The sequence below is a fragment of the Hydra viridissima genome, unplaced genomic scaffold (assembly GCF_058129835.1).
Source record: "Hydra viridissima isolate aposymbiotic clone 2 unplaced genomic scaffold, HvirCarnegie_v1 scaffold_1, whole genome shotgun sequence".
Lineage (NCBI taxonomy): Eukaryota > Metazoa > Cnidaria > Hydrozoa > Anthoathecata > Hydridae > Hydra > Hydra viridissima.
In genome coordinates, this window is record NW_028324300.1 from 12,869,557 (window position 1) to 13,149,417 (window position 279,861).

The 279,861-nt window shown below is 31.8% G+C and overlaps 17 protein-coding genes, 1 long non-coding RNA gene and 4 pseudogenes across 45 annotated transcripts; 16 read left to right on the forward strand and 6 right to left on the reverse strand.

Moving 5' to 3' along the window:
• The first annotated feature begins 511 nt into the window (after nt 1-511).
• LOC145187475 (cyclin-dependent kinases regulatory subunit-like) lies at nt 512-2,908 on the forward strand. The gene is made up of 3 exons (XM_090074570.1): nt 512-671; nt 1,602-1,729; nt 1,828-2,908. Exons 1-3 carry the CDS (start codon nt 610-612, stop codon nt 1,866-1,868), a joined length of 231 nt encoding a protein of 76 aa, XP_089930696.1. The 5' UTR covers nt 512-609; the 3' UTR covers nt 1,869-2,908.
• A 9,663-nt stretch (nt 2,909-12,571) lies between these two features.
• LOC145187917 (uncharacterized) lies at nt 12,572-16,686 on the reverse strand. Of its 2 annotated transcripts, none has more exons than XM_080064438.2 (12): nt 16,577-16,686; nt 16,413-16,478; nt 16,023-16,097; nt 15,844-15,875; nt 15,685-15,736; nt 14,338-14,508; nt 14,095-14,222; nt 13,960-14,018; nt 13,735-13,859; nt 13,533-13,592; nt 13,160-13,309; nt 12,572-12,948 (listed from the first exon to the last, which is right to left on the reverse strand). In XM_080064438.2, exons 2-12 carry the CDS (start codon nt 16,461-16,463, stop codon nt 12,784-12,786), a joined length of 1,068 nt encoding a protein of 355 aa, XP_079920564.2. In that variant the 5' UTR covers nt 16,464-16,478; nt 16,577-16,686; the 3' UTR covers nt 12,572-12,783. The 2 variants fall into 2 exon arrangements, with proteins under 2 accessions (XP_079920564.2, XP_079920563.2); XM_080064437.2 differs by having other exon boundaries at nt 14,338-14,595.
• Nucleotides 16,687-16,935: 249 nt separating this feature from the next.
• LOC145187929 (E3 SUMO-protein ligase PIAS2-like) lies at nt 16,936-33,932 on the reverse strand. 4 transcript variants are annotated; one of them, XM_090082129.1, is made up of 17 exons: nt 33,794-33,932; nt 33,200-33,549; nt 31,132-31,304; nt 30,717-30,801; nt 27,386-27,436; nt 26,804-26,894; nt 26,544-26,678; nt 26,152-26,257; nt 25,859-25,932; nt 25,670-25,764; nt 25,225-25,290; nt 22,766-22,857; nt 22,560-22,640; nt 21,789-21,990; nt 19,084-19,178; nt 17,622-17,659; nt 16,936-17,443 (listed from the first exon to the last, which is right to left on the reverse strand). In XM_090082129.1, the coding sequence occupies exons 1-17, from the start codon at nt 33,827-33,829 to the stop codon at nt 17,333-17,335; spliced, it is 1,881 nt and encodes a 626-aa protein (XP_089938255.1). In that variant the 5' UTR covers nt 33,830-33,932; the 3' UTR covers nt 16,936-17,332. The 4 variants fall into 4 exon arrangements, with proteins under 4 accessions (XP_089938255.1, XP_089938259.1, XP_089938261.1 ...); XM_090082133.1 differs by having other exon boundaries at nt 16,936-17,544; XM_090082135.1 differs by lacking the exon at nt 19,084-19,178.
• A 6,705-nt stretch (nt 33,933-40,637) lies between these two features.
• LOC145183483 (uncharacterized) lies at nt 40,638-44,394 on the forward strand. Its single transcript, XM_090099305.1, has one exon. It carries the CDS (start codon nt 40,638-40,640, stop codon nt 44,007-44,009), a length of 3,372 nt encoding a protein of 1,123 aa, XP_089955431.1. The 3' UTR covers nt 44,010-44,394.
• A 47-nt stretch (nt 44,395-44,441) lies between these two features.
• Nucleotides 44,442-61,460, forward strand: LOC145198370 (stimulated by retinoic acid gene 6 protein-like). 6 transcript variants are annotated; one of them, XM_090076989.1, is made up of 19 exons: nt 44,457-44,777; nt 49,929-50,007; nt 50,080-50,165; nt 50,266-50,426; nt 50,824-50,944; nt 51,264-51,342; nt 51,430-51,558; nt 51,650-51,753; nt 52,116-52,189; nt 52,385-52,446; nt 52,570-52,708; nt 52,804-52,879; nt 54,134-54,230; nt 57,765-57,813; nt 57,885-58,002; nt 58,106-58,204; nt 60,505-60,668; nt 60,786-60,914; nt 61,118-61,460. In XM_090076989.1, the coding sequence occupies exons 1-19, from the start codon at nt 44,509-44,511 to the stop codon at nt 61,432-61,434; spliced, it is 2,352 nt and encodes a 783-aa protein (XP_089933115.1). In that variant the 5' UTR covers nt 44,457-44,508; the 3' UTR covers nt 61,435-61,460. The 6 variants fall into 6 exon arrangements, 5 of the variants coding, with proteins under 5 accessions (XP_089933117.1, XP_089933115.1, XP_089933116.1 ...); XR_016449392.1 differs by lacking the exon at nt 61,118-61,460 and having other exon boundaries at nt 44,445-44,777; nt 57,941-58,002; nt 60,786-60,903; XM_090076990.1 differs by lacking the exon at nt 50,266-50,426 and having other exon boundaries at nt 44,488-44,777; nt 50,080-50,198.
• Nucleotides 61,461-67,253: 5,793 nt separating this feature from the next.
• LOC149893400 (stimulated by retinoic acid gene 6 protein-like) lies at nt 67,254-91,288 on the forward strand. Of its 8 annotated transcripts, XM_090076982.1 has the most exons (21): nt 67,254-67,434; nt 68,959-69,273; nt 76,870-77,140; nt 77,553-77,631; nt 77,704-77,789; nt 77,895-78,055; nt 78,440-78,560; nt 81,346-81,424; nt 81,536-81,664; nt 81,750-81,853; nt 82,234-82,307; nt 82,503-82,564; nt 82,743-82,890; nt 82,979-83,054; nt 85,321-85,417; nt 87,180-87,228; nt 87,300-87,417; nt 87,521-87,619; nt 90,206-90,369; nt 90,496-90,624; nt 90,841-91,288. In XM_090076982.1, exons 2-21 carry the CDS (start codon nt 69,255-69,257, stop codon nt 91,143-91,145), a joined length of 2,370 nt encoding a protein of 789 aa, XP_089933108.1. In that variant the 5' UTR covers nt 67,254-67,434; nt 68,959-69,254; the 3' UTR covers nt 91,146-91,288. The 8 variants fall into 8 exon arrangements, 6 of the variants coding, with proteins under 6 accessions (XP_089933108.1, XP_089933112.1, XP_089933114.1 ...); XR_016449390.1 differs by lacking the exon at nt 85,321-85,417; XM_090076983.1 differs by lacking the exons at nt 67,254-67,434; nt 68,959-69,273; nt 77,553-77,631 and having other exon boundaries at nt 76,837-77,140.
• Nucleotides 91,289-96,021: 4,733 nt separating this feature from the next.
• On the reverse strand, nt 96,022-97,922 carry LOC149893401 (uncharacterized). Its single transcript, XR_016445114.1, has 3 exons — nt 97,704-97,922; nt 97,525-97,555; nt 96,022-97,395 (listed from the first exon to the last, which is right to left on the reverse strand). It is a non-coding gene; the product is annotated as an uncharacterized LOC149893401 (long non-coding RNA).
• A 16,950-nt stretch (nt 97,923-114,872) lies between these two features.
• On the reverse strand, nt 114,873-115,899 carry LOC149893402 (uncharacterized). Its single transcript, XM_090100144.1, has 2 exons — nt 115,316-115,899; nt 114,873-115,212 (listed from the first exon to the last, which is right to left on the reverse strand). The coding sequence occupies exons 1-2, from the start codon at nt 115,897-115,899 to the stop codon at nt 114,873-114,875; spliced, it is 924 nt and encodes a 307-aa protein (XP_089956270.1).
• Nucleotides 115,900-121,570: 5,671 nt separating this feature from the next.
• LOC149893403 (receptor for retinol uptake stra6-like) lies at nt 121,571-137,074 on the forward strand. Of its 3 annotated transcripts, none has more exons than XM_090076994.1 (4): nt 121,571-121,680; nt 121,820-121,937; nt 122,041-122,139; nt 136,786-137,074. In XM_090076994.1, the coding sequence occupies exons 1-4, from the start codon at nt 121,641-121,643 to the stop codon at nt 137,048-137,050; spliced, it is 522 nt and encodes a 173-aa protein (XP_089933120.1). In that variant the 5' UTR covers nt 121,571-121,640; the 3' UTR covers nt 137,051-137,074. The 3 variants fall into 3 exon arrangements, with proteins under 3 accessions (XP_089933120.1, XP_089933122.1, XP_089933121.1); XM_090076996.1 differs by having other exon boundaries at nt 136,901-137,009; XM_090076995.1 differs by lacking the exon at nt 136,786-137,074 and adding an exon at nt 122,206-122,378.
• Nucleotides 136,993-137,763, forward strand: LOC149893404 (uncharacterized). The gene is made up of 2 exons (XM_090076997.1): nt 136,993-137,204; nt 137,405-137,763. Exons 1-2 carry the CDS (start codon nt 137,081-137,083, stop codon nt 137,653-137,655), a joined length of 375 nt encoding a protein of 124 aa, XP_089933123.1. The 5' UTR covers nt 136,993-137,080; the 3' UTR covers nt 137,656-137,763.
• A 2,005-nt stretch (nt 137,764-139,768) lies between these two features.
• Nucleotides 139,769-152,257, forward strand: LOC145187720 (uncharacterized; annotated as a pseudogene). Its single transcript, XR_016455122.1, has 6 exons — nt 139,769-140,424; nt 140,493-140,870; nt 150,894-151,132; nt 151,253-151,399; nt 151,502-151,903; nt 151,979-152,257. The product of XR_016455122.1 is annotated as an uncharacterized LOC145187720 (transcript).
• Nucleotides 145,435-150,800, reverse strand: LOC149893405 (uncharacterized). The gene is made up of 8 exons (XM_090073656.1): nt 150,588-150,800; nt 150,404-150,492; nt 147,483-147,649; nt 147,076-147,252; nt 146,647-146,896; nt 146,225-146,401; nt 145,850-146,031; nt 145,435-145,667 (listed from the first exon to the last, which is right to left on the reverse strand). The coding sequence occupies exons 2-8, from the start codon at nt 150,489-150,491 to the stop codon at nt 145,494-145,496; spliced, it is 1,215 nt and encodes a 404-aa protein (XP_089929782.1). The 5' UTR covers nt 150,492; nt 150,588-150,800; the 3' UTR covers nt 145,435-145,493.
• Nucleotides 152,258-172,354: 20,097 nt separating the features above from the next.
• LOC149893406 (uncharacterized) lies at nt 172,355-173,428 on the forward strand. Its single transcript, XM_090100254.1, has one exon. The coding sequence runs from the start codon at nt 172,355-172,357 to the stop codon at nt 173,426-173,428; it is 1,074 nt and encodes a 357-aa protein (XP_089956380.1).
• Nucleotides 173,429-176,495: 3,067 nt separating this feature from the next.
• Nucleotides 176,496-213,285, forward strand: LOC149893407 (stimulated by retinoic acid gene 6 protein-like; annotated as a pseudogene). Its single transcript, XR_016445512.1, has 16 exons — nt 176,496-176,685; nt 177,110-177,230; nt 177,600-177,678; nt 177,781-177,909; nt 178,004-178,107; nt 178,525-178,598; nt 178,773-178,834; nt 179,022-179,169; nt 179,252-179,327; nt 184,128-184,224; nt 186,601-186,649; nt 186,722-186,839; nt 186,943-187,041; nt 212,280-212,439; nt 212,562-212,690; nt 212,867-213,285. The product of XR_016445512.1 is annotated as a stimulated by retinoic acid gene 6 protein-like (transcript).
• A 9,021-nt stretch (nt 213,286-222,306) lies between these two features.
• On the forward strand, nt 222,307-224,760 carry LOC145193797 (uncharacterized). The gene is made up of 2 exons (XM_090076797.1): nt 222,307-223,023; nt 223,127-224,760. Exons 1-2 carry the CDS (start codon nt 222,441-222,443, stop codon nt 224,512-224,514), a joined length of 1,971 nt encoding a protein of 656 aa, XP_089932923.1. The 5' UTR covers nt 222,307-222,440; the 3' UTR covers nt 224,515-224,760.
• A 6,464-nt stretch (nt 224,761-231,224) lies between these two features.
• On the reverse strand, nt 231,225-232,742 carry LOC149893408 (uncharacterized). The gene is made up of 4 exons (XM_090100359.1): nt 232,687-232,742; nt 231,904-232,547; nt 231,738-231,858; nt 231,225-231,381 (listed from the first exon to the last, which is right to left on the reverse strand). The coding sequence occupies exons 1-4, from the start codon at nt 232,740-232,742 to the stop codon at nt 231,225-231,227; spliced, it is 978 nt and encodes a 325-aa protein (XP_089956485.1).
• Nucleotides 232,743-239,803: 7,061 nt separating this feature from the next.
• On the forward strand, nt 239,804-242,203 carry LOC149893409 (uncharacterized; annotated as a pseudogene). Its single transcript, XR_016456399.1, has 4 exons — nt 239,804-240,088; nt 240,187-241,104; nt 241,686-241,977; nt 242,100-242,203. The product of XR_016456399.1 is annotated as an uncharacterized LOC149893409 (transcript).
• A 506-nt stretch (nt 242,204-242,709) lies between these two features.
• LOC149893410 (protein GVQW3-like) lies at nt 242,710-243,309 on the forward strand. The gene has a single exon (XM_090100585.1). It carries the CDS (start codon nt 242,710-242,712, stop codon nt 243,307-243,309), a length of 600 nt encoding a protein of 199 aa, XP_089956711.1.
• Nucleotides 243,310-247,096: 3,787 nt separating this feature from the next.
• LOC149893411 (uncharacterized) lies at nt 247,097-249,892 on the forward strand. 5 transcript variants are annotated; one of them, XM_090067716.1, is made up of 7 exons: nt 247,166-247,462; nt 247,676-247,752; nt 247,881-248,083; nt 248,160-248,489; nt 248,711-248,869; nt 249,136-249,328; nt 249,495-249,892. In XM_090067716.1, the coding sequence occupies exons 4-7, from the start codon at nt 248,214-248,216 to the stop codon at nt 249,794-249,796; spliced, it is 930 nt and encodes a 309-aa protein (XP_089923842.1). In that variant the 5' UTR covers nt 247,166-247,462; nt 247,676-247,752; nt 247,881-248,083; nt 248,160-248,213; the 3' UTR covers nt 249,797-249,892. The 5 variants fall into 5 exon arrangements, with proteins under 5 accessions (XP_089923823.1, XP_089923848.1, XP_089923842.1 ...); XM_090067697.1 differs by having other exon boundaries at nt 247,097-247,462; nt 247,881-248,489; XM_090067722.1 differs by having other exon boundaries at nt 247,097-247,462; nt 247,881-248,489; nt 249,523-249,892.
• Nucleotides 249,893-254,561: 4,669 nt separating this feature from the next.
• On the forward strand, nt 254,562-255,206 carry LOC149893412 (uncharacterized; annotated as a pseudogene).
• A 6,929-nt stretch (nt 255,207-262,135) lies between these two features.
• On the forward strand, nt 262,136-269,507 carry LOC145186760 (uncharacterized). Of its 2 annotated transcripts, XM_090091190.1 has the most exons (5): nt 262,136-262,255; nt 264,771-264,915; nt 265,096-265,438; nt 265,729-265,921; nt 268,054-269,507. In XM_090091190.1, the coding sequence occupies exons 1-3, from the start codon at nt 262,203-262,205 to the stop codon at nt 265,141-265,143; spliced, it is 246 nt and encodes an 81-aa protein (XP_089947316.1). In that variant the 5' UTR covers nt 262,136-262,202; the 3' UTR covers nt 265,144-265,438; nt 265,729-265,921; nt 268,054-269,507. The 2 variants fall into 2 exon arrangements, with proteins under 2 accessions (XP_089947316.1, XP_089947306.1); XM_090091180.1 differs by lacking the exon at nt 262,136-262,255 and having other exon boundaries at nt 262,539-264,915.
• A 2,473-nt stretch (nt 269,508-271,980) lies between these two features.
• Nucleotides 271,981-277,356, forward strand: LOC145187395 (heat shock 70 kDa protein-like). Of its 2 annotated transcripts, XR_016453553.1 has the most exons (6): nt 272,193-272,524; nt 272,951-273,024; nt 273,146-274,642; nt 274,753-274,967; nt 275,244-276,149; nt 276,428-277,356. XR_016453553.1 is itself a non-coding variant. In XM_080063767.2 (4 exons), the coding sequence occupies exons 1-4, from the start codon at nt 272,320-272,322 to the stop codon at nt 274,918-274,920; spliced, it is 1,944 nt and encodes a 647-aa protein (XP_079919893.2). In that variant the 5' UTR covers nt 271,981-272,319; the 3' UTR covers nt 274,921-275,160. The 2 variants fall into 2 exon arrangements, 1 of the variants encoding a protein (XP_079919893.2); XM_080063767.2 differs by lacking the exons at nt 275,244-276,149; nt 276,428-277,356 and having other exon boundaries at nt 271,981-272,524; nt 274,753-275,160.
• Nucleotides 277,357-279,861: the final 2,505 nt, after the last annotated feature.

The following is a 279,861-nucleotide window of genomic DNA, read 5'->3' on the forward strand; positions in this document are numbered from 1 at the left end:
GGGACCATTTTTGGATAGTTGTGAAGAGTGTTCAAAGAAAAATTCCAATACAATTCAGCATACAATTCTCAATACTTTTTTCACCAGCCGGAGAAATACTTTGTTGAAAACTTTTAAGTCTAGGGATTTTTTTGCTTCCAATTTAAACACCTTTCTTTTCCTTATCTGTTCACGTTCTTTATGAAATTCAAATAAGAAATCCTACCAACCTACTTTAGAGTTTAAAAACAAAAATTTCTCCCTGAACTTGTCAGATTTTTTGGTTTGCAGAAATGTTTACTTTGTGGAATATATATGCAAACAATATTTAAAAAAGAGGGTCAATGAAATGGTACTGAGATTTGTGTTGTTCTGTTCCGCATGATGTCTAAAGATGGGTTATAAAATGTTTTAAAAAGTCTCATTTCACCAGACAAAAACTCTAGTTAACATTGGGCGCTAACTTAACCCGAGCCAATCAACAGCTTTAGTATAGGATATTTGGCCAATCACTTTTGCACTTAAGTGATTGATGCGACTTTTGAATTCGTCATTTTTATAAACGAAGGATATTTATCTGTCTCATCACTGCAAAGTCCCCGTGAAATTTAAAAGATTTGGCAAACAAAAATGACGACTCATAATAACATATACTATTCTGATAGATACACTGATGAAGAAAATGAATACAGGTAGTTAATAATTTTTCACACAAAAGTTTTTTTGCTTGTTGGTTTTAATCTCTAAGCTGCCAGAAAAACAAATAATAGTCTTTTGTATAAGCAATTTTACGTTAAAGGTAGTTTACTTGAAGCATTAATGTTCCTCTTTGCTATCTATAAATAATAAAAGTTACTCTTTGCTATCTGCACTCTTTACGGAAAATTGAACTATTATTACTTATATTGTATTAGTATTTAAGTAAGATACTTTGTTTGGGTATTTTACCTTGAACAGCTGAGTTACTTTTAATTTAAACTGAAGTACCACTTTAGATAAGTTAATGTTTTTTTCCCCTATCCAGAATTTGTGCACAGTATGTAATATTTAAGCTGGTTTGTGTTATACTTGATTAAGAAAATAGCTACACAGTATCTTATCATAAGTTATAATCGATTTGTAACTAGTTTTCTCAAAATTTTATTTTCTCCTTAAAGTTTTATGACTATTGTCTAAAAAGAATGATTTAAAGCTGACCTTTAACTAATATGTGTTTTCAAAATTATTTAACAGAATATTACCCTTTTAATTATGGTAAAAACTAAACTTGTAATAAAACTGATTATAAAACTAAATATAAAAACTCAGTAAAAATAAGTAAAAAGACAGTATTTACAAAAAGTTATGTTACCAACATTTTTTAAACATGTATAACTTTAAATATATGTTTACATAACATTCCTGGAATTAAGTGGTAAATTAATGAATTAGATTACCACTAAATTTTTGTGTTGTCTAAACTTATTTTTGAAATCCTGCTTTTGGTTTTTAAATGATGGATTTCAGTTAACCACCAATTCTTATTATTGTTATACATGGTATGATAACATTCTTGGAAATGGTTACTAATACCCAGTACGTCATTAAAACCTTGCTTCTTTAAAATCAAATAATGTATTTAGACATGTTATTATTCCTAAAGAACTTGCAAAAAAAATTCCAAAGGATCGCTATTTAACAGAAGAAGAATGGCGGTCACTTGGCATCCAACAATCACAAGGTTGGGTTCATTATATGCATCATAAACCAGGTAAGCTTTTTACTTTTTGTAACTTCTAATATTTGATTTAAAACTAAACTTGCTATAATTTTTACTACTTATTTGTCTTACTCTTCTTGTTTTTTTAGAGCCCCATGTCTTAATGTTTAAACGACCAAAATGTCAATAGTGTAAATAGCTAAAAATCCTTACGAAACTAATAAAATAAGCCAATCACAAAAAAGATTTTTAGGTTCTGTATGGAATTTATATCTGCATAAAAGGACAGATCAACTTATTTGACATGAAGTGAAGTCTGCCGGTTTAACAGAAAAGATAATGTAAATGTGTTTTTATAGTGTTTGTGATTTTCAGAGCTTTTATTTTTTAATATTTTGATGGTTTGTCAATAATGCATGAAGTTTTGGCTAATTGACATTTTAAGTGATGAAGTGTCTCTTGTTTTTATTTACATGAAACAAATATCTTTATTGGTTGTAAACTTAATGTTTAAAACCTAGCTAAAAATTAATCTGTGTAAAAGCTTTCTTATACCATTTTTTAAAATAAAATAGTTGATCTCAGCTTGTGATTAACGCTTTAAACATCAAAAATATGCTGAAGTTTTCAGCATATGTTTTATCTTTAAACAAGGATTTTATTTGAGAAAATGTTTTGATACAAAAGTAACATCTTTTATATCCAGCATGTTTTTAATTGTGCATGCACCTTTTTTGTAAAGGTGTCTGGGAATAACCACATTTTAATATTTGATGTAATGTATATACTATGTGTTGTATTTCAATACTTTTAGTATTTGCTATGTTATAATAGGATGTTATAATTTTAGTCTATTTACCATACTGTAAGTTTTATTGTCTTTTTGCAGTGAATTTCTACTTTTTAACAGCATTAGCTTTAGCTTCACTTTCAGTGTTGTGGATTTTTACATAGCTCAATAAGAATCTATTAGAACGAAATACTTAAAAAAAAAAAAAAGGTTTGTTTCTGCAAAGTACTTTTTTCTTGTTACTGAACTAACAGATTTGTGAGTTACTAAAATTTATTGCAAGATTATGATCCTTTATTTATACTTCTACGTGTTTAAATAAAACTAAATCATTTCAAGATCAACGTTTGCTACACAGAAAATATTAGCTTAAAAAAATGCGTAGTAACTTGTTTGTTTCACTAAACCTCCGTCCTTTCTAGAAAATAAAGATCTTTGAATGAAAATGGAGTTATATATCTAAAGATGGATAGATCAAAATATTACAATGTTACGAAATCAAGCTTCTCAAGAAACTCTACCACTTAAAGTGAGAGTTCAACATTTAACTAAGCTTTATCTGAAATCCTCACTCTGCATTAGTAATAAAGCCAAGTAGCGATTAAGGTGGTACATCCCCATTAATTTTGAAATTTTTTAGAAAAAATCAATTTTTTGAAAATTGGTTTTTTAAATTCAAAATTTTTCATAGAACAATATTACTAATTTTTTTTTAATAAATAAATAAATAAATAAATAAGTGTGTACAATTATGCGTTTTGTGGCCATAGTAAATTGAGAAGTCCGTAACAACGCCATAGCAACGCATTTTAAAACAAAAAATGTAAACTTGCTCAAGCTTATAAACATCAATAACTCTTATCTACTGCAGCTTGTTCATTTTGTGCTTCATGTTTGTTTTAAAAGCTATAGCTTGAACTACTAATGCGAACATGTATCAAATGTATCGTGCTTGCATGCTGTTTTAATTTGTTAATGTTCTTATAAATAAATAGCTAAATAAGATATGGGACGTTCTATTGCTCGAACTAAAAAAAGAAAGTTTTCTTGTAATCAACACCTAAAATCTTCAAAGTTTATTCACCTTGATACATCAATTTCTGATCCAAGTTTATCAGCAAGCTCCAAAAAAATAGTAAACACTGAAATATCTGGAAGTCAAAAAAATTACATCATTATAAACTTTAATATTTTAAAACTAATGGTTAGTGAGTTTAAATGCCCCGAATGTGGAAATGAAGTTTGTTTAGAAAATGATTTAAAAAGCAAGAAAGGTTTTTGTTTTTATTTAACTTTACAGTGCCTTTGTTGCCAATTTAGCAAAGGATGGCACACGTCTCAGTTTTCTACTAAAAAATCTAAAAGTACTCCAGGTGTTCCTACTGCATCAGTAAATTTTCAAATCGTTACTGCTTTTCGTGAAATTGGTAAAGGTTATCAATCTATATGCAAATTTGCTGCAGTAATGAACATGCCATCTCCTATGAATTTTAAAAACTATAGTGTAATAAATAACAATTTGTTAAATATTTATAATGGAGTAGCTTCTGCAAGTATGTCAAGCGCAGCCAATGAAACCAAAGATATTATTTCTAAATCATCTTATGCCTATATTTACAGATTTGATAAATGAAACATTATTATCAAAATGTTTGCACGGACAAACTCAAAATAACAATGAAAGTCTGAATGCCTTAATATGGAAAAGATGTCCTAAAGATTTTTTTATTGGTAAAAAAGTTCTTGAGATTAGTATGAACTAAGCTATTATAGCATTTAATGATGGAAGCACAGCAGTTGAAAAAGTAATTAGTGCTGGAGGTATCGAACCAAGTATATTTATGCAGGAAGGACTTCGTAAATTGGACTGCAACCGAATTAAAAAAATAAATCACAAATCAAGTGCTAAAGGTAAAATAAGGAGAAAACAGCTTAGAGCCATCAAAAAAGGTTACATAGATATTGAAAAAGAACTGGAAAAGGACCCACAATATAATAGTGGAGGTTTTTAATTGGGCTCGTGCTTCTTTTCCTAATATAACGAACTTTTATTTTGTTTTTTGTGTTTTTCTCAAAATGTCATTTTTACCAAATACCTAAATTATAAAACGCAATATTTTCAGTTTGGGACCATATGCTGACTTGAAATTTTCAGGGTGTTTTTGTTATAAATTGACTTAGGTAATGAACCAAAACTACAAATAAATATGATGTATAAGTATGTTTAAAATCTTTTTTTCTTGTTTTTTTGTTAAAAATTTTCTTAAATAAAAAGAAAATTATTTTTAAAATGTTCTATGCATCTTTAATGCATGATTTTGGTTCATAACCTCTTCGTACCTTTTAGGAACATAGTGTGAAAATTTCAGAGTTAAAAGATATATAGAACTGGAGTTATCTTGTTTTAAATTACACCCATATTTTGGCAATTCGTATGGAATAAGTGAGGCAAAAGTTGGGCAATCGAGATTTCTTATTTAAAAAAAAAAAAGTCAACATACTTGTTTTAACTTGTGTATTGTAGTTTTAATTTTGTATTGATTATTTTAAGGAAATTTTTTAGAATGGGGGTGTACCACCTTAAGAGTAACGAGCTTGCTAATAGAGTATTATGAGCAAGAAAAATGCGGTTGGTGAATTCAATCGTGACGGAATCACCGATTTGAGCTTATTTTCCACATTTACACTACCGGCAATTAATTTGAGACCAGTGATGAGAAAACAGTAATTCTAGTAAAAATCAATTAAATCTATCAGTTATATTATCGTTTATGTTTTTTTCGATCTCAGTGAATAAAGAAACTACAAATTAGTTCATGAAATATACTTTATTTAGTTTTCTTCACAAATATTTTTAAACAAATAGAAAACTTAACAAACATGAAAAAGTTAAATTATAAGGTCTTTATTATTTCGCACAAGTTTCAAACTTTGCGTTCATCAAAATAACCACCACGTTTCTTCATTACTGCTTCACATATTGTTGGCATACGAAAGATTTATTTGTTTAAAGTTTCCATGGTTACAGCTTTCCAATCCTTTTGCAGTAACTCCCATAAATGTTCCTCAGATTTTAATTGGAATTTCTTCACATACCGGTCAATTTCATCCCAAAGAAGTTTAATGGGATTGAGGTCTGGTGATTGCCCCGGCCACTCCATAAAAGTAAGGGTTTTTTCTTGTACTAGTTGATTCAGATAATTTGTACAAAATTTAGATTTGTGCTTTGAGTCATTATCTTGCATAAAAACAGGCTGGCGTCGAACTACCATTCGATGAGCAGATGGAATGGCATGATTCTCCAAAATTTCTCTGTATTGCTCCTTTTTCATAATTCCACGAACTCTGATCAAATCTCCTATTTTGTGACCTACAAAACAACCCCATACCATTATTGAACCTCCTCCATGGTTAACAGTAGGCACAATGCACTGCGGAATGTTACGTTCATTCTGGTGCCGGCGTACAAATATTCTTCTCTTGTTGCTTAATAATTCAAACTTGGACTCATCGCTCCATACTACTGCTTTCCATTGACTTATTATCCGGTTGGCATGTTTGCGAGCCCATTGTAGTCGTTTTACCTTATTTGCTTTCCTTAGCAACGGTTTTTTGGCAGCTACGCGCCCTCAAAGTCCAGCTTTCATCAATCGGTTTCTTATTGTCCCGATACAAACAAGTTTTTCAGCAGTTTCATGGTATTCTCTCACTATTTGTGGAGCTGTTAATTTTCTGTTTGACATAGATAATCTCGTAATACGACGATCACCATGTTCATCTATCTTTCTAGGCTGTCCAGGTCACGGTAAGTCACAATATTGACCAATTTCCTTCAAACGCTTGATTTTATTGTGAACTCCTGTCGTTGATTTTTTTATTCTTTTTGTAATTTTTCTTTCTGAAACACCTTCTTCATCAAGTAAAACAATGCGAACTCTCTGTTCAAAGCTTAATTCTCGAACTGGAGCCATTTTAGTACAACAAAATAGAAACTAAAAAAAAATAAACAGCTCAAACCATACAATATTTGTATATTCATTTGAAAGTCATAATATACTATATTGGATCTACATAAAGTATCTACAAGAAGCTACCAATGAGAAAAATTATATTTTCAATATCAATTACAAGTCATTAATCAAAATTAAGTAACAGTTAAAAATAATACTTGTATTGTCTTTTATGCTGGAAGAACTTAGCACATACACTTTTGTATACTTTTGTACATAAGAAAATTTTTGGGTGCAAAAATGCCCATATCCTATTCTATCCACATATTTATTGTGCTCTATTTATTTTTGATCCAAAAATAAAGAAGTGCAATTTTTTATAATCAGATATATTTATTTTTGAAATGTAAATACCGTTTTTAACCACTGGTCTCAAATTAATTGCCGGTAGTGTATGTTATAAAAATAAAAAAACTGTAATGTGCATATTGTTATTCTATATTCATATAGAATAACAATATGCCTATTACAGTTTTTTAATTTTTATAACATAAATGTGGAAAATAAGCTCAAATCGGTGATTCCGTCACGATGGAATTCATGGGTTGATACTAATGAACAAGAAATATTTGCGTAGAACATTACACCGCTCGTGTGTAGGTGAGTGGCTAACTGATGGGCTTGAGCTCCAGTGAGAACTCAATTTGTTGTTCACTGCCATTCCAGATTTATCAAAAATCTTAAGACAGTATCATTGGCCATCTACTGTGAAAAACAGGACCAATTTCTCGCAACGCTATTCTCTAGCAGAACCCCAGTTTTAACAGATGTTATGCACTGTACTGATCAGTGCTAAGATTTTTAATGTTATCAGGACTCAAATAGATAAGTGTTTGTGTGTGTGTGTGTGTGTGTATATACATATATATATATACACATATGTATATATATATATAAATGCATACATACATACATATATATATATATATATATATATATATATATATATATATATATATATATATATATATATATATATATATATATATGTTAAATATGTATGTTAAATATTGAATATATAACTAATATAATTAGCATTTATATATTTGACTAAGAAATTCATGCAAAAAAATTTACTTTAAGTGAATTTTTCGTCTTCAAGCTGGTAAAACTGTAAGTCTTAAAATAAGATAAAGCAAAAATTTTAGAGTAATTAATAAATGAGAATGTTAATTTTACTTTTTCTGACTGCGGTGCTTTTGTTTGGTGCTTTATACGTTTCAAGCACACAAAAAAGTATATTTTAATGGGTAAATGTAGCTAAAAAACATGGAGAAAAAAATTTCAAATTTAAATTTATTCTCATGTTTTAAATACTAATTTTCATATTTTCCGAGTAATTTTGAAGTTTCAAATAGAATTGCGTAATTTCGAAATTTTTCATTCTTTTTTTTAAGTCCAAATGTTATTTCAAAACTGCTTGTTACACTACTCTGATTTTGATAACTTCATGTAACGTCCGTTCATCAACATTAACATAATTATAACCACAAAATTAAAACCATTTCGTCCCACTTCGAAATTTAAACTCATTTCGAGGATTTTTATTGGAGATCCAGCTTTATTGCTTCTTTATTGTAAATAACTGAATTCTATCTATAAATGTTACGAATTATCTAAATATAACAATTTTTATTAGAAAATTCTTCAGAATCTCGTTTTGATTGGATAAAAGTTGTTTTATTATTGTAGTTTATTTGGCAAAAGTTAACTTAAATGGTCTGCAACTCCTAGAAGAGCACGTAATGGGATTTCTCCAAATAATCGTCTTGCCAGAACTATCTACATTATCTATTTATAAATGTATTTGAGCGATAGTTATCTAAAAAAAATGCTTCAGTCGAAAACTGTTACATCTTGAAATAGCTACTTACATTCAGCTTGTCCCGATGTGTTATCACGGCCCATTTTGTGACAATGCGAATACCTTCAAGACAATTTAGAGGAAAGGAGGAAATCACATTTTCTAATAACTCTTGAAGAGGTATCTCTACAAATGATTCAGTGACATATTTTTAAATTAACATTTTTTTCATGCAAAAGTAAATTAGTTTTATATGGAGAATACAAATCACAATTATGATCGTTTCAACTTTGACGTATTAAATTCTACTGTTTGTTTGGCATCAACAACAACTGCCTAAGCTTCATCTGCAGTTAAAGATGTGTATCTTTTCTTGTGACAATACCTTTCAACTGTTTCGCAGATTTTAGCTGACGCTTTTCTCTCAACTTCGTTTCAGCTGGAAATAACAGTTCGATACTTGATCTTTCCTTCCCTAAATCCTCAGTTTTTCTACGTTTAGATTGGGCACTGCTATCCCAAAACTCTTTTACAGGTCTTCTAACATTAATACTTTGTTTTTCAATTTTCTTTCTAACAACAAACAAAGACTTTTAAGTAAAAACTAAATATCCTATCTTGATACAAAGCGTATCAAGATAGGATATTTAGTTTTTACTTAAAAGTCTTTGTTTCTTCCTGCTAAATTCCAATTTTCTTTTCTAGACAAGTGATAGCGAAAATAAACGTCGATAGTAATTGTCTATAAGCATCCGATAAATTATCTTTCATACGTAGAACATTCTTAACTTTAGTGACCCAATATTCATATTTTTCATTGTTATCTGCTGAGCTACACTCTCTATAATATTCTACCAGCTGCCAACAAGATTTACCAACATTTTCAGATGACGAAATTAAAAGCCCTTACAAAATTTTTACCACACATTTTTTTCTGAACACTTAATGTCATATCTTGAACCAAAATTTTTGCAAAATTATAATTTTTACTATTTCTTTTTGATAAAAAAAAAAAAAAAAAAAAAAAAAGGAACCAAAAAAACATACTTTTCAATATTAACTTTTTTTGTCCACCATTTTTTTTTGCATATAAATTAATATCAAAGATTCTGTCAGGCTGTTACGATAAACCTACTCCCATTCAATTTTTTTAAATTCACATGGGCAGCCGACCCATGTAATCGTTAAACCGAAAAAAATGACTAATTCAACAAAGAATTGAAAACTAAAAGTTTCGGCGAAAATCGTGCATTAAAGCAATACTGTCACTCAATATAAATTATTTTAAAAAATATTTCGCTGTTAAAACAATAAATTATCAAGAAATATGATTTATAATCAAAATAATCAACTATGAGCGTCTACTTTAAAGCTTTCAATTAAAATAAATGATCTTCATTTTTTTTAATAGTTCGTCAGACATTTCCTCTGCATAGCCGACAAATTACTATGCAAAAAAATAAAATCCCAAATCATTCTTGCGTATTTTTTATTTCAAAAAATGTTGTGTTAATATATATGCGGGAAATGTGTATAGTTTTTTTTCTGTTATTGTTTCAAACTCATTAAACACTGATATTTAATGAAATAAAATGGTGAAAGCGATTTTGAAAACGACCTTTATGGTTATTAGAAACACTTTAAAATGGTTCTGTTCCCCGAAATTGTATTTAGCTCTAACCTCATGACCCGAGAAAATCCTTTTGGTTGTTCAAGGAGTATACCTTTTAGTTTACAAAAATGTAAGCTTTGAAATAAGTCATTAAAGTATGCCTGAGAAATTAACATTCAAAATTTCTCTAAAAATAAGGTTTTTTTTATTGCCCAAATGACAACTCAGTTTCGCATTTTTTCAGCACATTTATTGATTCTTTTTTTAAGTATATCAAAGACATTCTTTATTAATTTTTTAAGATATTTTAACATTTCTTATAACAGGTATTTGATAAACATCAATTTATGACAAAAATTCTTTTTAATTTTAAAAGATTAGAACCATCACATTTTGAGAGGCTAGTAGCAATAACTTTACTGTTAAAACTCTTTATTTAATAACAAAAACCATAATTGACATATGATCAAATTAAGTGGAGAATTTATATCTGTTTGGCGTTGAAGTCTGCCAAACAGTGTTTTAGTCTTGTTCTGAAATTAGTTCAAAATTGGAAGTTTAACCATGTTTTCAAAATCTTTTGCTGTTTTGATATTTTTTCCGGCAGTGATATATTGATTGTAAGCTTTTTTGATTGTTCTTGGGACCCTGTTTGATGCAGATCTCTGGAACTGATGATTCACCAACACACCATTGTTGCTCATCTGCATCCACAAGATCCATCAAAATTTTGACCTTGGCATAAGTTTCAGGCAAATCCTTGCTAATTGCAACCATCAGCTGTTGGATGACACTGGAAGCTTTAGAACTGTTTTGATGAAGAAGGTTTTTTGAGAAAGATGATATTACTGATTCAGAAATGTCTGAGTTATGATTCCTAAGCTCACCTTCAAAAATCCTCCATACCCATTAATGACCATTTTGGTAATGTGATCCGAAAGAATGTCTCTTTTACTCAGCATTTTCTCATAGACCTCTCTGATATTTTTGCAATAAAAAACTGTTTTCAAAGACTTAGCAACTTTCTCTAAGTCACACATCATAGATGTGTTTTCAAAATCATTAAGGTATTCTTCGGTTAATTTTTGTAATTTTTTGCGGAAACTTGGTTCAACTAGTTTTTTGCTACTATTGTTATTTAAAGTGGATACCAGCTCATACATTTTGTTGTTAGACAAACCAGTATTGACTTGAGCTTGCATTACATAACTGAAGCGGTACTGAGAACATGTTCGGCAATAGCTTTATAAGCCACCTGGTTTTCTGATGCTAACTCAAATAGATTTTGCTGAAGTGTTGATTTTTTCCAGGAATGAAGCCTGCACTTACAAACACTAGTCAGACGGCTTGAACGTTTCTCTATCTTTAGCAGTTCTTTTTTTATCTGAGTTGCTTGTTGCAGCCTTTGGATGAACAGCTTTTATTTTAACTCTTGCAACGCCGCAAATTAAACAATCAAAAATGGTAGTTGCCTGTGTTTCTTTGGACAGTGTAGTAGACACAAAACCAAAAAGCTCTGGCATTGGAGCAGAATACCCATCACCTAGCCTTCTGATGGATGATCTGGAACTTTCACAAACAATTTTTGGGACACGGGCATCTTCAAAATCAATTTTTTTTTTTCTCAAAACTTCTAATAGTCTTTGCTTAGCAAATTCAGTTAATTTACTTTGAGCATTTTTAAAACAAATAAAGTAGATAACTTTTCGCTTTTCTCCATGGTTTTTTGTTAGAGGCATTTCAATCAATGATACTTTTTGTTCAAAACTCATAACTATATACTTTAAATGCAAAGTACTCTTATTATGTAGTTATTCCTTTAAATTTACTGCCAGATTGGTTAGATATTTCCCCTAATTCTTTAATACAAATTATAATAATATCAGGTTTAATATCCAGCGCAATAAACTTCAAAAGAATATATAATGTAAGCATTGCATGCTGTAAAAATAACTGAGTTGTTATTTATGTCATTAAAACCTTTTCTTTGGTGAAGTTTAAAATACAAATTTCTCTGTCATACTTTAATACCTGATTTCAAGGTTTACATTTTTGAAAACTATAAGGTGAACTTTTTCACCCACCTAAAAGATTTTCCCGGGTCATGTTAGGGCTAAGTGCATTTCTGGGGAACAGTGATGACCAAAATAGTTTAAACTAATTTTTTAAAACAACTGTAATGGTTAATCAATTTAATTGATGGCAGTTAAAACTGCATAATACCAGTAATAACTTTGTTCATTACATTTTTAATTCGATTGACTATTAATCGAATCGCGCGATTGCCCGCTGTTAAATTTCGATCACTCATGATTTAAATATTCAATAAAAACGGAAAAAGTTTTAAGTCACCCCAAACCACTGTTGCGCGTAAACTTCATTTGCTAAATAAAACATTGTTTCTGCCAAATTGTACATACGGCTGAAGCTTAAAGAGAACACAAAGTTTGCCTGATTCAGTTTTTTTTGAGTAACATTTCCTATCAGATCATTAATTTTGCAGAACCCGTCTCTTTTCTTGTGACAATGGCCAGCAACTGTTTAGCTGGCGTTCTTCTCTTAACTTCATTTTAATCAAAAGAGCAGTTAATTTTACTTTCCTCCTTAAAATTTTCACAATCATAGTTTTGTTAGCATAAGCAGATTAAGCCAAATTCCCTTAATAAAACGAAGCATCGTTAAAGGTCTATTTGTTAAATATAGAAACTGAAACATAAGTAACAATTCATCTAGGCTCTTTTTTCCACAAGTTTTCTTTTTTTTTTTTTTAAAAAAAAAAACAAACTCTTTTTAAAGTCGAACGTTAAAAGTGGAGAGCTTTTAGCGTGAAGAGCATTTTTTTGCGACAAGGCTCGCAGTAAAAAGTATGGTAAAACAAGTCACATATAATTAGGAGCCTTCAATTCTCACGTTCGATATTTCAATGACGGAAGGTTCTCCGTCGGTCGTCTCAACCTCGCTCATTATATCTTGTTTTACATCCACATGTTTTGCTTTAAACTCATCAGTTTTTCCTTTGTTTAATTCTGTACCACAATCCGAGGAACGCATTCCCTAAATTATCACAAACGTTTCATAAACCTATTTTATTCAACTGTTTTTGTTATATAAAACTATGACATGCCAATACAAAGATAACAATAATCGAATACTTACGTATAAAACATAATCAATAAGAACTACAATAAGGCTTGGTGTAAAATCTAATATAAAAATCAAATATTTACGCTTGAGAATATACAATTAAAAATAGTTTCTGACCAACCTGGTAATATCCAGTACGATAACCACTCATATACCAAGACATAAGCATTCCAGCAAGTGCCTCTTCGTCTCCAGCTCGCACTGCATCGGGTACCAAGGGGGGACTAGGAAACGGCGGCAAATTTGCAGGTGGTGGTGGTATAGAACCATTCTACCATTACAAAACTATATTTTTAATGAACTTAATAGTTTTCCAAATCAATGGAAGATAGAGGAGGGAGGGAGCAAAGGGGAGGGAGGGAGCAAAGGGGAGGGGAGAGAAAAAGAAAAACTCACTTCAGATTGGTAGTTAAATATTTTTCTTTTGAAGTTTCGTTCTTAAAATATTTTACTTAACCACAACAAATTTAAACGAACAGAAGTTTTAAACTTACGTATAACGAGGAAAAATTATTTGAAGTGGTTTGCGTTAAGAAGGAAGGAAACATTGGCGGCTGAAAAAGAGAAAAGATAATTTACATATCTACATGCACATTAAACTTAAGTTGTTTTTTTTTAATACACATGCTACACTCATTTACTTTTAAAGGTTGTGCAAATTTTAATTAGGATAATTTATAGTTTAATTAAACTCACGTCGAATCCCTTCGGTACTTCAGGAAATTCTAATTCGTCAGATGGAAGCACTGGTCTATTGTTATACAAATAATTTCCAGGACGTATCACTTTCCTCAGGTCAGACCAACACTTATTATGAGAAGCTAAATAAAATCCACTTTCTATTTAAGATTTAAATAAAAACTGATATATCTTTTATTCTAGCTATAACCCTTTCATAAATGCGTTGAACTTTACAACTACCTCTGTACATGCGTTGAACTTTAGACGGTGAAAATAAGGAAGATATTGCAACTTCAGCACTGCAAAAAACAAAAAAAAAAAACACAGAAACTTTGTAAAGAAACGAGAAAGAAGTTTAAATAATCAATTGCTTACGTTTTATGATCAAAGGTGAAGGTGACTTTACATTGTGTTGAAGAGATAAATTCATTGACGACAGCTTGCTTGAAAAAATCATCTTCTTCACGAATAAAGCAGATGTCAGATACTCTCCACTGCTTATTCTTTCAGAAAGATATTAACAATGAAAATAAAAGAATTTCTAATCTTTTTTTTGGGTTTATAAACAGATTTTTCCCCAAAAATTTGTAAATGAAAAAATTTGAAGAAAAATCTAACCGAATATTTTTCAGTGTATTGATTAGCTAATTCTTCGACAATCGAATCTTCTTGGCTTTCAAAACTAGTTTCTGCTTTTTTGTTGTCTTTGCTCTCTATAGTAAGCAACTCATCCAAATCTACCTTCTCTTTGTTACCGTAATAATCGTATTGTACATCAGCAACACAAGCCTCAATATCAATAGACAAAATGGTAGCTTCGTAGTAAAGCCCATCCTCAGAGTAGGGGGATAGACACTTTGAGCCGACCTTCCAAGTCTTATGAAGTAAAAAATAAATACCTACCGAACTAAGACAACGACCTGTTTAACTGGGAAATTAATACAATTCCTAAATCCTAAATTTTAAAAAGCCTAATTACCTTAGTAAATTTAAAATTTTTAAAGCTCAACTACCAATTAAAAGAAAAAAAAAGAAAGGTAAAATAATGTCTAATAAAAAAAGGTGCTTTCATCCGAGTCGGATAAGCCATTAAGTTTTGCCCGGTAAAACATACGTACTGGAAACTAACATTTAATGTATATAAGTTGATATGCATATCTGCATAAAATAGTAAAGCAATTTGATAATACACTGTGGAAGAATCTTCGTTGCTTACTATGTAAACAAATCAATAGACCATAATAATGTTAATTTCATTAAGTCATATTAACAAAATATTTTTGGAGCATCGATAACTTGCAAACAAGAATAAATCTAATTTGAACAAGATTAATCCCCGTGAGATGTCTGGCACTATTGTGGAGGTAGGTGGATTGGATGAGACCCTCCACCAAGTTGGCTTCATTTCTGTCAAGCTAGTCTTTTTTTTCAAACAAAAAAAAAAATTTATGATGACTGGCAATTTTTTAAAAATAATATTGTTCTCCCAATCTCCTAATTATTTCTTGATATCATTTCATTTAGAAAAATAGTCAGAAATCAACAGAAATCAAAATTACCTAAAAAAAATGCTTGATTTCCATTTAATATAAAAAAGTTGTTCACAACTCCAACCAATTGGTGGAACGTCATTTGCTGTTCAACCCAACTATCACTTTTTAGAATTATTTAAAAAATCGACTAAATGTTAAAAGATTATTTGCATGTTCTATTTAAAATAATTTCATGGTTAAAAATAGTTTTTTTTTTTTTTGCATTTCTTATCTATACTTAAATTTAATTTGTTTATAAGCAATATATGCTGCATATAAATTTGCAATCAAGTTCACCCAATATAGAAAAAGATGATGAGTTTGATGATTGTTCAAAAGAGGATGAGTTTGATGATTGGTCAAAACTTATTGGTTTATCCTAAAAAGGGAACAAATACACAGGAAATTAAAAATGAGGTTTTTGTAAAAATACTTTTTTATTCTTTCTATTGTTAGGACCCCTATTTCTTCTTTTCCTTTGTGATCTAAAACAAAACATTTTTTAATCAATCCAAAAAAAAAAAAAAAAAGTAAAGGTAAAAAAAAACAAAAAAAACAAGCAACATCATCAGCAAAATGGCAGTGAACATACTTAGATTGAGGTACTTTGGATTGAGAATCACTCTGAAATAGTAAGTATTAACAATAGGTAATAAATTAAAATTTACACAAAAGATTGTAAACAATAACAATTAGCCTTTTCAAATGTATTGAAAAAAAATGTAGTTTAGCTAAATCACACATTAAAAACGTTAAAAAAAAAAAAAAAACCCTTATGCTTGCAACTGCTTTGTCATATGCTTTAATCAAAACACTATCATCCCAAACATCTTCATCATCTCCACACTAAAAATGTGAGGTCAGTTAATAACCCTTTACTGCAGCCAGTTAACAACTGGAAACTCAAAATAAACTTTATAGACAAATTAAAAAAAAGCTGTTATTCTCTGAAAATCATAAAAATGAATGAGAAAGCAGAAATCTTAATGAACAATTAGAAAATTGTTTATTGAGATAGATGTAATGTTACACATTGCAACTAATAACAAATAACACTTGTTTGTATTGATAACAAAATAATAAGTTTCTTAATAAATACAAAAAAAAAAAAAAAAAAAAAAAAAAAAAAAAAGACTAAATGAACTACCAAAATGCACTTACAAGAGGTATATTTGATCTTCTCCAAACAACACCAGATTCCCTCTCAACCATGTTTAATGTTTAGAACTAATCATTTTATCAAAATAAGAAATCAAAACTAAAAAGAAGCTTATCAAATACCAATAAATTTAAAACAAATATGATTGAGAATAACAATCTTTTACTTGTAATGTTGTTACCAAGTAGTAGTACCCCTCCTCCTCCCCTTCCCCATAAGCATTATTTTAGTTTATAAGCAAGGGTGCCTAAATAATAAAGTACTAATCTGCGCATACTAGTGTCTTCATTCCATTTTCATATTCATCCCAAGCCTATTTTTGTACTAAGCATTGCCTGTATTTGTTTACTTTTAATCAAAAAAACTTGAAGCCAGAAGCTGCTAACTTATAAACAATCATCATCTTGATTATCTTAAGGAATCAACTCAACTAGATATGCTTTTAACAATAATTAAACTTTTAAACTGGATCACAATTATCCAAGTCCAGTATTTTGATGAATTTTATTCAATAAATACAAAAAGTAAGAGGCAGTCAGGAAGCAATGTTTCTATTGAATGAACAGGTTTTACATAACTCATCCATGAACATTATGAAAAGTGGTATTAGACTTTACAAAAAAAACTTGCAATAGTTTTTAAGCAAAGTCTCTTTCAAGTCAAACTTAAAAAAGATCCAAAGATGTAAATTAAAAATGTTATTATAAACATCATGGGGCTTTTTAAAATCTGCAAGCCTTGTTTAGCCTGTTTAACAAATAGTTATCAGTATAAATTAATTATAACATTGAACTGTGAATCTTTGTAACAGAGTAAATGTCACTCCTCATATATTACAGCTAACATCAACGTAGATAGATGTTTCCTTTATTATTCTTGAAACTTTCTCTGCATGTTCCATGAAAAAAACATCAGGTTAACTCTATTCATCACTGATATCAATAACACTTGCTGGGGATGATGGTATTCTTGATGAAGTACTTGTCAGCTGACCTAGAATACCAACTTGGTCAAGGTACATAGCAGCAGCAATCTAAGTTTTCAAAGAAAAAATCTGTAACCAACTAACAGTTACCATTAATTGCTATCTGAACAACAAACCACAATTTTAATCATTTAAAACTCTTCCCAATACTAAAAAAGGATATTAAAAAATATATATATAAATAAAAAGTAAAATAAAAGAAAAAACTATGATATTGTATACTCACTCTATCTTCATGTGGTAAAAGATTATAAAGTTCCATTCCTAAAATGAAAAAAAAAGTAACGAAGTTGAGAAAAAAAGAAATGAGTTCATATTAAGTTCAAAACAAATAATGAGAACACTGGTTCTTATCATTAAACATTTTTTTTGTAACAGGAAAACAACATTTGAATCCTTAAAGCCTTAAATCCCAAAGAACAAATAAATTACATTTATGTAACTTTTTTTCAAGAAATATAAATTACATGTATATTAGTTAGGTACAGTTATGGAAAAAAGTATCAGGACAAACTATTTTTAGATATAATTCTATATTAAATGAAGGAAACCTCATGTTACATATATTTTTGTTGCTCTTGACAAGCTCTATCTAAGTGTAACATCAAACATTTACAACACTAGGTAGATGTCTCTTTTGGTAAGAAAAACTTAAATGACTGTGGAAAAAAGTATCCAGACAGTAACTTTTTGTTAATTTTTGGTCAAGATTTTCAATAGAGTTCATGATGTAAGATCTTATAAGTATCCTAGTAGCTTAGGATAATATAAGTAAAAATGATAAAAATCATAATTTCTATTTCTGTAACAATTAGAATCCACTGAAGACCGTTACCATGGTGAAAAGTAAAGAATTGACAGAAGTTGCTAGGAAAAAGATTGAAGTTCTCTCAAAAGAAGGCAAAACGGTTTGAGAAATAGCACAACAGCTTGGTATACCCATATCAACTGTGTAAGATACTCTGGGGAGAATTAAAAAGCAAGGAGTACTCAAAAGTTTGCCAAGATCTGGACGAAAACAAAAAACAACTCCACTTCAAATCATATGCTGCCATCTGCTCGAGAGTTATTTAATGGAGAATTCTTATTCCAGCAAGATGGTGATTCAAAACATACAGCAAAAAATACCAAAGCCTGGCTCCAAGGCAAAAATATTGAGGTGGTAAATTGGCTAGCACAAAGTCTAGACTTGAATCTATGGAAAGTATTCAAGGAAGAAATTGGTAAGCTCATATTGACAAAAAAAGATGATATCGAGGAAGTACTCAGAAAATGCTTGAATTCTATAGACTTAATGAGGTGTAACAACCTGGTTGAGTCGATGCCTAAGAGAATCGATGAAGTATTAACTAATAAAGGAGGATGGACTGAATATTGAAGAAATAAATTACGAAAAAGAAAAAAAAATTTTTTGTCTGGATACTTTTTTCCATAGTCTTTTTAGTTTTTCTTACCATAAGAGACATCTATCTAGTGTAGTAAATGTTTGATGGTACACTTTGATAAAGCTTGTTGAGAGCTACAAAAGTATATATAACATGATGAGGTTTCCTTCATTTAATTTAGAACTATATCTTAAAATACTTTGTCCGGATACTTTTTTCCGTAACTGTAAGTATTACACAATATTATTATTTCTATTCTTTAAACCTTGAAAGGATTAAATATTTCATTAAATGCTCTATCACCTTGCAGTTCTGGGTCCTGAAACGGTATTGAGGGTGGTGGTAGTGGTAGTGAAGGAAGAAGTGTATCACTTGTATTGTGATGGTACTGAGTAACTCTACGAAGGTCAAATAAGAAGTTACGATAATAAAAATTATGTATTACATATACAAATTATCATGTTTATATAACTTTATGAAAATTAAATTTAAAGTTAGGTATTTTTAAAAAAAATCAACAAAAATCAAAATCTTATCTTTAAAATTTTTGCTGAGGATGAAATGTGTATAGTTATTTAAATTTAAATGATTTGCAACCATTTTTTTTTTCTTTTTCTTTTTTTTTTTTTTTTAATGATTTGTAACCTTTTTTTATATTTTGGAATTATGTTCTATTAAAATTAGAGAAAAGTTGTGACAAACGATTGGATTAACTAGTTATTTAAGCTTTCTGAAAAATACTTTTAACATTGAAATTCTGTTAAATGGTTTGTTTTAAGATTAACCTTTTTTTACCATTACTTGCAATTTTTATACTTGTTTTAGATAAAATGCATAAATTTGTTACACAATATTGATACCCAGCAAAATAACTTTTTTTTTTTTGGGAGGGGGGAGGGGTTCAAGAAACAAGAAACATTTTTAGTTCTTATTTTAAACAAATTTTTTTTAGTTTTTATGTAAAATTAAAAAAAGAAAAAAGTTTTTACATTTTTGAGACAAGCAATATTTAATTATTTAGCAAATATCTATTTAGAGAGAAAAATAAAAAATTTACATTCTTTAAGAAAAGTTTGGAAGGTTAAAAATAAAAAGACTTTTTACATTGTGCTTGCAACATTCTACTGCATAAAAACCTGAAACATTCTACTTTAAGGTGTGGTGTTTTGAATACTTTGGTGTTATTTTGTTGGAAAGAAAGTTCTTTAGCATTTGTGTCATTACAAATGGATCTTTTAAGTTCTATGGTATTCTAGAACGTTCAAACATTTTGTTTTAATGTATCAACGGTATATTATTTTCTAAAAATTTCCTTGCAACTATGTAAGCAAGTCCAAGTGATTAACTTGACATAATGTGAGATCAGAAATCCCATATTAAACACTGCATCTTTTACGAGTTTCAGCTTGGTCACTATGTCGATGAGACTGAATATAACATATGCCAAGCCCTAGGCCAAGGCAGTAATACCAAATGCACTTGTCAAATTTGGTATTAATGTTTTTGTTCCAACTTAAGGGTTGCCCAAGGTTGTCCAACTGAAGTTGATTTTGAAGTGGTGTGCAAACTAGTGGAGGAGGATAAAAGAGTCAGTAGCCGCTGTATAACCTCCACTCTCTGATACTTTCTCACACCAGTGCTGAACTGTCATCATTAATTGGAAAAACTTCTAAAGTTGTGAAGTTAAGTTTCCCACAATCTGAAATAACATGACAAGGACATGTGCTTGCAGATCTGCTTTTTCTCACTCTCCAAAAATTGATTCATTGACTAACTAGATCACTTAATGAATGGTGATGAGAAGTGGGTATTTTATGCAGACCACACACAAAATTGTCAGTGGGTTGATGCTCAAGAGCAGGCAGAGCCAGAGCCCAAAGCAGATCCTCACCAAAAGGAGGTGCTGTTATCAGCATGGTGGGATGTACATCCCATTGTGCAGTTTGAGCATCTTCCTCCCAAAACCACCATAACGCTGTAACAGCTGACTATTACTCTCAACAACTGGAAAAACTCAAGCAGAAAGTCACTCAAATGTGGCCACTAGGGTCACAAAAAAAAAAAAACTTTTTTTTCCTTATTATGCAAAAATGCACAATGGCTTTAACACATTAGAAAGTGGTTAATTCTTTTTTTAAGCAAAAATGCATAATAGTTTAAATACTATTGAAGAAGTACCTTTAAAATAAAATCAATAGTAATTTTTATAAATAACTGTTGACAAGGTCATTAAATTAGTTAAATTTAAGCTTAAGTTTAACTAATTTTTTAAACAAAAAAATGATTATTTTTTCAAAAACTTCTTAATTGTTTAAGATTTCAACTTCAATGAAGTATGGGTTAGCAATGCCCGATTGAGCTAAAACTTCATGAGTGTTATTTTTTAGCCAAGTGGTGTAGTTAAGGTGGTTCCCCATTGTGATTTTCCTGGAAAACTTTTATTTCTATAGTGTTGTAACCACCTAGTTGCCACAGCACCAAAAGATTTATTTAGAGATGGAATGGAAGATCTTGGTCCATTCGCCATATTCTCCAGACATTGCTCTAAATGACCACCACCTCTTTTGTGCTCTGCAATTTTGCAGAGAAGAGCTTTGATGATGCTTGCCAACTTAAAGCTGCCATTTTTAAATTATTTGAGGTGCAACTAGACAGTTTCAACAAGGAGGGGATTCATTCCTAATAAATGGAGAATTGTTGTTGATAATTAAGGTGATTATATTGTAAATTGATTTTGCTTATTCAGAAGATTGTAATGAATTAAACTATATCAAGAAAGTGCAAAAGAACTTTCTTTCTAACCTAATACATTGCATGCTATGCACTAAAAAAAAACTTTTTAACTAAATATTTTGTCAGATAAAAAGTAATTATCTAAATATTGCAAGACAACAAAGAACAATTCTTAATCCTAAGAAATCCAGTTTTTAGAATAATTTATCATCACTGAATAATATATTTATAAACTTGAATGTAATGCTTGTTTTTTTTCTATTATTTAAACAAACCTTTGAGCCATGGTTGGTGGTAAAATTGTGGTTTCATCATCTGAGTCAGAATCAATTGAGATAACTTCAACTTCAGGTTCTTCACCTGACTGTTGAGAAGACTTTGCAATTCGATTAAGTTTTGGCATTTCAGTAGGAATATTATTTTCTGAACTGCATTTAGTTATAACAGGTGTAAAAGCAGTCAAAGGTGATGGTGTTTCTAGAAATAAAAAATCTTTGATAAAGAATTTTAAAATACAAAAAAATGTCTAAAAAAAAAAGTTATGTCATAGAATACAATGAGATACAAAGAAGTTACATTATGCCATAAAATACAGTAGCGTAAAATAAAAAAATTACATAATATCATTATATACAGTGATGTACAAAAGTTTGGATATTATGTTGTTTTTTTTGTTGTAAATTTTTTTCTCTCAGCCCAATTCCATTTAAACACTAACTTTTCACCAAAAAAAAAAAAGAACAAAAAAACTTCCCATTTTAAAGTTATTTCAAAAATTAACAAACTATTTTTGAAATAGATCAGTGTGCAGGTTCATAAATTTGAACTGCAAATTGATCTTTTTACGAGTTGCTTCAAAACTTTTGCATGGGTATATTTTTTAGTCTTAACAAATATTGTTTCAATTAAAAGTTTTTTTGAGCAAAACATTACTTAATATGATTACTAAAATTTTATCAAACTTTATTGTCTAAGAAAGAAAACACTCTGGTTAATCAGATTTCTTAATTTAATCAAATTATTTACAAACTTGCTCATTAACTTACTACAATCCACAAGATCAGGAGGAGGTTTGTTTATTACTTTTGGTGTAGATAACAATTGCTGTGATAATGGTTTCTGAGGATCTAGTTAAAAGTAATACAAAAAAGGACAATTTTGTCTTAAAAATTTGTTTATTTTAAAAATTTGCATTTGTAAATATATTGTTTACAAAGCAGAGATATTTTTAAGAATTCTTTATTAAATTTACCTTGAATTTCATTAAGTGGTCTCCAAGATCCATCTTCAAAGAAAACAATTTCATCACAATCTAATGATTGCTTGATAATACTTGAAAATAGTCTGTTAGAAAAAAATTTGATAAAATAATCAGGAAAATTTATAGGGTTTGAGCTACTTAAATAAAGTTTCAGTATGCAAGCAAACCTAAAAAAGTTTCATAATGCATTGTAGAAGGACTCTTATGCACCAAACTGTATTGTACCACAAACAATTTCAGTATTTTAAAAGTAGGAAATTGTTTGTGGTGCATTTTACAAAATCTTTAACTAAGAAAACTATCAATTTCATATAAGTGTAATTGGCTTGAACATTCCAGCAACCTGCATTTTTAAAAGTATATACAGTGGCAACAACACAAATAGCACACTTTCATGACCAGTTGGTTTTACTTTTAAATGCCAACTTTTTTGCATTTATAGCAATAGCTGTTATTTTTTATAGGATCAACAATGTTCACCTTTTGAAACGGAAATACTCATTTGACATTTATAGCTGTCAAAATTGTTTGTTTTGAGCATTTAAGCGGTTGTGTTTACCTTTTGGCATTATTTTAAATAGCACACATTTACTTTTTATTTAAAAAAACTTAAATTCTTTTATTATATCAAAAGATAATCATTCTATTCAGTATTTAAAGAATATTCTTGTAACTCATTTAGGAAAAAAAAAAATTCATTATCTATCAACTATGGGACAAGGTAAACATGGAACAGATGTTTTTCGAGGACAAGTACAGGCATTTTGAGATCTAGGATTGAACAATTCTGAAATAGCTCGATGATTGGGTTTTTCTCGTAAGAAAGTTATCAATGCCATTAATTTATTTAATGATACTGGTTCATTAAGCAACAAAAGTCTCGCAAACAAAAGACAACTCCCAGAGAAGACGCAGCCATTGCCCATATCGCTAAGCTGAATCCTTTTGTTGGCGCACCAAAAATTAAAGATTAAATTGCTCAAAATTTAAATTTTGATCTGTGTCAACACTGTTAAAAGTCGCTTATGTGAAAATAAGCTATTTGGAAGGGTTGCCCGAAAAAAACTATTGGTCTCAAAGCGTAATCTCGTCAGCCATTTGAAATTTGCAAAACAGCACGTACACAAAGATTTAAGTTTTTGGCAAAATGTGCTTTGGACTGACAAGTCTAAATTTAATCGATTTGGATCCGACGGAAAACAATATGTTTGTTGTCCTAAAACCAAGAACTTAGCCCTTGCTATACTCTTAAGACATGGTGGTGGCAATGTGATAGATTGGGGCAGTTTTTAATGGTGTGGTGTGGGCCCATTGCATAAAATTAAGCACACCGCCAAAAGTGTTAGAATGTGGTTTAATGCTAAGAAGATTAATGTATTGGAGTGGCCCTCACAGTCACCAGACCTAAATCCGATAGAAAATTTGTGGGGGGAAGTTGACTAAAACATAAACCGGTCAACAGCAAAAAATTTAGACCAACTTTGGATTGAAATAAAACCTGCTTGGGACGCCAATATGCCTAAACGATGCCAAAAATTGATCTCATCAATGGGCTGTCAATGTCAAGCAGTTATTGAATCAAAAGGATACCCCACTAAATATTAATTTACCTCTAATAAAGTTTTCTAAATTATTTATACAAAGAACCTCCATAATTTTGGTAGCAAAAGGACGAAATGATAATTTTGTACAGGGTATGCTATTTAAATTGCCCCCTTATTCTGTACTTCTAAATCATTTATAAGATTGTACTTTTTTTTTACCGAAGTTACTCTCTTTTCTTACTCAGTAATGTTATCTTCTAAAAATAATATTTTATTTGGCTGAAAAAGGTTAGATCTCAAAAACTCAGATCTCTGGAAAATATATCATTACATATTGAACATCAATCTGTGCTATTTATTTTGTCGCCACATATATATATATATATATATATATATATATATATATATATATATATATATATATATATATATATATATATGAAGACCACACTGGAAAAACGATCAAGCTACATTTTTGCTTTTTTTGGGTTTTTGCCCCTGTTATATTCGGCTACAGTTTAACTATATAATAATTGACTATATAACTAGAAAACCAATCAAATTATAGAGATATTTAGCTTAAAAAATAAGTGAGCTATGGTTTTTTGAAGTTTAAAATCTAATTTACTCAAAACAGTAAAAATGTAGCTTGATCGTTTTTCCAGTGTGGTCTTCATATATATATATATATATATATATATATATATATATATATATATATATATATATATATATATATATATATATATATATATATATATATATATATATATATATATATATATATATAAAGAAAGGAAAACACACTAGCTTAACTTGTTCATTTGAACCCTAGTGATGATATTACATAAATTCTAGAAACAAAATTGCAGAAACAATTTTTTAAGACTGTAAAAAAAAGCATACCCATCTTTAAACAAATCTGAAAAATGTGCTTTTTTATCACAAACTGGACACACCCAAGATGGTTTCCTAAAAAAACATGCACACATTAAGGTGTAAGAAAAAAAAATTTTTTGATTTCCACAATAAAGGAAACAAACTTTATAAATTTTTTAGCTTTCCTTTTTAGTGGTTAAAAATAAATTTGAAGGTTTATACTTTCTATTTAACTTAACCATTTTTAAAGTTTTAAAGGGACTGTTCTTAAAGAAATTTATATTTTGAGTGTAAAAACAGTCATTTATATAAAACCATAAAACTTCTTCAAACACATCAATTCCTGGTAGATATGATTTTAAGAATATTATACTCCTGGTTTGGTACTCCTGGTGGTGAATAGTTACGGAAATGAAATGTAACTATTTATCATATGTTCAAACTAATAATTAAAAAAATATAAAAACTAAACCTTTCATTCATTTGTAAATATGTTGCACCATCAAAACATTGTAAATGATGGCAGTTATTAGCACGACAAGGATATATCATACGTGTTTTTCCTATCTTAAAATTTTTTAAAAATAGTTATTAAAAATTGTTTTTAAAATAAGCTAAAAAAGATTTAAAAACCAAATATGACAAAATGAAATTCTCTTACAGGACAACACAAAGAGACTTTCAAGCTTGTTAATGCTATCTCACTATCAGGATCTTGTCGCAATTTTTCTGTAACTAAAAATTATATAAAACTGTTTGTAAAAATTTAGTTTACCATGTTGTGAATACATTATAAACTAAATTTTTGTGCTATGGTTAACTTTTGGTGAATCTCTTACAAATTCTTACTGATGCTTTTTCAACCAAAATGAACTGAAACAGAGACATTTTTTTTCTTTCTTAAAAAACAAATCTAAGCAATCTTTTGTATGAAAAAATTGCAAAGAAACTTACTGAATGCTTTAGTATGCTCTGGAGATCGTTCTGGTTTATTATGCAACTGTTGAATGAGTGCTTCACAATGTACTGTTTTTACCAAATGCACTGTTGCAGTAAACCTCTAGTCAGAAAAAATAAGCATGGAACAAAATCTAATTTAGTTTCTTACAACATTAAAAGAGATTTAAAGTGATTGTAAAACAATACACAGATGATGAGATTATGTATACAAATTCAAATTGTTTTGATTTATAAAAATCTTTAAAAGTTGTTATTAAAGTTAATATTGTGCCAATTTAACATGTTAATTGTGAAAAAATGTATGACTTAAATCATAAAAGGAGAAAGTAACAGGGATTGATTGGTGCACCTCCATTCATCAAATAAAAATATGCTTAAACTTCTACCTGTCCAAGATCAGATGGCATCCATTGCACACTGATTTGATTAGACTGTAGGGAAGAAATATTTGAAGGAGTTATATTTATAGGCCGATGAGGTTTACGAGGTTCTTGGTTTTGTGCATTAGGGGGTGGTTGACCCTTAAAAAAAAAATATGTTAGCATAAGGCACATAACTTTTTTTTTTTTCTATGAAAATCATTTATCTGGTGCAGATGAGAGACAAACAAAACACACAAAATATTCCAGTACTAGGTTACACTCACTGGTATAAGACATGGCTTATTATTTGCAATGACCTTTAATCTTGGTGGATATACATCTTCCTGGATACAACTTGTTTCAGAAAGACAAAACCTAAAAAAAATTTTTTAGCTGCTTAATATAAAATCTATGGTTACTAAACTGACTATAGCATGAATTAAACATTTCCTCTTTGTATCCTATATCATCTGGTTGAATTTTAGCAGTCACAAAATGGAAAATTTTGCTAAAACATTTTGATGAGAAAAAAATAAAAAAGTAAGAGAAAAAAAAAAAAAAAAAAAAAAAAAAAAAGTTTAATTATGATGTAATAAAGTCAATAAAAATGATTATAAATCTGATTGAAATAAATAATGTAACAAATAGCTTTTAAATTATTTGATCAATATTTTAAAACAAACACCTCATCTAATAAAAAAAAAAAAAAAAAAAGCTAAGCTTAAAAAAAAAGAAGCAAAAAAAACATGCTACAAAAGTTAATAAGTTAAAATTTATTTCAAACTTACAGTGAATATACATTTAAAAAAAAACAACAAACTCTTTTTATAAAGCAGTAATAAGAGTATTTATCATAACATAACTACCTTAAATGTACTTGCACTCCATACTCTAAGATAGATTTCATACTGTAAGATCTAAAACAATTCATAAGATATGATTTACAGCAAAGACCAAAATGAAAATAAATAAGTAAATAAAAAATAAAATAAACATGAAAATCAATTGAAAGCAACCTGTTTTGTATTTCACACATTGAAAAATATTTGTAATGTATAAAATCTTTTTTTTGTTTTTGTTTTGTTTTAATTTTATTTCAAAAATAAGTTTCAATATAGTCATAATGAAAAAAAATCCCTTTATAATCAATAACCTTTTACCATGTTGTCAGTTTCAAATACCATCCCTGAAGAATGATATTGATTTGAACTCAATATGATACAAGGAAATTTTCAACATTTTGCCAGCTTGTAGATAATTGGTCTCTTAGAAAATGCTCAGTGGAGCGAAAGAAATATTAAATAAGATAAAATTCTCTTTCAAATCATCTATAAAATATAGTGACTATAACTTAATTTGTATAAATAACTTAAGATTTTTTGTAATTTAATTTGTGTAATTAGCTTAAAGTTTAATGACAAAATGTTTGCACACTCCTGACAACATAAATGGAAAAAAGCACTTAAGAGCAAATTCTGTTTTCATTAAAACCCATTAAAAAATGTAATAACCAAGAATGAATTTAAAACTAACTTTAGCTTTTCTTTAATGTAGATTGCTATATTAAAGAACAGCTAAAGTGATTGAAAATTACCAGATAGGCATGAAATCAAAATATATCACTGACTGATAAAATTAAAACTTGCAATAAAAAAAAGTTAGAAGCAAGCAATATATGGATGTATGCATGTATGCGTGTATGCATGTATGTAAAGATAAGTAACATATTCACAATCAGTCACAAAAGTGTATACGTCAAGATGTTTGTAAAAACTGAAAAAGCCATTTATTTCACAATTTTAATGATTTTTCATGCAAAGGAGACAATTTTTCAACATTTACCTTTGATGTTTTGTTAAAGGTTTAAGGTATAATTAAAAATGCATTTAACACAAATATCAAATAGCTAGTATAAAGCTAAAAGATTTACAAAATATATATCATGTGAAACATATGTAAATATTATTCTGTTAACCAATATATGCCTGAATATATTCTAATTCATAAATGCATTCTAATTAAATAACACATATATGAGACATCTGTTTTTTGTGCAAGCAATGACCGAAGAGACTAAAGCACCAAGGAACAACCTGTATGTTAGATTTAAAAAATATTGGCCTGACAATGTCAGTGTGCAATTAAGATATTAACTCTTTAAATAGATTTAATTGGTGATTAAGTTCTGGACTTCACTCTACAACAGCCTCATGCTTACTATAAGCATAGGTTTCTAGCAGATGGGTTATATTTATTGATGCTTGAACCCATCAACAAAAAACTGACCTTGATGACAGAGGAGAGAAAAAATGTTAAAAAGTACTTGAAAGTACATATAACATGTTCTTTCAAGCAATCAATACTTTGAAATAAAAACATTCTGAAAAGTTTTGAAAAATGTAAATACCAAATAATATTGAGATACACAAGCTACATTTACACAGACAAAAAAATCTTCAAAAATTAATCTTCCCTTTATTTCCCTAGCAACCTTAAACTGAATTTTGCTACAATTTAAGTACTTTTTTCCTTTTATACGGAGCTTCTATTGTAAAATTCCTTGAGTGTTGAGATGTTTGCCTCACCTTTGAGTCATTAACTTAATTCGATGTTGTGCATTATGAAAGATAAAGCAATAAAAATAATGAATATCAAGTGTGAGGCTGGCTTTAATAGTGGTACTTGCTAAAGCACTTATTAGCAAGTTTTATTAAAACCTGATACAAATTGACAATGTTTTATTGCACTATTTTTTGTTTTTTATTATATAAGCTACTAGCTGACCAAAATGTACATAACAGAGAAAAAACATTAATGATACAGGTATTGGTGAAGTATCCCTATCCAGAGGATATATCTTACTTTGATGTAAAGAAACAAGACATCAGAGATAATTATTGATAAAAATATTCAGCTGCATGAGTTAATTGGGAAAAACAGCTGATACCTGATTTCTTCCTAAATTTTAGCAAGATATGATATTCTTGTGATAGGTCTTGAATTTCTGATGGTACATTTGTGTATCTTCATCCCAGTTTCAAGTTTTTTAAGGATTTTGTTTCAAATATCCAATGCATAAAAAATTGTGCAGAAAAAAATATCTGCCTAGCTAAAGACTTCTAGGCAGATAGTCAAATTAAAAAGCAGAGACAGCATATTATGATGGTGGCTAAGGATGGCAGGAAGTTTTTAGAAAAAAAGTAGACTAAAGAAAGATTTAATTAAGTGGAGAGCCCTAAGCAATAAGCATGACAGCTATTTTTTCAACACTTTTTTTTAAGTATTTATTTTAAAATGATAGAAAAATTGGATAACTATTTTAAAAAATGCAAACCTACACCTAGCACTTCCCATAGGTTTAGAGATCTCAAATTTGGTTATTATCTTCTACTCTGGGTATGTAACCAGGATATATTCCACATATTTTGATTCTGTGAAAAAAATTTTTTTTGAGACAATTTACTGCGTATATTTGATAAGTTCCTGATAAGGGGAATGAAGTTGGCAAAATTTGTGGAGTGCAAGTTCAAGTAGATGGAGCATCAAGACATCTCCAAATCTTTTTCATTATCAATACTCAGTTTTTCTCCAACAGCAAAATAATTCTAATTTTGCTAGCAGCCCTAAAAATTCATGCAAGGTAAAAGGCTAATGATATTCAAAACATTTAATGCAAGCAATCTTTAAAGACAAAACTAACATTTGCATGAGAGGAAATTACTCCAGATACAACAAAAAACCTTGTGTTATCACTGCCTAAAAGCTTGCATACAATGCTTGAGGCAAAAGGAGGGCAAACATCTTACTAAATATTTTTTTTTTAACTTAAAAGTCATGTACTGTTTGGTTTGCTTATCAAAATAATTAAGATTTTTTCAAATGAAAATTTAATTTTTATTTAATTAATTAACATTTTTATTTCATTTAACTAATATAGATTGTTTCAAATGAAAATTTCATTTTTATTTCATCTTTGTTAATTTTGTCATCATTTTTATTCTGCTATAGATATAAATGTACTATATCTTTATACATGCATAATGCACACTTGTTGTTTCAGCCTATCTTTTGAATACAGTTTTTGCGATAAATTCTATACAAATAGCAAAAACAGATTCTTAAAATTACTTGTAACAACAATTTTTAATACTTTATTTTTTACGTAAAAAGGAATTTACTAAAAAATGTCTTATTTACCTTGAACTTGTGATAAGTTGCGTTTGGTATGGAGTTAAATGATAAACAAAACTCATTTCTTGATAACCAGCCACTGTTTTCTGAACTAAATATATAAGAATACACTTAAATATAACATTTTTTTCAATTTGTTAACAAATGAATTTTTTTATTTTTAAAGTTACAACATAAATTTATCTTTAAAAAAAAACTCTAAGAACTTGTTATTTTGATATTACTGTTACTTTGGATGGAGAATTAAAAAAATTTTTGCACATGAGTAGCATAAGCAGAGGAGAAACAACTATTTTTCACAGACTTTATCTTACTTTCACAGACTATATCTCACAGACTTTATCTAACAAAATAAGGATTATTTCCTTTATTTATTAACACAGAGTAACTATCTGTAAAACAATTACAGATACCAACTTACCTAAACTAGTAGGTTTAATTAGAACATCAATGATATCATAAAAAGGTAAATGAATAAATCGCACATCAGGATGAATTGGCACAGGAGAGTGTAAAGAGGCAGTTGATGGATATGAAGTTGGCTGAAGTTGTTGACTGCTGTGTGCATGATGAAACACACTGGAATATTTTGTTCTAAAAAATAGTATAAACTTAGCATATATATAAATTAGATTGTTTAAAGCAGGCTTCATCTGGATTCAGCTGACTACAGCATATCATAATAGTAAACCACACACCTAAACTTTAAAACAGTACAAGGACTTTTAAATGAATCATTTAATTTTGCCATTTTTACATTTTTTTTTTTTTTTTTTTTAATATTAAATATTGATATTAAAGAACCAAACTTACATAACTGAAAGTCAAACTACAAACACTAAATTATTTGTTAAATACACTAAATAATTTAGCAAATTAAACTAGATAATTTTAGTTTAAAAGTTTTAAATAAGATTCATGTTGTAACTCAAAACATTCAAAAAAATTTATTTTTAATACAAATAAGTTTCAGAAATTGAAGATTGTTGCAGCATGAAAGATCTCTTGAAAATAGTACAACAAATAGAGTCCCTAATATAGAGCTAATATATGCAGTTTCGAAAAATATGGCTTTTTCTAAATATTTCTCTAATGAACAACTTTAAATTTTTTTTTATAAATCATGTTAAACAATATGATGTAAGTTGCATTTTCTTGATTAAAAAAAAAAACTACAAATTTATTGTTAAATCATACTATGTATACTAAACATGTTTGCATTTGTTCAGTGAATAACAAAGTAGTTTTAAACAAGTACTATGACCTTCGAGCTAAGAAGAATTGAACATCTGGATTCAAACTTCTATCAAATCATCAGGCTTTCACAGTTCCAATTTAAAATGTTTGTGAAGTTAAATTAGTAATTAGTGAAAGCTCAAACCTGATAATAGTACATCAGTTTCTTTAGTTATGCTATCGGAGGCAATTATTTGCACTTTTTACCACATGGTTATTTGCTCTTCAGCACCACAAGTAAACTGAGAAGATTCAATTTTTAAATAAAAATTCATATTATGATAGCCTACTTTAAAAAAGTTAGTTTTTATACCACTCAAAGAAATTATACATTTTACAAGAGGTAAATTTTCTTTCAGTTACCATAGGCTTTTCTTTTGTTAATTATTTAGAAAATAAAATGCATTTAGAGTTTTTGGCATTTTTTGAAACAGACTATTTTTAAAAAATTGCTGTTAGAATTAAGAAACTTGCTTTTTATTCCAACTCTATAAATTTCTTCATTCAAAACCAACCTTTAATTCTCTCTGAAATCCTCATACAGGTTTATGCCCTAAAATACTCTGCAGTTTACTTAAATGCAAACTTGATATTTTGTAATTTAAAAATTTGAAGATTTGTGCCATATAAATAAAACTTCTAAAAAGACTTACTAGCATTTCATCAAAGAGATGTAGTAGTGATAAAAATATCAGTATAATTGATGTACTGCTTACTTGCATAATTGAGGTTTTCACTGTGCTTATTTTTTTAAAACAAGCACAGTAAAAACCTCACATATGGTAGTCAATACACATCTTGGGTATCACCATGATTATTTTTTTAAATAATGCATGTTACCTAAGAACACTTTTAAAATAGAAAAAGGGCTGCTACACACTACATAAAAAGGTCTTATATTAGCCTTACATCCCAAGTTACCATGGGTTATCATTATCATTAGAGTTAGCAACATCCAGACCTTATCACTAAAAATTCTCCTTTCAACCTGCTTTAAAGTATTTACAAAGAGACATAGAAATTTTGGTAAATACTTAAAATAGAAAAATAAGGAACTGGGGTTGTTCATATTTTAGTATATATATTTATTTAAAAAAATTAAACACTGAGTTTGTTAATACAGATATGAACTTCTAAACCAAGATACTTTTAAACCTTGGTACAGCTGATAACTTTGTATCTGCTATCACAAACTGATACAAAATATATAAAAGTAAAAATGAATGAATAGGTCAAAATAAAATAAAACTCACTTTTGTGATGAGGATATATCTTTATACTGATTACTAGATCTATTAAGATAACTTGGAGAATCATCATCTTCCTCTCTTGGATACTGCATATATGGCTGAGAGGAATATGTTTGTAAACTTCCAGCGTTCCCCATTGCTATTTCAGGTATTTCTACACCACCAGGTGGGTACCGCTGATGATATAGTGCTAAAATTCTATCACGAACTTTTTCCCTATTAGGAGCATTTGTTGAAGATTTTAAAAGACTGACAGCTCTACCAAGTAGTTCATGCTTACGACCTGATCGTGACCTTCCACATGCTCCTAAGAGAGTTTGAAGCTCAGCAATCCGAAATGACATTAACATGTTCTATGTAAAAAATAATTGAAAACAAAAAAAAAAAAAACTTTTATAAACCTATGTTTAAAAAAAAGTTAAGTTTATTCATCCATTCACAGAGATTTCAATTGTATTAAATAACAGTATCATAATCCTGAGACATTTGGGAGTAACATAAGACATTGTACAAAGATTTACTTAAGGAGTTAACTAATATTTAAAGTACTCAAAGTACTCCAGATTACAATACCTTTAAAAGTGAAAAAAAACTTACTTTAAGATCCTCTGCTTTTCCATCACGACTACTCATCTTAAGCTTATATTTATCATTTATACATATTTATACTTGCTAGATGCATAGATTTTGCTTTATTCAGTTATTAGTATTATAATTAAACAAAAGTGTAAATGGGGACGTTTTATAGGGAAGAGACATTCATATATATGCATATATATATATATATATATATATATATATATATATATATATATATATATATATATATATATATATATATATATATATATGCATTTGTAATATATAGGTTTAAATACTTTATGTGCGGATTATGATAATGTTTTACGGTATTAAATTCGTTTTGGAATTTCGGAAGAGTTCATTTTTACTAAAGGCCTGGTAGCTACTATTTGCTGTTTTAAAATAATCCGCCCCTTTAAACCAAAAAATCCACCCCTAAAAAATCCATCACCAAAAAAATTTATTCAGAATTCAACCCAATAGTCCCATGCCATAATTATAATTTAAAAGTGATAAACGAATTCATTGTAATTTTAGACTAATTCGAACTGCCACAAATATCTGATTCTTTACTACGATTTCAAGCAAATTATTCATTGATCTCATGTGTTGGGTAATTAAATTTGTGTTTAGAGGGAGAAAGATATCGTGCACTTATCTTTCTTTATCCTTTGCCATGATAAACTAGCACGCAGGTTTAAACTAGCTCTTTGCCACGGCCCGGAAAACTTTTTTTAGCAGTCTGAAAGAAACTTCAAAAGTAAGTCAATACTTTATCACCAAAAAATTTCTCCCTCAATTTAAAAATCAATTTAGAAAGGTCCATTTGAAATCTTTTAGATTATTATTTGTATATTTCAAATTTTTAGGTTTTTTAAATTTGACACCTTTAATTTGTTTTAAATTTAGCACCTTTTATTTCTACAATTAATAAAGCTTCAAAGAAATATTTTGAAGACTGTCATTTAATTTTACGATTAGAATTTTATAGGTATTTTAATTTTAAGATGTTTTAGATGAAATAGGAATTTTTTTACTTATCTAACTTTGTTTATAAGGGGAATTTCTGTGTTACTCATGACCATTTTGCCTACGGTAGTATTAGTCTTGTTTTTATTAATTTTATGATTAAAAACCTCCATAATATGTTTTTTTTTGGCTACTTTTTATAAAATTTTTATATTCTTCAGCTTTATTTGCTTAAAAAGGCTATAAGGGGTGACTATGTGAGCGTTTGTGCACGCTTTTTTTCTTCACCTCGAGAGATACCTTTGAGTTGCTTACCATCAAACTTAGAGCAGTATTCATCACGATGAATGCAACATCAAACGTCTTAGACCCAGGGGTGCAAGTAATTGAGATCTGTAGCCCATCACCAGAATTACGAAGTTCCATCCATTTGAAAGTCTATGACTAGGTGTGTCAAACTATCAGTGATGGGACACATGATCATTATATACTTCAACTATTGGCACGCGATATTTATAAATATCTAATTTGTCTGAGTAGCATCGCGATTCTTACGTCTGCGGAAGATCACCGAATGAGCCGGGATGGAAGGGTCGGTGCCTAGTTAATTACTCAAAGTTTGGTTGTGTGCAGAATTGAGATGGATTTTTACCAAATACGGTTGAGAGGGTAGCATTTGATCCAGTTGTAGCTTCAACGTCTGCACCGCTCTGTAGCAGAGTTAGATTTCACGACTTAGACTGGTCATCACAACTCTCTTGGAGCCAAGAGATTGTACCCCTTCGGACATTGTAAGGTATTTTGAACGCCCCAATGTTTATAATAGGAACTAAGACTCTGAAACTTTTCTATGATCTCATGTCCGATGTTGTTAACAAATATGGTGTTCACATCAGTCCCACGTGGGAGTTTTACATCTTTTAGGAGCTTTACTGTACCTGGCACTACAACGCAATTATTTTCTGGAGTTGGTAAGCAAGTTAAGAGCGTTTGATCAGATGTTGTAACCATGTCGAGTTGCGACTAATTGCGATGAGTTAATTTAGTGTCAAATGTTGAAGATTAATGTAGAATCATGTAGAAGAAATGGTAGCATAAGTTCCGGATATTCCTCTAGAATACAAATCAGATTACATTTAAATGGCAACTCAAAAGATTAACTAAATGGATAAAAGACTGAAACGCGTACTGGTATGACTAAAAATAAACTTTACAATCACCACAAGAGCCTATGGGTGTTATCTCATTTCACGTAAACAGGCTGTAAATGTAGCCAGCGTGAATGCCTTATAGTTCGATCCGTTGGTGACTCAGTGTCTGATGTGACAACCACTAGCTCTTCGCGAACTAATTTATATTGGGACCCATCAGTTAAGAGTACAATTCAGCCTGATTTCTCTAACGGGTCACATTTTTAGACTAATATACCTTTAGTGACCATACCGGGTTGTTTGCTTCACGGCACTATATTATCACTAAAAAAAAAAACGTCTACCCTCTAGTTCTCAAGGGTGAAGTACCGAAAGTTTTCTAATATTGGAAGTAAAGGCTTCTCAAGATCCATGGTACGTACTATTTCTGAAAGAGTGGGTTTTTTCTGCAACTGTCTTAGATCTTATTGCCTCTGAAATTTTCTTCCTTGCCAGATAAGTTGCATCATTGTTAAAGGTATGCACAATTTTAGGTAAAGCTCACAACCATTCAAAACAAAGCTCGGACGAGTCTTTAGGATTCAACAAAAGCTCCTCTACATATTGATGTCCAAAAAATCTCTCAGAAAATGTCTAGTTGAATCTTTCTACTACACCTCGGTCTCTATGTGTGTTTACTATAGCGCGACGCACCTTCACATTGTGCTTGGCTAGCAACTGATTAAAGGTACCCATGAACTCACAACCTGTGGCAAGTTTAGCCAAGTAAGAAGTCTTCACCAACAAGTTCCAGTCAAACCCGCAGCAACTTCAGCAGAGCTCTTATCTGTCGGGCATTTATCATCATTATAACGTGAGGCGATGTTGGCAATTGTCAGCACGTATTTATAAGCTTTTTAGTAGATCGGCCTTATAAACACAATTACGTTGACTTCATTAAAAATTGGCCTTAGAATATACGGTGGAGTTGGGAAATATAGGGTAAAACACCTCATGTTCACCATACGACCTTGTCTTCGCCACTCGGTCACTAAAAAACATGCAGAGCAAAAATTAATTGCTGGAAAGTTCAGAAATTGTATCTAAAAAAAACTTTGATGTTCTCTTTATAACTGACGAAAATTTGGCAATTGTAACTTCCAAAATAAAGGCACAAAATTTTCTAGACAAAAACTGTCGTAAAAAATCCTTAATGCTTAATGACAAATTTTAGATAACCATTCAAAAAGCATGTTCCCAGACAGCCTACGAAACTGGGCCAGAATTCCGGCGAATCATCGCACGCCGTGACGACTAGATTAGTAACGGGCGAGTACTGCCCGAGTCTTGCATGCTTCTGGCGAGTAGTCGTACACCATTGCGATGGCATTTGTTATTGGGCCAACACTGGCCCGATTGTGGCGGCTACAGAGTTCTGGCCGAATGTCGTTTTGCCATAACCGTCATTATTTTGAATATTTTCTGCGTCATCCATGATGATTTTATAGACGCGAAGCTAAATGCTTACAAGATATATCTCGCAAATTTCTTGCTTTTGCTGTTTTTTTATTATGCTATTATTACAATACGTATTGTAATAATAATAGCAAATGTACGTTTGCTTTTAAAAAATATTGCTTTTTTGTGAAAACGAATATATACATTTTTATAATACATTTTTTTTTGTTTTAAGATGAATTAAAGAATTTTGAATAATACATTTTTTTTGTTTTAAGATGAGTTAAAGAAAAAATTAAAGCATATAATCGAATAGTTATGATATATTTTTAAATTAAATTGTTAAATAGTAGTTGTCGTCGTCGTCGTATATATATATATATATATATATATATATATATATATATATATATATATATATATATATATATATATATATATATATATATATATATATATATATAATAATAATAATAATAATAATAATAATAATAATAATGATAATAATATTATACATGTTTATTTTCCATTTTCAGACTTTCTTAATAAATTTTAAACAACTTTAAAAGCAATTTTACATTTAGTACTTGGTACCAGGCTACTAAATTTAAACTTGCAAAATTTTTTTTAAATTTCAAATATTTTATTCAAATGATCAAATTAAAGATGAATAAAAAAAGTTGGAACACATCTAAAATGGCTAATAGAGATGTATATACTGAAGAAAATATAGCGGAGACTGTTGCAGATGTAAAGAGGTAAGCTTAAACTATATTTTCCTTTACGAAATGTCACTATTTGTTAACCTTTGCTATAAGTCTTACTGCCTAAGAAGCTACATACTTTATTATTTTTTAGCTGTTGAAGAAGCGCAATTGGTACATTAAAGCATTATTGCATTCATAGAATAACCTTGGAAGAGGAGATTTGTGGAAAAGCCCGTATGGTCAAAAAAGTGGGACACCACTTTTTTTACCAAAGCTGAGGAACAAGTGTTGATTAACTGTATAATCACCGCACAAAGGAGAGCTCATCCTGTCACCTAAGACACCATCATGTTACTTGTGTCCCGTCTATTGTCAGACGAATGTTTAATGGGGAAAATAAACAGGGATAGATCTTATCAAATTGGTAAATGAGGGTCGTTAAAACCTGAGATAAATGGTAATGTGTAACAACAAGTAATTAAACAGTGGTTCGTGGACACAAAAGTAGAAGCTACTTGATGGAGAAAGACTATTTAGATATCCAAAATGAACCAAAGCGCAATTTTAACTTTGATGAGTCCGGGTTTCAATTTTCACCCTGAGCTGGAAAAGTCTTGGTTGAAAGAGGATCAAAAAATGTTCCTTATGCCACGGAAGCTAAAGACAAAGGAAGAATTACAGTTTTTGGTATGTAAACTTATACTAAATTTATTGCTTATCTTTCTGTTATTTCTTTAATGCTTTAATTATTTATAATATAGCAATATAAGTTGCTTTTAATTTTACATATCTTAGAGCGTAAAAGCCTAGCATGAGAACTTATCCTATAGGTTTTTCTTTACAATTTTCTTTGCACTTTTACTACAGCAAATATTGATGGTGACAGATCTTTTCCTCCCCCTCTTACTATATATGCTAACCAGAGAATCCCCATAGCTATTTACCAGTCATTGCCTCCAAATTTAGTAGCTATTGGTAAATCTGCTAAAGGTTATATAGATTATAAAGTTCTCTATGAATATTTATGCAACGCTTTTCACCAGTGGCTGACAGATAATAATACTCAAAGAAAAGTTATTGTTTGGACCAACAAACATTAAATTTGGAACCAATTTTATTTAGTGAAGAAGCTCGCAGATTAACAAATGATTTTTATGCTCATTCCACCTAACAAAACTTATTTCATGCAGCCACTCGACGTGGAACTATTTGGCATCATGAAGAGTGGCTGGACGAAGATTATGGACGCTATCTGCCTCGCCAATCCTAATGAGTATATGTTTTAAAAGAAAATTTCGCAGGCCAACTAGTGGTAGCAGAGAGGAAGCTAATGCCATCAGCTAACCCTAAGAATAAGACTAAATTGAAAAAGTCAGTTGTGCAATACACTTCTGATTCTGGTAAGAACATCTTAAAATTAACTAAAGTCTTCCTACTTATCCTACTTATTCCTACTTATCAGTTCTTTTATAACGTAACATCAAAATATCTTGAGCTTTAGGCTACCCCAAGCCTATCAATTAATTGCAATATTGGTATAAAATGTGTTAAACTTAGCTTTATTTTTCAGGTAATACGATGTCATTGAGCAGATGCAACGAAGTTTGACGTGGTGAAACTACTTGAGTAAGGATCAAAAACAAATTTTCAGTTATAAAGCATACATAAATTACATTTCAGTTATAAAGCATGTATAAATTTTTTTAGATATCATTCTTTTGTTTGTCTTTTTAAATTTTAAAAATACATTTAATTCAAAAAACGGCTGAAAGAATATATTTTTTTTAAAAAAAACGCATAGGCAAAAATGTGGAGTGCGAACATAGGGAACACGCCAGTGGCCGCCGTTTTTGATTTTCGAGGGCTAAATCTCCCTTATTTATTATTGTAGGTCATTCTTTCTAAGAGCATCGTAAAGAGCAATCTTATCTCTATACGATCAAACTTCGAGCACGATAATTTATCAAAAAGCGAAGGAGGAAATAATTTTTATATGGGACAAGGTCGAAAAAATTGACGAACACTGGGTGTTTTACCCTATCTTTCATTTATGAGATATGTGATTTCAAAAATGTCATTTTTTTTCGGTTACTTTCTTTTCATTTTAGTTTTGATGTTTTTTTAAAAATACTGAGTTTCAAACTTTCAATTTTGATTTAGATAAAAAAAAAAAAAAACGCTATACTTTTTAACTAAATTTTAACAGAACTTCTATTCTTAATTGCATAAGATAGAGCAACCAATTTAACAATTAGTTACTAACGGCGACCGTATACATGTTTTCATCGATACAAGTTACTTTTTTTATATGCTGCATGTTTTTTTATGATTAAGTTGTAATTTCGGAAAGTTCTAGAACATTTGATGACGTTAGGGATTTAATAGCTTTAATAGATTTACCAATAAGAATTGTAAATATGTGTTTGTGGTGATTTATGACGGTTTGTGGAAGGATATTTTGGGAAAAGCATGGGGTATATATAAAGGAGAAAATTTGTAAAAAGGCAGAGTTAGTTAGAAGAGAAAATTATTGCTATTTAGTGACTTGTTGATTGCGAGAAAAAACTACAAGCTAACCGGGCCATGGAACCAAGTATGAGATTGTTTGATATGTTTGAAACGTATGATGGCACTTCGGATGCTGCTGTTTGGATTCAACGAACAAAAGTGATTGCTGAAATTCAGAACTTAAAGCTTGAACTACTTTTTCCGATTCTTCTCAGAGAAGCTGCTTATGCAGTGTACGATGCTTTAACCGCGGAAGTCAAAAAAGATGTAGTGGAAGTCGAGCGTGTGTTATTAGCGGCGTTTTCTATAGATGCCTACACTGCATATGAACTATTCACAAAACGAAAATTATGTGACGAAGAAAAAGTTGACGTGTTTTTAGCTGATTTAAGACGATTAGCCTATCTAGCTAAATTACCAGAGGAGTCTGTGCATTTGGCGTTTGTTGTGGGTTTGCCAGAAGTCTTATCATCAAGATTTCGAGCCGTAATGGACCCGATTGATAAAATGTTATCCAGAGTGAGAGCTGCTATGAACTGTGCAAATGTGATTGACAGTGATGCTGTTGGCGCTGTGTCTAGACGCCATGCTACAAAAACTGCGTTAGTGTGTTCGAAGACAATTTTGAATAAAAAATTCCTGCCCAGAAGTCAATGTAGGTACTCAAACTCTCAAAAGGTAGTAACGTTTGAAGGAAAGGTTCATCAGTGCACTGGGTCAGCGGTCGTGATTCTTGAGGTTGATGGCATTAAAGCACGTGATCAGGTTATTTTAGTGGATTTCCAACCGTTTAGAGTCGATATGATGCTTGGAATGAGTTCCATTAAGTTACTAGGAGGAGTATCCATCTCTCCTTTGGGAAAAGCGAAGTTCGGATTAAGTTACTGTGGAGCAACGGCTTTGAACAAGAACAAAGTCAAGAAAATCGAAATAAAAAAGAAAGATCATGAAGCAGTTTTTAATGGTGCTGAATGGAGAGTCAAATGGAAATGGAGATATGGAGAAGGCCCCAACCGATTGTATAATAAAGTGGCACAGTACGGAATTCCACAATACGCTAGAGCAGACTATGAAAACGAACTACAGGAATGGATTGATCGGAAATGGCTGTTAGAGTACAACGAAAATGAATTGGGGCCGCCCAAAGGGCAGATTCCGTTAATGGCTGTCATTCAGAGAAACAAAGACAACAAAATCCGACCTGTTCTAGACTGGAGAGAAGCTAACGATTTAATTGAGGCATACACGAGAGATGCAGATGTGTGTGTCGAAAAGCTTAGAGAATGGAGAAGGATGGGTAACAAACCAGCAATCATCGATTTACGCAAGGCTTATCTTCAACTAAAAACTGATAAATCTCTTTGGCCGTTCCAAACAGTGGTGTTTCGAAATAAAAGGTATTGCTTGACACGACTTGGTTTCGGATTGAATGTTGCGCCAATGATCATGAAATCCGTTGTGAGTGCCGTCATTGATCAAGACGAATTAGTGAAGAGGGGAACGTCCGCTTATGTAGACGACATTTTCGTAGACGAAAGTGTGGTGAGTCTTGATTATGTCAAGAGGCATTTTTTGAAATATGGTTTAGAGAGTAAAGATGGTGAGCAGATTGATGATAATGGAGTTCGTGTGTTAGGATTGTGTGTGCGCAAGGTTGGTAACAAACTGATGTGGTCCAGAGGGAATCGAGTTGATGCTATCTCGCAAAAGTTAACCAGGAGAGTTGTGTTTTCAATCTGTGGACAGTTGGTAGGACATTTACCCGTGTGTGGTTGGTTGCGAGTGATTTGTAGTCTCTTGAAGAGGAAAGCTGTCAGTCTGACGACGGGTTGGGACGATGATGTTTGTGATGAGAACGTTAAGTGGGTGCTTCAGGAAGTATTTGCTGAGGTGGAACGCTGCGAGCCTGCTTGTGGTGATTGGGCTGTGCGTGGTGATGAGGGAAAAGTGTGGGTTGATGCCAGTTCTTTAGCGATTGGTGCTCTTATTCAAGTTGGGGAGACTACTGTGGAGGATGCAACATGGCTGCGAAAAGAAACGTCTGATGTTCATATAAACATGGCAGAACTAGACGCTGTGATACGGGGAATGAATATGGCTCTGATGTGGAAGCTGAAGAAAGTGACTGTTTTTACCGATTCCGTGACTGTGTACCACTGGGTTTCTGACGCCCTTACGGGAAAATCAAGGTTGAGATCAAAAGCGACGGGGGAAATGCTGATTCGAAGAAGACTGAGCGTGTTGCAACAACTAATTGAAGAATACGATGTTAGCGTCGAGGTGAAACTCATTCCTTCTAAAGATAATTTGGCCGACGCATTAACTAGAGTTCGCAGCAGATGGCTCAACAAACTGACTGTGCCAGAGTGTCGGAATAGTTGCATGGGAGTCGCAGCTACGAAGGCTGAAGCTATTTCCAATATACACAAAAGAACTGGACATTTTGGAGTGAATCGAACGTTAAACTTTGTTCGTAAAACAATTCCGACTGCTACTGAAAACGATGTTCGAAGTGTGATAAAAAATTGCGAACCATGTCAGTCAATAGATCCAGCGCCAATACGGTGGGAAAAAGGAAAATTGGATGTTAAAGGAAACTGGGAGAGATTGGCCATGGATATCACGCATTATGGCACTGACAAGTTTTTGAGTCTAATTGATTGTGGACCTTCAAAATACGCGTTGTGGCGACAATTATCGAGCTCATACGGAAGTGTTGCCATAGTCCGAATACTCCGTCTTGTTTTTTGTGAACGTGGAGCACCGTCTGAGATATTAACTGACAATGAGCCAACATTTAAGACTAAAGAGATAAGGAGTTTCCTTGATAGTTGGGGAGTGCAAATTAGATATAGAGCCGCTTATTATCCTGAAGGAAATGGAATTGTGGAAAGAAACCACCGTACGATCAAGAGAATAGCAGAACGATCAAAAATGTCGATACCGGAAGCACTATATTGGTACAATGTCTCAGCCGACAAAAATGGTGCAAGCCCGATGGGCAAAATATACAGCTACCCCATTGGTGTGAAAGGATTGAAAAAAGAGAATCTTCCTGCACGAAATGTCCTGAACGAGAGATTTCGAATTGGCGATAAAGTCTGGCTGAAACCACCAAATGCGAGGTGCCATACAAAGTGGCAACCAGCTACGGTAACTCGGAATGCGTTAAACCAAACCGTAGAAGTGAACGGCATTCCGCGTCATGTGAAACATGTTAGACCTCGAACTGATACTCAGCCCTACATTATCCCTGATGAGGAAGTAGAGATGAATGTTGAAACTGATCAAGTGGACGCTGAAAACCAAGGAGATCCAATTAAAGATGTATTAGAGACGAACGAGGAAAATATCGACGCTGAAGATAGACCCCAAGAAATCGACATGCTTTTGCGACGGAGTGGTCGGGAACGGCGCATGCCTTCGAAATACCTTGATTACTATTTGGATGATCCGTAAGGATCAAGGAGGAGTGTAATTTCGGAAAGTTCTAGAACATTTGATGACGTTAGGGATTTAATAGCTTTAATAGATTTACCAATAAGAATTGTAAATATGTGTTTGTGGTGATTTATGACGGTTTGTGGAAGGATATTTTGGGAAAAGCATGGGGTATATATAAAGGAGAAAATTTGTAAAAAGGCAGAGTTAGTTAGAAGAGAAAATTATTGCTATTTAGTGACTTGTTGATTGCGAGAAAAAACTACATAAGTTCAAGTCAATAATAGTTTAAAATAAAATTATATCATCGGTTTAAAAGAGATGCAAATTTCACTTATCATATTGCTTCATTTACAGTATCAAAAGTTTTAGGCATCTTCATAATTATAAAAACAAACAATTTTTTTTTATTTCTCTTACTACTGTTTTAAACCATTATTTAAAAAACTTGGAATTTTTTAAAAATAATTAAAATGTTTCTCTCAATGTCAAAAATTATTTAGTAGAACGTATAGACATGTTGACTTCAGAGAGAATTACTTTTATTGCATCAACACTTGACCAAAAAGGTTATTTGAACATCAATGGTCAACCAAGTGATCTGTTGGAATATTTTAACTCAATAAGTAGTAACCAAATTCAAGATATTGCTAAATCAACTGGTATTGAACAGAATGATATTTCAGACTTTATTAACACCACCCAGCCATGCATTTCAAATATTACTGCTACCTTCAATAATAGTTTACAATCAGACACTTTAATGCAAATAATATTTTCTTCTTGGTATGTAAAAAAATTATAGTTATCATTATTAGTATCCATGTATTTATGTATGTATGTATGTATGTATGTATGTATGTATGTATGTATGTATGTATGTATGTATGTATGTATGTATGTAATGTATGTATGTATGTATGTATGTATGTATGTATGTATGTATGTATGTATGTATGTATGTATGTATGTATGTATGTATGTATGTATGTATGTATGTATGTATGTATGTATGTATGTATGTATGTATGTATGTATGTATGTATGTATGTATGTATGTATGTATGTATGTATGTATGTATGTATGTATGTATGTATGTATGTATGTATGTATGTATGTATGTATGTATGTATGTATGTATGTATGTATGTATGTATGTATGCTTGTATGTATGTATGTATGCTTGTATGTATGTATGTATGCTTGTATGTATGTATGTATGCTTGTATGTATGTATGTATGCTTGTATGTATGTATGTATGCTTGTATGTATGTATGTATGCTTGTATGTATGTATGTATGCTTGTATGTATGTATGTATGCTTGTATGTATGTATGTATGCTTGTATGTATGTATGTATGCTTGTATGTATGTATGTATGCTTGTATGTATGTATGTATGCTTGTATGTATGTATGTATGCTTGTATGTATGTATGTATGCTTGTATGTATGTATGTATGCTTGTATGTATGTATGTATGCTTGTATGTATGTATGTATGCTTGTATGTATGTATGTATGCTTGTATGTATGTATGTATGCTTGTATGTATGTATGTATGCTTGTATGTATGTATGTATGCTTGTATGTATGTATGTATGCTTGTATGTATGTATGTATGCTTGTATGTATGTATGTATGCTTGTATGTATGTATGTATGCTTGTATGTATGTATGTATGCTTGTATGTATGTATGTATGCTTGTATGTATGTATGTATGTATGCTTGTATGTATGTATGTATGCTTGTATGTATGTATGTATGCTTGTATGTATGTATGTATGCTTGTATGTATGTATGTATGCTTGTATGTATGTATGTATGCTTGTATGTATGTATGTATGCTTGTATGTATGTATGTATGCTTGTATGTATGTATGTATGCTTGTATGTATGTATGTATGCTTGTATGTATGTATGTATGCTTGTATGTATGTATGTATGCTTGTATGTATGTATGTATGCTTGTATGTATGTATGTATGCTTGTATGTATGTATGTATGCTTGTATGTATGTATGTATGCTTGTATGTATGTATGTATGCTTGTATGTATGTATGTATGCTTGTATGTATGTATGTATGCTTGTATGTATGTATGTATGCTTGTATGTATGTATGTATGCTTGTATGTATGTATGTATGCTTGTATGTATGTATGTATGCTTGTATGTATGTATGTATGCTTGTATGTATGTATGTATGCTTGTATGTATGTATGTATGCTTGTATGTATGTATGTATGCTTGTATGTATGTATGTATGCTTGTATGTATGTATGTATGCTTGTATGTATGTATGTATGCTTGTATGTATGTATGTATGCTTGTATGTATGTATGTATGCTTGTATGTATGTATGTATGCTTGTATGTATGTATGTATGCTTGTATGTATGTATGTATGCTTGTATGTATGTATGTATGCTTGTATGTATGTATGTATGCTTGTATGTATGTATGTATGCTTGTATGTATGTATGTATGCTTGTATGTATGTATGTATGCTTGTATGTATGTATGTATGCTTGTATGTATGTATGTATGCTTGTATGTATGTATGTATGCTTGTATGTATGTATGTATGCTTGTATGTATGTATGTATGCTTGTATGTATGTATGTATGCTTGTATGTATGTATGTATGCTTGTATGTATGTATGTATGCTTGTATGTATGTATGTATGCTTGTATGTATGTATGTATGCTTGTATGTATGTATGTATGCTTGTATGTATGTATGTATGCTTGTATGTATGTATGTATGCTTGTATGTATGTATGTATGCTTGTATGTATGTATGTATGCTTGTATGTATGTATGTATGCTTGTATGTATGTATGTATGCTTGTATGTATGTATGTATGCTTGTATGTATGTATGTATGCTTGTATGTATGTATGTATGCTTGTATGTATGTATGTATGCTTGTATGTATGTATGTATGCTTGTATGTATGTATGTATGCTTGTATGTATGTATGTATGCTTGTATGTATGTATGTATGCTTGTATGTATGTATGTATGCTTGTATGTATGTATGTATGCTTGTATGTATGTATGTATGCTTGTATGTATGTATGTATGCTTGTATGTATGTATGTATGCTTGTATGTATGTATGTATGCTTGTATGTATGTATGTATGCTTGTATGTATGTATGTATGCTTGTATGTATGTATGTATGCTTGTATGTATGTATGTATGCTTGTATGTATGTATGTATGCTTGTATGTATGTATGTATGCTTGTATGTATGTATGTATGCTTGTATGTATGTATGTATGCTTGTATGTATGTATGTATGCTTGTATGTATGTATGTATGCTTGTATGTATGTATGTATGCTTGTATGTATGTATGTATGCTTGTATGTATGTATGTATGCTTGTATGTATGTATGTATGCTTGTATGTATGTATGTATGCTTGTATGTATGTATGTATGCTTGTATGTATGTATGTATGCTTGTATGTATGTATGTATGCTTGTATGTATGTATGTATGCTTGTATGTATGTATGTATGCTTGTATGTATGTATGTATGCTTGTATGTATGTATGTATGCTTGTATGTATGTATGTATGCTTGTATGTATGTATGTATGCTTGTATGTATGTATGTATGCTTGTATGTATGTATGTATGCTTGTATGTATGTATGTATGCTTGTATGTATGTATGTATGCTTGTATGTATGTATGTATGCTTGTATGTATGTATGTATGCTTGTATGTATGTATGTATGCTTGTATGTATGTATGTATGCTTGTATGTATGTATGTATGCTTGTATGTATGTATGTATGCTTGTATGTATGTATGTATGCTTGTATGTATGTATGTATGCTTGTATGTATGTATGTATGCTTGTATGTATGTATGTATGCTTGTATGTATGTATGTATGCTTGTATGTATGTATGTATGCTTGTATGTATGTATGTATGCTTGTATGTATGTATGTATGCTTGTATGTATGTATGTATGCTTGTATGTATGTATGTATGCTTGTATGTATGTATGTATGCTTGTATGTATGTATGTATGCTTGTATGTATGTATGTATGCTTGTATGTATGTATGTATGCTTGTATGTATGTATGTATGCTTGTATGTATGTATGTATGCTTGTATGTATGTATGTATGCTTGTATGTATGTATGTATGCTTGTATGTATGTATGTATGCTTGTATGTATGTATGTATGCTTGTATGTATGTATGTATGCTTGTATGTATGTATGTATGCTTGTATGTATGTATGTATGCTTGTATGTATGTATGTATGCTTGTATGTATGTATGTATGCTTGTATGTATGTATGTATGCTTGTATGTATGTATGTATGCTTGTATGTATGTATGTATGCTTGTATGTATGTATGTATGCTTGTATGTATGTATGTATGCTTGTATGTATGTATGTATGCTTGTATGTATGTATGTATGCTTGTATGTATGTATGTATGCTTGTATGTATGTATGTATGCTTGTATGTATGTATGTATGCTTGTATGTATGTATGTATGCTTGTATGTATGTATGTATGCTTGTATGTATGTATGTATGCTTGTATGTATGTATGTATGCTTGTATGTATGTATGTATGCTTGTATGTATGTATGTATGCTTGTATGTATGTATGTATGCTTGTATGTATGTATGTATGCTTGTATGTATGTATGTATGCTTGTATGTATGTATGTATGCTTGTATGTATGTATGTATGCTTGTATGTATGTATGTATGCTTGTATGTATGTATGTATGCTTGTATGTATGTATGTATGCTTGTATGTATGTATGTATGCTTGTATGTATGTATGTATGCTTGTATGTATGTATGTATGCTTGTATGTATGTATGTATGCTTGTATGTATGTATGTATGCTTGTATGTATGTATGTATGCTTGTATGTATGTATGTATGCTTGTATGTATGTATGTATGCTTGTATGTATGTATGTATGCTTGTATGTATGTATGTATGCTTGTATGTATGTATGTATGCTTGTATGTATGTATGTATGCTTGTATGTATGTATGTATGCTTGTATGTATGTATGTATGCTTGTATGTATGTATGTATGCTTGTATGTATGTATGTATGCTTGTATGTATGTATGTATGCTTGTATGTATGTATGTATGCTTGTATGTATGTATGTATGCTTGTATGTATGTATGTATGCTTGTATGTATGTATGTATGCTTGTATGTATGTATGTATGCTTGTATGTATGTATGTATGCTTGTATGTATGTATGTATGCTTGTATGTATGTATGTATGCTTGTATGTATGTATGTATGCTTGTATGTATGTATGTATGCTTGTATTCTTGGATGTATGCTTGTATTCTTGGATGTATGCTTGTATTCTTGGATGTATGCTTGTATTCTTGGATGTATGCTTGTATTCTTGGATGCTTGGATGATTATATGCATGTTTATATGCATGCATGTATGTATGCTTGTATGTATGTATGTATGCTTGTATGTATGTATGTATGCTTGTATGTATGTATGTATGCTTGTATGTATGTATGTATGCTTGTATGTATGTATGTATGCTTGTATGTATGTATGTATGCTTGTATGTATGTATGTATGCTTGTATGTATGTATGTATGCTTGTATGTATGTATGTATGCTTGTATGTATGTATGTATGCTTGTATGTATGTATGTATGCTTGTATGTATGTATGTATGCTTGTATGTATGTATGTATGCTTGTATGTATGCTTGTATTCTTGGATGTATGCTTGTATTCTTGGATGCTTGGATGATTATATGCATGTTTATATGCATGCTTGTATGCATGTATTAGAATATATATGTACTTACGTAGATATATGTATGCATGGATGCTTGTATGCATCAATCTGTCTGTACCTCCATCAATGTATTTATACATATAGAGATATTTCTTTTTTTTCCAGTTTTCAACTTAATAATTCTTCTAGCTGCAATCTTGTTGGACTGAATGCAAAAGTTTTTGCTGTTATCTGTTCATTAGCTGTAAGATTCATATTTGCATTTCCTTATTTTCATTTTTTGCTTATAATAGAAAGTAGTTTTTTTGTTCTTTAGTATATCTTCATGATAACAATGATGCTTTTCACTAAAAGAAAGTTTTTGGGAAGATCATTTTGTTGGGGTCGCCCTGGCTGTCTTGTGTATGAACTGAGTGAAAGTTTTTTGTTTAATAAGTACAATTTTATTATTTTGTTCAACTTTTAAAGTTTTCAGACTTATACAATATGAATGATATTTTAGACCTGTTAACATGCTTGACTCTTATGAGAATCGCTTTGGTTATACTCTGTCATTTGGTTTAACTGTATCAACATGTTTTTCTGTTATTATTGCTGATTATACTGATATTGTTGGGGTAAATATAGCAAAACGGATATCTTTGTTTCCAATTTATCTTTCAGGTATAGTTAAAAAGACATCTCACTGAGACTTAATATAGTAAAAATATAAATGTAACATATGCTGCTTAGAACATAAATTGTATCTAACAAAAAAAAAACATTCAAATTTATATTATTTTTAAGGTCATTGACTACATCAAAATTGCATTCAATACACATCGCTATTTGTACTGTAATTATAAAGATAAATAAAACTTTCAACTTTGATTGAAATTATTGTGAATTCATTGAAAATCCTCAAAATAAACTCATCTCATGTTTCTGTAAAAAGATTGCTTTTCTTTTTTTATAAAACTGAGTGTTTTAAAAGCACTTTTTGAGTATTAAGTAAAGTATATTCTAGAGACTTTATTTAAGTAAGTTTTTAGTTTAAATAAAGTTTTACTATTACTTTTAGTGTTGATTAAATTGGTATTTTCTGCTTTAATTTCTGTGTCTGGAGCCCCATTTCTTATTTGTCAAAGCCTAAAGAATCAATTTGTTGGTGGTTTGATTGGCCTTTTTTTGTCCTTATTATGGTGAGTCATCTTTTAGTGTTTGTATTTGTTTTTTTATTAGCATTATTTTTATTAGTTACTTTTTATACTATTTCATAACATTTTCTACTACATATTAAGTTACATAGAAAAAATGGGATATCTTAAAAGAGAATCCAGTTAAGTTTTTTTGATCTTTTTAATTTTGCAACTAGTAAACTGTTATTGATTGAAAGATACTTTATTCACTACTAAATTTTTTTTCAAGACTTTTAGTTTTTGTATGTTTCTGATTGTATCAACCATGATTATGATTTGCATCTTTAAAGACACTTAAGGTAATTGTTCTTGATGAATTTAGGTTTGTCTATGAGATGGTTCTAAAAGTTTCTCTTATAACAGATTGTAGGACTAGTTTTCATGAAATTTTAAATGAATATGTAAGCATGTTTTTTTATCAGATATTTTCTGCTTTTGTGTAAATCTTCTGGTTGTTTTAAGTTTTAAAAACAGACACTTTTTTTAAGATATTTGGAATACTTTACTTATCAGCGGATCTACCAAAATATATCTGCCTTTTGTTGTTATTAATAAAGTTTATTGTAATGGTCTTAAAATCACTAAAGACCCGATTAATGTTCAGAGAAAATGGAAAGGTAAATATGTTGTTTTTCTGCACTCCTAAATATTTTTATTCTTACATTTTAATCATATATTTGCAATTCAATATATAAACTTTCTTTTGAGGATTTGAGATGGATGCAAGTAGAAGATACAAACTGGAAAAATGAATATATGTACAAGCATGTAACTAAACTTTTGAAAAGCAAACCAATGGTTGCTGATAATCAGTAAGTGTTACATACACTTTTTTTTACTCGATCACAAAAAAAATGGCCAGAGAAACTATTATTCATAGTTAAAGAACATTAAGAAGCAACTCAAAAACATTTCTTTTGCATTTCTTTTCAACAACTTCTGTTGTATTTTAAATAATTAAAAAAACTTTTATAAAAGTGATAATGAAAAAGCTTCAAGTGTTGATTATTATTTTTACTAGAAGTGACTACATGATTTTTTTATGATAACAACCAGAGTTATCACTTTCATTTTGATTTATCAAAATATTCTTTTACTCTTGAAAGTTATATTGGCCAAATATAAAATGCATCAGTTAATTATGTGTGTTTAAACTGTTAATTTGGGCTTTTAGAAGTGTTGGTGATAAGTCTCGAGCTAAGCAAATAAAATTGAAGCTTAAGTCACTGCTTTATGAAAACAAACCAGGTATAAATATGCAAGAGGTGAAATAATATCAGTTTGCTTATCTTTATTTCTATTATTGATGTTTGTTGGTAATTAATATGGAGGTTATAGTGTTTGGGAAGGGTTAAGAAAGTTTAATACCACAGAAGTGTAGTTGTATAGAATATTGATTTTGCATTGAAGCTTGATGGTAACACCTTTGATTTTTGTTTTTAGAGTTCAAGTATTCTTTGAGAATATTATCAACAGCATTTGTATCTTCTTTGGCTATTTATATAGTATGAAATTTTTGTTTGATTGATTATAGATTTATATTTATTATTAAGTTTAGAAATAAATATTAATTTAACAACAAATTTGTGAAAAGAATATTAATGCCATCATTTATTGTTATTGAACAGATATTGATGGGTATATTGTCAAGTTATGAGATAATATTTGGTAAAAAAGGCTTGTTAAATGATGCTTCAAAGGGATTTATTCATAAGTTACTTGGCTTTTCTATTGGTTCAATTAATCATTTTATAGTTTGCACAAAAAGTAAGTATTAGCAGTGATATTTCCCTACAGGTTTTCAAAAAGATATCAATTTTGTAACTGTTGATGCATTTGAACCTTGATAATTTTTGTTTTAGTTTCAATATGGCTGTCTGTATTCCTTTCAGTTGGTTTGTTTTTCTTTGTTATGGTTAATTCTTTAAAGTGGTACAGGTAACACATTTATATTTTTTTAGTTAAAAAGTTTTAAGAACTTAAATTATGAAAAAAAGCTACCATATTATGTTTTTTTCTTGATGATTTATTAAGGTGGCCTAAAAAATGCTGTATGAAACTGTTTCTGTTCAATTGTATAACTTTTTTATGGCTCAAGCTATTGTTCTGCAGATTTTCAGACTTTAGAAGATCAGTAAAATCTATATGGCTGTTCAAATTTTACAGGGTGAAGATTAATTAGTATGCAAGAACCACTGATATCTTACAGATGTTCTTGCGTATTTTACAAAAGCATTAGTGAGTTCAGTATTGGTTATCAAAATTATTACTAGTGCTATTCTATCAGGAAGTAAGTTGGATAAAACAGCTGCAATACACCACAGTGTATACAATGCATGCAATGTGCACTAGTTGCACTTATTCATGGCTTTTGAATTTCATCCATACAATATAACAATATTACCAAAGATTACCCAATATTTGTTTGTTGTCAACAGTTTCATCATTTATAGATACCAAGTTACCTATTAAGAGCACCATTGAAATGATAAATTGACAGCAGTTACATTCTAAGATTAAAAACTAGAGTATATTATTATTGATCTTCAGCTGTTCAGGTTAAGCATTGTTGTTTGGTTTTTCTGTTAGTAAAAATACTAACAAATAAAGTACAAATTTCTGTGTCAGTTATTTAAGATGAATTGAATTTTAAAGTCCATTTAAATTCAATTTTTTATGCATTTAAAACTTCAAAGCTTTTGGGGTGACATTTGTATTTTTACATATGCAGTAGTGCAAGAAAGTTCAGGTGCACTCATTAATTTACTAATAATTCACTGAAATTTAAAGTATAATGAGTGGACTTAAATTTTCCTGTACTATCTTATTCATTTTGTAAAAATGTTTTGGGATTTAATTAAGTAGCAATTTTGCATAATGTAATTATTTTACTTATGTTACAACAATTGCAAAAGTCTATTTAAATTTAACTTTTTATGCATTTAAAACTGCAAAGCTTTTGGTGTGACAAAGTTATGTTTTTGCATATGTTTATTAATTTTAAAAACAGTTTAGGAATTAAATTGAGTAGCATTTTTGCGTAATGTCTTGAAGGGTTGAAACAAAATAATATAATGTATGGGAGGTATCACAAAAACTTTTCATTAATCTCACAACATATAAAAAGTAAAGTTAAATGTTAGAATTTAAAAGTTTGATTTTGTTTTGAGATTTGTTGTTTTAAATTTTAAGATTCCACATCTTAAGTTTACGAAAAGGTGACTGGTCGTTTTTACCTGACTCACTTCACAAAAGAAAACTTGACTTGACAACTCCTACTGATCTTATGGTAAGAATCTTTCTATTTTTCATTTTTCAAATTAATTTGAGCATTTCATTTTAATGTTTTAAGAACATCCGATGAATTAAGTTTTATAAGTTTTTATGAAATAACAAAATTTCAGTAGATGATAACTTATTTCTTTCATTAACTGAAATATTACTGGATTAAAAGTTATGTTTTACTTATTTTGATTTTTTTTTTTAATTAGTTTGAATCTAGGTTATGCAAAAAGAGATTCTACCTGGATTATAAGTAAAAAAAAAACAAAACAAATTGGATCAGCTTTAAGGATATTGAATTAAATATTTAACTTTTTTAATCAACTGTTTTGTGACCAGTTTTGATTGTTAGTATTTTTGTAACCGCATTTACAGCCTTTAGTAGACAAAGGTCACAAATGCTAGTAATCAAATAAAAAATAGGAAAAGGCCTAATGTGTGTATGCTGTAAGTTTGAATTGTTTACGGAGCAAATAGATTTTTAATCATTACATTCCTTTTACCATCCATCTGGAATAATGACAGATTCTAGGAGGGCTAAAATAAATAACATCATCAATTTCACCCAGATAAATTGTAGCCATTAAGTTCTTGAAATTATGCTAAAGAAATTTTAAGTTGTAATATTTGTATGCTGAAAACAGTTTGACAGTAAAAAAAAATGACAGTAATAGGACCAGTTCTTGAACATATTTCCTTTCTTTAAACGCAATAACAAATGCATTTCCCATAAGACTTCCAGTATTCACAAAATATTTAGGAATGATCATAAACTCACCAATATTAATTGGCATCATGTCAGCTAGGCCCATATATGACACATTTTTACTGTCAAAATGGACTATTCATGCTGTACTTGACACTTATGTTTCTTGAACATTTTAGTTTTTTATAAATAGACTGTCTAAGTAAATCCTCTACATATGTTCCTTAAATGAAAATGTTTAATGTTTTTCTAAATGTTTTTTTCTAAATGTTTTTTTCTTAATGTTTTTTCTAAATGTTTTTTTCCAAATTTTTTTTCTAAATGTTCTAATTTTTTCCTCTGTATTTTGAACTTGAGGATAGTGAAATATCTTTGTTATCAATATCAACATCTTTGAGGGCTGGTAAAACAATATACTTCTGTTCCGTTTTAATTCTTATGCAACCAAGTTGAGCAATATTTAACTTATAATAAAAAAGCTCTGCATTTTTAGCACTTACTTTTAGTTTTGTTTTGTCTAAGTTTAAATGGGAGATTTTGCTTATAAAATGGTATTTCTTTTTATGGTAATATTTGCTCTTCAATTTGCTTTTTCAAGTTCTGAATCTGACATATTTTAATTAACTGCCAACTTAGTATATTTTATTACTTCAGTTGCTTTTTTTCATGGAATGTTGGTACACTTGTTTTGTTTTTCTTGATTGTAAATATTTTCCTTTTTTTCTCTCACGCCTTATTGAAAATTAATGCTAAGTCTGTTATAATCTGCATGGTTTAGTCAAAAAGCTTCATTCTTGTTTGCCTGATTAGTTTCTAGTTTTAAGTGTCTTTCAGTTCTTTGAAACTTTTATTAATTTTGATATAAGAGTACCGCAATACTTTTAGTATAGAAAGACCATTCCTTTTTTGTTGATAGAAAATAAACCAAGTTTTTATAATCTGATCAATACTGTTAATAAAAGTAAATCTTAAATGTAGTTAAATATGCAAGCTCCATTTTGTTTATCTTGAATTCATAAAAAAGATGACATAAGAAAAGACCAACTGTGGGTATACAGTTTGAGCAACTTAGTTTATTGAAAATCGGTCATTGATGACCAGTTAGCCTCACCTTAATGTCGCATCTTATTTTGATAATTTTCTCTTATAATTGTAATTATTTTGACTATTTAGTTATATATATATATACACACAGTGGTTTTCATAAATTTAGACGCACTCATTTTTTTTTTTTTTACATATATGTAAGAAAATATTTAAAATAAAAATAAAATAAAAGTGCTACTGTTATGTTTGATTTATAATTTAATAGAGGAAGTGAAACTCTATTATAGAGTACCTTAATTTTTTTTTACAAGATGTTTATTTCTCATTCTATACCAATTAACACAAAAAAGTTAATTGATAAGCTTGATTTTATTTTATTCATAAATTTAGATGCACAATCAAAAATATCCTGTTAATTGATAGTAATTAGTAGTTTTTTGCCCATATTTCTCAATAATAGGCCTAAATTAATTGATTTTGTCAAAAAATCTTATATAAATATGACTTACCTGGAATTAGTTAATTATTATTTGATAAATAAACAAAGTTAGTTTTGCACTAAAAAGACACGAAAAATGGGCAAAAGATGTATCACTCAAGGTGAAAGATAGCAAAATTATTGCTCACATCAAAGAAGGAACCAAAAGTAATAGAGAAATCGCCAGGTTAATTGGAGTTTCTGAGAAATGCGTTTGGACAATGAAGCAAAACTTTCTTCACACTGGTAGTGCCAGTGAGAAAATGAGACCAGGGAAACCCTTGTCAACCACCAGAAAGGAGGATAGTGCCCTTTTTAGAGCTGTCAGAGCTAATCCAAGAATTAGTTACAAAGAATTGACCACAGAATTCAATACAATGCAAAATACATCCATTTCTCAAAGCACAGTCTGCCGAATACTTTTCAAATACAAGATTGGAGTCTACTAGAAACCACTTGGGCATCTGAAAGATGTTCTTAAGGAGACCTGGTATAGGGTCCCAGAAACAATGTGCAAAAATCTTGTTAAGTCTATGCCTAGAAGAGTTCTTAGTTGTATTAAAGCAAAAGACGGATACACAAAATATTGATTAGTTCATAAATTACGCCCCCTAATGTATCGTGCGTCTAAATTTATGAATAATTTTTCTTGTCTTATTTTTTTAATGCCTTGTAGTTGTACCTAATTGTTACTTAATATTTGTATTTTTATCTGTAAATTTTTTTTAAATTTTGTGTTTTGTATGTATTTATCTAATAAATAGAAAAAAAAAATGAAACCAAAATCTTTTTTTGTTATTTTTTTATTTTTAAAAAACTAAAAATTTTTATTCTTAAATATGAGTGTGTCTAAATTTATGAAAACCACTGTATATATATATATATATATATATATATATATATATATATATATATATATATATATATATATATATATATATATATATATATATATATATATGTATGTGTATGTATGTGTATGTATATGTATGTATGTATGTATGTATGTATGTATGTATGTATGTATGTATGTATGTATGTATATATGCATGTATAGAAACTTATATAAGTAGTCTTGGCAAGACCACTTATATTTGCTTAGTAGCATGATATATAAATGTAACTACACCTAAAATGTAAAAGGTACCTAAAATATAAATGTAAGCAAAATTAAAACAAGCACTATGAAATATTCAAGTTTATCACTTTTAGTGGATATGTGTAGTTTAATTTTGAGTAAATAAAATTTATTATGTTATTTTTTTAAATTTTAGAATAAGAATAACTTAGCTGTTATGAACTACTTTTAGGTTGCAAGCATGAAGTTTGCTGGGTATCAGGTTGCCTATTCAGTTTGGGGTGAGTCTTTAAAACTATTTTTAAAACTAAATCTTTCGTTTTTACCATTGTAATTTTTATCAATCATTTAGGTTTCTTGATTATTAACTTACTGTTTTTTGCTGTCCTTTTGATCATCACAACACAGATATTTCTCCCACTTTCAATAAAAGAAAAGTCCTTTCTTCTGAATCAAATCATCTCTATTTGGTATGTCAGCTTATCTTGTTTTATTTCCTTTTGTTTAGCCATGAAAGTACATAACAGAAAAATGAAAAAGAAAGATGAAGTGATTCTAAATTCTTTTATTTAGGCCCACAATTGTTATTGGGTTACTTGTTGTAGTTCTTCAAAAATTACTTGCTAGATTTGTTTTGTTAATTGAGAAAGATACCTTAGCAGTTGATAATAGGTACCTAAAAAGTTTTTTTCTTTGCAAAAATTTAAACTATAGAATTTTTTTCATAGCATGTTTATCATTTAATGTCTAAATATTACAGTGGTTCCCAACCCACTGCTCTCAGAAAAATTATTGTCCGCATACAAATCTGATTAACCTTTTGTATTTTTTTGACCTGTTTATTTAAACTTGGTTATGTAAAAATGTTTTACCAGTGTAATATGTTAAAAATATTACACAAGTTTTATTTAGGTTTTGAAAATTTACTGAAAAATTACAGCATTTTACTATCTTTGGTTTATTTACCATAAGTTAAATGTTTAGAAAAAAAATAGTAAACTGTTTGCATATGTAAATGGTCCACAACCTATTATAACCTAGGAGTAAAAGCATTTGGGGAAAGCCTATAGAATAACCTTGTAATATAGTTTTTTAAAATTATCAAGTAAGTTATTATGATAGTGTCTCTGCTGCCATTTTTTGATGGATATTTTTATGATCTGTTTATTATTCTTAAATCAGCAGCCTTAGAGAAAGTTAAATCATGTTTTGGGGGTAAATTATGAGCATTCTGCAAAACTAAGTTTATGCCCAAAGTCTCTGTCATGGTTTCAAATATATAGGTTGTGGATGTTCTGTGTGCACTATATAAGCATCCAGAACATGGAAAATGGGGAGGCTGCCAATGTCAACTGAAATCAAGACCTGAAATTACCACATCTGCAAGATATCAGCTCATTTGGTTCATTCCCCATGTAGTTGATGAACTCCAACTTCACCTCCTTTTAGGGAGGAAAGTAGTGGTCTGAGGGGGCTGCATATTGAACTTTGTGGGTATATTTGGGGCATTCTTGATGACTTATTTTATGGAAAAAATCTCTATCTTGCTTAGATCAGAAGATGCAGCTGGATATACCCTCTGGGCAATACATAAGCACCCTTAACATAGAGTCTGGGGAGATCCAAATCTGGCCTAAAACCTTCCCTGGGAAAAATTAGACCTGTGTCCAAAGTTGGTGCAGATTGGTTCATTTGTCTGGATTTCTATAATAAACAAACAAACAAACAACAAATAGACAGAAATTGCCTTTTATTAATATGATCACAACAAACCAGACAGCAAAAACTTCAAATACATGAGGCAAAGAATAGACAAACAGACCACAATTTTAAGACTGAAAAAATTGATTGCTATTAAAAAACACAAGGGCAACGCTGTGTATTCCTGCTAGTTATGAATAATAATAATGTTCTGGCTATAAACAGCCAAAAGTTAATAATCCAGATTTAACTTTTACATTTCCATCAAATTTTATAGATTACTAATAGGTTGAAAGTCCAGTAAGTAAGACAGATAAGTTAAGGTTATTTCACTTTTTTTGTGTTTTAAATATGCTTATTAATTTTTAAATGTGTATAAAATACTAATTCTGAAAAAAGTGACTCCATAAAGCTACTTTTTTCAGAATTAGTATTCTGTACAAAGTGTCCATAAACAGTCAAATTAGCTCAAACAATTCGGTTCTGTAATATGACTTGTTAAAAAGCAGTCTCATAGTTATTGGAAAACCCCTGAGCTACTAATATTTTACTTTGAAAACTAAAGTAAAAGAAAATTTTGTTTTAAGAGTTGGAGAAATTTGTATTTTAGTGGAATTTTTCATATTCTTGCTGCTAAAATAAAATTTACTTTTGCTATTTACAGTTAAAAATGGAAATATTATTCCTTCAATTTGAACAATGAATTTATTCTTACTTAAAATTTTAAAGATTCAAAAAGAATTCACAATATTATTTTACACGTTCACTTGGATATCACAGATTTTACGAAACCTTAATGTCATGCATGGTACATGTTTTCTAGCAGTTTATAAGAGGGATTATGGCAAATGCTTTTTGAAATAAGGTAATTTTTGCAGCAAATCACTCAATTCTTTTAAAATTTTAAGCCACAATTTTCAGATCTGTGTAAAATTTTTACCATTAGTTTATTCTATTGTAAGAAACGAAGATATAAAACTTCACCTCAGAATATAAAAGGAGTTCATGAGTCATCAGGGTCTTATTTTTCATTTGGCTTCCGAAAAAGACCTGAGTTTTATGTCCTTCCTGATAACACATAAGCTGTTAAATATTTTAAACCGAAATTCTACATATTTGTTTCTTGTAAAAGAATAAATGAGCGATCAAAGTTTCAAGGAAACCTAGTAAGTCAAGTAAGTCATGCACGATGTTTATGACCAAAATATCGTTCTATGCTCTACTTTGTTTTCTTTACTGATCTGTAACTTTTTTTCATAAATATCGTTTAGAAGGATCTTTCATATTGCATCATTCTTCTTCTTTTATTTCAACATCTTTATCGGGATATTTTCGTCGTTCCTTCGTGTGATATATGGTCTTATTTTCGGAGTTTTGTTCTTCCAAAGGTTGCAGAAAAGTGTTCTCCCAAGATCATACGACACCTGGGATTCTGGTAAAGTCTGCTTGCATTCTGTTTATCTTGTTGTTATTTACTCTTATGATTTTAAGATAAAAGCTTACGTTTGACGTTTATCCTTTTATTTTATGCTAGAAAAAATTCTCATTTTAGGTTATATGGCATACATCGGTTATATTCTTCTTGAGCATCACCATGCTAATCCGGTTTTACAGTGTTTTGTGCGTCTTTTGTTAGAGGCGAACGGAAAGCAGTTTCTTAAAGATAGTAACGATAACCTCGGTAAATAGTCTATCTTATGATTTCAATTTTCTTAATGTGTTATGAACTGGAATGAAACATTCATTTAAAAGAATTTTACAGAAAACCTGGGTTATATAGGGTTTACAAAGCTAACACTTTGATTTGATCACACGCTTGGGTTTATTTTTAACCTTTTGGATTTTAGAAAAAATGTTACAAGATCTTTTTAAAATTGATTTTAGATTCTTCTACATTTATGATCGAAAGTGGCCAGTCACCTGAGTGGAAAGTTCGAAAAATCCGCGTCATCAGCAGATGGCATCTTTACATCATCCTATCTCAAAATCCGTCGCTTCAGCGTTTTCGAAAGGTGAAGAGTCAGCCTACTCCTGTCGGTGCTCAATCAAGATTATTTTCTAATAATAAAAATGACGCTCATGATTCAAAGTCAGATGTTCTTCAAATCAATATCTCAGGTTCCGTGGAAAATGAAGAATCAGATGTGGTTATTAGAAAGTTGTCTACGTCATCCTCAATTGCTCTGGTGTCTTTTAAGTGAAAATGCATTTTTAATGATTTTTATATATATATATATATATATATATATATATATATATATATATATGTTAATGCTTTTTCTTTAGACTTATTTTTAAATAGTGGCTGGTATTTTGTATTTGGTATAATTTTAGCAAACGAAATAAATTCAAAATAAAATTGATATTAATTGTTTGTTTTTTTTTACAATAAAAAAAAAAGTGCAATAAAAAGTGTACTGCCAACAGCGTGTCTCATTTCATCATCGCAATCTGTTTGCATAAAAAGGCGGAGATTTTAACGGAAACATATTCATAATACATCATTAATTTAACGCTTTATTTCAAGGAAATTTAAAAAAAACGTTTACAACTAATTAAATGTCGATGAACAAAATATCATTGAAATTTTTTTGACACTAAACACCTCTCTAAATATTTAACGGTTTTTTTCAGAAATGTTGCAAAAAAATTTTACATTATTGTCTATATCGTTGCCTTAGCGTATCAATATCATAAGAATTAATTGCACTTTTATTAAGGCTGGGCATTACTGATGCTTTGCTCATAAATGTTTTACCATTTTTAACTTTAACTTAGGACTTAAATTGACATTCTTTCATGAGTTAAGTATTTGTGAGTTTTACTGAGAAGTGTTCGTTTTAACTGTAAGTACAGAAATTTACTGTCCAGAAAATCAGTTCCAAAACCCAAAATGTATATCAATGGCACTGGTGTGACCACACTTCAAGTTAGTCAAAATTGAAAGAGCTTATTTTAAGACAAAGTACCTATCAAAATATAGGTTTCTAGATAAAGGAATATTTTTCCCGCATAAAAAATAATACTTCACCACTCTAAAAAGTCACATTTGACCAAATCAACCAAAAAATGTAACATTAAAATTAAAAAACTGTATATCAAAATATCTGCTTTTAGTATGAAGGAATCTATTTCCGGCATAACCCTAAAAGTCAATAAAATTTAGGGTTAGAAAAATGAATTTTTATTTAAAAAAGCTCCCATAGAGCAACAACTATAAAGGTAAAACAAGTTTACTAAAGCAAAAACTCTTTGGCTTTTAAAGATAGTCCCATTTCTCTTAAGAATATAGAAGACATCTGAACCACCGCAACAGCGTACAAACCATAAATTTTCCTACTTGAATTTCGTGTTATGAACTGTTTTTACAAAAAAAACCTAATTATTTTTTATCTTAAAAAGTTAACAAAGCGCCCCTAAAAGTAAGAAGTAACTTTTTTTAATTTTTAAGTCTTAATATTGAAAAAAAAAAATCATGTATAATATCTTAATAATTATGGGTTTAAAGTTCTGTAGTTTTTTATATATATATATATATATATATATATATATATATATATATATATATATATATATATATATATATATATATATATATATATATATATATATATATATTTCTCTCCCAAAGCAACTTTTTTGCATATTTTCTATTTCTTTAATGTTTCTGTTCAAAAGCATCTTCATGCATTTGTTCGACATTTCTAAACACTTTTTTAGAATTTTATCGAACTCTTGTTTTTTAAATACACTCATTGAAAACTAGTGTTTAGAAATTTGTACGTCTGCATATTTCTTTTAAAAATTCTCTTTACTTTTTTTCTACTCCCCAAATAACTTTTCCAACACTGTCGAACTCTTGTTTTTTATATCTTGTCGAACTCTAGTTTTTTATATCCACATTTCAATTAAGTAATTAGTACGGGATGTATCTGCATGTTTCTCTCCTAAAAATCATTTTGATATTTGTCGAGACTTCTAAACTCTTTTTCATTTTTTCTATTACTGGATATATTATTTTATTGCAAAAAATAAAATATTATTTAATTGTAAAAATAAGCCAATGGAAAACAAAATTCAGAGGACAAAAGCGATATAAATATTTCTTCAAGTTTTCAATGCCTTAATGAACTTCGTTTTTATGAGAGTTTAAAATCCAGCAAAAGATTTTTAAAATATTTTTACTTCATTGTAAATGATATATTTTCGAGAGCTATCATTTTATAAAGATATTTTGTTAATCGTCTCTTTGTATTTAAAACTTGCCCCTTATTATCGGGATGCCTCTAGTAAAACTCCAATAGCATAACATAATGGTCCTCAATTAAAATTAACAGCAGCAACAACGATAACACCATGTAACAACATTTTTGTTTATGTTAATTTTTTAATGTTTCTTACATAATTTTTGTATGCTGATTTCAGTGGTACCATTGGTTTTTCTATCATCAAGATTTCCTGAGAAAAAGCATAAAGTATATTTCGGAGTTTTCGTATATGTGTAATGCAATTAAAACATTATATATATATGCTGATTTTAACTATATTCGTGTGTTTATTTTCAGTTTAACTAATTACAACTGTTACATGAAGTGGTGAATATGTCTAGTAGATCCTGCAAGCTTTGTCCTGACTCATTCTGTTATGTTTGTGGTTACTATATTAGTCCAACACAAGCTAAACATAAGATTGTCAGTGGTACAAAATTCTTTACTGCATATCATGCTTATTTTGGCATGGCTATGGGAGATCAGGACAAATCGTGGGCACCACACTACAGTTGTGGTAGCTGCAGATCAACTCTGGAAGGATGGCTGCGTGGAATCCGAAAGTCAATGCCCTTTGCGATTCCGAGAATATGGAGAGAACCGACGAACCATCATGATGACTGCTTTTTCTGCATTGTTGACATTTCAAAGTATAAAAAACCGAAAGATAGGCTGACTCTAGTTTATCCAAGTACACCATCTTCTATTGGACCAGTTCCACACAGTGATGAATTGCCTGTTCCTACTCCACCTCAATCCGAAGAAGCAGCTGCATATCATTCTGAAGTAGACTCACCGGATGAACTCAATGATGACTGTGATTTCAGGGAACCGAATGATTCACCTCATTTCCCTATCCAACAAGAACTTGATGACTTAGTACGAGATTTAGGTCTCACTAAATCAAATGCAGAACTTCTGACATCACGTTTGAAAGAATGGAATTTATTAGATCCAAGCTGCAGAACCTCGAAATACCGAAAAAGACATGAAACATTCGCATACTTTTATGTAGTATCAGAATCACTGTGCTATTGTCATGACGTTCGTGGTCTTTTCAATGACATTGGCATTGTTCACAATCCTGAAGAGTGGAGATTATTCATTGACAGCTCAACAAGAAGTCTAAAGGCAGTTTTGCTCCATAACGGAAACCGATTTCCTTCGATTCCAGTAGCTCATTCCGTTCATCTAAAGGAAGACTATAAGAACGTGAAGTTGTTGCTTGAGAAAATCAACTACGACAGTTACAAGTGGGATGTATGTGGAGACTTTAAGATGCTAGCATTTCTTCTCGGTCTGCAAGGAGGATACACAAAGTACTCGTGTTTTCTTTGTTTATGGGATAGCAGGGCTGCAAACCAGCACTTCACAAGACGTGAGTGGCCAGTGAGAGAACATTTACAGCCTGGTTCGCACAATGTTATTAATCAATCTCTGATACCTGTTGAAAAGATCTTACTACCACCCCTTCACATTAAACTTGGTCTTATCAAACAATTTGTCAAAGCATTAAACCCAGATAGTGCAGCATTCCAGCATATTCGGCAGATGTTTCCAAAGGTGTCAGATGCAAAAATTTCAGCAGGTATATTCGTTGGTCCACAGATTAAAGTTATGTTGGCATGTAAGGAGCTTGAGGACAAAATGTCTGCTGTTGAAAAAGAAGCATGGACTGCATTTAGACATGTTGTTCATAGCTTTTTAGGCAACAATAAGAGTGATAACTACAAAGAGATAGTGGAAAACTTAATTGTACGGTACGCAGATATGAAATGCAGAATGTCAATAAAGCTGCATTACCTGCATTCACACTTGGAATTTTTCAGACCAAATTTGGGTGATGTGAGTGAAGAGCACGGGGAACGTTTCCATCAGGATATTCTTGCAATGGAGAAAAGATACCAGGGCAGATGGGATGCAGCTATGATGGGTGACTACATCTGGTGTTTGATACGCGATGACGAGAAACTTCATAAAAGAAAACCTCGTTCTACTGTTCACTTTTAGTGTTTTTTGAGATTGTGAGAGACTGTTACAATACAATATAATGTAACATGATTGCAAAACGATTTATATTAATTATATGTTTAATTGATTTTTTTTTTTTTTACGACCAAACGATTGATGCAATAAAAAATCCAATGTCATATTCAGACTCAGCATACTCAAATTAATTAAGAAACATCAAAAAACTTTGATAAACAGAAATTTTTTTTTTTTTTTGTTACATTGTGTAATAGGATATTTTGACTCAAAACGTCAATTATTGCAATCTTATGATGAAATCAGCTTAAATTTCAATAATCATTTTCTGAGTTTTCCGAGGATTTGAAATTTATCAATTAAATTTACAAGGCATTTTCCTTATTCCATTTTCCAAATTTACAGGTATTTTCCTATTTATATTGATAGGAAAATCTCTATGCATATGCAGCATGGAGAAAACTTATGAACAACCTTCCTTTATAGTGTAACCTAAGTATTTGTGTAAATTTCACAAAAAATATTTTATTTGCGTTGTATACTTCCCATTTATCCGAGATAAAATTTGAATCGCTTCGCAGCATCATGGTAGTTAATAATTTCCAAAATTATTTTTCTCAAGTCAAATGTTTAATGTGAATAGAAAAACCAACCAGTAATTTTAAAAATGAACAAAGAGTTCAACCGAAATGTGATCTAAGAAAGAAGTTTCAGAGAAGACCTAGGCATTCTTTTCTTTACTGACTGTAGATGTAGAATTTTTAATTTTTCAGAACATAAAGCTAAACTATGCGCGCACTTATAAGGCTCATCAAACAAAAAACTACATCCACTTTTATGTAAAAAAGTCCAAATCAAAATCAGCTTTTTTACAACTGCTAAAAAAAAAAATTTACTAAAATCAATTGAAATATCCTTTACTTTTTAGGATCATGAAACAACTTTTCGACTCAATGAATTTTTTCTTGTTTTTTATTTGACTTATTGATTTTTTCTTGTTCGACCTCATTCCACTTGGTTTCAATAGGTTTACTCAACTCCTCGACGTTTTTGAAGGATCCTTTATATCCAGAGCAAGTTGTCTATGGACATATGCAAATTTAATTCTAGCTTTTCAATTCTTTGGAAAAAGGAAAGGCCTTTTCACTGCTCTGAAGCTCAGAAAATATCGATTGTATGACAGGAACCCTTAATATTTTAAAGTTCTCCAACCAAAACATAGTAAAAGCGTGATATAAAGTCAATACCACTCCTAATAATACGACACCGACCACAAAAATATACACTTTTGTTATTTGAGTAGAATAGTTTACAATTTCTTGTTAATGTTTTTGAGGAAAACCTTTTTACATAAAAATACAAAAAGCGTTGATGCATATTTCCTAGGAAAGCTATTATTTCTTCGAGAGAGATGACTTTAAAATAACTGAAAAGAAAGTAAACGGTAACAAAAAATGTAGTGTGCAACGGAAATCAACTACAAACCTTAACGATCGCATTTTTGCAACCTGCAAAGCGCGATCGACTTCTTACAGCAAGAATATCAACTCGATGAGTAAATAAAAGAGTAGAAAAAAGTTGTCTGATGAAATAATCAAAAGCTGGTTCCTTTTTCGTAAAAGAAAGTCAAAATGAAAACAATAAATGTGCGCCGTCGGCTGCAATTATATACTATATATACTAGATGTCTAACTTCGATCCGAAAAGCGAAACCGTGGAAGCCATTTCTAATTCGGGCAAAAACATGTATTTCTAACTTTTATTTCGCACATCGGATATAGCTTTTGCCCTTATTAAAAATGGCGGATTCAATTTGTAAACAAAAAAGCGGTTTCACTTTTCGTCCAATAAAATCCCGCAAGTTAGACATCTAGTATATATAATATATCATTGGTCGGCTGAAGGATCTTCATGTTTACATGGGTATTAATCAAGGCGATGAAGGAGGTAATTATGAACATTATACAAGGTTAACTTTTAATCCCTTGAAAAAAAGATTAAAAGATAATCAATCTTAACCAAAATTGAGTCTTCTAAAAAAATAAAGGATTTTTAAAAAGCTCAAGCTATAAAAACATCCTTTATTTTATGGATTTATGCAAGTCCATAATTTTGGGCATCGTTTTGTATACAAGGTTATGATGCAAAATGAGAAGCAGGTTATTTGATTTCTATATCATTTAGGCAGTCCAGAGCACATGAAGTACACATTTAAAAATAATATTTTGAGTCAGGACGTTTTAAGATTTTTCTTCATCTCAAAGTTTTGTGATGAAGAAAAATCTTAAAACGCCCTGACTACAACCTTTAAAAGACTCCTCTCGAGAAAAAGTGTAGTTAGATGTCTATAAACTACATCTACGCCAAAAGCTCTAGATTCCGGAGTCAACTTGAAGCTGAAGGAGGTCATACTGAGCAAAAGTGTGGTAAATTTATTTCAAAACATTTGCTATTTAACAATTTTATTTCTCCTGTTTCACGTTTCCAATCTCAGTTTTTAATCAAAAAGATAGTTTTAAATGATAAAGTGTGTCGCGGCTTTTATCTATTCAAGCCATTTAGACAAATCTGCACAAGTTTCTTTAAGAAACTTGGGGAGATTTATCTAAATGGTTTGAAGAGATAAAAGGTGATTTACTCCTATCATCAAGTGTAGTTCCATGGGGGGTATCAAATGAAGAACAAAAGATTTTTCACAGTTTGATGAGAGAATAGGAGAATGAACGAGATTTTTGAAGAGTTCAGTATTTTTCACATAAGCCCTAGAATCAATGAATGCTTTGTGGCATATCTTTAAGGATTCAACTGCTCAGGGTGAGCCAGTTAGGTGAAGACTTTTTCAACCAATATCACACTAACAGCATAGATGCATACTTAAATGTGATTTAACTCCTCAAACAATATTTGCTAATTTCATATCACATGAAAGCAAATATTGGACTTCATTAGCTTTGACAAGATCAAGCATAATCCCAACCTTCTCACATGTCTCAGAGAGATCGTCAAAAATTTCTACCAAGAGCTGTTCCTTTACACAGGTCTTTGAGACTGTTTTTAGTTAGAAGCCTTTTTAAGATAAATGTGCTTTAGATGCTGATTCTTTTGATACAATGCCGAGGCAGAATTTAAGAAAACCTCCACCACCGTCTATCCCTAATTTCGCAATAGAGCTGAAAGCAATTTTTTTATTCTCAGCAACTTTTTCAAGAATTTCTTTCAAATTTTGATAATGAACAATAACTTTTATTCCAGACTCACTTGAAATTTATGAAACTATAAAATTTTCTGATAAAGTTTGACCAACTTTTTGAAAGTTAATTGGAAACTTAGTTACCTATTCTTGTTTTAGAGGTTTTGATAAAAGTTGATGCCAATTTTTGAGTTTTTAAGTCGGAGAGGTCAGTTTTAACTTGCACTTGAACAAGGACTTGTGCAGTAAGTAAATGGTAATTTTGTTTTTTTGATGTTAAGGATGGTCCAAGATGCACTGGAAGAGAATGTCTTCCTTGAGGATGACAGAAACATATAATTCTTTTTGGTGAAGCAGATGAAGTTGAGAGAACAGATTTTTCTATAGCTCCAGATAAATGTTTGTCTCTAGTTACTACTTGTTTAACATACTGACAAAATGATGATTTGGTACAAGAGTCATGGAGTGCTACTCCACGACTAACCAGTGAGAAGAAAGAAGAACAGCGTTTCTCAAGTAGAAGAGTGTCAAGTTAATCATAATGATTAATTCCTAACTCTTGAATGATAGAAACTAAATGTATTTTCATGATGAATGTAAGCAATTACTACTATTCGTTATTTTGTAGACAAGTTTTATTTTTAAACCTTTAATACAGGCAGTAGGCAGTCAAATCAAGCAACTTTTATTTTTTGAAGTTTGAAATTTAACATTACTTGTTTGAGAATGAGTTTTTGAATGTTAGCTTTTGAGTTTTAAGAAAAATTACCACTGTAGTGCTAATGTAGTGTGAAAAATGTGTGAAAAATAATTGACATGAAATTTTGCATTTGAATTTTTTTAAAAGGTTGTATATTGAATTGGGGAAAGTTCGGGCAACTGTTTTTTTTTCCTGCTTTCATATATACTTATCACTGGGAAAATGTTAAAACTTCCATGGAATCTGGTGAAATCTTTTAGTTTTTCAACCAAATTTATGATTAAAGAAATAAAAAATATCAGTATTGGGGACTTTTTTAAAGATCTTATGATCAAAGCACAGTGTCAAAAAATATCTTTAGAAAATATTGCCAGAAAACTCAAAATGAAGATAAAGGGAAAAAGGGTGTAAGAAGAAAAAAACGTCGAGTTTAATGTTAATTTTTTATTTTCCCACTTTTCTGTCCGGATAGAAACTTTTTTGTCCGGATAGAAGCTATTCTGATTTACGGATATAGTTTTGAACAATTTTGTCGGTTAGCACCGTCTGAATTAAAAAAAAAACAAACAAACAAAATAAAGCTCGTTTTCAACTAAAATCTTGATAGAAGCCCATTCTTAAGACACAAAAAATTTTTCTAAAAAAAATTGTCATTGGCTTATGTAGTAGACTAGGTCCTACATTTAGCCAAAGTTTGTTCGAAATTTCGAACTTTCGAAATGCTTTAAAATTTGATTTAATCAAAAACATTTTTTTGTACCTTTCGATAAACACTTTTTACAAATCACAGAAATGTTGAAGCAAATCTTCAAATGGTAAATAATAAAAGAATTATTGAAGTGTTAAATGTTCATAAACAATCTGTATCAGAATCATTTTCTTCAATAACTTTAGGATTCTAAAGAACAGAGAAGATTACAAAACTACAAAACGCTCTACAAAACGGTATATCTGAATTTTTTGTACGTTTCAAGACCGTAAAAAAATCAAGTAATCTTTTCAAGAGACCGTATCTCAGCAGGAATCTCTTGATGGTCTAAGTCTTGTTAATCCAGAAAAACTGTCTTTTTTGGCCTTTCTAAGCCATTTTATAAGGTACAATCTCAGAACGTGATAACTTTTTCTTGGACGATCCAAACTTTTTGAAACTTTCACATTTTCTTAGCTGGATAGTGCCTAATAGATTGTGGGAATCATTTTTTCATTTTTACGAAATTTTTTTTTTACACTACGACGGACTCGTTGTGCACTGTGCACCGGTGTAGTATGAGATTTTTACTCCCACTTTTTTTTTACTCCCCAGGAAAAATCTAATATGAAATTTTTACCGCGGTAGTAAAAAACGTGTATGAGATTTTTACTCTCTTTATGAGATTTTTACAAATTAATTAATTTTAGCGAAATTCCAAATAAACAAGACATGCACGCCAGATTTGCTGATATATTTAGTTATTTAAAATATAAAACGTATCCAAAAGAAGTTTTAAATAAAGGTGATAAAGCCAATTTTAGAAGACAAAGAAAGCCATTTATAGTTCATAATAATGAGCTATATCATTTAAATAAAGCTGCAAAGGTATTCTATTATTTCAAAATGTTTTAAACAATTTTGTCATTTCTATCCTGTTATAACTAGAACCTAGTTACCAGATAAACACGAAAATTTACAACTAGATAAACACTAAAAAACTTTGTAGTTTTTATTCTCATTATATTTATGGTTTATAGCTTTTTTTTAGAGAAAAGTTATTTGGAGCAGAGATGAACAACAAAACATAATAAAGCTTGTTCATGAAGGAAACGATGTCTTTGTTGAGTCCAAAGCTTTATCTGGTCATACAGGTATTAATAACACTACACATCACATTCAAAGTAGATTTTTTTGGTATGCAATGATAAAAGATATTATAACCTATGTTTCCAAATGTGAACAATGTCAAAAGTCGAAAAACAGGAAACTTCAGTCAAAACCATTGCTACAAAATGTTTTAATTCCAAAAAGGTAATATGAAGCAAGTAGGAATTGACTTAACACAACTACCAGAAGTTAATGGCTATAAATATCTGGTCGTATTAGTCGACTACTTCAGTAAATGGGTTGAAGCAGAAGCACTTACTGATAAAACTGCTAGAACTGTGGGTTTTTTTTTTGTATAAACAGATATGTCGACATGGTTGTTTTGAAATTCAAATAAATGACCAGAGTCATGAGTTTGTAAATGAAATTTCTAAAGAACTTTACTCAAAAACAGGAACAATTCAAAGAATTACGAGTGCATATCATCCTCAAACAATTAAACATACATTAGTAAAGGTGCTGGATGAGGCTGCTCTGGAATGGCCATATATTATTGATAGTGTTTTGTTTTCATTGAGAGTTAGAAAACATTAGTCTACTGGGTTTTCACCATTTTCATTGCTTTACCAAAGGGAAGCAGTTCTTCCTATTGATTTAAATTGCAATTTAATTGATTTTAATGATGATAATGTCTTAGCAATGATGATTCCTCCAACAAAAAAAATAATTTCAGAAACCTTTCATGCAATGAATAAAATGAAGAATGAACTTTTTGATGAAGCCTATCAAAATATAGAAAAATCTCGAAAAAGGCAAAAATTTGATTACGACAGGAGAATTGCTCCAAATTTTGAAATTAGCATAAATAAAAAAGTGTTGCTAAGCAATAGTAGACGTGATGGTAGAAAAGGCGGGAAACTTGTAAAGCCTTGGACTGGACCATACATTGTAACATCCATTTCAAGCACAAATAACTGTACCTTGAAAAATCTAAAGGGTCAAGTTTTAAAAACAAAGTACAACTTGACAAAGTTATGTTTGTATAATGAAAAAATAACTGATGGTAAACAAGAAATCACATTCAATCAAATGAATATGCAAATTTCTATTGATAAGATTGGAAAATATGCAACTATTGAAATGAGAACTTCTATTTCTGAAAAATTTGGAATTGGTATTACCAAAAATGTATTTACTGCAGATATTAATCTACTTTCATGTCCAAAACAACTAGACAGTACCAGAGGCAATGGTAATTGCTTTTTTAGGGCAATATCTTATATCATTACAGGCAGTGAAAGCAGTTATGAAATTATAAGAGAAAAAGTTGTAAGACATGTGTACCCATATTAATGATAATATCATCCTCTTCATAACTTTAAAATATATGATTTGTATAAATATTTTTGATTTACTTATTTCTATATAACTGCTATTTACTATTAAAGGTTTGCTGACTGCAATATATATATATATATATATATATATATATATATATATATATATATATATATATATATATATATATATATATATATATATATTTAATATATGAACTTCAATAAATACGAATTCTCTCAATACTAATTTTTTATTTTATCTAAGAAATTTTCGCTAGGTTATTGATACTAGCATCTTCAGCTTTAATTACAAATTATTTATTAAATTAAATTACAAACAAACTTTAACGGTAATGTCACTTTTTAATGGCTTCTTTAAACTTCGCTTTAATTGGGCTTCTTTAATATTACGTAGGTATAAAAAGTATGGCGTCCAGAATTGCGTTTTTACATATTGACCGTCATCTAAATTCATACCTCCATTTTTAGGTCCGCATTTGTTGAACTGAATTTCGATTGCCTCTCGAACTTTTCTTTCAAACTTTTTGGGTTCTACTTTTAGCGTCTTTACTTGATCCCATTTTATATTACATGAACATTTAATTTTATGATGGCCAATTGCAGATTGTTCTAATTTTTCTTCAAAAACATTTTTTGGTGTTGTTTTGTTCTTGTCGCTATTTTCATTTTTGTTTCGCCGATGTATTTTTTTTTACACTCGCATTCTATAAGGTATACTCCGGGATGGCTATTTGATGGTAGTTTTGTTTTGTTGCGCGAAGTTAGCAAAGATTTAAGATTTACACTGGATTTAAAGACTGCCCTGTAACCTGCTTTCCTAAAGATTTTTCGAAGTTTTGGTGATAATTCTGGGATCCACGGTAGTGATATAGTTGGCATAGTTGCTTTGTTGTTAGATAAAACTATTTCATTATTTGAGTGCCGTTTTTTTATAACAATATTTGCAAGGTCTTTTAATTTCTTCTTTTCGTATCCATTTTCAGCAAACACATTTATTAGGAAATCGATTTCTTTATTTAAAAATTTTTCAGAGCAAATTGATAAAGCTCTATGAATAGATCCTTTAAATATTCCTTCTAAGATTTTTGGATCGTGGTTTGAATTGGGCTTAACCTGAATATTTGTTATTGCTTTTTTTATATTTACCTTTTTGATTATTTGTTATTTGGATGTCTAAAAAATTTAATCTTTTGTTTTCATCTTCCAATTCAATTGTGTATTTGATGGCATGATGTTGACTGTTTAATATTTGTTGAAAACGGATGGCATTTTCTTTATTTGTAAATCTTGCGTGGCTATCATCTACGTACCTGAAAAACGATTTTATTTCTAACGGTGGATTAGAATGAAGCGCAATGTTGATTGCTTTATTTTCAAAAAATTGCAGGAAACCTTCCGCAAGTACTACCATGAGTGAAAGTCCTATTGGACCTGAATCTACAAGTTCGTGAATTTCTTCATTCCATAAAAAATAACATTTATATAAACACAGTTCCATTAGTGATTTTATTTCTGAAACGCTTAGTTTTGTCAGTTATTTAAATTTGGGAAGTGCTCTAACATATCCAGAAGAATTTTTGTAGCCTCTCCCAGAGGAATTGATGGATATAAATTGACAACGTCATAAGATACTTGTATTTCATCATTTGATATATTCCAAAGTTTAGCTGTTTTTACAAAAGTTGACGAATTTTTTAACTTAGTTATGTTTTTATCTAAGATTGGTAAAAATATATTTATTAGATATTGTGATATTCCATAACTTGGTGTCCCGATGGTTGAAACTACTAATCGCATAGGGTATGATTTTTCCGGTTTGTGCGCTTTAATTACACTATACATACGTGGCGGTACTGGGTCGCTTGGGTAAAGACTTTCATATTCTTTTTTGGTAAATCGCCCTTTTTTATTCAATTTTGATAGGTAAGTTCTAATTTTAGTAGCAAATGTAATGGTAGGGTCCTCTTTAATTATCTTTGTTTTGCCAATCTCTTGACGAATTTTGTCAATGGCTTTGTTGTGTTCTATTCTAACAAAGCCTGCTCCTTAACCAAAAGAGTATATATCAATGTTTCTGTCCTCTTTTATTTGTTTTAATGCTTCCCTCTGTTTATAATTTAAGTTATTGTTTTTTTGTGGTTTAAGGATTTTAAGTTGCCTCAACACGTTTCTGCGTAAGTCTTGTGAACTCTCAATTTTGTTGCAATACTCTAGTTTTAACGCAGTGGATTCTGTTATTGAAATAATGTCTAAATAGGGTATATTTTGTATAGTTGGAACAAATTTAGGTCCTAGTTCTAAAAGATTTCTGTGGTTTTCAGGTATTTCCGTTTCACATAGGTTTAATACAACATCTTTAAGAAATGAAGGAGTCTCAGCTTTTTCTTTTAAACTTATATTTTTCAAGATATTAAATTTTTTGATCAGACGATATTTAGATTTAACAGACATTTTTTCTCGGGATTTTTCGGTAACATTTTCGACAGATATATAATCATCTTGAGTTAATTTTTTATATAAATAGTTTTGGATATCTTTTACAAATTTTATTTGATTAAAATAACGAGTTCTAGAATCGTTTTTGATGCATATTAGTAATTCAAAACGGTACCTTATAGTTATGTCTCTTCCTCTTTTGTTATTTATTGGACATACAAGGTTTGGACATTAATTTATTGGACATAAAGGTTTGCTGACTGCAATATATATATATATATATATATATATATATATATATATATATATATATATATATATATATATATATATTGCAGTCAGCAAACCTTTAATAGTAAATAGCAGTTAGTAAAGAATAGTTATCATGTATATATATATATATTGACAGTGCCAAAGTTCCTTGAATAATTTAAATTTATTTGCTTTAATTTCTAGGACCTAACAAATAAATTATAATAATTTATTTGTTAATATTTTCTTTCCGAGATATGAAATATAATAGGCGGTGTGAATAAAAATGAGCAATTGCTTTTGCTATGTGTTTTAGGAGCAATTACTTTTACGTAAAGTGCAGCAATTGCTCCGAAAACACATAGCAAAAGCAATTGCTCATTTTTATTCACAACGCCTAATATAATAATCAATAATCCTAGCATTTGTGCCCATATTTATGGTAAGGTATGGGTTTTATCGCACTACTTTCCACAACAATTTAAATATCGTTTTTTCAAGGCTGTCAAGGGGAAAAAAACTCATTTAATATTAAGTTTAAATTTAAAGTTTAAAACAAATTTATTTATGTTATGTAAGTTTAAAACAAATTTATCACTATCGGGAATAGAATATAAATTTTACAGATACGTGCGTACTTAATCCGTTTTAATTAAAATAATAAAACAATTTTTACTTCCATTATGATTTTAATTCCTTATATTGAGATGTAGGAAATAAATTATTTTTAAAAAGTTGTTTGCTACTATATGTAACTTAAAATTTTAGTTAACAATAAAGTTATTATTAAAAGTTTAACTTTTAATAGCGCTATATAAACATAAAGGTAAAAACATCTAAAGTAAAAATCTCATACGCGTTTTTTACTCCGCTGTAAAAATTTCATATTAGATTTTTACTGGGGAGTAAAAAAAAAGTGGGAGTAAAAATCTCATAATACACCGGACAAGTCGCACGACGGTTCCCACCGTACGACTGTGGATGCGATTTTTCCAAATGTTCCACTAAATGTCTAATAACAAAATGATTCAATGGTTTCTACTAAATATATGTAATTGTTACCATTTTCATCTTCCAAAAATGTCCTCAAACCATTTAGTTAAAGTATCCCATGGTGTACAATCGATAAAGCTTCTATTTAGTCATTGTTACACAGCTAAAAGTTTATAATATTTTTTGGTAAAAAATATTGACTTTAAAACTCAATATTAAAAATATTGAGTTTAAAGTCAATATTTTTTACCAAAAATATTTTAAATAAAAAATGCTCAGCTTTTAACTTAAGCTTTAATAAAAGTTATGCTCCTAATTCAGCTAAATAAAATAACAGTTGTAAAAAATTATTATAATCGGCGATGGTATAAATATTTTCTACAATCCGAGTTCTCCTGTTTATATGCTGTATATAATTTATGATTTAAGTTCATGTCAATGTCAATAATGTTTTAAAATAGACGAAGTTTTCATATATCATAATGCTACATTTACAGCATTATCAGTTTTAGCATCTTCATAATAGAGAAACAAACAATTATTTTATTTTATTTTTCTTACTAATGTTTTTAACCATTATTTTAAAACCCAAAAGTTTTTAGTAATTAAAATATTTGTCTCAATGTCAAAAGTTATTTAAATATTTGAATAGACATGCTGACTCCAAAGAGCATTTCTTTTATTGCATCAAAACTTAACCAAAAAGGTTATTTGAACATCTATGGTCTACCAAGTGATCTGTTGGAATATTTTAACTCAATAAGTAGTAACCAAATTCAAGATATTGCTAAATCAACTGGTATTGAACAGAATGATATTTCAGACTTTTTTAACACCACCCAGCCATGCGTTTCAAATATTACTGCTACCATCAAAGATAGTTTGCAATCAGATGCTATTATGAGAAAGGTATTTTCTTCTTGGTAAGTAAAATAATTGAATATAGTTATCATTATTAGTATTGTTACTTTTATTACAATTACTTCTACTGCTAATATGTATGTATGTATGTATGTATGTATGTATGTATGTATGTATGTATGTATGTATGTATGTATGTATGTATGTATGTATGTATGTATGTATGTATGTATGTATGTATGTATGTATGTATGTATGTATGTATGTATGTATGTATGTATGTATGTATGTATGTATGTATGTATGTATGTATGTATGTATGTATGTATGTATGTATGGATGGATGGATGCATGCATGCATGCATGGATATTTGTATGTAGATATGTGTATGCATAGATGCTTTTATTCATCAATGCATCTATGCACCTCCACCTATGTGTTTATGCATATAGGAATGTTTCTTTGTTTTCCAGTTTTTATCTTGCCAATCCTCCTCTCTGTGATCTTGTTGGATTGAATGCAAATGTTTTTGCTGTTATCTGTTCATTAGCTGTAAGATTCATATTTGTAATTTTTTTTTTATTGTTTTGTTTAACAAGTGAAAGTGGTGTTTTTGTTTTTTAGTATATCTTCATGATCATGATGATGTTTTTCACTAAAAGAAAGTTTTTAGGAAGATCATTTTGTTGGGGTCGCCCAGGCTGTCTTATGTATGAATTGAGCAAAAATTTTTTGTTTACTGAGTACAATTTTATCAATTTATTGTTCAACTTTTGAAGTTTGCAGACTGTTATACGATATAAATGATATTTTAGACCTGTTAACATGCTTGACTCTTATGAGAATCGCTTTGGTTATACTCTGTCATTTGGCTTAACTGTATCAACATGTTTTTCTGTTATTTTCTCTGATTATACTGACATTGTTGGGGTAAATATAGCGAAACAGATATCTTTGTTTCCAATTTATCTTTCAGGTAAAGTAAAAATGGTATCTTACAGAGATTAAGTGTAGTAAAAATATAAATGTAACATGCTGTTTAGAAAATAAACTGATTTTTTAAATTTACATCATTTTGTGTTCATTACCTAAATTATGATTGAATTAAAAACATTACGCCATAAGTGCTGTAGTTATAAAAATGAGCAAAACTGTCAAATTTAATTGAAACTTTTGTGAATTCATTGAAAATCCCCATAATAAACTCATCCCATGTTTCTGTAAAAAAACTGCTTTTGTTTTTTTATAAAACATGACTGTAAGATTTAAAAGCACTCTTTAGATTATTAAGTAAAGTTTATTCAAGAGACTTTATTTAAGTAAGTTTTGAGTTTAAATAAAGTTTTACTATTACTTTTAGTGTTGATTAAGTTGGTGTTTTCTGCTTTAATTTCTGTGTCTGGAGCCCCATTTCTTATTTGTCAAAGCCTAAAGAATCAATTTGTTGGTGGCTTGATTGGCCTTTTTTTGTCCTTATTATGGTGAGTCATCTTGTGTATTTTTTTTAGGGGTGGTAACCGATTAACAATTACTCGATTAAAAAAAATTAATTGTTAATCTTTTAATTTCCAAACGATCAAATGAATAATTTTAAAAATTGTTTTAAGTGTTTTAATTTTTAATGTTGTTTTAAAAATAAAAAAAATTAGGCGTTTTTTGACAACCAACTTTTATCTTGTACCGCTGTGAAATGTAGACAAATAATATATTTTTGATGCAGCAGTACAAATGACCTTGTAGCCATTTACAAGGTTGTCTAAAAAAATTCGTTCTGAAGTTTAGAAGCATTTTTTTATGAAATTATTATGACAATTCAACATTCAAAATAATGACAATTCCACATTCTTTCAGTTGAACTTAAATTCCATTCATCAACTTCAAGTTTTTTATATCATTTAGAGCACAAACATAAAATTTTGCCAACCAAATTTTTTTAAAAACATCAAAAACTATGCAGCCAATTTCTGCTGCCTACTTTAATAAAATAGGTAACAAAGCTGAAGAGGTATCAGCTCGTTTAACAACTGTAGACCGTATCTCTTTTGGAACTTTGGTCAGTAGTAAAGATATTAAAAATGACTGGAAAGCTGAAGGACTAAAAATCCCTGATGATCGACATCCTAAAAAGGCAATTGTTATGAGCTATGCAAACTCAATGAAATTAAAAATTAATCACAAGCTTCAGTAAAAAAAATTAAAAGGAGAAAGGTTTTCAATTTCTCTTGATGAGTGGGCTTCAGGTGGAACTAGAAGATACTTGTGTCTTAATGTACATTGTTTAGACAACAGTCACTATGGTCTTGCAATCATTAGAATAAATGGTTCAATGTCTTCAGAAAGAGCAGTTATTATTGTTACTGAAAAAGTGAAAGAATTTGAATTAAATTTAACAATTGATATCTTTGGATTTTTCACTAATAGTACTTCAGTTATGAAGAAAAATTGGACAAGAAATGGGAGTTATCCACCAAATGTGATATTCTTTAAAGGAAAAAAAATTCAGCAATTAAAACAACTTCAGAAGAACTAATCAATGATGAGGATGATAAAAATGAAGAATGCTGGAATGAAGAAAATAATAGTTCTGTTGATAAGGGAACCCAGTTTAATGAGGACTGTCGTATTCTTATATCAAAGGTTCATAAAACAGTCAAGATGTTTAGAAAATCACCGCCTAAAAATGATATTCTTTAAAACATTTGTAAAGGTGATTTAGGAAAATAGCTTAAGCTTATTCTGGATAATAAAATAAGATGGAAATCTCTAATCAGTATGTTAAAATGATTCTTGGGATTGAAAAGTGTTATTGAAAAAGCTCTTGTGGATATATCCAGAACTGAGTTGATTTTAAAAGAAGAAGAAATAAAACAGATCTCTGATGTTGTTCAGGCTCTTCATATTGTAGAGCTAAGTGTTATAGCATTGGGAAATAGAGACTGTAATCTGATAAAATCTGAAAAAATTTTATTATTTTTACTAAAAAATCTTAAAGATCAAAATACTAATATAGGTCAAAATTTATTTACTTTTGTCTCTGAGAGAATTAATAAAAGAAGATGTTGTAATATTAATGGTTTCCTTTGCTATTTAGATAATCTGGGTGACTATAAGTCAGATTCAGAATCACCAGGTAATCTTTTAAAGTACCCAAACAAAAATCAAATTGCTAAAACAGGAAGAGAAATATATGTAAGCTTATTTCTACATGAGGATAACCAAAGGAATTGTGAATTAGATGTAGCATCTGAGTTGAAATCCACTTCAAAATATGGAACCAATGAGAAAAGCAACTAAAGCTGAAGAACTAGCAGAAATTCTATCACCTACAACTTTATCAATAGGAAGAGCTAAAGGAATAACTTGTAATTCATCCCCTCAAAAAATTTTGGCTTGTATTAAATGTGAAATGGCAGTACATGAAAGCACTGGAAAAAGGCCATGCTCTTAAGAAAAGACATGCTAAGTCTTCCCCCAGCTTCTATAGAAGCGGAAAGAAGTTTTAGTGCTGCTGGTCTGTTTATTACTAAGTTATGAACAAGTTTAAATGATGACACTATTAATAACTTATGTTTTTTTAAGATCATATCTTACGAAAAAAGAGAAGCAAAACCTTTATGAGTAGTAATATACTTTTTGTAACTTGTAAAAATACATTTTTTAAAATTAATCAAAAATTTATTGATTAATTTTGCAAATGTTAATCGTTAATCAATTAATTTAAAATACCAATTAACTTACCACCCCAAGTTACTATAATTGTATTTTGTATTATCTGATAATGTATTTTAAATAACATTATGTTATAATTCATACAATTTCATTACATTTTCTAAGTATTTTGTATTATCTGATAATATACTTTAAATAACGTTATGTTATAATTCATACTATTTCCTTACATTTTCTAATATTTATTATGTTTTACTGGATATTTTATAGAAAAAATGAGATATCGTAAAAAAGAATCTGGTTAAAATTTTTCTAAATGTTTTCTTATTACAGTTAGTAAATTGCAATTAATTGAAAGATGCTTTATTTACAACCAAAAAGTTTTTTGCAAAAAATGTTTAACTTAAGTTTTTGGATTTTGGTTTTCTGATTGTATTATTAAACATGATTTGGATTTTCTGATTGTATTATTAGCCATGATTTTGATTTTCTGATTGTATTATTAGCCATGATTTTGATTTTCTGATTGTGTTATTAGCCATGATTTTGATTTACATCTTTAAAGACTCCCTGATTAATAAATCTTGATGAATTTAGGTTTGTATATGAGATAGATCTAAAGGTTTCTTTAATATCAAATTGTTGGAAAGATTTTCAAGTAATGTTTAACGTAAATGTAAGCATGTTTTTTTTATTAAAAAGTTTTTTTTTATTACAATTCTTCTGGTTAAGTTTAAATCTTCTGGCTGTTTTAAGAATAGTTTTAAAAAAAGTCACTTTTTTTAAGGGATTTGGAATATTTTACATGTTAATGGATCTACCAAAGTATATCTGTCTTTTGCTGTTAATAATAAAGTTTTTTGTAATGGTTTTAAAGACAATTAAGTCCAGATTAATATTTAAAGAGAAAAGGAAGGTAATTACATTTTCTGCACTTCTAAATATTTTTTTTTATATTTTAGTCTTATATTTGCAATTCAATATATAAACTTTCTTTCGAGGATTTGAGATGGATGCAAGTGGAACATACAAACTGGAAAAATGAATATATGTACAAGCATATAACTAAACTTTTGAAAAGCAAACCAATGGTTGCTGATGATCAGTAAGTACTAAATACGCCTTTTTTCTACTGATGTATTGCAAAGAAAATGGCCAGAGAAACTTCTATACATTTTTAAAGTACATTAAGTAATAAGTCGAATATTTTTTCAGCAATTCTTTTCAACAATTTTTGTTGTAATTTAAATATTGTAATAAATCTTTTATAAAAGTGATGATGAAAAAACTTCAAGTGTTTGAAAAAGCTAAGAGAGATTGATAATTATTTATACTAGATGTAGATTATTTATACTAGATGTACATAATATTTTAATGATAAAAATCAGAGTTATTACTTTCATTTTTAAAAATTACCAAATATTGGCCAAATATAAAATGCATCAGTGAGTTGTGTTTGTTTTAACTGTTAATTTGGGCTTTTAGAAGTGTTGGTGATAAGTCTCGAGCTAAGCAAATAAAATTGAAGCTTAAGTCACTGCTTTATGAAAACAAACCAGGTATAAATATGCAAGAGGTGAAATAATATCAGTTTGCTTATCTTTATTTCTATTATTGATGTTTGTTGGTAATTAATATGGAGGTTATAGTGTTTGGGAAGGGTTAAGAAAGTTTAATGCCACAGAAGTGTAGTTGTATAGAATATTGATTTTGCATTAAAGCTTGATGGTAACACCTTTGATTTTTGTTTTTAGAGTTCAAGTATTCTTTGAGAATATTATCAACAGCATTTGTATCTTCTTTGGCCATTTATATAGTATGAAAATTTTGTTTGACTGATTACAGAATAATATTATTGAGTTTAGAAATAAATATTAAAATTCTAAATATGATTAAGAAGTGTATAAATATTTTTACTTTTCATTAACTTATCTTTATTTTAATTAAAAAGCAAATTTGTGAGGACATTGATGTCATTATTTGTTATTATGCAGCTATTGATAGGTATGTTGTCAATCTATGAGATAATATTTGGTTTTAATGATAAAGAAGGCTTCTTCGATGATGCTGGGAAGAAAAGTATTCATGATTTTTTTGGCTTTTCTATTGGTTCAATTAATCGTTTTATAGTTTGCACAAAAAGTAAGTATCAGCAGTGATATTTCCCTACAGGTTTTCAAAAAGATACCAAATTGTTGATACATTTGAACCTTTATAATTTTTATTTTAGTTTCAATATGGCTGTCTGTATTCCTTTCAGTTGGTTTATTTTTCTTTGTTATGGTTAATTCTTTAAAGTGGTACAGGTAACACATTTAGATTTTTTAAATTAAAAAACTTTAAGAATTGAAATTATAAAAAAAAGCTACCATTTTATTTTTTTTTCTTGATGATTTATTAGGGTGGCCTAAAAAATGCTGTATGAAACTGTTTCTGTCCAATTGTATACCTTTTTTATGGCTCAAGCTATTGTTCTGCAGATTTTCAGACTTTAGAAGATCAGTAAAATCTATATGGCTGTTCAAATTTTACAGGGTGAAGATTAATTAGTATGCAAGAACCACTGATATCTTACAGATGTTCTTGTGTATTTTACAAAAGCATTAGTGATCTCAGTGTTGGTTATCAAAATTATTACTAGTGCTATTCTATCAGGAAGTAAGTTGGATAAAACAGCTGCAATACACCACAGTGTATACAATGCATGCAATATACACTAGTTGCACTTATTCATGGTTTTTGATGTTCATCCATACAATATAATAATATTACCAAAGAGTGGCTAATATTTGTTTGTCAACAATTTTGTCAAGTATATCAAAATAGCTATTAAGAACACCATTGAAGCTAATGATAAACTGACAGCAGTTGCATTCTAAGATTAAAAACTAGAGTAGATTACTATTGATCTTCAGCTGATCTTCAGATAAAGCATTGTTGTTTGGTTTTTCTGTTAGTAAAAATACTAACAAATAAAGTACAAATTTCTGTGTCAGTTATTTAAGATAAATTGAGTTTTAAAGTCCATTTAAATTCATTTTTTTATGCATTTAAAACTGCAAAGCTTTTGGCATGACATATTTATATTTTTACATATGCAGTAGTGCAAGAAAGTTCAGGTGCACTCGTTAATTCACTAATAATTCACTGAAATTTAAAGTATAATGAGTGGGCTTAAATTTTTCCTGTACTATCTTATTTTGTAAAAAAGTTTAGGGATTAAGTTTAGTAGCAATTTTGCGTAATGTTGTAATTATTGTACTTATGTTACAACAATTGCAAAAATTACAAAAAATGTAAAAAATTATATAGCCATAAAAGATATAGGTGCATTATTATGATAGGTGATTATAAACTATTTCTGTATGACACCCTTAACAAAAATCATTGAAAATTTTGATGAATCTGGTAATGATGTTATACGGCTGAAAAAAAGTTAAACTGATCAGAGAGCTACAAAAGATGGGTGATATGTATTTAATAATTCCGTTATTTCTTGAAGGAAGTGCATTCTCCTTATATGGGCAACTTAGCGATAGCAGGAAAACCTCTACCATGGAAATTGAAAAAGTTTTATTGGATGCATTTGCAGTGGATAGTTTTGAAGCCTATAAGCTATTCAGTGATTGGAGGTGGAATGAAGGTGAATCTGTCAATGTGCCAGTTTGTGTCAGTTTATAAGGCTGGTAAAACTTGAAAGTGAAGACTTACTGCAGTGAGTGTTTATAACTAGATTGCCAGGTGAAACTTCAAAGCAGTTACAAGCGCAAGTAAAACTATTTAGGACCAACTTGCAGGATGTGTTAAACCAAGCAAGAGTTGTTTTTTCGGAACCAACAAAAGAGGAATGTATTTCAACAACGATTTCTGATATCAATAAAAACATTAATAGATTATCTACATCCTCTAACAGTTTTAACTGCTACAACTGCCATAAGGCTGGGTATGTTGCCTGACACTTTTTTTCAAAGAAACAAAGTATTTATGGGGGAGTAAGATGTTTTTGATGTCAAAATATTGGCCATATTGTGAGATTTGCAACAGGGATGTGCAAATCAGGACTCGCCAGCCCCAGCTGTTCTCTTGAGCATTTAATGGCGCTTCCAATATGAATTGTGCATGTGAGCATCTTTGTAGGAGAAGCACTGATTGACAGTGAATGTTGTAATAGCTTATTGTTATATTTATTGCAGTTAATTATTGAAATTATGTTGCAAGTTAATTATTGTACTTATGCCACAACAATTGTGTAAGATATTTTATACTACGCCCTAGAGAATCCTAAAAATGTATATAAATTGTACAACTGCATATAAGCAGTGAAAGAGAAAAAAATACATATATATATAACCATAAAGGAAATATAGTTGTCTTGATTATACAACTTTATAGGTCTAAATATAAAAAATAACGGTAAAAGTTTGAAATAAAAAATTTGATTTTGTTTTGAGATAATGTATGGGAGCTATCACAAAAACTTTTCATTAATCTCACAACATATAAAAAGTAAAGTTAAATGTTAGAATTTAAAAGTTTGATTTTGTTTTGAGATTTTTTGTTTTAAATGTTAAGGTTCCACATCTTAAGTTTAAGAAAAGGTAACTGGTCATTTTTACCTGACTCACTTCACAAAAGAAAACTTGACTTGACAACTCCTACTGATCTTATGGTAAGAATCCTTTTATTTTTCATTTTTTAAACTAATTTTATTTTAATGTTAACTAAAAGAGCATGCAATAAAAAAAGCTTTATAAGGTTTTTTTAAAAAAAAAAAAAAATTACAGAATACAATTATTCCATTCTTTCAATAACTGAAACGTTTTTTTTTTAGTTTCAAAGAAAAAAGTTGAAGTCAGTTTGAAGCTTTTTTGAAACTTAGTTTGAGTCTTTGGTAAACAAAAAAATCTTGTAGCTGGATTATAAGTAAAAAAAAGTTGCATAAATTTTATGAACAAATTGTTTAAATTTTTTTGTAAAAAAATCTGAAAAAATCTTCAACTATTTTTTAATCAACTCTTCTAAGATCAGTTTTTATTGGTGGTATTTTCAGAGTCGTAATCTCAGCCTCTTTTTCATTATTCAGCATAAACTTAAAAATACCACAAGTTTTCGGAACTACCATATGTCCTCTTATTTTCTTCACTGCAGTATCTGCAACCTGATTGTCAACAGCACTATAAGGCTTCAGTTTGGAATAGACAAAGGTCACAAATTGTAGTAATAAAGAAAAAGTTAGCAAAGTCTCAATATTTGTATGCTGTAAGCTTAAGTTGTTTATAAAACAAATCTTAAATCATTAGATTCTTTTTACCATTTATCTGGAATGATGATAGACTTTTAAAATGAATAATTCATGTTGTGCTTGGCACTAAGTTTATCAAATATTTTAAACTTTTGTAAATGGACTGTTAATGTAAATCCTTTGTACATGATTTCATTTAAAGCCAAAGGCCATATTTGTGCTTTATTTCTTCTGAGATATCTTGAATTGTTCAACTTACTTGTATATTTCTTCTTGGGTAAATGAATTCTATGCTTGGTAAAGTACTAAGAAACACAAAGGCCAAACTCTGTTCCTTAATTTAAAAAATGTGTATTGATTTTCTAAATGTTTTATGTCCTCTGTATGTTAAACTTGTGTAAAGTGACATATCTTGGATATCAATAACAACATCTTTGAGGACTGGTGTGACAATGTCAAGCTCTACTGATTTAATTCTTATGCAATGAAAACAACCAATATTAAACTTACAATAAAACAAGTCTGCATTTTTGTCACTTTTTGTTTTGCTTAGTCTGAGTTTGAGTAGGAGATTTTTCTTATAAAATAATCTTTGTTTTTATGATAATATTTGCTAGTTAGTAGCTCTTTAACAGCAGTTTCTTTATGTTCTGAATCTAAAATTCTTTCATTGACTGCCAACTTATTAAATTTTATTACTTCAGAAATCTTCATGAAAGCTCCATTTTGTTTATCTTGAATTTATAAAAAAGGTGACATAGGAAATGTTGCTCAAGCTGTATGCCCAACTGTAGGTATACAGCTTGAGCAACATTGATGACTAACTAACCACACATTAAAGCACATCTTGTTAACAATTTTCTCTTATAATTTGATTATAATTATTTTGACTATTTAGTTATTATATAATGAAATATAAATCAATATGAAATCTCCATTTTGTTTATCTTGAATTCATTAAGTTAATATAATGAAAATTAAGTAATGTATATACATACTTTAATTTTGATTAAATAAACTTTGTTGCATTAAGTTTTTAAATGTAAAAATAAAGAACTGTTATGCAATAATCATATGCAAGTTTATCACTTTTAGTAGATGTGTAGTAGTTTTGATTAAAAAAAATTTATAATATTATGTTTTTAATTATTAGAATAAGAATAACTTAGCTATTATAAACTACTTTTAGGTTGCAAGCATGAAGTTTGCTGGGTATCAGGTTGCCTATTCAATTTGGGGTAAGTCTTTAAAACTATTTTTAAAACTAAATCTTTTGTTTTTACCATTGTAATTTTTATCAATCATTTAGGTTTCTTGATTATTAACTTACTGTTTTTTGCTGTCCTTTTGATCATCACAACACAGATATTTCTCCCACTTTCAATAAAAGAAAAGTCCTTTCTTCTGAATCAAATCATCTCTATTTGGTATGTCAGCTTATCTTGTTTTATTTCCTTTTGTTTAGCCATGAAAGTACATAACAGAAAAATGAAAAAGAAAGATGAAGTGATTCTAAATTCTTTTATTTAGGCCCACAATTGTTATTGGGTTACTTGTTGTAGTTCTTCAAAAATTACTTGCTAGATTTGTTTTGTTAATTGAGAAAGATACCTTAGCAGTTGATAATAGGTACCTAAAAATTTTTTTTTTTTGGGGAGTAAAAGCATTTGGGGAAAGCCTATAGAATAACCTTGTAATGTAATTTTTAAAAATTATCATGCAAGTTATTATGAAAGTGGATTATTTAAAGTAAAAAAATGTTGCATGGATTTTTATTTTTAATCAACAAAAATGACTTGTGCTTATCAATTTAGAATTATTTTTTTAAATGAAGTATGTCTCTGCTGCCATTTTTTAATGGATGCTTTTATGATCTGTTTATTCTTAAATCAGCAGCCTTAGAGAAAGTTAAATTATGTTTTGGGGGTAAATTATGGGCATTCTGCGAAACTAATTTTATGCCCAAAGTCTCTGTTATGGTTTCAAATATTTAGGTTGTGGATGTTCTGTTACTTGCTGGATTTATTTTGTTAATTGAAAAATATACCTTAGCAGTTGATAATAGGTATCCAAAATGTATTTTTTTTCGCAAAAAAATGTCTAAACATTTTAGTTGTCCCCCACTTACTGCTCTTAGACCAAATATGGTCTGCATAAAAACCCTATGAACTTCATGTATTTTTTTGACCTTTTAATTTAAATTTGGTTATATAAAAATGTTTTACCAGTGTAGTATGTGTAAATAATCGTACGATTATTATGAAGCATATTTAGATTTTGAAAGTTTACTGAAAGATAAAAGCATTGTACTATCTTTGGTTTGGTTGCCATTTTAATTAAGTTTATAAAACAAAAAGTTCCTTAACCTATTAAAACCTAGGAGCAAAAAAATTTGGGGAAAGCCTTTAGAATAACCTTGTAATACAATTTTTCGAAATTTTCAAGCAAATTATTATGAAAGTGAATTATTTAAAATAAAAAAATATTGTATGGGTTTTCATTTTTAATCAACAAAAATGACTTTGATTTATCAATTTACAAATATTCTTATAAAATAAAGTATATCATTTTTTGTTTTGGATGGATTAATAATGGATTTTTTTAATGTTTTGTTTTGGATGGATAATGGATTTTTTTTAATGATCTTTATTTATTTATATGTTTAAGGTCATGCGTTTGTATAAAATTTATCTGATTTATCTGATAAATCAGTTAATTCTGTATTTTGAATTATCTTACAATTTTTTATAAATATTTATCATAAATTATTATATTATTTGGTGCAAAAAAAATCACATGAATTTGGTTATTTGTAATACAGTGCCACACAGTAAGTTGTTTGCCAAACAATAAGAGGAGACTTTTCAATATTTTGATGATAGATGTGAAGACAGATATCACTTGCATTATGCAAAATATACCATTTTAATTTCAGTGAAGCAAACATTTAGAAATCTACTAATTCATTAAAGCATCAAAAGTGTTATTTACATCATTTTTAGCCATTTTTAAATATTTGTATCAGTATTTTTGTGTTTTTCCAAATTCTTCATAAAGGCAAACTCATATCAATTGCAGAGAGATTTCTCTAGAAGATATAAATACAGCCAAGCTTTTATAGAAAAAATGCTTCAATCTGAAAAAAAGCGTCTCAGAAAAGGAAAACTCTACAGCGATCTTCAATTATAGCTTTACCTAAAGTTTAAAATTTCTACACCACTTAACTTGTTTACATAAAGTAAATAATTTAAAATTTTTGTAATTGGATTGAAAAGTAAAGTTATGATGTAGTCATTTTAATACAAATGTAACTGAACTAAAAACATCATGGAGATAGATTTATTATTTTTTACAATTAACATAAGCAAACCAGCAATAAGTCTGATTAAGAATGTAAGGTTCAAACGTTTCATGAGTAATAGTATGAGTACTAAATATCTTATTAATACTTAATATATTAGTACTTAATTTACATCATATTAGTATTATATATATATATATATATATATATATATATATATATATATATATATATATATATATATATATATATATATATATATATATATATATATATATGTATATATATATATATATATATATATATATATATATATATATATATATATATATATATATATATATATATATATATATATTAGTATTAAATTAGTACTTAAATATCATAATTTAAAGATGTTGAAGTTATTAATAAGACTGATTAACCATGTGTGTCTGCTTCATGTCTTTCAAAAAAGAATTTAAAATGTTTTTAAGCATTACTGGTCATACAACAATAAGATGTTTTAAAGTCTTGTATGACAGAAATAAAACGTATTTATTAGTTAATAATGGTGCGAATATTTAAAGTCAGTTAAATGACAAAATAAAGTTAGGTTCATGATTTTTTCTGGCTTAGATTGAAACTGAGTCATCTTTGGAAACCAGGTCAAAGTGCAACCCCTCTGATAACACATGTGCTATTTAATATCCTAAACGAAAATCTGGAAATTCGCAGGGCGGTTTCTATTTATTGAGGCCGGTGAAGAAGTATTTAAAACAACTTTTTTTTAAAAAAATTTACCGAATTATTCTGAATTAAAACCGCTACGCGGGGTTAGTCTTCGCGATGTTTATGACCATAATATTTATCGTTCTATGCTCTATTTTATTTTTTTTACTGATTTGTAACATTTTTTTATAAATATCGTTTAGAAGGATCTTTCATGGCGCATCATTCTTTTTCTTTTATTTCAACATCTTTATCGGGATATTTTCGTCGTTCCTTCGTGTGATATATGGTCTTATTTTCGGAGTTTTGTTCTTCCAGAGGTTACAAAAAAGTGTTCTTCCAAGATCATACGACAACTGGGATTCTGGTAAAGTCTGCTTGCGTTCTGTTTAATTGTTGTCTTTTTTTTCTTGTATGCGATAAAATGATAAAGCGTACATTTCACGTTTATCTTCTTATTTTACATAAAGTAAATTTCCAATTCTCATTTTAGGTTATATGTCATACGTTGGTTATATTCTTCTTGAGCATCACCATGCTAATCCGGTTTTACAGTGTTTTGTGCGTCTTTTGTTAGAGGCGAACGGAAAGCGGTTTTTTAAAGATAGTTACAATTACATCGGTATATAATCTATACTTGGTATATAATCTATGCAATTACATCGGTATATAATCTATACTGATTTAACTTTTCTTACTATTTTATGAGCTGGAATGTGTCACTCATTTAGAACAATTTCACAGAAAACCTGGATTATATTAGGGTTTACAAACCCTTTGATTTGACCTTATGTTTTTCAGAAAAAACGTTACAAGATCTTTTTAAAATTGAGTTTAGATTCCTCCACATTTTTGATTGAAAATGGCCAGTCACCTGAGTGGAAAGCTCGAAGGATTCGCGTAATCACCAGATGGCATCTTTACATCATCTTATCTCAAAATCCGTCACTTCTGCAATTTCGAAAGGTGAAAGGTCAGCCTAATGCACAGTCAAGATTATTTTCAATAAATAAAAGCGACGATCATGATTCAAACTCAAATCTTCTACAAATCGATAAGTTGAACTCCATGGAAGATGAAGAATCACGTGTGGCTCTTAGAAAGTTGTCCACGTCATCCTCAATTGTTCTGGTGTCGTGTTAAATGAAAATGCATTTTTAATGATTTATATATATTATACTTTTTACTTAGACTTACACAAACAAAATAAATTCCAAACAGTAAAAATGTTACTAATTCAGTGCGTGTTTTTGTACAATATTTATGAAAATGTACTGTTAACAGCATGTCTGATTTTTTCATTGCAAACTGTTTGCATAACTCATTGATGGGCCCTTTAATCAATAATAGGCCCAGCAGCAATAATGCCTCGCCTGAAAACAAAAAAAAGGTGTAATTAGTTCTAATGCAACTTATACGCTAAGACAACAATGTAAAATATAAATTGTAAAATTAAATTCTTTTGCGATTTCTTTGAAAAAACATTTAAGTATTTGGAAAGGTATTTAATGTCAACAACTTCTAAGTCACATTTGCTCATCAAAATTTGACTATAGCTGTAAAAGTTTTTTAAAATTTCCTTGAAATAAAAGCGTTAAAGTAAGGATATAGCAATTTTTTCATTAAAATCTACACTTATTTAAGCATAAGTGAATTTTACTGAGAAATGTCTATTTATACTTTCAAATCTGTTAAGACAGATTGCGGATCGAGACGTTATTGTCATACATTTTTAAATTAAATCATAAATTTGAGCAAAGTACAATTACAATACCTTTTACATTGATATTAGTTGTAAATGTGCCCTACAGAAACCTGCAGTTTTAATTATATTGAATGTTATAAAATCATAATTTTTATCAACATGATTTTTCTTTTTATACAGATTTTTTATTAGGAATGCAACTATGATAACTAGAGAAAGAGAATATTCTGAGTTTTGAAACAATAGTTAAAGTATCCATAACTTATAGCAAAAAGATATTTACGACCAATAAGAAATTGAAAAAATAAGTAATTTTCAGTTTGAATTATATATTAAATAATGTTAAAAATATTACACGAAACTATAGCTGTAAATAAAAACTAATTCAAATAAATATACTCAATATAAATGATTTATGTTTTTCTCTTTAAATGACAGTTCGTCCACATTACCAGCTGGGGCCTCCATTATATAACAAGATAATTATGCACAAAAAGTTTAAACATTGAATTCGGAACACCAACATCACCAACATTTCGTAGCTTTAAGATCACGGTTAAAAGGTTCCAACATAGAAGAAACAGAAAATGTAATTCCATTACCAAACATAATATTTTGAACAGACAGTTTAGCAGTAGCGGATAAATTAAACAGAGTAGAATGTTCAAATAAAGGATTCTTCTAATATACTTTAAAACGTATACGAATAATGAGTTTTAAGACACTTAACAGTTGGAATAACATCCTAACGATCATAAGAAGGATCGGCACCCGAATGAATTTTTTAAATAAATTTGTTGGCTTGAAACCTAGAAACACTAGGTAAATAACAATGTACAACAATGAAAAAAAAGAACGGAAATGTCATTGACACTACCTTATGTATTTTGATTTGGAGATTACGAAAATGATGTCCGTTTTGTTGTGTGACCCACCAATTTTGCGTAAATTCACATTTTCAAATTTTCGATTTTCACTATGAAAGTTGTCAATGTGATTTTTAATATATTTATTAGCAGTTGTTTATGATTTATTTATTAGCATTTCTTTATCATATACCTATTTGCATTTGTTTAACCTTGTATTAGACTAAATGTAAGTCTGTTTTATTTTAGATAAACTAAAGTTAGCCAAGTAATATATAGATATAATACAGTGTATATTGAAACAAGAAATGCCCAGAACTTGTAAAAATCAAGCCGACAACTTTTGCTACATTTGTGGCGAACTGACTTTAAAGAGATGCAGACGAAGATTGACACCACATGTGAAAAAACTGTATGAACTATACTTTGGTTGCAAAGTCAGCGACCAGGATAAGAACTGGGCGCCTCTGCATGCTGTGTGAGGTGCGCTAGTTCACTATCGTCGTGGGCGAACAGGACTGGTGGAGGACCAACATTTGGGGTGCCAATGGTGTGGCGTGAACCCCAAAATCATTGTTCAGATTGCTATTTCTGTTCTGTTAACATATCAGGTCGCAATTCTAAGGGTAAGAAAGCTATAGAGTACCCAAATCTACCTTCAGCTATTCGTCCTGTTCCTCATTCGGCTGAAATCCCTGTTCCTGAACCTCCATCGGAAATCCCAAACACGGACAGTTCTGATTCACACGAGGATACTGATGACAATGATAGTTACGACTTGCCAGAAGATACAGAGCGTAAACCCTACTTCATAACAGGATCTGACCTGAAAGATCTCGTTCGAGATTTGTATTTAACAAAGCAACAGAATGAATTGCTGGCTTCACGTCTCCAGGAGTGGCATCTGTTGGCTGGTGATGCAAGAGTGTCGTCATTTAGAAAGCGATCACGGAAACTGCAGCAATACTTCTCTATGGATGAAGAACTTTGCTTCTGTAATGACATCAGTGGATTGTTTGATGATCTAGGAATATAATACGGTTCATCAATGTGGAATTTGTTTATTGACGCATCACTTTGTAGTATTAAGGCAGTATTACTGCATACTGGAAATGTGCTGCCTTCCATTCCCATAGCACATTCGGTAACCCTGAGGGAAAGCTATGTGAATATATAATACTTATTCAGGACAGAATTAAATACAGAGATCACAGATGGTCCATATGTGCAGATTTGAAAGTTGTTATTATACTAAATGGATTGCGGGCTGGTTTTACTAAGTACATGTGTTTCCTCTGCAAATGGGATAGCAGGATGAAATCAGAACATTATATGAGGAAATGTTGGCCACAACGAGAAACATTTGAGGTTGGTTCCCATAACGTCATTCATGAACCTCTTGTGGATAAAGAGAAGATCATCTTGCCCAATCTTCACATCAAGCTTGGAATCATCAAACAGTTTGTAAAGGCGTTAGATCACGACAAACCAGCATTTCAGTATTTGCAGACCAAATTTCCTAAAATCAGTGACGCCAAAATTTAAGAGGGCATTTTGGTGGGGCCCCAAATACGAGAACTGATGCTGGATGAAACGTTTTCGGGAACGATGGATCAATATGAACTTGCAGCATGGGATGCATTCAAACGGGTGTGCCAGGAATTTCTTGAAAAACATATTGCACCAAATTACGCTGATTTGGTAGACAGATTAATTGCATCCTATCAACAACTGGGTTATAACATGTTGCTGAAGCTCCACTTTCTTCATTCCCATCTTTCCTTCTTCTCTGTCAATGGAGATTTATATGATGAAAATGGCGAGCGCTTTCATCAGAGTATTGCCACAATGGAAAGCAGATACAAGGGAAAGTGGAGCCCCGCCATGCTTGCAGATTACTGCTGGAATTTGCAGCGCGATGAACCCGATGCAGCATTCAAACGCCAGGCTAAACACAATTAAATACAAGTAAACAATTTGTGTTAAAAGTGATAATAAACATGTTCATACACTTATTCATATGTATAGAATAATGCATCTTACGTTACATCTTTAAATCGTTATTTCAAAAAATTGTGACGTGCTACAGCATAACTGATTACATATTTGGAATCAGCACGTCTAAATTAATAATGATAACCTAATTTGGTTCTTGTTTTTTTCAAAAAGTTAAAAATTGTTGTACAGTGTAATTAAAAGAAAAATTAATGGATGCAGCAGGGTCTAATTCCCACTTAAAATACGATAATCCTGAAAAATACAACTCTCCCAATTAGATAAATCTTCTGGAAGAAACTGCAAACCGAAACAATCACCAAAATTATAAAGGGTTACCGGATCAAAAGGTGTCATAATACAGTCTATGTACCCTACAAATTTAATAGGATTATCTTTTCGATAATATTCCTCAGCAACACAAGGATTACACATAAATTCTTGACATTTTTGAAAAAAACGCTGGCGAATAATAGATTTCAAACCACCATATAAAAAGTCATAAAACAAGAATTAACTCTTACTTAGTAAATATATCCATATTGTCAACGTCATTTAACGAGTATATATATAATCACTAATAGCTTGATCAGCCTCCATGTCGAATATTCGAACACCCACATTATACATCTGTGAAGGAACAGACGCTTGAGTTTTAGTCTTTAATTGATTTTCAACTCTAACATTACTCAACTCCCATGTAATTGATTTATCAGCATAAAGCAACGTTTTTGCAAACTCAAAACATTTTTCAGGATCAATTAACAACTACGGAATTTCAGTCGGTAAATAAAATGTACCAATCCTAGTACTATCATCAGCATTGATAGCAATATAAAAAGTCTCTACCACAGTACATTCCTCCTAATAACCTAAGACGGATCCCAGAATTGTTCAATTCTGAAATTGACGTCTATAGGATCCACAATTTTCAGAGGTTGTACGGTCATGGTGAGCATGACAAGACACATTCAGCAAATCCTCCACCCGAACCGAATCGTATTGGATCAAAGACGATATTTACAAAGTTTTCAAAATCGTTGCTACGGAAAATCAATTCAACAACTTTTATGCGCCCACGTATCGCTACTTTGTCGAGCATACCGTCAACAAGAGAAAACGCGCTGTTCACAGAGAGGATTTATATCGTCACTTTGAACAATAAAGACCGTTATTTTGACATTTTTGAGGATTACGAGAAAAACTAATTAAATTGTGTTACTGTAAAAAAATGAGTGGAAGAGTGTTCACTACAGAGGCGGTGGAGACTTTTTTCTTCCTTATTTCGGTTTTGGCTGAGGGACTGGAAAAAAGAAAAAAAATTGGTCAAATCATAAAAGAGAAAAAACACAAAAGAAAAAGATAACGTGGTGGTTTATTACCCGTTTTACCTTTTTTCGGAGGCGCCCTGTTGGGAAAATACCTTTACAAAAAGATAAAAACAAAATTGTTACTTAATCAAAAAGAAAAACATTTATACCATAAATTATAAAAATATATTTTTTAATTAAACAGCAACTCCGTAATTGAAATATCATTGCTGACATATTGTTAACGCATTTCCTTGTTATTGTCGTAGCGACTCGTCAATACCCATTTCGTTATCTTTTTTCCGACGCGGTTCAATCTTCTGTTCATTTTTTTTTATCGGCAAATCTTTAATTTTTTTCGTTTACTTAACTTGAGCATTTTGCATTCCATTTTTTTTTTCTCAGAAAGTCATTTTTTCTCCATTTCATTATTTCAGTTTTCGTGAATATTGTTGGAACCAAAGAAAATATTTGAAAATTAAGGTCGTCGCTGTCATAATCACTGTCATTATCATGAATATCTTCTTTCAAAGGAGTAGAAATTATAAAATCGATCTTTTTTTCCTTTCCCCAAACGACAAATTTTTCTAGGTGTCACTTTTGTAATTGTTAATTTTTTTTTTTTTAGAAAAAAAAAAAAGAATTGCCAATTACAGAAGTGAAACCTAGAAAGAATTAAATAAATAAAAATCTCATATACAATATAGTTAAAAAAATCATATGAAACAAAAACCTTTTAAAATTTTGAAAAAAAAAGCTCATCATTCAATTTTTGTCTTGTCTTTAATTCGTTTTAACACCGCTCATTTGTTATTCTTTTTAAGTATTTTTACTTCAATTTTTTCTTCAGCTCAAAAAATGGCTGCAGATAAAAACTGGCAAGCGTTTTTTAGTTCTAAACCAACGTTCTATCATTATTACATAGGAGTTTTTCCTCAAACCAAAATCAAGCAGGCTTTCGATTTTTAATGTCTAAACGATTCAAAGAAAGCGGACGTTTTTTCATTTATAACAGCGATCCTTCATTTAATGAAGACGAACACTGGCGATTGTTGATGCAAATTGGAAAAGAAAATTTGTATTATTTCGATAGCTTCGAAGGCGAAAGTTTCAGAGAGCAAATACCAGACGAAACACTCAATTTTATTACGTCTCAGAATTTCTCAAACACTACTCCCTTGAAATCAACATTTTAAACATTATGGTGTCTGACAACCGATTACCTTGGTGCGCCTATTTTGCTTTGTGTTTTTTTATCGACATGTTCTCGAAATACAAAACCCAATATCATTTGTCTCGTTTTAAGCAAATCCTATCAACTCACTTTCGAGAAAACAAGTTTTGCGATCAATGGACATATACAATTTTAACAATATTTTCAAAAACCAATTTTAAAACTTTCCGATTCTTCAGCAAAAAAAAATAACGTATTTAATAGACTTACTGAGCAAAAATCAATAAATCGAAGAAAAAGAAAGCAATCTCTCTGACAGTTTTGTTTACGACGTGAAGGAAATCTTAAAAAACAAAATGAACATCTTGAAAAACAACAACAAAAGACCTGCTTTGTCATGTTGGTTCGTTAAGAACGCAAGAAAGTCTAAAAAACTCAGCATTCTTACACGAAAATGATTTAAGCAAATTACCCGTTTATTAGTTAAACGATTCTTTCAACACCTTAAAAGAAAACGAAAAATTGATCTCCCTCTAGAAACGTTTGATCGAGATTACAAGAGAACACAAAATAACAGAAGATCAACACTTGCTAATTTTTTAAAAATGAAAATATATTTCAAATATGTTTTTCAAACAAGTAATTTTTTACCAGCGTATTTCTTCTTTTATCTCGTGAACATATTATGTTACGATTGCAAATTCGTAACTCAATATGTTTACAGGAAATTCGAATTTTTTATCTTCCACTTTCTTCCATCTTCGAGTCTTGGTTTTGAGTTTTCGTTAACTCTTGACCCTTTTTATATTCAAATTTTGTTTCATCGGTCACCAATTTATTTTTCACATGCAAACGGCTTTTGTTTTTCACTCGAAAACAAACTAAGTCGGCAAACAGGTGATTCGATATTGATTAACCTGTTTCCATTTTGCGCACTTTTGGTTTCTTCCTTTTCAATATCACTTCTTTATTGTTTCACCTGATTTTGTTTTGCTCACTTTTTATTTGTTCCTTGGTAATAGCACCTGTTTTGAAAACAAAAGAAAGAGAAGCAAAGGAATATGAAAATCCGATAGAGAACAAAAGGCTGGATTCTTAATCAGGATAAAATTCTCTATCATAATGAAAAATAAAAGTAGTGGAGGGGGAGAGGGGGAAAGAGATGTAAATTAGCGCACTGTGTGTACTTAATTGTTACACTATAAAATAGATTATGACTATATAGTCCATATAATGTATATCCTATATGTTAGTGATCTACTTTACGGTGTACATACATATGTTGCCTTACATATTGTAGAGATTGCTAGCATAGGAACTACACGATACGGTTGATATCTTTAATGTTAACAATCTATACATGTTTGCTTTTCGTCGAGTTATCCGCTTTAAATTGGCGGTGCAGACAAGGGGATAAACACCTTTACTTAAATAGTTACCAACATCAGTAATCAAACTTTCTTCTACATTATTACTCTGTGTATCCATTTTATAAAGGTTAAAAAAAGCTTCGTCACCAACATTGTGAAACAGGCGCCAAGTGCTTTCAAACAGCGCGCACTACCATAAAAAGGCGATGTCATCGTGATAATCGGCTGTCGCTAAGAAATCCTCATATCAAGTTACTTCATGATGTCTTCGAAAGTTTAGGGTTTCCAATCTATCTCACTGTTGGACTTTTATTGCACGTCCTTATCAAAATTGTAAGAGAAATGCTCAATATTTTTCCTCAAGGACCTTAAACTCCTCGACAGAAAATTCTCCATCGTTAATGGCTGAGCTTATCAATCCCTATATACCCTTCCTTAGGTATATAGGTAATGATGATGATGATGATGATATGTATATAGAGTACAACTTTTTCATTCCGCATTCCTCTCTGATTGGTTATTTAAAGTCAAATAATCTTTGACGTCATCAGCTATTTGCTCAGCTGTGCAAGCACAGCTGAGCAAATTGCTTCTTCTGTAATTGTTCACTAGGGTAGGTCGATTTTACCATTTTTTTCGAATATCAAATTGAGTAATGTTGCAGTTACTGTAACTAGGTTATAACAACAACTCCTCCAAATTTCAGGAGTACTGCAATAAAAATAGCTTGCGGATTTGTATTTAAAGTTTTCAGTAATGACCTAAATTTGTAAGTTTCTAAAATATTTGGAATTTCAATCTTTGAAATTTTAAATTCCAAGCCAGTCTATCGTTTCAAAATATCTCGTTTTGAATATATGATGCAAATAATAAAAATGTTTATTAAGTTACAGCAGCCAATCAAATTTATTGCATCTGGCGCTTGTTTAATGTATAAACAGATAAATATAAAATAGTAAACAAAAACTTCAACAAGAATTACAAATATTATCAACAATAAAAAAATGCCTAAAATTATAGTTACACCTATTACACGAAAAGCAAGTGGAGAAAAGTATGGTGGTGGTCTATGTGAATTACTAATGACGGAGCCAAGTACTTACAGACAGGTTATTCAATATCACTATCTTATTCATGTAAAGCCAACTGCAGATATCATAGAAGTTACTGAGCAAATTAAAAATAATTTAAAATAAACTTGTGCAGCAGTGAATCCAAATCTACCTCTAATAACTGAAAAATCTATTGCTAGAAAGGTAAAGGATCTTCTCATTCTAGTGAAAATCATTAATCGCAAGCATGGTAAAACAAGTACCAAAAGAAATCTTGATGCAAATTTGGATGAGCTTTTTGATATTTCTGCTTGTTTTTGCTCATTGGATATGCTTCCTTGCAGTGATAGAAAAGTATCATGCAATAAAGCAAATTGCTCAGAAGAACATAATATATGCATTTTCCCTCAAAACGCGAAAGTGCCTCTTGAAGATAGAGTTCATCTTCGAGATCAGAGGCATAAAACTGGTCCAATAGGAGCTTATCAACTTTCTTCAGTTGATAAAGTAGCTATCAAAAGAAACAAGAGGATTGATAATGAGCGACAACAGCTATCTCAAAGGGTAGTTGATAAAGCAGAATCTCTCATACAACAAACAACGTCATCTGAAGAAGCTAGCTGTTCAACTAAAACTGAGGTAAACTTATTGTAACTTTATTGATATATTTTAAGTACAAGCAAATTTTGTATGCTGAAATTTCTTTCAGGAAGAAGCTGAACGGGAACAAATAAAGAAATTTCCTGGAGACTACAACTTAATTAAACTTCCCAGGTTTGCTATGGAATTATTCAGAAATGAGTGTTCGTCAAACTTAGGTGCAGCTCTTGCAAATGCTGTACTAAATGGCATCAAACATATTTTGAGAAAAGATGTTGATATCAATCACATCTTGATTGACAAGTGCAAACTAGATAGGGCTAAAGCACAAGTAAAGATAGTTAGTGAAGGTAAAGATTTAGAAAAAAAAAAAAATTAGTTAATTTGCCTTGGTGTGGATAGAAAACTTGATCAGACCACTCGAACTTCTTGCATAATAAACTAACCTGAAGGGGAATTCCTCAAAAAATATATTGAACCTGAACATCATCCCACATTTGCTTATGAAGATGGAAAATCTGCTGGAACCTATTTGACTTATAGAACAATTCATATAATTGGCGCAACTGGTTTAGTACTTGCAAAAGAGACGTTCAGTGTTCCACAAGAACTTAACAGTGCTGAAAATATTCAGGCAGTTCTTCTTGATAATATTGCTACCAATACTGGCCCAATAAGTGGTTTTTTGGTAAAACTTGAAGTGTTGCTAAAATGAAAAACTGTACCTCATTGGGTGCGCGCTACATCAAAACGAACTTCCTTTAAGAGCTCTTTTTAAAACTAGATGGTGTAACAACTGGACCAGAAAGTTTTAGTGGCCTTCTTGGCAAAAGATGTGCTGAAAATATTTAGGATTCACATCAAGTTTTATTTGAACCTGTTACAAATCATATAGTTAATGGGTATATTCCAGAAGAAGTACTGAAAGACCTTAGTAGTGACAAAGACTTTTATTTGAGTATTGCAAAGGAGTAGGGTCTGATTAAGTTGCTGATAAATGAGCTGCTTATAATATTGTTCCACTTAACCATGCAAGATATTTTAAGTGTTTTTGGGGATGCAACAAAAATGTTGTCAAGTATAGATTCTTGCATTAGTTCCTGCATTCTGATTGTGACAGCAGTAATTAAGGCTTAGGAAACAACCTCCAGCAACGTCAGTGTTCTGGAGTTGAAAATTGCTTTGAAAAACGCAACGGAAAAACATTTTTCAGCAATTGAAGAATCAGAACATTATTCAGTTGCCATTCTTCTAAACCCAAGAAACAAAAGGGTACTTTTTCAGATCTGAAGCTGTTTTGCAAAATGCTAAGCATATTGCCATGACCCAATTCAACAATTATGAACCTCTTGAAAATGAATTGGCCCCTGCAACTCAAATTATATCTCAAACACAAACAATACCATGAGAACATTCATCTTACAAAATGATGAAAGAAGTGTTAAATGAATTTTTGGATTGTCAAGTTGCTTCACAAACCTTGGGTTTTGGAAAGACTATGAAAAAATTATAAATAACAAAATCAAGCCAGTATTGACTAAAGTGGTACCACCTCTAACAACTACGGGTGTTGAAAGACTGTTTTCTTTAGTTGGAGGTAATCTATAAAACGAAAGATAGAGACTCCTTTCAGAAAACTTGGAAAAACTTCTAATTTGTAGAGTAAATACAACAGTTATTGAATCCCGTTACTAAATATTTTTGTTAATTTAATCTTTTATTGAAATTTAAACTAACTATAAAAACATAAATATGTTATTAATTTTTGGTTCCGGCTCCGGTATGGGTTTATTTTCGATTCCGGTTCCGGTTAGGAATAACAAAAATCTATTTTAGATTTGATTCTTGTTCCGGCAAATTTCAAGTTCCAGTCGATTATTTGTTTCGTAACATATTTTGTATGATTTTTCACTTTCGTTATCGTAATTGATGTCGTCCTAGAGACATTCTTGAACTTTAAATTCTCTTCCAAATTTTTTCCAATCATTTCTTTTTTGCGATCACGTTGAAAAATGTGAGAAAGTTTAGTTCCAACTTTTTTAATTTCGCTATAATTAATAATTATTTACAGTTAAAAAAATATAGTGTTAGATTATTTTTCTTTTATAACTTTTCCATTGTACTTGATTTCTCAATTTGTAGTTTTTCCTCATCAGCGACAAATTAATCTTACTTTTTTCTTCTTGTTGTTGAAACGTATTTGTTCAATCCATTTTCTATTTCTTTTACTACTTTTTCCATTTCTCTCAAAATAGCCTTTATTTTTTCTTCGTCTTTGTTAAACTCTTTTTCAATTTCTTTCGTAGTTTTTTTTATTTCTTCTTTATTCATTATTTCGATAAAAAAATGAAAAAGACAAAAAACTTTATTTTCAAGATAGAAAATTGCACAGACAAGGATTATCGTTGATTTTTATCGCTTTTCCTTTTTTTTCAAAATCAAGGTGTGGCCGTGTTTTCCTCATTAACGTGTTTTCAACAATGTAAACGTCGTAATCACGAAACAAATTGTCAACGTAAAACTCTCTTTTGATGAGGTTAGCAAAACATTCGTGATCTTGCAACAGGTCAACCATTTTGTCATGCAATTGTGTTAAGAGCATTTCTTTTCTTTCTTTTTTCGTTTCGACCTCAACTTCACAATACGCGCACCTGATCGAACTGCTTCTCTTTCCATTTCTTTTAGATTTTTAACACCTTTTTTCTTCCTTCAAATTCGGTTTTTATGTTTCATTGCTTTGATTTGAGTTTAGAATTTTTTCTCGCTTCGTTTGCTACAAAAATTTCTTTTACTCATCTAAAAAAAAAAATATTTTTACAATATCAGACATTTAAGGATTCAATTTTCGAATCTTTTTAACAAAATCATCGTCACAAATCTTCATTGTTCGCCTTCTTCAAGATCCGTTCTCATCCGTTTTGCATACCGTCGCGCTATATTAACGTTTCCATTTTCGAAACATCTTCGTTCTGTTCTTTGAAACATCGAATAACGTTATCAATGAAACGATTGTCGTATTCATCTTGATTTTCGGTGAAGATTTTGACGATTTTATTTTTTTTGTCGAGAACGTTTATTACATTATTCATTGAATTATTAATTGCTACAAAGCACACAAACTTTTACATTTTTTTCTGTGACTCGTTTAAAAAGTGCAATCTTTCTTTCGCAAAACAGATTTGGAAGAACGTGCTTGGAGCATGCCAACATGGAGATGAAAAAATAGTTTCAAGACAAAATGGGAGGCTATTCGCCGATGATCAAAAAATGCGAAGCTAGCGTGGAAGGACTGAGCCCGTTCGAAAGCAAAAGAATAAAAAAAAGCTGAAAAACGGACGATACAGCCTCCCTCAGAACAAAACGCCGAAAGTGGTTTTTCGAATATAGGCTCACAACAATGTAGAGTACTTGCCGTGCTTGTTGAACAAGGCTGACTTTGTAAAGACGCAATCAAGTACAAAACTTGCGTTTACGTTAACCATCAAGAAATAGCCATACAACATTTCATCGAAAGAACGATAACCGGCATCGAAAGCTTGCACGACAAAAGTTACCCAATGGATGAAATTATCGGCATGATAAACTCAACCTTTTTGTAATTATTTTTCGATTTAGACAACCGCATTCAACACACGTTTAGGAAACCTTCCACGAAAACCGAATCGCATTGGAACAGAGACGAGTTTATAGAATCGTCGGTACCAAAGATCAAATCAACAGCTTTAAGGTGCCGACGCATCGCTATTTTGTCGAAAATACCGTAAGTAAAAAATTATTCGACTTTCATAGAAAAGATTTGTACCACGTTACATTGAACAACAAAGACCGTTATTTTGACGATTGCAACGATTACCAAAATAACTATTTAAATCGTAACACGCTTTAACGCGAAAGAATAAGAAACTAAGAGGAAGAGCGTTGACTTTCCGATGCGGCGGAGACTAGTTTTGTTCTTATAGTGTGGGAAACGGCGATGAAACTACTTAAATATCGAAAAACTGGGAGAAAAAAAGAAGATTCGTCAAACCATACATCGAATCATCAATACCGAACTAAAAAAGTGGAAAAAAAGGAAAAGACAGAGGTGGCTAACACGTTTTATTTTTGGTCAGAGGAGCGCTGTTTGGAAGATACATTTACAAAAAGATCAACTTTAAAATGTGAAAAAAAATTTTTTTTAGGAAAAGAAAAAAATTATGTTTTTAACAATCGTCTACTTTTGCGGGAAATCCTGCTCCTACAAGTTTGAGAACGGTAAACAAATCGTCGATTGTTTCCTTCTGCAAACGACGATCGTTATACCGCTCGCGTTAGCCTCCGGTACCTTGATAGTGGTGTAAAAAATCGCGTTTCATTCTCCAAAACGTTTTTCAAATCACAAGCCATGGAGTAAGAATCGGGGCAAATTTCGATCTTTTCGCTCTTTAATATCTCTGCAACGTGCGGAAGGTATTTTGGCAAACAATTTATCGTGTCGTAAAAATATTTGTTATAGCTGCTTGATATTTTTAACGCTGCCGTTTGTAGTTCTTGCTTTATTTCGAAAATGATTATCATGTTTCTTCGATATTCATTTTTATCCAAAACTTCGCAACGTCTTTAAGCACGCTCGTCGGTACCATGGCACCGTGTCTCCTATTTCTTTTTTGGTCTGCACTTTTCTTCTATATCCTCGTTCATCAATCTTTTCATCGGTTTTCGCCAGTTTGTCCGATAACTCACAGAATTTTCAAATTTTCCATTGTCGAGAATTTTTGCTTTTTCAAGCAAGTCTCTAACGCCATAACTTGACATTTTCATAAGTTTGGTTGGCGTTATTTTGGTGTATAACTTTTCCTCCTAAAAATCCGTTATTCGTTTTTTATTACTAATCAAAAATTTTTTACACAATTCATTAATTCATTAATACAAAACTTAAACAAGTAAAAAACAAAATAACATCACTTCCACGCACGGACAATGCGTCATCTCTCAATCGACGTATCCGCCGCAATATTCAAACTTTAAAACCGAAAAAATATTTTTTACTTTTTGACCTCCAAACGCTTCCAAGTCGAAAGATAGGATAAGAAGTTTTTCGCAGAAGACTTTTTCATGCATTCCACCTTTGTAAAAAACAACAACGTCTTTCGAAATGTATTGTTTTATATACCTATCTACGTCTCGACTCTTGACAATGTTTAAATTTTTATTTTTGCGTGATAGAACGACAATCAATGAACTCGATCGAAAGAGTATGGAAAAAAATTTTAATTTTTTTGGAGAAATATCTTTGTAATCCATGCAAGACAAGCTATGCACGTTGATGATGGAATTGAATGGGTTGAAGATTCGCCTAATAGACAGCTCGCAAATTTAAACGTGATCTTTTATCTTTTACATCGTGACGAATATTTCTTTTTTTTAAGAAAAAGAAGAAATATTCATCACGAGCTTTTTTTCGTAGGCACCCACCTGGTGGTTCTTTTTCCAAATCAACGAAAACAACGCTCGCAATTGACGCGTCGTTTTCGATGTTCACAATTTTATCAAAAACGGTTTTTAAAGCACTGAAACCAAATCGCTAAACACACTTTTTTAAACGATATACAAGTCGACGAACAAAATGACAAACGCATACTTCGCTCGTTTTGAATTTCAATTTCAATCCTATCAAATTTTTTAAAAAAGAGGTCGACAATTTGCAAAGCAATCAAAACAAAGCCCTGCTCAAACACTTTGATTAGTTGAGAACCAAAGGAAACATACAAAATTCCACGGTTGCTCAAAAATGATATAAACAATTTACCTTTTTATTGAACAAACGGTTCCGTCAACACTTTAATAGAAAACGAAATGCTGCGTCCTCTTCGAAAAAAAGACTGACCGATATTTCGATAGACAACTTTATTAGTGAGGAAGATAAAAATCACATGAAGATGCCAATTCTAAACAATGTCATTATGGTATAATTCAATTCGGTGATGAAAACCGAAAAAATGGAAAAGGGTTCGCGCTTACTTCGAGAGCCGAAACAATTTTGAAATGACTGAGGATAAACTCAAAAAATTCTCGAACAAAATTGAAAAGTTGAATGTGCAATAGAAAAACACATGGAAAGACGAGAGCAAATTTTTGAACAAGCTTTTGGAAAAAGAATAATATTGTCGCAATTTTGTTTATCAATTGATGAATGGCAACTTTTCCAAAGAACAGCAAACGATATTTAACTTCCGATTATCTTCCTTCTACATGAAGTTTACTACTGTTCTATATCCCATGCCTGAGTCGAGTGAAAGAAAAAAAATGTAAAAAAGAAGTAAAAAACGGTTTTAAAGAACAATTTTTTCATATTTTACAAATATCTTCTTACAATTTCTTTTCGATAAATTTTTCGAAGTTTTTCTCAATTAATGTTTTTACTCTTTGTCCCACACCCGCGCTGACTTTCCCTAATGCTGTTGCTTTTGTAGTGGCTGCTACAATCGTTTTGCTTTTGGTGCTAACGCCGCTTTCGCTGCAATGGGTACAACTGCTGTTGCTTTTCCCGCAATGGCTTCTTTGGCTCCAATGACTGCGACAATCGGTTCGATGAGAATAGGTAAGCCGCCTCTTTGTCTTCTCTTTGTTCGTTTTTTGGTTTTTCTTTTTCACACTCTTCTTTTTCGCGAGTTTCAAACCATGTCATCAGCTGATTTCTTTGTACGACTGGCCGATCCAACGCTTTATTTCCTTACTTCGAAGATAAAAATTGATCCAAAGCGATTTTTTCCAAATGAATCAGTTTTTGAATTTTTTCACCTCTCCCTCCTTACTTTTTGTTTTTTTTCTACGATATTTTCCATGGATTTTTTGAATATAAACCATTTTTTTAAAAAAACATTTTTTTACTTCCGTTTAAATTAGCAAAATAATAAATTTTTTACTGGCTTGTAGCGTATTGGGAGAGTACTTAATTTCCTCGTTACACCCGTCCCGTTTTTAATATACTAGCATTTTGTTGGCACCGTTACTTGGAGCATTTAGAAGCATGTTGTAATCGCTCGTCATGTCAAACACCAATATTTCGTCGTAATTGATTATGGAATCGAAATAATCACCCACCTTAGTGATATGTGTGTCGTTTTCAGCATCAAATGCCGAAACGAAATCTTAGATGTCGGATGAGGACCGCCGTTGTGCCGACTCATGTATATGCGATACGCTTGACAACGGTTCAAAAAATCCTTCATGTCGAAGTGAATTGTGTCGCCTGCGTTGCTATTGTGGCTGCCTCTGCAGTTTGTAAAGAGCACTTTTCGAACTACTACTTCAATTATTCCAGTTTATCGTTCAACCCTTCAAATTTTTTGTTCATTTGTTTTTCACCTTCGTCTTTCCAATGTTAGAAATGCACGCTAAACTGTTTCAACTTTTGTTGTTTCGTCTCGTAAAGCTGACGAATCTTGTCATGCTGAGAAACTCTTATGAAAAGCAATTTGCAGTTGACTTTGAATCTGTTCGAATAAGCTTTGATGTGGCTTAATTTTTATCGTTTCTATTGCAATTCGAAGTTAAATACCAGATTGGGGTTTTCATCGGTGATTTCATTAGAAAGTTCAGGTTTCCACCAATTATCGTTGATTTCGCTCTGCAAATCTTTCTACTTGAGCCATTTTGTACCGTCGTTCAAAAAAGTTGTTTTCAAAAACACGTTATCCTCATCAGTCCTTTTCAAATATTCGTCGTTCATTAACTTCACGATGTTGTAATAAATGTTAGGTTTCTTGCAAATTTCGTTTCTAAAGTCAATACTTTCACATTGCATCCGTTAAGCACGATAAGCTTCTTGGAAATCAAATCCAATATGACAGGTTCGTCGTTCTTGTCAGGGCGAGAAAAAAACGCATGCGGGTTTTTTTATAATAATCAATCACCCTTCAAATTTAAGAATCGTTTATTTTGTATTTTACTTTTTTTATCTAAGCAAGTTGGCCGGAATCATCATGGACTAAAAGTGAATAATAAATTTTTTTTTCAATATGTTTTGTTCACGCAATTTCATAAATCCAGAAAAGGTAACGAAAATTCGTTCACCACGTTTAAATGATCTTTAACTGAAGAAGGATCGCCACGAAAATCCGAATGGTAAAAATTTGTCCCTTCGTACAAGAAATCGTCCAACACTTCTTCCCACTTTACTTTTTTCCATGTTTTTTTTTATTTTTTTTGTAAATATAATTATAAAATAAAAGTTATATAAACCGATTCCGATTTAAACTTTACACACCATTCTTAATTTTCATTTAACTAGTTTCATTTCAGCAAATAAAAATTATTGATCTTATATGAATGACAAACAAAGTGAAATATGAAAAAAGAAGATTTAGAGGTCTTACGGCGAAAGAAAACAAAAGAGGAACAAGAAAGAAGAAAAAAATGGAGCGCTGAAAAGAGAAAAAAGTTTAACAAAAGACAAAGAGGGTTGCTTCGCGCGAAAAACTTAAAAATAAACGTCTTTTTAAACACGATCTCTTTAAAACGTGTGCAAATTAAAAGCACACAATTTAAAAAATAACACTTTTTACACCCATCATCTATTTCGTTACACACCCGTCTCATTTAGTTTGAAAGCACTTTGAGAATGGTCGCTTTTGTTTTCATAGCATATCTCTGGCTTTGTTTTTGTTTCCTTGGAGCCGTCGATTTCTTAAAAAGGATTATTTACATAAGTAAGATTCTAATTGATCGGCGTCCCTTTTGGTTACTTTTCTCTGCAAACTGGTTAGTCGGTTTTATTTACTTAGCTTAACCCCGGGTTGGCTTTGCTTACTTAAGGACCGTCGATGTTAAAAATACCTTGCGCAGTTGAAAAACAATCAGTTCAAAAAAGCCCCAAAAGAGAAAAGACCCGCAAGCTCTGCCCCGATTTTCAACCTACAGCAATTTATTGGCAGCGAGGGAAGGGGTAAAAAAGGGAAGCTCCTTCCTCTTTTTATTTTTTCAAACTTCTCTTAAATGCGCGCTTTCGTTAATTTTGGCAATTGGAACTCGTTTTTTTATTTTAAGTTTTTTAGAAACTTTGTTTTTCACGTTTTTGCTCGGTTAATTTTCACGTTTTTGCACGGTTAGTTTTCACGTTTTTGCACTGTTAGTTTTGTAGCTATTGCGAAGTTTGTTCTCAATTTTTGAACGGTTGCATTTTTTCTTTTTTTTTCTTTTTTATTTCAAACGATTCCGCTTTTGACATTAATAAGTTTTACGGTCTACGCAGTAAGTGTGTTTGTTTAACCACTATTCCCTTTTCAGCTCAACCCAAATTGAACATAAAGTACAATTTTTTCATTCTGCACTCCTCACTACTATGAATTGCCGATTCTGAAGCATTGATACTTTTCCATACTTAAGGAATTCAAGATGGCGTCGTGTTTTTAATTTTCTGCAATCATGAATTGTGTATTCTAACGCATTGACATTTTATAATTCCGCATTGTGATTTTTAGAAATACCGCATTGTGATTTGCTATAGTTAATGTTTTCAGGATGACATCGTGTTCTGAGTTTATATTTAATCATCAGGTCTGAAGAGTTGATCATAGTCCATAAATGTAAAGCATGGTTTTCGTTTGTAGTGTCCGAGAGCTAGCGTGTGAATTCCGTCTTGTAAGATGAATCTTTTGTCGTCGTTAGCGCTGAGTGCGACTTTGTTAATTTCTTCAGTGTAAATGTTATGCTGATGTGATCGGATAACGTTCATAGCTGTAAGCTTTTCTGTCTTATTCATCAAGCAGTCGTAATAGTCTTGATGAGTGATGTGTTTTTGAACGACTTTCTTTTTAACTCCTTTGCATTTTTTGTGTTCATATTTAGCGATCTTGTAAGAGTAGAGTTTAGGACGAAGTCCAACAAACTCTTTAATTTGTTTACCAGCAGTCTCATCCTTAAACTTGCCTATAACCTTTTTATTTTTAAACCCAACGTCAAATGCAAAGTTTTGAACGGCAGGATGGTCTTTTGGAAATTCGCTCGTGTCAAATTTAGCTTCAATATCGTTAGCAATGTCTTGATAAAAATCATCCGTTTCGATTTCATAAATGAGCGAGTCGGTGTCAGTCATGAGTAATTTCGCGCGATCTCCGTATTTAGGTTTGATATAGTCGTAATGATGCTCAAACATGAGAATTTTGCTTATGTCTAGAACGCTCAGTCCTAAGTAAACAGGCTTGTTGTAAAAGAGTTTTGTTCTTTTCATGTGAACCGCTGCAAGGTTTTCATCAAAAATGGTATTTCTATCATAATTAGGTTTTCTTGACAATTTTAAGACTTCTTTTCTTGCGGTGACCAGTTTAATATCAACATGCTTTCGAATATTCTCCATGGTTTTTCCAAAGACAGAGTTATTCATGAGCTTAAAAAATTCTTTTTCAAACTCGTTTTTAGCTTTTGCTCTTAATGTGGTGTTGAGGTCAATGTATTGTTTCATGAAAGGTTCTTCTTCAAAGGTGATGCCTCGATGAATTTTGGTAATGATCAATCCAAGTCGTTCATATAGTTTTAGACTTTCATGATGAATAGCATATTTTTCCTTGTTGTTTAAATTGGGAACGAGCTTTTCTACTTTTCCAATGGTTAGTCTTTCAGGAGCTAAAGGATAGTCGTTGTGTAAATCGTGTAGGCTTTTAGGATAATCCAAGTCGACTTCGAGAATGCAGGGCATGGATTTCCAATTGGTGAGTTCTTCTTCAGTCATCCATCTGAACCCTCTAACAGGAAGAGGCTTACACATAGCCCATCCATATAAATTATTTGCATCTAAGTATTGGATGAATTTCGATGGTTGTGAAGGATCATAATCACTCATGTATTTGTTGTTAGCAGTTCCATATCGTTTGCTGAGCATGCAAATTCCACCGCGTATCCCTTTTTCTATCATATTAAGCATATCAATATCAGACAGAAGCTCTAACTGAATTCCAGTTAGTTTCAACATAGCATCCCAACCTAAACCGGGTGAGGTGTAATACCAAGCAGGGTCAAGCTTGTAATATTCCATGCAAGTGTCTCTGAAATTTTCAAAGACATCGGCAAGTATCAACACGTCAGACATGTTGTATAGTTTTTGGTAATCTTTAAACGTTTCACATCCAAATACATTCCAAACGTTTTTTGCATGCGCATAGTCTTCAGAGCTTATTCCCTCATCATTCAGTTTTGAATGGAATGCTTCAATAGGTGGTAATTGCGTTTCGGAGAACTTTTCAATCGAGTCCACCCAGTCATAAGGGTAAATACCTTTTTTTCTTAATAAATCAAACTTTTCTCCAGAGTAATATTGAGCAACGTTTTTGCATTGGTCATTGTTTAGATTTTTAGCCAAACCGTCTAAACTACCAGCCATGAATCTGAAGCTATCAATAAACCTCATCTCTTTCCATATTTCCTTTAGTTTACCTTTCTTATCAGTAAATTCTCTCACTTTGATGCTTTTTGTGAAGCTGATATATTTTTCTTCATTGTTGGGTATGCAATTGAGTTTTCCACCTAATTTCTTGATGAACAAATGGCTGTCATAGCCAGACAAATTATGTAAAATGATGGGAATAAATTTTGGAAGTTTATAATTCAAGTTGCATTTGTTATGAGCAGCTCCACGATACTTTCCAGTCAATGACAATGGTCTAAGACTTTATCACCGTTAAGGTCTTTATTGCAAATATGACATAGAGTTGCAGATTCATGATCTTTCTCATCCTTATCAGTCATGACTTTCTTTTTTATTAAATCAATCTTATCGAAAATCTTTATAAGATCAGCTTCAAGCATATTTATAAACTTTTGAGCTACGTCATCCTCATCGCTTTCAGCTGTGTACATGACTGGTTTTCCTTTGTAAAGACTATCGTCAAAGCATTTGATATAATAGCAGAAGGAGCTTGGAACGTGCTTTTGGTATTGTTTGGTGTATGACTCTTTATTATTATATTCAGTGTTGTCCTCGATGGGTTTGATGAAACTTTCAAAGTCAGCATATACAACATATGGAACTTTCATACCTCTTTGATAGTTTTTAAACTGAACAGTCGTCCCTTCTTTAGGAAGTTCGATTCTTACTGAGGTGTTATCATAACAATAAGGTTGATGATGTTGAAGCTTTTCTTCCTGGTCATAGCCTTGCAAGCAATTTCTACAATAATACATTTTATGCTGTTGATTTGATGTTTGTGTTGACAATAATCGACTCAAACTTTTAATCATGCAATAATGGTCAGTGTCTTCGTTTGAAATAAACAACAAATCAACACAGTTATTTCGATCTGCAAATTTAGATATTCGTAAAGGATAAAGTTTTTCATTTTCATACCCAAAGACGTTAATGCTAATAGTTGGATTATTTTTCTCAAACTTTTTGATTTTATTAAGCTTGACAGGAAACTCCATTCCATCCCAATTCAGCTCTTCTGATTTTAGAACTAAGTCTTCATCGATTCTTTCGTTGTCTCTATTTTTTAAATTCTACGCTCTAGTGACTGACCATTTAAAGCATTGATCATCATCGTTTTTCATGTTGATGATCGCCTTTTTGTTTTTCAGCTCTTTAGACAACTCAATATAGGAAGAACCGCTGATAGGCTCGTAATCAGTAAAGTTAATGTCCATCCTTAAAATCTTAGACAGGGTAGAATTAGATCCTAAAGCATTGTATTTAACACTACTTTCCAAAACTTTTTCTTCCATCTCACCCATGAGCTCTCTTACATTTGTAGCTGTTAGAATAATCTCTGATCTTGATGAAAAGCTCGCTTCACGAGTCACTTCTGCACCAGTCATCATGCTTACAGATTTCATTTTGCACGTTAAAATAATTCTTACTCTGGTGTTTCTTTCCCCTTCCATGGTTTGAATGGCAGACTCTCTCACCAAATTAAAAAAGGTTGCAAGGTCGTTATATCGAGAAGAAGGTCTATAAGAAAATTGCCTCACAGAATTCTCTGCCGAATGTTCAGTCATTTTAAACTTTACTATAATTGGCTTTGGCAAGGGCTGTTTGTACTCTGTTTTCAATACAAGCGATTTGATAGACTGTATCTTTTTATCGATTTGTTTTGCTGATTCGCTTACATTCTTCTTGACTACTTCAGGAACGTAGGGCTCTATCCATTCTTTAACATCATCAAACTTAGTTTTAACATACGACGCCACACTTTTTGCAGCTGACGTCAGACTTGAAAAAAATGAAGGTCTCTGTGGAATGACTGGTTTTGGCGCTATAGCAGGTGTTAAATCTGAAACAGGTTCGTCAAGGATAGGTCTTTGCAAATGAGCTGGTTTTGGAGCAATAGGAGGCTTTCGCACAACAGGTGGAATGATCTTTGGTTTTGGCGCTATAGGAGGCTTTTGCACAACAGAAGAAACAAGCCTTACTTTTGTTGGCTTTATTGAAACTTTTACAGCTGGTCGAACAAACCTCACCACGGTAGGTCTTTCAGGCAAAGGTCTTGCCTCAGTCGCGCGTCTACGAAAAGTAGCAGGAGAAGAGACAACTCTAGGAGGCTGCAAAGCCATTATAAGTTCTCCCTTTCTCATTTTAGAGTACCCTCTTATTTTTTGTCCTTTAGCAATTTCTTTTAATTCTTTCACCGTTTTGTTTTCCATTTTATTAATATAAATTTTTTACTTATACCATTTTTTCGATTTTAAATTCAATATAAAGAATTTAAAAACTTCTTACTCCAGAAATCTCATATTTGTATCCATCTATTACTTTTCCATTTCTACATTCAAAGTAATTCCATCCATGACCCGTCTTTTTCAGTGACTCGTAAGCAGACTTGTATTTCACCTCCTCGCCAGTATCAATATGAGTTATTTTCAAACCTAAAGGATTATTTCTAATTAAACCAAGTCTCGCATATTTAGGATCAAGAGGCTTCTTTTCTTTTTTCTCATTTTTTCTAGGTCTTCCCACAGGTCTTACCTCTTTCGAGTTTTCCAAAATTGCATCTTTATCAATCAAGTTGTTCTCAACCGCAATCATCATGAGAGACATTTTATTGTCAGACGTCTTGGAAACACCATTTTCTTTCAACAAATTTTTCAAAAACTTTCTTGTGTATATCATCTTTTTTTTATTTTACAAAGATTTTTTTAAATCAAATTCGATTTTTTTTCATTTCTAACATCTGAAGTATCCTAAAGTTTTCATACACAATGTCTTTGGAAGCGAGTGAATGATTTAAAAATGCGCTTTTTAGATTTCCAGAAATATTTCTTTTCTCCTCGAAATCACAATCCAAACCAAGTACATACTTGTCAATCATTCTTAGCTTTTCTTCTTTAGGCAAGCCTTTCCAAGTACTGAGATGTTCTTTGATTTTCTTTTCCATTCGTGAATATTCCGTATCGTCATTCCACATGATTTGGTAAAACTTGTCTCTCTCTTCATCACTGTACTCTTTTGGAATATTAAAATTCCCGTTTTCAGTAACGCAAACAGATTTGTTAAACACACCTGTTTTTCCAAAGGGAAGAAGCTCAAGATGTCTTTTTTTATCGGTGTCAGTCTCTTTTTTATCGGTGTCAGTCTCTTAGAAAAAACGGAAAAAACTTCATTTTATTCTTATTTTTAAGACTCTTAACTTTTTTTCGGTCTGCCTACAGGTCGATCTTCCTTCACGTCTTTAATCAATATGCTTTTATCAATCAAGTCGTTTTCAATCGCAAGCATCAATAATGACATTTTATTGTTTGACGTTTTGGAAATTCCGTTTTCTTTCAGCAATTTTTTCAAATCCTTTTTCGTATATCTCATTTTTAAATTAAAAAAATTAATTTGATTGAATTCAATAAACAACATTCATTCTGCTCCCATCTGATTTAAGTCTAAGCATCTTATCGGAAATGAGGACAGCAAAGGCTTGAGTGTTTGCAGGAACGTTTGCGTTAAATGTAGCTTTTATTTGCACATCTACCACTGAAGTTTTCAACCTCTCTGCCTGCTTGCTTACATCAAAAACAAAAATAGGACAAATGCTCTTATAATTTAATGCAGTCAAATTAGGCTGAGATATAATTTCGTTAGTTCCATAAACTTTATTGTCAAACTTAGAGGCATCTCTATAAGCTCTTGAGAATCTATTGTTATTAAAGTCCAAATTGTAATCAACAGCAGGATATCTTTCACTGTTTAAAGTGACACATGTTTTTCAAGTCGCAGTGATTAAAGACTGAAGGATTCTCTAGTTGACTTCCAGATTTATTGGTTTGAAATCCAACAATGATATACCTTGGCCGTTCACTAGCAGATCTTGCGCTCAGCCTCCAACTAAAGTTATTTGATACAGGAACAGCGATGGTGTCACATTGTCTAGATCTGAAAGCAAATGGTACATCTACCTTTGATTTAATGATTTTGTAAAGATTGTTACTAGTTGCGATAGAGGGTGTAACATGAGGTATAAACAAGGATAATTTGCTAAGGTCTATTTTTCCTGCAGCTGCTGCTTCTGCTCTAAAAATAGCATCACTATCGCTCTTTCTCACAAGAGTAAGTGTATGCTTAAATCCATAGAGCACTTTATCGTAATCATCACAAAATCCAAAAATGTGCTTTAAAGGAATGCAGAACGAAAACGATCCTTTTTCTTCACTTTGCTTGATGATGTAATCTCGTCTGCTGATAAATCCAGTGTTGGCTTCATTTGCTAAAGCTGATATGTCTCTTTGCCACAGCTGGTTCATTCCTTCAGACACTTGGAACTCTACTGGATATTTTAGGAAACCAATCATGGTAGTAGCTTGTCCAGGTTCGTAAATGGTTTCCACCTCTTGGTTTGACAACTGATAAGAAATCTGGCTGAACATGTGCATGATACCGTTATTTGCAAGAGTAATAAGGTCTGCATCAGCGTAGGAAGTTCCATCTGTTTTTAAAAGTCTTCCTTCAACCAAAAGGTACGCCTCAGATGGAAGCGTGAACAAATCTTGCTGCTCAATATTGATTCTTATTTCTCCATCCACGTTTAGATTCTTATTCACTGGTTCGTATTCATGAAACTCGAATCTCTCAATTTCTTCATCAACAATAATCTCTTCTGTAAAATTTAAAACATCGGAATTTGCCATTTTTATACATCAAAGAAAAAAAATTTTTATATTTCACAAGTGAAATCCATGGAAATCTACGATTTTTTAGATCCTCATGCAATCAAAAGCCCATTTCCCTTTTTTACCAGGTCTTGTATTCAAATCGCTCCTCCAAGCATGGAATATTCATCTATAACTGGTGCTGCTCTATTAACAATGTTTGAAATAATTTCTTTGCTTTTAAGGCTAAGATCATTCTTTGCAGCTTCATGTGGTTTTGGAGTTCCAGTCTTGGCATACAATTTCTCAATGGTCTTTTTACCTTTATCAATAGCCACATCTTTAGCAGTGGAAATGGCTGCAGAAGCTAACTCTTTTCCTGCAGATTTAGTAGCCATGATTGCTTCTCTCCCCAGTTCGGTTTTTGCAATTTTATTAGCCAAAGTAGATGCTGCTCTTGAAGCGCTTGAAGATGCTGCTCTTCTCAAGAAATTCTTAAGCGTGTCAATTATCCCACTTCCACCTATAATATGCTTCTTAACATATCTATTTCTATAAACGATCATTTTTTAATTCCAAAGATTTTTTTTATTTCATATTGATATACGCCATCATAGCCTTGTACTCGTCTTTATTAATCCTATTCTGTCTCAACAGCTCATCGCAAATGGAAACAGCTACATTTCTCGACTCTTTATTTCCAGCATGTCCTGCAGCGATGCTCAAGTTGAGCTTTTCCACAAGAGCATTTGGATCGCTCGGAAGGATAATCACACCATGACCTTTTTTTTCTTTAAGTCTGCTTTCAATAGGTATGATGAATTTATTGTATTTCTCAACCTCTGTTACTTTAGGCTTGTTCTTTCTTGCATCTAGCTTTACGGCTCCGCTATCTGCTAATATTTTCGAGTAATTAGCCACATCTTCATCCGTCACGTTGAAATTCTTTGAAATGTTCGGATTGGTCATCAACTCCCAAAGACCTTCTGTTCCTTCATACCTTTCGCCACCGACAATCATATCATTCCCGTCAAACAAAACACCCATTTTTCCAATCCTATATCGACCATCGTTTTTACTCAATTCAAACTTGTTATTAAAACTTTCTTTAAATTTAGCTCTTATATCCATATCAATCAAACTTCTCAAAAACACATCTCTTTTAGGAAGAATAGACGACTCTTCCATTCTTGATGATTCTAAAAAAGATTCATTCCTAGGCGGGTATTGATCAGTCTTGGTCTCAGTCTTGATGTTATCGATCATCTTTTCATTGCTTTCAATCAGAGGCTTGTAAAGCTTACTCAAATCAGTCTGAAGATTAGCATCATAAATATTTTCATTCAAACTATCTTGATAGATTCTTTTTCTTCTTTCAACAAGTTCTTTCACAATTTCATCTCTCTTGTTAGGGTCAAGTATTTTAAAAAAGGACATTTTTTAAAACACAAGAAAAAAACTTAAACGTAGACTTATATGTGTTTTTTAGATCTTTAATTTTTCTTAGATTCTTTGAATCCGTGGAAAAATCTTTAATTTTTCTTAAACATATTATTAAACGCTTTTATCGCATCTTCTCTTCCTTTTTGGATCAACGACTCTTTGGTTATCTCGTCAATGTTGCTTTTTGTTTTAGTTCTTATTTCTTTCATCAGACTCTTAAACTTTTGAAGCTCGTCTAAAATCAATTCATACTCTGAATCGCTCACAACGTTGTCTACTAAAGCCTTTGAAATGTGGCTGTTGATGGTGTTCAATTTCGACTCTGCCAACACTTTGATCTTTTCATGCTTCTCCGCTTTTAATGCTAGTTTTTTGTTGACTTGTCCTCCTACAATGGATAAAAATCCAATTCCAATAGCCACGCCTTCACACGCAATCGCAATAGGAGCAGCAGCGATGGTGCTCAAAGTTCCAATTCCAACAACTCCAAGTGCAACACCACCTGCTTGCAACGTAGTGTCATCACATTTTAGAAATAGTCTTAGAGGCAACGGTTACTCTTTCTCTTGGCCCTTCAAAGGGTCCAGACATTATGATTTTTAAAAGGTTTCAAAGCAGTTGGGAAATCATTGACCGGTCAAACTTTCAGGCATCTAGTTCGAATGACATCGTGCACATTGCCGTTTCCAGTGTTGCAAATGAAATTATTGCATTTGCTGAAAACCAACTGCAACAGTTTCAGCCTCGTGATGATTATCGCGAACTGCTAGAGCTGATAATAATGTTTCTGGGAGGCGTTCCATCTCAAGGATGCTCATTCAAAGCTCCGGCAGGACTGCATCGAGCCTGATGGATGGCCAAGGCTATTTATTCATTGAAAATATGGATGCTGAGAAGCCAGTTCAAGATGACAAAGAAAGAAGAGAAGGGAATAGCAGACGTGTGTCTTTTCACAGTGACTCTGTATGTCAAGGCCTGGTTTAGAGCGCCGTCAGTGCCATCTTCGCCTCGTGTTGATCTCGAGCTTATCAAGGAGATCGACAAATACAAGGCACAGAATCAAGCAGTCTCTCAGATCGCAATGAAGAAAATTTTAGGACATTTGCTTTCTTTGATGACGAAGTCTCCGATGACACTAAACGTCTGATGGTCAGTGCCCTGCAAGCACCGGGTGCAGAATATCCTTTGAAGAGGATAACTGTTGATCCTACGCTGGTGAGCTCCAAGAACTTGGAAGACTCTGTCACCGAGAGCAGTCGTAGATTCTTCACCATCACTGGTCTACCGTCAACTTTCCTCAACAAAGATGTGAAGCTCTGGTCTGCAGATGCTGACTATCAGTTGGCGAAGAACACTGTCAGTAGTATGAGAGTTGTGAATGACATAGCAGAACGCGGAGTTGCCTTAATGGACGAATACAACAAGCTGCACACAAACGATGAGGAGCAGAAACAGTGCCTTCTCTTAATTGTAAAGAAGTACCGCCAGCGATTTCCTGATCGAGCGAAGAATACCCTGGCAATGGACTAACTAGACGGTTTTTGTCACTTTGACAGTCTCAACACAGAAGGACAATAATAATTACAATATGTAACACTGTAATAGTTGTTTAAATGTGCTTCAATAAAGCAATGTTGTGCTCTGTGATCATATTTGTCCTTATCATTCATATTGTAGAATACTGAGCATATGAGCCTTCTGTGGGCACTTTTACAGATATAAACTCTGCGGTAGAGACCCCTAAAATGTATTTTTGTCAAATAAAATTTTCAGTACAATTATTTTTTCATAAACGTCAACCATTGAAGGGGGTGAAGGGGGTGCCCCGTCAGAAAACTGAAGAAAATTTTTTTTGTAATGAATAAGGATATATATATATATATATATATATATATATATATATATATATATATATATATATATATATATAGACACACACACACACACACACACACACACACACACACACACATATATACAAAGGCTCAGTTTTAAGCGTAGTGAATTAGTTATTTAATTTTTTTAATGAACTGTTTTGAGACCAGTTTTAATTGTTGGTAGTAGGAGAACCGCATTAAGAGCCTCTTTTTCTTTATTCAGGATAAACTCACAAAAGAAATTATATCTGATCATCTCTTCTCTGAAATATGTCCTCTCATTATCTCATTATCTCTGAAATATGTCCTCTCATTATCTCATTATCTCTGAAATATGTCCTCTCATTATCCTAATTGCAATCAAGTTTTGCTACCTGATTGTTAACAAAACAAATAAGGCCCTAGAGTTTGGAGCAGAGAAAGGTCATAAATGCTAGTAATCAAATAAAAAATGAGAAAAGATCCAAATTTTGTACGCTGTAAGTTTGAATTGGTTACAGAACAAATAGATTTTGGATCCATTACATTCCTTTTATAATCTAATTGGAATGATGATAGACTCCAGTAGGGCTAAAACAAATAACATCATCAATATCACCCATATAAAATGCAGCTATTAATTTCTTGAAATCATGCTAAAGAAAATTTAAGGTGATAATGTTTGTATGCTGAAAACGGTTTCATATTCTTTTTAAATGACAGTTATAGGAACAGTGCTGACCACGAATCTGAAACATATTTCCGTTCTTTCAACACTTTGACAAATGCATTTCCCATAAGGTTTCCACTGCTCACAGAATATTTAGGAATGATCAATAGTTGTTCAACATTTGAATTTAGTATAGTATTGGAATCCTATAATCCAGGCCCTTAAATGATACACTTTTACTATCAAAATGGGCTATTCGTGATTTACTTGGCACTAATGTTTCTTGAACATTTGATGCTTTTACAAGTAGACTGTCAAAGTAAGTCCTCTACTTATGTTCCTATGAAATTGGTTATTTTTACTATGAAATTGGTTATTTTTTTCTAAATGTTCTCTGCATTTTGAAACATATCTTTCTTGGATATCAATACCATTATCTTTGAGGAATGGTGCAACAATTTTGATCTGTTCTGTTTTAACTCTTATGAAATGAAGACAACCAATATTAAACTTACAAAAACTCTGGTTTTGTCTCATTTTGTTTTGCTTAGTCTAAGTTTGTATGGGACATTTTTCTTATAAAATGGTCTTCCTTTTTATCATAATACTTGCCAATTAGTAGATCTTTAATAGCAGTTTCTTTTTGTTCTGAATTTGAAATATTTTCATCAATTGCCAACTTCGTGTACTATTACTTCAGTCGCCTCTTTTCACGGAAATGTTGATACACTTGTTTTTTTTCTTGCTTGTAAACATTTTCTTTTTTTCCTCTCACGCCTTGTTGAAACTTTATGTTTAAGTCTGTCGTAATCTGCATGGTTTAGTAAAAAGGCTTCATACTTGTTTTCCTAATTACTTTCTAGTTTTAAGTTTCTTTTAGTTCTGTGAAACTTACCGCAACACTTTCAGTTCAGGAAGAGAATTCTTTTTTTTTGATAGAAAATAAACCAAGTTTTTATTATCTCATTAATATTGTAAATGAAAGTAAATCTTTGATTTAGTCAAATGTAAATCTTTATGAAAGCTCCATTTTGTTCCTTTATAATTCATTAAAAAAGTGAAATAGGAGAAGAGCATCCGTGAGTATACAGCTTGAGCAAAATAATTTGTTGTAAATTGGTCATTGATGACCAGTTAATGTCACAACTTTTTTGATAACTTTCTCTAATAATTATAATTATTTGACTGTTTAGTTGTTAATATATATGTATATTTTTTAATCACAATAAAAAATATTTTACTTTACTACTTTACTACTAAGCAAATGTATTGAAACGTAGATAAGTAGTCTTGCCAACGGCACCTTAGATATAAATGTAACTGCACCTAAAAGTTATAATGTACCAAAAATATTAATATAAGCAAAAGTAAAACATTCACTATGCAAAATGCAAGTTTATCACTTTAATTTGTTGTTCACTATGAAATATTCAAGTTTATCACTTTTAGTGGATATGTGTAGTTTAATTTTGATTAAACAAAAGTTATCATGTTATGGTTTTAACTATTAGAATAAGAATAACTTATCTGTTATAAACTACTTTTAGGTTGCGAGCATGAAGTTTGCTGGGTATCAGGTTGTCTATTCAATTTTGGGTGAGTCTTTTAAACTGTTTTTATAACTAAATCTTTCTTTTTAATCATTTTAATATCTATCAATCATTTAGGTTTCTTGATTATTAATTTTTATCAATCATTTAGGTTTCTTGATTATTAATTTTTATCAATTATTTAGGTTTCTTGATTATTAACTTACTGTTTTTTGCTGTCCTTTTAATCATCACAACTCAGATATTTCTCCCACTTTCAAGAAATGAAAAATCCTGGTTTTTGAATCTAATCATTTCTCTTTGGTATGTCAGCTCATTTTACTTTAATTCCTTTTTTTTATGCATGATACTACATAACATGAAAATGAAGAAGAAAGATGAACTAATTCTAAGTTCTTTTATTTAGGCCTACAATTCTAGTTATGTTTCTTATTGTAATTCTTCAAAAATTGCTCGCTGGATTTGTTTTGTTAATTGAGAAAGATACCTTAGCAGTTGATAATAGGTATCCAAAAAGTTTTTTTTTTTTTGAAAAAATTTTAATTACAGAATCATGGGATGTTTATCTTAGAATGTCTAAATATTGCAAGTGGTTCCGAACCCACTGCTCTCAGAACAAATATTGTCCGCATACAAACCTTATCAACTTTTTGTATTTTTTTGACCTGTTTAGTTAAACATGGTTATGTAAAAATGTTTTACCAGTGTAATATATTAAAAGTATTATAAAAGTTTTATTTAGATTTTGAAAATTTACTGAAAATTTACAGTATTTTACTATCTTTGGTTTATTTACCATAAGTTAAATGTTTAGAAAAAAAAATAGTAAACTGTTTGCATATGTAAGTGGTCCACAACCTATTATAACCTAGGAGTAAAAGCATTTGGGGAAAGCCTATAGAATAACCTTGTAATATAGTTTTTTAAAATTATCAAGAAAATTATTATGAAAAAGAATTATTTAAAGTAACAATGTATTGTATGGTTTTCATTTTTACCCAACAAAAATGACTTGAATTTATTAATTTAGAAATATTTTTGTAAAATAGAGTTTATCTTTTTCTCTCTTTTTTTTTAATAATGAAAATTTCTATGATCTGTTAATACTGGCTTTTATATAGATATAATAATGGATAGGCTGAGATTTTAACGCATATAAAAACCGGGCTTTTACAAAACTATTCATGTAATTAAGGAACTGTCTTTGTGTTAAACTTTGTTTTAAAACCTGATTAGTCTGATAAATCTTAAATACTTTATCAGGATTTTCTCATCATTTTTTTAAATAAATATCTAATTGGTTATAAAAAATCAGGTAATTTTGCAAGGGAAAAATCAGATGACTTTTATTATTTCTAATACACAATTAAAATAATTTGTTATCTGAAAGTATCTGGAGTTATATTAATTTTATATGGAATTTTGTGAAATTACTCAAAACAATCTGAAAAGCTTAGTTCTATTTAACAACTTTTTTATTTACCTCGCTCCATATCGAGATATATCCATTTTTTGTTTCGGCGGATTTTTTTAATTACTCTTAAATCAACAGCCTTCTAGAAAGTTAATCCATGTGATGGGGGTAAATTATAGGCATTCTTCAAAACTAATTTATGTCGTGGTTTCAAATATACAGGTAGTGGATGGTCTCCGTGCACTATAGAAACAGCCAGAACATAGAGAATGGGGAAGTTGCCAATATCAACTTTGAAATCAGGCCATGAAATTACACTACCTGCTAGAGAAGATAAACTGGGAGTTTTAACTCACCCCTAGAGTTTTGGGTTTAGACTCTGAGGTAGGTAACCATAGGTCACCATAGAGAGCCCTCTGCCAGGGTTTTTTAGACCAGGCTTTTTAGACTTTTTAGGCTGGTCTTAAAAAAACCCGGCTGAGGTAGGGTTAGCTGTTGCTCAGCATAGAACCCTCGGTCAGGCTTTTTAGGTTATCTGAAGAAGGCCCAGCGGTTAGGGATTGACCTGTGGCAAACCTTCTGCACTATCCTTAGATCAACGCTCTAGGTCCTACAGCGTTAGTCGCGACTTGTGACAGGGTTGATGGTGTCTCTTGAGAAGCGGATCAAATGAAGTGACAACCATTAAACTGCTCTACAGCATCTATCACGATAAACACGTTAACATAAACAGATCAGGTTACAGACGCTGTGCGAGTTCCATTTATAGTTTAACATTATCATTATTTCCCAGTTTTAATCCTGAGCCTCTTCTAATCCTGGTGCCTAAAGCTGTCGCCACTTCGATAGACTGGTTAGTTACTAGTCTTGGTAGAGTGCCACCAGCTGCTCCTACTGTGGCACCACCTGGTCTCAAGCCTCCAGGGCCTAAACCCAAAGAGTAGGGAGTTTTAGACAAGCTTAAAGACGCGCTGCGCTGGCTCGTGGCGAAGGCAGCTGATGAATAGCCAGACATACTCGGCTCTATTATTGCCTTGATCTTCAGATTCGCAGCCAACGTTGTGGGTTTCCTCGCCAAGAATCTCTGGCTTCCTGTTGTTTTCGGTGCAGGAGTAATGATTGCAACAGCAGAAAAGTTTAACAGACGTCGTGGCAAATCAAGAGCAGTTAGAAATAAGAAAAGTGACTAAATAATCAAAACTCGCTCATCTCTGTTTATGGAAAACGAGTTGTCCAACCCAACATGGGATGGCGGGAAAGACGTGATCAACTTCGTTCCGGGCGGAAAAAGAAAAAAAATGAAGATGTAATGCCGGGACTGACAGACCAACCACCAAACGGGAGTGATGGTTGTTACCTCGGCATGAGAAGCTACTACCCAGCCTCGCAATTCTACGAAAAATTCGTCTACGCCCCGGCAAATCCATTACCAATACCCAACATAATATTAACAATAGATAACGTGTGACTCACAGATAATAAACCCGCGTTTGCTAACCATAGAAGACATCGAGTCTCCACTAATCTATGTGAATTTGGGGTTCTCTTTCCGCACCAAATATAAGAACGTGTACAGAGCTACTATTTCTCCGATTCTAACCCTCCAGATGAATGCCATGATGTACAGAACAAGATTATCTACATTCTGGTGATGAATTTCGCGATGAGTATGGTCACTGCTGGGGTGGAGTTTTGATGGCTATGCTCTACTCTAGTAACCTATTCATAAGGTCCTTATACAGGTTACACATCTAGTACACAATGAGGAGAATTCTCTGGCGTCTGGGCGTTTTACTACCAAAATCAAAAGACTTTGACTCCTGGAAAACCGAAGTAGACACCGGGGCATTTGGGAATCGTAGGTAAGACTTCGGCATTCCAGTCGTAACTTGGCTGAGTACATGGTCTTGCCGGTACGATGAGCGCAGATTCGTGCAGGACGGAAAGAGCAATGAATATTTCATCACTAACTCTGCAGCGGGGCAGATTAGAGAAGGTCCATAGATCCGGTAACGCCTGACACAGACGATAAAAATCCAATCAAGCCTGAAACAGGGGATAAATTTGTTGATACTGGCGTTAAAAACCTAGACATTGGGCTACGGGCAGACAAGCCACTAGATGCACACCTGTTTGGTACGTCGCGCACTGAATTTTCAATAATACTTTTGTCTATCGCCAAGAACAGTCCAAATGGTCGTATGTCTCGAACACGAGTATAGCTTTTGTGTGGGCAACCGGATCATTATCACCCTCATGGAATTTAAAGTTTATTTGGTCTATGCAACTTTCAGGTCGCATTTTCCGCCACGACTTATCGTTTGAATCCTACAACTCAAAGTGGGTTGAGTTATTGAGGACGACCACATCGAGAACTGTGCTAGATCTACCCTGGAAACCAGATCACTCGAGTCAACGGTGTCACAAGTCACTAGAAACGTCATAGAGCTTGGAGCCGCTTACATTTTGCATAGCCTTACCAGTCAGCAATCTGAAGTCTTTGTTGGCGCGGCTAGCGTGCAGCTGGCGCTAGGTGGCGCAGTACCAGACCAATAAATAGCGTATACCAGATGGTTTCTCCTGACTGGAATCATGTAATGTTGGACACATCTGATCCAATTGGAGAAAAATAATATTTATAACATAAGTCTCACACCAATGTCCGGTGAGAGGTACTAGCCGGCGTTACTCACCTTTATAAGCATACCTTCGGTAGCGCCATTTGCACCATCCGTACCATCCGCATCATCCGTGAGATTGGAGTCGGTACTGACACAACTACTGGCCTCGGATTGATCTGCCCTGAGATGGTCCGAAGATTGCCAATTACTATCTAAGAATAGAAGAAACACTGCTAAATGTCTGGCGATCTAGAGCACCATCTCTAATAAGACGAGTCTCCTAAAAGGCATCAGCTCAATACCTGGGATAGCCCATGCATGTGTTGGCGCAACATGCGGCATCTAATCAAGCCTTTTAAGCGTCATCACAAAGCGGTTCAAATCCTCTTCGAACTCTCTTTACACCCTATCTAGGTATATATGGAGTTCGATACTATCTAGGGTAGAAATGGAGTGATAAGCTCAGTCATCAATGATGAAGAGCTTTCTTTCGATGTGTTTAAGGTCATCGAAGACAACTATCGAGCATTTCCTTACAATGTTGATAAGGACGTGCAATAAAAGTCCAACAGCGAGATAGATGGGAAACCCGAAACTCTCGAAGAAATCATGAAGTACCTCGGTATGAGGAATCCATAGCGACAGCCGATTAACTCGAAGACATCGTCTTTTTGTGGTGGTACGCGCTGGTCGAAAGCACAAGGCGCCTGGTTCACACTGTTTGTGACGAGGCCTGGACTGGAGCTGACACCTGTCTCGAATGCGCTAGGATATGGACTTCGGTGTGAGGGTGGTCATTTTTCTGACGATTTCGCGTTTGCACAGTTAAGAAAATGAGAGCTGCGTCTCTAATAGCGAGCGCAATATAGCCAGATTCTGTGATAATTCTCGCGATCTCGACATGCCGCTTATTCCGCTGTCAGTTCTTCCATTACATATATTTATCGCATCTACAGCTTCATAAGGCAAATCAGGATTCTTTGACTTCATTTTTTCAACAAAGTGCTGATAACGCTAATTACTTTGAACCAACCGTGGTTGATTAGTTAAATCATAATGCTGAACGGCGTTTATAACCAATGTCAACGGAATTTTACCCAGTGATATATATTGACTAGATGACTAACTTCACAAAAATTCCGTAAGAAAAAGTGACGCTCGTTTTTAAAGTTTTTTATGCCAGTAGCCTTCTTATTTAAACTGACAATAATTCGCTTTTGTTTCGTTTAGATTTATCATTGCGCCAATTCAGGCTGGCAAAACAAATCTGGCTGACAAATAACTTGTTTCACTGCGGAAACGCGAGTTAGATATATAGTTTAAATATATGATTGGCTATACCTAGATTTCTACTGCTCACAGCAGCAGCCAACCGACTACGATAGAGCTCTATTGAGCTGTCTTTGTGGGGCTCTGAGCTGACTAGTATGGATGGGTTCGAGTAATCCCCAAGCTGTTCTTTTAAGATCTATGCCATTACCGATTTTAAGATATTCTGTATATGGTCTTTCTCCAAATCATCACACAAATTAGGGCTGGCATACATATCACCAGCAAAAATCATGGGATGACATACAAAGTCATACCAGCTCGACTCCCCTATCACCATAGGTAAACATTAGTGTACCGGCATATTGTCTTGAATTGAGCTACAATCGGATGTCATCAACTCTACACAAGTCTATGCGGCCCTCCTTCGTATAGATTATCTAGATGAAGGAAATCCCGTCTTTTTTGGGTAGGATTGCACGTCACTTAGCTAGTCTTTACTACGAGTCAGTGGACTGCTGTGGCTCCTGTTTAAGGCAATCTTGCAGAGCAGTGAGATTTGGGAGTCTTTGTGTTAAACTTTTTTTTTTTTTCGGCGATGCAGTCGTCGATTATGAAGATGCACTCTTCTCCAGCCATTGTTTCAGAATGAATCTTGAGGGTTTTCTGGACCATGGTGCTCAATCATTTTTCGCTTTGCTATGAGAAATATTTTTTGTTCAGCATTAGTTTGTAGGTAAGCTAAGTGTTGTTCCTCTCGAACGTTGGGCATAACAGTATATTTATGGTGTCCGACTGTCGATCAAGCAGACGGATGCAGAGCTCTGTTTTACCTGGGTTTTAGCAGATATATTAGGAAACTATGGCTTCGATTGTGTGTGTTCGAAGTCCGTTTCTGTAACGGACGGATAGGCTTCTCGATCAGGCAATACCTAGACTTTGGGGCTAAATTTGGTAAGATAGCTAAGGTGCGAGCCCTCTTGACTTGTTTTGACTGGTCATTGGGTTCCGATTGAAGTCGTGATATATCGAGAATAATGTTTCTTCTTTCTAGCAAGATGTCTCGTTCCTCACCTGGCTGTAAGAAAGCAGTCGCTGATGTTATGTATCAAATAGCAGTGGTCGGCGTCGGAGCCCTCTCTCTCTTTCTCTTATGGCCTGGAAAAAAACAAAAATGTGTCAACGACCGAGCTTAGATTTGATATGCGAGACGCAGGTTGATCGGGTATCTGATATTCGATGAGTGGGCTTCGGAGGTGTTTGATTAGAAATGAATCACTGCTAGCTTCGCTCCAAGCAATAGAAAAATCGATGCGCCACATACCGTGAGTATTGGTGGCTGCTTTTGGGATGGTTATATTCAGCGCCGTTGCAAGTGCGGCTGTTTTCACTGGTAGTCATTTCGCAGCACAGAAAATCTCTGAGAACGAGACCAAGGAGGAGCTGGAATATAGAACAAAGCCATGAAAGCTCTTACTAAGGCGAAGAAAGATTTATAAGTGCATCAAAGTCTCAAATCGATGAATATGTGATAACGAGCCGTCTCTATCGCGAGTTAATGAGTATCAAAAGAGAGGAGCCTTACAAACAATTATCAGTCTTCCTCAAAAACCCGATTTCTCAGATTACTATATGTTTAGCGATGATGAGAGGATGCAAGACTATAGATAGGTCATCGCGGCTGCAATTGCCAGGGGTCTCGCTGCATGGTACTTCACGTCAGGCGGCAAACAAATAAAATGAAAACGAAAAAACGGACCAGCGAGGTCAAATGATTTCCAGACAAACTACAAACCCCCGCCACTGGTCCGTTAAATCCTAAATTTGAGTTGTATTTTTTTTAGTCCTTTAAATAAGTCGATCATCGGATCATGAAAGCCGCTAGTCCATAAATTCCTAGAGATTATGAGACAATTGCATAGTCACGGATCAGAATGATCTCGTCTGGCACGACATAGGTGAACGCAGGCTCAAGGATTGATGATATTAAGGCTGCATTGGGCCTGGCAGCCAGAGCTTTTTTGTATCGCAAAATTGCGATAGTGAGGTCCACATGATTGCTAGGCTATCCTACTGATACGAGGGCTGTGTTGATCTGTCCTAGGCGCGTGGTTACGGCTGACTGGCATTGCACATAGGACTGATCGTATGCTGCCTTGAAATTTTCGTGGCGTTGAAACTCAGCCTGAACGATACTTAAGACGCGCTTCTGAAGATTTATTACGGCTGTTGCGATTATTTTTTCTTGCTGAGAATTTCTCTTGAGTTTATATAGAAGCTTCACGTATTTTTAATAGAATGTCAAGTCCATACGAGGGCCTAACCCATATTCTGAGGAATATAAGTCCAGCTTTTGATGAGACGCTACTTTCTTCGATACATAATGATCAAGTGACTTGTTGGCAAAGGAAATTCCTCTTTTCTTTTGTGAGCAAAAGCGACACGAAATGATAATGTTTAAAAATGTTTACAAATATGATAATGTTTACCTTGTAGCAAAGAGTCATCTCAGCTGTAGACACTGTTTGAAGAATTATCACGAGTATCCCATACTTCAGAAGGCTCTCTACGATCTTATGGACGTTTGTGAGAGGATGGCCCTTGAGCAAGGAGTATTCCTTGGACCTCAAGATTTATTTTTTATTTAGGGAAATGTTTTTCACATAGTATATAGTGAGGTACATTGTTACTGAAATATCGAGTTAAGAGGAGTTTGATCTATATGTTGCTGGATTACTTGGGTCGAAGCACAAACTACTAAAAAAATGTCTGAGTAGCATAGTACCAGCTGGAAACATATTTATTTACATGCCTTTCCTCCACAAAGGTTAAGCCGCAAGGCCTGCAGATCTTAATTTCTCATCGATTCTCTTAAAAACAATCGCTCACATAAAGGACAGCATAAGCATAGACCTTGATGTTAATGTAGAATGGGAAATCGATTAAGTCAGAGTTGAGAGTGGGGAGATCGTTTCTCGCCATGATATCATGCACGCCTGCACTAAGTCGCTGAATCAGTTTAACAAACACCCAGCTAACCTTGGTGCTAGCCTGAAATTCCTTGATGCTAGCAAGAGGTGCAATCTAGTTCGTAAGCATAATTAGGAGCAAAAGAGCACATCAAAAAAGAAATCAACAAAAGAGGTCTCAACATCCTGTAATAACAGCGATTGTGATAGTGATAGCTGCGAAAACTTTCAATATAGCCATTGCTCCGGTGAGGAGAGTAAAACAAGGCTGCGCCGCAGACAGAGTCAATCAGTTCAAAAATTTTAGAGCGCTCCACTACCCACTTTTCGGGGGGTCGCAAGAACGAGCGGTTATTCTAGTCTGATCATGCAAGCTCCATGACCGACTTCTTGTTGGATTCTCATCTGGTTCACCACATGTTCTCAGTGGATAAAAATCTCCTTTATATTATAGCCCAAAAGGGAACTGGCACGGGATTCCTGCCATCAAAAACTCGCAGCAGCTGTGAAAGTTTCTGAGTAGGTTGCCGGCAAATGGTTTAAGAAGCAGGCCAATTGGCAGATCTCCTTGCCAGTCCCTCACTACATCCCTTGGCTTATGGTTGGTGAGAACAAACCTAATGCAGTCCACTAAACGGACTTATCTGCTACATTACAATGTTTTCAAGCACACGTATAAATATACTCTTGTGATTATCAATGTGGCGAGTCGTAACAAAGAAGTGGAGCCACTCAATAGCAAGACCGCTGCAGAGTTCGCAGATGCTCTTGTTAGTATATACAAGCGTGGTCCGTTGACATGACCGCACCTGCTTCAGGTAGATCCCAGCCTTGAATTTGTCGAAGCTACTACCCAGATTTTCAAGATACACAATTTACAGGTGAAGGTAGCAGCTGCTGGAAACTATCGCAAGCAAGGGATAATTGAGCGTTTCAATCCCACTCTTGCTGAAAGACCGTTCGGGGCACAGTACCCTGTGGAGATATTATTGGCGGTACCCGGCTCTTCGGAAAGTTCGACCGAGTGGGTTAGTTCACTGCCATCAGCTTTAGTCTCCCTCAATAATAAGCAAACCAGGATGTTAGATGTGAAACCCAAAGTCGCCATCAAGACCGTCAGATCTCTTAGACGCCCTCACAACCAGTCCCCCCTCCCTTTTATAGTCTTACTGATGAGGCAGTCAGTAGCTTTGTCTGTGATGAGCTATACAAAGTTCCTGATGAAACCGAGTTACCATCAGAAATGATCATTCGACTCATTTCGGGTGCCCTTAACCATGGGTTTTGATCCCATCCGGCTCTACCGATTTTTTAGTGTCGTTCGGGTCAAGAGAGGTCTTAACTTGCTCGTAGACGCCAATCTGGTGCCCTTCATTACGGATCGTGACTTGCGTGTCTCATCATTTTTTAGTCTTTTAGGTACTCTACAAACGACTCGTGCCGCAGTTACTTGGTGACCGCAGGGTTGCTGGTACCCTTGGTCTCAGCCAAGTGAATTCATAAATGAGGCGGCCGTTACAGTTGTCTTTGAAATTGCCAACAACCTTCTAGTTTTTCCCGTCTAAGCACGGGTGATCCTTCTGGTAGTCGCAGAAGTCAGAGAGTTCGTATTTCTCCAACATATCTCTATAGAGAGCGGTGGTTTTGGCCTCGAATATACAAACTATCTGTATCTGTGTACAGAAGCTATTTCTTCAGACAATACCTGGGTTGATCTGACCGTACCAGAAATCATACATCAGATGCTTCGATAAATTTAGTACTACTTCCCCAACATATAATGGTCTGCTTAACTTCATGGTAGTTTTAAGCAGTGGATGGCCACCAGCTCACCGTCAAATATCCTGTTGATAGATACGCAGGGCTGGCGACGAGCTTTGACAAGACGATGAAAAATCTGCTTTCGCAAATTTTCCATCGTCTTGCCGAAGACGCTGTTATTCATCAGCTTAAAGAGTTCAAATTTGGAGGTGGCTTTTTTGCTCAGATTAGTGTTGATCTGTATGTAGGGTGCTATCCAGAGTTCCTGTCTGAATTTTACAGCCCTTTGAATTTTTTTCACCACCATATCAAGCAATTTGTAGAGTTTGAGGAAGTGCACGACTTACCGCTCCTTATCCCGAAGGTTAGGGATAAATTTGCAACACCGCTTGTATCCACACTTAAACCTCTTAAGCAGATTTTTCTGATAACTATTGAAGCAGTATTTAAGAGCTATTAGAGTCTCGCGGGCGAGAAGATAGTCATCGTGCATTTCATGTAGCTCTTCGGGATACTCAATGTCCACTTCGACGACGTAGCCTTCTGGAGCATTATCAGGAGTTCCTAGGACATCGGCTAGCTCCGGCTAAGTCCACTCTAACCTGTCAACAGGCAGTAGCTGTGTCAGCTATGTTGATGATTGGCATCCAGATAAGATTGTAGCTGTTGGGCTTAGTGGCATCATAGTTGGGGCACCCTGGGTTGCTCTCTTTGGCAAACCTTTTCGAAACCATCGAGATACCCCAAAAATACTCTTCTTGAAGAACAGATACATACCAATGTTTGTGAATAGCTCGGTCACAACCCCAGTCTTTTGTTGCAAGGTGTCCCACGCCATCGCTGCAGAGGTGAAGTAATGGGCTCGGTCTAGACCATAGTGCTCCTCCGATGAGTTCCTTATTTTTTTTTTAATGACGTCTGCTAGTAGCGTTGCATCATTCTTCAGGTAGACATCGTGATAGTGAAAGTTTTTACATCTGAGCTATTTCCAGACACCATTGACGTGACATAGTCTTCATCCTTTATCTCACTCATACTAAACTTAGAGTAGAAGGTCTCCTTTGGTAGTAGACAGGTCTCATCAAACCGATAAAAGCTGTCAACGCACTCGTAGGGATAGACACCCTTCCGCCCCAACAATTCTGGTTCGGCTCTCATAAGACCTTTCCTCATGGTTCTCAGATCTTCAAGGTGCAGATTATCTGACAGCTTTTCGAATGAGAAATTGAGAAACTGCTTGAGTTGATGAAGGACATCTTCCCAACTGAGAAGGTCATGTACTTTCCATGTTGTTAGGGATGAAGGCAATTTTTTCGTTTTCCATCTTTTTTCAAAAAGCATGCATAATGGTATGCCCGTCGTATCCCCTCAGATTATGGAAGACAACAGGGAGCTTTGTGTTCTTGCACACACTCATACTTTTTTGTACTACATCGGTCATGGGCTGCTCCACTTTACTTCCCACTCGTGTAGTGGTGGTTGGGAACTTTGACACCATCCTGAGTTTTCTTGCAGATGAAGCAGTTTGTCTTTTTCCCGTAGAAGTACTGATCTTTCGAGCTCATTGTTCTATTCCGGCTCTCGAATAATTCAGTAATCTTCGCCAGCTCTGGTCATAAGCTATTCAGCAAATGCTCCACCACATTCTCACCACTGTACAAGAAGTTTACCCATCACTGGCAATCCTCATATAATAGTAGTTACATGGGACCTGCTTTGTTAAGAGACCAGTCAAATTTTTTTCAGGATCCGCTTATGTGCCTTTCACAGGTAATTTCAAAGTCAGCATATATGGCAAAGGGTTCGCGTACATGTTTATCGCTATTTTTGATTTTCAGGGTATTTTCGTTAAACTTACGCATCACAGTCCTCTGAGGTTTTTCCCCGACGGATGCGGGGACCAATATCAATCAGAAGCGCTGACGCATCAGACTTTTGCTCACATCTTGGTGAGATGTTGGCTCTATAGTCCTTGAAGAAATACTTATCCTTGTAGATGGTAAATGCTGGTAGGTTTTCAGGCGAAATGCTGGTAGGTTTCCCACAGGTTCATCCACAATCCATCCCAAATCTCTGAATAAATTGATCTAAACTTCATCTTTAAGCGTCTGAGCTGAAGGCTCGGATATCTGATCAGGCATTGTTTCAGGTGTGGATCTTGGTGCAGTTTGTAGGGATGGTGGGGTCAATCGGGGCGTAGGGATTGGTTTTGTCTCTGTCTTTGTTACAGCCGCTGTATCTGCAGACCCTTACCTCAACTCCTTGAAAGTTATAAGCTTATCTCGAAATAATTTCTCGAAGATTTGTGCTTGCTCCATGTCATGCAGTCTTCCTAACATAAATATAATCTCTAAATGGTAAAAAAATATATAGTGAGCTCAGAATCTTGACCACCAACCAATCGTCAACCCTGTTGCAAGTCGCGCATTGGTCTGTAGGACCCAGAGCGTTAAGCTAAGGATGGAGCCACAGGTCTCAACCCCAGACCGCTGAGTCTACCTTTGATGCCCTAAATAGTCTGACGAGCTCTATGCTGAGGAACGACAAGCTCAGCGAGGTTTTAAAAGACCAACCTACCTCATAGGGTTGGACCTACTACAGAGAGCTACCTCAGTGGGTTGGACCTAACTCAAATGGTCAAAAAACCTGGCCGAGTGCTTTATGGTGAGCTATGAATTCCTCAGAGTCTTACCCCAAATCTCTGAGGGTGAGTTAAAACTCCCATTTTACAACTACTGCAAGATCTCAACTCATTTGGATTATTTCTCATGGAGCTGATCCAACTTCACCTCCTTTTAAGAGGCAAAGAAGTGGTCAGAGGGGGCTGTGAATTGAATTTTGTGGAGTATATTTGGGGGATTGTCGATGACTTATTTTATGGAAAAAATCTCTATCTTACTTACAATCAGAAGATGCAGCTAGAGATACCTTCTGGATACCCGGAACATGGAGTCCCGGGAGATCCAAATCTGGCCTAACACCTTCCTTGGGAAATAGTAAACCTGTGTGCAAAATTTGGTACAGACCGATTCATTTGTCTGGATTTCTATAAAGAACAAACAAACAACAAATAGATAGACATTGCCTTTTACTAATATGATCATAGCAAACCACTTAACAAATACTTTAAATACATTAAACGAAAAATAGACTACAATTTTAAGACGGAAACTATTGATCGTTATTAAAAAACACAAAGAAAACACTGCGTATTCCATCTAATCATGAAAAATGATGTTCTGGCTATAAACAGCCAAAAGTTAATAATCCGGATTCAATATTCATATTTCCATTAAATTTTAAAGATTACTAATAAGTAAGAAGTCCGGTAAATACGACAAATAAGCTAAGGTTATTTTTTGTTCTTTTTTATTTTATTAAAAGTGTTCAATGCTGTTATAAAAAAACATAAAACATAAAACCTCTTGTTTCTCAGTAAAGCCACCTATTTCTTTTTTCAGAATTGGTATTCTGTGCAAGTTGTTCATAAACAGTCAAATTAGCTCAAACAATTTCATTCTCTAATATGACTTGTTTAAAAGCAGTCTCATATTTGTTGATAAACTCTTGAATTACAAATATTTCACTTCAAAAACTAAAAAGAAAATTCTGTTGTAAAAAATGGAGAAGTTAGTATCTTAGTGGAATTTTTGATTTTCGTTTAGCTCAAAAAAGTTTGCTTTCGTTGATTAAAGTTGAAAGTCGAAATATTATTCCTTCACTTTGAACAATGAATTCATACTCACTTAAAGTTCTCAAAGATTCAAAAAGAGTTTACAATATTATTTTACACGTTCACATGAATATCACAAAGTTTATAAAACCCTTATGTCATACACCATTCAAGTTTTCTAACAGCTTTTAAGAAGGATTATGACGCATACTTTAGAATTTGGAATGAAGTCATTTTCACAGCAAATCACCCAACTCGTTTAAAATTTTAAACCAGAGTTCTCAGAAATGTCTAAAATTTTTACGATTGACTAGTTTTCTAAGATTGTTCTTCATCTACTTTGGAGACTTTTATGAATGGTGTAAAATTTGCTCCTAGTGGTCTTCCATCGACATTAGGTTTGAAAAAAAAATGGCTGATGCTTTATTGATTGATCTTATCGGTGATTTCATGGACATAGTAATTACATAAAAACTTATTAAAGGAGTTAAAAAGAACTGTTATTTAAATGAGTTTTTTATCTAAATCTTGAGTAAAACTTGGAAAAGACATGGAAGCCACATTCTGTATTTCTTTTTCCACATAAAGATTTGCTACATTCATAATATCTTTACTGATTGATCATCAGTTATCATCATAGTGTTTTTGAATGATTGAAAAATCAATCAAACCCATGATTGATGTTATTTCATCAATCATGGGTTATTAATCTAATTAAGAATGTTCAAACGTTTCATTAATACTAGTATTACTACTAACCAAATATCTTTATTTAAAAGTGACCAATTTCCTAATCAGACTGATTTACAATGAGTGTCAGTTTCAAGCAGTTCATGTCTTTCCAAATAGGGTTTGAACTTTTTTTAAGCCTTTTAGGTCACACAACAACAGCTTGCATTGAAGCCTTGCATGACAAAAATAAAATTTATTAATTAACAAAAGTGCGAATGTTTAAAGTCAGTGAAATGACAAAGTAAAGTTAGGTTCATGATTTTTTCTGGCTTTGTGAACTTGATTAAAACTGAGTCATATTTGGAAGCCAGGTCAAAGTACAAACTCCCTTATAACACATGAGCTAATAAATATTTTAAACCAAAGTTTTACAGATTTATTTCTTGTAAAAGAATTAATGAGCGATCAAAGTTTCAAGCAAATCTATGAAATATGGGTCGACGGACCGAATGCAGTTATAACTTTTTTCATTCCCAGCTTTTACTCTTTGGTTCTAAACAGATTGTGCACCACTGGTATGCCATATTTTTAAAAATGGATACCGCAGGGTTGTTTCTATTTATTGAGACCGGTGATGAAAAATTTCGAATAACTTTGTTATTTAAAAATTTCGTAGTTTTCTGAATTAAACCGCTCTATGTTCTATTATCTATTTTCTTATTTGTTTTCTTTTTTTACTGATTTGTAACATTTTTTCATAAATATTGTTTAGAAGGATCTTTCATGGTGCATCATTCTTCTTCTTTTTTTTCAACATCTTTATCGGAATATTCTCGTTGTTCCTTCGTGCAATATATGCTCTTATTTTCGTAGTCTTGTTCTTCCAGAGATTGCAGAAAAGTGTTCTCCCAAGATCATACGAGAACTGGGATTCTGGTAAAGACTGCTTGCATTCTGTTTATCTGTTGTTTTTTCTTGTGAATGATATTAAGATAAAAACGTACATTTCACGTTTATCTTTTTTTATTTTATGCTAGAAAAAATTTTCAATTCTTATTTTAAGTTATATGGCATATATCGGTTATATTCTTCTTGAGTATCACCATGCTAATCCGGTTTTACAGTGTTTTGTGCGTCTTTTGTTAGAGGCAAAAGAAAAGCAGTTTCTTAAAGATAATTCCGATAACCTCGGTAAATGTTCTATACCTGTGATTTCAGTTTTCTTACTGTGTTATGAACTGGAATGAGACACTCATTGAAAAGAATTTCACAGAAAACCTGGGTTATATAGGGTTTATAAATAATTTGATTTAATAACAAACTTGTATCCGTTTCTTAAGGTTGTGCTTTTCATAAAAAACTATTAAAGATCTTTTTAAAATTGAGTGTAGGTTCCTCCACGTTTTTGATCGAAAATTGCCAGTTATCTGAGTGGAATGTTCAAAGGAATCGCGTCATCAGCAGATGGCATCTTTACATCATCCTATCTCAAAATCCGTCGCTTCAGCGTTTTCGAAAGGTGAAGGGTGAGCCTACTCCTGTCGGTGCTCAATCAAGATTATCTTCTATTAATAAAAATGACGTTCATGATTCAAAGTCCAGATTTTCTTCAAATCAATATCTCAGGTTCCGTGGAAAATGAAGAATCAGGTGTGGTTATTAGAAAGTTGTCGACGTCATCCTCAATAGCTCTGATGTCGTTTTAAGTGAAAACGCATTCTTAATGATTTAAATATATATATTACTTTTTCTTCAGACTTATTTTTAAACAGTGACTGGTATTTTTTAGCAAACAAAATAAATTTTCAACACTCCTTTTTTTGTAAATAAAATACTATATATATATATATATATATATATATATATATATATATACAATATACGCAGTTTTGTACAATATGTTTTTTTATACAATATATTATATAAATATAAGAATGAATTACACCTTTATTAAGTTTTAAGGCAAGACATTACTGTTGCTTCGCACATCAATGTTATACAAAGACCCTTTAACTTAGGACTTAAATTGATAGTCATTCATTAGTTACTCATTTGTAAATTATTTACGGAGAAATGTCATTTGTGCTTACAAATATGCTAAGACAGCCTGCAGGACAGGACTTTATTGTTTATGAAAGTCCAAAAACTATTTCCAGAGCCCAAAATGTGTGTTTATAGCACTGGTTTGACCACACTTCAAGTTAGACAAATCTAAAGAACTAATTTTAAGACATAGTACGAATCAAAATATAGGTTTTTAGAGAGAAGTAAATTTCTCCAGCATAAAAAATAATCCTTGAGCATTCTGAAAAACCACTTTTGGCCACTTTAACCAAAAATGTAACATTAAATAAAAAAAAATTGCATATCGAAATATCTGGTTTTAGTTTGAAGGAATCTATTACCAGCATAACGATTAATAGTTGATCACAATGACCGGAAATTTAACATTAAAAGTTATAGTATTACTAACCAAAGTATTAGTTTTTTTAGGTCGTAGAATTTAATTTCGACGTGAAACTTGATATTTGAAAATTCTGACTGGCATGTTGAACCTGATCACTTTCATCAACCTAATTTATTACTCTGCGTGGGAATGTAACATTTAAACTTTTTTTAGATAAGGAACTTTTTGATGGCAAAAATATTAGACAAACTATAATTACAAGCTCCATAAAATTTAAGGTTATAAATAGAATTTTTATTTATTTAAAAAAAGCTCCAACAGAAGTAACAACAAAGTTAAAATAAGTTTACTGCAGCAAATACTCTTTGGCTTTTAAAGATAGCCCCATATCTCTTTAAAATATGAAGACATCTGAACCACTGAATAGCTGCAAACCATAAATTTTCCTACTTGAGTTTCATTTTATGAACTGTATCATAAAAAATACTTAATTTTTTTTCTCAAAAAGTTAACAAAGCTCCCGTGAAAGAGAGAAGCAACTATTTTTGATTTCTAATTCTTAATATTGATTAAAGTAAATAAAATAATTTAAAAAATCATGTAACTTTATAATCATGGCCTGGGTTTAAAGTTGTGTAGTTTCTTTTGTTCCATAGTTTTATTGTTTATCACCATAAATAAAAACATTAATTTTGTATTTAGGGCGTCATTACAAATAAAAAAAAAAAAAGTAAAATCTAATTTAAAAAAATGTTGTTCCTTATCATAAAGGAATGAGTATTCATTGTGAGAGCCAAAATAGTCGCTTCCCATCTATTGTTTTTCAAATCTTTGCTAACCCACTGCGCATTTCTGAGCTATATGTAATTGCTTGGTATTCTATTCAATATACTCTCAGAAAAATTATTTAGAAGAGTAAAGAAACAATATGATTATCTATATATTTTAAAAAATTTTTGAATCGTGGTTTGCCTAGCCATCACAGGTCAGAAATTTAAGGTTTAAGTTTCCTATCCGAGTACCCCAAAAATGTTAACAAATATAGTAAGTGGGGTATTTGGACACTTTATTTTCATATTTAGAAAAATCTAGGAGGTATCACATTTTTAGAAAATTGACAAAGAAAATCTGCTAAAAAGTCATTATTTTCGTACTTAAAAAAACTAAATATACTGACAGAAAGTTGAAGTTTACTTAAAAAAATGTTCATATACCAACTTTTCAAGGTCTTTAATTTAATATTTATACATAAACATTATTAGAATACACAAGTTGGTCAAAAAAACATTTTTTATTAAATATATTTCTTTTTGACTACGCATTTTTATTTTTATTTTATTATAGATACCTAATATATAGAATCTATGGCTCCTCTGCTCTCTAAGGAGAAGAGAGAATACCATTTTAAAAGAAATCATGTACTTTTTCAAAAAATCATTTGCTGTTGCTGCCTTGAAAAGAACAACAAATGCGTTCCAGTTAATAAAAATTTGGAAGGTCTGGTTCAAGTTTTCTGTAAGCCTGAGTTTTCACTTAAAGTATTTGCCTACCCTACAGGATTATGCCCAGGTTGCAAGAAAAACTTGTATCTCTGTAAGGCTGCAGCCTTACAGAGATACAAGTATAGTCTGCAATAGCTTTACCATGGTAAAACTATTGCAGACACAGTTTCTTTAAAATGGAAAAATTCTGATTTGTCTAGCTTGCAAACCTCTAGAGATTGCTCAGTATTATGCAGTATATGCAGTCAAGGAAGAAATAGATTATTAAATAAAAGTATGAAAAAGGGAACTAGAGCAACACTGAAACTTTGCCAAATATGTTTATGTGAAATTGCTAAAGGTAAACCCCACAAATGTTCCCCTTTAAAGAGGAGCACAAATCTTTTTGAGAGTATTTCTAAAATTTCTAAAAAAGTAAAAGAACAAGTAGCTTCTTCCCTTCTTAAAGAAATTTATTCTGATCAAGGGCAAAGTCTACGAGCTCAAGCCATTCTCAGAACAGGTAAAATATTGTTAAATAAAAATAGCTGTTATGTACGTTCTTAAAATAACAGTTTATATTTTATTAAGGAGGTAAAAGTATTCATATTACACTCGGTACTCGGGAAAGTGACCAGAGAAAGATTCGTTATAATGAAGTAGAAGTTTTGGTAAATACTTTAGGACTTAGTCAATTGAAGTCAAATGAAATGTTAAAAACTTTGAGAAGAAGCGGTGTAAAGTTTGAGTCAAATATGGAGAAAGCCCTGGATGAAAAAAGTAAACTACTTTCCAACTTTTATGTCACTGAATTATTAGACTTTCAAGAAAAAGAAAATGATAATGACTATGCTACAGTGAAGAGACACTTGGTATATATTGAAGATATTACAGCATTTCTGGATTTTGTAATGAAATATCGAGGGCAGGTTCCACAAAACACATTTGTAAAGGTTGGAATAGATTCAGGTATTTATATTTAATTTATTTAATTTATATTACTTATGATATTTTAATTATCGTCTTTTTGGAAACTTGTTTTAAAAAATATTATTTGTACATATCTATATACAAATATGTATGTGTGTAAGTATATATATATATATATATATATATATATATATATATATATATATATATATATATATATATATATATATATATATATATATATACACTCTAAAAAAAAACCCGTTAAAAATAACGGAGTATGTTACGGACTACTCCCTCAATATAGCACCAACGGAGTTCTCCGTTAATTTAACGGAGTAATAATTTAACGGATTCAATCCGTTACTCAAAAGTAACAAGTTAATCCGTAAATTTAACGGATAATTTGTTGAAGTAACAAAATAATCCGTAATATATGAAAAACTATTTTGTTTATCTTGAGAAATTGCTGAAATAAAACAGTTCTATTTATTTTATACGGTGTTTAGACGGCTAATTAATTGCTAGGGTTTTAGATGGCATCAAAAGCAATAAAACCTTTTGTAGAAATACATAAAAAATAACACAAAATTGTAAATCTTCATGTATATTATGGTAAAAGACACATTTAAGTTAAAATTAAACATATTTAGCGAGTGTTGATCGCAGCTCAACCACTCCATTAGACATTGAACCATACTGCAGCCCATACTGCAACCATCTTGCAGAAACTGCCAAAACATGATTGTTGACGGGTGGTATTCGATGTTAAAGCACCAAAAAAGCTTGAATAAACGATTGATGCCTTCTACGATAGATGTGCCGGTGTTGCGTTAAAAAAGTTAATCGTTAAAAAAGTTAACAAATAGTTCTGCGCATGCGTTTCGCATGCGCAGTACGGTCAAAGGAGCGTTCGTTAGGGAATGAAATTAGACGTTAAAAAAGTTGCATTGTTTCATTAGGGTATGTAAAATAATAAAAATTAGTGTATACTTTATATTAAAAATGGCTGTCCATGTTTACTCAGTTGATGAAATTATTTTATACTTTATGTTAAAAATGGCTGCCCATGTTTACTCAGTTGCTGAATTTATAAGCTTTACTACTGATATATGGACCAGTTGTTCAAATGAAAGCTTCATGAGCCTGACAGGTCACTGTTTAGACAATACATTTAATCAGAAAACTGTTGTACTTAGAGTAGCTCCATTTCCTGAGCGGCATACAGCAGCAAATATTGCTGAATTGATTGAAGATATGGCTGAATTTAAAATATCACCTTCAAAAATTCATTTAATAGCTAGAGATAATGGTAGAAATATTGTCAAGGCTATTAAAGATAGCCCATATGATAGTATGGCTTGTTTTTACACACACTGCAACTAGTAATTAATGAGTGTATTTTTGAACAAACAGTTGTCAAGAATGTCATTGCAAACTGGCATTCAATTGTTGGGCATTTCAGCCATTCTCCCCAAGTCTGCCCTAAACTTAAAGCTCTTCAAGAAGCAAACAATGTTCCTAAGCACAAACTTATTCAAAATTAGAACTAATTTATGATCAAAGGAAACCTCTAACCATATATGCACTTGAAAATGGTAAGCTTCCTCTATTAAATGCAAACAAATGGATGATTATTGGACAGTTTTGTGTTTTGCTAAAAGATTTCCACAAAACAAGAGTTCGCTTGAGTGAAAGAAATTCTATTGTCTCAGATATTATACCACAGATACAGTTTTTGAAACATTTCATTAATAAACTTTTAATTGATGACAGCTAATTCAATGGAGAATAGTTTCAAACAATATACTGATAACTATAACATCATCTTGTCAATATTTCTTGATCCCAGATTCAAATTAAAAATGTTCAAAAATGAAAACACCTTTTCAGCTGCTAAAACAAGTACTGAGAACATAACCATTCAACTTATTAAAACCCATGAAAAAATAAAAAACATCAAAGTTACTGAAAATGATTGGTCTGCAGCTTGTGACTTTGAAAATATTGACTCAGAATTAGAAAATAATGGTACATTACTAAATGAATAGAAAGATATAGTACAAATGGGTTTTGATAATTGCTTTGAAGAACTTGTAGGATTTAATTCTAAATAAATCGGTCAACCACAAACTTTAATTTCAAATGAAACTTTATTAAACAAAATTCAACACAACTCAAATGAAGACCTTATTGACAAAGAAAGCAATCTTTTGTTGTGGTGGAAATCACAGAAAACCAAAATGCGACTATTAGCAAAGCTTGCTTTAAAGTATTTAAGCTGCCCACTGTCTTCTGTGGAGAGTGAAAGACTTTTTAGTATAGGTGGAAATGTATATACTGCAAAGAGATATAGCTTAACAGGAGCTCATGGTGAAATGTGAATATTTTTGAACTATAATATGAGAATTTAAAAATATTTGATTTTGTATATATTACTATAATTAGTATAGTATAATTCTTTTAGAAGTGAGTATCTATGTTCTATTTTTTCATGAAATATAATTTATTTAGGAGTTTAAAAGCTTTGATACTATGAGGAGGTCAAATGAAAAAGAAAATGTCATGAGAATTGTATAACTTTGTAGAATTAGAAAATTACAGGGAAAAAAAATTTGGAAAAAATAATTGAAACTCTCTTTGAGAGCTTTTGCTCAAAAATAAAAAAAGAATGCTTCCCAATGCCTTAATCAAAATATCAAAGCATATTCTGTTGTGGATTTGAGGGTTGCGCAAATTAAAGAGTATTGTAGCCAGGGTAACTTTGGTCAGTTTTGGCAGTTTTTCTTAAACATCTCTGAATCTTATTAACTTTTTACAGTTTTCTCTTGTGGTAATAACATTATAGGTCTTGGCTATAGGCCTCTATATTTATTTTTTATATTTTTTTATTACAAATATTTATTTTTAAACGCCGAAAAGTGACCAATGTTACCCCAGGTTTTTATCATGTTTGATCAATAATACCCCTGCTATGGGGTAACATTGGTCACTTTTTGGAGTTTTAAAAAATCATCAGCCCTTAAACACTTAGAGAAACATGAAAAGAACATTTAAATGGACAAAAAATTTTGCAACTAGCTCCCTGTTATTGTGCAAAAGTCATTAACAGTCATTTTCTAGTAGGTCATTATCGTCATCTGAGAATGATGATACTTGTTCAACTCTTGCCCTTTTCTTGTTATTCTTGGTGTTACTGTTATTCTTGGTGTTATTGTTATTCTTTGATGTGGTAGGAGTTGTGTTATTCACCAGATCTTGCGGTGTTATCGCTTTGCCAGGTGTGATCTTTTTCCCTCTGGTGCGATTTGTTTTCCCATCCTGTCCACAATGTTTCACTAATAGACCTTCTATATCTTCATTGAATGCTTCCTTAACAGTACTACCGGTACCTCCTCCAATGTCTTTGTTAACCTGTGGCAAACGCTTCATGACCATTTCTTTATCGAAGGGAAATATTCCACTAGCCTTGAAGTCAGATCTCAAATTATCGCTTTTCAATTGAGGTTGCAGTAGACCAAGAAGACCGAGGAACTGATTTTTTGGTATTGATTCTTTGATGCGCGTTTCTATTTTTAGCGGACGGAAAACAGCAACGTCCAGCGGTTAAAGCAAATGGGAAGCGTATATTCCGAACTTTCGACTAGCCTTTCTCACGCTTACTCTTCCAGTTAAACATTCTTTTATAGCATTGGACGTTTCTTGACTGTATGAAGTTGCATATGCTCTTGAACCACGCTTTTGCTTATATTTCCTCGGCATTTTCACCGGCTAAGAATTCAAATGGTTCAATAAATGTATCAGAAGTGTCAAAACATGCCAAAATAAACTCAATGTAGTCTACGAAGTAACTGTGCGATATTCACAAAAACTGTTGATATACCAAATTTGTTGATATAATAGTCGATACATATTGTTGATATCTCTAACAAAATTAAAACATGTTATCTTTGTTAAATTTTAGGAATTTAAAAAAAAATCAACAATCGACCCCGGTCAACAAAGTCACCCCGGCGACCAAAGTTACCCCGGTTGACGGTACCATTTTGAATACTTTTTTAACGGGCAAACTTTTTTAACGCCGTAAGGCGTTAAAAAAGTTGTAATTATTTTGCGCATGCGCAGATTTCACATTTAATAAACTTTTTTAACGATTAACTTTTTTAACGCAACACCGGCTTCAAGCAAAGTTTTTTCAGCTGCAATCTTTATGGAGAGAATTTTTTCTCCCTCGACCCCCTGTAATAATATCACCGGATAAGGGGACTCCAACTTTTCTGCAACATTTTGTAATCCATGCTCAGCCTAAATTTGCAATGAAACTAATTGTTATGTCCGTTACAATACCATTATAAATTTTATTTATACATTTATAAATTATAGTTTTTTGCTTTTTTGAATTTTAAATTTACGTGCAATGTAAATCAACTAAAAAAATATTTTTTACACTGCATATCCGAATGATTTCCATGGCTACTTCTGGAGCAGAACGTTTCAGTTTCCCCCCTTGTCGCAGAAGTGAGCATAGAAGCTTGCATGCATAGTAAGCTTTCCAATCTAAAACAAATATATAAATATAAAGAAAACGTCAAAGTGCCAAACATATCTAAAAGTTAATTACATGCAAAATATTTTTTGAACAAAAAAAAATATATATCTTTATTAAAAATAATGCAAACCATAATGTTTTTTAGAAGCCATTACAGCCACATCTTTGATGTAAACACTATTTGACATTAAAGCATATTTTATTATTGGGTCTGAAACAGTCTGATTAAAGGTTTTGAGGATATCAACCATGCAGTCAGAATATTTTAAACGAAATTCCATATCAATCTACAAATAAACATGCTACTAATAAATACAATGCCTAAATTTATTAATCTTATCAATTTAATTGTATTAATCTTTACAATTATTTTGTAATCACTTAAAAAAAAAAAGTATGAATATTATACACTAAAGATTAATATCTGATAAAAAGAGTCACATAATAGATAATATTGATAACAAAATACCAGCTCTGGAATAATCCTGAATTTCGGAAATTTAAGCATCAGTCGGGATAATGAAGGTTGATCTGATGAATGAACCCAATTTTGTCGAAAACAAAACGTTGACTTTGTAGAAGCCTTAATTTCTTCTACACGATTAGAAGATAATGAATCAAGCTTTTCAATTTCATCGAGGTTGCTCATTCCTAAAATTAATTTAAATATAAAAAACACAGAGCAACAATATAGATACTAAAATTATAAACAAGTTTATAAAAAACTCTGTATGAATAATTTTGAAAGACCTATATTAGTAAAATACAGGTCTTTACAACATATGTTTTTTATACCAAAATACAGGTTTTTACAACAACTTTACAAAATGATAAATTAGATAACCTAAACATAATGTGCAAGACATGAATCCACGGGGGCAACCTTCAGGATTTTGAAGTTCTACTGAAGAACCTGCTGATTGAGACAGTTCTGCAAGTTCAGGATCTGCCAGTTGAGTTGTATTGCAACGAGTTAAGTTGTGCCCCCTTTTACGAGACCAAACAAACTTTTTTTGTGATCCTAGTATACAAAAGAAAATAAAGTTATTAAATGTAGCCACTTGTATGACAAAAATAAGACAATAAATCAAATAAACTTTTAGTTGCTAAAATGAATTATTTGCAATGGAGACATACAATGGAGAAATTACAATGCAATGACACACAACAAGGGAAATACAATGCAAGTTGGTAATATAAAAAAAAGTTGGTACGCATCTATAGTAAAATTTATAATCAATTAACTTAAATAATTTTAACAAACACCAGGTAACTTTCTTCTAGCATTTTCCAATCCTCTCTCCAGGAAGCCATGATGATTAGTAGAATCATAAAAAATACATGCTGGAAGTACAAGTGCCTCACTTAGCACTGCTGCCACCGAAATCTTTTGATACCGATCAGGATAATTTCCATAAACACTCATCATTTTGTGCACAACAGTTCGAATGATGTGCTGTCTAGTAGAGATTGAAACTTTCCCAGAATCAACCTCTTCAGTATATTGACAAGTACTCTATAAAGTTATATATGATATTGGTGTTCATAAAAAAATTACTGTTCACAAAATCTTGAAAACTATTATTGCTAAAAAAGCAAGTAAAGTAAAGTTATAACTTCAAAAATTATACTTAAAAATCAAGTAAATTGCAGCTATATAAAAGCAAGTAAAAATCATTTAAGTATTCTAATTACAGGGTGCTGTGCAAGAAAGGCTTTAATCGAATTAGCTGAAACAAACGCCTCATTTGCAGTTTTCATTAGATGGCTGTTGTTAACAGGATTACTAGATTCTGAAAACGTAATACTGGAAAGTAAAGTACTTTGATTTGGCTGTAACGAAGGCAACACTAATGGTGAATTTGATATTGGCTGTATTAAAAAAAAATAAATTAATATATAAAAACAGTTGATAAAGTTAAAACACACAAATGCCAACTTCAAAATATTACATAGAATTTATGATAAAAAACAGATTTAATAAACAATTTACACATTACTAATGTGTTTGTACAGTAAACAGTATTTGGTAAATTCATTTATATTACAACTAACGACAGCTACTGAATAGCCGTCTTTAGTTGTAATTTAAATTAATTTACCAAATTAGCATTGGTCCACTGCTGACCATCTATGAGGAGAATGAGAATTGTGTTTGATTCTGCTAAATGCTTTATTATTTCAAAATCAACTTCATCAACCTCTGTGCCATCATTTTCATAGACAAAGCATACAACTTTATCTGATGTCAAACCAAACTTGCAACGCACTGAAAAAACAATACAGAGTCATTAATTTTTTTATATACACGACAAAAATGCAGACTAGCTAAAGTGAATATATATGAATACACAGTACCAACTTCATATACAATTAAACAATTATACATATTTAATAATTACTAAAATTTATATATTTTTCAGTTTGTAATGCTTAAATGAAAAAAAAATCGATACTTCTAATTTAAATTTTTATTCTAAAAAATTGTGTATCTCAGATTTACAAAGTGTCCATATGTGCCGTCTTCTCCGGCAATACATATGACATTATATGGATGATAGTCCTTGAGCTGATTTGTATGTAAAACGAGCAGTTTATTTGAATTGCTAGATTTTTTAACTTCAAAAGAATGAAAATGTTCATGAAAATGCAATGTTTCAAATGGATACAATACAAAGTATATTTGTTTTGCTAGAGAAACAATGCACTTTAGCTCTCCAAATTGAGGATGACTTTCCACAATGTCATGACACAAAACACAATCCGGTTTGATTTCATAACAGCCAAACCTAACTGAATGAGCAACATATATTTCATCACAATTGTCCACATTTAAAACTGTGCGCAAACTATTCGATACTGCTGATTGTAAATTGCCTACCATTACTGTATCACATATGCCAATTTGTACATATTCTGTATACAAAGACCCACTAAACAATGTGTTTGCTAGTTTGAGTTGACTACGATGCATAATAGTTTTGCAAATGTTTTTGAAATTGCGAACAACAGAAGTAAGCTCTTTAGCAAATCAATGTTTTGCCTCAAAACGCATACACCAGTATCTGCTTAAAGGCCCATACTTTACCATAAATTCTGGATAATGTAGCATAAAATGATGTTTTGGAATAAGTCTCTTATCAGGATATATGGTTTTAAATTGGGCATGATGTTCCTCCAAATTAAACTCGAGCTGACGAATGAGGCCAACAGTTATAGTTGGAGCAAATATTGCATCCATGCAATCAAGTAACATCAGTAAAAGTCTCCAATGAGCATCACCTTCTGGAATTAGGTTTCCAATCATTAAAGGCAGATTTCTTATCAAACACCATGATTCAGCAGCTTGAATGCGAATATTTTTTAAGTTAACTTCTGGGGGTTTACTGTTTTTGTCACCCAATGAATAGTTATAATTATTGATTGCATTGTTGACATCTGCAAGTAGAAAATATTTTTTATCTATCAGCGATTGCAAAACAAGGCATATTTCTAAAGGTACAACACCTTCTAATACATCATGCATGCAGTCAACTGCACTCTGGTCTATGCAGTGAAACTGTGAAAAACAATTGAAAGGACAACCATGCTTAATGCCAGATTCTGAAGCATTGTAGTTATTGCTTCTACTTTCTGATACACACATATCGTATTCTGCTCGAGTCCTCTTATCAAAGGTTTCTGCCTTGAATGAAGTTTGAATTTCACAATGTGTACACTTGCAAAATCGGCAAAAGTATTTTGCATTAAAGCTTTCCATGAAGCCAAACAAAGTGTGTGCTCCTAAATTATCAGCAGAAAATAAAATCAAAACGGCATGAATAATTTCTTCCACTCCATTAACTTTGACAACAACACCCTGTTCACTTTCCAATTGTTGCAATAAAGATACAACACTATGAAGGATTGGATAGTATGAGTATTTATCTGTGTGTGCATCTAGTGCATACCATAAACCAACTAAGAAAATGCTATCAGTCTTAGACTGATACTCAGGAGCAATATTGCGTATCATCATGTATAAAGCTTCAAGTTTATGTACACGTGTATGGCTCCCAAGCACATTTGTTACTTCAAATGCATCAATAAAAAAGTGTAGCAAAAATGTTTTTTGGTGCCGTTGAAGGAATGAATGATGATGAAAAGTATGTGTATCAACAAAATCTTTTACTTTATTTGGGAGTGAACTTGGTGTGCACTGTGGGAAAGTAATCCTTGATGAAGCTTGCTCCAATATCTTGGCAAGTAGGATATCAATAGGCACAACATAGCATTTGTCCTCTACTAAAACAGAATGCATTGATTGCAATGCCATAGAGTATTGTTGCTCTTCACGTATACCTAGTGATATTTCTGTTGCCTCAATATAGTACCCACGTTCTTTTAGCCATTTGTTTCTTTTATATATAGTATCAGTTTTATTGAAAATACTAAACATACTATTGACATCATTTATCGCATCAAAAACAAATTCATTAGTTGGAGCTACTTTCAACTTAATTGCTAGAGTTTCTACTATCTTTGAAGCATAAACAGCAACGTCATTTAGTAGGCCAGACACATTTTCCATAATAAGCTGCGAATTAGCTAAAGTGATGTTTGGTTTTGAAGTTATTTCTGATACAAACTTCATAACAGATACTTCAATATTGTCTCTTGTTATAGAACTAGAGTTAACAATTGTGGCATTATTACAACCTTTATGTGGGTCACTTGGAAAATTTATGTCAAATGCATCTTCCTGTGACTCACTTCGTAAGTTGTTACTGCAACTTCCATTATTGTTGAAGCCTAAAGTTTGATCTGGCACAACAAAATGATGGTGCTCAAAATGCTTTTTTAACTTACTAAAGCTAAGGAATACTCTTGGACAGTTATTAAACATACAGCGTAATTCAGATCCTCTCGTGGCTAAGCCATGAAAATTTCGAAAATGGTAAAAAAGATCTAATAAATCTGCAAAATAATTTGAGCATTTAAAACATTCCATATTTCTTTTAAAATGCTTTTATAGCATTGTCACCTTTAGCAGCAAAATCTTCACTACTGTTGATGGCAACTAACTTCTTAATAATTCGATCAGAAGACCATACTTTGATTAGCACAGACATTCTGTAAATGTATAAAACATTAAATTATGCAATTAAGTAATGTAACTTAAATTTTAACTTAATGAAGAAATGATATTAATAATGAAAATAACTAACCTTAAACACACATGATAATATTTACTAATTAAAATTCAATACACTTTTTAAATAAGTTTTAAGCTTCAAACAAATATTAAGTGTTCAAAGAAATTAATATTCTGAATTCTTTTACACGCCTGAACTCCGTTAACTTAACAAAGTTATTCTGTTATATAATAGCTAACGGTGTTATCCGTTGTTTTATTCCCTTATTTTGTTACAATTTAATCCGTAAACTTAACGGAGTTTAACGGATTTACTGTCAACGGAGTTACTCCGTTGATATTTTAACGGATTTTTTTTTAGAGTGTATATATATTATAGGTGGAGGATCACTGAAAGTTATAGTAAATCTGTTTGATCCAACCAAGGACAGGACAGAAGATAGCAGCTCCTTAGGATCATACTCAGGAGCAAATACGTCACTTGTTTGAGCTTATTGTGAAAGGGTAAGTGAGAATCATTCTAACATGACAATGATTGTGGAAAGATTAAAGTTGCATGAATGCAAGTACTCATTGGCTTCTGACATGAAGTTAATCAACATATTGCTAGGAATTTCGGTGTGTTTGTTTTAAATAATTTTAAGATAATAAGACATATCATGGTAAAAACTATATTAGGAAAAGGTTTTTTTTACCCTACAATATATTTATAAATTGAATTATAATATAAAATTTTAGGCTCATGGAGGAAAGTATGCTTGCGCATGGTGTGAAGGTTCTTCAGAATTATTTGCTGGAGAGTTAAGAACATTTCAATCTTTGAATAATTACTATGAACTGTATTCATCTGCAGGATCTCCGGTGAAAAGAATGAAAGAATATAAGGTATAAATGAATAAATATATTGTAAATATTTTCGAAATTTATCATCCATTATCATTTTATCATTTTAAATAGGATAAAAAAAATTTATTTCCATATATTTAGAATGTCATTAATCCTTGTCTGCTTAAGATAGAAGACAAATCCCTAAGTATAATAAGAGAGATTCCATTACCAGAACTTCACCTTCTGATGGGATTTGTTAACCATGTGGCAGCGTTTATAATGCAACTTTGGCCTGGATTTATAGATTGGGTCAAGAGCATTGGATGCCTTCGTAAAGGTTACCATGGAGGAACATTTGAAGGAAACACGTGTAGAGAGATACTTAAAAGTTGCGACAAACTTGAGTTGATAATGCCTGTTGAACTGTATCCTCTCTTAGAAACAATGAGAAAATTTAATAATGTTGTTCATGGTGTCTTATATAAACTTGACCCAAACTATTCAATTTTAATTTAAAGTTTTACACAAAGCTTTAAGAATGCGCAAGACTATTGCAGAGAGGTAATTGCTGTTTTCTTTACTCTTTGTATTTAAAACCAAGTTATTGATAAACATATTTATAGTAAGCTTTTTTAGTTTTAAGGTAAATAGCTCACGGTTACTTGGAAAGTACATGCTGTAACAGCACATCTGGAAACATTTGTTGATTTGAGTGGCCTTTCCCTTGGGCAGTTTAATGAGCAGTCATCTGAATCTTGCCATTCCAAGATGAAAAGTGTAATAAACAGGTTTGGAGTCTCGCAGTACAGCAACAAACATAAGGAAAGAAGCAAAAGAATTGCTGAAGTGTTCAGTTCAAATAATTTATAAGTTATTGAACATTAATTGTACATGAAAACATAAACATTATTGAAATCTTTAGTTAAAACAATTTGTATATTTATTCAAAAAGACATTATAGATATATCAGTACAAACAGTTTTTGAAATATTTTATTTATTATTTATTATATTATTATTATTTATATATATTAGGTTATTAGACATACAATACTTTTATTTTACTATATTACAATACTAATAAATTATTTATATACTATCAATATGTTCTACTTTACTAAGCATACTATGTTTCTGATATTTAATATGTTCTAATACTATGTTCCTTATAATTAATATTAATTATTTATATACTATCAATATGTTCTACTTTACTAAGCATACTATGTTCCTAATATAATTCAAGCATATCTAAACTTTTTTCACCAACTTAGATATATCTAAGAGCTGTCTAATGAAGTTGATGTGTAAATACAAAATTTAAGAGCATAAAAACTTGGAATATAAAGTCATTTTATGTTAATTTTACTGTTCCGTCAATATATTTAGTTTTTTTAAGTACGAAAATAATGACTTTTTAGAAAATAATGACTTTATGTCAATTTTCTAAAAATGTGATACCTCCGAGATTTTTCTAAATATGAAAATGAAGTGTCCAATCCCCCACTTACTATATTTGTGAGCATTTTTGGGGTACTCGGATAGTAAACTTAAACCTTAAATTTCTGACCTGTGCCATCTTTCTTGTGGTACTGACTTTTGAATCGTATTTCATTTTAAAATTAATTTTTAGTCAAGTAATTTTGATCATCAAGATTTAAGTTTTATCTGAAAATGTACCCTTTCACGCATTGTTTTAAAACTTTTATTTTGGTATTTTTGCAGTAAGTAACAGTGCACGTACACATTCTAGAGAAACAATAAAATGACTTTAAAGCATGGCTAAAAAATCTTGTGATAAAGTTTGCTATAAATTAATGAAGTTAATTGGCACGTCAAACATGTTCTTACTGTCAGAACTACCAACTTTAAGAGATATTTTATAAAATCTTATCTTTCTTAGGAGGATTGAAGAAAATGACAATAATTTGAGGTAAGCTTCTGAGAAAGTGGGGTCTTCAGTGAAAGATATATGACAGAAAGCTTATTCACATACAATAGTTATATTTGATAAAAGAGGAAGTAACAGAACTTTAAATAATTAGAAGATAGCATATAATTTCTCACTATGTTGGGGAAAATCTAAACAAGTCTCCGATCATTATGTAATTTTAGATAAACTCTTTGACATATCAAGGTGTAAATGTCCAATCATATACTGAGAAGAGTTGTGATGAGTGCAAGTTGTGATGGCTGCAACTAGAATTGTAATGGCTGCAACCAGAGTTATGATGGCTGCAACCAGAATATTCATATGCCATGCAAACATTTAAAGGGAAAGAAAATTCCTGTTGTTAAACTTCAGTTTATCAAACTCCTATTACTAAACTTCAGTTTACAAATTCCTGCTACTGAACTCCAGTTTAAGTCTCAGAAGGATGAAATTTGTTGTGAAAATGAAATAGAAATGGAAACAATTGATAAAAAAGAGATTATACTACAGAAACGATTTCAAGAAGTTATATACCATGTGACAACTGTAAATCCGGACCAACTTTGAAAATGAATATCTCTTGAGCAGAGTTATCAATTTTATTAATTTAAAAAGCATAATAACAAGAACCTTGTAATTTACAAAATAAAAAAAAGAATTCTTTCTTTTTTTTTTATTTTGTAAATTACAAAACTCTATCAGACCATTTCGACGAACACGGTCATTTCTTGTGAAAATACTCGCGCCAAGCCTATATATGCAACTTTCTTCAATTTTTTTCATACAATTTCTAAGTTGGCGGAGATTATTAGTTTGCCAATTATCTGCACACACCAATCTTTTAATTTCAGTTTAAAAATTCTCGATTGAAATCAATTTGGGCACATTAACAGGGTGTTTGTCTTACGGCACATATTTGATTTTCTCATCTTTTAGGTATTCTTGCACTCTCTTTGAAAAGTGGGCGGAAGCGTGGTCAGGCCAGAACACAACTTCGTCATTTTTGTGAGCCTCTTTGATGAAATTCTTTTATTTAAGTAGACATTCGGAAATGTATACATCTTTATCGACTATTTGTCCAAAAGGAATGATGTTATGCTTTCAGACTCCTTTCTCAGACAAGGCTATCCAAACTGATAATTTTGGCGTCTTTTCGTTGATAATTTTGAATATATGCTGCTGTAAAATATTGAATCTCTTGGTTAAGCTACGCCGTGAAACACCGTCTTTCTTATGAATTAATTTTCCTACGCGTTTTATCTGTTTCTTGGCATTTTTTCTTGCAGTCCGATCTTTTATTCTGGTCCTATATTATTCTTCTTTTGTTGCAGTATATCGTACACGGTCATTTTTGGTACATTAGCCATGCGAAAGTGATTAACAATAAATGTTTTGTTCTCTTTTGGATGAAAATTCAAAATAGCGTAAACTGTTTTTCAGAGTGACTCTTGAGTATTCATACTTTTAGAAATGTTTAAGTAAATCCCGAAAAGATAACGATTATTGTTTGTTAATTTACTTTGCTCCCACTTTTACAATTTGCTATTCGTTTTAAAGTTGTCAAATACACGATCGGAATAGTATTTTCTTTTCCAGAAAAATTTTTTTTTGCCGGTCTGTATTCGAAATAAATTAAACCTTGCTTCGTTAAACTCCTCTCTAAAATATTTTTGTGTTGTTTTGTCACCAGCATTTTTTTTTTTTTTTTGTCCGTGAGCCATCCTTGCCGATTATCAATTGCTTTTATTTAAATCATTGTCAATGAAAACCTGTGCCTTGAAGAAACATTGGATAAAATTTTTGTGATCGTTGTTTTCTAATAACGAAAGAACAGTATATGCTTAAATTTCTATTATTTCATTTTTTCTATTACTCGATATATTCTTTCTTTGCATATGAAATATTGCTTCATTGTAAAAATAAGACAATAGAAAACAAGATTCAGAGGACGAAAGTGATATAAATATTTACTAAAGTTTTTAATGTCTTTAAGAACTTCGTTTTTATGAGATTTTACAATGTAGCGAAAATTTTTAAAATATTTTTTCCTACATTGTCATTGATATATTTTCGAGAGCTATCAACTTATAAAGATATTTTTGTGAACCGTGTCTTCATATTCAAAGCTCGCCCCTTTATACCTATAGTAAAACTCTATAAATATAAAATAATGGTCCTCAATCAAAATTAACAGCAGCAACAACAATAATAGTATATTTTGACTCAAAACGTCAATTATTGCAATCTTATGATAAAATCAGCATATTTTTCAATAATCGTTTTCTGAGTTTTCCGAGGATTCGAAGTTTATCAATTGTAATATTACCAATTTACAGGCATTTTCCTACTTATATTGATAGGAAAATCCCTATGAATATGCAGCATGGAGAAAACTTTTGAACAACCTTCCTTTATAGTGTTACCTAAGTATTTGTGTAAATTTGACAAAAAATATTTTGTTTGCGTTGTATACCTCCCATTTATCCGACACAAAACTTGAATCACATCACAGCATCATGGTATTGATTTCCTAAATTATTTTTCTCAAGTCAAATGTTCAATGTGAATAGAAAAGCCAACCAGTAATTTTAAAAATGAACCAAGAGTTTCACTCAACCAAAATGTAATGTAAAAAATAAGTTTCTGAAAAGACTAAGGGATTCTTTTCGTTACTGACTGTAGATATAGAATTTTAAATTTTTCAGAACATACAGCTAGACTATGCGCGCACTTATTAGGCATATCAAACAAAAAACTACATCCATTTTTATGTAAAAAAAGTCCGAATCAAAATCAGCCTTTTTACAGCAACAAAAAAAAATACTAAAATCCATTGAAACATCCCTTACTTTTTAGGATCATGAAACAACTTTTCGACATTGGCTCAATGAATTTTTTCTTGTTTTTATTTGACTTATTGATTTTTTCTTGTTCGACCTCATTCCACGTGGTTACAATAGGTTTACACAACTCATCGACGTTTTTGAAGAGCCTTTTATGTCTTTGAGCAAGTTGTCTCTGAACATTTGCAAGTTTAATTCTAGCTATTTAATTCTTTGGAGAAAGGAAAGCCATTTTCACTGCTCTGAAGCTCAGAATATATTGACTGTATGACAGGAATCCTTAATATTTTAAAGTTCTCTAACCAAAACAGAGTAAAGGCGTGATCTAAAGCCAATATCACTCCTGATAATATAACACCGACTGCAAAAATGAACACTTTTATTATTTGAGTAGAATAGTTTACAATTTTTTGCTTAATGTTTATGAAGAAAATATTTTTACATAAAAATACAAATAAGAACTGAAAGACAAGCGAAAACTTATGTGTTGTTAGGGAGATATGTACTCTTAATGCATATTGCTACGAAAGCTATTATATCTTCCAAAGAAATGTTCTTTGAAATAACTGAAAAGAAAGTAAATGATAAACAAAAAATGTGTTATGTAATGGAAAAAAGTGTAGTGTGCAATGGAAATCAACTACCAATCAATTTTTTAACCTGCAAGCGCAATCAACTTCATACCGCAAGAATATTAACTTGATCAGTAAATAAAGGAGTGGAAAAAAGTTGTCTGATGATTTGATCAAAAGCCGATTCCTTTTCCTTAAGAGAAAGTCAAAATGAAAACAATAAATGTGCGCCGTCGGTTGAGGGATCATCATGTGTATATGGGTTATTACCCAAAGTAAAATATAGAAGAGGATTTTATTGGTTTAGGATGTTCTGCTGGAAAAACAAATCGAGGAATTTGTTCAAATTATACGGCAATGGTGAATATTCCATAATTCTTTTAAAAAATGTTTTATTATTTGAATGATGAACTTTTTATTTCTTTAGGATTTTTTTTTAAACCCTCTAAGAATTAATAATGTTCAAGTTTTATTATATATTTGGAGTGCTCAAACTTTTATCTTTAATGGAAATTCAAGGTGGTGAAGGAGATAATTATGAACTTTATACAAGGTTAACTTTTAATCCCTTGAAAAAATGATTAAGAGATAATCTTAACCGAAATTATACCTTCGAAAAAATTAAGGGTTTTTAATTCTCAAGCTTAATAACCTCCTCGTCTTGGTGATTATGTAGGTCCTTAATTTTGAAAATTTATAATTATTTTAATACCATTTTTCTTTTCGAGAAAATAGTGAATGAACGTCTCATCAAAAGAAAGCTCCTATAACTAATTTTTTAAAACAGTACGGGGATAATCCTCTCCTGGATTCCAATAAACATGCAATCCTAATATATATTTTTTATGTGAACTAATATCCTAAAATTATTTCTACAAACACCCCTCTATTTCAAAACATCCTGCGAAATATAAGCTTCTTCTTAAGAGTGGTTCATAGATCTCCACCCTATTTCAAGCAGAACCAATAGAAGAATAACCAAAGTTTTTTTCACTCTAGATCTAGACATAGTCAACTCACATATATTTCACATTTACGTTTGTATCTACCACATATCTTTAGATATTAAGAACTTTAAAAGTATTAAAAATAATTTTTGCAATTTTAGTAACAGCGTCATACCAAGCTCTTGTTCCAAAGTATCGTGGTCTTGACACTCTCGTTTCCTGTGATATTTTATATAGAAGAAATACAAATAAACTTGTCTTGATCATAATCTAGCTTGCTTTAAACTAGAACTCCCGGAGGTTCTTTTCTTTTTCCTATGAAGTTATAAACAAGCTTGCTATCTCAATTCGATTTAGAATGCATTTTAGAATCAACAATTATAGTAATGTTCACCTTAAAGTATCATATAGTATCATAGAGTCATATCATAAATTATCATAGTGGTTGCAAATCCACCTCCAGTCGATAATGCTGTCTCTCAACTCCAAGGAACTCCTGTTTATCTACTTTTCATATCTTTGTTATTGAAGAGAGAGCAAATCAAAATGCCTGATGGGGGTGCAATAATAAATTATTATGTGATATAAAAAAACTTTTTTCAGGATGACATTTTTTCCTTAATCGATGATGTTCTCTTAAATGGCTTCTTAGAACATAAGCACATGCGCAAAGCATCAACCTTTAATTGATTCACTATGAGCTTTAAAAGCTGCGAAGAAAATTTTCCACTGTTTTTCTCCACTTGCTCAATATCCAGCAACATCAGTGATTGCACTGATGTCCTAGTAAACTCGCTCCCCTTATTAATCGCTGCCATGACACTCCGAGATATAAAGCTACAAATGCAAAAAGCGTATCATGAGAGTCATTACGCAACCGAATGACTTTTATGTCTTTAAAAGTTTTTTTCTATTACTATCTTTAATTTCCTTGTTGGGAACTAACTTGCTCTCATCATGGTTTCTTGCAAAACCAATTTAGAACTTTTTTAAACACCAAAAAAACATTTGCAATAGATTGAAATTAACAAATTACATGAATATTTTGTTTTATTTTTTACTTCGCGCTAAAGATCAAATATAATGTTAAAACAGTTTTTTTATTTTTTTCGAATATCAAAAATTTAAAATCCTAAACAAGTTTTTTTTTGATTTCCAACATCATGAAAGACTGATGCAAGTATTATAGAATAACAGTAAACATTAATATTTTGAATGGGTGAAGTCATGACTAGTTTAACACATATTTCAGTATAGATATCAAACTTACAGACATTTGTGGTCTTTGTTAAATATGCACTTACAAAATATTCTATTTGCATAATTTATACAATAAAAATTATTGAGGTGAAAAGAAAGAAAATGTTTGTGAAACTGAAAAATGTAAAAAATAGTTGTTATTCGCGGGGATTTTCAGTAAAATATTTGTTATATAAAGGAACATATTTTGGACTTAAATTTCTTGCTTCTTCTTAGGGATTAAATCTAAATGTTTAGATGTTAATGCTTTATAGGGTGTACCCTATCAACCCACCGAAGGGTTTTCTCAGATCAGCTAATTTCGCAAGATCTCAAAAATTATGTAAGAGTGTCATATTTGTGTTATAAATGCTTGTGACAGTGGCAATGGTTACTGCCGTAATATCTTTTTCATGTTTTAAAACAAGTTTTTAGTCTTGAGACGAATGTTTTATGATTCCAGAATGGCTGAAGATTTAGCACTGCTGAGCAGCGCAACCTTGCGGGCAAAATTTATGCGTGTTAACAATTTCATTCGCCGATTTAAAAAGACAAAGTACTATTTAACGAATTTCTCATAGTATTATGGATTAAGATTACTTGAAGCCTCACGATATTTGTTTGCTGATCTACAGCTAATCACAGATGAGGAGTCTGCTACCTTTACCACAAATGAAAAAATGTTTTTTAAAATTGCTTCAACCCCATCCATTATTCTAGTTAGATCAAGTTGGGTTCTAAGTTTTCCTCCTAACTCATTTTCATTTGTAACTTTCTTTTTAAATATTTTACAGTTTACTAATGTGTCAAGATGTTTTGTTGCCAAACCTAAATGGTATGTGGACAGTATGCTATGTTCATATCTATGTTCATTGATTTTGTAAATAACTTTACCAAATTAGCTCTTAGCTTTGTTTTCAGTTCCTCTAACGACATCTCGGAAGCATTTAGTTAAACTAGCGTTTGATAAAATTTAATTTTCAGTGAAAATTTCCAATATTTCAAAGTTTAAGAAGCAGAAGGCTTGTCACTTGACTGACGTCTTTAGTTTGAGTATAGGGTTATTCACGTTGTATGCCTAAAAGAAGATTGAAAGAGAAAAGAAGAGTGAAAGCGAGAAAGCACAACGCTCTGTGATGCCAAGAAAAGGGTAAAAATATTTAAAATTTTGTTAATAATCACAAGCTAATACAAGTTCTCTAAATTATCTATGCTAACTTTGAAGACATTAAATCAACCGGTTAACAAAATTATTTTAAACTTTATTCGTCTAATCTCTGAAGAGGTTTAATTCAGCTTTTGCTATATGGTAGTCCTCTGTGATGGAATTGTCGATGTACCAGTATTGTGCCGTAGTGAAGACACTGTAGAACTCTGTTTGACAACCAAGCGAGTTTAACTGGAAGAAATTTGTAAAGTACTACACAATCGCGAAAATTATTATGACTGAAGATGATTTAAGAGCGTTTGTTAATGCAATGTACTGCCAAAAATGTGATGAGAAACTTGACAGGGTTTGTGTGGGAACCAATAATAATGTCTTGGACTGTTGTTATATTTCTGGATGATGCCGCGCTGCCGTGCATGATGAGTGAAATCTTCAGCTACTTATCTGTCCTTGTAAAACAAAGTCTTCCACATTTTTCGAGGTTATGATGTGGGTTAATTCGTGTTAGCGTTGAGATAGCTACGAGAGGTAAATAAAAAGCAAGCTGTTTATCAAGTAACATGGAAAAATGCATGACTTTTTAAGTTTGGCAGGTCCAGTTTATCGATAGTTTGCAATTTCTTAAGTTTCCACTGGACACGCTGGTGGTAAACCTAAAAAAATGAGGATTTAAAAGTAATTAAAAAAGGATCTAACAACTAACGATCTTAAATTATTCCATCAAAAAGGTGCGTATAGTATGAGGATGAAAGTTGTGAACGCTTTGACAAAACAGAATTACCAAAGTTTGTAGCTTTCTACTTTAAGCTGACTCGAGTTCATGTTAAATAGGAAGATTTTAAGTATGGAAAAAAGTTTGGAATAAAACACTTGGTGATTGCAACGACATATGCTTGAAGACTGACATTCTTATACTCACAGATGTATTTGTATAATTCAGGGACATGTAAATGTATCACTATGATCTCGATGATACGCAATGCTTCATATTGCATGTAGTGTCCTTGGATGCTCTACTAGAAAAGAATTAAATTGAGCTTGAGATTATGAAAGACATTGATATGCACCTGTTCATGGAAAAAGGCCTTCTTAGTGGAATCTTGATAGTCTCAAAAAGATTTGCTGAAACCAATAAGCCATAGTGCTCGCTGCATGACAGCTTAAAACCATCATATATCTTGATGCAAAAAATATAAATGTAATTAAATGCTACCATTGGGAGGGTGCTCCTGATCTTACAATTATGGAAGTTGTTATTCTGATATTGAATATCCTGACTCATCGGTTAGTAGCTATAAACAAATTTCGCTTATGAAAAATTTATCAGGCAAGGAAGCAATATATTTGCAGCAATACACAAAACCAAAAGCAAACTCAAACTAAACAGGCCAATATATTTTGGCCAAAGTATTCTCAACTTATCCAAACATTTGATGTGCGATTTCTGGTATTACAACATTAAGGCTAGTTATTGTGACAAGTCTAGTTTACTATACAATAACACTGAAAGTATGTTGTTCTAGGTTCAGACTAAAGATGTTTACAAAGAAAGGCAGATACACACAGAAGATCATTGTTTAGCAACTGCCCTAAGGATAATCCTTTAACATAATCTTTTAACTGATAATCTTTTAACGGATAATCTTTTAACTGATAAATCGGAACAAAATTCTGTTTTAAAAAAAGCCAAAGAATTAAAGAAAGATAAAGCCTACGAAAATATTTTTATAAATCCTGATTTGACTGAATCTGAACGGTACAAATCGAAGCTATTGAGAGAATAGCTTCGATTTGTACCGTACTAAATATGGACAACATTGGCTCTGCAAATTATTACTTTGGAATAAGAAATGACAAGGTAGTAAGAATTAAGAAATAGCAATTAAATGCCAAAAAATACTTAAATTACATAACATGCTTAAACCTTGAAACTAGCAATAAAATAAATTATTTCAGTAGTGGAGTTCACAGTCTTAATAAACTGCTAAGCGATAAGACAGATACTTAATCAGTAAACTTTCATGACCTTAAGAATTGTGATTTAAGGATAAACAATGAACACATTAGACAAAAATGCAAAGAACTGATGGTTTGGTACACGAATGCAACGTCTCTGAATAATAAGATTGATGAATTAAGGTTACAAACTGAAATATATAAACCGGATGTTATTTGTATCACAGAAACTTGGTTTAAAGCAGAATCAGATGTAAACATAAATAACTATAATATTTTCAGAAGAGATTGAAAGACTCATGGAGGAGGTGTTTGTATTTATGTCAAACAATGTATTATTCAGTTTGAAACAAATATTTTACAGTTAAACAACAATTTTATTGAACAAATTTGGACTTGTCTATGTTTTAGAAATAAAAAAATTCTAATTGGATGCATTTATTGACCACCAGATATATCTCAAGAATAACTTTATTTTGTTATCAATTAATGCTTCTAGGACAAGTATTTATCGGAAAGAATACAACGATCTTATTATTACAGGGGACTTCAACTACAATTCAATAGATTGGTCTGACAATGGTTGTCCTTTCTCGGCAACCGATAATGAATCTCAAAGTAATAAGTTTATTGAATGTCTAGAAGAATGTTTTCTGTTTCAATGTGTATGTGAACCAACATTCCAAAAAGCAAGCTACGAATCAACTAATATTCTAGACCTTATTATTACAAACAACAAAGAAAAAATTGTTTCTATAACTCACTCAGCTCCTTTAGGGAATGTCAAACAGGGTCATCATTTACTAAAGTGTTGTTACCTAATAAATGATCTTAAATCTTCTAAAGAACATAAGAAATCCATTAGATTATAAAAGGAAATTATGTATTATTCTCAAGTCATTTCAATAACGTGAATTGGAAAATTGAATTTAAAGGAAAATCTTTGAATGAAATGTATGATTTATTTTTGTATCATTATAATTATGCAACATAACTATTTATCCCAAAAATTAATTATCAAAATAGAAGGAACAAAAACAAATGGATTATTGCCGAATTGAAAAATAAAATAAGAGCTAAAAACAATATATGGCTCTTTAACGAACACTATGGCTGGAATGACGAATTAACAAAAACTAAATACAATAAGCTAAAAATTGGAATAAAAAATGATATCAAGAACAATATAAAACAGTTAGAAAGAGCTATAGCCAGCAAACTCAAATCTAATCCTAAATTGCTTTATAAATATATCAATGAGAAGTATCAGTAAAAGCTCAAATTCGAGCTCTGGAAAATGAAAATGGTGAAATTATACATGATCAACTTAATATTGCTACTGAACTCAATAAATATTGTAGAAAAAGCCAAATGTTATACCACTTTTTAAAAAAGGAATCAAACTAAAAGCATCAAACTTCAAACCAGTCTCGTTAACTTCAATTCCATGTAAAGTATTGGAAAGAATAATAGCTGATTGTGTCATGCAATACCTGATAAAAAACAATTTACTTTCAAAAAAACAACATGGTTTTATGAAAAGCAAAATTTGTTCAACAAACCTATTAGAATACCAAGATATTTTAACAGATACGTTTCATAATGGAACACCAATAGATGTATTGTACACAGACTTCAAAAAAGCTTTCGATAGTGTTTTGCATAAAAAGTTTTTATCCAAGTTATTGACTTATGGTATTTCTGGTAAACTTCTTAAGGGTCTGTTTTAGGCCCTCTCCTTTTTCTGGTATTTATAAATGATCTATCAGAAAATTTTGTTAATGAACGTCGTTTATATGCTGATGATAATAAGATAATTGCACCTATTTCTTCTCAAAATGATTTACAAATGTTTCAAAATGATATTAATAAACTTGTAGAATGGTCTACAAAATGGAAATTAGGATTAAATTTTGAAAAATGTAAAATTATGCACTTTGGTTCAAATAATAAAGAATATCCTTATTTTATGACTAAAAACAATACATTAATGGAAATTGAAAAGTCAAAACTAGAAAAAGACATTGGTGTTTATATATCAAGTGATTTGAAATGGGCCAAACAAGTTAAATATGCATCCAGTAGTGATCGACCGGAATTCGGTTCGGATCCGGTTTCCGGCCAAAATTACAACCGGAACCGAAATTCCGATTCCTGTTCCGGGTATATTTAAGATTTCGGTTCCGGCCGGATTTCCGGTTTAAAATGCTACCGAAAAGATATATTATAAAGCTTTATTTAGCATAATACCGTTATGATCATTTTGATAAAAATGATTAAAAAAATTTTTAAATCAGTTGTTAAGCTTGAGAATTAATGTTAATAAAATTTGGCTTTGTTTGAAAACTAATTAATTTTCTTGTTTAAATTAACTTTAAATTAATATCTTGTAATGTTTTTATCGCTATTATTTGAGCTGAAGTTACACCATTCTGATTCTTACCAGCTCATTTTCTTAAACATATTGTCATGATCCAAATGGACAATTTTGAACCTCCTAAAGATGAATTTGGCTCCTGCAGCTCATCTTTTTCGCACATTGTAAAAATTATTGCGCAACTTCGAACAGGGGAAAACGATTAATGTGCATTTTGACAATCCAAAAAATCATTTAGGTGTTAAATGATTTTTTTGGATTGTCTAACTGCTTCTCTATGCCTTGGGTTTCGGAAAAACTTTAAAAAAAAATGTAAAATTTTTGTTATTTTTACTACATTAATTTTTGTTTAAATTAGAGCTAACTTTTTAAAAATATATTACTTATTTTCGGTTCCGGTTTCGGTTCCTATTCTGGTGTCATGTTAATATTTTACTCCGTTGAAATTTTACTGCGCAGTAAATTTTTAACGCTATAATTTTACTGCGCAGTAAAATTTTAACGTTAAAAATTTACTGCACAGTAAAATTTTAACGTTAAAAAATTTACTGCGCAGTAAAATTTTAATGTTAAAATTTTACTGCGCTCGTTATTTTTTTACTGTCATCAAGAAAAGAAGAGATGTTAAAGTTTTTGGGAGGGGCGGGTAAAAATATACATGTTTTATAAAACTAAGGGTACTTTAATTTTTCTTTTAATGAAACTTTTATTATTTAATGCATACATTAAATGATAGTTTACTTTCCAGGCCAGATTTTGATTCACTTTTTTATGTAAAGCTATGCATTTTCCCTTATTTTTTTTGCAATACATCAATTTGTTGTCTATAATTGCAAAGTTTTTACATTGCCTTTTAAAGTTTGCCTTTTTTCCTCTCTCATTTACACCTTCAGGAAACTTTTTGTCATTCAAGTATTTCCTCATATCATGAAAGTTAATATTTTTGTACATCTTGAAAACGCCAAAAAAATAAACGCCAGAAACTGTATATTAAAAAAGTCAGTAAAAAAATAACGATAGCAGTAAAATTCCAACGTTGAAATTTTACTGCGCAGTAAAATTTTTACGTTGGAATTTTGCTGCGCAGTAAAATTTTAATGGCAGCAAATTAAAAACGCTACACCGGTTTGGATTTATTTTCGGTTCCGGTTCCGGTTAGGAATATTTAGAATCTATTACCGGTTTGGTTCCGGTTCCGGCAAAATATCTGTTCCGGTCGATCACTAGCAATCAGTAAAGCAAATAGTATTCCATCACTAATAAATAATACATTCAAGTACAAGAATAAAGATCTAATAAAAACACTGTATTGTACGTATGCTAGACCAAATCTAGAGTTTTCGATTCAAGTATGGAGTCCGTATTATACAAAAGATTTTAATGAACTAGAAAAAGTTCAACGAAGAGCAACCAAAATGATACCGGATTTAAGACATCTTCGGTACGAAAAAAGATTAGAAATTTTGGATATGACAACTTTAGAGACTCGGCGGCTAAGAGGTGACTTGATCCAGCAATTCAAGATATTTAAAGGTATTGAAAAGATTGATATTAAACAAAATCAAGCAATGAACTCTATTTGCTCATCAGGTCCCGCATCTAACCTTAGAGGAGCAAAACATAAATTGAAACCTGAATTTGTTAGAAATTGTATAAAAAGGCAATATTTTCTCAGTAATAGAGTCGTTTATGGATGGAATAGTCTACCAGCAGAAGCAATTCAATCAATTACACTTAACAGCTTCAAATCAAACTTGGTCGATTTAAAAGCAATAGCAAACAAGACGAAAATCAAGAAAGCTTATCGTTAACACTTTGTTATTTAAAACTGAACAATAATTAATATATACCGGCTGTCATAGGTATTGCCTGGCGCTTTATCTCAACAGCATTAACTATTATTATTATTAACATCATAGAAAACAAAAAGATTGTTGGTTAGCTCAAAATTCGTAGCGTGACCTAAGAAAGTTCTAAATTGTGAGAAAGTCCAAATGTGACATTTATGTAAAATTTTGTACAATGTAAATTAAAAATTCGGGAATATTAAATATTTTTTTATTATAACTTAATATCTATTTAAATTAAGGTGGTACATACCTCAAAAAATTGTATCATAAAATATTGGTTCTTAGTTATGTCTTTGTGATTCATTTTGACAAAAATAAAATTACAAATAAAATAAATACAGAATATAATTGTTCTTCAAAATAATTATGCAAATACCCTAATTATGCAAATTTTTTGTTCCAATATATCTTTTTATTGCAATAAGATATTTACATAAAACTTCGCAAACTAATCAATAATGGTGCAATCCATGTTCTGAGCTAAAAAAATGTTAATAAATCCAAAGTATACCTTTAATTTGCTCAATTACAATAATTTGGTTAATTTTTTTCAAAAAGAAGTACAAAAATGGATGTGAAAACAAGTAAAAAAAAAATAATAATAATAATACTTTTTTAGTTTAGAACATAGACGTCAATGTAAAGAATGAATCCTGAAAATTTCAATAAATTTGACAAAACAGACTTTAAGTCATTTAGGATCAAAGTTAAGAAAATGTGAATCTGAGAAAAACTCATTAAAAGAATAAAAACTAATCTAAACAATTAATATTATGTCTAAAAAGTTCAAGAAGCATACATTACACCTTCTGTAACACTATTTTTATCATCAAAACTCTTTTTTATTACTTTAAGCCTTTTTTTCGTTTTTTAACATTATTACTTGATTTTTTTTTAGAACGTTCTATTTCATATTTATGTAAGGCGTATATACAAAATTGACGAGGTTGCAAACCTAAGCTATGATAAATACTTGACAAACCATAAGCACCTTCATTGAAATATAGCACTGCAGATGCTACAGCTATATCAATTAATGACTTTCCTACAAAAACCTCTTTAGGGCACCGTTTCTATATTAACTATATAAAGCTTCATTAACATTTTTTATGTTTCACCAGCAAGACAAGCTTCAAGTAAAGTATCATTGCCTAAATCTTTATAACTAAAAACATTTTTGATTTCAACTGCAACAGCAGCAGGAATATTGACTATACTTATATATTGATTATTTATATTTTTAATGGTCGCCATATTTCATTTTTTTAGCTGATGCAGAACTATTTACTTCGGTAGTTTCTTTTGTTATAGCTTTGGACAAACCAGAATTTAATTGGTTTTGAGTGAATCTGTTACCTTAAAATTTTCTTTTTCTATCTTTTGATTTCAGTTATCTGCTAGTTGAGCCCATTATAAGTAACAAAATTTGGTTTTATTCAATAATGAGAACTTAACCTCATTTGCATTACATACATCCAGTAAATATATGGAAATACTGTGGTTGTGTTGCTTGGAAATATGTCTTAAAGTCAAAACAAGAAGCTCTATGGGCTATAAAGTTAATTTCAATACTGAATGAATACAAATATAGATAGGAAATAAAATAAATTCAGCTATCACCCTGGTTGTTAAGACCGTTGCTAAGGATTTCGCCTAAAAAAATTATAAACATTTCAAATGCTAAATTAGACTAATTTAGATGCTGTTTAATCTAATTTTGATCTTATTTTCAGAATCAGCAATATCAAATAGACCAGAAAAATTGAAAATTTAAATATTGAAAATCTTGAATTTTTTGTTGTATGCACCACCTTAAAAACCTTTTTTTCCCTAAAGATTTATTTTAAAATATACAAAACTTATCATTTTTTAAATTAGGATTTTCTTACATCAAAGGACTTAGTGGTAATATTGCGGTTTCCCCCTCCTCCCACCCTTCCTATTTTTCTTTTAATGGTTGATTGTGATTGAAAATGTTATGCCGATTCAGAAAAATATAAAAACATAGACCTGAAAATTAACGGAAAGTGCTCTAATTTGAGGTCAATGTATTAAAAAATCCTTGTTAAATGTGACAGTAAAAAATTAATTATGAAGAAGCATGTTGATAGTGATATTTATTATTTAATTATTGTATGTGGGTGTTGTTAAATGTAGTATTTGTAACTTAATTATTGTTATTATTTTTAATGGTCAATTTATTGGTGCGTGCTCTCCACAGACCTCTTTTTCATTTTATATTCTGTTGGTGGAGCAGCGTAGACACTCTTGGATTTATACTAGTTAAAAAATATATTGTCTCTCCAAACGTTCAGTCTTTTTTTTTATCCTCGAGATTTTACATGGCGCCCGATGAAAAACTATGAAGAGTTACCAAATTAAATGATTAAAGAAAGAAGTTTATCAAGAGTTAAATAAAGTTTGAGTTGTTGAACATTGAAATAAGTAGAGTTTTTTATTTGTAATTTTGTTTGAGAATATTTGATAGAATTAGAATTTAATTGTTGGTCGTGTTGATTGTGACAAAAATTTGACTTTATTCTGAGTTGTTGTGCATATTTATTTAAAAATGGTAGCCGCGTTAGGAAGGAAAGTAGCCAGAAGGAGAGCGTTACGAGCAAGTTTTGGAAATTTGTTGAGCAAAATAAGAGAGGAATTAGAGAGTGAGGAGTTAAACTTAATAGGTTTAAAAAATAATTTAAGCCAGAGTAATGAGAGATTAAACAATATTGATAAGGAAATATTAAATAATTTAGATCAAGAGGAAATTGAAAATGACGTTTTGGAGAGTGCGAAAGTAGTTGAGTGTTATCATGAGTTGATGGCTGGAGTGATACTAAAATTAAAAAGTATAAAGATTCTGTTAAAAGTTTAAATAAATCAAAGTGTACTTTACCTAAGTTAGAATTGCCAGTTTTTAATGGGAATCCCTTAGATTGGCAGGGTTTTTGGGATCAATGTAATTTATCAATTCATAGGCATGAAGGTTTAAATGATATAGATCGATTTAACTATTTAAAAAAATATGTCTGGCCAAGCATTGGCTACTATTTCAGGACTTTCACTTAGTTCAGAAAAATTATACAGAGGCAATTGAAATCTTGACTAACAGATACGGGAATACACAAGCTTTAGTTTCAGCACATATGGATTCTTTGTTAAAAATAAAGAAAATTAAACATTTAAATGATCTAGAAGAATTAAGAAAACTTTACAGTGACATAGAGAGCTGCGTACGTAATCTTAGATCTCTAAAAATAAAAACAACAACTTACGGCTGTTTGTTAATTTCTATCCTTAAGGAGAAACTGCCTGATGAACTTTCAACTTTAATTTCAAGAAAATTTTCCGGAGAGTTGTGGACTTTAGATAGACTTTTACAATATTACAATGAATTACAAGCTAAAGAGTGTTGTGCCAAATATCTTTTAAAATTAAATTATGATTAAAATTAACATAAAAATTTGAAATACGATTCTTTAAAAGAAAAAAGCACAGCAAAATTCTTCTCATAATTATAGAAACAAAAATAACTTTACAACATCAGGTTTTTATACACAAAACAGAAGAGCACCAGAACAAAGAATTTTACAATATGTATATTGTTCAGAAAACCATAAGCCTTCTCACTGTTTAAAAGTAACGAATTTAGATTCATGAATTGAAGTTCTAAAAAAGCAAAAGAGATACTTCATCTGTTTAAAATTAGGTCATATATCAAAATTTTGTCGTTCTAACTATTGATGTTTTCAATGCAATGAAAAACACCACATCTCCATTTGGAATAAGAAGCAAACCCAAACTAGTGCAACTCTTGTAGGTGTGTGTGATAGCATTTTGCTACAGACAGCAAAGGCTAAGTTTTTTAATTTAGGGAGTGAGTGTGGAGTATTCAGAATATTATTTGATAGCGGTAGTCAGAGGTCTTATATTACCAAAGATGTATGTAGAAGATTGAAATTAAAAACTATAAGGAAAGAAGCTATAATAATAAAAACATTCGGTCAATTTAATAATTCCACGGTTAAAATGCTCGATGTTGTTCAACTTAAGGTAAAACATAGAAATGCTAATTTGTATGTCTATGTCGAGGCTCTTTGTGTCCCAGTTATTTGTAGCCCTTTGCAGAGGCAAGAGATATCTCAAGCGTGTAAAAATTACCCGCATATTTCAAAGTTAACTCTAGCTGATTATGATGATGGTTCCAAATATTTTCCTATCGATTTATTGGTAGAGTGTAATTTGTACCATAAATTTATGAAATGTAAGGATATTAGAGGGGTTGAGGGATGTCCTGTAGCTTCTTCCTCTGTTCTAGGATGGGTGTTAAGTGGCCCAATGCCTTCTGTAAATAATGTTAATAAGAAAGTAATCATGAATTTACTCATTGATATTAATTTAATAGGGAGTGTGGAAGATGTGCGCAGTGAGATTAATGAACTAAGAAGTGATTTACAAAAATTTTGGAGTGTGGAGAAAGTGGAATCCACTGATGAGTGTGTGATACATAAATTCGAAAATGATATTATGCATAACGGTGAGAGATACGTAACTAAGCTTCCTTTTAAACCAGATCACGATTGTTTACCAGATAACTATAAAATTTGTGAGATTAGACTAAATAGGTTAAAAAGGCAATTGAGTGATAAGAATTTGTTAACTGATTATGACGCTATTTTTAAAGAATACGAAACGAATAAAATTATTGAAAGAATACCTGACAATGAAATCGCTTAGGAACCAGGAAAAACACACTACCTAGCACACAGGCCAGTCGTAAGAAAAGATAAGGAAACTACTTAGATATGAGCAGCATTTGATGCTTCCTGTTCAAACAATGGATTGTCCTCGAATGATTGTCTTTATTCAGGGCCAAATCTATTATCAATAATATTTGATGTACTACTGCGATTCCAATTAAATTATATTGCCATATTAGCAGACATTAAACAAGCTTTCTTAAATATAGAAATTTCTAGTGACCATAAAGATCATTTAAGATTTCTCTGGTATAAAATGTTGACGCAAAACAGGACTCAGAATTGGTTTTTTATAGGTTTTTAAGAGTAGCATTTGGACTGACAAGTAGCCCTTTTTTTATAAAATGGAACAATAAGAGATCACATCAAAAAATATGAAAATCTAATGGAAAGTTTGTAAAAAAGATTCGTTGAAGGTTTATACGTTGATGAGGTCACATCTGGAACGGAAGTGTAACGAAGGGTAAAGAATTTTAAAAAAAGTCTAAAACAATTATGTCTGAAGGTGGTTTCAATTTAAGGAAATGGAAAGCAAACAGCGAAGAATTAAAAAACTATTTTGATTTTAATGAGAAAATGATAAGTAATATGGAAATAAAAAACTCAATAAAAAATTTTGATGATTGTACTTACTTAGAAACAGAATTGGGTAAAAGTGATCATGAGTATAAAAGAGTTTTAGGAACTGAATGGGACTCGGAAAATGATGAATTTATTTTCCAATTTAATGACTTTATAAAAATGTCACGGGAACTGAAAATTTCGGTATCAATTTACAATCCATTAGGCATTGTTTCGTCTATAACAGCCAGACTAAAAACAGTTTTTCAAACTTTGTGTAGAAATTAAAAGAAGTGGGATGCGAGTGTGAGTAGAGAGATTGAGTTTAAGTGAAAAGAACTGTTGAGAAATGTTGAGTGTTTTAAGAGTAAAGAGATTTGCATTTGTTAGAGTTGAGGAGAGAATAAATTCGGCAGAGTTACATGGATTTTGTGATAGCTCAAGAGAGATATATTGTGCAGTTGTTTATCTTAGAGTTAAGACGAGTGTTGCTGTAAGAGTATTTTTTTGACAGCCAAAACAAAGGTAGCGCTATTGAAAGAGTTGTCTGTTCCTAGGTTAGAACTGTTGGGTTGTTTGCTGTTGAGCAATTTAGTCGGAGAAGTGAAACGAGTAATAGAAAATCGAGTAATTATTAGAAATGTTAGTTGTTGGACAGATTCTGAAGTGGCTTTGCATTGGATGAAAGATAGGAGAAAACTAGGAAACCTTGGGTGGAAAATCGTGTTGTTGTGATTAGGAGAGAAGTTGAGAGGAAGAAATGGAGGCATGTAGCAGGATTGGAGAATCCAGCAGATTCCAACTCATATGTTTTGTTTTAAGCTATTGAGTGATAGTTGGTTATCTGAACCTAAATTTTTAAGTGAGGAGGAGGTTGAAGTAGGATTGTTTGATGGTGAGAATAGTTTGAATGTGGATGAAGTTCTAATTGAGTCGAAGGGTGTAGATAAGATAAATGAGAATAGAGTAAGTATGGTTGAGGCTGTGAGTAGTGGTAATATTGGTGTTCTGATAGACATTAAGAAGTATAGCACATTGAACAGATTTATAATGGTAACTGGATATGTGAATAGATTTGCAAGTAATTTGATAAAAACAATTAAGAAGAACAATGGAATAATTAAAGAAAATATATTGACACTTGATGAATATGATATGGCATTTAATTTATGGTTATTAGTTGAACAGTTTTATTTACGAAATCAAGATAACTACAAGAAGCTAAGTTCATCCCTGAAGTTGTTTACTGACAAACAAAATATATTGCGATTAAAAGGACGATTTGGAAATTCGATACTGAGTTATAATGAAAAATATCCGATTATTTTACGTGATGGAATACATAGCTATTTTACAGTGTTCATTATTCGTGACGCCCATGAACGTGTTATGCATCATGGTATTGAAATGACATTAAGTCAAGTTAGAGCAAGGTTTTGGATTATTAAAGGAAGAAAAACTGTTAAGAATGTTCTGCGTAAGTGTGTTATTTGTAAGAAGATTAATGGAAGAACAATGCTGCCTCCCCAAACTCCTGACTTACCCGATTATCGTGGTAATGTTTCTATGTTTTCGTTTCAAGCTGTTGGCATAGATTTTGCTGGACCCTTATATGTAAAAAGTTATTTAAAAACTGATGCGGTATCTAAGGTTTACGTTTTGATTTTGACCTGTGCGTCTAGTCGTGCTGCTCATCTGGAATTAACTCCTGACATGAAGACCCCTGCTTTCCTCCGAGCACTCAAACGCTTTATTGCCCGCGGGGGCATACCTGATAGCATTACTTATGACAATTTTAAAACATTTAAATCGATTGAAGTAAAGAAGTTTTGTTTAGATAATAAGATTATTCAAAAATTTATCCTATCTGCTTTCCCTTAGTGGGGAGGATTTTATGAAAGATTGGTACGATGAGTTAAGATACCACTGTTAAAGTTCCTGGGCAAAATCCCTCGTTACTTATGAAGAACTGAAAACAGTTTTATGCAATATTGAAAAAAATAGCAAACATAAAGATAATTTGAAAAACCGATATTGGGCAGAATGATGCGGCGCTCAGGTCAACTAATAAACGTCTAACCCGACAGGCAGCTCTTGACGGACAATGTCTAAGACAATTAAAAGACAAATATTGTTGACAAGGCCACAAGAGGGGGGGGGGGGGGGATGAGTGTGTTAAAAGTGACAGTAAAAAATTAATTATTAAGAAGCATATTGAAAGTGATATTTATTACTTAATTATTATATGTGGGTGTTGTTAAATGTAGTATTTGTAACTTAATTATTGTTATTATTGTTAATGGTCAATTTATTGGTGCGTGCTCTCCAAATCCTCTTTTTTATTATAAATTCTGATGGTGGAGCATATATTTTGTTGGTGGAGCAGCATAGACACTCTTGCATTTATACCAGTTAAAAAATATATTGTCTCTCCAAGCGCTCAGTTTTTTTTTTCCTCGAGATTTTACAATTAATTTTACAATACGAATAACCCAAATATTCACTATTCGTTAAAAATCTTTTTCATAATGGTTTGGAATTTAACGTATATTAATTACCGTTACCTTGCGTAATAAACATAATTGGTTTCTATCAGAATAACCATTTTTATTTAAAAAATGTCATAATGAAATGGAATTTATTTAAGATTTCAAATAAAGGTCTAATCAAAAATTTGAGAATATAAACAAATCGATAAATAATTATCGTATCGTACGGTCTTTTTTTTTTTTTTTTTTTTTATCATGACAACGCTTTGTAGGTTATATTTTTAAATTTCGTTTTTGTTTAAATGAAGTTTCAAAAGTAAAAACTATGTTGTTTACGAGTTACTTTAGCTGGCTAATACATCATTAACTTGTTATTCTCAAAACGGCTTAAATTAGCCCTTATAGCGGGATTTTTTAAAACTTTGACAATGAAATTAGAGCACTTTTCTTTAATTTTCAGATCTACTTTTTTATATTTTTCTGAATCAGCATAAAATTCTCCATCATGATTAATCTTTAAAAAAAAAAAAAAGGGAAGGGATGGGGAGATAAAGAGGGGGTAACTTCAGTTGCTTCGGAGTGGTCACACCTAGGTGCATACCGTATGAACGTGCGGACGGCTTTTATCTATATTTGTCATTGAAATTCAGTTAAGAAGTTTATCTTTCTGATGAAAAATTTTAGTTTTATTAAATATGTTGATTTTAAAACTCAATATCTTTAATAAAAAATGTTGTGCCTCTAATTTAAGCTTAAATATAAGTTTTGCCCTTAATTCAGCTAAATAAGGTAACAACTTAAATATAAGTTCAGCCCCTAAATCAGCTAAATAAGGTATTATTGCTGATAATATTAATTTTAACAAATTGCTATTATCAGCAATCATATGAATAACTTGTACAATCTGAGTTCTCCTCTTTATATGCTGCAAATTTTTTGCAATTTAAGTTCTGGCCAATTATGGTTTAAAATAGACGGAAATTTCATATATCATAAAACGAAATTTTTCAGCATTATAAGTTTTTAGCGTCTTCGTGATATAGCATTTTTTTATCTTTTTCATTTCTCTTACCAATGTTTTTAACCAATTATTTTAAAAGTTATGATTTTTTAAATTTAATTTAAATATTTATCTTAATTTCAAAACTATTTAGAAGACTGTATAGACATGCTGACTCCAAAGAGCATTTCTTTTATTGCATCAAAAATTAACAAAAAAGGTTATTTGAACATCTATGGTGAGCCAAGTGATCTGTTGGAATATTTTAACTCAATAAGTAATAACCAAATTCAAGATATTCTTAAATCAAAAGGTATTGAAAAGAATAATATTTCAGACTTCTTTAACACCACCCTATCTTGTATTTTAAATGTTACTGATACCTTCGAAGATAGTTTGAAATCATATGCTACTATAAGAGAGATATTTTCCTCTTGGTAAGTAAAATAATTTATTTGTATTTTCTACAATCCAAGCTCTCCTCTTTATATGCTGCAAACTTTTTATAAATTAAGTTCAGGCCAATAATGGTTAGAATAAGATAAAAGTTTCATATATCAAAATACTTCATTTTCAGCATTATAAGTTTTCAGCGTTAGTATTATCACTTTTATTACAATTACTTCTACTGCTTGTATGTATGTATGTATGTATGTATGTATGTATGTATGTATGTATGTATGTATGTATGTATGTATGTATGTATGTATGTATGTATGTATGTATGTATGTATGTATGTATGTATGTATGTATGTATGTATGTATGTATGTATGTATGTATGTATGTATGTATGTATGTATGTATGTATGTATGTATGTATGTATGTATGTATGTATGTATGTATGTATGTATGTATGTATGTATGTATGTATGTATGTATGTATGTATGTATGTATGTATGTATGTATGTATGTATGTATGTATGTATGTATGTATGTATGTATGTATGTATGTATGTATGCATGCATGCATGCATGCATGTATGTGTGTATGTGTATGAGTGTTAGTGTATATGTGTATATGTGTATGTCTGTATGTCTGTATGTCTGTATGTAAATGTATGTATGTTTTTATTCATCAATGCATCTATACACCTCCACCAATGTGGTTATGCATGTAGGATTGTTTCTTTGTTTCCAGTTTTCATCTTGCCGATCCTCCTCTCTGTGATCTTGTTGGACTGAATGCAAATGTTTTTGCTGTTACCTGTTCATTAGCAGTAAGATTCTTATTTGCTATTTGTTTTGTTTTTTTATGCTTTTTTTAACAATTGAAAATAGTTTTTTGTTCTTTAGTATATCTTCATGATAATGATGATGTTTTTCACTAAAAGAAAGTTTTTAGGAAAATCATTTTGTTGGGGTCGCCCTGGCTGTCTTACGTATGAATTGAGCAAATATTTTTTGTTTACTGAGTACAATTTTATCAATTTATTGTTCAACTTTTAATCTTTTCAGACTATTATACAATATAAATGATATTTTAGACCTGTTAACATGCTTGACTCATACGAAAATCGCTTTGGTTATACTCTGTCATTTGGCTTAACTGTATCAACATGTTTTTCTGTTATTTTCTCTGATTATACTGATATTGTTGGGGTTAATATAGCGCAACAGATATCTTTGTTTCCAATTTATCTTTCAGGTAAAGTAAAAAAGATGTCTTATAGAGACTAAACATTAAAATTATTAAAATAATATATGGTTTTTAGAAAATGAACTGTATCTTACAAAAAATTTTAAAAAAATCTAGTTTAGACCATTTTTGTATTTATTACCTTAATTATACTTGTGTTAAAAGATAATGTCATATGTACTATAGTCATAAAAATGAATAAAACTGTCAACTTTGATTGAAGTTATTGTGAGTTCCTTGATAATCCTTAGAATATACTCATCCCATGTATCTGTCAAAAGAATGGTTTTTTTTTTTTTTTAAAACATAGCTGTAAGATTTAAAAGCACTTTTTGCATTGTTAAGTAAAGCATATTCAAGAGACTTTATATAATAAAGTTTGAAGATTACTTATAAGCTTTCAGTTATTATAAAGTTTTACTATTACTTTTAGTATTGATGAAGTTTGTATTTTCTGCTTTAATTTCTGTATCTGGAGCCCCATTTCTAATTTGCCAAAGCTTAAAGAATCAGTTTGTTGGTGGTTTGATTGGCCTGTTATTTTCCTTATTGTGGTGAGTTGATTTTTAATGTGTCTGTTTTTTTTTTTTTATTAGCATTGTTTTCATTTGTTATATTTCATACAATGTAATCTTGTATAACATTTTCTACTATAATATTAAGTTTTACTGGATATTCTATAGAAACAATGGGATATTTAAAAAAGGATCTAGTTTAAGTTTTTTTTGATCTGTTCTTATTAAAGCTACTAAACTACAATTAATTGAAAGGTGCTTAGTTTACAATCAAAAGGGTTTTTTAAGACTTTTAGTTTTCAATTTAATTTTAATGTAAGTTTTTGTATAATTCATATTATCTATTTACCCATGATTTTGATTTACATCTTTAAAGACACCCTGGTTAACAGATCTTGATGAATTTAGGTTTGTCTATGAGATAGATCTTAAGGTTTCTTTAATATCAGTTTGTTGGAAAGATTTACAAGTAATGTTAAATGTAAATGTAAGCATTTTTTTTTTTAGAACATTTTTCTAATTGGAATTCTTCTGGTTTTGTTTAAATTTTCTGGCTGTTTTAAATTTTAAAAATAGATACTTTTTTAAGGGATTCGGAATATTTTACATGTTAATGGATCTACCAAAGTATATCTGCCTTTTGCTGTTAATAATAAAGTTTTTTGTAATGGTTTTAAAGACAATTATGTCAGGATTAATGTTTAAAGAAGATAGAAAGGTTAATACATTGTGAAGTTTTTCTGCACTCCTAAATGTTTTTGTTAGTACATGTTAGTCAATTATCTGCAAATCAATATATATCTTCTTTCTAGAATTTGAGTTGGATGCAAATAAAAGATACAAACTGGAGAAATGAATATATGTACAAGCATGTTATTAAACTTTTAAAAGGCAAACCAAGGGTTGCTGATGATCTGTACGTGTTAAATACACTTTTTTTTTTTTTTTTACCGATGAATTGCAAAAAAAGAAGAAATGGTCAGAGAAACTACTATTCATACTTAAAGTATATTAAGTACCAAGTCAAACATTTCTTTTGCATTTCTTTTCCACAATTTCTGTTGTAATTTAAAAAATGAAAAGAGAACAAAAAAAAAAAAAAACACTTTTATAAAAGTGATAATAAAAAATTTTCAAGCATTTCCAAATGCTATAAGAGATTTGTAATTACTTATACTAGATGTTGATACATATTTTAATGATAACATTAAGAGTTATTACTTTCATTTTGATTTATCAAAATAATCTTTCACTCTTGAAAGTTGTATTATATTTTGCATATAAAATGCATTTGTCAGTCATGTGCGTTAAAACTGTTATTTTGGGCTTTTAGAGGTATTGGTGATTTGTCTCGAGCTAAGCAAATAAAATTGAAGCTTATGTCACTACTTTATGAAAATAAACCAGGTATAAATATGCAACAGGTGAAATAATATAAGTTTGCTCTTATTTGTTGAAACTAATATGGGGGTTGTAGTGTTTGAGAAGGGTTAAGAAAGTTAGTTCTAACAGAAGTGTTGTGGTATAGAATACCAATTTTATATTATAGCTTGTTTCTAACACCTTTAATTTTGTTTTTAGAGTTCAAGTATTCTTTGAGAGTTTTATCAGCAGCATTCGTATCTTCTTTGTTTATTTATATAGTATGAAACTGTTGCTTCACTGATTTTAGGGTTATGTTTATTACTAAATTTAGAAATATATATTAAAATCCTAAATTTGATTAAGTGTTTAATTATTTTTACTTTTAATTGACTTATTTATATTCTAATTAAAAAAAACAAATTTATGAGAGGAATATTGATGTCATTATTTGTTATTATTGTACAGCTATTGATAGGTATGTTGTCGATCTATGAGATAGTATTTGGTTTTAATGATAACGAAGGCTTGTTTCATGATACTTGGATGAAACTCATTCAAAAGCATTTTGACTTTTCTATGGTTTCAATTAATCGCTATATAGTTTGCACAAAAAGTAAGTATTTACTGTGATATTTTCCTATAGGTTTTCAAAAAGATACCAAACTTTTTATGCATTTAAACCTTAATTATTTTAGTTTCAATATGGCTGTCTGTATTCCTTTCAGTTAGTTTCTTTTTCTTTGTTATGGTTAATTCTTTAAAGTGTTACAGGTAACTCATGGAATTTTTCAATTAAAATGTTTTAAGAATATATATTGAAAAAAAGACTATAATTTTAAGTTTCTTTCTTGATGGTTTAAGAAGGCGGCCTAAAAAATACCTTATGAAATTGTTTCTGTCCAATAGTATACTTTTTTTTACAGCTCAAGGTATTCTTCTGCAGATTTTCAGACTGAAGAAGAGCAGTAAAATTTATATGGCTTGTCAAATTTTACAGGGTGAAGATTAAATATTATGCAAGAATCAATAATATCTGACAGATGTTCTTGCATATTTTACAAACGCATTAGTGAGTTCAGTATTGGTTACCAAAATTATTAATAGTGCTATTCTATCAGGAAGTAAGTTGGATAAAACAGCTGCAGTGCACTACAGTGTATTCTATGCATCCAATGCACACAAGTTGCATTTATCCATAGTTTTTAAATTTCATTCATGCAATTTAACAATAGTACTAAAGATTAGCTAATATTTGTTTGTTGTCAACAGTTTTGTCAAGTATATATATCAAGATAGCTATTAAGAACACCGTTGAAGCTAATGATAGCTAAACTGACAGCAACTAAACTCTAACATTAAAACTGAAAAGCTTTTGGTGTGAAAAATTTTTATTTATGCATATTCAATAGTGCAAGAATACTCAGGTGCACTTGTCAATTTACTAATAATTATCCAAATGCTAAAAACTAACCAGTTGGCTTAATATATCTTGCACAACTTAATGTATTTATTTGATGAAAAGCTTTAGGGATTTCGTTTAATTGTAATTATGGGCAATATCTTAGTTGCTGTTTTTATGTTGCAAAATAAAAATTGTACTTATGTTACAACGACTGCTGAAGATATTATATATATCGCCCTAGAGAATTCTAAAAATGTTTGTAACCTGTACAACTGTGTATAAGCTGTGTGTGTGTATATATATATAAATATACATATATATATATATATATATATATATATATATATATATATATATATATATATATATATATATATATATATATATATATATATATATATATATATATATATATATATATATATTAGGGCTGTCCAAAAAAAATTTTTTTTTCAGATTTGATTGCATAGTTGTTTATTTTGTGCCATTTGACATAGTAATTAACTGTGCAAAAAATCTTTCCAATCAGATAATGTTTAGGGGGTGCTCAATGACCATAAAGATTTACCAAAAATGTGAAAAACATGGAAAAAGTAACAATGTTCCACAAATTTCTAAAACCCGGTTAATTAGATTTTTCAGATTTGATCAGTTTTAATTATCTCTAAATATTAAATTCTGAATACAAATTACAATCCACATCCACTTTAGACTGGTTTATTAGCAGAGAAATTAATGAAATAAAATACTGCAATACGACTAAAGTTCTGCGGTTTTTGTTATATCAGAATTTTTCCAAAATAAAACACTAGGATTTTTGACTCTTTGTCATTGATTAAAATACGAATTATAAACAAAAAAACATATGAGCAATTAACATTTAATTATCGTAATATTATAGTTCGTGCAATGTTAATGCTAGCGAGGACTATAACTCTTCAGAGTACACTTTCTGGCATCTGGCACTCGCTTTCTGTGATCCTCAACCACCTGAATTAACCTCTGCATTTCAGATTCATTCCTTGTAATCGATTCATTAAACATCGACATTAAAGCCACAGATCGTTCGGCAGCATCATTTACTACTTTCAATGAATATACTAAATTTTTTCCTTCTTGGTATTCTGGGGAATCATTCCAGGTAGCTGGATCGTTGTTGAACAGAAAATCAATATCAACCTTCATTGACCGCAACGCACTTGCTGAAACTGATGTCACCAGCATGTCCAGAGATTTCTTCTCTAAACTTTCAATGTTCTTTAATTTGATCAACCTTTCAGACCAGTTCTCACCGTGAAATTTCATGTTGGAAATCATTTTTTGCTTCTCTTCCGTTTGAAGTTTGTTTGAAAACAAAGCTAGTGGGACCAATTCTGGTGAAAGGTACCACAAATGGTTTTGAAAGTTCTTGACTGCTGCTTCGGAAATCGTTTTATTCACAACTGCAAACTGCTTAAGTTGCTGAAACAGAAACAAGTCATTAACTGGAGCATCGCTGGCATTTGTGCATGATATCCAAGATTTTACATAAACCAGACAAGCAAATAAGCAAAATTCACAGAGATTTTTTTCCTCTTTTGTGGTCAACTTGAACTCTTCACGAAATAAATAAATCTTAAAACAATAAATAACCTTGGCCATCCAGCGAGCCATGTGATAAGCACCAGGGATCTTGAAATGATAATTTTTCTCTTCTTGATCAGGCAGTTTTCCAAGTATTAACAGACAGAGATCCATGATTTCTTTGTAGTCATCCCTTGGCATTTTAACATGCAGGTTTTCTTTGAGGAATGCAATCACTTCATTTTGTAGTTCTTGCACCAGGGGTATTTTCATTCGAATGTCATCCAGAGGTTTAAAATTTCCTTGATTAACTTTGGGCCAATATTGCTGAAATCTCTGGAAAAGAGGTATGTTGGGACCAGATGATGGTCCAAATAGTGATCCAAACACTCCTGCTACTATGATCTCATGAACATGGCGTCTGCAAGCGAAATATAACAAATTTCTACCTATATGTTTCTCTAGAACTACACATGCACCATTTTTGGAGCCAGTGTTAGAGGCTGTAGTATCAAAACTCATTCCAATAACATCACCAATTATGTCCCAGAAATTAAGCAGATGAATAACTGCTTTTGCTTGGGCTTCTCCAGTTCCAGTTGATAGTTTTGCTATTCCAAGTATTTTGTCAACATTGTGACCTGTCACACCTACAGATAGCCGGTCAACATTTGCTTTAGGGGCTGCAGAATTTGTACGATCTATCATCAGTTTGCCATCCCAGTGGACGATTAATGGTGGTTTGTCCAAATCGCAGAATTCAGTTCGAACAGTGGCTTCAATATTTGATCGATGATAGGTTCGTTTTTTACGGACTGTAGAACGTGACAATGATCCATCATCGAGGTTCTGTCCACCAGCCCTTGCAATTGCTGCTGCTAGTATAGTAAATTTTGTGTCAGATAGATTAATTCTGTCTAATGTTGATGAAACATCAGGCGAGTCAAGAATTGTATCTAAGATACATTGTCGTTTTGGAGTACTTGCTAAACTTGATTCAGCTGACCCTGAAGAACTTGCTTTACTGACTTGTTGTCTGTAATAAACAGGGATTTCTATCTCAAAATCTCTATCAACCATTTTGTCATTATCAACAGCACCGTTATCGTTGTCATCACTATAACTTTCGTCATGTAAAGGTTCAATAACAGGAACTATTGCACTCGCACCAGATTGTCTTTGCTCTTCTTTTAGCTTTCGTTCTCTCTCTGCTTGTTTCCTTGCTTCATTTCTTTCTTCTAATTTTGAAAGTTCTTTGTCCTCTCCAAACATCACCATTTTTCTCTGACATCTCTGATCCAATAAAAATTCTTCATCTTCTTCAATTCTGATCATGGTTTCAGCATCCTTGTGGACAATGTCAAAAAGTAGGCCAATGGTGTCTGTAAATGATTTCTCTCTCGATTTCTGAGAATCTGACAATCTGGATTTATTTTTTTTATTAATTTAAATTCCTGGACTAAAGTTTTCAACTTTAAGACTACATTCGGATGAAATGCTGTCGGAATACGGACTTTATTCCAAATAATAATCAGTTCATCAACAGTTGTTTTAAGACTTTCAGGCACTGACTTTTTGGTTGAATTAAGATGATAAAAAAATGTTTTTAAAACATCAGATGTTAAGGGAAGAACTTTATCTGGAAGATTTGGCTCTGGTTGTCCAATTAAAAAGATTTTGGTTTGAAGTCGTGTAGAGATAGCAACACGAGATGATGCTGCCATTTCAATGATAACTGAAATATTATGAGAAAATCAAAACTCAATACCATATTATACAAACTTATCATTCAGTTGTTGGTTTATGCAGCAGCAGCAATATATTATAATAATTATTACTAAAGAAATTAAATAAATATTTTCAAATTAGAAATTATTATTATCTGCACTTAATAACAAACAATACACTACCAGACTACCATGCTAGTTTTCTGTAATAGGTTACTAAGGTTAGGTACTATCAAAATATTAATACATTTGTTGTCAAACTGAAATTCCAAATAAAAATAATATTTATACTTGTAAACCTTTTTATTCTGTTTGAACAAATTCTAAATTGAGTTAAATAATAGTATTAAAATTATGAATAAAAATTTTAACAAAATGATATAAACACAGTTGTTTTAAACACTAGCAGACATTTTTTAGTCTGGTGCCCTGATGACAGTTAATCTGCTGCACTTTAATTAATCTATATAGCACGCAATCAGACAATATTTCAGTGGAAAAAATCTAACTAACCAGGTTCTAGAAATTTTTGGAACTTTGGAACTTTTTACACGTTTTTGACGTTTTTCGTAAAACTTTATGGTCATTGAGCACCCCCTAAACATTATCTGATTGGAAAGATTTTTTCCACAGTCAATTACTATGTCAAATGGCACAAAATAAACAACTATGCATTCAAATCCGAGAAAAAAATTTTTTTCCTGTGTTCACATGAACAGCCCTAATATATATATATATATATATATATATATATATATATATGTATATATATATATAAAACCGTTAAGGAAATCTAGTCGTTTTAATTACACAACTTTATAGGTCTAAACTGAAATAGAAATTTTTATTTTTTATTAAAAATCTTTTTTTAAATTTAAGGTTTCACATCTTAAGTTTAAGAAAAGGTGACTGGTCATTTTTACCGGACTCACTTCACAAAAGAAAACTTTACTTGACAGCTCCTACTGATCTTATGGTAAGAATCCTTCTATTTTTCATTTTTTAAATTAATTTGACCATTTCATTTTATTGCTAACTAAAAGAACATGCAATGAAAAAAGTTTTATAAGGTATTTGAAGCATCAAAGTTACAGGATACAATGATTCCATTCTTTAAATAACTGAAATGTTATATTTTACGAAAAGTGAAGTCAGTTTGAAGTTCATTTGAAAATTTTTTAGAGTCTTTAGTTTACAAATAAAAATATGTAGCTGGATTTTAAGTAAAGAAATTTGATTAATTTTAAGCATAGTGAACAGGTTTGCCTAAATTTTCATGTAAAAATAATCTGAAAAAGTATTTGCCTAAAAATGTTTAAGTATCTTTTAATCAACTCTTCTGAGATTAGTTTTTATGGTATTTTCAGGTTTGTAATTATAACCTCTTTTTCAAGATACCGAATGTCTGATCAACTTTTCTCTGAAAAATCATAAATATTCTCTCATTTTCTTAACTGCAGTATCTACTACCTGATTGTCAGCAGAACCATAAGGCTCCAAAACTTGAAATAGACAAAAGTCAAAAATGGTAGTAATAAAAAGACAAGTGAGCAAAGACCTAATATATGTGTCGTGTAAGTTTAAATTGTTTATAAAACAAATAAATTTTAAAGCATTACATTCCTTTTGACATCCATCTGGAGTGATGATAGATTCCAGGATGGCTTAAACAATTAACATCAATTTCACCCAGATAAAATGCAGCCGTTAAGTTCTTGACATTATGCTAAAAAATTTTATGGTTTTGTTATCTCCACGGCTAAAAGCAGTTTCACATTTTTGGTAAATGACAGCAATAAGACCAATGTTGTAACTTGCTTAGTCTAAACAAAGGCCTGCTGACCAATCTAGAAAAAACACTTGAACAAATGTATTTCCATTAAGATTTCCTGTTGTTACAAAATATTTAGAAATCATTGATAGTGTTTTAACCTTTGAACTAAATGTTGTATTGACTTCCTGTCAGCCAGGCTCACCCTTGATACAATTTTACTATCAAAATGAACCATTCATGTTGTAGTTGGCACTAATGTTTCTTGAATATTTTAAACTTTTATAAATAAACTGTCAGTTTAAATCCTTTTTACTTGATTTCATTTAAAGCCATAGGGAATAATTGTGCTTTATTTCTTCTGAGATATCATGAATTACTAAACTTTCTTGCATATTTCTTCTTGGGTTCTATGCTTCTAAGAATATATATTTCAAATTGAATCCTGAAGTTAAGAAGGTTGGGAAAGTATTAAGAAACAATAAGGCCAAACCGTGTTCCTTAACTTAAAAAATGTGTATTGATTTTCTGAAGTTTTATGTCCTCTGAATATTAAACTTTTATATTATATTATATTTTAGATATCAATCGCAACGTCTTTTAGGACTGGTGAAACAATATTGAGCTTTACTGGTTTAATTTTTTTGCAATGAAGACAACCAATGTTAAACTTACAAAAACTCTGCATTTTTGTCACTTTGTTTTGCTTATTTTGAGTGTGAATGGGACATTTTTCTTATAAAATGGTCTTCCTTTTTATCATAATACTTGCCAATTAGTAGATCTTTAATAGCAGTTTCTTCATGTTCTGAATCTTAAACATTTTCATTAATTGCCGACTTCGTGTACTATTACTTCAGTCGCCTCTTTTCACGGAAATGTTGGTACACTTTTTTTTTTTCTTGCTAAACATTTTCCTTATTTTCTCTCACGCCTTGTTGAAAATTTATGTTTAAGTCCGTCATAATCTGCATGGTTTAGTCAAAAAGCTTCATATTTGTTTACCTAATTACTTTCTAGTTTTAAGTGTCTTTCAGTTCTGTGAAAATATGATTAATTTTGATGTAAGAGTACCACAATACTTTTAGTTTAGGAAGAGCATTCCTTTTTTTTGATAGAAAGTAAGCCAAATTTAATAATCTCATCAATACTACTAATGAAAATAAACCTTTAATGTAATTAACTGTAAATCTTTATGGAAGCTCCATTTTGTTCCTCTATAATTCATTAAAAAGGTGATGTAGGAGAAGACCAACTGTGGGTGCACTGTTTGAGCAACTTAGTTTATTGTAAATCGGTCATTGATGATCAGTTAGCCTCACATTAATGTCACATATTTTTTGATAATTTTCTCTAATAACTATGATTATTTTTACTATTTAGTTGTAAATATGTATGTGTATTTTTTTAATTATAATAAAAGATAATTAATTTACTTAACTACTTTACTATTAAGTAAATATATTGAAATTTATATAATTAGCCTTGCTAAGGGCACCTTATTAAATTTTAATTTAATAAAGTTTATCATGTTATGTTTTTGATTATTAGAATTACTTAGCTGTTATAAACTACTTTTAGGCTGCAAGTATGAAATATGCTGGGTATCAGGTGGCCTACTCAATTTGGGGTGAGTCCTTTCAACTTTTTTTTATAACTAAATCTTTCGTTTTAATCATTTTAATTTTTATCAATCATTTAGGTTTCTTGGTTATTAATTTACTGTTTTTTGTTGTCCTTTTGATCATCACAACTCAGATAATTCTCCCACTTTCAAGAAAAGAAAAGTCTTTTCTTTTGAATCAAATCATCTCTATTTGGTATGTCAGCTAATCTTATTTTAATTCCTTTTGTTTAGCCATGAAAGTACATAACACAAAAATGAAAAAGAAAGATGAACTGATTCTAAATTCTTTTATTTAGGCCTGCATTTGTTATTGGATTTCTTCTGCTATTTCTTCAAAAAATACTTGCTGGATTTGTTTTGTTAATTGATAAAGATACCTTAGCAGTTGATAATAGGTATCAAAAGGTTTTTTTTGCAAAAATTTTAATTACAGAATCATGGGATGTTTATCTTACAATATATAAATTTTGTGGTGGTCCCCAACCTTCTACTCTTAGAACAAATATTGTCTGCGTACAAACCTTTGAGTCTTTTTAACAAATATTGTCTGCATACAAAAAATTGTGTATTTTTTGACCTCTTTATTTAAATTTGTTTATGTAAAAATGTTTTACTAGTGTAATATGTTAAAAATATCATAAAAGTTTTGTTTAGGTTTTGAAAATTTAGTGAAAAATTACAGTATTTTACTATCTTTGGTTTGGTTACCATAAGTTAAATATTTAGATTATAAATAAGTGAACTGTTTGCATATGACAGTAGTCCACAACCTATTAGAACCTTGGATAAAAAGCCTTCGGAGAAAACCTATAGAAAAATTTTGAAATTATTATGAAAGTGGATTATTCAAATAAAAAGATATTGTATGATCATTTAATTTGATTCATGAGTTCTGTTACTTGTAATAAAGAATTTAGAAACTATGATTAACATCTGAATTATCTGAAGTTATCTTTACTCTTTTGATGAAATCTTAAATTGCTCAAATTATCTGAATAGCTTGTTATGTTTAAAGTTACTTATTTTCATACTATTTGATATCTTTTAAAAAACCAATAATGCAGTACCATTTTTTTCTCAGTAATGCCACCTATTTCTTTTTTCAGAATTGGTATTCTGTGCAAGTTGTTCATAAACAGTCAAATTAGCTCAAATAATTTGATTCTCTAAAATGACTTGTTTAAAAGCAGTCTCATATTTGTTGATAAACTCCTGAATTACAAATATTTCACTTCAAAAACTAAAAAGAAAATTCTGTTGTAAAAAATGGAGAAGTTAGTATCTTAGTGGAATTTTTGATTTTCGTTTAGCTCAAAAAAGTTTGTTTTCGTTGATTAAAGTTGAAAGTCGAAATATTATTCCTTCACTTTGAACAATGAATTCATACTCACTTAAAGTTCTCAAAGATTCAAAAAGAGTTTACAATATTATTTTACATGTTCACATGAATATCACAAAGTTTATAAAACCCTTATGTCATACACCATTCAAGTTTTCTAACAGCTTTTAAGAAGGATTATGACGCATACTTTAGAAATTGAAATGAAGTCATTTTCACAGCAAATCACCCAACTCGTTTAAAATTTTAAAACACAGTTTCCAGAAATGTCCAAAATTTTTACGATTGGTTTATTTTGTTATAAGAAACAAAGATGCAAAACTTTAGCTCAGAATATAAAAAGAGTTCATGAGCCATCCGTGGAATTTTATTTTTTACTCAATTTCGAAAGAAGACCTGAGTTTTATGTCATTTGAAGTTTCCTTTGTGAATTATGAAAAATAAAAATGATAAAAACTTATGAAACTAAGCATTTATGAAAGTTTATAGGATGTCGAATTGAAAAGTCTGTTGGTTTGTCGATTTCAGTGAAATTAATATTAGAGCTGCGTCTTTTTTCTAATATTTTCATCTAGAAGTAAAAATCTGTGAAAACTATGAATGCTCATTCAGATTATTTTATAGATAAGGATAGATCTTGTCTTATATATGCGTTTTTATATTGAAATGATGCATTATGAAAGATGTGATAACTTTTTGCTTGTCTTTGTTTTTGGAAGTGAGGTTAGGTACTGTAAATATGCTATTTGTTGATCTTTTGTCATATTTAACAGTGCTCTTCAGTCAGTTATTTGGGATTTTAGTGAAGAGTTTTCAAAATCCTTTTTGCAGTCACAAAATGTTTTATATAAACCTAAACCGCAAAATTAACGCACCACATACATTTTGATTTATTTTTATTGCCGCTAATATAAAGTAAATTGGAGAATCAGGACGAAATTTCGATAACCTTTAATATTAAAAGCAAGTGTACATTAACATTGTCAATTTCTTAAAAAGGATATTCCGGTGTTTGTTGATAGAGGTATTTAATAGACTAAAAAGGCATCAGAACAGGCATTCTGTAGCTCAGCGTTGAGCTAAAGAATTGTCTTATTAAGTAAACTGAGGTAATGTTATAGATAAGGGCTCAGACCTGCAACTTGGTTAGGGTTATTTTCTATCATTTGTCGACACTCTTGACCATAAAGTGCTTGGCGTGGCTTGCGTGTGGCTGTAGGAGTGTGTCCGATACATTGACGATATATATTTTTTTACTATTAGAGACTACGTATAGCATAGATAGTAACCATAAAACATGGAAAGCTCCGTAGTGCAAGATCGAAAGAGCTTGCACGCACATAAAATAATAACTTTAGACGAGTACCTGGAAGCCTTTAAGAAACAGGTAGCTTCATCAATCAACCAAAAAAAAGAACCTGAGCATGCTCTTATAACCCATCAGAGACACAAGTCTCTGATCTCAGTAAAGATGAACTTAAGATAATAGAAATGACTCCAGGAGACTTGCAATTGACCGGTCAAAGTTATGTTGACAATATTGACACCAAAAGAATTGCTATCAACAAATCAAAAGTATGAGACTGAGCCAACCGATCAGAAACACGAGTCTTTAGATCAGAAGCTAAGGAAGAACTGCTGAACGTCGAAATTTACAAAAGTGCCGGTAAATTTAAGAATTATATAGCCACCCTACCAAAAGGACATAAGCTCTAGTTATTCCCATCTGATCTGATGTTAGACTTGAAGCCAAAAACTTGTGAACTTCTGGAGGAGATAGAGGAGGAATTGCGGAAAGTTTCTTATACATTTCCTATAGTATTTCAAAATTGGGAAAAGAGTGATGAGTCCGGTTAAAGACGATATAGAGTAAGCACACAAAGTATTCTATAGAGTTATAATGGAAAAGTTGACTTCTTTCCCGTCTAATAAATTTAGCTGGTCAAATAAAATGATGCGAATTTATATTCATTTGCTCTTCCAAGTACAGACCATTCCGCGGTAGTAGCTATATGGAGACACCTAGCAGCATACCAAAGAGATTCGTTATCAACGTAAGGGATACGGATAATAGATGCTTGCAGTGGGCATACTTTCCAAGAAATGCAGAAAATAACCATAAAGAACGTGAGAGGAATTACAGACAGCACCTGGGCAAACTCAACTTCACAGGGATAGATTTCCTGGTGAGTCACAGATTTCAAAAAATTTTAGCGTCCTAACCCAGGGCAATTTGTGAACGTCTTCGGATGGAGTAAAGGGTTGCACCCGATGTATATTTGCAAATGGAAGTCTATATTAGAGAGCAGAAAGACAAGGAAGGCGAGAAGGGAGACCCTATTGTAATACTTTCACTTATAACAGATAAGAAAAATTCAGAAAGGAATCACAATGTTCTGTTCAAGAGCCTGGCTGGTATTTGCTATTAACATAATAAGCAGTATAGAATAAAGCACTCTTGCAAACCTTCTTGCACGTATTCTCAACAAAAGACCTCTTTGAAGAACATCGCAAGGATTGCCTTGGTATTGGGGGAAAACCTCAAAGGACTTTGATGCCGGAGGATGGAAAAAATATCCTAAAATTTGTTAATAAATACATGCAAACACCAGTGCCTTTCATGATATATGCGGACTTCGAGTGTCTAAACATACCCGTTGAAGGTGCCTCAGCCAATCCTAAAAAGAGCTCGACGCGTATGTTATCGAAGCAGGTCCTGTGTAGCTATTGTTATATAAGAGTTACAGGCGATGGGAAAATTAAGGTATCATTCTTATACTAAGGGGAGGGTGTGATGGAGCACCTTATGCACAGCCAACGGGAAGAGATGGATGAGGTTATTGAATTCTTTGACAGCTTAGTAAAGTCGATGAGCTCTCGAGTTCACTGTTTCTATGGTAAAGAGAAAAAATGCTTTATATGTTACGCACATCTGATGGATGACAAGGTCCCTCACCACATCTACATCAGTGGTAGTTATAGTCAAGCAGCCCATTCAAAATGTAGCTCTATAAAGACTGAGAGCGAGCCTAATAACGCAAAGCTTCCTGTTGTATTTAACAACCTGAGAGGCTATGACGGGCATATCAGGCAAGCTCTAGGTAAAGATATGGAAAATGATAAAATTGTTTGCATCCTCAACAACATTGAAAAGTATATGTCCTTCTCTGTAGGGGAGCTAAAATTTATCGATTTTATATCTTTTTCAAAGAATCTGGGGATTAGGGAGTTGAGGATTACCAGAATAGGCTTTACAAAAGCTGAAAAAGTCTAATGTATGACTTCTGGTACAATCAGATCTGTACAACTTTAGTGAAAACCCTATGAACCATTTCTGGCACATCCAACAATGCAAAATGGTTGTAATAAGTTCAAGGATGAGTGTAAGGGCCGACGTTTTCTATGAATTCATAGAGCTAAAACCGAAAATGTATTCAGTTCTAAAAGCTGGAAAAAATATAAAAAGGCAAAGGGGGTTAGTAAGACTGTGGTCGAAGAGGAACTCAAAAATAAATCAAGCTAAAAAAGTCTAAAAAAATGAAAAGAGATGAAAAGTTCGCAAGTTGTAATCCGTAGTCAGGGATACCAGAATGTGTAAACGAGCAAGTGAAGACATTTTTTATCCCGAATGACACCAAAAGGTGGATAGAGTCTAATGGGATCATATTCCATGCCTACGGCCACCCTTTAGACGTTGAGTGAGCCTTTCAGACAGTAACTCTGTCCCATCCGGAAATATGTATAACTCTACAAGGACGAAGCGTCTTGCTGGCCCATCGATGAGACTATAAAGGGCAAGCTGCCCCTCATGCCTTAGGACTGAATCTATAGTGTGTGTAATAATAGATCAGATAGGGTTGGTGCCATCATCGTTGACGAAGCCCACCTTCAAGCTCACTTGATGCGTATATATAACACACGACAGAGCCAGCTGATATTATAGATTCCTTGTGACTAACAATCCTCTGGGCTCGTTATAAGGGTGTTTGATAGACCTTCACAGTCTTTTTGGCATCTTTGGGTTTAACACCTAAAAATCTGGTGGGTTCGTCGTTGAGGGAGCCTAACACAAAGGGCAGTAACCTCATTGAGATTGAAACGCTCGACTATCCTTTGTTCGTGATGGTGCAGCAGCTGCTTCCCTTATCTATACATCGTGCTTCTTAAGGATCTGAGTAGTATCACCAAGGAACTCGAGGCCAGGATCTACCAGAAGCAGGTGTGGGCAAGTCAGTGGACCACGCTTGTAAATGCGAGTGATAGTACCCGCGAATTTTTCCGCGCTCTTGTTAGTATGTGGCTCCGCTTCTTTGTAAAGGCTTTCCAGATCGACAACCAAGTGCGCTCTTAAATAATTCGGCAATCACTTTAGTCAAAGCTATCGCAGCTATCAGAGCGAGTGCTATCAAAGTCCGCACTAAAGTTAGTGCAGCAACTGCCAACAAGACTTTCACATGAGTCTTTCACAGGATAGTTAACACTACAGTTGCTATCGCAAGATGTAAAAGCTTCTTTTTGTGATTTCTTACTATTTCATTTGCTCTTCTGCTTCTGATTATGCTTACGAACCAGATTACATCTCTTGCAAGCATCAAGAATTTCCTGGCTAGCACCAAGCTCAGCTAGGTGTCTGCGAAACTGATGCAGCGCATTAGTGCAGGTGTGCGCGTTATCATAGCGAGGAACTAGCACCTTACTCACTGCTCTGGCTTTACCGATATCCCATTCTGCATCAACATAAAGGTTTTTGCCTATCGTTTTCTTTATTTAAGCAATTGTTTTTAACAGGAAAGATGAGAAATTATGATCTTCAGACCTCGTGGTTTTAACTTTTAAAGGCACATACTCTAATATGCTTCCAGCTGCTACGACACTATTAAGATATTTTTTCAATAAGCTACTCATCGATCCTTGTAATCCAGCGACTTATTGATCAAAATCCTCTCTATTAGCATGGATCAGTTGTAACAGTCACCTAGCGGGTTTTTTTGAGATTTTCTTCTTGTACACTGCAAGTTACCTAATGATATACTATGGCCTTCTGAAGTTTCGGATACTCTTGATAATTTTTCATATAGCAGTACGAAAAACATCATCAGGTTCCATCATGGTGGTTTTCCTCACTAAAGTAGAAGGAATTTTACTTTGCCAGAAAGTCGCTGGATCATCATTTGCTGAAGGGGGCAGCGTCTTATCCAATACTGAACCTATGTTCCTTAAGACTTGGGTTAGTGGCTCTCGCGAGCTTAAGTGTGGACTTGTCATTCTGTTAAAAATCCTTTAAGCGTCTACATAAACCCAAGAGAAACTCTCAGAGAGAAAAAATTATGGTAACAGCAGTGATAAATCTTCAGAACCGCTTCTTGAACAATGTGGAGGCTTAGTTTCAGCGTCGCGACAACCTCAAGGAGGCATGCGATCAATCCCATGCTCAATAGCAGTCAGCCGCTACCAAGCGCCAAGGTCAGATATACACAGCCCTTGCATCGATAGGACAGCCTGGAACAAATGTAGACCTAGCTATCGCAATCCAGGCATACAGAAACGCTCTGTGTGCCACTGCTAATGCAAACCTAACATCAATGCTCCCTAAATCCGTATTCTTCTATGTCTTGCCAGACAAGATCCCCCTGATCCGCGACTATGGGCTAGTCTAATCATCTCTTGGAATTTGTAAACTAGTAGCTTCTATGATAATCGACTGACTTGAATGGGGTAAAATAAATTCAATAATAGGTTTTAACGGACCAGTCGCAGGGGCTCTGGGTCCATCCTGAAAATCTTCGTCCAGGACAATCCATTTTTCCTTTTTTATGTCTTATGTTTCGCGTCAGACTTAAAGTACCATCCAGCAAGTCCCCTGGTGACTCCGGCTGCGGCGATGTAACTTTAGTCTCGCATCCTCTCGTCCTCGCTGAGCGGACAATAATTTGAGAATTCGAGTTTGTTAGGAAGACAGAGTTTCTTGGTCGAGCTCCTCTGGCACTCATCATCTCATGGTTGAGACGACTCGCCATTGTGTAGTCGTCGAGTAGAGACTTAGATGCACCCTCAGCTGCGAGGTGAGCTTTGATTTTATTGAGGTTCTCGGCGTACTTCTTTGCATAGTCTTACTGCGCCCTAATTAGAGCCTCCATGGTTTTGTTGCGTCTTTCAATTTCCTCTTTGGTCTTGTTCCCGGTGAGCTTCTGTGCTGTGATTTGGCTACCAGCGAAAGCCGCCGCGCCGGCGATAGCGCGAAATATAGCTATCCCAATAGCTCCCGCCATGCTCGCAAACGCTGATTCTCGCATTGATTTTTCGATTGCTAGGAGCGAGACTGGCTGGGATCTATTTCTAATTGACCATCATCTGCCGAGCCCACCCACAAAGCATCAAATAACCGATCAATTTCCCAACGTCTCTCGAATCAAACCGCAGCTCAATCCTCGACACTAGCTTGGTTTTTCCCAATTTGTAAAAGAAAGCCAGGGTTCCAACGCTAACCACTGTCGCTGATGTTGTGTATCACAACACAACGTCAGCGACAGTTTTCTTATATTCAGGTGCTGGGGTACATATCTTGCAAATAAAGATACAGCTATTATTGTCGATATATCACTTCTTCAATTGGAACCCAGTGGTTTATAAAGAACAGTCTTTATCTATCTTGGCGATCAATATTTTAGAAAGATTGGACACCAATAATTCCATTGATAAACCCGATAGAAGGTCATCTTCTTTGCTGCATCGCGATGAACACAGGTAAGACAGAGCTCTGCATCCGTTTGATAGATAGCTGGCCGGACTCCATAAAAATTCTCAAATGCCCCAAGCTAAAGTGGAACAAGACTTACCTCAACTACCAGCTGATGCGAGACAAAAAATTTCTCGTAGTAACACCGAAAATCATAGAGCACATCGGCGTCCAGAAAACCCTGCTTTCCTAGATAATGGCTGTAAAAGAGCGCATCTTCATAATTGAAGACTGCATCACTGAAAAGAAAACAGACTCCCAAAAGTCCCCTCTCTGCAAGATTGCCATAAGTGGGCCGCACATGAAGCACAGCCTGTGGATCATCGCGCAGAGTTACACAGCAGTCCCCAGGCTCGTGAAAGACCAGATGAGTGTCAAGCCGATACTCCCCTTAAAAGACAGGAGTTCTTTCATCTAGATAATCGATGAGAATGGGGGTGGTATGGCGGAGGTCCTAAAAGAACTGCTTGTAGATGACTCAGACTCATTAATCGAGGATAGCTCAGAGCCATGAAAAATAGCTCTTAGAGCTCTATCATAGTTGGTTGGCTGCTGTTGTAAGCTGTGGAAACAGTAAAAAAAAGTGATCGGAAGGAAACTAACGCATGGCGATGTTAGCAAGATGGATCCTGAGAAGATGGATGCTGATTATACGGATATTCCTGAAGGATGAGAAGGAGCACTGACCCCAGCTTTAGTCATATGGCAACCTCAGCATGCACAGGACTCGTTAAGAGATTCTTTTCGGTTGGTTATCATTTTTCCCTGAAAGATGATCTTAATAATAACCCAGTACTGCATCACGCTTTGTGTGCTCTTTCAGGAGAAATATATAATCGCTTCGGTTAAGGTATAGCTCCTTTAACATTAATGTTGAGCACCTTTAATTTCGTTTATATAACTCGTCTAGCTTGATCTGTTCAACGCGATCATCAGTTGGTTGAAAAAATGAATTTGGATGAACCTAATTTGTCTATTGAAACTGTAGCTTCAATAAAATATGATGGAGGACAGTGAACATAAAGCAAATTACAAGAGAGCTGTTCCGGCTGAAAAAGCATCGGCGGCTGCTCAAAAAGAAAAGCAGCGTCTGCTTCTCGAGACTCTGGAAAAGCAGAAAATGGAGATTGCTGCTGCTGCCACAAAAATGATGGACGAAGAGGATGTGAGATAAGAGCTAGCAGAACCAGAAAAGAAAAAGGATACTGGTGGCGAAGCAAGTAAAAAAAAGTGAGAGGGTTGACAAAGAGCTGAAGAAGTCCGATATATAATTCTTCTAGAGACTCGAACTCTTCGACACTAAATTCTCCATAGTTGATTGCAGCGCTTATACCTTCCTGTAGAAAGGCCACTGCCGCACAAGATTGGGTGTATACAATATAGAGTGTAATAACTCTTCGAAGAGGATTTGTACCGCTTTTCGATTATAATGAGCAGACCCGATAGGATGCTACATGTTGCGCCGACACACGCAAACGCAATCCCAGGGATTGAGCCGATTACAGACGCTGGAAAACTGGCAGTGACGACACTGGTCAGCAGACCAGTCTTGTCAGAGATAGAAACCCATATGGTTAGCCTTTAGGCGATGTTTTTTCTCTTTTTCGATAGTAATCGGTAATCTTCAGCGAGCTTCTTTATTTTATATATCCATTGGAGAACCATCAGGAATCTAAGGGCAGACCTATCCATAGCTAATAGTGTTTTCAGTGCAGTTTCTGAGATCACGGATGGTTCTGATGACTTACCTTTGGGTAGCTCGATATATGGCTTTTTATCTCCTGTATCATGCTTAATTGGATTTTTGTTCCCTGTGTCAGACCTATGGACTTTTACTTCAACCCATTGTTGCCTGTTGAACAACTTAAAGCAGTCGGCGGTGTTTGGAGAAGCTCATTGTTCTACTCTCGCATCGGGTCTTAAATCCAAATTCGTTTGGGGTAAGATATAGACTTGGGGCAAGGGTGAGATTGGGAGTAGTATTTGCGTTCGATTATATATTCTGGTAATGTGTGATGTCGGCACTAAAGTCTTTGGGGCGTTCTATGTAAACCTCTAGGGCATTTTTTCCATCCTGTACGTAATCTCTTGCATAGAAACCCCATGCCTATGACTTTCGCTTCACCCCAGCCGGAACCCCAAATTCTTTTTTTATCTTATTAAGCACCGAAGTATCAGTCTGCTTCTCGTAGGTCGATTCTTTTAGAATTACGTAGCAAAACGCCCAAGTGCCAGAGAATTCTCCTAACGGAATAATATAGGTGGAAGCTTTATAAGACTCTCATGAACAGATCGCTGGAGTATAGCATAACCGTTGATTCCCAACATGCTGCAGTCACCATGCTTACTGCAAAATTTACGAAGGTTGTATAAATAACAGATTCAAGGGGTTCGTCCATTTCCATATTGGGAATATGTTGTTGAAGTAATAGGTAAGTACGGTATTCTTATAAGATGGTCTAAACGAGAGACCAGCGTTAATGTGGACCAACGGTGTCTCAATATCAGAAATTACTATCAAACACCAAGAAAGACTGCTTGTAAATACTGGTACCTCATCCGTCTGTTTGACTTCTGCAATTCCCAAGATGACATTTAGAAGCGGTGAAGTAGGCTCACAAACAACTTTTTCATTAAAATCGGCTGAAGGATAGTGGTTACCTCCACCAAGGTAACTACCATCACTGCGATTGGGTGGTCTGTTCGTTAAACATGGGAGTAATACATCTATACCGTCAGTACTAGGTTCTATATAAATCTAGAAGCTTTCTTGTTGGTCTATGTTATGTTGCTTCCCTGCAACAACCATTTTCCTCAATATACATAAATCTTTCTTTCCTCTAGCACACCTCTTGTGCTTCTCATATTTGTTTACTGCCGCTATAATGAGTCCTTTTCCAGCAACGAGAGCAAGCCAGAGATTCTTGGCGAGAAACCCCAAAAATTTGCCTTCAACTCGGAAGATCCAGGCAATATTAGAGCTAAGTATGCCGGACAATTTGTTAGCAGCTATCCCTGCGAGCCAGCGCAGCGCGTCTTTAATCCTATCCATGACCCCTTTTTCTTTCGGCTCAGGCTGTGGAGTCTTTGGAACGGGCCCAGCTGGTGCGACGGCTGGATACCAGCTGGCCTTTTTTACATCTGACTGCGAATCATGCATTTTACAAGCTACACTCCCCTTTTATACAGTTTTACAAACTTGTCATTTTAACACATTGAATTCATGAAGACCGTACATGCTTAACAACTACGTACATTAACAACTATCTTCCATCTCGTCTTCCATGATGCAATTGATCTTTTGTCTTGCATCCAGGTCTTATTATCTTCTGAATGTTCATTTTGAATTTGTTGATCCCATCCGAGTTTTAACAAGCATAGTCGACTGTATAGTATTTTTCCAGTTATTAAAACAGGTGCACTAAATCCGAATACGTCAAAGACACTGTTGATAGCAGATAGCATTTTGCTTTTTGTTATCACTTCCTTATTTCTGATACTGATGCAAGCAGTAAAGTCAATCGATACTTGATCTGTTTCTTTGCTCCTAGAAATCCCAAGTATCTTTGTTGATTTAGCCTTACGTTGCTATGCCATTTGTGCAGCTGGAAACCAGCTTCCATTAAGATTTGCGTTGATTTATTTTTTAAACCTGATAAGTTCTTTTTCCGTTTCTCCACATGCTTGTATATCATCGACATAAGTATCTTCTTCCAGAGCAAGCACCGTTTTTGGATAAATGTATTTTAATATATGCTTTTTAATGGTGGCACCAAGAATGTAAAGGCTTAAACTTGAACCAAAAATCACCCTTGTAAACCGTAACTCCGTTAATTCCATTTTCTTTAACCCTTAATTTCCGCGCTTGTTTTACAACCTTAAGCACCGCCCTTGGCTGCTGCAACTAGAAAGTAAATATAAGGCTTTGACATTTCAAGTTTAGTATGAATCCATTATAACTTTTTTTATTTAAAAGAACAACAAAATTATGTATTATTTATGGTTTCTTAAGTAAAATATAAAAACAAAATAGCAATATTTCATGTTGGCGATAATTCTACGTCACTATTTACAAATATCACAAATAATTGACGAGTGTTCTCCGCAAGTGTGTTTAGTGCATTTGAAACATCTTGTAAAGACACGTCGCTGACGAAGCTGACACAAATGACATGATTTTCTAATTTTGAGAAAGGCATCTTGGGGTGGATTATTCTGTTCTGTAGACTTAGAAGCAATAGCGCGTCTAGGGCCAGGTTGAAATGCCCCTCTCAGATCAATTATTCGGTGTTCAATTGCTGTTTTCATCATTTCCAGGCTCATTTTCAGCAAGAATTGTCATCTTTTTGATCCACTATGATCACCTTCCCACTGTGGCCTGTTTAAGAGGAACAAAATACTTGCATTAATGGCAACAAGATCGAGTAGATGGCCACACAAAGTCCTTTGTCCAACGCAGTGTCTAGAAAAAATTACAAGATACAAATTTATTAAAGTTTTAAAAATCGTAAGGAAAAAAACTATTGTTACTAAATTTTAGTTTTACCTTTCGCCGTGTAGTGTATGTATGAGCTAGTTGGTCAACAGTATCTACACCAAACTTAGTATTATTGTATTGGGGGATCGAAAATGGCTTCCGATGCGCTTCTTCTGACACTTCCGTAGATGTATGGAGAGCAGACAACATAATAACAAGCTTGTTAGTTTTTGGAATCTAACTCACTAGCTGCATTTTTTCAGAATACACGGTTATAGAATCAAATTGAACTTAGGGAAGAAGTAGTTGGGGAGCGATATCTGGTTTGTTACGATTTAGGATCCCGAGCAGAGTGAGGTTCGGTGCTAGATGTTCTTTGGCTAGCGGAATAGATGTGAAGAATTGGTCAGTTGCGATACTTCTCCCAGTACCATGAATTGGTTCAGTTAGCTGTAGCACCACTCGTTTGCCTTGCCTACTTCTTTTTCCCTAGCAATCATTCCTAAATAAATCTCAGCATTATAAAAGTAGTAAGCCTTTGAACAAGTTAATGCCTACATTTTGATGCCATATTTGTCAGGTTTTTTTGGCAAGTAAACTTTAAAAGGCACTCGCCCACATCTTGGAACTATTTGTTCATCGACACAAACCATATCGTAAACTATGAAGCATTGGCGACAACGTTTGAGAAATCGCTCCCATATCTCTCTAAAAGCTGCCAGTTTATCACGTTGGCGTCTTTCAGTGCGTGTTTTCTTGTTATCAAATCTCATGAAATTTGTGATTAACTCAAATCTTTCACAAGACATTGTGGCTTTATTGGCAGAAATTCCAAGTTCGTCACTCCACAAGTCTCTAAGAAACCAATTGCGTTTTCTCAAAGCACCCATAAGATAACGAATGCCAAAATATCCAACCAGTTCCTCCTCTGTTGTGTCATGCCTAAGAAGACCAATAAAAATATGAATATTTATGTAAAGTTAACACAATAGTATAAACTTATCAAGACTACATTATAAATGAAGTCGAAATTACATTTTTAACATATTATAAGATAGCAGTTTATTGAAAACTTACCAGCGTTGTGAAATATGTTGAGAAATTTCTCTAGTGCTTATGGCACGTTGGCCCTCTCGATTACTTTCATGAAGCATTCAATCTTTCATTTCTGCTGTTAAAAATAAATCAATAGCTTCACGCACTGTAGCAGAATTTGCTTTCGGTCGCATTCGCTCCCTCACAATGTTTTCCTTGCCTCGTCTACCACGTTGCTCATCTACTGATGTTTTCCAAATTCTTCCGTTCCGGCCAACATACTTTTCTGTAAATAGATCATGTTCTACTAAACCTGAAACTTCGTTTTTATTGTTATCTTCCGAAAAGTTATCTTCTAATTCACTTCCCGAAGATTCATTTTCCAAATCAAAGTTTGTCATACGTTAAAATACTTTCATTCATTATATTTTTCTAATAGAGTACTAAACATATGAAATAAATATATACAATCCATATAATTTATTTTTATGTATAATAAAAATATTCTGAGCCTAGATAATAATTCATTACAGTGAATTTCATTAAATAACTAGTCTAAAGTTCATAACGCAGTATATTTCTGTCATAGTTTTGGCTGCATCAGCCAAGGGCTGTTTCAATGAAAGTATTATACTTGGGATGGGGGGCAGGGTGTTACCCAGCAGTAGAATGATTAGAGTTATATGCCATTAAAAACATATTACAAAGTTAGGAAAAGTCAAAGAAGCTCAGGCTCATTAGGCTTATTTAAACCTATTAAATTTGAAAAATAATTTTGAAATGGCTGCATCAGCCAGAGGGTGGAGTTTAAATATTAAGTCCATATACCAAATTAAGCGTTATGCGTCTCTATCCATTTCGCGTATTCGATTTTGTAGAAACACCTTCTTCACGTCAGCTAAAACACAGAGTAAATTCATCCGATTTCGTATGAGTATGTCAATTATTAAAGGTTGCAGCGATGGTGCCACTTCTATACAGTCGTTTAATGAAGGAGATTGAACATCTTTCCTAGCTGAACAATCATAAACAATTCTCATTTTCGTTGACTCGGCATTTTCTTTGATTATCGCTTGATTATCGCTTGATCAGGAACGTAGCGAATAATTCTCCCGTAGGTTTTTCTGGAGCCATTTCCAATATTCCCTCATTGATCTGTTCCACCATTATATAATTATACTGTTCAAGTTTTTTAAAATTTTTCAATCTAGTCGTAATACTTCCCAATCTTTTAAGAGCCAGATTTCTGTTGTTTGGCAGTTTAATAACACCCATTTTCCACGGCATTTTGGTTTCATAATAACCTTCGTCGGTTTGATGCAGTTTTTCGCAGAAGCCTTTGTGGGACATTGACTCGCTGTTGTGTCTAATAATCCAAGTACTTCTAAACAATACATTTGCTTGAACTTATCACGACCAGTGTTCAATAAGAAACTTTTCTCAATACCAGAACTTTATTGTGTTCGTCTCCCAGAAAGAGTCCACCCCAACATAGTTAATTCGACTCCTGGATATATATCCGGATTTTTTTCGAGGACTGACGGTTCCGTGGTTTTTATTCGCTGGTAATCAGCCGCACCGAGTATGATGTGAACAGGTTGAAGTTTGTCATTCCCTTCATCATCGCTAAATTTTAGTCTCTTCAATTTTGCAAAATGCTTCTTAACATCCTTGATCATCAGATTGGGTAAAAAGGTGAGTGTTTCCTTTTCTACGTTGGTGCAATTAACTTTGATCCGAAATTCCTATATGTTATTGATTCTGGCGTTACGTTATACACTGTCCTCCAAAACATTAGCGACCAAATAAAAAAATGCTTTTTTTCTACTTTGAATACTAATTACAGCAATTTTATTATTTTAACTACGCTTTAAATACAAAAAATGCTTAATATTACATATAAGAAAAAAGATTTGTACATAATAAGACTACTTGAAAATGAATAAACTTGTCTTTTTTGTTCTTATTGGTATTTTAATGCAAAAACGTGGTCCTCCAAAACATTAGCAGCTTTTTATAATTACTCACAAAAACTCACGGAAAAGCAGCAGCACAAGTGTTGAAATAATGCCTAAGGGAATTGTTGTGTTGTAATTATTAGTACTTAACCAATGAGAATCAACTAATTGTTAATATTTGTCCAGAGATAAATATGGAGTGTTGCAATAGTTACAATATTAATTTAAGATCGCGTATATATGCTTTTTTGGATTATAATGGCAGGAAACAAGTATAATTTAGCTTTTCGAGAACGTATTGTAAAAGATTACAAGAAAGGAGTCAAACAAAAGGAAATCGCAACAAAATACTCCATTAACAAATCAATTGCATGTCGAACAATCAAACGATTTAATAAAGGTAGTCCTTTAGAAACAGAAAACAAGGGCGGAAGACCACTCAAAACATGTCGTTTCACCGATCGAAAATTTATTCGTCATGTTAAAAAATATCCTTTTGACAGCGCTAATGATACTATTAAAAAACTGAAACTTTCCGTGTCTCAAAATACAGTTTGTAGACGGTTACAACTTTCAGGACTTTTGAGCTTTAGAGCAGCAAAAAAACCTTTCATTTCTCAGAAGAATAGAAAAGCTAGAATTGAGTTTGCAAATTCTCATAGAGACTGGACTACAAATGATTGCAATAGAGTACTCTGGAGCGAGGAATCAAAGTACAATTTGAAAGGTCCTGATGGAAATTTAAAGGTACGTAGACCTAAAGCTAAACGCTTAAATCCTTGATGGAACGCTTAGATCCAAGAGGAACAATAAAGCATGGTGGTGGAAAATGTGCAATGGTTTGGGGTTTTTTTTTCTGGTTTTAGTGGAGTTGGACCTATTTACCGATTAAATGGCATAATGGATCAGTATGTTTATCGTGATATTTTCAAGGATAAAGTGGTTCCTCATACTGATAATAATATGCCTCTTTTATGAACATTTCAATAAGACAACGACCCCAAACACACCTCTAAACTCGTTAAAGAATGGCTTGAAACAAATCAAATGAAAGTAATGAAATGGTCAGCTCAATTACCTGATCTCAACCCGATTGAAAATTTATGGTACCAAGTTGAACTCTCCCTAAAACACAAAGGACCCTTCAAAATTACCGATGAGCTATATAAAGCTATTGAAACCACGCGGAATGAGATTACACAAGAAAAAATTAATAAACTCATAGAGTCTATGTCGAGAAGATGTTCCTTGATCCTAAAAAGTAAAGGATATGCCATTAACTATTGTTATTAACATTTTTTTAGGGTAGTTTTCAAAAAGTTGCTAATGTTTTGGAGGACCACGTTTTTGCGTTAAAATACCAATACAAACAAAAATTCACGTAAATTTTTTTTTCAAGTAGTCTTATTATGTTAAAATCTTTTTTCTTATATGTAATATTAACCATTTTTTTCATTTAAAGCGTAATTAAAAAAACAAAATTGCTGTAATAAGTAATCAAAGTAGAAATTTTTTTTTGTTCTATTTGGTTGCTAATGTTTTGGAGGATAGTGTATATTTCCACACGCTTGTCCACTGTTCCATAGAGCTGTTCAATACTTTTATATTCCTTTCGTGTAGGTTTCAGCTTCAGTTTTGTTGTTAAGTTCGTACTTATATACGTTTACGTTTCCAATCACGGTCGGGTGAATAGTTGTACTGCACGTTTACGTTATTTTTATCACCCTTTGTTCGTCGCTTGGGTTAAAAGTTGAGTTCAACGGATTCCTTTCAATGTATTTTTGTAACTTTTCAAGTTCGTGAGTATTTCACGAGCTGTTCCAAGTTTATCCATCAATGAATACACGAATGATTGAGCCGTTTGCAATTTCTGCATAGTTTTCAATGTTCGAACAGTTCTCGCAAGTTTATTGTAAAAGTCGTGAACCTCATTGATCTTGTGCGTGCTGTGCATAGCCGTCAATCCTTCCAAATCTTTAATCAATGCTTTGTGAACCCAAATATCTTTTCCATAAGTTTCTTATAGTATGCGTTTTGCTTCCTCGTATCCCTCCAACGAATGTGGCAAACCAAGTATGTCCTCTCTGGGCTTTACTATGACGAGCTCCAGTAAGTAGTTGAATTTGTTGATGTTTGATATGTTTGAGTTGTCGACTTCTACCATGAATTAATTCCAAAATCGTAACCAGTCTTTATAATCGCCATTAAATTTTGGGATTGTATACTTTTGAAGCTTGAAGATTTGCTGAGTAGCTTCGTTTTCGTTTCCAAGTGGTTTAAGCAATGTTTCTTTCATTTTTAGTTTCCTCAGATACCATTCTTCTTCTGCTTCTTTCTGAATCATTAACTGCTGTTCCATGATATGTTTCTCATACTCGAATTTTCTAACGCATTCGTTTTTGTTTATCGAATTCAAGTTGTCCACCATTTTGTTTTTGATTTTAATGGCTCTTTCTACTTCCATTACTGGTTTCGAAAGCCATTCTTCTACCGAATCGAAGTTTTCGCCGTCGTCGAGCATTTTTCTGGTCAGCTCATCATTTGCCATTACAAATCTTCCCAATAAATTTGTTATTTTGTCTAACGCCAAGATTGTGCTTGATACTTCGCCATTCATCGTGTTGCGTTTTATGCCTTTGATGTTTATTCTTATCATTTTGATTTCTCTCTAGTAAGCTCACTCTTGGTCCATTCTTTGCTAAATCGTAGGTTTCATTCGTCCTGGCAGTAGTCACCACCAAGGAGTGTGGGGAATTATCAGACTTTTCCTGAGACACTAAAGAGTCAATTTCTTTTTGATTTTGATAATATCGTTTACATCTGACTATGAATTTTACAAACTACATTCTCCTTTTATACAGTTTTATAAACGCGTCATTTTAACACATTGAATACATTAAGACCGCACATGCTTAACAACTACGTACATTTTTAACACCAACACACGCTAATTGCATCTTGAAAACGTTATTCACGACACCCTTTTTCCAATTATCTGTTTGATTAAGTCACGCATCAGAGCGAACTGACTTTTCAATCCTTCTTTTAATTCCTTTTTCCGAGCTTCTGAGTCAGCATCTTATTTTTTGGCTCCTTCTATATTTTTATTTTCCTGTTCAATGTTGCCCAACTTCTCTCTCTAACATCTGACTCCCTGATTATTTGAATATTTCGCTCAATCCTCTTTATTTTTTTTGCAGCTAAGTCTTTTTTACTATTCTCATTACCTATGAGCTGTGTGATGCTCTTCAGGTTGTTCGATGCTTCATCTATGGGATCAGCGTTATTCCCCACTCCACTGAGTGAAAGATGGTTTTTTTCAAGACTGAGAGAGACTATATCCAAGCTTTCATTTTCATAAGCTGGATTGTTGATTCTAGCAGTCGTTTTATCTAACACAATACTACTTTATCCAAGTCATTTCATATGCCTGGAGTTAAGATGGGATATTCATCTTTCTTTGCTTTACTCTCGAGGGCGTCTTTCTCACAATTTTTAATATTAACTTTAATTTAATACTAGTATTTCCACTTATAGAATCTAAATTTTCCAGCAGTTGTTCTATTTCGATATGCAATAGCTATAAAACTTATCTTCCCATCCAAAGGATCCTTGCGTTCTACTCCAAATATTAGTGAACCTTTTTAGAGTCCTTTATCACAAATTCTCCTTTCGCTTTATCAGGATTAACAGAGATTTTGGGCTATTTCTTATATAACTTTTTAATGGCTTTATAGAACTTTTCTTTAAGATTCGAGGCTTCCAAGTCCCTCCATACATCCATTGTTCTATCTACTCCTGTCTTATCTGATATCAGTGGTTCTGAAGGAACATGTAGCATTGTGACAATAGCTTATTCATATATAACGTCTGCTATATATTAACAATTTTGTTCATATAATAACATCTGTTTCTAGAGTATTGAGACCTGATTCATTAGGTAATCTATCTAGATCGTCTTTCTCCCAATTACTTTCTTCAGTTATTAGAGGGATTTCCTCACTAAAATCTTCAGCCATTTTACTTCAAATTCATGTGTTGTTTAGATAGATTTCAAAGACTCTATTAAAGTGTCGGATCATTCTCCAAATATTGTATCTCCCATTAGCCAAGATGGCTTTCTATCCGCCAGGTATGACACACAGCTCAACCCCGCAAGAGATGTAGTGGTGCGGCATGCTATCCGCGGTGAAAGGTTGATAACCACGTCAATTTTACCTGTTAGCTCGTCAACTATAATCTCAATAACATCGCTCTTGAGTTTTAGACTGTCTTATTCGCCTCGTTATCTACTAAAATCGCTCTTGGTTGCTTTGCTCTGGATTTCGTAAAATTTATTGGTCTTGGGGGGATTCAACAAGTAGATACACTAACCAGCTGGCTGTTTGATGTTAATATTGCTTGCGACAGTTTGAAATATATTATTGCCTTCCCTAGCTCAGTTGCTTTCGCGCGCCAGCCAGAAAAGAATCAGCCAAGTCTCAACCCTGAGAGAGTAAACATAGCTATAGAGGAACAACTTGCTAAACTTAAACGGTATGAACCCCCACAGAATGTACGAAGAAACTTGCCGATGCCTTTCAGGAACAAATCGCATAGCCTCCCTTAAGACGAACATGGTTTCTGGTGAGCCGAATATCCAAACCATAACCTTTATTAATTGGTATGCAGGTTCTTCGTCAAATTCCGTAGCACTAGCGTTCAATACATAAAAGGCTCAAGATTTAAGATTGGAAACAACGGTAATGGTGTTACGATAAATATAACTCGTACAGCATCTGTAACCTTGTCTGTCAATGTTAACGTTTTCGTCGTGCTAGACGCTATTGCAAAGTTCGATGGTGGTCGCTTCATTGGATCTGCCACTTAAGAGATACCGTCAACCAAACGCTGGGTCTCGTATCGAACACACTCTTAAAGCCACTCGCATGCCGCGCCGAGCGCTTTATGGTTAAGAGTATCGAATAATGATAGAACATATCCGTTATCAAATCGCTGGTCTGAGCCCATAGCCATTTAGATTACTTCAGATTACTTGATAAGACAATTCACTAGCTCTACTCTTTGCTAAATCTAAGAATATTTTGGGTTTAACCAGACAAAGTAAAATGATTATTATTGTTATATACACTAATACAGCTTAAACTGAAACATTTTAGACTTGTCAATAACTAGTGTTACCACCTCATGAAGTTATTGCAGCATGACAAGGCCGAGGCTTACTGTCAATAAGAGATCTAATCCTTTCTTAAGGGATATCTTCCCACTCGCGGATAACACTTTGTCGCAGCCCGTCAAGGCTGTTAGGTGGTGGATGTTGGCTTTTTATACGGCGTCTAATTATGTCCCAAAGATGCTCTATTGGGTCATATCTGGACTGCAAGCTGGCCACTCCAAAACTTGAATTTTAATATTATACCCCATTCACACCAAAATTAAAACTCGCTTTAATCATGGTTATTTAAACTAGTGACGCATTTTTCAGTTCACGCTGCTTTTTAAAACCTTATTTCAAATAAATGAGTTCAAAAAACGGAATCTGAATATGACAACAACGCGGGGTTTTTTTTAATTAAAAGGTTTTATTGTTTGTAGCCGATAAGTTTTATAAATCTCCGTGACAAAAAAAGTGGTAATGAAAAATTGAAAATAACAATAATAGTTATATATATATATATATATATATATATATATATATATATATATATATATATATATATATATATATATATATATATATATAATCGAAGCTATTGTAATATTCTCTCTTTTTATCTCTCTTGATTGTTATGATGCATTTTGGCATATAGTTATGTGTATTATACATGGCCGTAGAAAACTTATTTAATATGGGGGGGGGGGGGGCTAGGAAGAGTAGGGGCGCAAATAACATGTCTCTTAACAATAAAACACTTCAGAATTCTGTAGTAATGTCTATACTGTATGTATTACACTAACTTTTCTAAATGTGATTTCTTGAAAGTCTTTGAAGTAACTTATTATCTAAAAATATTTTTAATGATATGAAGTAAAATTCGGCCTAAAAATTTACGAATTTACGAATGTGTACGTGATTCGGAAATTAAAATATAGATCAGAAACAGAAACCAAATTTTGGCTACTTTTACAAACTTCAAGTTTTATATAGTATAAGTTATAAAGTATAAGAATTTTATAAAACATTACTGCAGTTTCTAGATTTTTTTTCAAAATTGTCCAAATCTAGATTGAATGCTACCAATTGTCATTTCTATTGCTTCGAAATATATCTTCTTGAAAAAGTCAAAACTAGAATTTTCAGATAATACTGATGCAGATGCTCTTATTTCAAAACAACGAGGTAATTTGCGATGGCGGGGCAAAGCAGGTTTTTCTAGTTGAAGTAATTTTCTTTTTATTTCAATAAGGTTCCAAAATAGCTCAAATGAGTTTTCAGACCGGATAGATTTCAATGTAATTAAAGTTCTTTGAACAACTTTCTGACATTCACTAGTCAAAAGTGCAACCTTTTTAAAACTTTTTGATAGATTGTCTACCATGCATAAAGTAGTCTTGCCCAATTCAATTCCAAACAAGAAAGGGAATTTTTCCATTTGTGCTGCAACTCCGCCTATTCGAGCGACGATCTCACTGTCTTTTGTCTCAAATTTAGCTTCTTCCCAAGCAACTTGTTGAGCTTTATAGTTTTCAGATATGGAATAAAATGATTCTGCTCTTACCGTCCAGCGTGCAGGGCAGAGTATACGAATACCGGGTGTCCCAGGGAGAATTTTTTTTTTATCTTTTTGAAAAAGCATTCACGTTTCGAAAATTCTTTTTATCAACTTTGTAATTTCATGAACAGTGTTCAAAACATTTTTCATGATGCTGATAGCTTTAAGTGTATCTTGTACTGCTAAGTTCAAAGCGTGACCATAACAATAGGAATATAGTGCTTTGGGTTCGAGGTCACATATTCTCTTTGCAACTCCAGACTTGCAACCTGTCATGACGATGGCACCACCATAACATTGACTGCGACAATTATTAATTGAAAGATTCATCCGCATAAGAACATATATCATAGTTGCAGTAATACTTTCAGCCGATGTGTTTTCCTTACTATAAAGTCCGACAAACACTTCATGCACTTCCAAGTCATCTTCAGTTACATATCGCAAGCAACTCACCATTTGCTCAGTGTTGGACTGATCTGTGATTTCATCTACCATAATAGTAAACCATTTTCCAGAAATGTTGGATGTAATTTAATCTAAGTATAGTGAGACCCATTATCTACAGAATTTCATTTTGGATAGCTGTACTCGTTAATTTATCTTGCGACTTTCTCATCCATTTAGTTAATACGGGATTATCTTTGCTTCTGAGATTAAGTAACTGAGAAGAGTTCGAATTAAATTCTTTATAATCTTTGTCTGTATTGTAATCACCACGCAGAGCAATACCTTGTATGGCGAGAAATTGAATATTCGTGATTAGTATAATTAATATTGCTCTATTTACCATTTTTTCCTCTGCATGAGTTTTGCTAAGAAGTTCACCAACATCTTTAGTTGTTAAAGGAATGTTATAACCTTCTCGATGGCTTCTCGATGAGAGAGAGTATTTTGGTGTTTCAGGAATTTTTGTAAACCCTTTTTCCAATTAAAAAATCCAGTTTTTGTGAAAATATCCTTGCTGCATTTTGAAGATGATAAATTATGCATCTCCATTAGCATACAATAGTAGCATAAAACTGTATCATTACATTCGTTGTAATGCAACCATGGAAACAGTTCTTGCATAGAAAGAAGTAATAGTGCGGTTGGTATCTGCCCCTTCCAACATTTCCTTCAGTCGCTTACGACGCTTCTCTTCCGCACCAGACAATATTCGTTTTAAAGACATACCACTGAAGTAAATCATATAATAGATTGTTACATAATGTTACTATAACTATCACAAACTTATTTAAATCTAATTTGCAAACTTTAACTATTAGATAATAAATATCATCTAATAATATTTAAATTTAATTATTTAATTCATGCAACTTAAAACTCTAAATAAAAAAAAGAAAATGCAAATTTATTTTAAAAAAAAAAACGCCTTACATGAACATAGCAACCTTTTTATTAGTTGTTGCAAGTTCAATACTACGTTGGTCTCTTGTACACACTTTAGGACGGCGATCAGAACTTACAAGTCAAAACGTTGACTCATATGTAAATAAGAGTCTGTTTCTTCGGCAGTCTACAGACAATCTGGGACCAGTAGCTACTGCCCGAAGTCATATATTTAAAGCACGAAGTCTTCTTGTTATGGTATCTTGATGAACAGCCACATATAAACACGAACCTCAGCAAGTTGCGCGAGGAATTAAAAATCGGTTCTCCACAGCATTAGTAGTTCGTTGTCTGCCTTGGCCAAGTCGTTTAGCGTGATCATTGATCTCTACAAACCTTTGTAGAACCCTACCGACTGTTGTATGAGACACTCCAAATCCTCCACAAAATTGGCGATTTGTTAATCCTTCATTGGATAAAGTAACAATTGCAACAAATTCGCCACGACTTAGATTTTGTCTAGAACGCTGCATTGCGAACAGATGTATTGCTCAAATGACAGTTATCTTTTCTACTGTTAAAATAATTTAAAACAAATATACACTTTTCTCTTATAAGTGAGGTTTAGTTACAGCAAAACATGCTACATATGAAAAGCTGCTATAATTTCAAAATTAGATAAAGGAAACGGAATAAAACATACAAAAGACGTAACAATAAATATGATTATCATCTTTGTAATTTATGAATTCGGAAAACACAATATTTTTCAAAATAAGTTGGAATTTATAATTGGTGCGTTATTTTTACTGTTAAGTGTATAATCAATAAGAGGCTCTTTTCGATATTTTGATGATAGATCTAAATACAAGTAAAGAGTATCAGTTGCATCATGCTAAACATACCATTTTGATTTCAGTGAAGCAAACATTTAGAAATCTACAATTCGTTAAAGTATCAAAAGTGTTATTTACACTATTTTTAGCCATTTTTAGACATTTATATCAGTATTTTTTTGTTTTTCCAAATGCTTCATAAAGGCAAATTCATATCAATAGCAGAAAGATTTCGCTAGAAAATATAACTGCAGCCATGTTTATTTGAAAAAAACTCTTCTATCTGAAAAAAAGCATCTCATAATAAGAAAACTCCACAGCGATGCTTAAATAAAGCTTTACCCTAAATTTAAAATTTCTACAAACACCTTACTTGTTTACATGAAGTAAATAATTTAAAACTTTTGTAATTGGATTGAAAAATAAAATTGATGTAGTCATTTTATTGATGTAGTGATTATTTGTCGTGTATCGTTGTTGTTGTGATGTAGTCATTTTATTTCTGATGTTACCGAAATAAAAAGATAATAGAGATAGATTTATTATTTTTTATTATTAATGTAAAGAACCAAACAATTAGACTGATTAAGAAAGTGTTTTTTTTTTAAGTTCAAATATTTCATTAGTAATGGTATTTGTAGCAAGTATCTTAGTTTAAAGATGTTGAAGTTCCTAATCATACTTATTAACCATGTGTGTTTGCTTCAAGCAGTTCATGACTTTCAAAACAGAATGTAAAACGTTTTTAAGCTTTGCAGGTCACACAATAACAACATGTGTTAAAGCCTTGTATGACAAAAATAAAATGTATTTATTAACTAATAATGGTGCGAATATTTTAAGTCAGTGAAATTACAGAGTAAAGTTAGGTTTATGATTTCTTCTGGCTTAGATTATGATTAAAACTGAGTAATTTTTGGAAACCAGGTCGAAGTGCAAACCCTCTGATAACACATGTACTATTTAATATCCTAAACCGAAAATCTATATATTCGCAGGGCGATTTCTATCTATTGACACCAGTGAAAAAGTATTTTGAACAGCTTTATTTTTAAAAAATTTATCGAAGTTTTCTAAACTGACACCGCTACGTGGGGTTAGTCTTAAAGTAAGTTAAGCACAATATTTATGGCCATAATATTGTTTTATGCTCTATTTTGTTTTCTTCTTTACTAATTTGTAACATTTTCTCATATATATCGTTTAGAAGAATCTTTCATGGTGCATCATTCTTCTTTATTTCAACATTATTATTGGGATATTTTCGTCGATCCTTCGTGTGATATATGCTCTTCTTTTCGGAGTTTTATTCTTCCAGAGATTACAGAAAAGTGTTCTCCCAAGATCATACGAGAACTGGGATTCTGGTAAAGACTGCTTGCATGCTGTTTAATTGTTGTTTTTTCTTGTGTACGATAAAATGATAAACTGTACATTTCACGTTTATCTTCTTGTTTTACGTAAAGTAAATTTTCAATTTTCATTTTAGGTTATATGTCATACGTCGGTTATATTCTTCTTGAGCATCACCATACTAATCCGGTTTTACATTGTTTTGTGCGTCTTTTGTTAGAGGCGAAGGGAAAGAAGTTTTTTAAAGATAGTAACAATTACATCGGTAAGAAATCCATACTTATGATTTCATTTTTCTTACTATGTTATGAGCTTGAATGTGTCACTCATTTAAATGAATTTCACCGAAAACCTGGATTATATAGGGTTAATAAACCCATTTATTTGACTTTATGTTTTTCAGAAAAGACGTTACAAGATATATTTTAAAATTGAGTTTAGATTCCTCAACATTTTTGATTGAAAATAGCCAGTCACCTGAGTGGAAAGCTCAAAAGATTCGCGTTATCACCAGATGGCATCTTTACATTATCTTATCTCAAAATCCATCACTTCAGCAATTTCGTAAGAGGAAAAGTCAGCCTAATACTCAATCAAGATTATTTTAAATAAATAAAAGCGAAGATCATGATTCAAACTCAGATCTTTTACAAATTGATAAGTTGAATTCCATGGAAAATGAAGAATCACGTGTGGTTCTTAGAACATTTTCCACGTCTTCCTCAATCGCTCTGATGTCGAGTTAAATGAAGTTGTATTTTTAATGAATTACATATATTATGCTTTTTATTTTGATTAATTAATTATAGTTCATTTTAGCTGTAAAAGTATTTTAAAATGTCCTTGAAAGAAAAGCGTTAAAGTAAGGATAGAGTAATTTTTTCATTAAAATCTACGCCTATTTAAGCATAAGTGAATTTTACGGAGAGATGTTTATTTTAGACAGACTGCAGATCAAGACGTTATTGTCATTTATTTTTAAACTAAATCATCAAAAAAAGAGATTGTTCTGAGTTCTGAAACAATAGTTAAAGTATCCATAACTTATAGCAAAATCTTGAAAACTTAGAGCAAAATCATCGCTAAAAGAAATTTACGACCAATAAGAAATTGAAATAATAAGTAAATTTCATTTCGAATTATACAATATCAAAAATATTACACAAAACTTTACCTGTAAATAAGAACTAATTCAAATAAAAATATTCAATCTAAATGATTTACGTTTTCCTCTTTTTAAATAACAGTTCGTTCACATTATCAGCTGGGGCCTTCTTCCAATACATAACAGGATAATTATGCACAAAAAGTTTAAGTATTAAAATAGGAATACCAAAATCATCAACATTTTGTAGCTTTAGAATTACGATTAAAAGGATTAAACATAGAAGAAACAGAAAATGTAATACAATTACCAAACATAATATTTTAAACAGACACTTTAGCAGTAGCTAATAAGTTAAACAGAGTAGTATGTTCAAATATAGGATTCTTCTTCTACAGTATTCACAAAAGTTTAAACGATTGCAGAATTTTCAGATCTAATCTTCGGTTTTTCTTGAATTAAAATCTAACGGAAATAGATATCAGAATAGTTTTTTTTCCGATTTGGTAAAGAGGTTATTTGTTAATAGAATAAAAAAAAAGTAGGTTTCAACTCAACACTGTTTACTCAGAAATTTCATTAAAAGGTAGGTGATAAAAATTAAGAGGTGTCACAAAAGTTTAAACGATTTTATTTAGGATCAGTTATTTGCTATTTATTTGATAAATCCGGTGCGAAATTTTTTTTTATTTTTAAATAAAGTTAAAATGAGAAGTTTTACAATCAAAAAATTCATCACAACATCATCAGGCAGCCTTTAATTCATTAAAAATCAACTTGAAATATTGCAAATTTCAAATTAATTTCAATTGCGTGCAAATGGGTCGAAAATCAGTTTCTAGTGACATCAAGTGGCAAGTTATTGGTATGGCGAGGACAAAAAATCACACAAACGTTCAAATAGGCAAAATACTTCACATTTCTGAATATTGCGTTAGAAAAACCATCAAAACCTGGGAAGTTACCAAGGACGTCTCCGACATGCCGCGTACTGGGAGACCATCCAAACTCAGCAACCGTGACAAAAATGGTATATTCAGAATGAGCAGAGAAAACCCCAGACTCAACTACAATAAGCTAGCACAAATCTTCAACGAGTCAAAAAATAATCCAAAAATTAGCAGAGAGCTCGTGACACGAACATTGTTGGACAAAGGTATTGGAACGTACATAGCTGCTAGAAAACCTATTCTTTCAATCACGGATAAACGTAAACAACGAGTGTGGTCCAAAGAAAGGCTGGACTGGTCTGTAGAACAGTGGGCAAAAGTTATTTGGAATAATGAAGCTAACTTTCAAGTTGTAAACCGCAAGGGAATAATCTATGTCAAAAGATTTGCAACTGAGAAATATTCAGACAGGTTTTGCAACATTGTCGACAAGGCAGTAGTGGTTTGGTTAGCATCTGGGGATGTTTTTCTCACAAAGGTATATGCTTCTGTGAGCTGTGCGAAGGCCGAATTAATCAATACACCTACAAGAACACATTGGAAACGTATTTAGTTCCATCAATCAGACACTTGTATGGCAGAAGCAAGCAATTCATCTTTCAACAAGACGGGGCTACAGCTCACACAGCTCACTCAGTCAAAGAATATTTTATGAAAAAAAAGTTCAATGTGATGCCCTGGTGCTCTAGATCACCAGATCTCAACCCAATTGAAAATATTTGGTCTTGGATCGACAATCAACTGACATACCATGAAATTCAATGAACTCAGCATTTAAAGCAACTTTTGAATGAGTACTGGCTGAAAATACCTCGCGTGATGTGCATGAAATTAGTTGAATCAATCCATAAACGAGTTTATCTTTGCTATAAAAACAAAGGAGGACACTTTAAATATTAATTTTGCTTTTTTTTTCATTTTTTGTTCCAATGTTACAATTCGTTTAAACTTTTGTGCTTCTTATTTTTCCTAAATGATTTTTTGTAATTGTTTTTTTCTAACTAAATACAGTGTACAGTGGTTTTCATAAATTTAGACGCACTCATATTTGAGAATAGAAATTTTTAGTTTTTTAATGATAAAACTATAACGAAAAAACATTTCGGTTTAATTTTTTTTCTATTTATTAGATAAATACTTACAGAATACAAAATTTTAAAAAATTACAAAAAAAAATACAAATACTAAGTAATAATTAGGTACCACTACATGGTATTAAAAAAATAAGACAAAAAAAATTATTCATAAATTTAGACGCACAATACATTAGGAAACGTAATTTATGAACCAATCAATATTTTGTGCATCCGCCTTTTGCTTTAATACAACTAAGAACTCTTCTAGGTATAGACTCAATAAGATTTTTGCACATCGCTTCTGGAACCTTATATCAGGTCTTCTTAAGGACGTCCTTCAGCTGGCCAAGTGTGGAAATTTGAACCTTTACCAATTCCAGTCAATCCAAGCCTAAATGTTTTCAATCGGGTTCAAATCAGGTGAGTGTGGAGGCCACGGTATTGTTTTGATATTATTATCGTTGAACCACTCCTTTGTATAGTATGCAGTATGTGCAGTAGCGCCATACTGCATACTATACAAAGGAGTGGTTAAAGTTTCCATGGTTTATTATTGAGCATAAGCAGATCAATTGATGGAATTAGGTTGTTTTCCAGTACTTCTACATATATTCTGGAGTTAATTCTTCCGGTGTATGTTTGGCACATACCAACACCTTTGTAATTGAAGCATGACCAGATTCCTATCGAGCCTCTTCCACTTTGTACAGTCGGTTTAATGTACCTGGCGTAATACTTTTCTTGAGCCATTCTTTTGACTGTTATGTTAGATTTGCGATTGATAAGCTCAAAGTTACTCTCATCACTCCACATATTTTTTTTCCATTGTTCTATTGTCCAATACCTTCTTTAACGACACCATTTTAGTCTCTTTTGTTTATCATATGGACGCAGGAGCGGTTTCTTCAAAGCAGAGTAGACTCCAATCTTGTATTTGATAAGTATTCGGCGGACTGTGCTTTGAGAAATGGATGTATTTCGCGTTGTATTGAATTCTGTAGTCAATTCTTTGTAACCAATTCTTGGATTAGCTCTGACAGCTCTACAAAGGGCACTATCTTCCTTTCTGGTGGTTGACAAGGGTCTACCTGGCGTTGTTTTCTCGCTTGCACCACCATTGTGAAGAAAGTTTTGCTTCGTTGTCCGAACTCATTTCTCAGAAACTCCAATTAACCTGGCGATTTCACGATTACTTTTGGTTCCTTCTTTGATGTGAGCAATAATTTGCCATCTTTCACCTTGAGTGATACATCTTTTGCCCATTTTTCGCATCTTTTTAGTGCAAAACTAACTTAACTTTTGTTTATTTGTTAAATAATGATTAACTAATTCCAGGTAAGTTGTATTTACATAAGGTTTTTTGGCAAAATCAACTAATTTAGGCCTATTAATGAGAAATATGGGAAAAAAACTATTTAACTATCAACTAACAAGATATAAGACTTTTTTGATTGTGCGTCTAAATTTATGAATAAAGTAAAATCAAGCTTATCAATTAACTTTTTTGTGTTAGTTGGTATAGAATAAGTAATAAACATCCTGTAAAAAAAATTAAGGTACTTTATAATAGAGTTTCACTTCCCTTCTAAATTGTATATCAAACATTGAGGTAGCACTTTTACTTTATTTTTATTTTAAGCATTTTCTTGCATATATGTAAAAAAAAATGAGTGCGTCTAAATTTATGAAAACCACTGTATTACAATTTTTATAATATGTTCAAATTCATTTTAAAGCTAATTACTTTTTCTTTAATAATTAAAAAAAATTAAGTCGATATCATTTTACAGTTTCTTTTTATTAAACAAAAACCTAACATACTTGATAAATATTCTGTAATCGTTTAAACTTTCGTGAATAGCTGTATACTTAAAACGTATGCGAATAATGAATTTTAAAACGAATAACGGTTGGTGAAAGATCCAAAATATTATAAGATGGAACTACACACAAATAAACTCTATTAATAAATTTGTTGGCTTAAAACCTAGAAACACTTGGTAAATAGTTAAAAGAAAAAATAATGGATGTAGCAGGTAAGGGTCTGCGTCTCGTTATTTTTTTAAATCGAGACGAGACGATCCTAAAAGCTTCGTCCCGATTAGCGATAAATATCGAGACAATTTTCAATTTTCAGTCGAAATCCGGGACGATACCGAGACGAGACGAGATGTCCCGGACAAAAAAGGAGCTTTACAATTTCCCGGAATTTACATCTTTTTAACGAGACATAACGAGACATAACGAGATATACTAGTTAATCTTTAATGTGAAATTTAAATAATGAATTTCTGACACAATTACCATTATTTATTTCAGCTGCTATTATTGATATTGTTATACCATCTACATAAACACAGTTTTATAAAAGTTAATGGTAGCAACTGAAATCAGGGGAAAAAAATATTTTTGGGATAGTATTTAAATCTTTCCACTAAAATATATTGGAAGAAGGGGATAAATATGTGTCCGAGGGCTAAGTTTCTGATCATTTAATATTGTTTACCGCTGAGGTCAGTGTTCACTTCTAATGCAAGAGTTTGCTTTCCACTCATATTTAAGGGAAAGGTTTTATCCAAAGTGTTTTTAACTTTTTTGATCTATAAAACATTTGACTTTTATTAAAAAGTGTAATTCTTGCAGAGACTTACAATAGAGCATTATGTTCAATACCTAGTTCTTTTATTTTTTCTCTTTTCCTTTGCTCTCCAAGGTCCACCCATTGTTTATAGGGTTTTCCAGAACCAAAATGGCCATATCATTTTCTTGGTCATAAGATTTTCTTGAAGCCATCGGTATTCTTTTTCTATAAAAGAATCATAATTTCTACCACATTGTTTTAGATTTTTTCTTCACTTTTGAAATAAATCTATCTAAAGTAGCATTAATTTATGTTCTATTTGCTAATTTCTTCAGTTTTATTTGATTTCGTTAAGTAAATCCTTCCAAAATGGTAATTTATCCACTCCTAATTCACGTATATTCGGGATAAGATCTAATCTTTTTGTTGTTGTTGTTTTTAAAATCATTAATATATATCAGAAACATTTTTAAGTACTCTATATCATTTTTCACTTTACACTGTTTAAGATTTTATGTTATAACTTCTTTGACAATTATCACATGACGTTCCCTGTAATGTTTAAGTAAGTAATGTTACTTGTATATTACAGGAAATATTGAAGTTGTTAAGTAATGCTATTTCAAATATCTAGCACCTCTTGAATAGTAAATCATTATTCAAATTAAAACATTTAAACATGATAAAAATGTTTCTTGAAACTATATTTGATATGTTGAAACAAGTCATACAAGTAAAAAACTCAAATTCAAGATACAAGTAAAAAACTCAAATTTAAAAAATATATAAAGTTACAAGATTATCTTCAAAGTAAATATAGACTAACTTAAATTAAAAGTTCTCCATTTTTACTAAATAAAAATCTCTAATTTTTTAGATTTCTTTGAAAATAATATTAAAATTTTTAACTTCTTTTAACCATAAAATGTAAAATATAAGTTTTATTAAAAAACTGTTTTTACTTTTTAAATAAATGATCATTCTAATTTAATATTATTTAAAAAAGAGCACTATATTTACCAAAAATCTGTGAGGCTTTAGTGCCATTTTTTTGCTGTTTTGAGTCACTGTGCGTCATTTCTGGCTGGCAAAACAAACTTGGTTGGCAAAAAATTTTCTTCACTGCGAAAGCGCGAGTAAGATATCTTGTTAATATTAAGGGTCTGCGTCTTGTTATTTTTTTCCAGGAAACTTCTCGTCTCGTTACGCTTTTCCCGGTTCATTTCAAGAAAACGATTCCGAGACGCAGACCCTTAGTTAATATAATTGATCTGTCTCGTAACGTTTCGTTATTATCCGGGACACAGTTTTTAAATTCCGAGAAAAAAATTATGTCCCGATTTATAACTTTATTCCGGGATAATTGTTTCCTTTGTCTCGTTAATTTTTTCCGGGAAATTTCTCGACTAGTTACGTGTTTCCCGGTTCATTTCGAGAAAACGATTCCGAGACGCAGACCCTTAGTAGCAGGGTCTAATTTACCACTTAAAATACGATAACCCTGAATATATTTAATTTATAACTCTCCCAATTATATAAATCTTCAGTAAGAAACTGCAAATCGAAACAGTTATCAAATTTTTAAGGGTTTACAGGATCAACAGTAGTCATAATACATTCTGTGTATCCCACAAATTTAACAGCATTATCTTTCCAATAGATTTACAGAACGCAGCCATAGTTTTCAAAAATTACGATTACTGTCTACAACTAATCTAGGTTGCATACCACCAAATGTTTGTAGAAACAGAATTCCATATTAAACTAGCTATTTCCGGATCTTTAAAACATTTTGTAGAAAAAACACAATTCCTATCGTCTTGATTAGGCATAATTGTTGGATGAGGGTTTTTAGGCTCTTTCCATTTACACTTAGAATTATAACCACAAAATTTAATAAAATTGGGATTGTTCATAACTTTTGATATTGTAGTCATTGCAACCACACACGTTAAGAAAATCTCATGCAAAAAGAATGTGATTAATACATTCATTGGATAACAAATTTCAAGTAATATCCAAATAAACTACCACGCCAACAACCTTAAAGATGAAAAAAGAAACAACTAAAATAAAAAACTAAATTGAAGTATTGTAGGATGATTATACGATTTTTTTATAAATACTGAACATCCATCAAATAAACCAACATCCAACATCCAACATCCATATATATATATATATATATATATATATATATATATATATATATATATATATATATATATATATATATTGCAGTAGTTGGAGGTAGTTGAAATGAGGCACCTCAAAAAATTTCAGCGAATATCAATTAAAAATGGTTTGGAATTTACATTTAAAGATTATTGCGATTGTACGAAAAACACTATTAAAAGCGCAATAACATACAATCACACCAATATATCTTTTTGAATGCAATAACCTTGTAACATTTAATTCAGCGATTTCTAACATATATTAAAGCAACTTTTTTTTTTTAATTTAGACGTTATTTTGTAAATTTTGGACATGAGTGATTTTCCTCAATTACTTTTACATAATCAATCTTAATTTAGACTTAATGTTTTACTTTTTGATTTAAGTAGTTTTTAAATTTAAGTAAAAAAAATGCTTATTTGATAATATCGAATGTAAATGAAAAAGCTGTAAAAGTCTTAGAACTATTTTAAAATTCACTTCTTTTTTCTCTAGCATGTAATGTAAATAGAATATACAAGAATCATATTTTTTGTCTCGATTTTCATTAGGGTACACATGGCTTCACGCCAAGAAATGTGATTTACAATATGTTACGCATTTTAATACTATTTCTACTTTTTTCAGTGGGTCCAAAAATGTACTCGGTTTTCATCAAAGCTAGTCTAAAAGTTACTCCAATAAACATTTCCGAATCTTTCTCTAGACTAGACTAGGATTCTGAAATGCTTATTGGAGTATACTTTTAGACTAGCTTTGATGAAAACCGAGTGCATATGGTGGCCATCTATCCAAAAAATGTGATTAAAAAAATGTAACATTTTTTAAATCACATTTTTTGGATAGATGACCATTAAACCTCAAACAACCTTATCGAGTTCTGGCGGGACATTGCCCTAGCTCCCTCTGCAAAGAAGACTTAAATGTAGATCTGAGATAATCTGCCAAAAAAATGATCTGAGAAGATTTGTTTGACCAGCTGATGATATTTTTGCCCTAAATGTTTTCATCCTAAGCTTATAAATGTTTTAGAACTTGTCAACATCTCCAGTATCACGTTTAAACTCCGTAGACTTCTAGCGTAGATTTTGATCAACATCCAGGCCACCTGCTACAGGTATTGGAGTCAACTTGAAGCTTTCAAAGATGCTGGAGGAGGTTGAATTAAACAAAAATATGGTATATGTCTTTGTAATCATTTCCTTTTGAAAAAATGAACTTATCTTGCTATTTAATAAATGAATTTATCTTGCTTATACGTTATCAACGTTTTTATTTTTATATCAAGAAAAAAGTTTTTGGGGTTGCGCTTGGTATAAATGAAAGAAACTAGACTTATTTTAACACCTATTTTTCTTTCAAGAAAATATAAAGTGATGGAATGTCTCAATAAAGTTGAACTGCGTTAACTATTTTTTCGTTTAGACAAGGATATCCAAAAAATTCAAAAATTGAAATCTTTTATGACCGTCTGAGAAAAAAAATTTACTTCGAAGTTTTCAGCATTGTCCTAAAAGTTTTCAAATAGGTACAATATGCATCTTTAGAATAAAAATCATTAAAATAAGTCCGAAATTGTATTAAAAACAATTTCTTATTATAACAAAGCCCTCAGTGTTGTAAAAAATGACCAAAAACTACTTTGAGCTGACCCGAGAAAACCGCTTTGACAGGGTGAAACTACAATGTTTCCTGACTCCAAAAATGTAAAATTTGAAATCTAACTATTTCGTCCAAGAAAATAATTTTGATTTTTAGTTTTTAGTACTTTGCACAATAGGGCAAAATGACAGCTTTTCAAATTTTGCATTTTTACAGCATTCAAAAACTCTCCAAAATTAGCATTTATTACTCTAAAACATAACAGTCTATATAGCAAGTATAATTTGTATTTATTTTAACTCAGAAGATAAAATTTTACCAACAATTTCATGGTTGAACTATATTATAAACATTTTGTTGCATCAAAATTGTAAATAAGCTTAAAATTCCGGGAATAGGCAGTGAACATGTTTGTTTTAAGTTTTGCATCAAAATTGTAAACAAGCTAAAAATTCCGGGAATTGGCAGTGAACATGTTTATTTAAAGTGTTTCACTTATCAGTTGTGTGAGAAAAATTTCAAAATGCCAAATTTTTCAAAAAATCATGAAGATTGTCGGAAATCTGTCTGTGTCTTGTGTCTGAAGAAGTGCTCTCGAGAGTTGACACAGTTCCTTGTTGAAAAGATCCTCAAGCATTACCATACAAGTCTTGATTTGACTGATACCAGAGTGCCAAGAGGCATTTGTGACTCATGTCGAACAATTCTTCGGAGAAAAGATGAAGGAAAAGATGTTAACCTGCCACCTTTGTTTCCTTTCTCATCTATAAAAGTTAGACCACCAACAAGAGATCAAGGTTGCAACTGTCTTATTTGTCAAGTTGGACATTTGAAGTTGAATGAGAAGAGCCCAGTGGATTATTCTAAACCTGTGGAAGATTGTACCCCTCAAAGATGTGGTGATTGTTTGAGTCTAGTTGGAAGAGGTCTGCCACATCAGTGCACTCCATTCACTTTTAGAGAGAATCTCAAGCAGCTAGCTACAGCTGATCCACTCGCTGCAGAGCAAATAGCTACTCAATTCATCTCTACTAAACCTTCCACACCTGGTGGTACTGCCAAAATATCGCATCCTAAAGGCGGCCCACCACTTAGAGTTAAAACAGGTGATACTTTTATATATACATATAAAGATGGCAGGTTCAGAGGGAATACCTTTAATTTTAAAACTTAAAATTACAAAAAGTGTTAATATAATTTCATTTTTAGGAAGCTCAAGTGCAAGAGCTCTTTTTCCTGAACCCAGCATCAAAACTGAAGATCTTGTACAAGTTCAGCTAAACACAGGACTGTCCAACCTTGGCATAAAGAAATTGGCATCAACCATCAACAGAGTCAGTGACACCAAGATTGTGGAGACTAGTTTTCTTGCTAAGTTTGAAGCCATTGGCAAACAGTTGTCTGAGTTTTTTACTCAAACCAGCATCCAAGTTTTATCAGAGAGTAACTCCACTGACTTTGTGGTTGTGCATTTCAAGGATCTTGCCGAGCTTTTGAATGAAGTCCTGCTTTCTCGAAGAGTTTTCCAGAATCATATTGTCAAGTTGGGATTTGATGGAGGTGGAGGATATCTGAAAGTTTCTCTTGGCATCATGGAGTTGGATTCTCACTGTGATTCAAGGTCACCACCACGGAAAAAACTTTTAACTCAGAGGACTGCCAAAGACAGTAGTGTAAAGCGTCAAATGCTTGTGGCTTTATCAGAAGGACTACCAGAAAACTTTGAAAATGTGAGGCAGATCTTGTCTTTAATCAAGTTAGACAAAGTCAACTTTGTTGTCTCATGCGACATGAAACTTGCCAACATCCTTTGTGGCCTTCAGAGCCATGCAAGTACTCACCCTTGCTCTTGGTGCAACACAGAATCAAAGCATCTTTCTCAATCAGGATCTTTGAGGACACTAGGCTCACTTGTTGCCTGTTATCAAGAGTTTGCTAAGTCTGGTGGTGATATCAAAAAGGCAAGATCTTTTGGCAATGTAGTGCATGAGCCTTTGCTATCTGGTTCTGAAAACAAACTCATCTTGGAGCTCATACCACCAATGGAACTCCATCTTCTCCTTGGTGTGGTCAATCACATGTACAAAGCCATGACAGAAGTTTGGCCCAATGTTGTCAAGTGGCCCTCAGCTCTCCACATTCAACAAGAACCATACCATGGTGGGCAGTTTGCAGGGAATGCCTGTCACAAGCTTCTCAGCAATCTTGACCTCCTTCAAAGAATTGCAGAGACTGAGTCTGCTTTTCAAGTCCTTGGAATCATTGATGCCCTTCGAAAGTTTAAGTCTGTGGTGACAGCATGTTTTGGTATGGTTCTGGAGGATGACTTTTCTGAAAAAATTGATCGCTTCAGAGACTCATATTTGGCAATCATGAACATCAGTGTGACTCCAAAAGTTTATGCTGTTTTCTTCCATGTGAAGCAATTCATTGAGATCAAAAGGGCTCCCTTGGGGATCTTTAGTGAGCAGGCAACAGAATCAATGCATCATAATTTCAGCTCACATTGGCAGAGATACAAAAGAGACCGCAATCATCCTGAGTATGCAAAGAGACTTCTTTCATGTGTTGTGGACTACAACAGCAAGCATTTGTGAAGAATCAAATATTGAGAAGAATTTATTTTATGTACCATTTGCTCTTTATGTGTTTAGAATCAAGAGGTTGTTTTTGTGTTTTGGCTTAGAATAACTAAAAGAATTATTTAAGAAAGTGTTTATTATTTCCATCTTGTTAATGAAAAACTATATCAGTTGTGTCAGAATAAACTATTATTCAAGTGAATTTTAGACAGTTATGTTTTGGAGTAATAAATGCTTATTTTGAAGAGTTTTTGAATGCTGTAAAAATGAAAAATTTGAAAAGCTGTCATTTCGCCCTATTGTGCAAAGTACTAAAAACTAAAAATCAAAATTATTTTCTCGGACGAAATAGTTAGATTTCAAATTTTACATTTTTGGAGTCAGGAAACATTGTAGTTTCACCCTGTCAAAGCAGTTTTCTCGGGTCAGCTCAAAGTAGTTTTTGGTCATTTTTTACAACAGTGCCCTAGTGAGTAATATTTAATTCTAAACAAGTTTGTGTAATTCCAGGAAAAAGCAGTTTTTGTAAAGTGTTAAATTCTGTATGAAAACTTTTTTTTAACTTCAAAGAAAAAATGCCAAACTCTGTTAAAAAACATGATGACTGTAGTAAAACAGTTTGTTTCCTATGTTTGAACAAATGTACTCAAAAATTGACTAGTTTTTTGATTGAACAAATTAAGAAATCATTTTCATTTACACTTTACTTTTTTGACTCACGAGTTCCAAGTGGAATATACAATACCTACAGGGTTCTTTTAGGAAAAAAGTGCAAAGATGAAAATGTGGCTCTCCCAAAACTTTATGATTTTACAGAAGTCCTGGTTAAACCTGAGACACGTGGTCAGCCTTGTGATTGCATTATTTGCCGAATTGGTCATTTGAAAGTACTTCAAAAGCACCCTTTGGAAAAATCAGAATCTTCAGGAGCTTCACAAAATCAAAGAAGACGTTTAGACTGTCTCACACTTGTTGCAAGAGGAGTGTCACATCAGTGCAATCAATACACCTTCAGAGAAAATCTTAAAGAACTTCCTTCAAAGGATCCAAAATTTTTATCTCCGCAAAACAGTCCTCACCTCATGGAACTGTCAGAATTGCGCAAAGTGATGGAGGCCGTCCAATGCCAAATATTCCAGGTAAAGGGAATCTTGATTAATACTTCAACAGTAAAAGTACTAAATAGAATGTTTTGGATTTTAATAAGGCCACTGCTTTTTAAGCGTCTCAACTTGGTGTTTTTCAAATTTCTTTCCTAAAGGTCATTCAAACCCCAAAAGACTGTTTGGTGATGTGCCACTTCTACGAGCTCAAGATCTTGTCCGCATACAAAACAACACTGGACTGTCAAACAACAACATCAAAAAACCAACTCACAAATACAAAAACTGTCGAGCCAAGATTTAAATTAACGTTTCTTGACATTGGAAAGCAATTGGCAGACTATTTCTCACACACATACATATCAATTTCAAATGACAAGTAGCAGTCCAGAAAACAACTTGTGGTTCACTGCAAAAATTTGTCTGAGCTACTGAATGATGTCTTGTTGCAACGTCATGTTCAAGGTGACTACTTCGTGAAGTTGGGCATCGATGGTGGAGATGGTTTCCTTAAAGTCAGTCTTGGCATTAAAGAAGAAGAAACAAGACTTCCATCCATTTCACCACCAGGCAAAAAGGCTGTGTTATTTCAAACATTCAGAGACAGTGGAGTTAAGCGCCAACTTCTCGTTTCAGTTGCTGAGGATGTTCCTGAAAATTATGATAACCTCAAAAGTATCTTGTTTTTAACTTGTCCAAGTGGAGTACATTTTTCTTTGTCCTGTGACATGAAGTTAGCAAACCTTACTTGCGGGCTTCAATCACATGCCAGCTCTCATCCATGTACTTGGTGTGATTCGGATCACCGTAACTTGTCATAATGTGGAAAAATCTGCAATTTTGGACCAATAGGAAAGTGCTTTGCTTCATTTCAAGATTCAGGTTTGGACCACAGGAAAGCCAAGCAGTTTCAAAATTTTGTTTATGATCCACTCTTCGATGTGCCGAAAACCTTTGAAACATGTTGATCTTCTTCAAAGACTTGCTGAAGAAGACTCAGCATTCCAAGTTTTTCCATGGATTGATACACTCAGAAAGTTTGATGCAGTTGTGTCCTCTTGTTTTGGAAATCAGTTTCAACATGGATAACAGGATCCTCTGATTTTACTTTTTCAATAAACTGCTAATCACGTTGAACAGACCACGCTAGACGAGTTAAATCAACATCCTGAACGAAGTTATACAAAAACCGAAACAATAGTGTACTTTTACCGAAAGAACACACAGAGCATGCTGAATTATAGGGCTAAAATCGAGATCATATATTATGGCCGCGTGATCACCAACGGAAAGGAGTCTCATGACATGACTTGTGAATAATTACGTTCCCATTTGACTGAGCCTGGTGCCCATACTGCTGTCCATGTCTTTATAAAGTATTCCTCCAAAATATTACACATATCAAGACTAATATACAGATCGCCAATAAAAACCATTCAAAATTATAGCAGTTCGATATCCCTATCACCATAGTTGAAAATTAGTGTAAGGGAATATGGTCTCGAATTATGGTGCGATTGGATCTCTTCAACTTCAGATGAATCTATACTGCCCCCATTCTCATAAATTATCTGAATGAAGGATCTCCTGTCTTTAAAGGGAAGGATTGCCACGGCACTCATCTGGTCTCTCACGAGCCTGGGGACTGCTGTATATCTCTGCGCGAAGATCCACAGGCTGTTCTTCATATGGGGCCTGCTTATTGCAATCTTGCAGAGCGGGAACTTTTGGGAGTCTGTTTCCTTTTCGATGATGCAGTCGTCGATTATGACGCACTCTTCTCCAGCCATCATCTAGGAAAGCAGCTTAAGGGTTTTCTGGACGCTGATGCAGAGCTCTGTCTAACGAGTTTTTCGCGCTGACGTAAAAAGCATGAAGTTCTATAGGGTTTACCATTCCTATCAATAGTGTTCATCCTTTTTAAAACGATGAGCACCAGTTAGACTATTTATTACAATGACTATAAGTGTAATGGTCGGAGTGGCAAGAGCTAAGAAAGCCATGGTCTTACAAGATAAAAAAAAGCATTTCGCCCTAGTGCGTCTGACCCGTGCCGCTCGGCAGAAATGCTGAGAAACAATGAGTTTGATAGTGATAGAAAGTTTATCGTTGTTTACAGCATCACGATGGATCGCTCAATTAAAACAGGGTTCTTTAAAGAACAGAAAGGGATCTCTATCAGGCAGTACCAGGATGGGTGACATTAAATAAGAAAGCCTATATACACGCTTAGATTAGTCTTGACTGATTTGACTCGTCATCAGGTTCCAATTGAAGCCGCGTTATATTGACAATAATAACCATGCCATTGCCAGAGAGATGTCTACTCCCGCGCCTATAACAAAGCAGTCGCTAACTTTATGTTTCATAGTGCAGTTGTCGGTGTTTGAGCCCAGGTCATCTCTTACGGCTTGGAAAAAACTAAGCTTGTGTTGAGGACCGAGCTAAGATTTGATATGCGAGACACAGGGAAGTTGATCGGCTACGTTATATTTTTTGAGTGGGCTCGGTTGATGATGGTTGATAAAAAATGGATCCCAGCCAACCTTGCTCGCAGCAATTGAAAAACTGACGCGAGACACATAGCATACATAATCGCTTCTGCCATTAGATGGCTATATTCAGCGCCATTGCGAGTGCGGCTGCTTTTACTAGGAGTAAAGTCGCAATACAGAAATTCTCTGAAAACATAATCAAGGATGAGATAAAGAGGTGTAATAAAGTCATGGAGGCTCTCACTAAGGTACAGCAAGATTATGTAAGGAAGCGAGCAGAGAACCTGGACAAAATCAAAGGTCATCTTGCAGCCGAGGATACTTCCAAGTCTTTACTTGACGACTATGTGATGGCGAGCCGTCTTAACAGCGAGATGATGAGTGCCAAAAGTGAGGAACCCGACGAAGAAATTCTCATCCTTCCTATGAAACTCGAATTCTCAGATTTTTATAGGATTAGCGATGATGAGAGGTTACGAGATTACGAATAAGTCGCCGCAACCCAAGACGCCGGAGGTCTCATCGGATGGTATTACTCATCCGGTGCAAAGCATAAAAAAGAGAAAAGAAAAAGAAGAGCAGACCAACCAAACTTAAGACTTTTCCAACAGACCACAGACTTTCTCGATAAATCTGATAAAACCTTAGTTTCGAGTTTTTATTACCCCTTAAAGTCAGTCGATCATCAGATCAGGATCATCTCGCCATTGTTGCGGATCAGAGTCATCTCGTCTGGCACAACGTAGATGAACACAGGCTTAGAGATTGGTGATATTAGTTTGCATCGGCACTGGCATCCAGAGCGTTTCTGTATGCGTAAGTTCCAATAGCCTAGATCTATATGATTTCAGAGCTGTCCTTCTGATACGAGGGCTGTGTTGATCTGTCCAAGGCTCGTGGTTTCTACTGACAATTTTTAATGGCATGTCAAGTCCACATGAGCGCGTAACTCAAGCTCTGAGGATAATAGGTCCAGCATTACAAAAGATACTACCTCCTTTAATACATACTGGTTGAGAGACTTTCTGGAAAAGAAAAATCCTCTACTCCATAGTAAAGAAAACCCACACGATGAAATATGCCAATGTTTAGCGTGTAGCAAGGGTCATCTCAGCTGTAGACAATATGTGAAGAATTATTACGAGTATTCAATACTTCAGACGGTTCTTTAGGATCTTATGGACGTCTGTGAGAGGATCGCCCTTGATCAAGGAGCTTTCCTTGGACCTCAAGATTTTATTTTTATTTTGAGAAATATTTTTCACATAGTCTATGGTGACATAGTTTAACATAGTATACAGCGTGTGTGCAAATGTCTTTTGGAGAAAAGATCAAAAAAACCCAGACAGATGAACTGTTAGGTCTGATCCATGTGAGTAGAGAGGAGTTTGACCTTGTTTTTGCAGAATTACCTGGGTTAAAGCGCAGCCTACTATAAAAATATCTGAGTTGCGTCTTGCAAGTTGGAAAAATAGTACATAGATTTCCTACACAAACGGAATGCCACAAGGTCAGTAAACAATAATTACTCATCATTCCCGTTAAAAAGATTCTCATATAAAGGACAGGACAGGTATAGACATTTTTGTCGATGTAGAATTGGATACCAATATAACGATAACTTTGAGATAGGCAATCGTTGCTCGCTATGAGAATGTGCACATCTGCACTAACTCACTGAATCAGTTTTGCAGGCACCTAGCTGAGCTGGGTGTTAGCCAGAAAACTCTTGATGCTAGCAATAGGTTTGATCTGGTCCGTAAGCATAATCAGAAGTGGTAGAGCAAAACGAAGAAGAAATCGACAAAAGGCGCTACTAAATTCTGCGATAGTGATAGCAGTAATAGCGGTGGTGATAGTGGTGATACCGATAGCAGCGATAGAGGAACTATAGCGATTGCAATAGCGAGACTGATAGCTGCATAGCAGACTTAGTCACCTCGATCATTATTTTGGGGTTCACCAGAGCGAGTTGTTAGTCTAATTTTTCTAGCTTGGCATACCTCCTAATTTCATATGCTCTCAATGGATAAGAGGCTATTATCAATAAATTATAACCCAAAAGGTTACTGGCGCGATATGCCAGTCATAAAGAAACACGCAACAGCCACAAATGCTGGTAAATGGTTTAACGGACTTACTATATCTGTAACATGAGAGGGTGGGTCGACGCACGTTTAAATATGCTCTGGTGGTTGTTGATGCGGCAAGCCTTTACAAAGAAGTGGAGCAACTCGCTAGCAGGACCCCTGTAGAAGTCGCAGATGCTCTTGTTCGCAAATACAAACGAGGTCCGCTGACTTGGCCTGCATCAGTTTTATCCTGGAATTAAATTTACAGGAACTACTACACAGATCCTAATTAAGTACGGTTTACAGGTGCGAATAGCCGTTGCCGGAAACTATTGGGAGCAAGGAATAGTCGAGCGTTTTACTACTGCTCTTGCTGAGAGACTATTTGGCGCGCACTTCCTGATGAAGATGTTTTTGGCGGCGCAGGATTCTTCGGAAATTGATTCAGTTATGATACAGAAAGGACAGCCTGCTAGAATCTTCGTCCATGACATCCATAGTTCCTGATGGGACCACAGCACAGGATCATTCGACACACTCACAGTTGCCGTAGACGTGGGATAATGGTTCATTTGACTCTATCCACCTTTTGGTGTCTTTAGGGTTGAAAGTCGTCTTCACTTGGTCTTAGAGACCAATCTGGTGTCCTACACTCCAGGTCGCGACTTGTGTGTTTCTCATCTCTATTTGTTCTATCGGACATTCCTCATATGACTTATGGCGTATTTCCTAACCAACAACAACTTTACCTTTCCCCTGACAAACTTATTGATGAGACGACCATTAAACTCGACTTTAAACTTGCCAACGACCATTTCATTTTTCTCATCAAAGCATGGATGAATTTTCAGGTACTATCTTCAATTATAGAGATTGGCTCTCTCCCGCATATATCTATAGAAGTCCTCTGTCTCAACCTCCAACAGCATATTGTCCGTTACCGCATACAGCAGCTGTGCCTTCAGACCATATTAGCCTTTATCTCATTGTACCAGAGGTCATATATCAAGTGCTTTGACAAGTCATGTACACCTTGCCCGACTTATAACGGTCTGTTAAGCTTCAGCTTCGTTTTTTGCTGTCGATGACCACCAGTTTAACATTGAATATCCTGTGCGGTAGGTATGACTACTAGGAATTGCCAATTCTGGCTCATCACCAATTCTGGCCCATAAGTGAACCATTATTTGTTCCGTGAATGAAAGCAGCACGCTATATATAATTCGTGACGTAATGAATATAAAAATACAATTTTTATTTTAGTTTTTAATGTCGTGCTCCGTCATTATTCTTTTCAAGCATTTTTTTGTAATACTTTTTCAGTTTGATTCAATTTTTTTAATCTGTGGGCATAATCGTGCCTATGTGCGCCAAAGCGCTTATTCGTGAATTTTTATCATGTGTATGTGCGCTTCAGCTTCTGTTCTCGCAAACTTATCAATTCTTTATTATCAACTCATGAGTTGAATGAATCTGGATATCCATACCATTTAACTAACAATTTGTTCTTTTGTTTACGAATAACATTTTTAATTCTAAATATTTCTTGATTAGTTTTTTTCATTTACTGCTCATAAAAATTACCTTGTATTTCTTCACCATTATTGTCAGTTATTTTATAAGTGGGTGGGTCTGTGTATCGAATTTTTGACACAGTAAAAACCTCCTTAGTCCATCTTGGTGTGGATCCTTTTTCAAAATTTGACTTCTTTTAAGTTATCTTAATTTTATCACCAATGGTGAATTTTGGTTCGGGTCTTTCTGTTTTTTCATCTCCATTTAGATTTAACCAGACAATATTCTTATCCTTTTTATCATTAGCTTTAACTGGAGTCATTTTAATTGAAGAGTCTTGTGTTGTTGTAGTTTTTACCAGGTCATCCAAAATGTCAATATATTTTTTAGTATTATTAGCTGAAAAGTACTTGAACATTTTTTCTTTCATTGTTCTATTCTCTTTCTTTAAAATTTTACCTAAAGTGGTAGAAACATCAATACCAGTTTTACTTTTTAATAGCGCAATCCATCCGTACTTTGAAAATGCATCTATAACCATGAGTAAGTATTTTATACCGTTATTGAATTTTGAAAAAGATTGCATGTCCACTAAATTAACAACCCATATTTCAACAATATCATTTACAATCAATTTTCTTCTTCTGAAATGATGAATAACTGGTTCATGAAGTTCGTTTTCAAGTTGATCAGTCCATTTCAGGTCTTCATTTTTTTCTTTTTCACTGATCGTTGGTAGTTTTTTTGAAAACCCAATCCAAACATTGCTTTGGCGGATATGATGGGTTTGATTATTCCTCGTTATATTTTTTTGCGCGGTGTTAGATTTTTTATAGAATCCATCTCTTCTATCATCATATTGTCTGCTTTATTTCTCACTTTTATATCTGTAAAATACTTATTGGCGAGATTGTCATGGTATGCTGCATTTTCAACCCTGTCAAAAGATTTGCTCCAATCTTTATATGCATCAGTAGAAGTGAGCCTTATCCAAGTTTGTACCTGGACCGGCAAAGTTCATACCAGGAAGGTGCATTTCTCCTGCAAACTTTGCCCATTGGAGTTTGAGTTTGCTAGTGACAGAGTTGATTGAGTTGACCAAGACATCTCCTTTTCTGGTTAAAACAAATTTGTTTTTTGTTGTTCCGTAAACGACGCAAGTTCCTTTAAGCAATTTTTATTGTTTTTACTTATAGAATTTCTTAAGTTTTGTGTATCTGTTTTTCTTTTACATTTGACACAGTACATTTTATTTTATAAAAAAAAAATCTCTTTGCATTTTAAAAAATGGAAACTATAGATTTATCATGGAATAAAGGTAAGAGCAAAAGGCGCCACAGCATGTTTTTACCTAGGAGCATCAAAGGTTAGATAGTTGGAAAGTCGGGTTGTGGTAAAACAAATTTACTTATGAATCTCCTATTCAGACCTGGATGGTTGGATTACAACAACTTGAAAGTTTTGGAAAACCTCTTTTTTACCCAGAGTACAAAATATTGAAAAGTTGTTTTGATAGAATATTGCCAAAAGATGTCATTCTTGCACTGTTTAATATTCAAAATAAGATTGAAGAAGAAGGTATGAGTAAAGATTTTGTCATAGAGGAACTTTCAAAAATATGTGGAAACAAAACTGATATAGAGTGTAAGTTTCTCGAGGATGCTGATGAAGTGCCAGATCCTGAAAAACTTGATCTGAATAAGAATAACTTGATGATATTTGATGATTTAAAAGGAACAAAGCAGAATAAGTGCGAAAGTTATTACACTAGAGGAAGGCAAAATAACGTAGACTGCTTCTATCTTACTCAAAACTATTTTGATATTGATAGACATGCGATCGGAACAAATTCAGATTTTTTTTTTTTTTTGTTTCCTCAGATGACAAAAATATAGATCATATTTATAGAGATCTTCACGTGATATGAGTTTAGAAGAGTTTAGAAGGTTTTGTAATGATTGTTGGTCTAAAGATTATGGATATGCTCTTATGGACTTGACATCTAAAAAGTATTATGGAAGTTATAGAAGTGTGATTGATAAATATTATATACCAAACGGATTTTAAAAAAAAAAAGAATTTTTTTTTTTTCCAAGGATTCATTAAAAGAATCGTAAAAAAAAAAAATGCATATATAAAAATGTCAGGTTTTTATTTATTAGAAAAATCAACAAGTAGTTTAGTTAGAACCGAGTTTAAAAAATCAATCGAACTTGATCCAAAAAAATAGTATGAGATGGCACTTGTTTAGTTAGAGACTTATCACAGCTTTCCAAACGTTAACAGTTCAAAAAATGTTTTTGAATGCATGCCAGATGGAGGAGCAAGTAGATATGTAATATACATTCCAGAAGGAAGTTATGAAGTTAATGAGATAAACAAATATATTTAACGTGAAATGGCAAAAAATCCAAAGTACATTCCAGATGGAGTGGTGATTAGTACAAATATGAATACGTTGAGAACTACTTTGAAATTTGCCACACCAAGTGATTCAACAAGATATCAGGTTGATTTTTATGCAAATAACAGCATAGTTCAAGTTCTTAGATTTACTTCTAAACATAAAAATGCTGCTGGTATTGATGACAAATTTATATATGAATATATACCAGAGGTTAAAGAGTTTAAAGATGAAAAAGAAATCGTAGTATCAAAAGCTGTAGACTACTATGGGTCCGAACTTCCAGCTAGGATAGATAAAGTATCAACGATAAGAGTTACAAAAAATATTATAGGATCGTCTTATTATAACGGAGGTAAACCGAATGATATTTTTTCTTTTTATCCAACTGTAAGTCCTTGACTTACCGATAGTAAATGGTGAAATTTCTAGCACGGAGACGCGAATTGTAGATCAAAAAGGAAATTTCATGAATTTTAGAGGAGAGGATATTATTATTGGATTTCACATCAGAGAAAAAATATTCTCCACTTTGTACGATATTATTTCCAGTAATGCTTTCCCAGGTAATTTTAACATAAAAATTATTTTTTTATTTTTTTCTATTGTATAGAAAAACAAAAACGATCAGATATAAAAATATAAAAGTGAATATTTCACAGGGTCAAGCTGATAAAATCAAGAAGGCGATTCAACACGGAAGCGCGGTTAATATTAAACTATCTTATCAAGATCTAGATGGTAATCACGTCCTAGCAGTGACTACTTCTCAATTAAATAAAATAATAAAAGCGTACAAGAATGGTACAGGGGTATCACTTATACTAGGTCAAAGATAGCTAGCGCACAACTCAAAAGTAGAAGGAAGATTTATAGGAGCTCTTCTGCCTTTTCTAGGAGTTATTGTAAAAACTCTTGTATCGAGTGTTATTCCAATGTTGGCAACAGGATTGCTAGCAGGATAAGGTTCGTCTGCCGGTTCTGGTATGGTAGATAAAATTGCCGGTAGAGTAGTAGTGTATGTGAAAAAGAATGGAAGAGGAATGAAAATGACGGCTGCGGGATCAGGTTTGTTTTTGAGACCTTGGGTAAAGAGCGACTCTGTAGGTGGAGATGGAATGTTTATTAGAAGCGGAAAAGGTTACGAATCAGGTTTATTGCTAGGACCCAATTCTCCTTTTTCTAGCATTCCTTTTTTTTTTAATTTATTGAGTTAAAAAAACCAAAACAGCTACATCATTTGGATTAATTTGGTATGTGATTTAGATTGTGATAATTTGGATTGTGATTTTAAGGAGAAAAAAATAATCAGAAGGGTCATCACCAACGCGCTCACCCTTGGCTTGCTTGAATCAGACGACATTGTGTACATGGACTACGAAATTAAAACAATTTCATGAGACTTTTTTTCAAAACTGGCAAAAACACGTGAATAGAATTTAAAAAATTTTAACAAGAAAAAGTTAAAAAATTGAAATGATATAAATAAAAATCTTGCGCTATATAAAATGAAAAACAAAATTGTCAAAGAGTTGCGAGATATTGCAAAAGAGAAAAAAATAAAATATTTCTACAAGATGCGTAAGGACGATCAATGATCGTCGATCATGTTAGAGTCTTTAATGTTAATTCATTAAACAATACCTGTTTCCAAGACCTGTTCCTACTCCAAGACCAACTGTAAGACCTGTTCCTGCTCCGCGTCAAAGACCGAATACATTAGATGAGCCTGTTCCATCATTAGTTTTATCACCTGTTTTGGTTCCTGAATTATTTTCAAGGTTGGCGACAGCTGTAAGAAATGTATCGTCGTACGTCCTCAATAGTTATAATAATGTGCTTAAATGGATAGATCAACACGTTTCAGAGGTGGTGAAGAAAAAAGTGAGCAATACAAGAGATGGAGTTAAAAAAAGAACAGAGTCTCTCAAATCGATTGTATTCAACTAGACACAAAATAAGATTGAGTTTAAATTGATAAGGCATGCTGCAGAGTATGTTACTAAACAATTTTCTTATGAATTCGAAAACGAACAGCATGACGTCTCTACATTCTTAAACTTGGCGAGAGAGGTAGCAATAAAGTTACTTAGAGAAAATAGAAATAAAAAAGTGTACAATGTTGTGACATGTGAGATGGAACACATTAGCAATTTAACTAGAGAGTCAACAACTCGAATGACTGAGTGAAAGAAACAATCATGGAAAACAGACAAACTACAACAAGTTGGGATCGAATTGCAGAGTTTCTGCAATTGTGAAGATGGATATAAACCTGATTGATTACAATCCCATTATTGCAAGGTCTTATATTCCTCTCAACACTTTTCTATAGAGCAAAAAGGCAGTTATCAACATGAACAAAAAGACAATGAATGCTTTAAATGGTGCATCACAAGGGCTTTGAACATGAAAGATAAAAACCAAGAGAGAATTGATCAAAATCTTATTGAAAAGTCTAAGGAGTTGAATTGGGATGGAATAGAATTTCCAGTCTTATTACATCAAATCAAAAAATTTGAGAAAAATAATGAAGACATAAGCGTCAATGTTTTTGGATATGAAAATAAATCCATCTACCCTTTGAGAATATCAAAGTATTGTGCTAGAAAGAATCAGATCGATTTGCTTCTCATTTCAAACGAGGAGAGGGCTCATTATTGCTTAATCAAAAGTTTGAGTCAATTAATATCCTCACAAACATTCAACACTCAGCACAAAACATACTATTGCAGAAACTGTTTGCAGGGGCTGAACAGTGAAGAAGCGCTATTCAAGCATTTAACCTATTGCAACGCACACAGTTCTGTTAGAACTGAACTTTCTAAAAAGAATTCAGCAATGCAGTTCAGTCATAAAGAAAGATCAATGAGAGTTACGTCAGTGGTGTATGTAGATTTTGAGAGTTTTATTACGCCGATCAACACATGCATCCCTGATCCTAACAAGTCTTATACTAAGGAGTACCAAAAGCATACGCCAAGTTCATTCTGTTATTACATAAAATGTTTTGATGAAAAAGTCTATAAAAGAAATTAGTCACTTATACTGCAACAAGCGAAACAGATGATTTTGCAAAAATGTTTGTGGAGAGGTCGGAAGAAGACATCAGGGAGATTTACGAGATGATTAAATTTCCAAAAATGATGATCATGACCTATGAGGATAGAAATAATTTTAATGCTGAAAAAGTGTCACATTTGCGGTTTAGATCTTTTAAGTGATAAAGTACGTGACCACTGTCATATTACAGGAAAGTATAGAGGTGCTGCTCATAAAAGTTGTAATACAAAATATAAAACTCCTAAATTCTTCCCTGTCGTATTTCACAACTTGTCAGGTTATGACTTAAAGATACTTTCAGGAGGTAAACTAAATTGCATCCCCAACAATGAAGAGAAATACATCAGCTTTTCTAAAGAAATTAAAATTAAAGTTGGAGAGGTTAAATAAGAGGGAAAGGTGATTATAGTAAAACGAGAGTTGATATTCATTGATAGTTTCAGATACATGGCTTCCAGTTTAGACAGCTTATCAAAGAATAACCCAAAAGAAAAATGCAAGAACATTAGCAGTTACTATTCTAGAAAGCAGTTTGATTTATTGCTAAGAAAAGGTGTGTACCCCTACGATTGGGTTGACTCGATTGATAAACTATCTGAAACACAATTACCTCCAAAAGAGTTGTTCTTCTCTAAACTTAGCGATGAAGGAATAAGTGATGATAACTACTCACACGCCAAAATGGTGTGGGATGAGTTTAACTGCAAAAAATTTAGGGACTAACATGATTTATACAATGTTTCAGATGTGCTGATACTTGCACTTGTGTTTGAGAATTTTAGAGATGATTGCATTAACAATTACAAACTCGATCCTGCTTGTTACTATACATTTCCGGGATTGGCATGGGATGCTGCACTCAAGATGACAAAAATAAGATTGGAGCTGATTAGCGATTTTGACATGATATTGATGATTAAGAAAGGGATACGCGGAGGAATTAGCATAATATCAAACCGATTAGGAACTTCGAATAATAAATACATGGGAGATTCGTTTGATAAAAGCAAAGAGTCGACATACATTCAATACTTAAATGCTAACAACTTGTATGGATGGGCTAGGAGCAAACCTCTTTCAACGCACAGTTTTGAGTGGGTGAGCGAAAGCGAGTTAACATATTGGAAATCTGTGCCGTGTATATTAGAAGTGGATTTGGATTATCCTGAAAGTCTTCATGACAATCACAACGACTACACGTTAGCACCTGAAAGAATGACAATAGACAAGGTGGAAAAACTCATTCCAAATTTGAACGATAAGAAGAGTTATGTCATTCACTATAAGAATCTTAAACTGTATGAAAGATTAGGATTAAAGATTTCAAAAATACATAGAGGAGTAAAGTTTAAAGAGCAAGATTGGATGAAAGAACACATTAATCTCAATACAAATTTAAGAACTAAAGCCATGAACAACTTTGAAAAGGATTTTTTCAAGTTAATGAACAATTTGGTGTTTGGCAAAACAATGAAGAATATTGAAAATAGAGTGGATGTGAGATTTGTGACAAAAATGGAAGAAGCCATGAAATTGTCTTCTAAACCTAATTATGAAAGTCACACGATATTTGATGAAAACTTGATCGCCGTTCACATGAAAAGAACAAAGCTGTTTTATGACAAACCGACTTGGGAATGTGCATATTGGATTTAAGTAATACACTCATGTATGAATTTCACTACGTCTACATAAAAAACAAATATTCTGATTGGGCAAAGCTGTTATTCACAGACACAGACTCTCTAGCCTACAAAATAAAAACAGATGATTTTTACAAAGACATTTCAAATGATTTTGAGAGCGAATTCGACTCTAGCGAATTCGATAATAATTATCCAGCTATTGGTGAAGTAGGTTTTAAGGTAGGTGTAAACAAAAAGGTGCTAGGAATGTTATAAGATGAATCATTTGGAAAACAGATTGAGGAATTTGCTGGACTCAGATCAAAGTTATATTCTTACAAACTACATGAAAAAGAATGTAAAAAAGGCAAAGGGTTGAAAAAAATATTGTTAAAAAATATATTATACATAAAGATAACAAAGACTACTTGGTGAGTAAAAAGGAGGAGGTAAGGAGCATAAACGTGAAAAGATCCAATATACATGAAGTATACACAGAAGAAATTAACAAAGTAGCACTTAGTGCAGAAGATGATAAAAGAGTGTTACTAGAGGATGGAATACACACGTTGACGTATGGGTATTAAAAATTGAAAAAAATTCATGAATAACAAAATGAGTGACAAATTTATCAATGAAGAAGGAATAACCTTGTCGAACGAACCTCTTACAAACTTTCAGCTGATATAGGCAGCAAAAAAACTAAAAATAAAAAACTTTAAAGGAGTTTTTGTCAGAGATGAGCTCAAAACAAAAGTAAGGAATAAAGAATGTGGAATAGTCAATACTGGAGATTCAAGCACTAGTGGTTTTATTGGATCTGTTGGCGAAAAGATGGGAATGAAAAGTACAGCTTCGACTCTTATGCGCAGCCTCCTCCCGTCGAGCTCGTAAACTAATTGAAAAGCCCAGTTTACTACAATAGCGAAAGAGTTCAGTTTAATGACACTTCTTACTGCGGTCACTTGTGTCTATACGTCTTGAAAAAGCTTGATGAAAGGTAATATTTTTAGTGATATTTAAAAAAAAAATCATACATAAAAAATGATTGACAAATTCGGTTGAACAGAATTTGTCAATCATTTTTTGTGCTTACAAGTTTCCCGTTTGCTTATGTTTTTTTGTTGTTGGTAAATTTGATCTTGTAAATAAAGCAAAACCGATCACAAATGAACTTGGTTGAGTATTCTAATTATTAGAATTTGAAGCAGTAAAATTGCTTTATTGGGATCAACAAAGCTTTGTTTTTAGCGAAATTAACACATTTTATTCATTTATATTTTAGAAGAACTGAAAATTTTGTAAGATTTTGGTAAGTTGTTAACAATACTCCTTCTTTTTATCTTTTCAAAAAAAAATGTCCTTATTACCAGTCATTTTTTTATAAGAAAATATAATGTTTTTGAATAGGGAAGGTCTCACGAAAAGAATGTAAAGTATGGCGAGTAATCACCAACAAAAACTTTCCAGAGTATGTAGATTATATGGAAACCTTTTAGGAAAAGACAGTTTAAAAACTGAGAGTAAAATAGATCGAATTTATGAAGCTTTTGGAATAAATGTATCAGAAGATTCTCAGTGTAGTCATCCAAAGAAAATGTACATGAAGTGTTACACTTCTCTTAGAAACATCGAAAATAGAGGCAGTAAAGTTTTTCAAAGCTCCAATAATTTGGGTAAAATCTCCAACAGTTGAAAGCAAACGTGTTTTTGGTATTACTGGTCAAAAACTTCTATCTTATGATGGGCAACCAGGAAAGGTTAAAAAATGGACAAAATTTCATATAAAATCATTTCTTGATTCATTGCCTTTACAAGAAGATAAAGAAATTTTAACAGAACTAAACCATGAACTAAATCCACATATAGTTTTACGCATTTGTTAGATTTATGGGTAAGTTATAAATTAGCCTGTCATGCTAAAGAACTGACAACACTCATTCTGTAACTTGTGCATTTTAGCAAATGTTAAAGATAAATTAGAAAATGATTCAAGTTGTCCATTATGTAAAACTAACATCACAATTGACAGCCTATCGTATTCTGTCCATATTTCTGAAACTATAAAACATTTAACTATTATATGCAAGAATTGTGACAAAAAAGTATTTTTGAAAGAAAAAAATTTTGAAAATCATGACTGCAGAAAAATATCAAATAGCACTATAAATGAAAACAACCAATTAGTTAGTATAAACAGTTTTTACCAAATCACTGACACAAGTGAAATCCCACGAGAAGCCAATGATGCTGTTTTACATATCATTAAAAGAAAGTTGAATCAGTCCAAAAATATCTACAATAGAATTTTCTTTAGGTGGGCCTAGGGTGAGAAATATGTTTTAACTTTATAGCAAGTTAAATAGTGTTTACTTTTCTATTATGCTAGATATAATTATAATTATTAGAATTGTAGTAGTATTTAAACTTTATTGCATTGTTTTAATGCAATCTATATTTTAAGCAAGAGTAAACTAGTTTGATTTAGTTTTTTAAAAAAACTAAATCAAAGAAGATGTTACAACTTCATACCATTTAGAGTAATGAATGGTATGAAGCTTCCTAAAAATACAATCACTGTTGCGCATGAGCAAAAGAGAAAAGCTTGTACACCAGTTGCAAGTCACCAAGAAACAGCTGAAAAGGTTTCATTTTATTTAAGTTACTGGATTTTGTATCAGCATTTAACAAATGAATGTTATTTGATTGCTTTTAGTATTAAAAGCGCAGTTGAACTTGTCATGTTACATGTATCGGCTCATCCAAAATCTTTGCTTGCCCAAAAAGTCAACGAAGGACTCGATGCTAAGCATAAAAAAACTTTTTTTAATATTAAATATTATTTATAAAAAAATATATAAAATATTACTTTATTTTCTATTTGAAGTAATGTTTTGTTTAATTTACAGCCACTTTGTTTTGTTTCTGCTCCCAAAGCTTATAAAGATAGCACAAACTGTAGTAACAGCACTCTAAGAAAAAGAAAGAAATATTTATTGGAAAAATTCAACCATACAGCTGGTAGTTCTAAGGACTCTAAAATCTGTCAAACAGCTGTAATGTTAAAGTCATATGATATGATGAAGCAAATAAAATTTTAAATAAAGCCAATATTGGAAGAGTGGATTTAAATGCAGAAGAAATGGTTGCTTTAAAAGCTGATATGGGTATTCCTTGGAATAAATTGAAAACTATGGCTAGGTAAATATAAATATGGGACTTAAAATACTTTTTGTAGTTTCGTTTTTTATTTGAAAACTTGTAGTTCATTTTTACAATTGTTTGTAATTGCAAAACTTATTGCTTGTAAATTATTATTCTAGGTGGTTAAATTCGAAAAATATTAAAACTGCTTCAATCAACAAACAAAGAGTTGTTGCAAAGGAATGGGCTGGAAATGATTTATTTGTTTTATATGGACCATTAACATTTCAAAATGAGAATAATAATGCTGTTCTTGAAATTAAACTAGCTCCTTGGGCATATATCAACGACCTACCTCAAAAGATAGAAAACCTACTAAATCTTATGGAAAAGTAATAACTCGTTAATTTGAGATATTTTTAATAAACACCTAAGTTTATAAATTACTAAAAAAATAAAAGTTAATCTTTATACTAATTTGTATAAGATAAGTATATATATATATATATATATATATATATATATATATATATATATATATATATATATATATATATATATATATATATATATATATATATATACGAGGTGTGTTCAAAAAATACCCGGAATTTTTAATTTTCCCGGGTTTAAAGAGTCCGATTGTCAGCACTTTTTTTTTTTGTGTTGGTATACATGCCCCTAAAGTATGATAAAAAGCTCAGCTATATTCATTGTTTACTTTGTCTGTAGTAGTCGCTAAGGTTCGACGTGTTTTTATGAGCTCGGCGATTTTTGCTTGTTTAAAAAATGGAAGAATTGAAGAGTCAAAGAATTTGTATTAAATTTTGCGTTAAAAATGAAATAAAGTGTAACAAAGTGTGTGATATGTTACAAAAAGCCTATGGTGAGTCTGCTATGAAAAAAACAAGTGTTTACGAGTGGTTTAAGCGTTTCCAAGATGGCCGCGAAGACGTTGAAGATGAAAAACGCTCCGGTCGACCCAGCACGTCAATAATCGATGAAAACGTGAAAAAAGTGGAAAAAATGGTTATGAATGATCGCCGAATCACAATAAGAGAAGTTGCTGATGAAGTTGGCATATCAATTGGCTCATGTCATAACATTTTTTCAAATGTTTTGGGCATGAAACGAGTGGCAGCAAAATTCATTCCGAAACTGCTGAATTTCGACCAAAAAAACAATCGCATGAACATTGCTCAGGAGCTACTAAATGACGTCAATGACGATCCAAGTTTGCTCGAAAGGGTCATAACTGGTGATGAAACATGGGTGTACGTTTATGACGTCGAAACCAAAGTACAATCGTCACAATGGAAGTACCCTGAATCACCAAGACCGAAAAAAGCACGTCAAGTTCGATCAAATGTTAAGGTTCTTCGATTATAATGGCGTAGTTCATCATGAGTTCTTACCACAAGGTCGTACGGTTAATAAGGAGTATTACCTTGAAGTTATGCAACGTTTACGTGAAGCAATCCGAAAAAAACGCCCCGATTTATGGCAAAACAATTCATGGCTTTTGCACCACGATAATGCACCTGCTCACTCGTCGTTGCTTGTTCGTAATTTTTTGGCCAAAAACAATACCGTGGTCATGCCCCAACCTCCATATTCACCAGATATGGCTCCGTGTGACTTTTTCTTATTCCCAAAAATGAAGAAAAACTTAAAAGGCCGTTGTTTCATAAGCATAGATGACGTTAAAAGCGCATCGCTGAGTGAACTAAAGGCTATCCCAAAGATCGAGTTTGAGAAGTGCTTCAAGGATTGGCAGAAGCGCTGGCAAAAGTGCATAGTATCTAATGGGGACTACTTTGAAGGAGACAACATTAATGTAGACGAATAAATAAATACTTTTTCCAAAAAACGAAAATTCCGGGTATTTTTTGAACACACCTCGTATATATATATATATATATATATATATATATATATATATATATAATTATAATTATAATTAAAAACGATAAAGAAAAACTTTTATTACGGAACTTTAAGTTTCATGCCTAACGGCAATCATCAGCCATATATTACAAAATTAAACGTTAAAATTACATTTATAATTACGGTGGCGTGAGTTCTAATGACTCCATGGAAACAAAATCTTAAAAGTATAATATGACGTAAACGTAAAGTGAAGTGAAGTGAACCAGGATCAATCTTCGGTATCAAATGAGGAAATAAGAAACTTGTTCTTGTGCCTGCACTTCGAGACCATTTCACTTCTTGTATTAAGTAGGTTATCTCCTTTGTACATCAAAATTTGAAACTTCTCGTTCAAACAAAGGTTACAAACTCTTGATGCTGGGTTGTATGGTTTGCATTTTTTAATAATTTTCCATCTGATAAAAGGTGTGAAGTTTTTTTCTTTTAATTTCCATACCTCCTTTGACAGCTCTGTATCGTTCTTGTACCTAACTGCATAAAAGGATTTTAAGTGGTTAGCATACCGAGCTTTGAAAGATGTTTCGCTTAGTCCTATATACACTTTTTCTTTATATTCCGGATTGTTCGAATATACGGTGGCCTGATAAACGATGTTGTTGGAAAGGCAACGGTTGTTCATTGGACATTTCGATTTGTCAGTGCAGTTGCATTTCATTTCATTAGTTTTTGCCTCATCTTGCAAAATGTTTTTGTTGTGAGAGTTAATAATGGATTTTATATTTGGCATGCAAGAATAACTAATTTTGATTGTGTTTCTATTAAATATTTTACGAAGCCTGTGGTTAACTGGGAAGTAGAGGTCAATGAGGTTCAAAAAACATTTACCTATTTTTGTAACAACATTTGCACTGAAAGGAGGATTATACCAAATTATCTTACGTTTATGGTTGCCGTTTGTTGATTTTATACTTGGATGGTACGCAAGTTCACAATTGTAACCCGATTTTTTCAGGGCTTCTTGATAGGGAGGAATACTTTCTTTAAAAATAGCTTCACTTGACGATGCTGCTGATAATCTTAATTCAATAGTTTTAGGAATACTTTTTATTACACTCGGTGGATGATTAGAACTAGTATTTATATAATTCAGTATATCATCTGGTTTGCGATATGGTTGAAAAGAACCATCGTTAAGATTTAGTGTTAGATCGAGATAGTTGACTATTTTCAAATTGCATTTAATAGAGATAAGAAGATTGTTATTTTTAAAAATTTTTACAAAATGTTTCTTTATTCTCTCCATTTCCTACCACTTTTGTTCCTAAAGATAGCTAATCCATCATCTCGATATATACCGAAAGTGCTTTTTTCATAAAACTGCGAGGTTTGATGCAAAATAAAAATTCCCACTAATTCGCAAATCTCCGCGCCATCATAGGCCCCCATATTGACGTCAAATAATCCCCCCTTTTTCTTAATCCAAGCAGTTCCATTGCTAAATAATAATGATTTCCTTGCATGGTGTTTAAATCTCTTTTGTTCGCTATTTATTGTTAGATGTTGCTCTGCAAAAGTTATTTCTTTATCGTTTTTAATTATAATTATAAATCGCTCTGTTTTTGAAATTTATATATAATCAAAATAAATTTCCTAAACATCGAGCACTTTTCAATGAACAAGAGCATTGTATTATTTCAATAGAACACTACAACAAACGATATAAACGCTCCACCAGTTGAGCACTCTACTCGAATTAAGTGTGCTCAACTGGTGAGCACTCTACTCAAATTAAGTGTGTTAAGATTTAGTGTTAGATCGAGTAGTGCTCCACCAGTTGAGCACTCTACTCGATCTAACACTAAATCTTAACGATGGTTCTTTTCAACCATATCGCAAACCAGATGATATACTGAATTATATAAATACTAGTTCTAATCATCCACCGAGTGTAATAAAAAGTATTCCTAAAACTATTGAATTAAGATTATCAGCAGCATCGTCAAGTGAAGCTATTTTTAAAGAAAGTATTCCTCCTTATCAAGAAGCCCTGAAAAAATCGGGTTACAATTGTGAACTTGCGTACCATCCAAGTATAAAATCAACAAACGGCAACCATAAACGTAAGATAATTTGGTATAATCCTCCTTTCAGTGCAAATGTTGTTACAAAAATAGGTAAATGTTTTTTGAACCTCATTGACCTCTACTTCCCAGTTAACCACAGGCTTCGTAAAATATTTAATAGAAACACAATCAAAATTAGTTATTCTTGCATGCCAAATATAAAATCCATTATTAACTCTCACAACAAAAACATTTTGCAAGATGAGGCAAAAACTAATGAAATGAAATGCAACTGCACTGACAAATCGAAATGTCCAATGAACAACCGTTGCCTTTCCAACAACATCGTTTATCAGGCCACCGTATATTCGAACAATCCGGAATATAAAGAAAAAGTGTATATAGGACTAAGCGAAACATCTTTCAAAGCTCGGTATGCTAACCACTTAAAATCCTTTTATGCAGTTAGGTACAAGAACGATACAGAGCTGTCAAAGGAGGTATGGAAATTAAAAGAAAAAAACTTCACACCTTTTATCAGATGGAAAATTATTAAAAAATGCAAACCATACAACCCAGCATCAAGAGTTTGTAACCTTTGTTTGAACGAGAAGTTTCAAATTTTGATGTACAAAGGAGATAACCTACTTAATACAAGAAGTGAAATGGTCTCGAAGTGCAGGCACAAGAACAAGTTTCTTATTTCCTCATTTGATACCGAAGATTGATCCTGGTTCACTTCACTTCACTTTACGTTTACGTCATATTATACTTTTAAGATTTTGTTTCCATGGAGTCATTAGAACTCACGCCACCGTAATTATAAATGTAATTTTAACGTTTAATTTTGTAATATATGGCTGATGATTGCCGTTAGGCATGAAACTTAAAGTTCCGTAATAAAAGTTTTTCTTTATCGTTTTTAATTATAATTATAAATCGCTCTGTTTTTGAAATTTATATATAATCAAAATAAATTTCCTAAACATCGAGCACTTTTCAACGAACAAGAGCATTGTATTATTTCAATACAACACTACAACAAAAGATATATGCCTATATATATATATATATATATATATATATATATATATATATATATATATATATATATATATATATATATATTATATATATATATATATATATATATATATATGTATGTATGTATGTATGTATGTATGTATGTATGTATGTATGTATGTATGTATGCATGCACGCACGCATGCATGCACGCATGCATGCATGCATGTATGTGTGTATGTATGTATGTATGTATGTATGTATGTATGTATGTATGTATGTATGTATGTATGTATGTATACAAATTTAAATGTTAATATTTTAAGGTTTAATTTACTTAAACATGATGGGATTATAAAGGATGAAATGCATATAAAAAATGGTGGTGATCATGGAGGTGGTTCTTTTAAAATGAGTTAACAAGTTGTTAATCAAAATCAGCCTAACTCAAAATCAAATAGTTTTGTGTTTAGTAATTTTGAAGCAAAAGACTATCGTGTCAATCTGAAAGTTGGACTGTCTAGATATACACAGCAAGTTGATGAGTTGCAAAAAGTGGTTCGAAGGTAAGTTAATATGTCACAGCAATCATGGTTAATATTTGTTCTGAACAATAAAATATAGTTTTTCAGAGCAGTTCATATTACTTTTTTTTTCTTGAGTTTCCACACATGTTTGGATGGGTACTTTGTAATTAGTTTTAGGATGTTATTACTGTATCAAAGCTGTAAAATAATTATTCTCCATAAAGTCTTGGATAAAAAAATTTTTTTGTTTAGAAATCACCATTGTTGTGTTTTTATGTTTGGAGATTACAGTTTTCTGTGCAGTGTATATGGAATCACAGGAGCTAGTGGTAAGTTTTTTTTCTACTATTAAATAAATAAATCATTATCCTAACAAATCTATTTCTGCAATTGAATATTTATTTTTTTAATCAGTCGTACAACACATTATTTATTCCTTTTTCTCTTCATTTCACAGGTCGGCACTGCTGCCTCTTTTGTGACATAACAGAGGAAGAGATCAAAATAACTTCTGAAAATTGAAAACATGTTTCACATAGAACACTTTATTCGTTAAGAGATAACTTTGAGTCTTTTCAGAGTTTTGGAGGAGTTTTAAAGAATGTGAAGCTTTTCAACAATGTTATTGATTAATCTTTGTTTAATATTCCTCTGGATCAAGTAAATTAGTTCTTTTTATTTAAATAATGCTGTTATACTACAAAATTATTACAATTGTTTTTATTAACTTTAACAGGTTGCAGTGCCTGCATTACATATATCTCTGGGTATCTACTTGAAATTTTTTATTATGTTAGAAGATGAGTGTCATTTAATTGATATAAAACTTGCTGGTGAACTTGCATTAAGAAATAAAACTATTGGTAAAGCAGAATTTGACAAGTTTATTTCCATGCATGTCCAATCAAGTCTTTTGAATAGCGTTGTTACAGATTATCTAGAAAAAATTGCTCTTCTGCAAGAGACAGTCGGAATACAAGTTTTGCGTGATCCAGAAAGAGCAGAAGATATTTTGAAAATATATAAATCAAGAATTCTTTATTATGAATTGAGAAAAAACGAAAAGGTAATGTTTTATAGTAAAAAATATGAATCATTAAATTTACTATTAATCAAAATTTATAGATAAAACTTGCTTTAAAACTAGGATAATACAATTTAATAAAGAGGATGACGTTTTTCTTACTTTAGGTTATCAATAATTTTTTTAATTTTTACAAATGTAATTAAAAGATTAAATATCTGTAAATTTTGTCTACCTAATTTAATTAAAAAACATATTATTAGTCAATAGAACTACAAAGTTTACACGAATGTAACAAACTAGACAAAGTGTCAGGACCATGCATTCAAAAACTAGATGAAATATTGAAAGAAAATAAAGTTGAAAGGCAAGCCTACCGTGGGAAATGTTTTGTAGGAAACCATATTCACAAAATGCTTAAGGTAGTTGTCTTAATACTATAAATACATATATATATATATATATATATATATATATATATATATATATATATATATATATATATATATATATATATATATATATATATATATATATATATATGCATATATGTGTATATACAACAAAACTGTTTTATTATATATAATAAAAAAATATATTGCATAAAATAATATATTTATAGCTCAATGTTAATAATTTCTTGATTTATGAATTGATTCGACTTTTTTTGATATTTCTTTATTTATAGCATCAACCATTCCTTGACTTATGCAATTTGATTTCAAAGCTAGTTGTAGACCTTGGATTTATAGATACTGGTGTTCACTTACAATCTATTGATGTGAGCCAGGAATTTAAAAAGTTATTTTCATATTATTCTAAGTGTCATAATATTATGAATAGTTCACACTATTTCAAAGATAATGATATTCAGGAGCTTGGTAAATATTTAACTAATTTTTTCGATTTTACTCTTGTTAATTTTTCTCTTGATTGTAAATTATAATACCTAAACTACCTCTTGTTATTTTTACAGTATGATATTATTGATTTTTATTTTTCTTTATGTATTGTATAATGGAAAATCTTGTCAATTTTTGGATTTAGCAATCAAAAAACTCATGGAATTTTATAGATTTACATGGCCAGATGCTTCTGTAACACCTAAAATGCATTTACTTAAAAACCATGTATATCAGTTTATTGAAAAATGGAGATTAGGAATCGTTGTGTATGGTGAACAAGGTGGTGAAAGTTTACACGCCGAATTCAACAATCTTAATAGATTATTCTGGCATATGAAGGGTTGTAGTCGGCTAGAAAACGCTGTTAAAGAACATTTTTTAAGAAATCATCCTAAAGCAAAAGATATAAAGCCAATTGTAAAAAAAAGAAAAATGAGTTTATAAAATTTAACAAATATTTTTGTAAAAGAATTTAAAAATTAGTTGAAAATTTGTTATAAATTTTAAAAGTTTAAAAGAAAAACAAAATCCTAATTTAAATTTCATTTTCAAATTGACCTTATTGATTTTAACCCTTATGCATAAATAAGCTAACCTTACATTTTTTTTAGTCAAAAAAATAAAATAATTTTTGCCTAACGTTATATAAATTATCTCGATTTAAAAAAATGGCTGGTGAAAATGATTAACATAAAATTTTTCCTTCCAGTATCGAGAATAAGAATATGTTTTAATTTTTATCCAAAAAATTTTCAGTCGCAAGATATTCTTTAAATAATTGAGGGGATGTTGTTTTTTTTTCACCTAAAAACTTAATTATTTTAAACAAAAAAATCTCTTACTTTACGACTTATTATTATTTTTTTTTTAACTTAATAAAGAGCTTATCAATTATATAATTTAAAAACTTTTTATTTTTTTGATTGCGAAGACTAAATAGACATTTAGAAAGGAAATCAATCACTAAAGTTTTTAGTTTTTACGGAAAAACTGCTCCGCCATTTTTTTTATTTTTTGTATAGTGTAATTTAATGTGCATGCTCACAATAACATCCTACGCTTAAATCGCCGTGTCCTACTGGTTATCCCCAGTCAAACCTAAACTCACACCTTCAATCGCGAGTTCGGATTCTTCATTGTTGAGCATCTGAGCTGAATACTTTGTTCTCTTATTAGGGGTAGCTTCATCATCAACCTGTAAGACTGTCCTGGGCTTAGGTGGTAGAGTTGTTTTTGGTGGTAGTGGCGACTTAATCTTAGGTTAAGGAGGTAGTGGGGACTTGGATTTTTTTTTTCTGTTCAGGTCTTGTATGTCTTTGGTTGCAGCTGCCCGGCCCTCGATGGCCTCCTTTAAATCCTTGAAACTTATCAGTACATCTCTAAATAACCTCTCATAAATTTCTGCTTGCTCCCTGTCACACTGTGATGCTGTCATACTGTTGATATTCTATATCACATATATTCTCTAAATGAAAAAATATATAGTCTTAGGTTCAAGTCTCAGGCGCCGACTTACGATATACCCTGTCTCAAGCCGTGCTAGACGCTGTTGGACCAAGAGTGTTAGCTTAGGAATAGAGCGGAAGATTCACCAAGCCATTGGTCTCAGCCCCTAACCGCTGGATCTACCTCAGATGGTATAAAAAATCCTGACTGAGAGCTTTATGCTGATCTAGGGCTAATCTACCTCAACGGGGTTATCTATAACCCCGACTACACTATTAATCAAATGATTGCACCAATAGAAACTGATGTTTGCACCATTAGGCTTAATTATTAAAGCCATGATAGCATTTTCCTCGCCATGTAACTCATTTGCCTAATTAAATGACAAATAACGTACTAAATGTGGATTTGTGCATGTATGCATGAAGCCTTTTTAGTTAAATGATTTAGCAGTAGCAGCTATAAAAAAGTGATATTGATTATTATACAGGCGTTTAAAATTAGTTCAATTAGATGATAGACTGTAAATCTCCACGGCATTTATCTCAGGGAGTCTTTTGATGCTTTTTGGAGTATTATCTGTATGTTTTTAAATAGTGCATTATTTAAAAGTTCCTTATTTATAAATTTATACATTTTCTGACCATTTTTTTGAAGAATTGAGGATAGTTGTTATATAGGTAAACTAATTTGTTTTGGTACGTTTAACAGAAAATAACTCCTTCTCTAACTTGACCTTATGCTCTATTTTAAATTAACTTTAGATTATATCGCAAAGTCACAGTTATTGGCAAAGATCTGTTATGACTTCATTGATATTTCATTTTTGAGTTGTTAAATATGTACACAGCCGTCACTTCTAATCATACTTTAACAAAATTACGATTAATTAGAAAGTTTCAATAAAACTTAAATGTTTTCTTCTGTTTACTTTGTGAATTTCTTCTTTTCTCTGGATTCATATACCGGTCTTAACCAATATACCGTGGTGTGACCTAACAAAGTCCTATGCTTTAAGAAAGTCCTAATTTAAGAAATGACAAATTTCATATATGTAAAAGAAACATTTGCGGAAAATAACTTTGTTGTTTTAACTAGATATTTAGTTAGATAAAATAACTAAATTTTTTTCTCTAAATTTTTTATTTTATGTATACGAAATTTGTCATTTCTTAAATTAGGACTTTCTTATAGCATAGGACTTTGTTAGATCACACCACGGTAGTTGTTTTCAAATGATTTTGGTAGTAAATTCCATTAAATCAGGAACTGAAACTTGTATTCAATCGTCTTTTTTCGAACAATATCAAATGCAACTAGGTCACCAAGAGTAATTGGAAAACAAGTTCGTGGTACCATATTCGGTACCACGTGGTATCATATTTCGAGAAAGTTTAAAATTTTTGATAATAACCGCTTGTCTTACAGAATTTTATGATTCCTTGTGTTAAGTGTTTTACCTGAACAGTTTTAATATCAAACTTCTTATTGTTTCATATAATTTGCTTTAAAAGATATCTTGATTGGTTCATATGGTAATCAAAGATTATAAGATTGCTATTAGTATAATAAAGACGCAAAATAAATTTAACAATAAGAAGATCGTTTATTTCTTACATATTATAAAGATATTAACAATAATTATAAATGACGCACAATAATTTAAAAAGTACATCGATTGATATTTTTTTGAATATTAATTCTGAAATAACTATAACTGTTTTAAAAAAATAACTATTACTACTTATTTTTTTATAACGATAAATATCGGGTATGAGGAATGAAAAGTAATAGAACATGATGTATAGAGTATAGCAATTTCTTTTATAAGCATATGATATAAAGAACAAATTTAGTAGATTTTTTTTTAAATTTTTTTTCTAGATAAAATATGCTCTTTATTTCAGGTGAGGAACTCTATTACTATGACAATCAGAACTAAAGATTAGAAATCTACCAAGAAACCTCTAAAGCAGATATCTTACCAAACAGTAATGTACTTGTATCACTGTACAAAAAGTAGTTATAAAATTTTGGTCATGGCCAAAATGGATCAAAATCCCCAACATTCGGTAAAGAATAGTGGTAGTTATCTAATGGGGGCTATTTTTATATATGGGCAATTCCATTTTTAACTTACGTTACACGCGCAACAACTCTATCAAATATTTGCATATTTAAACTGTAAATTAAATTTTTAACTGATTTTTATGAAAGTTGTCAGTCTAAAGAATAAAACAAGCTAAAAAGTTTTGAGTCTGGCCAAAAGAGGGCGAATTTATTACCGAAATAGCCACTTAACTTACGTTACGCAGAAAACAAGGTAAAAAAAGTGTTGCAACTTTTAGGTCGAATATTTGCGAACCATTAATGCGGATCGTGTTAGAAATTTTTACAAGATATTGAGAATTCAATACTAATTACAATGATAATTTTAAAAATTATCAGAGGTGGCCGGCAAAGCAGTGGTGGATAAAGGGGGAGCTAGGGGGGCTATAGCCCCAGACCCCACAGTGTTAGGGGACCCGATTCAAAGTAAATAATTTTTTATTAACTCTGAAAATTAAATCTTTTATTAACATAAAAGGGCCAAAGTTAAATTTACTAAATTGTCTGAAAACAAAAGCACAAAAATAAAATAACTGTTAACAAAAACGCTGCATTATATATTTTTTCCTGTCTTTGACAACGAAGGAGCGCAACTACTTCTACAAAAAAAAATTACATATGGAAGTGGAGCTTCTAAAAGAAGATTGAAGAAAGAGAGAGAGGAAATGGTAGCTAAACTTCCGAAAATGACAAATTTTCGGAAGTTTAGCTACCATTTCCTCTCTCTTTCTTTCCTCTCTCAAGAATAATATGGGGGATTTTAAAAAAAACGATTTTAATTTTAATGTTTTCGGAATCTGGGGCCCCTAAAATGAATGTTATCATGGTCTCGGGCTTAAATTTGTCCATTCCACCTATGGTAATATCTCCTTCCATATGGGAAATTCGATAGGACGAGCAAACAATGTCAAAACTAAATGTTTTCGTACTACTGATAAAAATTATTGTTTACCAAAATACGCTAGGCCTACTCATTTTTAAGGTCAAAATTAGTTGTTAATAACCAAGTAATTAAATTGACAATACGGATAGTGTTTAAGGACAGGCCCCTTATGTGGCTTCAACATAAAACGACGTGTGATATAAAGTTATAACCTGATAACTAAAGTCTTCTCACGTAGCCTTGTTAGGCCTATATGCAGGAATAAAATTATAACTTACCATGTAACTTGGTGATGACGAACTGAAGACGTGATTTGCTCTCGAATTATTGAGGTACTGAATGATAGAGTATATTAATCACATTAGCGAAACAACATAAACATCTGTCACTCTGCCTAAACCATCATGAACCATAGACTCGTAGGTAGGGCGGGCGAATCTATTTATTAGTACTCGCGGGTGTGGGGGGAGGAAGCTTCGCGGAGGGCCTCAAAAACAATCACGGTGGTTGTTATTGGCCAAGATGTCATTTCAATTTCTTACATCTTGGTTTGTTTTCTGTGGATGTTTATTTTCTTGGCAAGGAGATATGATCATGTTTCAGGTTCATTTTTGTTGTAAACAATTATGATTACAGAACAAAAATGTTGACTATTACAAAATCCGGCTGAAGTAAAAAAATATAAATTGTATTAACATTTGGGGGCCTACTCCCAGACGGGGCCTGGGGCGGACCGCCCTCCCCCGCCCCACCTTTGGTACGCCACTGCTTATGAAGTATTTAAACAAGGGGTATGCTTTTTTTCAAAATAAAGACTCTAATTTTGAATCTTTGAAGTGGATGTTCAAAAACCAGTACAGATACTATTTGGTTATATATTTTCAAAAAGTGATGAATAATGGTGAAAAGTGTGACCGAAAATGGTTAATGTTTTCTGAATCCACTGGATGTGTATTTTGTTATGTTTGAAAGTTGTTTTCAACCGATTAAGACAACGTATTTGTCAAAAGTGGCTTTTGCAATCGGAAAAAAGCTAATCAAACTATTTTCGGCCACGAAAACAGCAAGGAACATATTCAATGTTTGATTAAGTGGATAGAATTCATAAAACAAAGTACTCATGTCGATGAATATATGGTAAGCCAGATTAAAAAGGAATTTAATTATTGGTCTGCAATCTTAAATAGAATAGCAGCGGTTATTCGTTTTTTAGCCAGAAGAGGTTTAGCATTTCGAGGCCATAATAAAGTTATAGGATCGTCAAATAACGGAAAATACATAGGCATGTTAAAACTGTAGACTCAATTTGATCCAGTTTTTAAGCAACACATTGACACTTTTGCAAATAAAGGCAAAGGTAATGTAAATTATTTGTCTAAAACTATTTGTGAAGAGCTAATTGATATTATGTCTTAAAAGGTTTTAACGCACATTATTACCGAAATAAAAAAAGCAAAATACTGGGGAATTATCGTAGATTCGACTCCTGATATTTCTCACGTGGATCAACTTTCTGTGATATTTCGTTATTATCTAAATGGCCACGTGTATGAACGATTTTTTTGTTTTCTACAAATTAAAAGCCACGACGGTAAGTCTTTGATTACTGAGATTTTAGATCTACTGGAAAGATATGATATTGATATAACCAATTGTCGGGGACAGGCATACGATAATGCAAGCAATATGTCTGGTAAATATTCTGGATTACAAGCACGTTTAAAAGAGCGGAGTGAACTAGCTTCTTATGTCCCCTGCGCTGGACATTCTTTAAATATAGTAGGGCAGTGCAGTGTCAGTGAGTGCATCAATTCTATCAAGTATTTTGGCGTTCTCCAGAGTTTGTATTCATTTTTTGTAGCTTCAACACATAGATGGGATTTATTGAAAGGAAATCATGCTATACTCAATCGCCTATCAGATACGCAATGGTCATGTAGGTCAGATGCTTCAAAAAGTTTAGTAGAAAATTTTGATGGGATTCATGCGGCGCTATGTCATATAGCTGAGGATACAGAAGAAAAATCTGAAGAAAAACTCGTCATGAAGCTTTGTGTTTATTAAATAAGATCACTAAGCTAGAGTTTGCATTCATGGCTGTACTTTGGTATCACATACTTAAGAGGTTTAATGCAGTTAGCAAATTTCTTCAAAAAGTTGAATTAGATTTGCATACAGCAAGCAGTATGTTACTTTCACTAATTGACTTTGTAAAAAACTTACGAAACGACTTTACGAGATTTGAGAATGAATCAAAAAAACTTAGCTCGTTTATTGAAAAAGACTATTCGGATAAGAACAAAAGAAAGGTAATTAAAAAAATGAGCAAAGGAGAAAACCAAGTTGATTCTTTAAACGTATCCGACAAGTTTCGAGTGAATACATTTTTTGTCATTATTGACAAACTTGTGACACAATTAACTATAAGAAGTGATAGTTACAACCACGTAAATAAGTTATTTGGATTTCTATCGAAGCTGTTAACTATTAGTACCATGGAATTGCAAGTTAGCGCGAAAAAATTGTAGAAGTGTACTCAAATGATTTAGAAGATAGTTACATATTTGAAATAGAACAATTATTAAAGTAGTAGCCTCCGGGTTTTTTTTCGCATAAAAAAGATAAATCTGAGACTGAAATCACATTGATTCCTCTGCATGTTTTAAAATGGATTGTTGAAACCGATATTATTGATATATTTCCAAATGTTTATATAGCATATCGCTTGTTTCTAACTATTCCCATAACAAATTGCGAGGCTGAGAGATCATTCTCTACTCTTAAAAGAGTTAAGAACATGCACCGATCAACAATGGTCCATAGTCGTTTAAGTAATATAGCAAGATTTACTATTGAGTCAAAATTATTAGAAACTTTGGATTTCAGCGATGTGATTGCAGAGTTTGCGGGGAAGAAAAGCAGAAAAAAATCACTCAACTTAATTCAATAAAATAAATATAAAATTTGTATATAAATAAATATCAGTGATAGCGTTTTCAAGAAAGTCTTTGTTTTACTCATTTTTGTCGTTGTGAGTGGAACGGGGCCTCCTACTTTTAAATAGCCCCGGGCCCCGAAAAGTCTTAATCCGCCACTGGGGCTAAGAAAGATATACTTGTTTTCTTGATACTAGGCTTTTAACTTATTTTAAATCACTTACGTTACCTTGCGATTATTTTCGTGGAATTTTTATATCTATTATTTCGTGAAAGATTTTTTAGAGTTATGTAACAAAAGAACGGCAGTTGTATTAAAACTCATTCATTCAAAGTAATTAACAAAAGTAATTTTCAATAACTGGTGACTCTCTACTGACAGATTTTTTTGTAGATATTAATGAAGTTTTTAAATTGTTAACACTTATTTTCTGAAGCGCAAGAGCAACTTAAAAAAATAACATTTGGTATGACAACTTTATTAATTTTTATTGAATTATTCAAATAAGAAAATGTTAGAGTTATTCGAAAATTTTACTTACGCTTATAATTTTTATGTACCGGCTTAATTTTTTAAAATGCTGCGAACTATTTACTCTCCCCTGCTAAATAAACGGGAGGGGATGGGGGTCTTAATAAACGGGAGGGTCGGAAATTTTTCTAAAATCTAATAAACTTTAATAATAACGTTTAATAAAACGGGAGGGTCAAAGTTTTAAAAAGCTTAAAATATTTTTATTGGTTGGTTGTTCATATTTTCATCTAATATTGAGAGAAATTTTTTCTCAAAGTAAAAAAATAAGAAAGTATTTTATATTGCTTCATAATAATTAAACGGGGAAGGGGGGGGGGGAGGGGTCCTAATAAGCTCCGACGATTCGGAAAAAAATTAAAAAATAAATAAACGTCCCCTCTTGTTTATTCGGCTGGCGAAAGTACATTCAAATCTTTTAAAAAGATTTTGACGCTAAAACTGCTCGAACAATTTTGAAAACACCAAAGTGGATAGAATCAAAATATTTAATTTCAATTAGTTTCAAGAACGTGAAAAAAGGTTTGTTTGCTGTTGGTTGTTTCGTGTTTTTTTTTTTTTTTTTGGGGGGGGGGGAGGGGGTGCTGAAATAAGCGACATACTTTTAATGAGAGAGGGGTGCATGTATATCTGATTGTTCGTGACAGGAGGCAGGGGTTAAAATTGACAAATATTGGGTGACATACTTTATGGACGCCCCCTTAATTCCATTTACAAACCATTTGTTTTGGGAAAACAAAAATATAAAGTGAATAAGAATATACTTTAAAATAAAAATGGTTACATCCTTTTATTTGTTTTAAATACTAAATACGTCATGGTGAAGTTTTTTCCGCTATGATCTGGCTCTTACCGACATAAAAGTAGTGGGATTTAGAGATATCTTTCACTTTTTTGGCTTGCTGGATAATTTGAGATAGTTTGAGTGCACAACTGCGCGCTGACTTTACTTCCTCTGACAAATATAGAACTTTGACATTTATGTTTGAATAGCATTCACAAAATCAATAGCTGATTGGATTTCAATTTTTCCAGACTTTACTCTGTTGGTTGCCAAACGCTTTCCAGTAGCCCCAACGCCATCGACAACTCCTTTGCCGTGCATTGCTGCACGGCAATGCCAAACTATTATTCTGTTAAATTTCTTTTCAAAGTGCATTATTGCGCTCATCACGACTTTATTTTTAAACTGCGATGTAGCATTATCGCTGAAAATGTGAATTTCTTGGGTATTAAATGAAATAAACTCCAATAACTTATCCAAATTTGGAATTAAGGAGGTCTTTGTGTGATCCAGAGAGTCAGATGCAATGGTGAAAGTTTTAAGATTTTTTTGCCAGATAGCTGTAGTTAAAAGAGAAATTTGATTTTGGCCATAGTGTGCTGCTTGAGGCTCATTCTGACTAAAACACTTAAAATTTTCTGCATAGTCAACCTGAATAGTAGCAACATTCAATGATGGATTCATGGATTTAGTAATGCTTAGTTTAAAACATTTAGATTGGTTACCCTTGATATTGGTATGAGTTGTGAATTTTTCTCTCATACTCATAATGTGAGCAATCAATTCTTTACCACTTCCAAACTTTTTAACTTTTTCGATTACAGCGCTACGCTTTTCATTTGGTTTATGCCATTGGTACCAACTTGTTTCAAAGTTAAGGGGTTCAATGGTGGCCAGCAACTGCTGGAAAAACTTTAGATCTTTGCATTTGTTTCATTTGTTGTAGAAACAATCATTTAATGACAAATTACAAACAAAATTTTGATCCTTACAAACAAAATTTTGAGACATATCTTTCCCAATTTTTATGTTAGACAACAGTAAACGATCAACTTTCACCAAGGAATCCAAAGCAAATCACATATTTTCGTGGTAAATACAAACGCATACATTAAGAGGCAAATTTGCGATAGATCGAACGTTTACTGGTCGTAGTTCACAAAACCTGCTTAATCCAATCTTGATATCTAAGTGATTATGTTTAAAAAGCTGGTACGCTTCCTTCATGGTTAAAAGAAGGTGACGAACTTGGATCTTAATCTTCTTTCCATTTTCAATTACTGATACGAAGTCCCTAACATTTGGAGACAGTCGACTAATGTCATCTTCGCAGTAGAACCTTTTTACTTTTATTTCTACTTCAATTAAAGCTGGATTATTCACGCTATTTAATGGAAGAGTAGTTTCTTTGTTGAATGATCCATTCAGCAATATGGCTAGGACTTCGTAACGTTGTGCGGGATGGGCAATTATTTTTGGACTTTCTTGAGCAATTTCCCTTTTGTTTGAACACTCAAAATGGTAGAAAAATTAACTGTTTTTGCAGAATCTTTCTTTTTGATTCGATACTTTCGGACTCTTTCCTTTATTTTTTCTCTTTCTTTCATTTTTTTTTCCGGATCTTGTTTTATTCGTTGACGATGAGCTTTTTGGTGATCAGCATTCATATATTTTTTCCGTTTGGAATCACGCTGGCGATAAGCAGCTTGATAAGTTTTAACTCTGTTTAGAACTTTTAGCCATTTTAAATTGCAAAGCAAATTTTGCTAAGTTTTGTTTAAATAACTTTTAATTAATCAAAACTTATTGATGTATAAAGAATAAAAAAAAACCTTTAGGGAATTGCGATGTAAAACAGTTTTTGTCTTTATAAACAACCGTAACTTTAAAAACTTTTTGTTTTTTTCAAAACCCTTGTATACAACTTATAAGTTGCGATGAAAAACGTTTTTTTATGTTAAAAAACTTTACGAAAAAAGCGCTAAAATTTTTGTAAATAAATGTAGTTTTAACTTACGTTACGCAAATTCAAAATAAAAATGTGCCTTAACTAAGCATCGTTATTCAAAAATCTTAATGTATAAATATAAGGTTTAATATTCTTTCACATATAATATTACAAAATTTAAGTTTTCAAATTAAATTTTAGAAAAAACAAAACTTGATCATGTTTTTGTTAACTTACGTTACATGAAAATTGCAAAAGTTATTTTAATCTTTTTTTGAAATATATTTATTTTTTAAAGAAAAAAATCTGACCAAGAAGAAATTGAGCATCTTAGCTCTATTATCACTTTAAAATATTTCGGAATATACAAAAAAAAATCATGGGTAAAATAACATTTTACAGTGGTACTTTTTTAACATGCATCAATGAGAAAAACCGTAACTTTCGAAACCATAAAAATGACTTAAATACATTTATTTTAGAACTAAAGGTATATTTTAAATAAACTTTCATGTGTCTTCATCAATATTTATTTGTTAAAAACTGACAATAAAGAGTTTAAAATTTGACTACTTTTTCAGTTTCCGCCGTGGAATTGCCCATATTCAAACATAGGAGGAAGAGGAGATAGTTACTTTCAGGTTAGAATATACGTAATACAACAGTGGTGGGCACGAAGGGACCATTACGGGTATTTTAAACTGCTCACCAATTTAAGCCATCATGGTAAGACTATAGTTGTCTACTCTTCTGTGTATACAACTAGCGATTACTAAAACTTTAGTGGAGTTCTTTTTATGCGGGATTTCATCAAACACACTCAGGTAAAGGGTGGACCCGGTATCAATGGATTGACTTTAAGGTAGGATAGCCTTCAATTTTTTTCCAAAAAACGGGAAAATTTGCAAATAATACGGGATTTTTGCTAAAAATACAGGTCATTTGCTAAAAAAGTTTTTTTGATAATATATTGAAGCAAAAAATAGTTTTTAATTTATTTTTCGAATTATTTTAAATTTGATATTTATTTTTAAAAAAACTGCTCAACATTTTCAGATATAATTTATTTCAGATATAATTTAAGTAAAAAAATTCAGATTGCACAACCTTATTGTATTGTAAACAAATTTTTTTTGGTTTAATTTAAATTTAAGATTTAATTTAATGGCTGAGAAATTCAGTAATAACTGTTAGATATTTTTTTAAAAAAATCAAGTTTTAAAAATAAATTAACTTTTATTTTGAATATTTTTCTAATGAAACAACATTATTAAGCAATGAAACATTATTCTTAACTAGATTATAAAAATGTAAGCATTTTAAGTTAAAATTGTATTTAATAGTTATCAGTGAATCAATTGTCTCAATATCAAGTCGATTTTTGTTTTCATCCTGAATCTGATTAACTAGCGAAAACAATCTCTCAACTTCTGCTGATGAGCCAGCTAAACAAAATGCAAACTCTCCTATTTTTTCTAAATTTGTTAAAGGTGTTGAGTTTTTTCTAAAATTTATGAAAATCGTAACCCAAATGTTTTCTGGTGAAAGTTTTAAGTAAGACCAGCTTGATAAATTTGGTATAACATAATCACGCATTAACCAGGTGAGCACGCCATGAAATTTAAGCGTTTTATTCACGTACTTTAATTCATGTTTCCGTCCAAAGTTTTTTTGAACGTTTTTTTGAACGTCTTAAAATACGTTGCAAATATCACGTAGAATTTGACACGTTTTATAAACGTGTTTAAAACCTTAGATAAATTAGATTTGAAAATCGAATTTTTAGTTCGAACTAAAAATTCGATTTTAAAATCTTGAACCGTGGCCGAATCTCATAATCGCCCAATCTCATACTAACTATAGTTATTATTTGAACACGTTCTATGGTAGTTAGTCACTCCTTATCAATGATATTATATATATAAATATACATATATATATATATATATATATATATATATAAATATATATATACATATATATATATATAAATATATATATATATATATATATATATATATATATATATATTTATATATATATATAAATATATATAAATATATATATACATATATATATATATATAAATATATATATATATATATATATATATATATATATATATATATATATATATATATATATATATACATATATATATATATATATATAAAATATATTACTGCTCCTTATCGAACAATAATTGTCAAAGATGTCTGAAGATTCTTTATTTGCCACGCCAAAGCGATCTCATCCAAGTACAAGGTGATGTAACTATTAAATTTATTATAAGTACACATTAGGAGTTCTTCTAAATCTATTTTCGACAATGGTGTTGACAATATATATTGTCAACACCCTTGTCGAAAATAGATATTATTAAAAATAGTAACCACGAAAATAAATTTATCTACCTATTAGAGTATCTAAATTTGGATTATTTTCAATACTACGTCAATATTATTGCAATGTTAATACAAAATTATTGAACAGATGTTTAATAATTTTTTCCTTTATTTAATAATATTACGTACTTCCTTTAATTCTTTCTATCTTACTATTTTTGTTATTACTGTTATTTAATTTAATTTTTTTTCTAAGGTATCTGCTTTGAATTAGTTTTATACTATTTGCATATCCCTTCACAAAAGAAGATAATATTTTTAATGATGTTGTAAATGGTACTTTTTCTTTTTTTGTGTGAAATATATTGGTTGATTGATAATGTGGACAGCCAGTAATAACCAGAGCTGCAATAATTAGAGGAAAATAAGAGAGATAGTTTCTTAGTCTGTAATTGTGTTCTGTAACTGGGTTATTTGTATTCTTTAATTAGTTTATTTGGATCAGCAGTAGGTTTAAGGTTAGTTACATCATTTTAGTTTCTCTACTGCATGTAGAGCATGCAGCTGTTTTATATATGTCTAAAGTACCTCAAAATCTTTTATTTTTTGATTCAGATCTCAGTTGCATTAAGAATGATAACATTCGAAAAACAAGTAATGAATATGCTTCATCATATGAAGATGCTAGTAATACTCAGGATGCAAATACTGAACATAAAATATCAGATGGACTTGCCAGTGATAATGATAATTTTGAAAATTTGCGGGAGTTTGGAGCAAATAGTTTATATGATGAAGTTCTCTGTTCTAAATTACGGGATTGGGCTCTAAAAAACAGTTTTTGTGGAAATAGTAAACCACCCTGTGATATTTACCTTGGAGAATTTCTTAATGAATTAATAGAATTTTAAGACAGTTTTATTGTTATATCGAGTTGTTTTCTCAGTAAGAGAAGAAGGTGTTGTTCAAGGACAAGCCAAAAATTAAATAATGATGAGTATTTTGAAAAAGATGTAAATGGAAGATCACATCAACTCAGTAAAACAGTTTTAAGAGAAGTTACATCTGTAAATTTTATTTATATGTTTCCACTTAACTACATGCATTTAGTGTGTCTTGAATGTATGCGTAGGCTGCTGTATTTCCTTAAATGAACTTTCAAAGGAACAACTAAAGGGAAATTGTCTGCTAATATGTTAAATCAAGTTTTTGAAAAGTTTGTTGCTTTAAATGGTAAACTACCAAGCGAGTTTGTCAGGCAGCCAGGAACACTAACTGAACTTGATCGATGGAACTGGTATGGTTGCATTGAAGGGTGCTCTATTTACTAGCATTTTTTAAGTCTGTCTGTTGCTATAAGGTTATTATGTGAAAGTGATGATGTCATGAGAAATTCTAATCTGGAAAATGCTCGATGACTTATTCAGTATTTTGTTGTGAATTCTAGTGAAGTTTATGGTGGTTTGTGTTGTGTATACAATGTACATGAACTTTTACATATTTGTGATGTAAGTTAAAAAAAGATTCTTGTTTTTTAACTGAGATAGTGTTGTGTTTCTTCAAAAATTGGTTGATGAAGATCATTATGAGTGTTTGTGTTATAGCAAACAGTTTTTAGATGACTATTTTACTGTTTTTGTTTCTTCAAAGGATATTGGTATCTACTTTATCAGGAATACCATAAATCCTATTCCATGCATTAAATGAAGAAGTAGCTTTTTACAGAAATATATTTTTATGCCAGTTAAAGATGGATTTGTTGTTTCTGCTTTTGTACATTTGGTTAACCAAAGTAGAGAATGTTGATATTATTTGATGTGATTTATTTCTTTCATTTACTTTACTTATAACTTTTTTATATCAATTTTTGCCTAGTTGGATGATGGGGCAAAAAATGGTTAATAGGACAAATAAAAAACACTATGAAAAATATTTTCATAGCAAAAAAAAAGTTTAAAAATAAATTTTCTTGAACGAAAAGTTTTTTATTTGTTAAAAAAAGTTGTTTTTTTTAAATGTTTTTAGATTTTGATTAGCTCTTACTGTTTTTCTGGTACCCAACTTTTTTGACAGGTCCTAACATAACTGTTTATTTTCTTTCTCAGGTTGAGAAAAAAAGAATATCAACCAGGGTCTGAAGCAAATTGGAATATTATCTTGATTTTGAAAACAATAGTCGTTTTTATTTAAAAAAATAATTTTTAAAAGTATAATGATTTGTATATCATAATACAAGAAAATTTTTAAATTATTTTTTTGTAACCGAAAGTAAAAAATATTTGCTCAATGAAATATTATTTTCAAATCTAGATTTCATTTTCATCTTTTGTGAGCCAGGTTGACTAAGTTTTGAGAAAATGTCTTTTGCATATATTAGGACCTGTAAAAAATGGGCATATCTTTTAAATTTTTAATTGACTAGACTATGTATTTAGCCCAATCAAAAGGTTGCACTCTGTAGTTACGCTAAAAGAAAATGGAGTAGAGAAGAAATGTACAGTGCCCTTGGATTGGGTAGATGAAGTGAAGAAAATCGTTCTTTGGCCACCAAGAGGAAAAAAACCTATCCACCACTACATGGTAAGAGTTTAGATTAATTAAAATCTCATTAGAGAAAGGCACTAAAGACATGTGTGATGACTGTTTGCAACTTGACTCCGAATTGTCTCATAGTGAATTTGCAGAACAAGGTATTTACTATTCTGTTTTATCCTTTTAATATATAAAAAACTTTAGTAAAATATGTATTTTATTTCTTAGGCAACGTTCAGCCACTCAGTCCAAATTGAGAAAAAAGTCCAAGTATAACAATTGAAAATAATTTTTCTCAAAGTACTTCAAACACTATTTCCTCTAATCCTCATTTAAAAGTGCCAAGTTGTGATAGACACTATCCAAGACAAATAGTGTCACAAGACTTATTCTCAGAAATATCATTCAGTGTAACAGAAAAAAGGAAAGAAAAGAAAACATATATCCAGTTTCACCACAGTGCTCCTCAAGTTTTCTTCTCAGGAGTCAACTAGACAGGCTAAAAACAGAAACAGTCTACTCAGGAATTTCAGAGAACCATCTCCTTCATATAAGTGCATGGATGAAAGATGTAAGTTTAGTTATCTTTTAAGTATATTTATATTACATATGTAATAATTGTCTTACAATTCTCAACAAAAATCCATGACCTGCCATGAGTATTTAGTGTTCACTTTCTAATCAAAAGTTTCACTATTAAAACTACATCTTTTTTTTGCATTTACTAAGTTCATATCTATGTTTTGGGGTTCAGAGTTGTTTTGTTAAATGGACTGCAATCGCCACTACCGTCCATTTACCATTTGGGATGTAAACTAATAAAGAGTAGACTGGCATCATGATTTCAATTGTTACTTTTAGGTTGGCAATATGCATTTTTTATGGAGATAGCAGAAGTTAAGTCAACCCAAGGAGAAGTTCTTGCTGCGATAGAAAGGCTAGGACAGAGAACTGACCCAGAAAGTTCTTTGGTTTTTATTAGTAAGTGTCATTCCCTTGAAGAGTTCAATGCTTTTGAAAAAAATTGGCAACTGAAGAAGAATTTAATATTTTGGTAAGTATTATTAACAATAAAGTTGTTGTTTCAATATAGTTGAATTGTAATTCAACTGTAATCTAATACATAAGGTAATCATAAAGGTGACAAGGCTTGGTTTCACTGTTTTGTTTTATTTGTGTTCTAACTGGGAAAATCAAGTTGCTATGGTAACGGTATAGTTACTTTATTAAATGAAAAACGTTTATAAAATAAAGTATAAACTTTAAAGTATAAAAAGACTTCCTAAATTTGTTACTTAAAAGTTGTATATAAACTGTTATTGTGGGGTAAAGCAATTTTTGGTAAATATTTACTTAAAATTTTTTAAACATGTTAAAACTAATTTTAACATGTTTAAAAAACTTTATTTCCCGGTTAAATACTCGCAGATGGCCACCCTACTTTAAAGTGACTCTAAGGTAACTTAGGGCGACATGTGATAAATTAATGCTAGTGTTTTTGGATTAGAAAATTTAAATTTGTTACCAGAAATAAATTTAACCCGTACCTAAGACGAGTACTACGTGCGCCTGCGGGTTTCAGTTAATTTACGCGCATGAATAAAGATTTAAATAAAAGTATTTGGATTCCACGATCCCGAATACCATATAATACCAGGAATGTAATGTATGCCACGTATTTTTAAAATAAATTTTAGGTATATCTAAGATGCGTACTATACACGCGTATGCTCGTTAGAATCTTTTATGCGCACAAAGATTAACTTGAATAAAAATTTTTGGATTCAAAAAACCGAAATACCGTATTATCATACTATTCTATGACCAAAACAAAAAAAGAAAATATTGTAATTAGCAAATCAGCTTTATTTTGTGATTAGGTCATTAAAAAAGTCGAAACATTAGGTGGAAGTGGTTTTTCTTTCCTAATGAAATGAATATTTTTAGGGGTTGCCTGCTGCTACTTCTAACTTTATCTCAAACTCGACCAGCCAATACATTTAACACTTTCGTTTCCTTTTGATATTAGAGATGTATGGGTCAACAATGATGTTTACTAGAGGGCTTGCACCTTCAAACTTTTTCACATGACAACAATAAAACATGTGAACTACCTCAGGTCTTTTGGTTCCCTAATTTAGATCATCCCAGTCCTTGTTCTTTCTAGCTTCAGCTGTTCTATTCTAGCTTTATAGCTGTTCTATTCTTTTATCCAATCAGGTTCGCTAATGTTCCAGAAGTCTTTAGAAGTTTCTTAAATGTTTTAGCAATTTAGATTTGAATTTGCATTTAAATATTGGTAGAGTTTTCTCAAGAATTATCATTCCAGGTTCATCAATATTTTTATGGTCTAGACCTTCCAATCTTCTAAACTCAAGTAAAAGAACCTCAAGTAAACTTTCATGACTAATTTCTAACTGTTAAATGATAGTAACTAAATGTATTTTCATGATGAATGTAGCAATAAACTAGTATTGGTTAGTTTAAATGATTTTTTTTTAAAAACGTTTAATTCAGGCAATAGGCCGTCTATCCATGCAAATTTGGTTTTTAAGGTCTGAGTTAGTATGATTTGTTTGAGCGTGAGTTTTTGAATGTTGGCTTTTGAGTTATGACAAATTACCTTTTTATTTAGAAAAATAATAAATATGAAATTTTAGTTTGACCTTTTTCTAAAAGATGGTATAATAAATTACGTAAAGTTTGGGTAACTGATTCTTTTTTTTTTTTTCTTCTTCTTTCATATATACCAATCAATAGGAAAATGGTAAAGTTACTTAGAATCTATTGGAATCTCTTAGTTTTCCAACAAACTCATTAATAAATAAATGAGAAAAATCAATTTGGGGGCACATTTTTCAAGATATTATGAATAACTTTTTAAAATCCACATGCAGTATCAAAAATATTATATATATTTAACAAATATTTTAACATATGCCTTCAAATTAATTTTTGAACTGATTTTACCTATATCAACCTTAAAGAATGATATCAAAACGAGCATTTAGTGCTATAAAAAATAAATGAAATAATAAGCCTCAGGAAAAAGTGCAGAAATTGGTGAATCCGTAAAAATTAACCAAAAAAGAATTAAATCTAGTGTTTTGATTACATTTGTTACATTATAACTCATTAGTTCCTAACTATTACTTTTTTAAGTGAAGCTTTTGCATTTTTTTTCAGATTTTGACCCACTGGGCGGTGGCGTAATCTCTGTTAGAAAGCAAGAGGAACTTCCCAGTGGCTTCCAATGATTTTTTAGAAGCGAATTCACGAGAACACCTATCTCAAACTTTAGGGCATTTGATCCATTGGTAGACCCGATGCTTGAACAGCTACAATGAGGAGTTTGATTCCCAGGTTGAGACTAGTTGTTACAGACCTGTTTTAGTCTAGATGGAATGGTCCTTTGCGCTTTTGCTATTTACATATATCTCGAATAATTCTCTCCAACAATCATCATAGGAAATGAGGGTTTAAATTTCCTGCCCCTACATATGGTCAACGTTTCTATCATCGTACAACCGTGGTTGTTAACAAAACTTTGTTTTTGGGCAGTGTAGTAGTTTTTACTCCTAATATCTTTTTAATCTCAGCAATTGAAAGTGTAAAATCTGTTGTGGTGTCTGTGACAGAATTTCATCGACTACGCCAGTTCCACCAGTCCGACTAAAAACAACCAGTGTTCTTGATAAATTTAAAAAAACGAAACGTTGGCTAGCGGATTATACTTCTTCAGCACTACCAGGAAATATTTGTTTAATCATTTCGTGAATCTTCTCAGTGACTGAAAACAGTATAGTATAGTTTCTCCAATATCTGTAGTAAAAAATCTTATTGGTAACAGGTAGACCATTCATCATTACTGTCGTACAAAAGTAAAAAGTTGTATGTACCAATTGTTGTTGAACCAATAAGTTGTTGTTTTGTATGTACCAATTGTTGTTCTACTGATTGGTATGGTGTACCAATTCGTACAACAAATGGGTATGTTTGAAACTGTTTTGTGATGGATTCCTGTTAAGTTTTGGATTTCTCTGTAAGTTTTTCCTTGATTAACTTAATCAACTGCAAAATAATTTTTCCTTGATTAACCTAACCAACAAAAAATTTTTTGTGCAGTTGATTAAGTTTTTTAAGTTAAGTCTTTTTATCACATGCCATAATTATAAAAATAACTTTATTTATATATTTCTTCATTTGCTGTCATTTTATATATTTAAATAAATGAAGTTTCGATTACAAAACTTTCAAAAACTTATCAAAAACTAAATTGAATAAATTTAACTAAAATTTTTCTTGGTCCAAATTATTTTTTGCTCACATTTAATCCAAATATAAATTTCAAACTGTTCTAGAACAATATTTGATTGGCAGAAATATTTTCAAATATATTCAAAACATCAAACATGTACATGTTGTCTAAAGACGAATATAATAATTTACTCACAAGTGCTATAACGTCTTCATACAAAAAAGCCGATCCAATAATAAAAGACCAAGTAAATATAGAAACCAAAAGAATTTTAAGCAACCACGAAGTTTTTAACAAAATTGAAATAAATGGAACATCTAACTGTTTTTTAACCTGAAAGACCACAAAGAGAACTTTATAAACAACCCTACAGTCAGACTACTAAACCCTGCTATAATGAAATTGGAAGAATCAGTAAAAATATACTATCAAAAATAAACCATGATATGATGAAACCATGATCAAACGTATACTTGGTCTCAATCAATGGATATGTAAGCAAAATGTCACTGATTGGTTTAAGATAATCACTGAAAAACACCTGTATAAGTTTCTTATCTTTGACATAAATGACTTCTACCCTTTAATCAATGAAAATGTTTTAAACAACGCTATTAGCTTTGCTGAGAAGCACGTAACAATTAATAATGATCAAAAAATGATTATCAATCACGCAAGAAAATTGATATTCTTCAATAATGATCAAGTTTGGGTTAAAAAGAAAAGCGGTTTGTTTGATGTTACCATGGGTGCTTTTGACGGTGCCGAGGTTTGTGAACTTTTTGGCATTTTCCTACTTCTCCTACTATCGCAACATTATAACAAAGCTGATTTTGGACTATATCGAGACGATGGTTTAGCTATATTTAGAAATACCAGCGGCACGCAAATGGAAAGAATAAAAAAGCACTTTGTTCAAATCTTCAAAGGCAATGGCTTACTTATTTCCATCTAATGTAATTTGAAAATTGTCAATTATCTTGACATCACTTTAAACCTCAATGACTGCTCTTTCCGGCCTTATAGTAAACCTGAAAATGTTTTAAGCTATATTCATGCTGAATCCAACCATCCTCCTAACATTTTAAAGCAGATCTCGCATTCCATCGAGCTACGATTGTCTGCCAATTCATCTAGCGAACAAATCTTCAGAAATTCTTCTTATATGAACGAGGAAGCCTTAAAAAAATTAGGTTACGACCAAAAGCTTATATACATCCCCAATTTACAACCTGTTATCAACAAAAGTCGTAAGCAAAGAATTATCTGGTTCAATCCTCCTTACATCAAAAATGTTTGCACAAATGTAGGAAAGCGGTTTTTAAACCTGGTCGACAAATATTTCCCAGTAAACCACAAACTCCATAAGATTTTCAATAGAAATTACAATAAAGTGAGCTACAGCTGCATGCCGAACATAAAAGACATCATAAATTCCCACAACCAAAGCATTCTGCAAAAAAACCAGCAGCAAAAAAACCCCAACATTAGAGAAAAAACCTGTAATTGCATCGATAAAACAAAGTGTCCTTTACATCAAAATTGTCTTACAAAAAACATAGTCTACCAAGCCACCATCTCTTCCAGCAACCCAGTAATGAAAGAAAAAATATATTACGGCATCAGCGAAACACCTTTCAAACTAAGGTACGCAAACCACCAAAAATCCTTTAACATTGAAAAATATAAGAACGATACAGAACTATCGAAAGATATATGGAAAATGAAAGAAGAAAATTTCACACCTATTGTTAAGTGGAAGATAATCAAACATTGCAAATCGTACAACCCGGCCACAAAATGTTGCATGCTATGCCTGCATGAGAAGTACATGATTATTATGTTTAATGAAGGTACCTTATTGAATAAGAAGAACGAATTGGTTTCAAAATGCAGGCATAAAAATAAATTTCTTCTTTCGAAATTTGATACTGGTGACTAGGCCTATATTATTTCTTTCTTTTCTTTTCTTTTCTTTTCTTTTCTTTTCTTTTCTTTTCTTTTCTTTTCTTTTCTTTCCTTTCTTTTCTTTTCTTTTCCTTTCTTTTCTTTCTTTCCTTTCTTTTTTTTTTTTCTATTCGTTCTTTTCTTTCCTTTATTTTCTTTTTTTTTCCTTTATTTTCTTTTTTTTTCCTTTATTTTCTTTTTTTTTCCTTTATTTTCTTTTTTTTTCCTTTATTTTCTTTTTTTTTCCTTTATTTTCTTTTTTTTTCCTTTCTTTTCTTTCTTCTTTCTTTCTTTCTTTTTTTTTCTTTTCTTTTCTTTCTTTCTTTTCTTTCTTTCTTTTCTTTTCTTTATTTCTCTATTGCTTTCTTTCATTTCTTTACATCTTTATTGCTTTCTTTCTTTATTTATTTCTTTTCCTCCTCTTTTTCCTAATATGACGTCGAGCTCACGATACAGTAATTTTTTCAATTCGTAATGGTTTTTATAGATTTTTGATTTGTTTTTCATGGCTGATGATTGCCGCTAGGCATGAAACTTTAAGTACCATACATAGTTGTTGTTTCTTCGTTTTATATATATATATATATATATATATATATATATATATATATATATATATATATATATATATATATATATATATATATATATATATATGTATATATATATATTGCTCTATTTATACAAAATATTGAGCACTCTTATACGAACAAGAGATATTGTATTTGAAAATAATACAACTTGAAATAGCTATATATATATATATATATATATATATATATATATATATATATATATATATATATATATATATAATCGATTGCTTGGTAAAAATAGACTGTAAAAACCTCTTGTTTGTTGCCTTGACGATTTGTTTCGAGAAGTTTCGTGAAAAAAGTTAGCCCCGAAGTATTCAGGGTGTTATAATATTATGTATCAATGTTTTCATTACCATAAAATATTTATAAAAAGGTAACTGCATAAAAAAAAATTTAAAAAAATTGTTTTATTAAAACGAAAAAAAAGGAATAATTTTTTTTGTGAATAGAAATATACAAGGAAAATTATTTCAGAGGAAGCAGAACTCCTGAACAATAGTAAATTGAAGCTTTTGCAAGCATTAGCAAAATTTTGTTGTTATTAATTAACTTTCTATAGCTAACGAGAACAAGTTATTAAATACAAGTTCCAAACGCTTGTCTAAGCTACTGTTGCTAAATTAAGCGAATAAGTCGATCGTACTGAGAATGTCAAAAGCTCCTGCAATTGGAATTGATTTGGGAACAACTTATTCTTGTGTTGGTGTCTTCCAGCATGGTAAAGTCGAAATAATTGCAAATGAACAAGGAAATCGTACTACTCCTAGCTACGTGGCTTTCACTGACACTGAAAGATTGATAGGAGATGCAGCTAAAAATCAAGTTGCTATGAACCCATCGAACACAGTATTTGGTTTGTAAATTTATGTTATTGCTTTTGTATCTATTTCTCTGGCCTATGCTCTAATTCTAATTTTTGAAATAATTACAATATCTACCTCAATTTTTTGTGGCTATATTTAGAATAATTGTTGACTGTTGCAGTAGTAGTTTAAGGTTTTGATGTATGCATAAAAAATATTAGATAATGAAAGATATTGCATAAGTTAATACTACAAAATTATATCATTGTGAAATAATTCATTTGCTTAACTAAATAGTTCATGTAATTTACTGGAAAATGTAATCAAATAAGTTAGGAAATGTTTTTTAAGTAGAAGTAATGTAAAAAAGCTAAAAACATGATAACATATCATATTTGAACTTAGGTAAAATAAAAGTCTATTGTCAGTGTTTACTTTTTTATGTTATTTATTTTATGTTTTTTAATTTTTTTTAGATGCCAAACGATTAATTGGTAGGAAATTTAATGATCCATCAGTGGTATCAGATAGAAAATTGTGGCCATTTACTGTAAGCTATTTTTCTGAGGTTCAATGTTTCTGTTAATTCTTTATTTTTTCTTTCATTTATGTGTATAATAACAAATTTATTTATTTATTAAAAGCTTACGTAAAAACAACTTATTTTGTAGGTAATAGATGAGGGGTCAAGACCAAAAATTCAAGTTGAGTTTAAAGGAGAAACTAAAACATTTTTTCCGGAAGAGATATCTTCTATGGTTTTAATTAAAATGAAAGAAGTAGCTGATGCTTTTCTTGGTAAGAAAGTCCAAGATGTTGTTATCACAGTTCCTGCCTATTTTAATGACTCCCAACGCCAAGCCACTAAAGATGCAGGAGTTATTGCTGGTTTAAATGTGTTGCGAATTATTAATGAGCCAACTGCTGCTGCTATTGCATATGGTCTTGATAAGAAAGTTGGTAAAGAGAAAAATGTCCTCATCTTTGATTTAGGAGGCGGTACCTTTGATGTTTCAATACTATCTATAGAGGATGGTATATTTGAAGTTAAATCTACTGCTGGTGATACTCATCTTGGAGGTGAAGATTTTGATAGTCGTTTAGTTAATCATTTTGTAGATGAGTTTAAAAGAAAGTACAAGAAAGATATATCTGGGAATAAAAGGTCTCTAAGACGCTTGAGAACTGCTTGTGAGCGTGCTAAAAGAACATTGTCAGCAAGTACCCAAGCTAGTGTTGAAATTGATTCTCTTTTTGATGGTATTGATTTTTATACCTCAATAACAAGAGCTCGTTTTGAAGAGTTGTGTATTGATCTATTTCGAGGTACACTTACCCCAGTTGCTGATGCTATTAGAGATGCTGGTAAAAACAGTAGTGGACAAAGTTTTTCAAAATCTGACATACATGAAGTGGTCTTAGTAGGTGGTTCAACTCGAATTCCCAAAGTGCAAAATCTCTTACAAGAATTCTTTAATGGCAAAGAATTGAACAAATCTATAAATCCTGATGAAGCTGTGGCATATGGTGCTGCTGTTCAGGCTGCTATTTTAGGTGGAGACAAACATGAGGCTGTGCAAGATTTACTTCTTCTTGATGTTGCTCCACTGTCTCTTGGAATTGAGACTGCTGGTGGTGTGTTTACTCCATTGATTAAACGTAATACTACTGTCCCAACAAAATATTCACAAGTTTTTACAACATATGCAGATAATCAACCTGGTGTCTTAATTCAAGTCTTTGAAGGGGAAAGGAGCATGACTGCACACAATAACTTACTTGGAAAGTTTGAACTTTCTGGAATTCCTCCTGCACCTAGAGGAGTACCACAAATTGAAGTGACATTTGATGTTGATGCTAATGGCATTTTGAATGTATCAGCACAAGATAAAAGCACTGGAAAACAAAACAAAATAACTATTACAAATGATAAAGGTCGTCTTTCCAAAGATGATATCGAGAGAATGGTACAGGAAGCTGAAAAATACAAGGCTGATGATGATGCTCAGCGAGACAAAGTGCAAGCTAAAAACTCTTTAGAAAGTTATTGCTATAACATAAAACAAACAGTTGAAGATGAAAAAGTTGCTGGTAAAATCAGTGATGAAGATAAAAAAACTATTCTTAAAAAATGCAGTGAAACGTTAGACTGGGTAGAACGCAACCAAGTATGTAGCAATACAATTTGTTTTAAATTTTCTCTATTGTGTTTTTCATAACGTTTTTAATCGTAATTTTGCTAAGTGGGTTTTTTTGTTATGTTTTACTTTTTTATTAGACGGCAGATAAAGAAGAGTTTGAATACAAGCAAAAGGAACTTGAAAAAGTTTGTTCACCAATTATTACAAAGCTATATCAGGCAGCAGGAGGTGCTCCAGGGGGTATGCCTGGTGGTGGTAGTTCTCAAAAATCTGGTTCTGGTCCAACAATTGAAGAAGTAGATTAAATCTTAAAGAAAATGCTTGTCAGTTCTTAATTTGTTCATGAAAATAGGTATTTTCGTCTTAATAGTGCAGCGTCTTTTTTTTGTTACATAATTTTCTTTCAACATTTATCTTAAAACTTCTTATTTCTGAGCGCATGCGTTTGTATTTATAATATATTTATACCAGTAATTTAATATATACCTAAGAGTATTAGTGTATACGTTCTTTTTAAACGAAAAATTAACTTCTTAGTTTCTTAATTCTTTTTTTTTTTTTTATCTTTGAACTACTAAGCCTTTTTAAGCTCCAAAGTTCCAATCTTTTTTTTTTTTCTTTTTGTCAGATTTCCATGCTTAACTCCTGTTAAAAAGGATCCACGCGAAACAGTAATTTTTCCCGAAACCTATAATTGATGAGAGAAAACAATTTGGTCCAATATTTAAATCGGATTCTATTTCCGAATGAAAAAGATTTTAGCAATTTTTAATGGGATCTTATTGTTGTTAAGTAGAAAACTGGTAGTGAGAAGGGAACTGTCGATAACTCGATAGTTTTGAAGAATAAAACTGAACTGTGTTTTAATAAAGGCAGGACTAGTTATGTAACCAAAATCTGAAAAGTACCCTGAGCAAAAAAGTTTATATTTTATCAATTCTAGAATAAATACTAGAAAGAAGTGCACTTTTAAAACTAACAGTTCAAACACATCAAAGCCAATCTCGCACTGAGATCTGGATATCGGTAGAGTACGATGAAATCCTCCGTCTTTTAATCGTTAACTACTTCAAATCCACGCAAGTTTTTTTTTTTTTATTTTGCAAAAAGAAGCTGTTAGGCTCGTGTAACGTACTGGCTATCATAATCGGTCAATATGAGAACATAGATTCTAAGTGAAAAAAAAGTCTAAGAAATTTTCCTTTCAAAATCGTTCGTTAATCCAAATTGACAGCAAAATTGACCGGTGTTGTTCGACTTCAGATCTATTTTGTGGCGGCGATATAATGACGCGCCTGATCTGTTGAAAGAAATGCAGTGAAAGAATAGGAAAAAACAAATGATTCATTCGCTCCGTAAAGGTAAATCCGAGAAAATTTGTTCGTCATTGGAGACGATGAAACCTATTGCAAAGAAGACTTTTCACAATCGCCAGGCCAGAAACATTTTTATTAGTCGGAAGTTAGATATGTTGCCGACAAATTCAACTATAAATAAACTGAAAAATTCGTTCTCAAGTTCAATATATCGCGAGGTTAGAATTATTTTGTTCTATCTCCTATTTTAAAAGTTGGGAGAAAATGAGTTATTAATTTTAGTAAGTAATGATTACTTCTGAAATGAGCTCTATTTTACAAGCTTTTTTTCTAAATAATTTGTTTAAACATAAATCATTTAAAGCATAAGTTATTATATCTTTAAAAATTAAGGCTAAAATTTTAAATAATTTTTTTTTAAAGAAAAAAATCAAAAACTTTCTCCCAACGTTTAAACTTGGAGATAGAACAAAATAATTCTAACCTCGCGATATAGCAAGCTATCTACTCTTGTAATTTGAAAAGTTAACCATACATTACTCGTAAGACTTTGGATTCGGATTTGTATACAGAAGAATAGATAAAGAAATGCCTTTCGCCATTCATTAACAATCATGATATGCCCACATAATTTTGTCCTATTTTGGCTGTAATCCACTACTTCAAGATGTCTCTGGAATGGCATAAGCTAAATCGTGCTGAATTGGCACCTAAGGCAATTTAGTAGATCTTTTTCCCTGTAATACATAAATGGCTTTTAGGTGTGTGTGCAAATCATCAGTTCGGACCCCGTGTGATGGACAATAAACTCTACTTGATAGTGTAGTAATGTTATAAGTTACATAGAACGGAGTAAGAGTGAGCAAATAATACTCCATTTATTTCTGATTGAAAAGTTAATGTATTCAGAGTTCTACTATTTGATTCGCAAATACTTAGAAATTATGGAAACCTTATGTAAATGAACCCTCAACAAAAACGAATGTCATATCTTTTAAATATAGTGAAGTCTTTAAATTTTTTTGTATGGAGAATCGTTAAGTATCCGCTTGGAAAAATCTCCCTTATCAAGTTTAGAGTTTTAATATTTAAAATGAAAAACTGCATGCATTGGATGTTCTCTTAAACAAGTTTTGTTAATATGATTGATTTATCGCAAATATTATCCTAAAATTAACATTTACATACGAAGTAAAAAAAAAAAAAAATTGGTAGAAAATAAAGTATAATAATCGTTTAACATAGTGCGGAGAAGCTAATTCTAAGTGAGACAAGATTTATTTATAACAATACAACCATCTGAAAACATTAAGATTGTACACAGTTTCAGATAAAAATAAAAAGAAGCCAACGCTCAAAGCAATATAGCCAATATAAAAAGCGAGAAACCAAAAAAAAAAAAAAAAGACGACGAGGAAGAGAAAATAGGGAGAAAACGGAGGAGACAGACAGAGCTAATTTAAAAGAAGAAAATTATAAGAAAAAACTTTTTTAGAAGAAATTTATCATAAGAACTTAATGAGAAAAAAATTAAAAGATGTTGTTTAATGAAAAAATCATAAGAAGAATGAGAAGAAATATATGTGAACAAATTTAACAGAAGAAATTTAAAAGAAGTTATTTAAAAGAAGTAAATTATGAGAAAAACTTTATATATAAGAAGAAGTTTAAAAGAAGAAATTTAAAAAATCCAGTACAATTAGAATGAACCGTAATTATCCAAGCTCCATGGTGTTGTTTTTCTCAATTACCCCTGCTACCTTAAATGCTCATATTCCCGAAGTGCAAATACCTTCGTAAGATAACTTTGATCAAGAATCTATAGGAAGCAACGACGTGAACGACAAACGACTAGAAAGAATCTTAGAAAAGCTTACAGAAACATCAAACAGATCAGAAATAAAAATTTATACAGAGAAACGCAATAATGATACCCAATAACAACCCTGCTTGAAAAGTTAACCCTTTCCGTGATACCTTCAGTTGATAGATCCAGCCTCCCAAAATTTAATGGAAGTCCGGAGGAAGGCATTAAAGAATTTCTCCTTCAGTTTTAAAGTATTATCCCCTTTAACAATTGGAATAGCCATGATCAACTTTGTGCACCTCCCTTGTGCCTAAACCAGTCAGTATCCACATTCTACGAGTCTCTGCCTGATAAAACCAAACGACACATAGACTCACTTGTACATCCCTTTCGAATTGAGTATGAACACCCTGAGGGTGTATGGATAAATTAAACGCAGCTATACATTCTTAAAGAAGGGTATGGCGGTCTAGAAAAATTGATAGCCAACCTCGAAAAGTTGTGCTAAGAATTAAATGATGTGACCGAAGAAACAAAGTTAGATTTATTTATACTAGGCGTGAATCCTTACTTTAAACGGAGACTCCTATTAAGTCAACCAGCGATTTACCAAAAAGCAGTCAGGATAGCACACGTCAACTACTCTGTCATCAACGGCGATGAAGAAAGAATACTTGACACCGTAGTCAGAACAATGCCCAAACTGCAAGCTAAAATCGCGAAGACAAACTCAGTAATATTTGCTGAAAATGATGCAACTCCACTAAACGCTCACAGCACGACACTGCCAACTTAGCCAATCATGAAAATGCAAAAAGAGAAGTCGCCAGACTAAAAAAAACTGACCTTCTTGGAGAATCAGTAACAATGAATACAAATCCAACTGGTCCACACCCTAACAAAATTACAAAAGAAACCCACGGAACAACTTATCAGAAAATAATTGGCAATACAATGACAGAAGATACAACGATGGAAGATATAACGATAGAAAATACGATCAGAATCCAAATGATGACATAAACAGGTCCGAAAAAAAACCTCAGCACCTTAATGAGAATCCCAGACACCACCCTTCTTTAAATATTTTAAGATAGAATTGCAACCTAATACCTCTATAATTTACCGTATACCAATAATAATTTAGACTGTCAAACTGTAGTAAAGCCTCCTTTTTTAAATAATGACCTCTAACCTACGAAACACACCTGCCCTAATACCACATTTAACTTAGGAGAAGAGATACCCGATCAATGTTAAACTAACAAGTTATTAATAAATTTGTCCACGACTATGGCCTAACCCTTTGAGGTCTTTAAAAAAAAAATTTTTTTGCCTATCTGGTCAAAATTTTTTTTTACTTACTAATCTTAAATATAACAGCAAAAATATGTTTGACCCATGGCTTCTCTTTATTTTTCATAAAAAATAGGTTTTTAGTGTAGCACAATATTGTTTTATTTTTATTGTGCCAAAAACACTATGACCTAAGTGTAAGCACTAAACAACAAAGAAAAAACAAAAGTATGTAAACTCTTGTTTTCATTCACAAGTAAATTACAATATTGACTTTTGATATTCTATTTTACACGAATGTCAATCTTTGTATGGTAAAGATCAGAACAACTAGTAGGGTGTAGTCCCGGTTTTCTAGTGCAGGTTTTACAATAACATACAGTTTGTTTTCTACCACCCTGTGTGTTTCTGTCACTGCAGACTAAACAGTCTTTGGTATTATTACTTGGAACTTGTGCAATAAACAATGGCTTTTGGTTGAGGCGTTCATTGTCATCTAATGATGATTGCCATCCACTTCGTTCTTGAATGTTACGATATGCCCCTATTAACTACTCAATGAGGATTTGTCTGTAGGTTAGGTGTCGAAGTTTGTTTTTACCATTGCCTTCATAAAATATTTTGAACAACAAATAACTGTTTACAACTGCAACTTCCAACAAACAGAAAAAAATTTTTTTTCGCCATTTTAAAGACTTGCGTAGAAATGAATAATTGGAGCAATAGTGATCAGCTTGATCAACAGCTTCTATATGTTTTGAATAATTTACAATAACAGTTGGTTTATCAATGTCTACTATGCCTTGTTTTGTTCTTTGTTTTGCAAC

Bases quoted from the DNA above. Each gene is read 5' to 3' on its own strand.
- LOC145187475 (XM_090074570.1), top strand. From the start codon at position 610: ATGACGACTCATAATAACATATACTATTCTGATAGATACACTGATGAA. The intron at 672-1,601 runs GTAGTTAATAAT...TAATGTATTTAG, and splicing joins GATGAAGAAAATGAATACAG to ACATGTTATTATTCCTAAAG. The intron at 1,730-1,827 runs GTAAGCTTTTTA...TTGTTTTTTTAG, and splicing joins TTATATGCATCATAAACCAG to AGCCCCATGTCTTAATGTTT.
- LOC145187917 (XM_080064437.2), bottom strand. From the start codon at position 16,463: ATGGTTGAGAGGGAATCTGGTGTTGTTTGGAGAAGATCAAATATACCT. The intron at 13,310-13,532 runs GTAAGTTTAAAA...TTGTAATGGTAG, and splicing joins ATAATTTTTCCTCGTTATAC to AATGGTTCTATACCACCACC. The intron at 12,949-13,159 runs GTTGGTCAGAAA...GTGATAATTTAG, and splicing joins ATCGTACTGGATATTACCAG to GGAATGCGTTCCTCGGATTG.
- LOC145187929 (XM_090082129.1), bottom strand. From the start codon at position 33,829: ATGAGTAGTCGTGATGGAAAAGCAGAGGATCTTAAA. The intron at 26,258-26,543 runs GTAGAAGTTTAA...TTTTCTGACTAG, and splicing joins TGCCATCTGATCTTGGACAG to AGGTTTACTGCAACAGTGCA. The intron at 25,933-26,151 runs GTAAGTTTCTTT...TATAATTTTTAG, and splicing joins AGAGCATACTAAAGCATTCA to TTACAGAAAAATTGCGACAA.
- LOC145183483 (XM_090099305.1), top strand. From the start codon at position 40,638: ATGAGATTGTTTGATATGTTTGAAACGTATGATGGCACTTCGGATGCT.
- LOC145198370 (XM_090076989.1), top strand. From the start codon at position 44,509: ATGTTGACTTCAGAGAGAATTACTTTTATTGCATCAACACTTGACCAA. The intron at 44,778-49,928 runs GTATGTAAAAAA...TTTTTTTTCCAG, and splicing joins CAAATAATATTTTCTTCTTG to TTTTCAACTTAATAATTCTT. The intron at 54,231-57,764 runs GTAAGAATCTTT...AACTACTTTTAG, and splicing joins CAACTCCTACTGATCTTATG to GTTGCAAGCATGAAGTTTGC.
- LOC149893400 (XM_090076982.1), top strand. The intron at 77,141-77,552 runs GTAAGTAAAATA...TTTGTTTTCCAG, and splicing joins AGAAAGGTATTTTCTTCTTG to TTTTTATCTTGCCAATCCTC. The intron at 81,665-81,749 runs GTAATTACATTT...CTTTCTTTCGAG, and splicing joins TATTTAAAGAGAAAAGGAAG to GATTTGAGATGGATGCAAGT.
- LOC149893402 (XM_090100144.1), bottom strand. From the start codon at position 115,899: ATGCACATGTTCAGCCAGATTTCTTATCAGTTGTCAAACCAAGAGGTG. The intron at 115,213-115,315 runs GTATATCATTGT...CACTTTAAACAG, and splicing joins TCTGCTAGTGAACGGCCAAG to TGAAAGATATCCTGCTGTTG.
- LOC149893403 (XM_090076994.1), top strand. From the start codon at position 121,641: ATGAAGTTTGCTGGGTATCAGGTTGTCTATTCAATTTTGG. The intron at 121,681-121,819 runs GTGAGTCTTTTA...TCAATTATTTAG, and splicing joins GGTTGTCTATTCAATTTTGG to GTTTCTTGATTATTAACTTA. The intron at 122,140-136,785 runs GTATCCAAAAAG...AATATTGTTTAG, and splicing joins ACCTTAGCAGTTGATAATAG to AAGGATCTTTCATGGTGCAT.
- LOC149893404 (XM_090076997.1), top strand. From the start codon at position 137,081: ATGGCATATATCGGTTATATTCTTCTTGAGTATCACCATGCTAATCCG. The intron at 137,205-137,404 runs GTAAATGTTCTA...AATTGAGTGTAG, and splicing joins AGATAATTCCGATAACCTCG to GTTCCTCCACGTTTTTGATC.
- LOC149893405 (XM_090073656.1), bottom strand. From the start codon at position 150,491: ATGTCTGTGCTAATCAAAGTATGGTCTTCTGATCGAATTATTAAGAAG. The intron at 147,650-150,403 runs GTGACAATGCTA...TTGTTTTTTCAG, and splicing joins TGAAGATTTTGCTGCTAAAG to TGCGTTGCAAGTTTGGTTTG. The intron at 146,897-147,075 runs GTAATTAGAATA...ATAACTTTATAG, and splicing joins CCTTTCTTGCACAGCACCCT to AGTACTTGTCAATATACTGA.
- LOC149893406 (XM_090100254.1), top strand. From the start codon at position 172,355: ATGTTTTGTTTTAAGCTATTGAGTGATAGTTGGTTATCTGAACCTAAA.
- LOC145193797 (XM_090076797.1), top strand. From the start codon at position 222,441: ATGCCAAATTTTTCAAAAAATCATGAAGATTGTCGGAAATCTGTCTGT. The intron at 223,024-223,126 runs GTGATACTTTTA...TTTCATTTTTAG, and splicing joins ACCACTTAGAGTTAAAACAG to GAAGCTCAAGTGCAAGAGCT.
- LOC149893408 (XM_090100359.1), bottom strand. From the start codon at position 232,742: ATGGGCAAAGTTTGCAGGAGAAATGCACCTTCCTGGTATGAACTTTGC. The intron at 232,548-232,686 runs GTACAAACTTGG...GAAATAAAGCAG, and splicing joins TATGAACTTTGCCGGTCCAG to ACAATATGATGATAGAAGAG. The intron at 231,859-231,903 runs GTGATAAAATTA...ATTTTGAAAAAG, and splicing joins CGAACCAAAATTCACCATTG to GATCCACACCAAGATGGACT.
- LOC149893410 (XM_090100585.1), top strand. From the start codon at position 242,710: ATGGAAGAATTGAAGAGTCAAAGAATTTGTATTAAATTTTGCGTTAAA.
- LOC149893411 (XM_090067697.1), top strand. From the start codon at position 248,214: ATGTTAGAAGATGAGTGTCATTTAATTGATATAAAACTTGCTGGTGAA. The intron at 248,490-248,710 runs GTAATGTTTTAT...ACATATTATTAG, and splicing joins AATTGAGAAAAAACGAAAAG to TCAATAGAACTACAAAGTTT. The intron at 249,329-249,494 runs GTAAATATTTAA...TTTTGGATTTAG, and splicing joins TAATGATATTCAGGAGCTTG to CAATCAAAAAACTCATGGAA.
- LOC145186760 (XM_090091180.1), top strand. From the start codon at position 262,911: ATGTCTAAAGTACCTCAAAATCTTTTATTTTTTGATTCAGATCTCAGT.
- LOC145187395 (XM_080063767.2), top strand. From the start codon at position 272,320: ATGTCAAAAGCTCCTGCAATTGGAATTGATTTGGGAACAACTTATTCT. The intron at 272,525-272,950 runs GTTTGTAAATTT...AATTTTTTTTAG, and splicing joins CCCATCGAACACAGTATTTG to ATGCCAAACGATTAATTGGT. The intron at 273,025-273,145 runs GTAAGCTATTTT...CTTATTTTGTAG, and splicing joins GAAAATTGTGGCCATTTACT to GTAATAGATGAGGGGTCAAG.